This window comes from Lytechinus pictus, chromosome 11 (genome assembly GCF_037042905.1).
Source record: "Lytechinus pictus isolate F3 Inbred chromosome 11, Lp3.0, whole genome shotgun sequence".
NCBI classification, from domain to species: Eukaryota; Metazoa; Echinodermata; class Echinoidea; order Temnopleuroida; family Toxopneustidae; genus Lytechinus; species Lytechinus pictus.
This window is the reverse complement of record NC_087255.1, coordinates 22,662,857-22,942,384: the sequence shown is the minus strand read 5'-3', so window position 1 is coordinate 22,942,384 and position 279,528 is coordinate 22,662,857. Positions and strand designations below refer to the sequence as shown.

The following is a 279,528-nucleotide window of genomic DNA, read 5'->3' as shown; positions in this document are numbered from 1 at the left end:
GATCAATAGAGAACAAAACAATGAATTTCCTATCATCTAAACCATCATCTTTTACCAACATTACACAGCATTTTCAAACTTTCTTTCACCCACCCATCTCCGCGCACACGCACACACACACACACACACACACAATACTCTCTTCCCCTTCTGTCAATGTTGTTCAGATTATCACTGCTGGAAAGAACACATAACAGTGTGTTCACATAGTGGATTATGTGAACAAATCATTCACACTGTTAAAATAATCAAATTCAACAGTTTGAAAGTATTTTCACACTGTTGGACCCCTCGACAGTGTGACTGTTCAGCATGTTCACAAGGTCGACTCTGTGAATATGTGATTACACAGTTGATATGTTCAAATTTAACAGTGTGAATGTGATTTCTCATTTTGCTCTACACTGTGGACACACTGTGGCACACACTGTGGCACATTGTGTTCTTTCAATAGGGATCAGCTGCATATTAGCTAAATTTCTATTTAACGTATACCATTGGTTATCTTATCCCCCATGTATTCCATTCCCTAAATATCCAGTTCCATCGGATAATCTATTATCCCATTTTAAATCGTCCACTTTTTCCACATCGACGTCTCATGAAATTGTCTTTAGATAGAAAAAGTACCCTTGAAGATAATTTCCTTCTCAATCTTACTCTCGGTCATTTTCAGTTATTTTCTTCAACCTTGACAAATTAGATATCTCCTTAATTCAGCTGATTCTAAAAATGCATATCCTTTTTATCTGCTCTATCATCTATAGTTTTGTATTTTTGTGTTTCATGAGTATAAAATGCAAATAGAAATTTTAATTTCATGTGTTAGCATAGTATTAAATATTATCACATCTTAACTTTCTTAACTCATAAAGTACGGTAACCGGTTTAGGACATCCATTATGAAGTGGTTATTTGTAAGAAAAAACTTAGCATGTCGCTAAGAAACCAGTTGTAGATCTGTGTGTATATTTGCATAGGCTGAGTGGTTCCCTTATCTGCAAAATGGTTTATTTTGCTCTACCCTGATTTTCTTTTAAAGTGAAATCCTAAAAGTTATGTTGATATTTGTTAATAGTTTTGTCATTTGTTAATCAATTACTGTGACAACAGTAACAAATTTAATGTTTATAAATTTGTCATAAAAAAACAAGAATAAACTGAGTGACAATCTAGATCACTCAGTTAGAAAATGTGCAAGCTACATAGAGGCAATGAAAGGATATTTGGGAGAATTTTGAGATCTTTGTCTTCGACCGCTCATATCGTAAACAAGGGTGATACCCCCGCCACCATGGAGAGTCCCGATGAGATTACAGAAAGCATTATTTTAAAGGCATTGGCTAATATTACAAAGGTCTATTTTTGAAACATTGGGTGATTTCAAGTTCGGTGTTCGGTGTTGGTGTTGGTGTTGAGAGCGTAAAAAGGCCACTGAACCGAGCTCCAACGCCGAGCTGGGTTCAGAGGAATGATACCGATTGCGTTATCGATAGCACATGACGTCACGCCTTTGCGCTGCGCTGCTAAATCATCTCAACTTCACGCGAGAAGTCTCGACGACGAAAATGAAATCGGAGAGAAATGCATTAAATTCTCATCGTACAGAATACCAATGTTTTAATAAATGTGGAGCGTTGTGGCCCAGTGGATTAGTCTTCGGACTTTGAAACAGAGGGTCGTGGGTTCGAATCCCAGCCATGGCGTAATTTCCTTCGGCAAGAAACTGATCCACAATGTGCTGCACTCAACCCAGGTGAGGTAAATGGGTACCGGTAGGAAGTAATTCCTTAAAAAGCTGTGTGCGCTATGAACGCCTAGCTTAGCCGGGTAATATAGGAGCGCCTTGAGCACCTAACAAGGTGGATATGTGCGCAATATAAATACCCTATATTATTATTAATTCAAGAATTCGTCAAAATATATACAGCTCAAATGATTTGTACTCATCTTAACTGTAAAAGCTAATTTTACGGGGATGTTTCATCGTGTTCGCCGCCTGTTCACGAGCTTGAGATTGCCAACACCAACACCAACACCGAACTTGAAATCATGATTTTCCCAATCCTGGGGGTAGGTGTTGGTGAATGGGGAAATTGCACATAGATCGTCAACATCAGCCGCAGTGCTGGGTTCAACACCAGCATTCAACACGAACTGCCGGAAATACGTCATATTTTCCGAGGTCAATCCCAACACCAGCCTGATTTCAAGTACGGTGTTGTGGCTGGTGTTGGTGTTGTCACAACACCAACACCAGATTTCAACACCGTACTTGAAATCACCCACTGATTTGTAATTCAGATAGTAGTTGATATTATTCATATAAATTTAGAAAAATAACCCAGTGTTAGGAAAAAAGTCGAATTCGTACAGACTTTCAAGATATCTGTCACTGAAATATTATCATATACAGTGTACTATATCTCCTCGGAAGATTGATATAACACATGATATTGCATGGGATGAAAATGAGATGGTGTTTTCGGTCACTTCATCTTTCACTTTATTGAAACACTAAATGCTCATTTTCAGGGGCGATTTTATCTGGGCTTCATCTTCACAACATCGCAGACACATGTGACAAGTGGGACCTTGAAGCTCAGATTTAAATCAAATGAATGTTAATCTAAGCCTTTATAATCTGATTCGAAGCGCGAAAAGTGTTGTCATCTATTCACTGACATGACTGATATAAGTTTAATAGGATAAGGCTTAAAAGTTCCTTTTTTTTTGTAAATAGACACTTATTTCGTATAATTTCTGCAAAGTGCTCAAGAACAAGTTGGTTGATATGCGCCGCGTGCATCATAAGTACAGTCGAGACTGGAATGATTAACTCGAGAAAATCTATTTCCGAGTTTTCCGTCTTTTTTACGATGCTTCCTGACAATGTACGTGGGTGTCCCTGTGATGTACAGAGGTTCACAACTGATAAGCCCTGGTTCATCAAGTCTGCAATGAATTATGATGATTCTTCATCTCCTCTTACATGTTTAAGCCCTATAATAGGTACAGAGTCGCAGACCCGGGGACGTGAGGGGCACAGGGACATGCCCCCCCCCCACCCCTCCATCACCTCGCAATGAATACTTTTTGGAGTGATTTTAGGAGATTACAATTAAGCCTTTCTTTTGATTTTCATTATCCCTTTAATAGTGTGATTTTTTTTTTCTGCCAGACATTTATTACTAAATCGACTCTAATACATTTTTAAAAAATCTTCAGCTTGATTTTAATTACCTTTAAAGTAATTATATTTACATAGATCTATGCCCAGTTCTGGATCAGACCCTGATTACAATTCTTTATTTCAGATTCGCAGCTTGTCTTGCGTCGGGTCATTGACACTTCTTTAATAATGTTGGCCTCTGCTTTCTTGGCAAGATCTTAGTGAGTATTCCTCTGATGACTATAATCAAGTCAATCATGACGTCATTTAGACCCAGACCAAGGTGCCACATAACTCGTTAACGTCGAAATCTCGTCCAATCTCTGGTTAGAATTGCGATTTATGGTCGCGGCATGCAAGGTAGACAACGAGGTTGATTCGATGCGAGCTTTAATGATGAAGGAAGTGTTTGTTTTTAAGACCATGCAGAAAATTGAAGTGTCACTAATTTCTATATCGCGATAGGATCAGTGTACATGCTGTGACGTCATCCAGATTCAAGCCAGAGCTTTTTTTTTTAATTGTTCACTTTATTATACAGCTAAGCCAAGAATCAATGACAATCCGGAAAGATATAAACATATCGATCTGAATCTTTTTATTAAAGAATTTTGTATGTAATTTTTTTAAGTAAGTGATAATGATTACACGTGAATGTATTTTACCATAATAAGATTTGGTAATGCATTTAATCCAGCAATTCAATAGAACGGGTCAATTCATGACGTCATCAAACTCCTTGTCAATTGCCAAAATTGAAAATTTGCCTCAACTAGCGACTGAATTCATATCAGAGTGACGTCTCACTTGGTAACATCTAAAGAAGATATAGATATACGATTTGTTAATGTCTTAAAAGGTGATATCCGATGACGGAATCGAATGATATGATTTTAGTCGATTTCTAATTCTAGCCTAAACCGGATCTCAAATTACCATTTGTGGCAATAACCGTGACCCACCAATGTGATAGTCCAGTTTAAAATGGGGAAATGGGTATTTAAATTATTTTTTGCTTATTTTAAAGTAAGCAACAAATGCTGCAATAAATGACTTGTATCAGAATATGGTCACATTCCTACTAAAGAAATACGAAGGGAGAAGCCCCACCCCCTCCCCTTTTTCCCAACCCCTGATGTGGAACCGTAAACCCAAGGTGTCACATCATAAAGGTTTCTACCTTTTTTTGCCTTTGCCACGCTTACATTATAGTGCACTCGTGATTCTTATGATCAATACAAGTGATTCAAAATTGACGTCACTTCAAAAAAACGAAACCGAGGAATCGGTCAAGATACCATGCAGTTACTAATCATTTTGGTTAATTCGAATGACGCGACAGCAAGAGAAAGATTTTTCAGGAAGACAGAAGGAGCAGAGCTAAAATAAGTTGAAAGGTTCAGGTTATTTTTAGAAGAATTAAAATGGCTGGAACTCGAAAACATACTGCTGGTGATTTACTAGGCACACTAGGCACATTTTTCTCGCTCTTTTCACCTTTTCACAGGTATTTCGAAAAAAACAATACAAAAATACCTTTACCAAAATGTTGAAGGATTCAGGCAGGTTATGTTTAGAAACAATTAAAATGACTGCAACTTGTGTAACTCGACATAGTCTTGATTGGTTATGTACCCCCCCCCCCCTTTCTACATTTTTTTTTTGGTTACAGATGCGCAGGTATGCACAGTTTCGTATCATGAATATTAACTGAATCTCTCCCCCATCTCTGTAATGATTAGATCCAATTCCTGAAGCATTTTGCTAAGGACAGGCTATCCGCTGAGGTTATACACCTGAAAGGTGTCCACTCGGCTGAGGCATGCGGGTCACCAGTAGATAGTTTGACGTAGTTTGACCAAGCGTTACTGTTGCCTGTTACAAGACACGGTACCTTTTTAGAATGTGCTACGAATTCTGATTGGTATCTGTTTCATACCCTTTGCACGAAAAAAGACGAATTCTGAAAAGATTTTCAATGAAAATATTCCTTTTTTTTTATTATTCAATGAGTAATATCCAAAATAAGTATATGATTACATAGTACAGAATTTTAAAGAATTATCACTTAAAAGTAGAGGATATAAAAACTGATGAAACTAATGGGGAGTTGTGATGTTTTGATTAAATGTAAGTTTATTTAGGGCCCAAATCAATCATATGTCTTGCAATTACTAACAATTTTGCACTTGATTGATACTTTAAGTCCTGCAGCAAAGAGTATGAATCGATATGATATCTAAAATTAATATATCAGTTATAGATTTGCGACAGAAATTTGCGATTGATGGCAAATATTCGCTTGTAACACCCCCCGAAGAGAAAGGGAAAGCCATCGCTAACGGCCATCATGAGCGCTTTAAACTTTGTTCTTTATCCGAAAACCTAGAATTAACCTGAAATATTAAAAGATATCATTCTGAAATATTAAAAGTATCATTCTTTAAGATGTATCCAGGTTTTTACTTGCACATCGCACTCTCCTTTCATTGTAAAATAGAGATATTCACTATGACACCAATCTTTCACGACATATTGCAAAGTTCATTCCAGTTTAGCTTTTCGGAGCTGCAAGAGGAATTATCTCATCAAGTATCGAGTATATGTTTTGCATTGATACCAGCCTGTCTAGACTATCCAACTCTCAACAGCCTTAACTAGAGGGTGCTTGGAGGATAGAATCGCCATTCTGTTACCCATCATAATCATCTGACTGGTTGATACTTGGTGGAGATGAAATGACAGAACACCAGGAAAATGGGCGAGTCTTGGAGTCTGAAGAAGGGAAGATAATCCTGGTTATTGATAGCTCTTAATGTGACATCAAATTTGGTCCTCATTCGAGGTTCCAAACCATTTGAGGACAGGTGGCTGAAAGAAACGATATTTCTGATCGATTGAATTGTCTCGTTTTCTTGGCTCAGATCCGAAAGGGACACTTGTTCTTGTTGCTTGATTAATTAATCTCGATAATCGTGATCACTAATTCCTTGGAAGAAAATGAGAGGATCTTTAGGTTTACCCTTTCGGCTTTAGGTGAACATATTCTAAACACCATGTATTTGCCATCACACATTATCCACAACGGTATGAAACGAGGGTTCGAAGTGCAATTAAAATATAATATCCCAATTGAAAAAAAAAATGATAGAGTCCAATATAACAATATGTACGTTTTCTTCTTTTATTTATCAAATATCCAGTCCAAGCTGATAGACAGTACTGTGTAATCATAGAATGAGGCATATTATACATAGAGCCTAAATCTTTTGGGGCCATTTCTTTTTTATACTCTAACATCAATTCGACTGAAGCAAATAAATAAAATCGAATAAGCATTTTGTATCAATTCTAAAATGTTTAATTTTTAAAGATTTCAAAAGAAGGGAGCATTAAATTGAACAATGATCTACTACAATGATATTGATTTGTCAAACTAGTTGTGGGTATATACTTTTTTTTTTATAGAAGATTTTACAGAAAGAAAATTAAAGAATCATTCTTTGAATTATTGTAACACTTAATTTTCTGCAATTTAACAGAACGGGTCTATTAAAAAAAAAACGAAAAAACGTTTTATTACAGGAAATTTGGAAGGTTTCATACGCCATATACCAATTTTGTGTAATGTAATACAATGTAAGATAGCAAGTGTTCTCGATATTCTATACTGCAGGAAATTTCCTCAGTTTTTTGGAGAAATTTTCTAACAGTGATACTTTAGACATTAAATACATTACAGCAAACACATAACTTTAGGAGAGCTTTTACACATTGTCAAAAATAGTCCAAAATAGGTCTTCCCATAACAAATTATGGATCATTTAATCCGGTCACGAGTGGCCATTGATGAGGTCTAATTGATCGTTTCCAAACTTACTTCAAGGAATTCTATAATACCCTTTCGGCTTTTTCCGTTATACGATATTCTATCGAAGGAGGACTTTTAACCCTCTATATTGGATTTCAACCAGGTCAGTGCCTGGTCGCTATAATTCGGCCATATTTTTTCCAATTTGAATTCAATCGCAATAAATCTAACAAATTTAAGATTTACGGGCTTGTTAACAAAATGATATGAGCAAACAGTGTATAAGAAATTCTGAATATATCGCTTTCATAAAAAAAAGAAAATAATATAATTGACTCAGATGGATGAAACTGCTTTTCACGACTGCCCTTACTGTATATTTTTCTTCTTTTTCTTAAACACATTTGGGCTTATTTCGTTAATTCCAGATGTTCTTCTTGAATTATATTATATGATTCATTGACAGGGTGACATCAAAGTGGTACAGGGACGACCACCCCCCCCCCCAACCAAGTTATTAAAAAAAGGAAAATACAGTGGAAGAAAAAAGTAAAAGGAACAGGTTAAAGGGAGAAATTTGTCACGTTATGAAGAAAAAGGGAGAAAAAAGGTCTGTGGATGGAATAAAGAAAGTAGAAGGAAGAGCACAAAGGGAAAAATTTTGATCATTGAACTCTATAGCCCTTTTTGGAAAAAAATATGCATCACCTTCGTGTCGTAAAAACATAAGCGCGCTCGCAAAGTGCACCACAAACAAATCTTCATGCTTGTATAATCTTCGTTTTTGGTCAAACTTCCCTATTAGCACTCGGGGAAAAAAACAGTTTCGGTTTCATAAAAAGTGTATTGCTATCTAATTATGGATCTCTTAAATTGAGTAACAATAAAGAAGTTATATACTGAAAATACTAAGGAGAAATATCTTCGCTGTTAATATCGAAACTGAATGCCGGAAAGAGAGAAAAAGTGTACGAGTAGTTTTAATGATATAAATCAAAATGTGGTTAGTAACTTTCTTAATTTTGTCTGCTGCTAATTCATGTAAGTGAAAGGGGTAGTTTTATGATACATATAGATTAGGTTTTTATAACCACTTATCTTACGTACTTAGTAACGTGGGTATATGAAAATAAATTAAAACGTTCCATTGTTGTTTCTGCACTTGAGAATATAGTTATATAATTTGTGTAGTAAATTCAAGGCGGATCAAAATATCATAAAAAAGAGATTGTAAAAATCTTCTGCAAGCGTAAAAAGTTAAGTCCAAAGTGCAGAACGTTTTTAGAGAGAAATGGAGGCAGAATGCTCACTTGCAGTTGCTCCCTTTGGCCCCTCCTTGCGGATTTATGCGTGAATACAATATGACGATAAGATATTGCACATTGATTACATAACTTTGATGAACTCATATACCCATATCGATAAATATCATATTTTTTGTGCAGTTTATTATTATCGGGCTTATAAAGACAGAGCAGCGTCATTAAAATTTAAAGGAGAATGACATTCTGGGAAGAAGTCAGCTTGTATAAAAAAACAAACTGAAAAATAAAGAAGCAAATGAATGAAAGTTTGAAAAAAAAACCTGAACAAATAATAAGGAGGTTATGAACATTTGAATGTTGAGATCACATATGAGGTAGACTTCCTCATGTTGACAATGCAACCAACATGTTGGAGTTAAAACCTTTTTTTATTTGTCTTTTTTCTCCAACCAGCCCCCTGTCCATAGATCAAATGTGTGGTTTTATGGAAGGAAATGTAATAAAGGTTTCATGGAATATATCATGGACCCAAGAGTTGTACTATCATTAAAAAAGAAGATGTTTGGGTGTACAAAGTGGAGAGTTGTAGGCAGGCCTACATGTGTGACACCACATACCTTGGTCGCGCCGCTAACCGGTGATCTCCATAATTATTAGTGATCTCGACATTGAAATGCTCATAACTTTCTTATCGTTTATCTAATTGTTCTGTACCTTTCATTAATCGTATTCTCTGATTTTCCTTTTTTGCGTACCTAAGCTATTTCCAAGTGTTTCATTCACTTTCAAGGATATATCAGTTTGTCAGAAAAGGAGACCATGTTTCAAGATTGTTCGCAGGCTTAACGGATGTCTCGCGTGTTAAACATTATCGGGTGCCAAGTTTGGTCAGGAGGGGGGCAAAGAATTTCCCCCATCAACTAAATTTAGGCCTTTCAAAATGCGTAATGGACTATTAAAAGTTTCGTCACTAGGTCATGAAATGTAATCGCTCATCACAAGAAGGATGCAAAGATTCAATTAAAAGCAAAATATATATAATATCTCACTTAGACTGAACAGTATTTAAAAATGGAATTTACAAAATCTACATTACACGGGGGAGCCACTCGCACGCGACGTCACAAATTTAAAACTTTAAGGATGTTGAAAAAGGGGCTTTGAAATACACATGTACTGTTTATATTATTATCATAATCATATTAAAATGTGTACCAGCAGAATATCCAGTATTTCATAAATGAGGGGCGGTAAATTCATTGTTCCGCTTTTCACCACCCCCCCCCCAAAAAAAAATGAATAAATAAATAGATAAATAAAAAATAAATAAATAAAAATTAATAAATGAAAAAATAACACGCAAAGACAACAGAGGGATATCTTCGAAACATTGGGGTAGAATATACATGATATAATCATTCCCATAGCAAAATGGAAGTATGCAATCAATTGATTAATTGATTAATTAAACTGTGCCTCATTAATCATCCAACATCAAAATGGTCAAGTCCTTTTTTGAAGCTTTTAATCATAACCTCAACTAGATTTCAAACAAGAACTACACGGCCATTCGTTACTGCAAGTAACACAGAAAGCTTCATGTGTAGGTAGTACATGATGCAGAAAACAGTAGACCTAGGGATTGGAATGGGGCGAGGGTCTCTGTCTCTTCCGCACATATGTCAAGTAACTTCCTGTTGAAGTTTTTGAGTCTTGTAGTCGAGGAGTGATCTTGACTTTCTGGAAAGCACTCTCCAACAATGTATTATATCCTCATTCACCAGCTCAACTCTCTCTTGTTCCTTTATAATTTTTTCGTTTTTTATTTCTTTTTAATCTAATTTTAAAGAGTGTTGCCTCAACAAAAGTAATGTTATTTTTCCAGCATCCTTTTTCTCAATGAATTTTAATTTTAATTTTATCAATGATTAATCACAAGTGAAACGCGTAATATATATATATATTTCATTAATGGAGAACACTCTGTTCATCAAAATCGGCTATTTATTTTTATAGGTCATGTATCAAAAGAAATGCATCTATCCAGCAAAGATTTCTAATAAAAATTGGCTCGGAGATAATGATTATTTTGAGCGGTGACTTATCCAATATGGGTCTATGGAACTTCCGGCTGCCTTTAAGAAATCACTACAATTTGAAGAGACCTTAATAGTTTTTTTTTTCAAGAAAGAGACAAAGTGACGATTAACATCAGGGGATTTAGCTCTTAAAGAGCTTGCATAGTGACTGCTCCGAAGTGCAGTCACTATACACGCTCTTTCAGAGTTATATTAGCTCTTCGTTTTTTAGAGTGCAATATCTTTAAAAAACCTCTGAATCTTGCTTGTTTCTGTTTTCACTTCTTATTTTGCAAGATACCATATTGATATTGATTGTGTTAATGAATTTTGCTTAGTTACTAGATATTATTTCATCGATATCGCATTGTATGTTTATCATCATTGATGTCATTCATTTGTATGTTGAAAATCGAAATATGAACTAAAGAAGTCAAAAGGCATGAAGGTAGATGCTTCATTATATATGGCGCCAACAGTGGCGTAAGGATCCAATAATTTTAAGGGGGATAAGGCGGATCGGGCAAACTTCATCCCCCCCCCAAAAAAAAAAAAAAAAAAAAAAAAAAAAGTTGCGAGCGAGCAAAAGTTTCGACATTTTTATTACAAAAAAATAGATTTTAAATGATATCATATCTCCTTGATTACTAATTTCATAATTACTTTAGGAACCTGCAGACATTACAAGCTCTGCTTTTTATGCAGGTTCCTTCATATTTCACTTTATTTACTGCTATTATACATGTTATATTTTGTATTTTGTATGTAATCAAATGTATTTCTCAATTTTATTATGTTATTATTTTGCTATCTTGTGAATTATGAAAATAAATTCAATTCAATTCAATTCAATATTTCACCCTTCAACCCTTTTTCTTCTTTTTTTTCTCCCTGTTTTTTCTTGGTGGTGACATAATGGGGAGGGGTAGCATCTCCAAGTCCCTTCCCAGCTGTACGCTACTGGGTGCCAAGTTGGATGCAGTACCACCAACGGTAAAATGTCATCGTTTGTTTGAAGAAGGGATGACCGTCCCCCTTAAAAGTTAAACAACAGGACAAGACAATTAATGTCTCTATCTTACTCACAAAACTAAAACATGATGGATATCTGGACCTTTGTCAAGGCAAGGAAATGCGCTACACATCCTAAATTGTCTCCATAGCGCCGGAAAAACACCAAAGGGATTTGGAGTAAAATAGAATACATCCGCACTCACAGACAAACGGAAGCGTGAATCCTTAAATTGGCAAATAACGTCTTAAATTACTTCCGGGGCATGGATTTGTATATCATCACATCATTTTAGATGACTGGGACTATTGATGTTTCGAAAGTTATTTTGTTAAATTAAATCGTAAGGAAGGCAATGACAGCTGATTTGGGGAAAAACAAGCAATAATTGATCGTGAAATCATCCCCACATCTCTTGTAATATTATGAGCAGCCGTGACTTGATCGATACATAATACTAAAACTTGTTTCACCTTTGGACACCTCCCTCCGCTCCCCCAACACACAATAAAGATATATACAAAGATCCCTAAAACAGAATCATTTCATATCAGAACCCTTGGATCGGATGCAGTAAATAAGTATAAGCAGTTTCGAAACGGGATGGGGTGAAACATGATATCTTCTTCTAAATATTATGTAAAAATCTATCACAATATTAGATATTTATATTGAAAAGGTAAATATTTTGCTCGCTCGATTCGCTCGCAGCTGTTTAGAAACTTTGCTATACATGCCATGTTTGGCCCTCACAACTTTTGGCTCATGAGGTCAATGATTTCATATCATGTTTATAATGTCACTTTTAATATACAAAACAGATCATTCCCTGTTTTTTTTTTCAAAGTATAGTCATTTCAGTTCTTTTAAATGGTGATTGGACACCTTTTAAGGGTTCCGTATAGTAACTATTCTAAGCGATAAAATTGTACTTTAATATTCCAAGTTTGCTCTATTGCTATCCTTACATGCGCATGCGCGACAGGACACCTGTCCCACTAGCGAGACAGGGTTTGCTAAAATTGCATTAAAATAAATCAATTTTAAAAGGGTATATGCCTCGTGTGATTAGGAATAAAACAGTGATAAACAGAAGAGAAGGGGCCTTTATCGCTCAGATTTGATCAAACATGGTACAAAACAGGAACAACAAAATTAGATTCGTGTCATGTAGTATGCCTGTCAGAAGAACTCGTTTTCGCATCGATAAAACCACCAAACTGTGAGGCTTTAAGTATGTCGGTTGACGGGCATGATGTTGGCAATGAAAGTTAACAAATTGCGAGCGGAATATAGAGTAGTTCTTGATTTTCAAACAAAAAGCCTGCGTTGACTGCGCAGGATCACGTGTTTCATCACTCCATTTCAATTTCTTTCTTTCCTTTTTTCTTCTTCAGAATTCGACCTATCCTGAAGATTTAAAGAGCTCAGTTTTACATCAAGTATCTGAATATGTATTCAGATTACTATTAATTTTTGTTGAAAGTAGTATTCCAGGTGTTTATTGTGCTGAAAATAGCAGAAAGGTGTTCAAACGACAAAATAGCAAATAATAAGTTACTAGAGATTAAAAAAGAATATTTTAAGGTAGATAGCTAGGCAGCATGGCCCTGGGAAGCGGAGATGCTGAGGGTGCTGCGTGTATTATTCTCCATAGACTGCACCCCCCAGGAATTCTGAAAGGTCTAAAAAAATTGACAAATGTAACCCAAGTGGCCTTCATTTTGTAGTGAAACCTATTTTCAAATTTACATCAGCACCCCCAGTACAAAAACATTCACAGGGCCCTGATATGTAGTCTAAGAAACTGTATTCACTATTACATATTTTATACTTATTACATGCTTTACTTAATGTATATGACAAATTCATTGTGGACTAGCCAGACAGATGTTTCTGTCTTTACAAAGATGGGAAATATTGGGAAAAGAATTTCGTCAGAATTCATCGTGAGTGTGGTTAGGTGTTCACCGGCGTTTGGTGTAGTAATGTGTTGGGTGAAAAATCAAGGATTCAGTACTTAAAGGACAAGTCCACCATAACAAAAAATTGATTTGAATAAAAAGAGAAAAATCCAACAAGCATAACACTGTAAATTTCATCAAAATCGGATGTAAAATAAGAAAGTTATGACATTTTAAAGTTTCGCTTAATTTCACAAAACAATTATATGCACATCCTGGTCGGTATGCAAATGAGGAGACTGATGACGTCATCCACTCGCTATTTCTTTTGTATTTTATTATATGAAATATTAAATATTATAATTTTCTCCTCATTGTCAAGTGAAACAACAATTAATTCCCCCCTGAACATGTGGAATTGCCATTGTTTAATACGATATGCATTGGTTCAGTCAAGTTGGTCCTTATTGTCAAATCTGTAAAAAATGAAATATTGTATAATTCAAACAATAAAAAACAAGAGAAATAGTGAGTGAAGGACATCATCGTCTGTCTTATTTGCATGTCACTGAGTTGTGCATATCACTGTTTTGTGAAACATATTAAGCGAAACTGTAAAATGTCATAACTTTCTTATTTTACATCCGATTTTGATGAAATTTTCAGTGTTATACTAGTTTGATTTTTCTTTATTTATTCAAATCAACATTTTTCTGGGGTGGACTTGACCTTTAACATGTCGTTCCAACGAGATCCATCTAAATACCTGTATACTGGAGCAATAGAAACACTGTCTGCAAAGTAAGTCATATATAATGTGTGGAGCGTTGTGGCCCAGTGGATTAGTCTTCGGACTTTGAAACAGAGGGTCGTGGGTTCGAATCCCAGCCATGGCGTAATTTCCTTCAGCAAGAAACTGATCCACAATGTGCTGCACTCAACCCAGGTGAGGTAAATGGGTACCGGTAGGAAGTAATTCCTTAAAAAGCTGTGTGCGCTATGAACGCCTAGCTTAGCCGGGTAATATAGGAGCGCCTTGAGCACCTAACAAGGTGGATATGTGCGCAATATAAATACCCTATATTATAATGTACTTCATTTTGTGTAACGCTACGTAATCCAGTAGAAGCTCAACCATCAGTCGATTATCTGTTAACACTTCATGACATAGTGATTGCAAATTCATCTTTTATCCTGCATTCTTATATATTTCACCATATTTTAACCTTGACATTCTAAACGATGATTGTATCTCTGATTAAGATAAGGAAATAAGTCTCAAACGGGTCGGACTGCGTGACTGAAAGATCGAATCAGTGTCTGGGCGAATTTGTACTTTGAGGAATCCTGCATGCAATACCCAAGTTTGGATTTAAGTTTATATATATGTATTTATGTCTGTGGTCAAACAGTAACAACAATTTTCACTTTTATTGCACGAGGTGATAAAATTATGGGAGTGTAACTATAAATTATTAACCAAAGGCATCGTTATTATGAGCGAAATGTTTCCTATCATGGCTGTGACGTTTCTACAAACACAAAATTTTGACAACACTGTTTACTACATAAACTTTACAGTACATGTTTAAAAGTTTAAACAACAATGTTTAGTTTATCTAGAATTAATTACTTTGTTGTTTAGGATTTTAAACACTTGTTTAAACTGTTTAAACAACTGCTGAAAGGTTCATACAGTATACAGCGTTGCATAAAATTTAAACAGCGTTCATAAAGCATATTAAATTATAGGCCTGCAGGTCCCGCGGGTCTTAATCAAGATTAATTTCGCACGGTGGCGTTAGTTTGGTATTGTTTATATATTTCAATTCTAAGTGGCAAGTAAATAATTGACTGTGTATTAATTTTGTGGCGTATTACATTTTAACTCTATAAGCAATGTTCACCCTTTTCCCGAAAGGAGGTGACGGTCGATCTGTTTGATGTAGTAGTCATACTGTATTCTTGATGCGTAGCCATGGCAACGCAGTGAGGTTGTTTAAGAAATCTTTGAGATTTTTGAAGGAAGTTGGTCAGATTGGAAAAGTTCCGCCCTTGAATGCAGTGTATGGGTTTATGCACTCTCTCGAAATAGCATTGATATACCACAGGGAGTCTAAATTACTCCGTGACGTCACTGCAGAGAAAGCCTTTCACCGGGCTAACCTCCAACAGTTTGATTTTATGTTCCGAAAATAAAGAAAGTCATGTTTGATCCTAATTACCTTCAACACGTAAATAAATAAACGAAGGTTAACCGGTAATGTTACAGCACTTTGCACACGTATACATTTTTTTTTTATAATATGGGCTTATGTGTTCATATTATGTATATATATTTTTTTTTAAGACACAGGCTTGACCATTGGTAGTTTACCCTATTATGCATTAGTTTCTATTGAATGATTTGTGAAGTATTCATGCATTTTGGGGACTTGTTGATTATTTCCATCCATATTTTTTTCGTGTATATTGAATCTATTATTCGTCTGATAATGTTACTATTTTGGTCTTGGGCCTATGCTCTTTCGATTCTTTGTCTTTTCTTATTTTAGTAGAATGATTTCAAGAGAAGGGGTGGCTTTATTGAAAACTAAGTAATCGTGTTTTTTGTTGTTGTAATATTAGCTCCGTTCTTAATGATAAAATGTTTAGAGACGGATCACACTTTCGATTTTTATGGATGAAAGGCGTTATCTTACAGACTGACCTCAAATTAACCCAATGATCTGCATATTTAGCATACATCAATCCAAATCCAATAAAACATTGACCACAGAATCTTTCATGATTACAGGTACTTAGTGCGCTTCCCGTCTTACAAATCCGGTCAATTTCATCTCTCGTTCAGACGTAGTTGCCATGGCAACAGCAGACAAATCAAAATGACTACTAAATTAATTTGTTATGTATTTTGGGTCTCAGTAAAAAGGCGAAAAGATTCGAAGGTCTTCACTGACAATAGATGCATAAATAATATTCCGTGCTCACATAATTATCAAGTGATTCTTTATATTTTGGGGATTTTATGATTATGAAATTAAGCCGGTGATATAATTTACTGATTAGCCCTATATCAGTGCCATTTTAGCTCCCGCCTGATATGCAAAAAGTTATGGTTCTTTGACAACCATCTATCCATTTGATTTGAATGGTATATGAACACTTTCATATATTTTACTTACTACTATTCACTTCATTTTTTTTTTTGGGGGGGGGGGGTCATTGCATGGCGTTATCAGCCCGAAAATAATGAGGGAGACATCATGGCACCTGTGACAATTTTTCTCCCGAACGAGCGAAGCGAATGAGCAACAAAAAATGATCACTTTAAAATGAAAATCTGCTGTGGCAGATTTTGACACAATATTCAAAAGATACCATCACATCTTGCATTCCCCCCTTTTTTTTTTCTTGTCTCCTATTTTCCTTCTTGGTTGTGGAACTTTGGAGGCATGCATGGCCGCCAACCCCCCCCCCCCAAAAAAAAAAAAAAAAAAAAATTGTACGCAAGTGGGGGAATATAAACCGAATTTATATATTTCAATATAACGCCCAAATGGTTGTACATTTGTCTAAATAAATGTAAAACTTTACATCGGATCCACTGGCGGATCAAGGGGGGTGGGCACAGCCGGCCGTGCCCCCCTCCCCCTTGAGAGGCACAATTAAAATTTGTAATGTAAAAATGCCGTTGGAGACCCTTTTTTTTCTTGTAAAATTTTTCCTCGGGAAAATGTTCCCCCTTTTTGGAAAATCCTGGATCCGCCCCTGATCAGATCATAATTTTATTAAGAGTCCTATAGGGGCCCGTTGCATATAAAACTGCGTTTAAACGCAAGTCAAAAAATATCAAGCACAAGTCTCGAATGCGCCCTTTTGATGGGCTGAAATTCAAATTACGATGATTTTTTAGACTTGCGTTCGATTGCAACTGTCCTTAATGTGAAAACCGTCAGTATGCATGATCTGCATGGCTTGTCGAAAGCTTCTCGACTATGACACACACCCAGAATATTAATCGTTCAATGATCCTACATCGTTATCGGTACAGTAGGCTAGTCGGTAGCTTGGTGGATTTAAGACCAAATCATGTCGAATCAGAAGGACATTAACATTGATTAAAAAGGGGTAGATATATATAACTCTAGACCATAGAGTGACTATAGCCTTGCCCCTATCGAATCTTGATAATCCCTAAGATTAATGAGGAGTGAGACGAAAGATTAATGTTTCAGATCACTATGAAAGCGTTTGTAAGACGGTCAAACTTATGTTTCTGTTTATGGTAACTCCCGTATATAGGAACTCCTCAGACAGTTTTGTGCTGGTATAACGCCAAGCTGGTATAACCGATTAATTAGGAAAACGTCTAAGTTTTCAGGCTTATACCACGGTCACATTTGATCTACGGCGGCCGTACGGCGAGTCGAAATCAGCCGTTTTATTCATTTTTACTAAAACCACCTATATGTAGCTGGTACAAACAAAATGTTAAAATGGCTGTTTTCGACTCGCCGTACGACCGCCGTAGAACAAATGTGACCAAGGTATTAGTGGCTGACCTTATAGATGACAGAAATTAATTTCGGGTTTTCTTATCAAAGTGGAGACAATGGCAGAGCAGGGATTCGAACTCACAGCTTCATGATCATGAGTCCAACGCTCTAACTACTAGACCATAGGACACATACAATGGTTTTCGATCACAAACAAGCGTGGCATTCAGTAAGGAGAGTGACGACCTCGCTGAACAAAAATGGACTACACATATGAAAGTGGTTCCATGACTTATGCGACGATGGAAAATCTGCACGTTAAAGCCAAACATAAAACCTATCCGCCAAAACTATATAAAAACTATATATATTTCCCTTTTCACTGTTCTGAACCAAAAATCTATTACAGCCCTAACTCTAACCATATACCCTCTGAGATAATAAAACCGGAGCAAATGTCGAAGGGGCATATGTCGTGTTACCAAGTTGACCAGTTGATTTTTGTTTCCAGTTTTTCTGACATCTATAATACAAAAAAGCGATTCATAATCAACATTTTCTAAGGGTCAAAAGACATTATTTTTTAGGAATGTTGTTATTGTTGATATTATGTCACCTGATTTGAAAGTATTCAGTGAATTAGAGAAGCGCCATGTTAAGTAGTAGAGTACAAATCGACCTGCTGATGGGATCTAAACCATAGAGTTACACTTCCTTTAATCTACACCATACCATTCCAAACCAAACATCCTATTAGATCCAGACGACATCCTACTTAGTCCGCTTAACCCCTTACATCCCAACACTCAATGCATAATCCACGGCTACTTGAGGATTTTGGCGGGAAAACAGTCATCCATGGACGCAAGATGCGCACCTCGCCTCCCCAATGCTCAGTGTGGCTCCAATTACGGCATCCTTCCTGATAAAGCCGTATCTAATCGGGTTATCCAGGTCGGTCAAGTCCTATCCACAATCTTTTACATCGACTTTGTCAATACGTAGATTTTGCCCCCTTTTTCTACAGAGGTTAGATTTGGGAATTTGTTCAAGCATCTCTTAAGTATTGTTTAAGATATTAGGTATTGCTAAAGATGTTACTCTGTTGTATATACTAGTCCGGTTCGGCTAATCATGGTCAATGGGCTTATGCATTTTCATTTGTAACACCACATGCTAAACTAAAATGTATCATTGATTCTTCTGCTGGAAATATATTCGGCATTTGAATTAAAGGTTTGCGAAAAACTGTAAGTACCATAGCGCGTACAAAATAATGAAAATGTACGAAAACATGTTGCAGAAAATATGAATAAAACACAGTTTTAAGGAGAGAAAAATGTATCATACCCACGGAAAGATAAGTTGATACTACTATTATGTAGTAATACAATGATAATCTCACTGTATTCCCCTAACAATTCCCAGTCTAACCCTTTGATGCGAGCACTGGGAAACATTTCTCAGCTTCTAAAAATCAAATAAGGTTTAAGCTTAAATAAATCTCTCCATCTAACCTATATGATAATCACAAGTGTTACAGTAATATTTCATGACAATTCCAGGGGCTGTATAAATAACAAATGAGTAAAGACAGGCCACTATTTTCGTCATAATATTTTTTTTATTCCAAACAGCATCTATTTGAACTTTAAAAAACAGCCTTAATAGTAAATAAAATAACGCTGTTTATAATTTTCATACAACGCTATTTACATGAGTTGTTTAAACGGTTTAAACATGACAAATCTTACACAACAAAGTTTACATTTACTGTGTATTCTTAATATATCATATATCATAAATTATGTAAGCACTGTTACTCAACTATTGCAAGGTTGATATACTAAACAGCGTTGTATATTTTTTACACAGCGTTTTACTGTTTTGATAAATCCACCTAAGCTGGCACCTATGATCAGTTTCCCCTTAAACTAAATGTAAAAACAAACTAAATGCACATTGGCACGAAGGGGAGAATTCTTGTGCGATCAGCCCCTGCATGTCGAGACCCATTGCTAACATTTTTCCGTGGAATATTTGTCTTCAAATCACATTTTATGGATTATGCATCCATGGATGCCACTGATATCATAGGCTCAGTGTGTCGTCATGTATAATAGGAAATGGATGACTCGGAATGTAATTCGGCTATCTACATGGTTTGAGATAAGATCCATCATCAGCTTGCTCTAATGTCTGCCATAGGCAATGTGACTCGACAAACTTTTCCTTTTATGCATACTTATACTGTGTACGTGAATTATTCTCAAGGTCTACAATTTGGGCTATATGAGTAGTAGAAAATTTGAAAAATTAGAAAAGAATGGTAAGTGCTGTACAGGATCCCATAACGCAGAGGTTAGCGATTAATCGCTAAATGAGATGACCTATCAAGATCCTTGTCTCATGCGCGTTTTGCTCAGGAGACTGACGAGGAACCAATCACAATTTAGCGATTAATCGCTAACCTTTGTGTTACGGGGCCCAGGTGTGGTCAAACTGCTGCAGTTTATTGACCCTTTTTGGAAAAATCATGGATTCATTTTTCCCCGGTACTATTCCGAGAGGTTTTTTTTATGTATATTTAGTGGGGGGAAACTGATTTATCAGTCAAGTTTAGTTCAAGAGTTGGGAAAGCTCTTGACTCAGATCAACTATTGGTCAAAATGTTGGCCATCTATTGGCGTTTCGGTCAGCAGTCGGTTAGAATTTCGAACCATTGTCACGATTTTGCCTTTCAATTGCTGATCGAAATGTTGTCTGTTTTATAATTACGTTCAATTAATTAAAATTCCTATGTTGGTCAAAATAAAATTATATTTCATAATTTGACAGGCAGTTTTTCAGTTTACACCCCCCCCCTCCTTCTTCATTTTTCATCTGAATGGGTAGCGTTTCATGCAAGGACTTATTGAATGATTTATCCGACAGGTCCTGTTTTAGTTGACAGTTACCATAGTTACGATGCTTCTCAGCCAATCGGAATCAAGAACAGTTATCAGATCTGACATGCAACTTGTTGGACTAGTTTGGTGAAACCCTCCCATGGAAGATTCTTAAAGGGATGGCCGGGCAACAAATAATAAAGTTATTGAAGTTTAAAGTTTAGCAATATTTTTTTAAAACAGTCGTCATGAATATTCATTAGGTGGGCTGATGATGTCACATCTCCACCTTCCGTTTTCTAATGTTATTACATAAATTCATAGTTTTTTCATTATTTCATACTTGTGTGAATAATATGTCTCCCTTATAATGAAATAAGTTGTAGCAATAAATATCTAATGCACTAAGTCAGTTGTCAATCCAATTTTTCTAGTTCTTGGAGGAAAAAATTTGAATAAACCTAATTTCATATAATAGAATACAAAAGAACAAGTGGGGATGTGACATCATCAGCCAACCTAATGAGTATTCATGACGACTGTTTTCACAAAATATTGCTAAACTTAAAAATTCAATAACTTTAATTTGTTATTTGTTATCCGATTTTGATGAAATTTTTAGCATTTTCCTCAGTGAATTCTACTCTATTTATTAAGCTATAAATACTTTCAGCCCGGATCATCCCTTTAAATATGAAAAAGGGAATTTCTACCTGCTCAGCTGAACAAAAACATCCAAAACTGCCAATATTGTGAAGAGTAACGGTCGCGGCTTTTCCCGGCAGCAGTGGATGAAATTTATTAATTTCCGATGTGGTTTTAAAGTCATGGCTTCTCTCTGATCTATCCGCATCATTCGAATCACGTGATTGATTTTTAGGATCAGCCCGTGACGGTGACGCATCTTTAGGAGAACAAACTTTCACCTATTATGAGGTAAAGCCCTCGTCGGGAAATGAGGGATTTTGGGTTGAGCATCGACTCACCCCCATACACCGGCTTCCTGAAATGCTTGACCGGGAGAAGTGGACACTGTCCACTTGCTTTGTCCAAGATGTAATGCTGTTAATGGGATATTTGACTTGAATGCTGTCACCGATGACTATGTAAGGATATATAGATCATTGGTGATGGGAATACCCGACACGTTCAGGAGTAATTAATCATTAGCATCGACAAAGAAGGGCAGGGGCAATAGTTCCGATTCTTATTATCCAGTGTTGTTTTGTCCATGATAATATTTAGTGTTTTGTCAATTTTATAGATATACATAATTATACTTAGAAAGAGGTAGATGTCATCACCCGATAAATGATGAGACTGGATCGGTCTTTAATCCTCTCACAGGTATTTGCAATAGATTTTCTATGTTCTTGAATTTGTTACCGTTGCAGTTGTGAAAACTCTGTATTTGCAACTACAACGGGGACAGATTCAAGATCGCAGTAAATGTATTGAAAATGCTCAAAAATTTTATGTTTACAATCATGTACGTCAAACCATTTCGGTGAAACTATACGTTTTGTACGCGATTAGCTTTTGGCCAATCGTAGAGCAGCATTCTCAGGATATGCATGGGAGATATTAATCGATCGTATCAAGATAGTGAGAATGAATTATTGTACAAGATAGTCATGATAGTAGCAGGGGCCGCGCAACGGTTTTGAAAGCGTGGGCTCTGACCACGCACGGATCAAAATCAGACGATCATTTTAATGTTTTTGTACACGTTCATTGAAAAAAGTGGGGGCTGAATCAAAATTGTCCCTTTAAGGTTCTTTACGCAACCTATAAGGGGCTCTTAAAGGTGTAACAAATTATTTAAAACCCATGAAAGATTCTTAGGGTTCGTCCGTGTCTTCACGCCATCAAAAGTACAACTGTTTGTATAAAGAACCTTAAATATATTATAAAGGACCGTTTATAACTCTTAACTGCTTCTTTCAATTACCTTAAAAAGTTCTTATGGCGTAAAGAAAGTTTCTAAAATTTTAATACCATCCTCATGACATCTCTCGTCTACTTGATTTGAAGGGAGATTTGTATTCTATTTATACTGTTTTGTTGTTGTTGGAGTGTTTATTTTGTAAATTTAGAATAAGATAATTTTAGGGGGAAATGTTATTGCCTTGGAATATTTCACCGTGAGTGGTTGAGGACAGGAAACCTTCGAGAGTTTCCGTAGCGGTGACTCAGAGCGAGCGGGAAATGGGTCAACTTTTAACATGTGTTTCTTTTCATTTTACTTTACTGAATGTGACAATTACAGGAGAATAACATTTAAAGCAAAATTCCGTAATATTTCGTTGCATTCAAAATCGGATGATTGTGTGAATAATATCGAATAGGAACTATAGCACTTCATCTGGGCCAAGTTTCACACAGAATTACGATTGTTTTTGGTTCAGAATAATGTAAAGATAAAGATTATGGTATATTGTATTCTTTGGAGGTCGCCGGAGCAAATCTCATGAAACCTTTATTATCATTGTATGGAATCCTTCTTGAGTTTAATTGATTGCTGAGCACAGGATGGCAAAGTCCCTTGTGAAACCGACTCGCTTGTCTCAAAACGGAGTCTGTGTTGCTGGATATAAGTCATCATGTCAGATGTCGCGGAATTGGAGGGGGGGGGGGCTGGGGGGATTCAGCCCCAAACTTTTTTTCCAAATCCGTGTACAAAAAAACGTAAAACTTACCATATGATTGTAATTCTTCTCGCATGGTCATCCCAACCGCCCTCCCCCTTCAAAACCGTCCCACGGCACAATGTGACGGTAATTTTTAGGTCTTTGTTCACGTTTATTGAAAAAAATGAGGGCTAAAGCTCCCCCCCCCGATAAGTCTTAAATTGTTTGCATCTGTCTTGCCTGCATAATTATAATACATTATTTTCCTTATGTAGCCTACTACGGTATAAATAAACTATGAATTAACTTTAAGTTCCCATCTCTTTCAAACAACAAAAAAGTGTCACGTATCATGGTCACTGACTTCTGAGTCAGCTCTTAAATTACCACAAGGTGTGCAGCGCAGGTCATCGCCCGTCATCCTATATTAATCACAAAACGAGGGAAGGGGTAGAATAAAAGAAAATGATTACAGGTTTCAGTCGAACAAAATTTCGACAATGACGAGTCAACACAAATAACCCTAAAACACATTTCATCAACAACAGTGGTAGAGCGTCCGCCTTATGGACGGAAGGTCGTGGGTTAGATAATGGACCTATTACAATTAGGTCCATGGTTAGATCCTCGGCCGAGTCATACCATGGACCTCCATGACCATACTAAAGACTTATAAAAAAAAATGGGACCTCTGCTTTCTGCTTAGAAACCCACAACTTTTCAATAGATAACGAAAAGGCAAGATGAAAATGATGTACTTTGCATAATAGTATTTATGAGATATTTTGTCATGTTTAACTAGATTATAAACTTGTATAGAACTGGTTGTAGCCGTTACGTACTTGTTGAAATTGGAGAAAGTTGTCCTCTCTAATCAATCAAAAACTACATTAAAAAAAAAAAAAAAATCAAGCGCCTTAAAAATATGTTTTATTTTTCGTCATTAGTTTGTTTAATGCATGGTTGCAGAACTAATTATTTGCATTCTCCTCACGTCTTCCATTTTTCAGTAAGAAGTTTTCGCTTCCATGACGGATTCAAGAACGTAGAAGTGTATTGCCAGATGGCCTATATGACAATGAACAACCAAGAAGTCTTTGTCGAAAATGTCTGAATCAAAACAGCAGTTTCGTCATGGACTTTGGACAAATGACATATTTGTAATTAAAGACGAAAAGGGCTGTTCCGGTTCTCCCATTTTCGACAAAGCCCTCCCAGTTGATCTTTGTCATTTGATGGGCATTTTTAATTCATATACTGTTAGATCCTCGGCCGAGTCATACCATGGACCTCCATGGCCATACTAAAGACTTATAAAAAAAAATGGGACCTCTGCTTTCTGCTTAGAAACCCACAACTTTTCAATAGATAACGAAAAGGCAAGATGAAAATGATGTACTTTGCATAATAGTATTTATGAGATATTTTGTCATGTTTAACTAGATTATAAACTTGTATAGAACTGGTTGTAGCCGTTACGTACTTGTTGAAATTGGAGAAAGTTGTCCTCTCTAATCAATCAAAAACTACATTTAAAAAAAAACAAAATCAAGCGCCTTAAAAATATGTTTTATTTTTCGTCATTAGTTTGTTTAATGCATGGTTGCAGAACTAATTATTTGCATTCTCCTCACGTCTTCCATTTTTCAGTAAGAAGTTTTCGCTTCCATGACGGATTCAAGAACGTAGAAGTGTATTGCCAGATGGCCTATATGACAATGAACAACCAAGAAGTCTTTGTCGAAAATGTCTGAATCAAAACAGCAGTTTCGTCATGGACTTTGGACAAATGACATATTTGTAATTAAAGACGAAAAGGGCTGTTCCGGTTCTCCCATTTTCGACAAAGCCCTCCCAGTTGATCTTTGTCATTTGATGGGCATTTTTAATTCATATACTGTGTTCTTGAATCCGTCTTCGTTGCAGTTGCGAAATCTCATTATTCTTAATAGGTTGCCTCTCCGAACCTCGGGTGACGACCCCCCCCCCCCCCCCCAAGTTTCCCCTAACCCTCACCTCCACCCTCTCCCTCCCCACTCACTGTGTTGGAATAAACTACGCCACAAAGAACATAATATTGGATATAAATTTGTTTCCCTTTGCTTTCATAATGAAGAAATTATTTCAGTTATCGTTCTGAGAGAGATATAAAATTTATGATTAGAGTGTCATGTGAGTTAATAAATTGAACATGTACTAATAGGGATTTTTATCCCAATTGGCTCTCCATAGTTAAACTACAACTTTAAACCAGGTTTAATTCAAACCTGAGTTCAGAATACGGGCAATAGTATTCGGTACAATCAAGGCAGGGAAGAGGCATGGAAGTGATTTTAGTCTGTCAAAATGATGACGTAGTCGCTCTAGATCAGGAATCGTATTCTCTGCATCCATCAACGTAACGTGTTCTCAAGCAGCAGACACGTTGTTCAGGATGGTAACCATGGCAACAAGGTAGGTAACTATTTCCCCGACATTAGGGCATCATTATCTTAAAGAAGCCCTTGAAAAGTGTTGTCTGGGTTGACACCTGTTCAAGGTTGATTATTACTTCAATATATTCCATTAGATTGATTCGAAATTATGCAGTTATATAGCTGTCTGGCTGTGTGCTGCCGAACGTCCTCCATTCATCAGGCAGAATGGCGGTACAGCTACAGAGACGTAACGAAATATGACAAAACCCGTAGGAATAGGAGAGGATAGATTTTTAAGTGAAAAAGGTGATCAACGCGGTTGTTATCATTCTCAAAAAGCAAGTTTGTTTTTATTGATATATGCCAATCCCTTTAAAAGCATTGTAACGGCAAACAAAAAGTTGGGGTACTTTCTGTTATACCAGACTAAGGGAGTCGAATAAAACAGCTAAATAACACATGTAAAATGATCTAAATGTAATTCGGAGATAATATGCATAGGCCATTATGTTGTTGCTGTTGTTGTTGTTGTTGTTGGTCGTTCTTTTACAAACTTGTGTCATGTGCACTACAATTGCTGCGAATTCCTTATCTATATATTTTGGATTTAAATCCTTTACGAAAGCAAAAAGAAAACCGTCAATATATATAACTGGTTCTTGAAATTAATTTAATAAAATGCTTCTGCCTCTCTTACACAGCTCATTATGGTCTCAATGAATGAGAAAATACCACAATAAAATCGTCATGATGACGTTATTGTTTTGTCTCTGACACGGCTTATGACATCCGACTAGACTATACTACAGCGACCCTGAATCTTGTCTATACAGTGCATTGGCGTACAGACTGGTGGATGTAGGGCCATGCAACCCAAAATTTTATATCATTTTACCTTTTTATGAATATTATGTCAAATCTATCAAACAAGTTTATTTTTATATTAAAATGTCTGTCTTTTTTTTTTGCCTTATTCGCCATGTCTGGCCCTCTCAAAACTTTGGCTCATTAGGCCTACGCCACTGATAAAATGATAAAATTGTCTACTTTATACGACCAATCCATTTTTTAAGTTGTCCACAATCTACAATCATGTGCTTTTCGGTGGATCCCTCCATTATTTTCCAAAGATATTTATAATGTATATGATAAAGTTGATCATAATGATATTTTGTTATGTATACACAATGAAAAAGATATTTTGTATTTGTCTCAATTAATATTGTTTTCTTTTTTTATTTTAATATCATACAAAAAGTGTTTGTAATGCTGCTTTTGTGTTAGAAATGAAATACGAATTTGAAATAGGAATAGGAATATAATGTTGCATAATGATAGCCGTATACAGACTCAGGATATATAGACTGAATTTCTTTCTTTCAACCATCACTGAAATAAAAATCATTCTGAGGTGTATACTTTGTGGCATGGCCCGGGGACGCGGGGTCCTGGGGGTGGTGAACCACCCCTAATATTTGCCTGGGGTGATGCATGTGTTATACACCATAGGCAGCACCCCTGGAAATCAATTAGGTACTATACTAAGTAGTAGAAATTTTACCAAAACAAATACCTTTAGTTGGTAGCGAAAACTTTTTTTTTCTTCTTTAACATACATCTCCCGAAGTATTCGTATAAAACTATAGTTTTATACGAATAGTTATACACTGTACATAGAATGGTTAGTGGTATACCTTTATTTATTTATATTTTTGTTGGTGGTTCCTTTTTATGCATACAATCACCCTTAACTGTCAAAGAAATATAAAAATTATATATATATTCTTTTATTGTAATTAGTTTTTTTTAAGATAAGAAATAATTGTCATAACTCTATTGGTTGATATTGAGTCCGTTTCCGATTTAAAAATAGGTCATATTGGTGTAAAATGATCTTATCTGTTCCTGACTATAATTTTTATGACCACCATCACTTCCCAATATAGCTACAATATACTTATGCTTCATTTCCATGAATGATATATGACAATAAACTTGTAATATGTTCTTAAATCGAGGAAAAACTATACAGAAATACAAGACGATATCATGTGTTTGTCATTATATCGAATTTCCTCTCATTCGTGTAAGATCCTCTCGCATTACTGACCGTATCTTTATATGCAGTGACCATAGATAACAGTCCCATATACAGGAAGTCGGGTGAGGAAATCGTTAACTGATCAAAGACGACAGATAATGAGTTAAAATTAAAGGACAAGTCCACCCCAACAAAAACTTGATTTGAATAAATAGAGAAAAATTCAACAAGCATAACACTGAAAATTTCATCAAAATCGGATGTAAAATAAGAAAGTTATGATAGTTTAAAGTTTCGCTTCATTTCACAAAACAGTTATATGCACATCTCGGTTGGTATGCAAATGAGGGAACTGATGACATCACTCACTCACTATTTCTTTTGTATTTTATTATATGAAATATGAAATATTTTGATTTTCTCGTCATTGTCATGGGAAATTAAGTTTCATTCCTCCCTGAACACGTGGAATTCCATTATTTTAATATTTTGTGCTTCAGGCAAGGAGGTCCTAATCATCAAATTCGTAAAAATTGAAATATTGTAGAATTCAAACAATAAAAAACATAAGAAATAGTGAGTGAATGACATCATCGACTCTCTCATTTGGATGTAACTGGCTCGTTCATATAACTATTTTGTTAAAAATAAGCGAAACTTTGAAATGTCATAACTTTCTTATTTTACATCCGATTTTGATGAAATTTTCAGCATTGTGCTTGTCTGATTTTTCTCTATTGATTCAAATCAACATTTTTCTGAGGTGGACTTGACCTTTAAATGGACGATTCTCATTTATTAATTTAAAGTAATTTTAGATCAGACACGCATGCACAGTCTGTAAACTTTCAAAGTTAATTAAAAACATAAATATATGTATCTTTATATAATTTGGCTTCATGTTACATGTTTTAATACTGATTAGATCTCATATCACACCGACTAATATGGTTGAAGGACTGCTGTTTTCTCTTTATGAAATATAATGTTTCAAGTTGCATGTACGCATAACCTATGCAATATAGCTAAAGTCTTTATGCTGCATTTGAACTAAAATAAAAAACTTGAATATTTGGTTTGTTGGGCTCTTTTTATAATTAAGATCGCCATCGATTATTATTCAAATTATCATGAATAGGCCTACCATCAATACTAAATGATGAAGGTTAAAGCGAACTCTAGAGATATGACTTAATAACTTCACATTATTTGTCAACTAACTTCGGGAGTTTTTCTTTTCATAATAAGATGGGGAGTCTGTCGACATGGTCGAAGAGGTGGTTGAAAAAAAAATGAAATCAGACCTGTAAGATTGAGAGTAAAGTAGTGACAGCTAGCAAAATATTATAAGAAAGTATAATTCTGGGGGGATAATACCTGAATTTTCCTGTGTAAAGTCAAATATGAATCATTGGATCACGTGACAAAACCTTCCAAGAGCCAAATCTTACCCGTCTCCTCACACCAATTTTAGCCGAGTGGCCTTGATATTCCCAAACCACAACCGAATAACATTTAAAGCTGAATTTAGGTGTTGAAAAGTAAAGTACAGTATCTTTTTAGGCCCCACAATATAATTAATTATTGAATACAAGTTCCTGCATAATATTATGTATGATCCTCATTTACATTGAAATTTGAAAGAATACAATTGAAATTGAAATCGTTCTACGGAAAAAGAACCGAATTTTGAATCGGCCTTTAACTTGCACCCTAGCTTGCCCTAAAATTAACTTCATTCGCGTTGCATGGATAGGCCCTGTATGTTTGTTTGTTTTATTGTATTTTTTTCCACATAAAATAATGAAATAATTATATACATGATCAAATTTAACAAATCGTCATATAAAATATGGAGGATTTCCCATTTCAGCGGTATTATTAGAATACTACATGGGGTCCTTTACAACGTAAATACAGCATATAAAACAAATATATATAATTACAAAAAATATATACACAATACTTAATTAAAGACATTACAAGAAAGAAAATGCAAAAGCCCTATACATGTTTCCGGTCAAAGCACAAATAGAACAACGACGACGACGACGACAAGGACAACGATGATTTTAAAAAAGTCCTTCACATCCACGAAGTGGAGTGCGAAGTAAAAACGCTGTTCAAAATAATAATGCTGTTTACTTCATTAACCTTACACTGGTCTAAGCCCATGTGCACCGGTTCCGCGGCCTCCGATTAACATTAGTGCACTATTGTACGAATTATATCCACATGTACATGCAAACAAAGCAAATGTATGTTAGAAAGTAAAATAAATTAACTTCACCCCTCCCGATTCCCAACCCCATTTTCCACCCCCCCCCCCACCAGTGGCGCACAGATGGGGGCTTGGGGCGCATCCCCCCAAAAATATGATAATGATAATAATTAATTAATAAGAAAAACAAATCAGGACCAAGAAAAAAGAGAAAAAGAAAGAAAGAAGGGGGAATATGATATTATTTTCTGAATATTATGTAAAAATCTATGACAAAATTGGACTTAAGTAATAAAAATGTAGAATTTTCTGCTCGCTCGCTCGCAACTTTTTATGAATTTTGCCCGATACGCCATATCGCGCCCCCTGTTTTTTTTTTTGGGGGGGCTCATTACGTCACTGCCCCCACTTCCACACTGGGGTCCCCATACCCCCTCCCCACATAAGCCTGAGGGCAACCAAAGCTTCTGCTGTCAACTGCGCCCTTCCTATCGCTTTCAATACGTCGAGAATCATTACACATCCTTTTCAGACAGAATTTTGGAAGGTGTCCGGGAAAACATGTGTGACACCCTAGAACCTGAATTATAATCCCTGGTTTTGTGGTTGAATGCAAATGGATGAAAAAAAAGCCACAAGGTGAACATTATTATTCATATTGATTTATACAGTTAGCGGGTCTCGTTATTTGATAGTTATTGGCAAATTAACCGATCCAGATATTTTTTTCACCATATAGGCTCTACTGCTTTTGAATTCTGAAAGTGTTCCTTTCATGGTAAAAAGTGACTATGCCGACCTTTTTTTTTTATAGATACCATTCTCAGATATACACGACTGTAAAGTGTAAACGGGAAATGAAGATATTTGCATGTTTGTTTTCATTGTGTGTTTTTTTTAGTTTAATTGGTTTCTGTGCACTCTATATCGATACACAGTTATTGAATGGAAATGAACGCAGTCAAGCTTTCTAGAAAACGTTCATAATATCATCCAATAATGTTTGACGAGAAAGTTTATTTTATAATCAGTGCCAAGGTTTTTTCGTACAAACGTGCTTGATCATAACTAGATATTTGCTGTTGTTTTGTGACACTATCAAACTACGCCAATTTCATAATCATTTAACAGTAGGGTCATCATGATTTATATCTGTAATAACTCACCCCATCGTTGACCAAATACGTCACAGCTGAATATTAGAATCAAAAGTAAGAACTGACGAAACATCCAGTCCAGAAAAGCCATCTGAGAATATTATTCCTTCATAAAACCTCCGAAAGTCAAGATTTCAGTACCATTTGGACCTTTTCGTCATACAAAACCTACAAATAAATGTTGTGGGAATTTATTTCATCCTCGTATACAGAGGAACTGATCGTAGGCCTATTGATATACACTCAAGCAGATTAACTCCTTAATCAAAAAAGCGGAACTAAGTTTGGACATCGAAGTAAAATGCAAAAAAAAACTTAAAGAAGATGCGATTATAATATTGTCCCAACAGTACCGAGTTGACAAGTATTCCTCCTGACAGAGATTGATGATATCAGATTATTCCAGTCAATAATAAACAAATATGATCCATAATATGATTGATATTCAAGTTCAAGCGTAAGTTAGGGAACCTCGGACATTAGGCACAGTAAGTTGCAAAGAAGTCAAAGAGGAAGCGCAACTTTTGACGCACAGAATCCCCAGTGTGGAAATTTTGTGCGCTTGCGTTTTGGCGGGTTCGCTTGTCGTCTGCACTAAGGTTGTGTGTGTAAGTGCATGCTCAAGTCAATTCAAGGGACGATTTTTTCTTACCCTCTTTTGACTCATACTCTGATTTCACAAGGTGTTTCCTGTCATACACTCTCTCAATGGTCTACATACAAACAGGGGAACCATTAAAGGGTACCACTAAGAATCTAAAGCGAAGTAAAACCTACAGAGATTATATAGTCAAGTGGTCAATGACAACATAACGGAACATAATTAACCGTGGACCCCTCCTCCCGATTTTTTTTGTTTTGTTCCACTGCATGGCTCTTCAAAAAAGAAACTTTGGAAACACTGATACGAATCTTTGGTCAATGTGCTAGATGTCGGATATAGACGTTGACAGTGAGTTAATTCATCAAAGACCGAGTTTAACCATACTACCGATTGAGTTGTAATGGAGTAAACTTGTATAAATTGAATGAGTAAAATAGAAAAAAAAATCATCGAATATGATGTGTTAGCTGTGGACTGAGTTAAGCAAAAAATAGGAAGCCAGTGATTCTGTGAAAAGGTCTTTTTATTAATATCTTATTTGAATTACTATTTAGTTAGTTAGTTAGTTAGTAAGTAAGTTAGTTAGTTAGTTAGTAAATAGGTAGTTAGTTAGTTAGTTAGTTAATTAGTTAGGTAGTTAGGTAGTTAGTTAGTAAGTTAGTTAGTTAGGTAGTAGTTAGCTAGATAGTTAGTTAGGTAGTAGTTAGCTAGATAGTTAGTTAGTTAGTTAATTTTTCTTTAATGAAATTCAAAACTAAATCTATTTGTTTCCCATCTAAAGTTCCTTCAATAGTTCGATGCATGCTGGGCATATTGAGCTATAAAACTTGTTCAATTTGAAATATCCCTGATTAAATGCGAGAATGACCCAGAGCTTATTAATCCTGTAGGGGACAATGATCAATGAGAAAGCTATGCCAATCGGATTTTTAATGTGATTTTAGCTAACTTAAGAAAGAAATTTAAAATCAAAGAAGGAGATGTAATTCTAAAAATTCGCAAAAATTATTTAATGGGCACCATCCTCCCCCCTAAAAAAAACCCCTAGACGAACTTTTTAAAGAAAAAGTAAGTTGACACTCCCAATGGGGAATAACTTGATGTCCTTCTGTATCTACCACCCTACGACCCCCCCCCCATAATATTTTGTATATACCTTCCCCGAGAATGAAATTATACTATGCAGGTATACGGTAGAGACCGGAAACAGAGGTATGACAAATCGCTTACCACATTACCTTTCTATCATTATACATTCACATCCTGCCTATACCTGGTTAGAGCAAGAAGGACGTTAGCTCCTTCTGTAATACGTTATACGACCAGATTACACAGGCCGAGCAATATTCTTGTCTAAACACGTCAATTTGTTATGAATATTCTCATTTTATATATAATAACGCCAACTGTTTATATTAAGTTTGATCATGCATGGATAAAAAATCCTGTATCCATCTATTTAGGCAAGTTTCTTTTTAAATAATTTAATTTCTTAAGCATTGTGTCATTATGCAATTGATTATCATATATTCTTGTACTTGTTTTGTAAAATATTCTGCAATTCAGCCTTTGGCTGCGAATGAATTTTCAATATACCATTATCATTACCAAAATATTTCATAATCAACCCTATTCCCCTCCTCTTCCTCCTCCTCCTTCTTCTTCTTGTCCTTCTTTTTCTTCTTCTTCTTCTTCTTCTTCTCCTTCTCCTCCTCCTTTTTTTTCCTTCTTCTTCGTCTTCTTCTTTTTTTCTTATTCTCTCTGTCTCCCTCGACCATCTCCCTCTCCCCCATCACTTTCTTCTCCTTCTTCTTCTCCTCATTCTCCTTCTTCTTATTATTCTTCTTCTTCTACTCATTCTTCTTCTTATTATTCTTTTTTTTCTTCTTCTTCGTCTTCTTTTTTTCTCATTCTCTCTGTCTCCCTCGATCAACTCCCTCTCCCCCTTCACTTTCTTCTCCTTCTTCTTCTCCTCATTCTCATTCTTCTACTTCTTCTTCTGTTCTCATTCTCTCTGTCTCCCTCGATCTCTTCTCCCTCTTTCTCCCCTTGACTTTCTTCTCCTTCTTCTCCTCATTCTGCTTCCTCGTTCTTTCCTTTCCCTTAGCTCTCATCTGCCTCACCCTCTCTTCCTATCACCTTAATCAGTTCAAAGACAAAAAATATAAAGAAAGTATACAAATATTTGTTTCAAATAGGTTGTGCACACCAAAGAAAGGGAAGTGTATTTCTTTAGGGCTTAAATCCAATACGGAATTCACCCTTGAATGAGAGATTTTTTTTAAATCTTTGTTCTGCAATGTTTCATTATTTTTTTTTCTTGTTTCCTTGATTTTCTACTTTAATCATGCAATAATTCTTGTAAATATTGTGATTTTCTTGATTAAAAAAAATTTTTTTTTTAAAGTATACAAATTACAACGATAATGCAGTGGCTTTACTAGATACCATCGACGGAAGTAAAATCATTACTATCAATTATTTTCATCACAATGTGTAAAACAATGCTGAATCAACGTTCCACTTAGATTTGAAATTTAGCACCCCCCCCCCCATCCCAAAAATACTTCCTTGAAAATGATAAAAGATAAAGAAAATATCTGAAATATGTACCGAAAAATAGAACGATAATTAGAAAAAGAATAAACCAACTTTTATGAAAGTTCTCGCTCAGAAGGGAGCAATGCACTCCCATAAAAAGAAACAATGCATATAAAAAAGGAAAAAAATATTCTTATCTTCATCTCTCCTTTTTATACTCTTTATTCTTTTTTTTTTAATCCTTCTTTAAAAAATGGGATGCTTTAAGAAGAAAATGGATAATTTTCTTTCTAAAAATGCATTTTAGCAAAAATGTATTCACGTCCTTGTTACTCACGATTTTAGTTTGCTTCTCCGATAGATGGCACTATACACATATATATTTTATATGGCACAAATTCACACCACTGAATTTGAGCAGTTTACCGTGATAGAGGGGATGCCCATTGACTTTTGGACAGATACAAAACGCATGGTGCCACAGGGAAAATCTCCCTGATTTTTTTTTTCAAGAAGGGTTAAAAAAGGGGGAACCGCAGAAGAATGAAGGGTATAAAAAGGAGAGTCTGTGACTATAATGCTACCACCCTAATGTGGGACGAATACTAAACTTTTAGGTCGCCACCCCACACCGATCAAATTATTCTGGCATCGCCCCCAGGCAGACATTATAATCCCCCTCTCTCTCTCTTCCTCTCTCTCTCTCTTTAGCAGAGTTACAATATTTTGTTAACCAATAAGTTATAATGATTCTCATTTTGATTATGAAAGGAAAATTCTAATTGGAAGAGCCAGTGAGGCCTATTACAAAATTGAAAATACAAAACCCTAAAACTATGATATTTATATGCACTTTTAATCATTCTTCTTTTTATGTATTCTTCACATAGAGAAGCTAGAATTCTTTACTTCAACGGTCTTCAACAAATTTTGATTTTCTTGTAATCGGGCCTTACCTGATCGTGTGTGTTTATGTGTATTTGAGTTTTGTATTAATGAGATAATCATACGTCTGGGACCAACCTTGAACGTCACCATCCGAAAGACGTGACCAGGGCTCGAACCTCTGCTCAATCTTCACTCCCCCCACATAGCTTGGGTTACAGGCGCACGCCACAACTCCCAAATTTTAAAATAATATGCGACATAGAAGCCCGTGATCACGTACAGATGGGGGGGGGGGCGCTTGGGGACACTTTCCCCAATTTTTTTTTCACGAGACCGAGAAAAGAAAAAAAGACAAAAGGAAAGAGAGAAGTGTGAAATATTATATTTTTTTCTGAATAGTATATCAAAATCTCTCACAATTTTTTTTTGTAATAAAAAGTTTTTAAAAAAATTGGCCACTTGCTTTGTTCGCTCGCAACTTTTTTTAAAAGTAAATTTGCCCAATACACCATATCTAGCCCCCTCAAAGTTTTTGGCTCATTACGCCAAATGGCTAAAAAAAAATCACCTCCTAAATTTTGGGTTAATTTCTGTCCATTCATGTCACTTGAGAAAGAGTTTGGAAGACAAATCTTGCGACTTTGACAAAGCGCTGTAGCGCCCTCTTCCGTTTGCACGGTTAGGCTCGTGAAGTTTCAAAATATTGATTTAAACAGGGTGGTGTGTAATACATACTGGTAGTGCTTTTATAAATCTTTTTTTATTTGTATGTTTTATTGATTTCAGGATTACAAACAAACCAGATAACATAATTACTGTTAACAAAAGCTTTTAAAAAATCTTGTCTTGGATGTCTGATTGCGAAATTTATAGTACCTCAAACATTTCCTTATGAATATAAGCAAATTATTGGCTACACCTTTCCCTTTCCTAGCCCATGATGGCTTTCGGCACCGCATATCTGCATTGTGCATGGGCCTTGGAATGATTTTGAAAGTGCTTGGGGTCGAGTCGGTATGTGCATAGAGCTATAGCTCCATGGTATGTGTGTGTGTGTGTGGGGGGGGGGCAGGAGCACTTGTCTTACGTAACCAGACTAGTGCATTGAACATACATAAATCACATATTCACAATTTGAAGGTAATTTGAGGGTGTTTGTACACATTTACATAACAAGTTAAAAAGTGGGGATGAAGCCCCCCCCCCCCCCCCCCCCCCCGGTTCCTCGGCATAGGTCAGTGCTGAAAATAACTTTACCACTTCTCATACTTAATTTTTAGCCAGTTGCTGATTACTCAATGCCTTTAAGGATTTCGCCAATCATACACAGTCATTTTATCGTGTAATTTCAGGTGCTGTGGAAACAAGAGAGTGGGGCTTCAGGGGCTTCACCCCCCTCACTTTTTGTTCTCCAAAATTGTGTACAAAAACTTAAAAATAACCATCTGATTGTTTTTTTTTTTGCATAGTCACACCCCCCCCCCCACTTTCAAAACCGTTCGACGCCCCCTGCATTTCTAAATGTTCTTTTGCTTTTCAATTTGAAATACAAGACAAAGTTAAAGTCAGGTTCTTAAACCAACCTACTTTAACTTTGACTTGTATTTCAAAACTTGTGTATTGTAAATTTTGCGTGAACCGCCATGTATACCTGAGTTATTTCCTCATGCTGACATGTTTTCAACATCTTTTGTTTTGTTCTGTGCATATACATTGTATCTTCATGTGTGTAAACCAGTGAAAAAAAGTATTTCCTTTATGGACAATAAAGTTATTCAATTCAATTTTGGATTTAGGCGCGCACAGTGACCTAGCAGACGACGTTTGAGTGAATTTCGCTGGTCCCGTTATCTCTGATGAGAGACGGGATGTGTGCATGCAAATCGAGTGCTGATTTTTATTTCAAAGCGAAATTTGCATTCGAGATCGAGAGATCACATCCGAGGCGCGAGAGCTGAGACTAGAGGAAGTTAATCGTCAGATTGATACCTTTTGAACGGATTAACCCAAGCTTAAACGTGTTCTAGTTTCATCTGTGATATAACGAAGTCTCAGGTATTCTTGTGAGTATATATATTTAGTAAATGTGTGATTTCATTCATCAGTAAAGAGTTCATAACTGCGAAGTCGAAATTACATGAATGGTCCGGTTTGTTGATTCACTTCCTGCCGTCTGCGCTGGGGTGTTGTGCACCCAACTGCTGCTTCATTGCTTGCTTGGCCAGTTGGCGCTAATTTGAAATTTTCAAATTTTGTATTCAGCCCGATCAGATACATTTTGAAGCGATATACTTCGTGTCTAAGTCTAAAGTGATTATTATGCCCAGCCACCATTAAATCTGCCAAATTACTTGAAAGTAACAAATTATTGTATTTTTTTTTTTGACTTGTGTTTTTTCTTCTTTGACAAAAAAATGACTTTGACAGTTTGAGTCTTTTTTACATCAAAATATTGTTTTAAAATTGTTGTCAGTGTTTCCACAGCCTCAGTCACAGGTCCGAAACAAATTTCCTGAAACTGAACCCCAAATTTCCCGAAATATTATAATTTTCTCCTCATTGTCAAGTGAAACAACAATCAATTCATCAATGAACATGTGGAATTAGCATTGTTTGATACTATATGGTTCAGTCAAGTTGTTCCTTAATCATTCATTGAAAAGGAAATTAGCCATTTTAACAATTTTTTTCTTGTTTTTCATAGTTCCATTAATATGTATTGCTACTGTTTTTCAATTTTTTCATAGTTTTTCATTTTCATAATCTTTTTCTTCGATTGTTTTCATTAATCAGTATTCATAACAAATCAGTCTTTAAAAACTAAAGAAAAGGTAAATAATCACTTTTTAGAGCACTCTTGAAATTTGTTTTTCTCCATTCACTTAGTACACAAATCTCCCCCATTGACATTGTGTGTAAATGTCCCATATGTAACATGTTGTCCCATACATGTACGTAACCAACCTGTTTATGTCGGACCAGTAGATACCCACTTTTTCCATTTTAATACTGGTCCGAACTTAAAATTTATTGCCCCCCCCCCCCCAAATAAAGAAAAACATAAACAAGCCTTGAGTTTATTTTGCCGTCTTTTATTGCTTATATTCCCCCGCCCCCCCCCCCCCAAAAAAAAAAAAAAAAAAAAAAAAAAAAAAAAAACTAATAACAACAAACAACAGTACACAATATAATTCATGAGAGCCATTTCTCTATTTTGGATAGCCATTTTTTAAGATACCAGAGCCAAACAATGTGTTCAGGAATATGGGCCATACAGTAGGCTACATGTATATAGAGTACTAAACTCATATATGACCATTATTTTGGAGGAGATATACCAAAACTTGAGAGTTACTCTTACAGTTTTCAGAGACAAAACTTCAAATTTAGGGGTTTTAGAGTCTAGTAGTACATGTTTTCACCTTTTGATGTTAATATTTGAAAAATTATGACTGTTTTTCTTTGACTAAGACACAGATATTTAAAAAAAAGTTTGATATATTTTTTCAACAAAACTGGTATGAAGTACATGTATTGGCTACCCAGTGTATGTATCGATATTAAATGATGAATAAAAATTTGCAGGTCATTGTTTTTATTTATTTTTTTTTATTATTTTTTTTACAGTAAATGTATTCAAAGTTTAATACAAGTTCCCCTTTTTCTAATATGAAATCAGACAGAAAAATCTCAATGTACACTACTGTATCTGTGTATTCAGTGCATTTCATTGGATGTATCATGTTGCATAAACATTTAGCTTGGATCCTTTACTATTTTTTCCTACAAATTTTCAATGTTTTTTTTTTCTCCTTGCTTTCTAGATGTATTCATTGGAGTTCTCATGATGGCTGGCTGGGAACTAGCAAACTCAATGGTGCTCACCCCGCATTCTGACCCAAGGTAAATAATGAACAAATTTTATCATCACATTTTTAAATAAAAAGAATTGTAAATATGAAGTCTGCAAGTATTGGCATGTTCTCGCTTATCCCTTTTAACACTGACATTTCTTCCATACCCCTGGCTAAGCTAAGTATTCGTACTGTCATGACTTCAAGTACTTATTTTAGAACAAGTACCAATACTCCTTTTTATTGTATTGTACTGTGCTTTTTACAATCATGTTAATTGATATTAAATTGCATGTAGTCTGGTAAAGCAACGCACTTTATACATGTAGCTTAGTTAGGCTTAGGAAAACTGTGGCTGTGTGTACATTAGCATTTTCATAGCCCTGTGCTTTATTAAAAAACCATAGTGTGAATTATTATTTCTTTTGGACAAGGAATATAAATTTTAACTTAATTCAATAGTTTTTTAATCTTTCTTAAAAAAAAATCAAGTTAATAAATTTGATGGAATAGAACCAGTGGGATGTTTCATAAAGCTATAGACCTGTAAAATCATACACCCCTTTTAGAGGACTAGAATGCATTTAGGAGAACCTTTCAATCATTATAATCTCATCAGTAGAAAAGATCTGATGCTGATTTATAGATACATGTAGGACACATTAATTACTAGCACAAAATATTACTTTGTTTACAAGAATGAGAATATTAACAAACTCATACTTTGTTGAATTGAAACATCTTGTAAAAAGCCACATTTCTCAAATTTTCACATTTCATAATGCAGTCATTTGTAATTTGTGATTTGTGCTAAATGTGTACATTATGAACAACTTTGTGAACACTTCACAGGTTGTATTCTCAATAGGCCTACATTAGGAACATGTCCAGGTTGTTCATAGGACTTCCTCATCAAAACTTGTATTCCACAGGTGGCTGTTTGTGATGTACTGTGCATTTGGTTTTACATTCAAATACTGCAGTCCATTGGTACATACAGTACAAAGAACAGACCAAAGTGTTGGGTTTATATTTCCCTCCATTGTTCAAAAGCACTTTGATTCTGGGTGCAAACTTCAAATCCAGTGCAATACATACATGTATATGTAATGAGTATGACTGTTTGTCCTGTTTTTTTTTTTTTATTGTTTAGGCAGTAAAACTGAACTCAAAATGATTTTCATTGTTAAATCTCCATAATAGTATGGCATGTATATATGTAGTTTGTGGTAGACAAAGTAGGCCTAAATGAAGTATTGCAAATGTTGTTTATGATTATTAGGCCTGCTATTCATTTATAAATATTAGTACTTGTATTACATTTAGGAAATGTTTTAAATTTAAAATTTTGTATTTCGTCATTTTTTGTCTCGCCTGCATAGCAGAGCGAGACTATAGGCGCCGCTTTTCCGACGGCGGCATCGTCAACATTGAAATCTTAACCAAGGTTAGAGTTTTGAAATGTCATCATAACTTAGAAAGTATATGGACCTAGTTCATGAAACTTGGACATAAGGAATCGAGGATTACTGAACATCCTGCCTCAGTTTCAGGTCACATGACCAAGGTCAAAGGTCATTTAGGGTCAATGAACTTAGACCATGTTGGGGAAATCAATATCGAAATCTTAACCAAGGTTAAGTTTTTGAAATGTCATCATAACTTCTAAAGTATATGGACCTAGTTCATGAAACTTGGACATAAGGGTGATACATGTAGTGTATCACTGAGGATCCTGCCTGAGATTCAGGTCACATGACCAAGGTCAAAGGTCACTTAGGGTCAACGAACTTTGACCATGTTGGGGGTATTTGTGCGATAGCTCAGTCGGTAGAGCGGGGGTTCGAATTCTGGTGACCCGGGTTCGATTCCCAAGTGGTGCGCTAGTGCCCTTTGGTAAGGCATTTATCCTCATTACCAGGTCCCTCGGAGAGGACCTTAAGCCGTTGGTCCCCTGGTTGCTTGCTCACAGGCATTCGTGCTTTCTTAGCAGTCAGGTAAAACAACCTCGGTATAACATAACATAACATAACATAACTTTAACATTTTATGGATCTAGTTCATGAAACTTGGGACATAAGATAACCATGTATCCCTGAATATATTGTGCTTGTTTCTGGTCACATGACCAAAATCAAAGGTCATTTAGGGTCAATGAACTTTGGTCATGTTTGGGGTATTTGTTGAATTTGCATCATAACTTAGAAAGTGTATGGATCTACACATGTAGTTCATGAAACATAGACATAAGGGTAATCAAGTATGAATGATTGTTTTGCACATGTCTTAGGTCACATGATCATGGTCAAAGGTCATGTTGGGTCAATGGACATACATGTAGTATTCTTTTGTGAATAATTATTTAATAGCTGTTTTCAAAGTCAGCACTGCTGCTATATCAAATCGCGTAATGCAGGCGAGACTACCAGAGGCGTTCCACTTGTTTAAATTAATACAAACATGTAGCCTACTAGTATTTATGTACATTTGCTTGTTTTATGTTGAATTCTTTTTTTAAATTGATTACTTTTGTTTGTTTTCTATTTTTTTTTGGGGGGGAGGTGAATGACCAAAAGGCAAATCCAGAAAGTAAGTCAAGGCAATTTACCTATGGATTTGGCTTATGCAATTCTGACATTTTGTTGTGTATCAAGCATTTTACTTACTTTATAACTGAACTCAATTAGATGCAGCAAACATGATTTTCAGGACAACGTCTGATATTATCTAGATTTTAAATAGTAAATTTACGTAAATCTAACTTTTTAATAAGAGCAGATTTTATGTAAGCACAGACTGTACGTTCTATTAAATTGCTTCAAAAAAATCTGTCATCCAGCAAGATTTTCATCCTTCATTTGTTAAATTTTCAGAAATTATGTATTTTCTACCAGAATTTGACTTATGTGTGTTCATGTATCTGATAAATAGCAACAAGCCAACAGTACTGTGCAATCCCTTATATAGGTCCATGCTTTCATGATACATATTGCCTGATTACAGACCCCATAGGGCCTATTGTATTGAATAATGAGGCTCTAATGATATCTGGATCCTGTGAGTTCTGTTGTTTAAATGTACTTCGAACTACATTTATATAGCCTGGGCCTACCCTTATTTCATTGTAAAGTCTTGATTTATGCCCAGTATTAAAGTGTATAACAACACACTTGTCCACAGTTTAGCTTTCAGTGTACCTCCTGTCATGGTTTTGATTTGCCTTAATTACATGTATGCAACCATTGTGTCAACCATTCTGATTTTCTAAACTAATGACCCACTCCAAAAAAAGTCACCAGTCCCAAAGTACCATAAAACTCTCTTTAGGCCAGTCCTAATCACCTTTAACTGGATAAATGTGTAAACACTACCCCTCCTAGTCTGCTTCACACAACCTTGTTGACTCATTCAAAATGCAAATTTACACTCTGATTCCATGTGACGGAAAGAAAATGCCTTGTGATAGAATTCACACACTTTTGACGCAAGTTCAACAGGGATGTGGGCCTACATAATTATTGCCAAGTTGTATCAGCTAACTATCAGCTAAATACAACAATGTACTGAATGTATTGAAAGGAAAATGCTGACATTTTCAATCAGAATTGAATATTAAAGTTAAATTGTACAATAAAATGCAATGTAGGCCTAGATAGAAATGTACCTGTAGTAGACATGTATACATCATACATGTTTGTAGTAATACACTGTACATGTAGTACTGTGGCATAAATACCTTTCTATTTGTTCAGTAAATTACTTGTAGTTTCGCCTTGATCTATCACAAAGTAAAAGCAGCTAAATCCTAAAGGTAAAAAAACAAATACAATTACTCAAACCACTTCACAAGTGAAAAACATTTTTATTGTTAGCTGTCATTGATTGTGGATAAGGTCCTACAATCATGTCTGTTAACTTTATGCAGCATCATCAAAATTTATAAACAGGAATTTTATATTTAATTACTGAGGGTCTAGATCTATAGGCTTACATATCTAAACTCCTTATAGCCTCTTAAATTTTCAAAAACAAATTTTATTTTGTTATTTGTAGGTTTATTACCGTATTTCAAAATTTGTTGAGCTCTAATTCAAAATGTGCAGCATTACGCCATAAGGCTGCTTAACGCACATACAACACCCCTCTCCCATATGGGTACCAATCCTCCCACATCAGGGGTCCATATCAATTATCATAAAACTTGTTAAACAACTTTGCAATAAAAGAAAAAGCTACTGGATTCCGCCAATCTGATTGGCTGAAAGTAAATTTGTTATAGAAATTACATGTATTATAACAAATCTTTATAGAACGGGAGCCAAAGGTACACTGTACTGTTTGTATTGTACAGTAAAAAAAGAGAACATGAGAGGGTTTCTTTTTATTAAACCAAACTCTGTTTGAAGTAAATTTAAGCTGTGTAATGATTAATCACTACTTCCCTGCTTCAAATGTCAAGTGCTTGACCTTGTACCTTTCCTGATAGAAAAAAAAATCAATGACGATTTTCTCAATGAGATACCGTATTAAAGATTGAAGAATGCCCTATGATAAAACCAATGGAGAGATTTGATGAATGTCAGTTTATGTATGTACAGGTATGCCTTTATTTATATATCAAACACTATAGAAATGAATACGGTACTCAGAATTTTATTATGGATGGTTTTTGTTCAAAAATGATACATGGATTATACATGTAGATAGAAACAAACTAGTTGAGTGTACATTAATTGTTTTAAGCATAGTTTAGCTTTAATTCATGATGACTAATATCTGACAGACTGGATACAGGAAATCACCAGTACTGCAAGTAATTTTTTGTAGACTGAGACTTTGTACCCCCACAAATTGATAAATGAAGAAAGAAAAAAGGAAATGCATTTAAACATAATTCTTTGTGTAGGCAAATGTTGTAAATCTAGATGTAGAATGAGAACCAATAAAATGAAAAATATGTGACGTATGGGGAAAGAGGAAGTCTGAATGGTATTTTGCGAAATTGGATTCAGTTTCTAGTTATTAGGCAGGATCTGGAATTACATGATCAGGATGTTTATTGAAAATTCAAAACGTGAAGTATAAATGTATTGTGTACAAACTATAAATGCCTACACCAGTCTCCTACCGTGGTAAACACTAAACAGACAGGCTACATAATAGTGGTCATAAAATTGACAGTACAATAACATGTGTAGGCCAATCATACTAGGCCTACTTTTAATATATACATTGTAAATTCATGGTTTGATTTGTGACCCAAATGTATAAAAATGGGGTAAGCATTCATTTATATAGTATGCTGCCATTTGCAGGTAAAAATGCAAGAGAGGAATTTCTTCCAATAAAGAATTCTCCTATTTTTGTCTCGCCTTCATAGCAGAGCGAGACTATATGCGCCGCTTTTCCGACGGCGGCGGCGGCGTCAACATCAAATCTTAACCTAAGGTTAAGTTTTTGAAATGACATCATAACTTAGAAAGTATATGGACCTAGTTCATGAAACTTGGACATAAGGTTAATCAAGTATTACTGAACATCCTGCCTGAGTTTCAGGTTACATGACCATGGTCAAAGGTCATTAAAGGTCAATGAACTTTGGCCGTGTTGGGGGTATTTGTTGAATTACCATCCTAACTGTGAAAGTTTATGAATCTAGTTCATAAAACTTGGGATATAAGAGTAATCAAGCATCACTGAACATCCCCTGTGAGTTTCAGGTCACAAAACCAAGTCAAAGGTCAGTTAAGGTCAATAAACTTAGGCCATGTTGGGGTAATTGTTTAAGTGCCATCATAACTTTGAAAGTTTATGGATAGAGTGAATGAAATGTGGACATGGGTGTAGTTGACAGTCTTAAGTCTCCGTTCAAATGTTATTTATGGTCAATGAACGTGGTATTATGTCATTATATGAATGATGTTTTTGTGAATGATTATTTTATAGTAGTTTTCAAAGTTAGCACTGCTGCTATATTAAATTGCGTAATGCAGGCGAGACTGCCAGAGGCGTTCCACTTGTTATCCATCATCATCCAAAAAGTAATTCATGAGGGAAAAGTACAATGCACATAAAATTAATGTATCAACTTTCAAAGCTTGCAGAAAAAAAAATCCAGACCACCTTGTTGAAACAAATATAAAACACACCTCCTCTATAAAACTAATAAATAAAATAATACAAAAAGCCAAAAGAACCTGTAAATATGAGTGAAACTCATTTAAAAAAAGATGTTCATCCCTCTTGCCTTTTGTCTTTAATAGGGAATTGACCCAAAATTTATCAAAGATCTACATGTATTTACTATGTGATTATTATTTTTGTGTCAGGAGGTTTTCCTTTGATTATATTGAGTTTAGTTTACAAAGTAAATGTAGGCCTACCACTCAGTTCCATCACTAACAACGGCCTTTTCAATGGAGAGGGCTATGGGTTGCACCCCTTTATAATGCTCTGAATTTTACCAACAATTTTTTTTTATGTATTTCATTTTTCATTTTCTAGGAGGTTATCCTTTGATCATGATGAGTTTATATCCAAGTATACCACACAGTCCTTCCACTACCATCCCACTAGTCCCAGGAACCCCCATGGATACACCCCGTCACCCCAAAGGCCTTCCAATGGGGAGGGCTCTGGGGGCGGCCCCTCCTTCTGCACCAAAGATAATATTGATCAGTGTGTCAGCTATCTGGACCAGGTAAGTGTTGATCTCCTAATATTAAAAACATGATGCAGGCCTATCTGTGTAGAGAATTTACCAGTTCCAATAGGATTTTTACCTTTTTTTAAATGAAAATTTAGTAAATTGTTGTGGTGCATTGAACCTGTCTTGGGACAAAATTTGTAACCTCAATTTAAAACAAGTAGCCCTACAAAATGTACTGTTCCATGACACTTTATATTCAATGTTTCAAAAATTTATGTATTACCGTATTGCATGATTTAATGATATAGTAATGTAAGTTTTATAGCTCTCTAATAAACTGATTGTGTTTAATAATCATATCCAATATAAAGCTATTTTTCTTTTGTTTCCAAAAAATATCTGAAAATTACCAATAGAACATGAAGATCATTTTAGTGTGCCTGAGTTGTGATGAATCATATACATGTAGGCCTACATGTATATGCATGAAAGGGCTCTGATTCCGTTTTACATTACTGTCACTTATCATCTTATCCCATTCATTGTGCAATGATTCTATCCACAGCCTATCTATTTTATATCCAATGTGACTATACAATGAAACACAAAGCTTTCATCACAAAGGATAGGCCAATGAAAGCTGATATACCTGTCTGTGTCCATTGTCCTGACAATATCCAAAGACTTCAGACCTTAACAATAAGATGTGAAAAAGATGTTCCTCCATTCTTCATCCATGCATTGTGTGGTTTTTAGCTTAATATAGGTGGAGAAAATGTTTGACTAAGGATGTTTTATTTATTTTACCTTTTATTTTGTTGAATGTTTGATTTACTTGGTTTTAAGTGTTTCCAGGGCACTGTACATGTACATACATGTATAAAGGTACATGTAGCTTTTGATGTTTATTGATAAAAGGATAATTACGGTAGAATATATTGTATTTAATCTTTATTGCTCCTTTATCATATGGCATTAATATTTAAGTTCTAAAGTTCAGTTTTAATATTCAATGATAAATTTTAAAATAAAATTGACATTGACTAATTAAATCAATATTTACTCTCCATGACATTTTGATTTAAATGGCTAAGGGTGTGATATATACAGTGTATACATGGTCATAGTCCAGTTGAACGTCATAATCTGACCGGCATGATAAAGCACAATAGCTTTGACTTTGGCAAAATGTTAACTAAAATTCATGAGAAAAAAATGTATGTACATGTACAGTACATTGTGTACAGTGTTGTTCTTATTATTATTTATTTAGTGGTGGTTTTTTATTTAGTGTTTTATTTCATTCTTTTGAAACAGGAAATTTGCTTTTTAAAGTGTGAACAGTCAGGTACCATATTATGAATGATACATTCAAATCAAATTGCTCAATAATGTGTTTTAGTAAGCATTCGTTGACAATACAATTTTATAGCTGAATGTATCATACTTTTATATGATATGTTTTATGACAATAATGTTTGTTATGAGATGAGTCAGATTGTTAGACATTGTAATCAGCTATGAAGTCTGCAAAGTCCAACAAGATTTTAATAGTTGAACGGACAAAAAAAAAATCAATTTATTTAAAGCAGGGGGCCAATGTAAATGTACAATACCAAATCCTTGCTGTACATGTATGAGTATGATTGCTCAAAATCAGTGTAATACATGTACATACATACATAAATTAATAATATGTAATTTGAGTATAATGTAGCTATGCACATACAGTATTGCTCGGAATAAAGTTGACGCTTTACCGCCCTGTACCGCGTAAGTCGATGTGAAATCGGGTCGCGCGCGATTACCACCAGCAAATTTCCATCGGCGGGAGTCGCGCTCTGAGAGAAATTACCACGGTAATGTACCACGAGATTTTTAAATGAAAATCTCGTGTAATACCGCGATAATACCGCAGAAGGAGGGACGATCTTCTGTCGAAGAAATATTGATTTGATAATTAATAAAATGTCACCATTTGGACAACTCTCATGGCTCGAATTAGCCCTGCTGACTTGCCGCGATGTCTCTCTCGAAATTACGATGTACAGCATGCAACAACTTATTGCCGTAAGATGCCGTCTCCTCGAAACCCAAACAAAAAAAGATCACAGAGCTGTTGAGCTTGGCGCGAGTGCACAATTTTAATGCACGCTCGTGTCATCGCCCTCAAATTTACATCTTTCTGAACTTCGTTGAATGAAAGTCGGGTCGAGATGAGATCACGTACTTTCTGGGATAAGTAGTTAATAGTTATAAGAAAATGGAGCATCCAAGATAAGAATGGACAGAGTCGAGCAAGAGAAGGAGAGAGCGAAAGATACGAGAGACAGATGGAGGGGGAAATGATCAAGAGAGAGAGAGCAAAAGAAAATGGAGAGAAAGGGGGGCGGGGTGGCTAGATTAAGCAAGAGACGCCGAGGCTGGAAAAAACAGACCTATTGTTTATTTCCTTACATTCCTTTATCGTCATTCTCTTACTTTGTTTGCAACCAGAATGATTTAATTTCATCATATTTTCAGTGCATTATTGCCAAACATTCTTCCGCCATTATGATATAAGGAATGATAAACTCCTTTTTTTCTCCCACCACTCGATCCAGTCACACAAACACAGGACGTACAGGGCTTAATTTGATTGCAACACGAATGTCCTTGACTCATGCTTAATTACAATCAGTGTTCTTTTCCCTTGTTTCCTCATATTTTATTTTTTATCGTTTTTTATGTTGATATATTTCCATTTGACCCATGTCTCACTCTTGAATTTCTACTCTATCGCTATCTCAGCTCACTTCTCCCTCGATCCCTACCCTTTTTTTCTACTCCATTCTTCTCAATCCTTTTGAATCCCTTTTTTTGTGTGTATGTGTTTTTTTGTTTGTTATGCGACGCTCAATCTGGTGTTTATGAATTAACAAAGAAAAAAAAATTTAAGTGTCAATTTATTGTCACCCGATTGTCATAACCATATATCTTTATCAATTTTTATTAATCTTCATTGTTCGAATGGTAGTTTTCAGAATTGTTTTTATATTCTCTCCTCTCACTGAATCACGTCACCTCTGCTGTCATCTCTTGCTCGCAGTGGCGTACCTAGGATTTTCCAAAGGGGAGGGGGGGGGGGCAAATTCGTCAAAAAAATTGACAAGCAAAAAAAAAAGGTCTTCGACCAGAAATAAAAGATATTATACCAGGAAAAATTTTGAAAAGAAAAATAAAAATAAAGGGCTTCAACCACAAATTACGGATTTCATATCAGAAAGAAATTGACAAAAAAAAAGGTCTTCAAGTTTAAAGGAGCGGCCATCTGTATCTCGCTCGCTCGTTAGGGGGGGGGCAGGGATACGTCTCTTGCATGGGTCGTGACTCATCAGGGGGGGGGGCAGTCTGTACCCTCTGCCCCCTCCCCCCGTAGGTACGCTAATGCTTGCTCGACTCATTTTTTCCCTTATCATTCCTTAGAAACATGCATTTGATTTGATATATAGATGTATATTTGTCAATATAAGTAAAGATTTGGTCTTAACTAAGACCCAACGGTGGATTAGCCTGAAGGCACAAAGATGAACCACTGAAGTCAGACAATGGATCACATTGGCCTGATTAACATCAGGCCAATTAACTGTAAGTATTATATCTTCGGTTATGTTTGCTTACAAATTCGCCCATGTGCACGTACTAACGTCAGGTCTACATCTTTTTAAAATACAGACAGCAAATTAACATTTACATTGTAATTGTTAATTTGCTGTCTGTATTTTAAAAAATGTAGACCTAACGTTAGTATGTGCATGTTGTAGACTTACTCTTCTTCAGTCCAATGGTGCAGGTTTCGTATTTCTTTATGATAGCATATCCAGAATAGAGGTAAATCGGAGCTCTGCACTGTCATAATCATGAGCATGGGTTAGACTAGATCTACAATCCTACTCCTAGTCGATATTCTCAAATAGATCTTTAGTGGTACTAGATCTTTACTAACTTGGTAATAATATGGCGACTGGGCATAAAAAGGATCTGACTGGACATTCACATTATGACAATCGAGTAGAATCAACATTATTAAAATTGCTTGTGCCTTGTGAAGGCTTGTAATTGTAATGTGCTTAACATATCCCTCACTCGTCGATATCTGCATTGCCACAAAGACAAAGTAAGCATATATGGGTATACGATCAACGCTAGGCCTGGGCTAAACTTAAGTCTTGAAGAATTGTACTACTAAGTACTAGCTAGCTAGCTACCATACTCCATAGTACTAGTACGAGAATAGTATACGGTAGCTTAGACCAAAAGCTTCGGTCTCTGTTATGTTGGTTGTTCAGCTGAACTCCGTTGGCTTCACTCACCAAATACAGAGACCGAAGTTCTAGCGCGATCTGTACAGGGGACTCAATGGCCATATGTTTATGTACTTAAGATCGGATAAAACGGGGAAGTGAATTTGCGCGACAGCCGAGGTAAGTCACTGTTTTTGTTCCTTTTAACTTGATTTTTCTCAGTTTTTTGGCAATTAATGCCAAGAGGGAATATTAATTTGCATTTTGGTCGCGTTAATTTTCAAAATTTTTATTCATTAAAGACAAAAATTGAAGAGCCCCGACGGGGGGATTTTGCATTGCAAGTCCCCTAATGGTGGCTGCACGCTAGCGAGCCGTCTGTGTACGAGGAGAAAAAAAAAAAAAAAAAGTTAAAAAACTCCTCGAAACAGACGGCTGCCAGCTGTCTAACGGTAGCTAAGCTAGGTAGTCATCGTACGGTACACTACGGTACCGGTACCAGTAGGCGGTACATGTGAGCAGAGGCAGAGACGACAGTGACAGTGCATATACTTCCGATTTTGTCTCTAAAATGGACGTCCATCATTAAAAAAATACAATACCTGTATCATTTTACCGAAGAGAATGAGTTTAGATTCAGTAACAATCACTGGGATAGCACAAAAAGCACGAAATACTTTCTATTTGGTGATTTTGTTGTAACTTAGTTCGAGCAATCTGATTTTCTTTCGAGCTCGTGCATTTCTGGTACGGTATCTGCAAAAGCATAAACGAGTACTCGCACGAGATGGATTTTTTCTTTTAATTATAGTATGATTTAGGAGTAAAATAAAATGAATAGATTATGCCTAATATCAACGAGAAATACTACAAAAAAACAAGTTCTAAGAGGCATAGCGAGAACTTTATAAAGAATGGGAACAAGTACTAAGGAAAATTTTTCTGAAATTGAAAATCCCATTTGAAATCGAAACAAGCAAAATTTTGAAATTAAAAAAAAATGTGAATTTGAGCCGTAGAGGATGGGGGGGGGGGCATAAGCACCCTCCCCCTTTCAATCGAGAGTCATTAAATATTTGTTGTGGTAAATATCGGACATACATAAGTGAACTGACCCATGGCCGTATGCAGAAATTTTTCGCGGGTAGGGGGGGGGGGGGTGGGCAAGATGCATTAAAAAAAAAATTGAAAGGAAGTGAGAAAAGTGACCGAGCTTGTCATTGCGTCTTTCCATTCTGTAAAGGGCAATTGAAGCATTTCGTGCATGCCTTTAATTAATTTTGTAAAAAAATAAAATATTAAGTTTTCAATATATCCCCCCCCCCCCCCCCCGCTGCATACGGCCATGAACTGACTTTTTTTCGTTTAGGTTTCTTTTTGCTTTTATGTTCAGATTTTTCGTGGAATATATTGCCTTTATTTGGGAGTGAAACTCATTTTTTATCAACTTGTAAGATTTTACTGAATAAGCATACAACCACCGGGCCCCGTTGAAAAAGCTGGATCTACCCCTAAACTTCAGTAGTGATATGTGATTAAAATTATTGAGGGAGCGAATGAGGGAAAACCAAGCAATAAAACAATGGAAACAATATGTCCGGAAGTGGCAGTATACTTAAATAAAAAAAAGAAATATATCCAATTAAATGACATTAAATTGCGCAGTACGTTTTTCATGAATGTGTATGAAAAATGATTAAAGTAAAACAATCAGCTAGAAATGTGGAAAGACAAACTTACCTTATTCATTTAATGCACAACATAGTTATAGTTTGAACATCGGGTATAGTCGAGGACGGCCTGGCATCAGCATGGGTGAGGGGGTGGGTTACATGTATTTCTTTTCTTATCAGTCGTTCCAATTTATCATCATTTGCTTTCATTTAGTCAGTATCAACCTCTCTTGTTCTACACGTACACATACGCCTGCTATATATATATATATCTTAATTTCTCTTAATCTCTATTAAGTCAATCCCTTTATTTTATTATTCAATATCAATAGTTCCGGTCCTCTTTTCTTCTATCGCTCTTAATTTTTTGTTGAATATCTTCTACGTCTATCCCTTTATTTTATTCACTATCAATTGTTATTGTCTTATCTTTTATTCTTCTACCGTTCTTGTTCAATCTCTTTTAAGTCTATATACATTTAATTATTTTATTTCTTCAGATCATTCTTTCCTTTCTTCTCTCGCATTTCTCTTTAACTTCAATCGTTCCATCAGTCATACATGTATAATATGACGGTACAAGACTCTTACATTGTTTTATTTCTTCAGTATCAATCTTCCCTATCTAATGTGTACATTATTTTATACAGATATTAGATAAGATCAGGAATGTCTACTCGTATATTAATTACTCTTGAAACGTGGTTGAATTGAACAACCCTAGCTATATGTGGACTTGACTGGGGTCAATTAATTACACCGTCTGGCGCGTTTTGTGGACAATGAATAGAGGTGTGAAGATTATAGAACAGCTAACAATGAGAAGACTGTAAGTTACACAATGATCTTTTGTGTAACTGTTTGAATAGAACATGTATTAAGCCGGCCCACTGATCAGTGATTAAGCCAGTCTATGATCAATGCCCACCCCCAAATTGTCCAATATAGTCGGCATTTGGGGGCCCGGAGTGGTGATGAGAGACACGATGATGGCCATGAGAAAAATGATAAGGAGGAAGATGTTGATATTGAAAATGAATTATATTTTTTTGTATAAAATCACCTGTTCTTGATAAAAAGAGAAACAATTACAATAAGTCCAGGTTGTCTGTTCTATATATAGACGAACAGTACACAGGGCAACATAAAATGAATATAAATAAACAAATTAGCAAGAGATAATATATATGCACATGGATTAAAACGAGTCAATTCGTAAAAATATATCATTGCAACATTTTATTAATATTACTAAAATACATAAGGGAAATACGTTTTAAATGCTAAACGTTAGGAAAATGTATTATAGCATTGAGAAAACCGTACATGTTATATGATTTTAACATTTCCCTTAAACATTTTCATGTTTTACCAAACATTTTTTTGATATTTTGTCAATGTTTTTGTGTTCGCTCGGGTTACACGGAAAATGGAGCATATTGGTCAAGCAAAAAAAGTGGAAGATGGTGACTTGACCTTTTGACGCTTGTATCATATACACACCAAATAATATAAGCCTCGGGTTAAGTTAAACTGGAGTTATCATGTTTATAAGGAAATGTTAACGAATGGAGGGACAGACGGATACCGAGCGTGATACCAAGTTACGTCTCGTCTTATACGGGCGGGCGTAAAAAGACGATATCTTATAGGGGGGGGGGGCTGTTGCTGGAATGATGGACGGAGAGAAAGGGAACAGAGTAACACAACATGCAAAAAAAAATATTTAAGGAAGATACAAGGGGGGGGCGGGGACTGAATAAGATTTTTCAGAAAGTGCTGATGCTAGGCATTTAAAGCAGGGCCACTTGCGGGTATTCTTTTTCCGGGAAGGGGGGGGGGTTCAAGATAGCCGATCGAAGAGAAAAGTGGGCGAAGTAGGAGGAAGAAGACGACGGCTAAGAGAAAGAAATAAAGGATAAAGAAGATAAGGATAAGAGAGAAACAACAGATGATATGGTGGATGAACGAATGAACATGGTAAAGATAAAGGTAAAGAAAGAAGAACAGGAACAAAAAGAAGTGAAAGACATAAGAAGAATTGAATGAGGAGAATAAATATACAAATGATGATGATGATATTGTAAATTAATATCTTTGGGTATAAAATCAACTGTTATTGATAGCGAAAAAATGAAAATTGATGGACAGCGTTTCTTCTTTAGATAAAAGACGTAACTGATGAACAATGAAAACAAAACACAGAATTGATGGAACTCAAAAAATGATGGAAAGGGAATCAACTCGTTCTTGCCATGAACGATGTAACTGATAAAATATACAGAATTGAACAGAAAAATGATTGAAAGCGAATCTTCTTTGAATAAAAGACGTAAATGATGAAATTATAAAAAAAAAACTGAATAATGATGAACAAAAATTAGGAAAAACGAATCTACTTTCCTTTGAATGAACGACGTAACTGATAAAATAAAAATACAGAATTAATGAACAGAAAATGATGGAAAGCGAATCTTTGAATAAAAGTCGTCAGTGATGAAAAAAAAACAACAGAATATTGATGAACAGAAAATGATGGTTAGCAAATCTAGTAATATCTGTTCCATTCTTAATGGATTTCACATCTCATTGGTTGTGTTTTTTTTTTTAAATTTAAATGTTCTATAACTATGATTAATTCTAACTTGATTCTAAATCTGTTTCATAACTTCATAATAAAACTCAAATCTGAATTATACTCGTCCTTTGAATCAACGTCGTAACTGATTAAATGAAAAAAGGGTCAATCAATGAACAGAAAAATGATGGTAAGCAAATCTACTCGTCCTTTGAATGAACGACGTAACTGATAAAATAAAAATGCAGAATTTATGAACAGAAAAATGATGGAAAGCGAATCTTTGATTAACAGACGTAAGTGAGGAAATTGAAAAAAAAACAGAATTGATAAACAGAAAATGATGGTTAGCAAATCAACTCGTCCTTTAAATGAACGATGTATTACTGATTAAAAAAAACAAAAAAACAATGAACAGAAAATGATGGAAAGCGAATCTTCTTCTTTGAATGATGAATAGAAAAATGATGAAAATACTTGTTCTTTTGAATGAAATACGTACCTGATTAAAATTACAGAATTGAAGAACAAAAGATAAAAAATAAAAGATAGAAAAAGATTATCTACTTGATTTGATTTGACTTTATTTTACATATTTCACAAGTACAAACAAAATTATAAAACAATATCAGAAAACTTATGAGAATACAAATCAGACAAGGCATAACAATTAATTCAAATTAAAGAAAATAGCGATTTGGAATTAAAGACAATTTAAAAGAGTGAAATATGAGGGAACCTGCATAAAAAGCAAGACTTGTCCTTTAAACGGAAGACGTCTTTGATAACATAAACACTGAAAAATAAACCATGGAGCTAGCTCCACAAATAAACAGTGGAAAGATAATCTACTCGTCCTTTAAGCCAAATATGTAACTATTACTGGGTCACTCGGTCAGGAGCTGGGCACATGGATTTCTAGCGGGGACTCGTCTGATGCGCGCGCTTGAGGCAGTTTTTCAACCCGCTGTCTAGCTATTGGGAATTTAGGATTTTCAACCCGCTGTCTATCGGGTTGAATATCTTGAAGTGCAAATGACGGGATGGTGAATTAAAAGAGAATTGGACTAAGTGGGTTTAGCCCGAATGTTGTTAGCCCATCTGATGATTAGACCAAGTGATAATAGACCATCCGTCAGTAAACCGACGGGATTGCATCGGGATTGCGTCGTGTTTTGACCAAAAAGTGCCTAGAGTTGAGGCGCAAACTACATGGACAAATAGAGATCAAATCTGAAAAAATCTCGTGTTTTACGTGAGCATTGGGCCTCTCTTCTGCCAGCTGCATGCGTGAAATTGACGCGTGAATTTCACGCGCGAAATCGGCTGGTGGTAATTTTTTGGGTCACGCCTGTCTCGCGGTAGATGCGTGACCCTTCGGAAGGGTGTCAACTTTATTCCGAGCAATACTGTACATGTACATGTATACCTGAGTGTGTATGTTTGGGTAGCACCATTGTTGAAACCATATCAAGTGTCATGCACTTTACACCCACCTTATACTGTTGAGTATTTACTATTTAGTCTATGATACCTGATAACCTGTTGCAACACTTCACCAAAATACTCAACATTAACTCAAACATTCATACAATGATCATGGCATTCCAATGAAGTGGGGTGTAGAGTCTCTGCCCAAATACCAGGGAAGTTGGAGCTACAACGTGGATTACAGAATACATTTTCACTATTTTTCAGGGATTTTTTTTTTCATATAAAAAAAGTTAGAGTACATATACAGTGTAGGAGAGGAAAAATTCTTTATTACGAAAGATTCAGATTAAAGTTTTACGAGTTTGTGCTTTTTCAAAACATTTCAGCACCATTGAAATACTTTATTTGTTCATCTCAGACAATGAAGGAGCTTTAGACCTATAGCTAAAGTACAATTTGATGTTACATACATGTACATGTAGTACTCAAACAGGAATAGAGAGATTATTAAATTGATACAAAAATAATGAAAAAGTAAAGGCCCCCATCCCCCTCCCCCCCCCAAAAAAAATCATCAATAACAAACCTCGAAAAAAAAAAACTCGAAACATACATGTACAACCTATTAAAGAAGGTCAATTGGAGCATGGTGGCATGTAAACTTTAATAAAAACATGTACATTGTTTTCGATACAGCGATGATGGAACAAATCTTTGAAATTGTGTATTAATGTGTTATTTTTCAATTTCTCATTTTTTCCCCTCCAGGAATTGACAGCACTTGGGTTCCCTCCCCTCTTCATCAAGCCTTCAACTTCCAGTAAAGATAGGAGTAAACCCGAACAGTTTGATCTTGTTCAGCTTGTGAACTGTGCCTATGAACTTATACAGAGACATCAAAGAAGTATGAAGAAACATGAAGATTTAGAAACAAAGTGAGTTCGAATTTTAGAGGTGTATTTGGTCATTTATTTTACTGGAAATGACTCTTTTGTGTTTAATGCCATAAAGAGCTGGATAAATATTAAATTAACACTGTAGATTCTTTTTGTAACTAGGAAATATATACATGTATGACACCAAAAAGGGATCTTTTAGAGCTCAGCTTTCAATCTTTGCATAATATTCTGAATATGCTTTTTTGACGGATGTCCTTCTTTTCAAGCCATTGTCGTTTATTACTGTCCCCTCCCATGCAATGACTCTTACATGTATTATTGCCATGAAATATCGTTAATTGATTTTATGTTGTTCAATTGATACATGGTATTGGAAATAGAATAATCAATCAATCTATATTCAATATACACATGAAGTTAGATGTGTTGCCTGGTGTGTAATAGTTTATAGGGTACAAATACAAGAAATAAATAAGAGAAATACATGTAAATAAATGAATGATGGGCAATCAGTGAACTGACATGGAACATACTCTAAATACTTTTAATACTATTTTTTATAAAAATCAGAAATCTTACTTTTAAGCTGACCTTTGCCATTTGATTATTTTTCTTTGTATTTTAAATCAATGCCTATTTTTACTTGGATGTAATAGGTAAATCTCTTAAATTCGTAAATTTGTAGCTTTTTATCAAATGGAATGAATAAATCTTGAATAATTGTTTTTTAAACGAATGTGTTAATAATGATTTTAATCTTCGTTTCAGGCAAATGCGAACCAGTAGTGACTTGGAACACCTACAGACAAACCACACAAGATTAAAAGAACAGCACGAACAGATACAGAGAGAGAATATATCTCAAGGGGAGAGAGAAAGGCAGCTGACATTACAACTCAAGAGCTCACAGTCCAAGCTTAAAAGCCAGAAAGATGAGGTGAGACATCCATTAAACCACCATTCAGATGAGCAAAATTCATTGTTTTGATTTTCAGTGTGAACATAGCCAAATGGTTTTTCATGTGCAACGAGGTGTGAATGTAGGAATAAGTGGTGTTCACACTAAATCATTAGTTTGTAGATTAGCCCACATTCTGAAGTCCAGTTTGATTAAAAAGGACAATACTCTTTGCTAAAATTATGGGAAGCCAAAAATGTCAAAATTTTGTTAACTTTACATGTTTCTCATGTTCACTTAGGACTTTCATCATGCCACAATGGCGAATAAAACTAATTTAGTTATTATTCCCAGACAGTTATGAATGACCTGAGTATGAGATGAGCTGATAATTCAAAATTACAATTGCCTATCCATAGTTAAATCAGAATTTCAAACCAGATTTGCCAAGAAGCAAATTATGCAAAAGTGTCTTTATATACCTTTATTTTTAAGGAGTTTACACCATTTTATGTGAGTTTTATTTGATTTTTTTCTGATGAGAATGGACCTAGTTTACACTTTCATGCACAGTCATGTTTGGTTTGTAATTAACATTGAATACACCTGTACTTGTGTGCCACAAAGCCACAGGGAATGACAAGAAAAAACTCATCCCTTTGGGTACTACAGTACATTAACAGCTTTAGGAGTCTAATGCATGTAGGCTTGGGAGAAATTGAATACAAGTTGATATGAAAATATATTGTACATTTCAGTTGAGAAAATGATGCACAAACATACTGAATGTCATGATTGGTATTGAAAGGACGAAAGGGAGACAGACTATTAAAGACACTCTCTGACTAATAAATTAACTGTATTCTTTTATATTAGAATTAAGCTTTTAGATAGAGATACATGTAGTTAGAATTCAGTATTTCAAATCAAATGGACACACAGGCAAATTGTTTGGATAGACATTCACACAGACTTTCGAACAAAAAATGACTAACAAATCAAAAATGGAAATAATCCGTAACAACATTGAAACTTTAATACAGGTCTGACAGGAGCAGAATCATTTCCAAACTTAAAAATCATGAATATGATGGAAGCTTGGAGTAAATTGCATCATTGCAGAGAGCTCTTTCATTAGATTTACATCATCTCTTTTGTTTTCACTCTCTTGTTCATCTTAATAATAAATCCAATGTTGAATTTACTAAGATGTAAATCAAATAGGCACAGTGATAGCACAGGTCTCTGTTGCTTGTCAATACATCAAGGGGACCATGCAACGCGATGAGCAATGCATAAAACGCATGGCCGTTCTGCAACATTAGCATTAGACTTCCTGTGATCTCCGGGTATCTCCCATCATGCCCCCCTCCTGCTGTTAGAAACCTGTTAGGTGGGACATCAGCTGTGGGTGACTCAGTCCCCCCAGAGCAGTGGGGGTTGACCACAAGGGAAGGGTGCTCTGTTCAAACCCCTTCATTACATCATGGGGTTATGAATGTTCTCATTGTCGCCGCTCCTTTGTCTCACATTCGGTGTAGTGTATAGAAACATTCTGGCCAGTATTCCTGAACTCTGGTTTAAATTAAACCCTGGTTTAAAGTTGTGGTTTAACTATAGAGAGCCAATTGGAGCACAAATCCCTAACAGTAAACATTCAGTTTATTAACTCATATGACACCCAAAATTGTTCATAATTGTCTGGGAATGATAACTGAAGTATTTTTCTTCATTATGAAAGCAAAAGGAAACAAAATAGTAAACATAAGAAATATGCAATATAAACAGAATTTTTAAACTTTTAGCGCCACATAATTTTAGCACAGATTTAGATTGATCTAAATAAAACCTGACTTAAGAATACGGGCCTAGCTGAATTGAAAGTGCAGCTGTAAATTGATTTCACTTTATGGATTGTACAATGCACAGAAAATCATTTAAAAAACGTAAATTGTGAATGGATGACTCAGTCCCCCCAAAGTAGGGGTAGACTACAAGGGAATAAGGTATCACAGGCCTAATTCATTCCCCATAGACTCGTGTGTTAAATTGGCACTTTAAAAAATTCATAAAAAATAAGGATGAAATTCGGGGGTCGAATGTTTACTACCAGTGGATAGGATATATATCTGGCAATCCATATCTGACCAGAAAAGGGTCCCTCGACCGGCTCATTTTAAAAATAAATTGGCGTGTTTGAAGACATCATCGGGGGGAGCAGATTCATCACCTCAAACAGCAAAATAGCCCTAATCCTTCCGCCAGTCAAAATATAGTCCAAAATTGGTGATATTTCTTCCCAATTTGGGAAAAGGAAGTTCAGTAATTACAAAAAATAGAATCAGTGTTAGATGGACAATCATATGCATACACTTTGTCAATCAGCCATATCAAAATTTAAAAAAATAGCAATGGGTTGGCTCGAATGAATATCTATGGCCTGCCACTAGTGATTAGGCCCGTGCAGCCATAAGTAATACCTAGATATGTTTTTCTCCATTATACATGTACATGTAACTTGATTTTTTCTTACACATAAATAGGTACATACATGTAGTGTACAACTGTGCAAGCATACATGTACTGTAGTTGAGAAATTTTGGAAGTTGTACTCGTACATAATTCTCAGAAATACACTGTATGTATACAGGTTTTACAGAGGGAAATGTACATCAGTTTAATGTACAATTAATTTTTATTTTTTGGTATTTCATTGATACAATTGATATTATTTGTAGCAAGTAGTGTTAAGGATGTGGCTCACTAAAACTCATGCTGATATGTCCCAAGTGCTCGCAAAGCAGATCAAATACTGAATGGACAAAATTGTTTAGAGACATACATGTAAGTTTTACCAGCTTCTACAGTGTATGTCTCTTGGAAGATATGAGCTTTGGGGGGGGGGGGGAGCATTTCATGGACATTTTTATCTGAAAAGTTGCCAGATCTGCCATTTTTCCTTTATTTTGATTGGCTTAGAAGCACTGTTTCTATGGAAACTGTCGGATAAAACAGGACTTGTAAAAGTCTCACAAGTTCTTTCATGAAGCGCTCCCCTGGTTACCGTTGATACATGTATGGAGTATATTGAGCTACCAACCATTCACGTTGCATCATTTAGGGTTCATTAATTGTAAAATGTGTTTTACTCTGCCCTGCTCGGGTTAATTTACCTATGTTGCCGCTGCCATGGTGACGGGCTTATGGTGCTTGTACTCTGTAAAGTCTACCTGATTGTTTGGGCGTATATTTTATGATATGTTCCAACAATCCACTTCAAAAATTTCATTTTGACAGCTTTGACTATCAGAGTTCAGACTGTAATCAAAGCTGTACTTCTCCGCCTGGATAAATTGACAAGATTATTACGGGCTAAAATGAGTTTTGGTTTCAGTATAGACGGTTAAAATTACATTGCATAAACTTGTATGATTTGTAGATTATAGAAATAGATTTCAACTTTAGTTGAAAAATTGAAATAAAAGTGATAATTACAAGATCATTTGTTTGCACTTTTTTATCTCAATTCAATTCTCGAACTCACACCAGAAAAATGACTGCAAATGGATTGTGCATATTAATACTAGTTTGCAAGTTGAGATTTGATAACACACACTATATTATACTGTACCTGTAAAGTCTTCAGCATTGAAACAATTACTGTAAATTATAAAATGTAATGAATGACTTCATATAAACTTGTATTTTTGTTTAATATTTGACAGATGAGGAAACTTGAGGGAATCTTAAAACACAGAGATGTTCAATTCAAGCATGATTTGAAGAAGAAGGAAAGAGAAGTAAATAGATTAAAAGAGCGTATTCATCAGTTACTAGTCGACAAGAACCAGGAAAGAAGGATAGGTAAGTTTTTCAAAGAAACGTAAAATCCATTTTCAACCTAATAAACGCCATTTATACTGTCTATTTTGTTGAAATATGTCATTTTGATAAACATTTTGTATAGTAGGTTTATCTGTTCTAAATTTGCTTGATTTATATTGGCATTATATAGCAATTTTTTGGAGAATATAGATTACATTTCAGAAAGTTTCAGGCCCATATTCTAAAGTCAGTTTGACTTTAATAGACCATGGTCTAACTCTGCACTATAAAAGTTATGGAATGCTGAAAATGTCAAAATTTGGTTTACATTATATATTTCTTATTTTTACTAAATTTCCTCATGTTTTAAAGGTGAAGGAAAAATATTCCTAGTCATGATGATGAATGAATTGAAAATCAGTGTGATTGAAATTGAAATAGGCACAAAATGCACAGACAAATTGAAATTGTACTTTTAGAGATTGGTGTTGCGTTTGGCTATCCAAAGTTAAACCACAACTTTAACCAGAGTTAAAACTAAACTACATTTTCAGAATATTGACCTTAGTATTTACTGTTTGTCTAGTAACTACAGTGTAGTAAATAACACCAATGTTGTCCAAAGCAGTCTGAGCCATCAAAACCAGTGAGGCAAGTTATTGCCATATATGATTTATACAGCCGTTCCCTTGTTTACTAAATGCTGTAACATCTGTCAAATTCATTGAAATTTCCTTTTAATCTGCGCAATGAAACGAGATAAGCAGCATACTGTTAGGAGTAGCAAGTGAGCTTTATCTACTGTTTTAATCTTCATGATTAAATTCAATATGTTAATATGTCACACCCTGTTCAAACTCTTTCTAGGTCAATGTTGTAATCTTATCCCACTCCACCCTTCAATGTGTATGTTATGTTTTAAAAATCTTTTTTACTAATTCTAATCTCCTTTTGATGTTGCATCTTTTCCCCTCTTTCTCTTTTGAATTAATTATGTTTATTTCAATTTTTTTCTTTGCCTTCTGTTTCAAATCATTTGCTATGTACTATTTTTGTCTGTTCCTACATGTATATTTTTGTCATTTTCTTTGTATGCTCTGTATTTCTCTTTTCTCTCTCTCTTTATCGTTCCATCTTTTCTCACCCCTTCATCTCTCTCCCTGCCTCTCTAGACCCCTCCTCTTTACAGGCATATATATATATATATATATATGAAAAGAATATTTTCTTCACAGAGATATATATATAAGAGTGTGACTTTACCTTTCATTTCTGAGAGCTATGCTCCTTTTAAAATCTATGATTTAATTTTCTATGGCATTTAATAAACTATTTGTGGTTACTTTATATATATATATATTAAAACATCCCCTCACCTCTTATCCACTCTCTTGATCTCTATCTCCTTTCATCTGAGAATTTTACAATTTCTCATTGATTATCATTTCTCCATTTTCATTTTGTCCATGAAGTTCTCTCCATCATAATACTCTATTCCAATCCCTTTTCTCTTTATTTTAATATCTCTTTTTATTTACTCATAATATGGCATAAATTCACCTCTTTTATAACTGAGCTATATATATCTTTTAAATTCATTGGAAAACTTGGAATGGTGACCTTTGCTGATAACATCATGAATTTTATGAGAAAATTGGTCCCCAAGGATGTTTTCTTGATTATATTTTGAAACAAATGTATTCTGATTATCATCACACTTTGATGAAATTGAATTATTCATGATACATCTATATGATTGTACAGGGATTGCTTTACATTTAGGGGTGTAGCATCTTTTCATTCCACTCATGTAATATTTCTTGTCCATCTCAAATGGATTTGATTTTGATTCATAGATAGTTTATATCATGCCTTTGCCTTCCTCATATAATATTAATGAGCTTTGATTGATGTTGAAAGCATGTTTAATGTTTAACAAAAGTGATCATGCACTTTATGAACCAACACTGATCCACACCCATTGCTAAACTTATCCTTCATGAAAAAGGAAGTTTTGATGATCAGGAACAGGGGCGGATCCAGGATTTTTTTTCCTCAGAAAAATTTGACAAGCAAAAAAAAGGGTTTTTAACCAAAATTCATGAAATTTTGTGTCAGAAAAAATTTGACAAGCAAAAAACAAAAACATAACCAAAAAAAGGTTTTTACTTTCAAGGGGGGGGGGGGCACACTTCTGTTTTAATGGCATTTTTACATTACAAATTTTAATTTTGCTTCTCAAAAAGGGGGGGGGCATAGGCCGACTGTGCCCCTCCCCCCCCCCCTGGATCCGCCAGTGTTCAGGAATGCCACTATTTTAACAGAAGCCTGAATTAATGATCTAGCCAATAAACTTATGTAAAAAAGTTTTTTTTTCTTTCTTTTCAAAAGTCCTGATTACAGCCTTCTTATTACAAATGGCACCCTGAATGAAACTAGTGTTGTCAATTCTTAATCTACAGTTAACTAAAGTTGGAAAGTTTTGTATTCAAACTTAATTCTTTTTTCATGTGAGTTTGGGACAAGTACATGTACATCATTGTGTCATAATCATTATAATGCTCTCACCAAAAAAAAAAAAAATCTCAGGGCATCATTGTGCATGTATCTCCAAGTGTCATATTTCAATCATAAATGTCATCATTCATTTCAATTTAAATTCTGTGAAACATTTGCATCATCACATACACACATGTTTCTATCATTCAAAACAGACATCAGTAATGGAATTTATTTTCATACTCTGATTGTGCAGGAATGGATATACTCAATTCATTACAGAGGACAGATGGTAAAAGAGGGACGTGGAAAACCGATAAAAGTGGTATCAAGTAAGTGATGATGCATGCTGTATGCCGAGGGTGTGATATATTTAGCAGGATGTTAAACAGGGAAGGGCAATATCAGAGAAAGTTATGCTTTGGAATTTTATGTAGAGTTGGGGACAGAATGAAGGCATTGACAAATATTTTTGTTGTTTGACAATGTTTGTTGATTGATGTGGTGAATGATGTATTTTATGGAGATGATGTTGCTGAAAAATTAGTGCAAATGACACAAATACAAAAGGTGCTTTTCAACAAGGTACTCTCTATAAAAGCCAAGTGTACTGTAGGGACCTTGTGGATTTAGTTTGAATCCTAATTCTTTTTGTAATATCTAGGGATTTGAATTTTAATCCTTTAAAATTTAAAGATGAATCTCTAGAATTTAAACTTAATCAACAATTTGATTGGTATCTACTCTAATCAACCTGGATTTATTTTATATCTCTGCAAGTTACACGTAGAATGTAGGTGATTGCAGTGACATGTATTTTGTTGATCATTATGTTGATTAAAGTGAGGGCAGGATAATGCTGAATTGCTGATGATCATGTATGTATCATTGCTATGACTTTGCTGGTTTGTATACTCTATATATACAAATCATTATTTGTGAAAAATTTGGTGATAAATTGAAATAATAATAAGTTCAATAATGCATGTATCAATTACTTTTGATTATTTTTAAACCATATTATTTTTGTGGTTTTGAAATGATTATTTTCCTTGGATATCATTTAAAGATTTTTTTTCTGTATGATGCAAAACATTGAAATCTAATTTCCGGAAATTAGTTTGACAGATAACTTTGAATTGAATTCATGTATAGAACTCAAGATTTTATAGATAATCCGTATTAATAAGAAAAAAGAGAATTTGAAAATAATGTTAAAAGATAAAAATTTTCAAAAGAAGGAAATAGATTTTATTGAACAAGACATACATGTATTATTGCTACATCGATATTGTAAATGTCAAAGTGGCTTTAAAAAAAATAGACCTCAATCTATTCATCTCACCATATATCACATCGCAGTTCGCTCCAACTTGTGTTTTATAGAAATTTTCAACATATTTGATGTGATTTCTATTCCCCTGATCTCAAAATATATGTTCCTCTATGGAAAGGTTAATGGCATTCTCCCCTGTTGTCATGGAAATCAACTAACAACATTTGGGAGGCGAAACATAAAATGTCACAGCAAAAATAGGCCAGCCACTGCAGTGTATATTCCCCAAGTTGCCTAAAAAAGATGCCATTATAAACAACCATTCATCTGTTGACATATAACTACAGTATACATGTATGTCACAGATTGTAAATTTGATCATTTTTTTTATTTAATTAGTAATTACAGTACAAAAGAATTTTTGAAAAGGCTGTTGGTATTTCCAACTCGATACTTATGCTGCAGTTTACTTTTGAGATGACAATTTCTTGTTGATGGAAAGATCTGAAGTAACATTAGTAGTAATCAACCAACAAGTTTGGGCTGTTAGTGTTACACTACACATGAGTATTCAGAGCAAACCAAAAGGAAGTGGAAGAGTTCATTCAGGAAATTCTTGATGGACATTCTTGATGGACATCTGACACAAAGTGATTTGAACACTATTTGTAGCGAAACAAAAGCTTTCCTACATTGTATAATCTTAATGAGAGTTGTACTTTAACCTTTTAGGATACTGTACACTCTATACACATGTAGGCTTTAATATGATAGATTATGGAAGTGGTTTTTGTTTGTTAAAGTTTAATAGACAATATCTGTACTTGTTCCAATAGATTGTTTCATTTTTCGTATTTCCCTGAGGACTGAGATTTACTATCTTTGAAAGTTCAGTAGTAACCTGAATAATTTGTGAAGGATTAGCTTCAGCAATCTTGAATGATGTATGATGGAAATGAAAAAAAAAATCATCGAAATAAGAAGAATAGCGTTCTTGTGGCAGCAAAGAGGAACTTTTTTTGCATAAAACACCTCAAATCCATTTCCATTTCTCTTTCATACAGATCATTCCTATCACAGGATAATTCTCTCTTTGTTTTATTTTGAATTTCAATTTTTGATCTGATTACGTTTAAATGTAGGGTTATAGATATCCATGAATAATAAATAGACTAGATGTAGGGGAATTTAGGTTCACACAATCTATATATCAGCAAGTCTTATTTTCATATTCCTATTCTCAATGGGGAATGCTGGTGATGCCTGAGCAATTTACTCCAGGGACCAAAACACATCCCATCTTGTGCGGAACTTGTGCAGATTGAACTGTGCGCATCATTATCATTCCAGCTCGTTGACAGACAGATGTGAATTTTGACACCCGTTTTATTGGTGTTGGCTAGGGCAAAAGTGCACAGAACAATGACCTTTAGAGGGTCCAGTTCCTATGGGTTGATGTTCCTTTCACACTATTACCTGAAGGGATGGGTATTTGCTGCACCTCTGATAAACTCCCCTCTAATCTTAATCTGGAAAGTCATGGTCTCATAGAGAATTCTATTCCTTGAAGCCCCCCGGTCTATTATATTTATCTTATGTATTCATTTGTTTATACTGTTTAATATAATACTGTTTTGTCGTACAAATGCAATAGGCCTATAAAACATGTAGGCCTATTGCAAAAGGAAAAAACATAAACAAATTCCCTTTCCATCTCGAATATGAGGGGCTCGGAGACAAACTTTGGAGAAGAGAGAGACTTTTAATTTGAATAGATGCAACTTGGTTGTTTTTCATTGAATGCCGTGTAAGGACATTATTCTGTTCACACCCATTAATTTTTTTACCATACCACCATGTCCACAATTTGCATATTCTCTTTGCTGTTCAGTGTTCATTGTGTGAACATTAATACATGTAGGTGAGAAGGTTGGTAGTAGAACATATTAGATTGGAAGAGACTCCACAGACCCCTTGGACGTTAGTCTGAACGCAGGGTCGGCTACCCTGACGTTATGAGAGTACAATGTAACTCCTGGAGTAGGTGTCTGTGTTTGTGTTGAGGGACTCAAGGTGTGTTGGTTTTACCATACAATTGTTAAAGTCAAGTCCATTCATTGTGTTGAATATGTCAAATACCTGGCACAATGTACAATTACATCTATACATAGAACAAATGCAATAACAATTTCCTGTTTAGGTTGTCATTGTCTGTTTGCAGGCTTGCATCAAGTTAATCATAAAATTGATTAAACTGTTTTGTTGTTTTAAACTGATTGAGCAGTGTCCCTTGAAGAAACAGAATCAGGTGCATGCTCATCATGTATACCGGTACCTATAAGGTGGTTTCAGACCGCCTCAAAGTTCGCCAGTTCCAGGTATTCTCTGATCGGGAAATTTACCCCGATCAGAAAATACCAGGTATTTTGGCGGTCTGAAAGCAAACTACGCGTAATATCCCCAAAAGAAAATACCCGATAAATAGTAGGTACTTGGCGAAATTACGAGAACTTTCGCGGGGATTTTTCCAAGGTCGTGGGTATTTTGGCGGTCTGAAAGCAAATTACGGGAACTTTTAGCCCAGCGTGTCGTTGGGTGCGGCGCCGTGCATGGGTTGCTGCTGGGCTAGTGATTTTGAATTTCGCGCCTTGCTGCTTATCAGACCATACTGCGCATGCTCGTAACTTCAGGAACTTATCCCGAAGGGTATGTTTCAGGGCGGTGTGAATGCAGTCCTGAATAATTAATGGGTATTTTTCAGCCTAAAAAAGTTCTCGTAATTTAACAGGGATACTTGTGATCGAGGCGGTTTGAAACCACCTATAGTCACACAGGCAGGTAGGCCTACATGTTAATGTATAGGTTTTAGCTTCCTATTAAACCCTTTATATTTGTACAGTCCTGATAATCAGGAAATTACTGAAAAGTAATAATTCTATTCACAATCTGAAGTTCAAATCTAATTTTTGAAAAAGAAACACATTCCAGCTATAATTATTAGTAATTTAGAAATTAAAAATATAGATTGGGGGACAAGAGGGTTAGATATACCCAGAGAGACAGAAAAACAAAACAGACAAATCAAAAAGAGAGAGAGAGGGGGGGGGTATATGTAGAATATCCAGGAGGAGAGAGTGAGACATAGATGAGGTATTATTCAAAATGAAGGAGGAATTTCATCTCAATCTATGATGACATCACCTCAAATAATGCATCCTTGTATGGAGCAATTTCAGGTAAAGAGCTTTATCAAGGAGGTACCCGTGCTTGTAACTCCTTGGCTTTATGAAGATGGAGCCAAGAAGAAATTGATTGAAATTCTCCATCCTCTCATCTCATCATCAATGAATCATCTCTTCTTGCTCACCTCCCCTCTGTCCTCCATTCAAGCCCTTCAAGGGAGCAATCACATTCGAAAGTTAAGACTAGTACTCCATAGTGTGTGAAATGGGTAATTTTTGCATTTTAATGAAATGTATTTTGCAGGGAAAGTTGTAACAGAAGGATTTTTTTCCTATATATTTTTTTTACTGAAATTAAAAGGAAACATATGATTAAGGAATCGTATTTTTACAGGGATAAAATAAGAACATCAAAGAAGATGCACAGCACAAATCTTTAAAACCCATTTGTTCCAAGAGTAGACCATCCTCTTCGCTTCAGTTAATCACAAAAAATCAACCTTGAACTGATATGAATCTTGTGTAGATAGTAAATTTTCATCAGGTATGCCTATATCTTCCAGTATCCATTTGCCGAGACCCAAGAAGGGAATACATTTGTTCTGATGCTTGACTTTAAAATAATGCCCTAAAAGGCAGAGAAGTTAGACCAAGATCACAAATGTTTATTAATAACTTATTCACTTTTGACTGAAAATAAGACTGGGGGTTCACAACAGGTGATTTTATTTTTTTTAAAGGCAGCTCAGGGAAAAAATAAATATAAATGTGATTTGGGACTTTTTGGCTCACATATTCAAGCTTCCATTTTAATCAAACTGACAGGCATGTATCAATTCGCTTCACACAAAGCTGTCTGTCTATGGAATGCTACATGTATAGGTCTTTTGTAGCAGTGATGAATAAAGAGCTTAATGAGGAAGTTATCTATCTCCTCTTCATCATGACTCATCCACTGTTGAGCGAGCTACGTCATACATGTCATGTAGGTTCTTGCCTTGCTGCACTGGCCTAGTCAGAGATAACGATCAATTTTCATTCATCTATTTGGCTTCTCTCTAATGGAATTTTGCCCCTTTTCACACTTTTAACAATGACAATGCTGTACAATTTATCTAGAATTCCTGTATGCATTACTTGCCTTCAATTAAAGCCAGGGTAATTATTATTGCTGCATTACTGAAGATAGTTTAGGGACTTTTGATAAAGTAAGTGTCAAGCGCTATTAAAGCAAGTATAGTTATCATTAATTGATCAATACTAATAATATTTTCTTGAAGTGGTGGGTTTTGGTTGGGAGAAAGGCTGGGCCATTCAAGTTAAAAAAATATATACCAAAAACTTCTCAATAGCTGATTAAATATTTGTGGCATGATGTTTGCTGACTGGAAGGGTACCAGGGTGAAGAGCTAATAAGCTTAAGTTTAATATAGGAAGAAAATTCCTGTATCTTTCTCACTGCTCCCCCCCCCCCCCCCTTTAAAAATACAAATCCATTTCAGAAATACTCCTTCCTCTCCATCTCCTTTCTACCCAAGTAAAATCTCTTCATCCTTCCCAATAAAGAGAGCCACTTCCCAATCAAGTCTAGCATTTAAGGAGGAAGGAATAGATGCCTTTTAACTTCAATGAATCACAGGCCATCAAATCCAAGACTGTCCAAAGGATTGGTCACCTTTATATCATATCAGATCATCGTCTGTCATCACCAGTAATTACTTTGCCCTGAATAATGTTCCCTTGGATAATACACCTTCAGGATGCTACTTCCCTAGGTCCGTTTCTCCATCCTTTGATTATGAAATTGGACAGAACTAGACAGGACCAATTGTCAAGAGAGAATGCCTATTTTGCTCCTAAAAAGTATTTTTTTCTATTTGCAAATGTTTTATTTACCTGCAAACTTCCACTATTGGGTGATTTTTGCCAAATATCCAGAGTAATGAAAATTGTAACGATATGAACAACGTGATTTGGTAAACACTTCATGGAGGAGAGGCAGATGATCATTTGTGATCTGGGGCCTGTTTCATAAAACTTGTTATAATCAATTTGCAGTAACAGTTAAATGCTACTGAAATCCTTCAATCTGATTGGCTGACAGTAAATCTGTTACAGAAACTGCGCATTTGTTATTATAACAAGTCTTTATGAAACAAGACCCAAAGTATTACAAATCTGAGATGTGCAGGAATGTTGTGTCTGCTAATAAACTGTACACCCGACATAACAAATTGTAGTGCAATGATAGGAATGATTAAAGAAAGATTGTTTATTTAATCGCTTTATTAGGCCTACTTAATGGGCCTGCTTAATTCAAAGTATTGCAGGAAAGTGAATGTCATACATAGTGCAACATGTTGTCAGCAGGAATGTGTAGAAATATATACATGTAGTACGGCACTGTTGTATCATGGGGCTAGTAATCATTCACTGTTCATCAGTATATTGTGTATCATACACCTGTCATTTCCGATCACGCATCCAATGCTCTAGCCATTAATCCCATCTACTTCATTAAACTTCTTTTCATCCCAAAGTTGTGCTTTTCACACTTGCCTGAATTTGTCTCATTATGGTGAGTAGGGGTGAACTTTCACAACCAATCCATCAACCCCCACTAGTATAGATACAATAATACCTTAGGGTTCTTTCACCCCATGGTTCATAGACATGGCACTTTGGTGTGAATTGTGAAAGAAAGTTTTATGAATAGTGGAGCCAGTTTTCACAAAACATCATGTATCGATTGGTGTTGCAAGTATAAATTCCATTGTATGGATGTATATTGAAATTAATGTTTTGTTTACTTCCTTGAGAGTTCACCCTGACAGATAATTGGCTAAGGCCGACTATAAATATGTACATGTATGCGTACAAACATGGATATTAACTTTTTATAGAGTGATATTCCAAATTGCCGCCAAAGATTGCCTGTTCTTGAATATCTGAGAATTATGAACTGAGTTAGTTTTTTTTTTAATCCGGATTGAATCAATTGAAATTCATACTCTGTTGACAATGACATCAAGTGTTTTGATGTGTACGCTTTTACAATATGAGTCACCAGTCACCGCTCTATGTGCCACAGGTACATGTACTGTCCCAAGTGTCTTCATCCTTTTTTACGTTGTTCTACTTGCGTCATTTAAATATTATTCCATCCTCACTGTCTTCTTCATACCCTTGTGATTCCCGATCAACCAATATCACATTGATCAAGTGTTTAACTCTTATGACTACATGTATGAGTCACTATGCTATTACTGTATGACTTCTACAGGTACGATTCCTAGCATTTTCTACTCTCATGTTTCTCAAGCCATCCTTCACACGCATCTGCTTATTACTTTGCAATGCATTCCTCGCTAGCCATTTCTTCACACCTTCATGAATCCCAGTCATCTATTCATCAACTCTTTTGCAGTCAGTCATGCACCCACACCTGCTGAAGATGTGCGCTGTCTTGTTTTGAACGATGATGTATTTTAGAAGTGCATTCAAAGTTCAAGCAAGGATCATTCTTAGTCTTGCCTTGATGAATTTAGGTGAATGAACTTTGATTATCATCAAATAGGAAAATATATGTTGCAATAGACCAGCCACATCAATAATTCCAACAATATACAGGCCAAGTCACCAACTGCTCTGATGAGAAAAAAATAAATACACCTCAAAAAACAAACAATTAAAATCGTGGATCTAAATAACCAATCTGTCAGCTGATGAATATGTGTCTGGCCCAAAATATTGGTGTAAAGAAAAAAAACGAAATATTAAATAAGTTAACAGTTGTCTTTGACTTTTTTTGGGGTTAGACCCTATTTACCAACACATTGACTAGTTATTTTGACCAATAAAGACTATGGCCTGTATTCTGAAGTTGGGTTGAATTTAAACTCTGGTTGTGGTCTAACTATGGATAGCCTATTGTGACATAAATGACTAACAATAGAAGTTCAGTGTATCAGCTAATTTGACTCAAAACTGCCTGGGAAATATTAATAGAATAATTGTCTTTACCATTTAAGAACGAGGAAAGATCACGGTAAACAAAAGAAACATGCAATGTAAACAGATTTTTTTATACGCCCGTCCTAGACGGCACATATTGATTCTTTATGGTATCACGCTCGGTGTCCGTCCGTTAACTTTTCCTTGTAAATGCGATAACTTCAGTTTGACTTAACCTAGGCTCATATAATTTGGTGTGTATGATACGAGCATAGATCCCAGGAAGCCTATTGATTTGAGGTCAAAAAGTCAAAGTTCAAGGTCACAGTGACATATTTTCATCTTCTGCAGTCCTTGTAAATGCGAACTAGGCTCATATAATTGGTGTGTATGATATTAGCATGGATCCCAGGAAGCCTATTGAATTTGAGGTCAAAAGGTCAAAGGTCAAGATCACAGTGACATGTTTTCATCTTACCCTTCTGACGTTCTTATTTACTCGATAACTTTTAATAGTTGAAATTAACCTAGGATCGTATAATTTGGTGTGTATGATACTAGCATGGATTCCAGCAATTCTATTCATTTTGAGGTCAGAAGGTCAAAGGTGAAGTCGCCACCTTCCACTTTTCTTGCTTGACCAATAACTCCATTTTCCGTGTTACAGGCGGCCGTATTATGTGCCCGCCTTAGCGACACTTGTTACATTTTTTGCTTCCATAATTTCAGCACAAAGTTAGACCATGGCCTAATTTAACCTGACTTCGGAATGCAGGCTTAGAGGCTGTTCTCACTACGTTCCTAAAACTAGTTTAGTGGAAACTAGTTTAACACGTAGTGAGAACGGTCGAAGCGGTCTTGGAAGCGATCTTCCAAACCAGTTTGGAAAACCACCTCGCGATGTACAGTAGTTTTCAAGATCGCTTTGCCTCGTTAAACTGGTTTTAGCGTAAGTGAGGACACAACCATTCTTCGGGAAGCGATCTTCGCACATTTTGAGCGCGCTACTCCACATGACAGGTGTAGAATGCCTATGCTGCGGTTTCGAATTTCGCGCGAAACGTGTCACCCCACTGAGAGCGTTTCCATAGCAACAAGAGCGCTTTAGGTGAAGTGATTTTGAAAACCACTTCCGTGTGATCAAGTGGGAACGCTAGCAAAGCGATCTTCCAAAGTGGTTTCCTGAATCGGTTTCCAGTAAACTAGTTTTAGAAAGCGTAATGAGAACGGCCTCTTATATGAACTTCAGTTGAGAATCTGTTTGGCTTACTGTACAGGATCATGTCTATGCTGCATTTTGTGAATATTAATGATTTTATCTTTATAATTGTAGAGTATTGTTTGTCTCTATGGCATCTCTATACAACTTTATCAAAGTAGTAAGAGACAGGAAGTACCGGTATACACTTTCAGATAAGAATCCTTTTGTTCATTTAATCTGACAGTAGGTGGTTTCAGACCGCCTCGAAGTTCGCCAGTTCCAGGTATTCTCTGATCGGGAAATTTACCCCGATCAGAAAATACCAGGTATTTTGGCGGTGTGAAAGCAAACTACGCGTAATATCCCCGAAAGAAAATACCCGATAAATAGTAGGTACTTGGCGAAATTACGAGAACTTTCGCGGGGATTTTTCCAAGGTCGTGGGTATTTTGGCGGTCTGAAAGCAAATTACGGGAACTTTTAGCCCAGCGTGTCGTTAGGTGCAGCGCCGTGCATGGGTTGCTGCTGGGCTAGTGATTTTGAATTTCGCGCCTTGCTGCTTATCAGACCATACTGCGCATGCTCGTAACTTCAGGAACTTATCCCGAAGGGTATGTTTCAGGGCGGTGTGAATGCAGGAATAATTAATGGGTATTTTTCAGCCTAAAAAAGTTCTCGTAATTTAACGGGGATTCTTGTGATCGAGGCGGTTTGAAACCACCTAGTTTCATTGCATTTACAGTATGTGTGAAATCCCAAGATTGGATGATTAGGACTCAAATATTGGATTTTCTTTCAGTTGTTTGATTCTATTTGATAGAAAGCTGGTAATAGTTTGTATAAATATCAGATGTATATATTGCAGGCTTCTCAACATTAAACTGCAGTAATTGAGTTCTTCACAATTTGAACATCATTCTTTTTCATAGCCATTCCAGAGAATAATTTTCCTGGTATCGCATCGCGATTCGCTCCACATTTTTGAAAGAGTGCTATGCATAAAGTCTTTTGTATAGCATATTTTTACATAGGACTGTACACTACTTAGTTGAGAGCTTTTCTCTTACGACCAAAAATGATATTCAAATTTGTAAAGCAAAATAATTCCCTGCATTCTGCCATCTATGCCTATATGTGAATTCTCTCAGGGAATCTCAGCATTAGAATAGAAAACCTTCAAAGTGTATTTGCTAATAGACAACCTTGGAATTGTCTTTCCTTTTCCTCCTCCAGTATAGATCTCTACTTCCCAGTGTGTGATGTGTTCATTGCATCAGTGTTGCTGTGGTATCACCAAGGTGACTGATGAAGATGAAATACTTGACATGTAGGCATATACTGTAGTTCTTTTATCTACAGGAATATAACAGGCTTTACATTTAAATATTTTCTTATTATAATTCACACTATTAAAAGCATCACATTTATGACCTTTAACACAACGCTTTTTTTTATTTTTTATTGTGTTTACTATTGATACATTAACATTTAATGTATTCTTTTTCATTTACCTTTTATATTTTAAGATAATTCTATAAATTTACAAGTTTTGTTATTTTTATCATTTAGTCATTCTTCATATGTAGTACCATTGGGTAATACCCCTTTCATATTGCGCTTTTCACCGGCGAACTTCACCGGCGAAGTTTGCCAGCGAAGGGGAAAGTGTCCAGTATGAAAGGTACACAGGAGAACTTCACCGGTGAAAAGGCCAGTATGAAAGCAAACCGGAGAACTTCTCCTCTTTAATGACGTCAGAGGTCAATTTTTTTCTCTCCCGAAGTCCCCTGTACCGAGATTCCGCGCGCGATAGTTGCAAGTTTAGCTGAATGCTATGGCCAAGTAGATACCCTCGAACATAATTTATTTTTTACTAACAATATTTATTAAAAAGCACTTTTTACATGTATAAAATGCACTAAAATATAAAAACAAGGTGATATTGTTTGTTTTTATCGTAATACTTCCAAAATATGTTGTAATTAATTTTTTTGATACCTTTTTGTAATAGGTAAGAAGTAATGTTTATAATTTTCTTCCGTTTGTTCTGCAATCGCCCGGTTGACTTTCGCCGGGGAAGAAATGTCAGTGCGAAAGGGTACATTTTTTTCTTCGCCGGGGAAGTGAGGAATGCGAGGCGGAGAAGTTCGCCGGTGAAAAATGAAGAGGGCAGTATGAAAGGGGTATAAGTTGTCTTGAAAATATAGATGTCTTGAAAATATAGATGTCTTCAAAAAGTGGGCCTATCAGTTGTGATGAGTAAACTTGCTTAATTATTAACATAATTATAGGCCTACATGTATGTCAAGTATATGTTAGAAATACTCTGAATTCAGCGTTGCTTCCAATTTTCCTTTTGAGCTTTCATGTTTTGATTTTCTCTAACCTACATAATGTGACATGACAACCATAACTCAATGTCACAGTTCACTATGTGGACTTGACATACCAACATTGTCCCTTAATCCACAAGGTCATGAAACATAGTCTCCAGGATGATTGAAATATAACTGAATTTAGGAGAGTCGACCTGGATTTATAGAAATATTGCCTGGGAATGACTCTGAGCTGTGCACCAGTGAAATGTTATTAGAAAAGTTCATTACCGTGGTTGCAATGAGCTTATTTACAAAATCGGTTTTGAAAAAAAAATTGGAATAGGCCTATATATATATTTCACCAACATTCTATATAACCCATGAAAGTTTCCTGAAATTTTGTTGTGTTACACATAGGAGTGATAAATGCAGGGGGCACTTTAATGAAGTAGTTCTGTCTGGTCAAAGTCAGAAGTAGTCATTGGTATAAGCTTGGAGATCCATCCATCTCCTGACTGTTTACGAAAGTTCCATTGTGCTGACATTCATGTACTACCTTTATTGTTACAGGTGAAAATATGTAAGAGCAAGGATTGATTGATGAACGAGCTCTGAAAACCTGGAAAATACAAAATCTGATCTTTGGGGCAGATGTAATCCACCTCAAAATTTACTTTGACCCTGTTCTCATGATCTATTTTTTTGAACTCGTTTCCCTTGAACCGCGTCAAAAATAAAAAGAGCTTGAAAAATTGATAATATCAATAAATTTTCATGAATCATATGAAAATAATGATGGGGTCTTAATATATTTGTTTCACTTTTTTGACAAATTTTTCCCACTACATTCAACGTTTTTTTTTAAATCTGGTTATGCACACAACCTTAAGGAGAATAATCTTTTCAAAGATTCACGGAAAAGGAAACAGATTGAATGGAAGGAAAATGCAGACATTCGGATTAATTTCTCTTTATGGAGGTCAACAAAAAGGGCAAAATAATTGGATTGCTCTTTGAAGAACAGTCAGCAAACAGAAGGAATGAATGAAAAATACTATTTGCAGTTTTTCACCAAAGGTCTTTTTGAATGACTGGCCTACAGGTTCTGAATATAACTGTTGGTGGAGTCAATATGATTGGCGACAGTTTGAATACACACCTTAAAGTGTACCATACATGTACTTTACTGGTAAATGGCATGAGATAGACTTACAGTTTTTTATCTTTGCATGTCCATTTTATTGAACCTTGGGCTCTAGTATTCGTGCAATTTCATTAAAAAATATTTTGTAGTATTATTACTGCCTTTATAATAGTGTTTGTAAATTTGGATTATTACTACACTTTAAATTCCAAGGATTTAAAATAAATCCAGATCGGCTTTGAATGGTGACCAGCCAAATTTTTGATTTATTTTTAATCTTTAGGATTTACTTTTAAATCTCAAATGATTTAGATTAAATCTTTTAGCTTTATCTTTAAATCCTAATGGTTTTAATCTAATATTCGGCTGGTCATTATTCACAGCCGATCCTTGGAATTTAGAGTGTACCCTGGACATTGAATTAATAAGATTCATGAAAAACTTATTGAACTGATAATTCTTTTATCATGGTCTTTTGTCTTTATATCTTTATTTTCCTGTTTACTAAAATACAAAGTTCCAGTTCATATTTCCAATTCACTTTAATCCTCAGAAATACATGTGTTTCCAAATACATCGTTTCGAAACATTTGGATTTGAGATTTAAGATTCTGCGTTTCTCCTAAATTTTCCATTTTATATTTCCCAATAACTAGTAATCCTCTATACAGTAACAGGTTGGCAGTTACAGTCATTGTAAATGTTACGTTATTAATATTCATGTTGATGGTCCATTGCTTAGCAAATAATTGACAGAATGAGTAAATATTTGTCAAACATACCAGAACTTTATAGTGTGGTAATGTGTTTTGTGGAACTTAAAGGGGAAGTTCTACGCAACGATATTAAGAAAATTTTGAGGAAAAGATGCAAGCTAGGTTTGATAAAAATCCATCAAAGAATAAGAGAGGTATGAAATTTAAAAGTTTTTAAAAATTTATAATGTCATAATTATGCAAGCAGCCCCCCCTTTACATGTTTATCATGAACATGTAATATCAATTCCATAAATTCCATTTTTTTAATGGCACTTGATGAATAAATAATATTATTCATAGAATAGAAGGGGGTATAAATTATGAGTCTGGTGATATTTTAACCACACAAATAAATTCACTTTACTTTTTTTGTTGAGAAAACAGCCTCTTACAGAATTTAAGTGGAGGAGCCGTGGTGTAGTGGTTCTGACTCTCGCCTTGTAAACAGATGGTCGTGTGTTCGAATCCCACCTCGGTCTGGCGTACTTTGGCAAGGCGTTAATCTACACTTTGCCACTTTGCCACTCTCGACCCAGGTGCTAAATGGGTACCCAGTAGGATGTGAAAGTCATTGTAGCTTGTCCAGTACTGTGTGCGCCTCACCAGCGACTGACTGGAATACTCCCCAGGGAGTGGAGGATGTGCATACATTGTGTGCGGGAATGACTGATTGAATCCGATGACCAGGGTAATAATATATCTGTAATAAAGTGTAAAGCACTTAGACACGTTGTCCCGATGTATTAAGCACTATATAAAAGCGGATTATTATTATTATTACATCACATATAGTGAAGCTGGTTGTCTGTGACGTCATGAAACCAAAATTCTAAGACTTCTTTACTATTCTTTAATGGATTTTCATCAAACCTTCACCGATATTTTCTTTAAGTTCTCTGCATAATCAGAGCCAATTCATTTATCAGGATGAAATTCCCCTTTAAATATTGTTGTCTGTAATGTACCTGTTCATGTCACCTTGGGGAGTTACTGTAGTTCATTATAATTTTGGACTACTGAATGTAACCTATCTTAGGTGTTACCCTCTTTTTTGATTAGTCACAGATGACTTTGCAAATGGGTGATCATTGTCAAAACTGCAAGTACATCAAGTATGCAAATTGGCAGCTTAAGGTTGATATGTTTCTGTCTGCTGAGGTTAGCTCAAACAGGATTGCACAGCTTTCCTTTTCATGTGAATTAGGGCATTGATTGACCTTTTTTCATGTTTGAAAAGATAAATAGCCTGTAGACTTGAAACAGTGAATAAGAATTTATGTAAGCTAATACATATATGTACTCCAAAAAGCGAGTTCATGTTAGAACTTGTGAAAAACTACCATCCATATTAAAGTTAAATAATTAACAAAGTGTTCCCTGAACAAATCATTTTTTGATCCACAAAATTGCATATCTCTTCTTAAGTTGATCTTTTCCCCCAGATTTATTCTTGAAATTTCTGTGGTCCCAATAATTTCAATTTCAATTGGCAGAGTTACCTGTAACAGAACCAAAATTTTAAAAATATGAATAGTACATTACAGATTAAAATGATATAGATTACGGCATTTCATGATGAATAGTTAAAAATGTATTGATGAAAATCAGAGCCTGTTATCAGGCCTAGGACAATAATATTTCAATTACTCAACATTTCTAACACCATAAAGTTGCTCAGTATCATACAGGCATTGATTCAATACAGTCATGACTCTTGAGACAATCATAAAGGGAAAAGCATGACACGGGGGCTCAGGGCCATTTCCCCCCCCCCCCCCAAAAAAAAAAATGCTCAAAAGAGCCCTGGAAAAATAAAAAAAGGAACCCCTTGAAAATCCCAATTCACTACAATGTTAAAGCTTCCCCAATGTTGCTGCAGATTTGACCTGTTGATTGTGAAGAGTAGCCCCTGAAAATTAAAAAATATATACATTTTGCCTGCTGATCATTTGTGTGTACCCTAAATGACCACCTTTGCTGTGCAAAATTTGAACCTTTTATTGGCTGTTCCAACATGAAAACATAATTGACAGTATCTTAGATTTCATAACCAGAAGACTGTCTCCTGTTATAATTGAAACTATTTAAAGTTTATTATCAATTCCTTGCCAGGCTTGTTCCAATACATAACAATTCAGACTTCAGAGACATGTTTTACAAACTGTAAAGTAAGGTTCAGATGACAGTTTTAAAAAAGTCAAGTCTACCCAACATTAACTTGATTGAAATGAAAAGAGAAAAATCAAAGAACCATATATGTTATCTGAAAATGAAATCAAAATTTCATTTGATATACAGTATTGAGATTTTATGGCATTTAAACTTTCACTTGATTTTACAAAACAAGAAATAGGCACAACACAGTGATATGGAAAATAAGAGAGATGATGAAGACACTCACTCAATATTTCTTATTTTTATATAAAATGATAAATGAATTGATATATGTTACAGAAATCCACGCGGTCAAGTCAGGGTCAAATTCTGTTTTACATTTGAGGGAAAAATAAAATATCTATTATGTTTAAAATAAATGTGTACGGAGTTAACTGGTTACTTCATTTCCATGTTTGACATAAAATGTGATACGCATTCAAAGTTCTTGCAGTAAAGTTACAGAACTTTTTGAGTGTGTCAGATTTCATTTTAGCTCATGTGATAAATTTATGGTTTCACCATCATAAACTTCAAGTTAGTTTTTATTGATTTCCGTGTGAACATAGCTGGATAGCCTGGTAACAAAGTAGCCAGACTGATGACTTCATTCCAACAAGTTCCTTCTTGTAGTAGAATCAGGAAATCACTCAAGTTTGCTTCCAGTCCACATCAACCAGATTAGTATCCATTACAGCCAATAGTCTCATTGTTTTTCTTTTCAACTGACACTTTTTGTGCCCCTATCCTCTTGTTGAAATTCTGGACCCCACCCTGTTCGTAATTGGTATAATGAACATTGATCCATTCATTTTGGATAACTTTCATCATATTTTTGGCCAAAGAATCTATATACTGACATGGGATTACCTGAAACGCAGTGTATCTATGTCAGTGCATATGCACAAGAGAAAGCTCTTGAAAAATACAGAAATATTAGAAATTAAGCTCTGAAATTTGTTAGTGGCATCATAATTCTGAGAAGATTGACCATTATAAACCACAATATGTTCCATGGTCCATCGTCAGAGGATGTACACGGCCTGTGGACAGTAGTGTACATGACAAAAGTTCAATGACTTTTGACCTTTCACTCAGAGTAAAGTTCACTCCAAAGTTTATGAAATAACTTTTTTAGTATAACATAAAAATAGAATTGAAAAATCAATAAACTATTTGGTCATTCTTTTTCCAAATAGAGGTGAGTTTACCTAATTTAAATCTCTTGGGAACAATTGGTTCAACTTTATAGGCAGTACTAGGCCTATACACTATCTATTCTTTTAAACAATGAGAATGGAAATGAAAATTGCTTGGACGATTATTTGAATTATAGAAATACTTGACCAATTTTATTAGATTTTTACAGCTCTAGACAAAATAAGGTAGTTCACCAATAATGAGTGTTTGCTTTGTTGTCAGGTCTCACGAGTTTCATGATATGGTTCTTGATCAGAGTTTTCAACTTGTGTAGGTGACAAATGTCATTGATATCTGGCATTAACCACTAGAATATCACTACCCAAATGAACTTTTATTTTAGCACTGAAAATGAAATCCAAAACTGTGTTATAATGTAGGTATTGCGTATCACTATCCAATTCTAGTATGCTGACATTTCCTTGGAGGAAATAGTGTTTTGGCTAATGTAACGTCTAGGTGGCTTTATATAGGTTCATATTTGATATTTTGATGAAATTGTGCATTTAAACCTGATAGGCTGTCAGGAAGACAGACTTTAGGGGTATGATATGGGGATAAGACTCTCTTTGATATGTAGGTTAGCTTGAATATTTCCCTGAAAGCTAATTTTAAGAAAGGATTGGTTTGAGAGAGGGGAGAGGGGTTAAGGAGGGGATGTTTAGGGAAGAAGGTGGAGGAGGAGGAATAGGAGCTGAGAGGAAATGAAAAGTACAAATGTAGGAATACTGGTACATGAGGAGGGATTGTGAATAGCTGAGTGGGAATAAAGGGGGGAGAAAAGGACTGAGGGAGGATGGGACAGGTACTTGAAATTTAGCAGTCATTCATTTGTTATCATATTCTACATAAGTAAATGTATCTGTCAGAAGTTACATTCTATTCTGGACAAAAAACCCAACAGATATAATATTGTACTGGCATAATGAAACAAGTTGATAGTATTAGCCAATTATTCAATTTGGGTGTTTTTATTATTTATAACTACATAATCTTTCCTTGAATTTTGATTGATTTGTATATGAAATCCATCGCACTTGCAACTCAGTTCATGCTTTTGATCTTGTAAAGATAATGTCCATGTTTATGAAGGTTGGTGTGAGGAAAGACTTGCTCAAAATCCAATGCCAGATTCAGAGTAAAACAACTGATATGACCCATAAAACAGGACGGAACTGACTTCCTGTCAATTGTTGACAATCATTTGTCTTCGGTATGCAGTCTGATTGTGTACAAACTTCATTGTAATACATAGATGTGGATATTGTGCTGTTTATTATGCAACATATCTCAAATATGAATTAAGAGAAGCAGCAAAGACACATTTCTGCTTGGAGGTTCAATCACTGTTTGTTCCTCCGGTGGCCTCGCACTGTCCATTGCAGTTAGAGAACCCCCCCCCCCCCACACACAAACACCATGAAATTTTTAAACTGAAAATGTTGGGGTATGTTCCTGTCATGTAGTTAACATTTTGCCCATTTTGAATGTTTCTACTAACACGAATGCAATTTTTTTGCAGACAGGGCAGGGATCAGCAAGCATCTCAAAGCATTTTGTTTACAAACAAGGCACACCTCACTGAATTTCATCAATTGTGATATAAACATCCTTTGAATTGGGAAGGATTGTGATATTAATGCATTCCTATTCAGGGACAATTTCTCAGTATTCAACATTAATCATCCGTCATCTAAGGTCTTTGAATTATCTTCTAAAAAATTCTATTGGATTTGTTTACATTTTGAGCTGCTTAAAAAAAAGTTTGTGTCCTTGTTTGTATTCAGTAAAGCACTTTTTTTAGAAGAATTAATTTCCATTCCATTTCTTTTCAAGAAAGGAAAATTATGCAAGATATTAATACTTGAATAGCATTTTCTTGCTGCTTAATCGTGATTTTCTACTATGGTAATTTAAAAAGCCAGTTTAGTATTAGCCCATTTAGGCCTATATCAATCATATACAGTTCTTAGTTGACATATCCCTGGTTGATGGAAACTGGGAAAGTTAATGACAATGCTGACCACTTTTAAGTCCTTGCTTAATACACACATGTATGGCAAATAGATAAGCAAGCACTTTAGAAACATACTACATTACTAGTACATGAAACATACTTGCATATAACATCTTGAACATTCCACATGGGCCACTCAAATGTGAGTGGCTGAGGCCACATTCATTTACAGGGTAGTTGTGTTGATGCCTGAGATAATTGTTATATCATGATGTCTCAGGGGCGGATCCAGGATTTTCCAAGGGGGGGGGCACATTTTCCCGAAAAAAATGGTTTTCAACCAAAATCTAAGGTAATTTCGTCCACGGAAAATTTGACAAGCCCCCCCCCCCCCCCCAAAAAAAAAAAAAAAAGTTTCACCCTAAGAGTTTGACAAGCAAAAAAAAAAAGGTCCTCCCTTTCAAAAGGGAGGACGCTGTGTTAAACTTAAAATGGCAAATTTACATTACAAATTTGGATTATGCCTCTCAAAAGGGGGGGGGGGGGGGGGGAGACACAGGCCAGATGTGCCCCCCTGGATCCGCCAGTGTGATGACTGCATAAACATTAAAAGGCCAAATGCGAGGGTACCGTCTCGTTAATTTTATGCACATGGATTTAACATTTGAGCTGCTCTACATCTACGAGTGATTATTGATTACATTTAGTTTGTACAGAAGGCACATATGATCTGTCTGATGTTTGGGGAGTCTGTGTTTGTTGTTTTAATGACGTCTGTGGTCTAGTTCTTTGCCAAGAGTTTGGCAATGAGAGAGATAGATGATGATTGATTTGTAAAGATTAGTGATGATGGTTGCATATGAATACTTCATAACGATAATTAAGTTAGTTTCACTGTGTTAATGGTTGCCATGCAGTTAATGCAGTTTAGTGTGCATTGTATGATAATTATAACAGTGATTACCAAATTTAAGTTTTTAACTTGAACAGCAATCTCACACAGATTATTCATATGCAGTGATTGAAAAAAATATATATATTATGAAATCTGGAATATATATTTTTTTTAATTCTAAAGAAATTTTGTTTCAGCACTATTTTTTTAAATTATTTTACTTCACTAAAAGAATAAGTGGTGCTCTTCCTTTTTCAAATAGGATTTGGAGGATTTCTGATTTTACCGAAAATGTCCTGCATTTTCTAGTAATGAATGTAAACATCAAGTCTAGGACTGTCCCTTTTTTATGCAATATTGAATTGTGATTCCAAAATGAAAAAGTGTTTTTTTACCTGTACATATGTACACATGTAGAAAAATGGTTTTAAAAAGTATAGGTGGACATGTATTTTATTGCTAATGCCAATTAATGATTTAAAAATAATACTCTAGACAGACATACAATACATAAAACTGCTTTATGAATTTTCAACCTCCAATTAGTGAACAGTTTGTCTCATTTCTTGTCTTTATTTCTTTTGCAGGCACGAGGAGGACATGTACCGAGTGATCATCACAAACTATGAGGAGAGACAGAAGGAAGTGATGATGGAGAATCAAGTCTTGAGAGAATCTCTTAGCAACATGCAACAAGAACTGGTTAATCTACTCAACAGACAGGCAGGAGAAGGTGGTGGAGGAGGAGTAGGAGGAGGAACCCCAAACAATGTTAGTATAAAAAAAAAGTGTGGGGGGATCTTGGGGCAATTTCACCCCCGAAATGCTCAAAAGAGCCCTGAAAATTAAAAAAAAAGAACCCCAGAAAATCCCCATTCACTGCAGTGTTGAAGCTTATGTAGCAGATTTATGCAGGAACTTGTGAAAAGTTGCCCCTGAAAATAAAATAAAAAATCGATTTTTTTTTTTTTTTATAAAATTATTATTATTTTTTTTTTTTTTTGGGGGGGGGGGCGGGGTGGGTCTTTTTAGTGAGTCTGTGTATGTCGTTTTAATGACATCTGTGGTCTAGTTCTTTACCAATGCACACATGATACGTAATCTTACTGAAATGGGAGAGTATGTCCCATGATCCTAATCTGACCAATGTGGTGATGTGTTGCAGACGACATGCAACTGAGAATTCAAGTGTGATTTTTAGTCATACTTAACCTTTGTGAAACACCCCTCAGACCTACAGTTACAGTACACAATTTCTGCTCTTTGTCTCTTGTTCACAAAGTTATCAGGACCCTGTGTCATGAGACTTGATTTCATTTACAAAAAGCTACTGAAATCATAGTATTTGCTTTGTTGATTTGAATAACAAATTATAATAACTGTTGAAAGCTATTGAAATCATAGTATTTGCTTTGTTGATTTCATTAACAAATTATGATAACTCTTGAAAGCTACTGAAATCTTGGTATATGGTCAGCTGAAAGCAAATTTTCATGGGAATTTTGCATTGTTATTGAAAACAGTGTTTATGAAACATAAACTTGTGTGAGGATCGCAATGGTTTTGTTAACTACTTTTGTACTAACTTCTTGAAGGATGGCATTTCTCTTGGCATTCATATGCTTACCAGAGGACCGTCGGACATAGCAACAGTGTCTGTAAAGAGTATCACATCGATGGAGCCATCATAATTTTCAGCATTTGAAAGAATGGAAGTGTTCTTATGAGAGGCGTGTATGAAATTGGCTTTATGTTTTCGTTACTTTTCTTTTTAGTCTTTTTTATAGGGGGTAGGGGTTCTCTTCATGAAATTGATAAAAAATACTATATCTAATATTCCATACGCTGTAGTGTAGAAAGCATAAACATCCTACAGGAATGTAATAAGCTAGCAAGATGGAGGGTGGAACTATACACAGTTTTACCAGAGGTCTGAATCCTAAAGAAAATAGATCCCTACTTTGGTTGAGGATTGAGTGGTATTATATTACTTTTTGACGTGGTCCCTGAATTTCCTTCGCACAATGCTTTAGGAGCTTTACCTAGCTGCATGAGTCATATTGTAAATATTGGTTCCTTGATAATCAAATGACCCTCTATTTTTGTCCCTCTCAATTTTCTTCTTCTTTCATTCTGTTTGTCTCTCTCTCTCTCTCTATATATATCCTTCTCTCCCATCTTTCTGTCTCTCTTTCTGTCACCCCTCCCCCATATCCCCTCCGCATGGCTTTCTTCATATTAAAGGAGAATGAAACCCTTGAAACCAGCTGAATCCATATTAAAGAGAAAAATCAAAGAAACATATTGTTGAAAGTTTGAGGAAGATTGAATGAATAATAAGAAAGTTATGAGCATTTTAATATTGAGATCACTAATGCCATGTAGATCCTCCTATTGGCAATGCGACCAAGATCTGTGATGTCACACACGTACAACTCCCTCATTACTTTAGTACTTATTTCACTTATATTCTCACTTTTATAGAGTCTATCACAAGGTGAGGTGTTCTCTTTATGAGAGGACAAGTATAGAGGTTTCACAACATTACATCATTGATGAATCGTTTGTCATATGATTAGAATGAGCAAAAAGGGATGTTTTGGGGTATATTTTCAGTATCCAAAAGGGGAGAGTTGTTCATCTGTGACATCATAGATCTTGGTCGCATTGCCAATGGGAGGATCTCCATAGCATTAGTGATCTCGACATTCAAATGCTCATAACTCTTCTAGTGCTAGTCCTATTTTTCTCAAACTTTTGTTGATCTTATTCTTTGATTTTTCGGCTTTCGCAAAAGCTAACTTGCTCCAAGAGTTTCATTCTCCTTTAATCTTTCCTTTTCATCACCTCTCTCCATCATTGTTCCGTATTTTTCTTCTCCATTCTTTAATATTTCTCACTTTTTCTCTCACTCTCTATATTTCTTCCCCCTTTCTGTCTTCTGTCTATATCTATATCTTTCTCCCCCCCCCCTTTCCACCCTCTTGTTATCTCCTCTCTTTCTTCCTCCCTCTCCAACATTGTAACATCATTCATTTTTCCACCCTTCTACATGTAAATGATATTTCCCCCTACCATTATTAACACAGTTTTTTTTTCCAGGACTAATACCTCTTTCATAAACCCAATAAAACCCAATTATGCGGCTAATAGCAGCATAATTTGGTCGTAAAATCAGAGGAGGACAAGAGTTATCCGCATTATTCTGATGCTGCAATTATCCGCATAATAGCAGCATCGGGACAAGATCTTGAGTTTATGAACGTATTTCCAAATAATGCGGATAATTGCCATGGTGCGGTCACAAGGTCACCCTTTTCCAACACAACCGCATCGGAGGGGGCGTGTCCAGTTGTCATGACGATTATCCGCCTTTTTCAGGACGGGCGCTCGTAAAAATAATGCGGATAATTTTTGGAGTTTGTGAACGCAATTTTATTGAATTATCTGCATTACTCTTAGGCGGCTAATTGGAGGATAGGTTTTATTGGGTTTATGAAAAGGGTATTAAACGTATTATTTTTGTTCATGAATGGGTAAAGTTTCCCCCAATCTTTGAATTACCCTGTTCCTTCACATGTATGAACTTTTCCTGCAAGTTTTTCTGTGAACAGGAGAGTCTTATAGATCATAACTTTTAAGCTTATAGTCAAAGATTAACTTCTTGTAGGCAGCAATTGGGTCTCTTTTTTATATTATGATTTTATCGACAGTTGCCAGCTTTTTAGGAGTTAGCATTGGTCATAGGATGTCATTTATTCATATTTTGATCCTGCGTAGGAAATAGAAATTAAATTGAAGGGAAATAGTTGTGGAAATATGTAAAGAAATATTCTGCCAAAAGAAGGCAGTGCGAGGGTGAGACGATTTATACAGAAGAAATGACCAAGATACATGTAAGATTATATTCAGGGTTAAAATGATTGTTCTTGGGATTTATCATTCGCTTGTCCTCTCATTTTAACATTACTGATTTTCCTAGAAGTTTGGATTATAAATACAGCTGCTGTCGTAGTCAAAACTGCTGGAAATTATTACATCATGAAGTCTGGGCCAAGTTGTATTACATGTAAAGACATAATTGATAGTGCGATTAGACGACATAACTGTAAGTCTATTTCAAACTACATCTGTATATGCAGAAAGTTCCATTCAATTGTAAATATTAATCATATCTTTTTGTGTGTAATTCACATCTCTTGGTACACTGTGTTAACATTACATCATGTATTCAACATTCAGTATTATTATTCAGCATTATTATTACTTTTGATGATGACATAATAAAACAACTTGTCAGTTTGAATCATGGCTTTTGATAGGGTATATGATAAAAAAGAAGGTACATGGAGGCGCAGTTAAGTACAGCTTTTGAAAACAATCATATTTGTCTGACAGAAAGCAATGATATGACACATGGGTCCTGTCTTGTTATAATAACTAATACCATATTTCTGTAGGAAGTTTACTATCAGCCAATCAAATTGATGAATTTCAGTAGCTTTTAACTGTTATTGCAAAGTTGTTATTGTAACCGGTTTTATGAAACAGGGCCCCTGGTTTGACAGGAGGAGGGCATGAGTTTGATAGAGAAAGGAAATGATGAAGATGGCAGCATTAATATGTCTGCTTGGTAATCCCGTAGTGATCTCTGAAATACTCTTAAAAAGATTGTTAGTCAGCCGTCTTTGTCGGAATATTTCCAGGAGTATGGCTGAGGGGTGGTCAAAGTTCAAACCCAGACTTGTGTCTTTTAAAGGGAGGTGTAGAAATGTCTTGAAAGTTGAATATGAAATTCTTAATGTTCAGTGCTGAATTCCATAAATGAGACAAAGTTTAATTTTATTGAACTTATTTGAATTTTTTTTTATTCTGTCTATACATCTCACAAAACATGCATATTTGTGTCAGTGATAGCTTCATGTATCAGGACAGACAAATTCCAAGCCAAATGCATTAAAAAAAAAAATCTTCCTCGTCCAGGCTTCATATTTCAATGGTTTTAGGGCAAACCACTATTCTTTAGGCAGGGCTCCACACTAACCCTTTTTTCTACTGGTCCAACCAGTTCATGTCGGACCAGTAGATGCCCAGTTTTTCCATTTTTACTGGTCCGAACCTAAAATATACTGGTCCCCAAAATAAAGGAAAACACAAAAAAGACAGTTTGAGGTTATTTTGCTGTCTTAATTTTATTGCCCCCCGAAAAAACATACATGAACAACAAACAGTACACTCACACAATATATTTCACAAGCGCCATTTCTCAACTTTGGAGAGCCATTCTTAAAGATAACAGAGCCATTTTTTAATTCACAAAAGAGAAAATACCATTTGTATCAGTTTGATTACTGGTCATATCAGACCAGTAAATCTGGCTATTTCTGAAAAGTTACTGGCCCGACAGCAATTTTTACTGGTCTGGGACCGTCGGACCAGTGCCAGTGTCGTGCGCTGCTTTAGGGCACATTTCTGTATTACAGCATGTATAGAATTTTTTTTTTTAAAGGGCATAACATTAAATCTGCAAGGCCAAATAAGAGAGGAGCATTGAGGCCAATCTAAAGGGAATCCGCATTATGGCCTCAGATTATTATCAGCTTGGGTTTGTCATTTCCACTACTGTTAAATTCAATTCCATTCATTTATTCATTTCAGATGTTACAATATAAAACATACAAAGGTTAAAAAACAAAAACAGGGAACACCTCAAAAAGCTTACGCTTGTCGAGCAAGGTGCTCCCTTACAAATAACAGCAAGACTAAAAATATATCAGCATAACATAAATAAGATAATTACATTGAACATGAGACATTTTTATTCCAAACCAAAATTGGAATAGATAGTAGTGGAAAAGATCAAATGAAGCCTGGATATGTTGAAGCATTTCCCTAACCTATTGGTACTACAGTCTCTGCTGGAATTAATTACATATAAAATATGCTGCTGTTGATCTACATAAACAATCAATTTCCTGTAACTGATGCCTCTCAGTGGATCATTTAAATGTGAACAAACACCTCAAAGTAGTGTTGTGACTAGACCTACTTGAGAAATCTAAAACTTTCTTTCTACTTGAATAGTATAACAGTTCTTTACTTGTTATTTCTGTCATCAAATTGGTAATTTCTCATCTGCTATTAATCTCTGAAGTTATAAATAACTAAATAAATGAAAATAATTTCTCTTGTGTACATGTCTTATTTTATGTGACACAGTTGAATAAAAAATATAGTAAAGTGATATATTAATATAATTTTGCCGATAACAATGAAAACAACAACTTTTTTTTCCATTCTCTAGAGACAAGGGTACATCTCCGACAGCGAATACGGTGACACGAGATCCATCGACTCGTCCATCAGCGAGCTATCTACGGGCCACTTCCAGATGCCGTTTGAGATGGTCCGAGAGGGCATCGAGACGAGTCTCCGTCAGAAGTGGCAGAAGCTCAGGGATCACATCCAGCAGATTGAGAAGGAGAACAGGGAGAACCAGGAGGGTGGAGGGGGAGGAGGGAGCAGTAAGGATGGTACAGGGAGCACTGGAGATGAAGGGAAGAGTGGAGGAGGAGGAGGAGGTGGAGGCAGCTCCGGTCCTAAGGATGCAGAGATAGAGAATCTGAGGAGAAAGCTGGAGGCCTATCATGATATCATCGTACAACAGGAGCAGGTCTTACAGGTATTTTTGAAAACTTTATGTTAATTCCAATTGTTAGCTGTGGATTATTTGTTTTATGTTTTTTCAACACTTGCAGTTTGTGTTCTGATATTTTGAAATATCTAAAAATCACAGTTCACATTGAAGGTTTGATATCATTTACCGATATAAAAACAAATACATATAAAATTACAATTACAACACAATAAAATACATGATAAAATAACAATGGATGGATCTCTCTGTTCAGTTGAGCCATTAAAGCACAACTGTTCTGCCAAGGGGCCCAGTTAAATTAAATGAACAAGATACAATTCAAATCACAAAATAAATGGTATTAGGAACTATTATATCATATTTGCATTGTTAATATCACTTCTACATTTTGATCAAATCATTGAAAATATACTTTTCAAATACTTATTCTTGGTAGTGAGATATTATCTTGGCACATCTTTAGTTTGCAATAAGCCCTTTTATTACAGTGATGTGCATTATTTGTTTTATTGATTTGAATCTGTTGTTCAGCATGAATTGTTTCTATTTTGAAGTTGCATTATATTCTTTTATCATTGTTTAGCAGTATTCTGTTATGTCATTGATTGATTCAGTTGTGTTTGTGCCTAGTTCTTGTAGTGATAGACATTGCATGCCATTTCACCCTGCCAGGCCGTGCAAGAAACCGGTATGGATGGAGACTTTCTGGGCTTCATCAGGGAGTCTACGTTGCTAGATGAGAAGGAAAATCTAGCCACCGAACAAAATAGGTTGTATGGCATGAAACACAACTTTGAAAAGGAGCAGAGAAATTTTACAGATGCTGCGATTAGATTAGGCGAGGAGGTAACGAAGGACTTCTACTCTATTACACTACAATATCATCATTCTTTCAACCTCTTTGTAAAGGCTCATACTCTCTCTATTCTTTTAAGCACTTATAGCTTATGTAGCCACTTATGTCTTATGACATTTTATCTAATTTCAAGATCACTTACCATCATTGCTTGGCTAAACCCATTCATCTTATAATCAATTATGTCTAAATGCCATTAAATGCAACCTTCATTTCATCTAAAACTATACATGTAGCTAGTTACTTTGTCTCGTTATGCCCCATCTTCTCCTATTTTTTTCTTTAATCACATGACCATTCGATCTGTCAGTAGTATGTATATAAATCAGGTAGACTAAATCTTGTGAGATGAAGAGGATGTTTGAAGCGATGTAGCGTAAATGCAAATTTGAGGGCTAATGCTGGTTATAAAAATGCGTAGTAGTATCTTTAAAAGTCTTTCACTTTCAGGGTTGCAAGCATCTGTGTATAAATATTCATTAATTCATCTTATTGCCTCTGTTTTAGATACCTGTCCATTTCTCTTCATTTGTATTTACTCTACATGAATCTCCTTTCTTTTCTTCTCTTTGATCCATTAAAACAATTTCTTTTACATAACAACGCATTCTCTCTATTTCTTTTAATTGTCATTATTTTAGTTGTCTCTCTTGTGGTCATTACTTTATGATTATCTCTTCCCCCATCCCCCCCCCCCCATTCTTATTAATACCTTTTATTGTGTATTGCTCAAGCTGCTCTCATGGTGACACAACATTTGCTCCTGTGACAATTTTTCAGGGCTTAATTTCGTCTTAAGATGTAAGGTTAGGGTTGCAATAGGGTTTTATGAGGCTGTTCACACCGCAAGGGGGGACCGTGGGCGGACCGTGGATCGCGCTATCGTAGCGCGATCCACGGTCCGCCCATTGGCATTCGCCGGATTCACACCGCAGTGAGATAGCGCGATCTATCGTAGCACCCCCTTTTTTGAGAGGTCCTGTTGCCATGACGCGTGACGTCATGAGGTCAGAGCGGTCAAAGATTTCGCGCGCTATTACGAACCCGTACTAGTTAGTTGAGAGCTCGATATCGCTGTGCCTATTATGCTAGCCGGCCTACGTTTATTTCATGGCGTTGTAGAACGATGACTTCCGGCGTGCTATCGTAGCTCGGGTTCACACCGGCAGAGATAGCGCGATCTAGCGCGCGCTAGACCGCGCTATCTCTCGTGGACCACCCCCAAGAGGTGCTCCAGTGGCACGCCGTTTTGGCTCGCCGTGGCTCGCTGTTGGGCGGACCGAAACGACGTTGTACCTTCCACACCGCAGAGATAGCGCGATCTAGCGCGCGCTAAATCGCGCTATCTCTGCCGGTCTGAACAGGCTCTATGTTAGGTTTAGGGTAGGGTATAGTGTTAAACCCCAGGGTTGAAGTTGGTCATTTGATTAGTGTAGAATTTATAGTGATGCAAATGTCATGGAATTTTTTTTATAATGATGATGATGACTGACAGTATATGTATGACACCAATATATCTATTTGAAATATTTAATTATTAACTGTCTTTTCTATTAGAGGCATTTTCTTTTCATCATTCCAGTCACATAGGCCCTCATTCTCAAAGGTAGTTTTTTTAAACATCAGTTGAACCAATGGATTATGCAGATTTCCTTTATAAATTACGATTATTTACCATGTATTTAAAAAATGTCCAATGCTAAATGCACGCTTTTGTTTTAGTGCGCCAAATTGATGCCTGTTGTCATGGTTAAGTACGCTATTTTATTTATGAGTCCACTGTTTGAAGATTCATTGATTAAAAACAGTGGACCCATGAATAAAATAGCGTGGATAACCACGGCAACAGGCGTCATTTTGGCGAACTGTGACAAAAGCGCGCATCAGCATTGGACATTTTTTAATATATAGGAAATCTGCAGAATCCATGGGTTCAACCTATGGTGTTAAAAACCACCTTTGGAAATTCGGGCCATAATGGTTTTAAAAAGCTCTCATTCTTTATTTCCTTTTTGTGTTATTTCTATCTTTCTTACTGCCACCTGCCTCCAAATCACATCTCCACCCGATTCATTCATTGTTGCACCTGCCGTTTCCTTAGAAGGCCAGATCAAGCTCACCATTTAATCCTTCTTCCAACAGAATTTCAAAGGAACTAGCTGTCGCTCTTCTTCAATTGCATTAATTGATTAATCAGTTCTTAAATCCTTTTCTTTATTGCACTGCCACTAACATGAATATTAATTTTCATCTGCATGCATGCTCAGGATTTTGTTGTTGCTGCTGCTGCTGCTGTTGTTGTTGTTGTTGTTGTCCATTTAAACTGAATGACATAGTTTTCTCTTCCATAATGCATATAATTTCATGCATTATTCTTTGGAGTAAATCACTGACATTTATGCAGTATTCTATGCTGCATGGTTTTATTTTTGTATAATTTTATATCAATATCCCCCCCAAAATAAAAGAAAGTGGAAAATAAAGCATATCAGTAAAATACCTTTATAATACGCTTGGATTTTAAATTCTGAATGCATATTTTATTTGACTTGTGAACTACTATCTCTTATTTTCCATTCACATTTCCTGTTTCCATTCTCATAGATAGAATTATCAACTCCTTAAACTAAATGAATATTTTCAAGTGGTCAGTGATAAAAAAAACATGTAATAATGTATGTAACCTTGGAGAATTTGATTATTATTAGCGTCAGGGGTCCGTTGCAGAAAGAGTTGCGTTTAAACGCAAGCCAAAAATCAATCGCAAGTCCCAAATGCGCGCTGTTGATTGGGGCCCGTTGCAGACAGAGTTGCAATCAAACGCAACTCTAAAAATCATGCGCGACTTGATTTCCAACCAATCAACAGCGTGCATTTGGGACTTGCGATTGATTTTTTGGCTTGCGTTTAAACGCAACTTTTTCTGCAACGGACCCCTGACGCTAATAATAATCAAATTCTCCAAGGTTACGTGCATTATTACAGATGACTTCAAATAAGGCAAAGAATTATTTCTTTTTTATTTTCGGGTGCTGCTTTTCACAACTTAGTGCCTTAATCTGCAACATTAAGCTTTTAATTGCAATGAATGAGGATTTTCAGGGTGTGTTTTGAGCATTTCAGGGGCTAAATCACTCCCAGCCTCTTTGTAATTTTTATGAGCCTTACTCGCTAGCCACTTACTACAGTGCAAATTGTGGTAAATTCAAGTCAAGATATCCTGCCTATGAATGATATCATTGAGGATACATCTGGGCCCCGTTGTACAAAGAGTTACGATTGATCGGATCAATCGTAACTCTATGGAAATCCATCAGTGTCATAATTTTTTGTACAGGAAATTTGCAAAATGTCCTTTGTAATCAAAGGAGAACACCCCAAATTGTCAAGAAATCAATGAATTTATGGATATGCATTCATATCTAGATTTTTTTTGAACAAACATGCATTTCATATGTTGACTTTGCTGGCTTTCCATAGTTGCGATTGATCGGATCAATCGTAACTCTTTGTACAACGGGGCCCTGGAATTTATGTTATTTTGATTGATTGATTGATTGCATTTATTCTTTTTCATTCCAAAATTTAACAAAAGTTACAATGTATAGCAAAACACAAAAATATAATATACAGAAATGAAAAAAGGGAACCCACTGGAAAGCAAAGCTTGTTAGTATAGGTACCCTGCAATAAATAGTTAATTAAAGTAAATCTTTGATCAATGAAATTCAAATCGTATATTTAAAAGGTTTATACAGTGAAAAAAGAATACTAGTGGGGTCAAGCTTTTTATGCCTACTATGTTACAATTAACAAAAAAATATTATATCATACCCCTGCTGTATAAAAGAAACATGAGTTCAGGAGTGTGTGAACAGACAATCACTTGGACAAGACAGGACGAATACTAAAATATGTTGCCACAATTCTTTTATTATTATATTTTTCATATCACCAGAGGAAGAAGTTTGAGGAAGAGAGGAGTGCATACCTCCAGGAGCAACTGATGCTGACGCCATTGTCTTCCCATCATGCACCTCTGCTACGACCCCCAAGGTCAATCAACAAAGCAACAAGTGAGTTATTTTTTCTCAGATTACATAGTTTAACCAAATGCTGTATATGCAGGATGTTTGAGTAGTTAGGTAATCTGTAGATTAATATTATCAATATCATATACATTACGCTTCCCTGGACCTGAAACTATGCAAGCATCATGAGCCCTAGTTTGAGTAGTTATTGTAGATACTGATATATAATACACTTCCCCACAACCGAAACATCATAAATCATATCAAAGGTTATATAAATGATTAATATTAACTACTGATCAGCTGGTTCTCAGTAATAAAAAACCTCATATGCATATATTTGTATGAATGATGTAGCAAATATTGCATCTTGACTAACCATGTGAAAATTCATGCACGTTGATCAGCGACCATTCCAAATGAAATAATAGTAGATATTCAAACAATACTAGATTATTTATTGATAAATATATCTATTAGAACTTGATATACTTAGAGAAAGCTGAAAAAAAAATATTTTGTATTAAGGATTTATATATACTGTTCATATATAAAGTAATAAAGTAATGGACCAAGGATTGGTCCCTGTGGAACTCCATTTGTAACAGAAAGTAGATCAGTAAAATATTTCATAGTGATTCATACATGCATGTATTCTAATCACTAACACCATACTATCCTCTTACAGGCCCCAGCCTGAACCCTACCAGCCAACAGCCCCTTAACCAATCCCCCTTACCCCCACATCACACCCCATCAGGATCCCAGAAGAGAGTGCAGACCCCTTCCACGGTGGAGCTTTACAGGGCTCTCAAGTTATTACCAGAGGGAGGAAAATACCTTAATGTGTAAGTCATCAAGGGGTTATTTAACATGCTACAGGGTGTACAATGGGTATTTTTCACTCTTTTCCGAGGCTCACCTGCCAAAATTTGCTACATTTGCTTTACATGTATATTGGACCGATGCGAAACTTCAGGGCCAATTTTATTAGTCTTTCATTGCTTTTGTAAGTTTACCCTTAGCCCCTGTGTAATTTTTACCCCTGATAAACTAACTGCCTCTTTTGTGAATGATTTGTATCTATCTATATTCTGCAAATTTAGTTTACCATAACTGAATTTGGATGTAAAGTTTTTAAATGATAATGTTGATAGGACCTTAAACTTGAGTAATTTTGTCCAAAATCAGAAAATCAGTTCTCAGTCATAACTAATTTTGGACAAGATCTGATATTTTATCATTGAATTAGAATTTTGCAAGAATAGTATTTGTCACAAATTGTTATAGTCTTTTTGTTCAAAGATGAAACTGTCTCTAATTTCATTAATGTTCATTCATTTACATTTATGATTGAAATTATGAATATTCAAAGAATAATTATTACGAGTTGTTCAGAGTAAAACAAAGTTGATACAGCTCTGAAATATCTCATTTTCCTTTTCCCTTACAGCTCGAGGGAAAGCATTCATTCGATTGGAAGCCAGAGCCTTCTCTCGGATTCAGAGCTGTCGTGCCACTCTGGTGTTTCGACTCCCCGCTCGTCCAAAGCGCCATCCATCATCACAGGGCGCCCTCTATCGAGCCAATCGGGACACAGCAGCCACGGCAGCACAGACAGCCTCAACAAGGTGGGCACCAAGTCAAGAAGGACTGAGGAACACAAACATAACCTGAGAAAGACTATGGCTCACAGGCAACGAAGAGCAGACAAGGGGGCTCACAAGAAATGATGATGGTGCAGAACTCAACCACTATCGCCTTTCCTTCTGCCTCTGTGATTTTGTTCTTGAGAAGTTGCTTAAGTTAGGAATACCAAAAATCAGCCTTACCATAGTCGGTCACAAGAGACGTTTGGTTCGTATCTCTGTTATCTTCAACTTGATGAAGACATTGCCTTGTCTTTAAAATCTTGGAGATGGTGCCTGAGATTTAAAACCACTGCTGCAGCAATAAGAAGTGAACATGCTGAAACAAGTGCCCTTCAGGTCTAGAAGATGCCATTACTTTATAGTAGAATTCAAACAATGTGTACCATATCCCTGCATTTTAACTTTGCCATGTGGAGGGATTCCTTGGTGGAGATGTTGGATATTTTTTGATGTGCTGGATTATAAATAAAATTGCAGTGTATCACTATGAATGGAGTTAGCTGCCAGGTTGGTACCTTGCTCCGTGATGAATTAACTACCTGCTTTGAGACTGAAGCAAGTTTAATATCAGATGTCATGTACTTGAGCTCAAGGGAAAACCCCTCATGGATTCAGCAACGAGTCCAAAGGTTCATGCATAGTCATCAAGAGGCTGGCGCAGCAGTTTGTGAAACCAGAGGCAAGAAAGCGTAAGGAATACAATCTTAAGAGAAATACCCTGCCGATCCTGTAATACTTAACGGGTTTATCGTCATATCAGATGACCCGCATTTTACCGGTTGACTGAACTTAATACTGGATTTAATTGCCGGTAAAATAGTGAAGAAAACCTACTTAGTTCTTTGTTGTATTGTTCAGCTAAAGTACTCGCAAGTACCTTACCCATGTGCAATGGAAATACTAGCATCTGACATGCCTTTTATGTATAACTTTTCTTTTGTACTTGTTTTGTGGATTGACATACTAACTGTAGAGACTTGAGCTTCCCTTTTAGATTATCAAATAGTCATTTTCTTTAATGGTTCACTTGATATTATTCATCATCTTGATTCTTGACAATCGCTAACAAGGTGTCACCTGACTTCATTGTAAAGTATAAATGCTTCCATAGTGAGTATAGTGATTTGAAAAGTATTTCTTTATTTGAGGTTGATAACATCAGACTTTATTATTTCTGGAGAGAATATCAATGCTGTAAAGACTACACAGGACAAATGAACTGGAAATACAAAAGAAAAGTGGTTCTTGTTGGCATTCCCTACATTATGTATGAAGTCCAACAAGAAATCATCTTCAAGGAAATAGAATGTGTTATCATTATGTACAGGGAGTTGCTGTTAAGCATGTTTGTTCTTTGATAATCCCATATTTATATTTGAATTTATCTCTATACTTTTTCACCCAGAGTTTAGTGCTGAGAAGTTTTGAAAACGAGAATGTAAAATGGAAGTTATTTTTGTATTTGTTTTTGTATAAGTTGGTGATTTGTAATTTGTCTTTCATATGAAAGCACATTATTCAGATTATTATTCAGTTTATCTGCTGCACAATTTATGTTGTGTGAAATCTGGGCCACTTGACACAAAGTTTAGGATTAATCATAGGGTGGATTTTTAACAATTGATCACATTGATCATTGTGTACAATAAATCATACAAATCAATCGTATGATCAATCACTAGGCTTTGTGTTACTGGTCCCTGCTTGTTTTATGAAAGATTAAAAGCTAGTATATGTTTTGGTGCCTTTCCTGTCAATTCAGGCCCGGTTTCATGAAACTTGTTATTAATTACAAATGCTAGAATTCAACAAATGGTTATGCCTTCATCCAATCAAATGGCATGATTTCAGTAGCTGACAACAGAATCTTATTTTTTTCCATCAGTTAAAAAAAAAGTGTCATGAAATAGGGCAATTTGTTTAATTTCATCAGAATAAATATGTCAATGAGATATTGGAGATTCTTTAATTGGTCTTAAATTGTATGTTTAGAGATTTAAATCCATTGATGTTTGAATGAATATGCCTTTTACAGTGTGAATATGTTATAAAAACAAAGAGCTATTTTTGGAATGTGCCTATAGATAGAAATATGTGTAAATATCTCTGGTATAATATATATTAGGTATATGAGATGTGAGAAAATTACATGACTACAATACAAGGAAATATTGCATAAGAGTTCTTTTTTTTAATCCAGATTGTTTCAGTTTTCATTTACATGTATTTGTACTTTTTGCTTAACATTTGTTGTATCAACATACTTGTGTCTAATGGTGCATTGCATTTCAGAGAAGAAAATACGCATTTTAAAGTTTGAAATTGAAAGTGCCTTAAAACAGTTTATATGCAGCAAGGATAGATATTGTAAAAAAATCTTTTAGGCCGTTCTTGGTCATGCGTGTGACCAAAATGATGACAAATCTTGATTTTAATTAGTTATGAATCTAAAACAATTCTGAGATTTAGTAATTCAAATGTTATCAGGGGTGTGAGAGTTCAGATTTTTATCTGATTTCAGATTTTTTTGTTTTGATTTTCAGCTTAATTTCAGCTTATTTTTGGCCTTCCTCTGTACAAAAAGTATGGGAGCTCTTTCTATTTCAGACTTTTTCAACACTCTTCAGCTTTTTTTCAGATCTTTTTATTTGTGACCACTCACACCCCTGTGTTATATAACATTAACATTTAAGTCATCATCATCATCTGCTGTAATCTTCAAAGGGCTCTGCAGCCTATCATCTGGAAATATTTTTTGCTGTCTCCAATATGCAGGTTCAAGGTCATTGGTCAAAAGAAGTGGGTGATGTGTGTGGCTTCAGAGAACCATTATTTTGAAAGTTTAATTTCATTTTGAAATTCCTGTGAATTTCAAAATGAAATCAAACTTTCAAAATCATAATTAGCTATAAATCTCTAAATTTTTAGATTCATAACTAATTAAAGCCAAGATTTGTCATAAATTCTGTCACACAATAAAGTAGACATGGGAATGATATGTAGACATTATTCATTATTACAGAGAAATATATTTACTAAATTCACTGTTGGAAAAGATAGTATTGTATGCAGTATTTGAGACAGCGAATGTGTTATATTAAAAGTAATGATATGAAGGTATTTATGATAGATCTATCTATTTAATAAAGAGTGTGTTTTGAGTTGAGATGTATGTTAAATTGACAGTTCAATTGTCATGTACACATTTATGTGAATGAATTTTTAAAGTAGAATGCTGTCTATTGTATTAAACAGGGCATTGTCTATTAAGGAGCCAGAATATAATTGGCAATAGATAACCCCACAAAAGTTGTGGGGTTATCTATTGCCAATTATATTTCAACTGGATGATTTTGAAAGTTATTTTAGTATCACTGGATTACAAGAGCACCACTGCACCAACTGAGCTATTTTTCATGGATAGAATTGTTCACTTTGCACCAAGCCTTCTTTCACGTACGCATTTGCCAAATACATTTAATCTAAAGAAATTAATGTGACTTTTAGCTAGAATAACAGTGTCTTCAACTAATGAGAATATAGTTGTTGAAGGAATTTTTTTACTACTTGTATATTACTATCTGAATACCATTTTTGCCTGTAATTGATTTCTTTCTGGGGAGATAAATCTTGCCAGATCACTAGCCTATGAAAACCACTGAACACATTCATATTGGAACCCATGTAAACGTATGCTACTGAAACTTAAATTGAGCTAACTGTGCCCATTCTCTTTCTACTACTACCATTTCTGATGATATTTATCTATAACACTATGCTAACCATACTTAAACTCTGTATAATGTAAAACAAAATTCTTTACAGTGTTTATTTCTGGTGCAATTTTGGTAAAGATTTTAATATATACAGGAGCCATCTTTATATGCCTAGTATGGTGAAACATTCCAAAAGAAATGAAAATAACTTAAGACCCAATATATATTGTACTGAAGTTAGTGACCCATATAGCATTTTATATCTATATTTGTGTAGCTGATTAAAACTGATCAATACCATATTCCTAATTCATTAAGAAGATATGAAACATATCGAGCTTTAGATGTATTCTGCAAAGCAGACAAGTTTCTATTTGTGAAAACCCATTATTTTTTTGTTCTAACTATCCAGACAGTTGTATGATTATGAAAATAAATGATGAAATGATATCAGGTTGTTACTAAGTAATCCACTTTCCAAGAGGTGAAAGAAATTATTGATGCACCAAAATAGTTTAAAACACAGCAAATACAGCCAACGAATTAGGATTCATCATCTCCCATGCATTAGAATAGATCACAGCTTATTTTAGATCGACTGATGATTCCAGGACCCCGTCTTTCAAAGAGTTGCGATTGATCCAATCAATCATAACTCTATGGGAATCCATCAGTGTCATAATTTTTTCTTCTGGAAATTTGCACAATATCCTTTGTAAGCCAAGAGAAGCAGAGTGAATTTTCAAGAAAACAATGCATGAATATACATCATTTCTAGTAATGATTTTGAACAAACATTTATTTTAGATGTTGACGTTGCTGGCTTTCCGTAGTTGCGATAGATCAGATCAATCGAAACTCTTTGTAAGACGGGCCCCTGGTGTTCCTTTCTTACGTGCTAAATGATCACCAATGAACGTTTAATGGTGAATACCATTTGCCACAAGAAAGGATCACCAGTCGTTCCTAAAGTCACTCTTAGCTTACGAACAGCTTTATGAAACGGCCCCCTGGAGGGTGCTTCATAAAGGGTTAAGTGTTACTTATCGTCATGCTTAAGTGCACTCATGATTTGTAACCGCATACATTCGTAATTCCGAAGCTTCGTTATTCCGAAGGTTCGGATATTCCGAAGGTTCGATATTCCGAAGGTTCGTATTTCCGAAGGTTGGTAATTCCGAAGGTTCGTTAGTCCGAAAACGAAATGAGGATCGTAATTCCGAAGGTTCGTTAATCCGAAAACGAAATGAGGATCGTAATTCCGAAGGTTCGTTAGTCCAAAAACTAAATGATTAACGAACCTTATTTCGTTTTCGGACTAACGAACCTTCGGAACAACGAACCTTATTTCGTTTTCGGAACATCGAACCTTATTTCGTTTTCGGAATATGGAACCTTCGGAATAACGAACTTTCGAAATAACGCCACAAATGTTCGGATTAACGAACCCTTTTACGTTTTCGGATTAACGAACATCGAGGTATAGGCAATTTACGTGTTTCGGAATTACGAACCTTCGGAATAAAGAACCTTCGGAATTACGAAGTGTAACCATTTGTTACACGTGTTCGTAACCTCATTGATGATTACACAGTTAGCATGTGTCCTCTGCGCATGATCTGACCAATGTGGTGATGTCTTATATACTGCATGTAACTGGAACTTTAATTGTGATTTTTTTTCTCTCACGTAAATGGACAGTGGACTGTTACAAATAAAAATTTATTAATTTTGATTTACCATTTGCGTGAGAGAAACAACACATCACATCATTGGTCAGATCACGCTAATGAGAGAGGCAACTCGGTCATAACCATCCATGAGATAGCGTGTGATTCTCTGTGAGCGTTGGCACTAGTGCACAATTTGAAGTGTTCTTAATTTTTGTGACACAGTCCTTGTTCTTTAGTTGTTGTAATGTTGGCTTGCTGATCACCCAATTTCTTCACCTTTTGCTTGTGTTTTATTGTCCTTTTTCATATTCCCACTCATTCTTGCATTTACTAATGAGTATAATATAAAAATTGTTAAATGTGAATCCTTGTTACACTTATAATAGTTAAAGATATTTCTTCCTTGTAATATTTTTCTTCCTATCCCCTTGCCAGAGAATGAATTAATGTTTGATGTAATTATACACAAATTAAAGTGCATTATTTAGATTTGCAGTGGTGATTGCTTTCATATGACAATTATACCTTTTTGGCTTTTATCTGTATATGCATGGTTCAAAGTTTGAAAATGTAAAGTTAAATTGCACAGCATGTACATGTATATATGCACTATTAATATGGTATTTGACAGAATAAATTGAATATTAAACTAAGGATATTGAATATTAAAATGTCTATTTTCAGAGAGGGTCATACCAAGATGTAATAAAGATTAAATATAGCATGCATCTGAGATCTAATGATCAGGTTCACATTTTTTTGTAAAATAAAATATTGGTCAATATAAAGTTGCCAAATGTTTATGGAAATTTTGTGTATCCTAGTTGTTCACAATTTTGTTGCATATTTTTAAAGCCATCCTTGTAATTAAAGTTTAATAATGATGATATGATATCATTTTCATCAAGTTAACATAGTGTTGCCACGCAATGTGATTATTTTCTTGATATAAGTGGTAAAATGTTAAATAAATCTCTTGATTATAAGTATGTTGAATGCACACGTTTGTGGTTTAATGGATGACAATTCACCGGACGAAATTCTAATGTGGACATTGGATGCGTGGACATTGGATGTTTGTCCAAACACTGCAGTAATAAATGCTCAAAGGACAGTTCTAAATAGGCCTAAAACCTTTGCAATGCCAGTTCAAATAATGTTGTTCTTATGAATAATTTTTTAAATAATATCCTTGGCCCAGTAACAAAGGCTAATGATTTAATCGCTAAATGAAATGGCCTATCAAGATCATCGTTGCATGTGCATTTTGCTCAGTAGACTGACTAGTAACCAATCAGAATTGTTCTTTCATATTAGCAATTAATCGCAAACCTTTGTGTTACGGTACCCTGATCTTAATGCTTCAAGGTTTATTTATTATAATGCTGAGAGGGGAAAAGTTCATCATCAACTGATTTGTCATTAACCATTTGAAATTAATTTGTTTCTGGCATTCAGCAAATACTAAGTTGCCCAAAGTCATATTGTCTTTCTAACTTATACTATAGTTTGTATTTTTGTCTTTCTCTGTTTCCATTCCAAATAAAAACATACACTTATTTCATTGAGCCCCATGCTTATATAACATACAGTATGTATCCCATGTAAAAGGCCTGTCATATGATACCTTATACAATTTTCATCAGATTTGAAATAGCTAATGCTATCTCTCAATATCTGTAGACCGGCTGAAGAATGAGTTTTAATTATTAAGTCCAATTATTGTGCATAGTCATTTTTAAAACAGTATGGCTAGACTGTAATATGTGACAAGCAGACCTGCCAACCAGTACGTTGTAGCCGTATTTAGTACGTTTTTGCAACCAAATTACGGCAGTACGTTTTTTCTTTGAAAAATACGTAATTTATTGAGAAAAATAATCTCTATATGTCTCTATTTCATAAAACGTACACAAATATGGTTATTAGATCAATGTAATTTCAGGAAACTTGGTTTTTTTTCAATCATTTTGTTAAAACCAGGGTGAAGATATACACATGTTTTAATGTTGTTTTTTTTTCATCTGCAAGAGCAATGCGCATTTTAGCTTGCATGCAGCTTGAGCGCCGCGATGAGCGAGTGCGCCAAGCATTTTATTATGAAATACACTTTTTTTTGTAAAAATACAGTTTTTTTTATCACAGAATACAGTTTTTCATTCCCAGAGGTTCATTTTGGCAGGTCTGCATATTTATCTCACATGGTAAAAATACTGATTTTTTTTGTCAAAATACTGATTTTTGGGGATAAGAATACTGAAAATGCAAAATACAACTTGGCAGCTCTGGACAAGGCCCTTTGTTTAGCAATCAATTATTCATTATGTTTGGCGCCATTGTAGGAATATTTTACAGTAGAACCCATAGGCAAAACAGGGTCCCATACAATAATGCTAAGTGATCGATTGTGGGGCTGATTTTATGATTGATCATACACAATAATCAGTGCAATCAATCATAGAAACCAACCTCCCAATCATTTGCTAAGCTTTATGTAATGGGGCCCTGAATGCTTAATGTTTATCAAGAGTCTAAACACTACTCATTCCCAATATAGGATTGCTGTGCAGTTCTGTGATGGTGTTCATACAGTGATGCACTTTATGGTATACTGAACACCTTTAAATGGTTTGCATCTTATTTTCTTATGTTCGGTGGTCACTAACTTGGTTTGAAATGTTGAACTTTCTGTATATTTTGATTTATACATTTCCCAAACACTTCTTTCTGTTCTGAAATAGCTACTTATTTTTGTTTTGAGTTCTAAGTTTTCCATACTGTACATTATAATGGTGAAGGGTCCTAGTTAAGATATTTTCCATTTGAGAATTCAAGCTAGCTGTACATACCTTTAGCTTTTGTCATGCACTCCTTCAGATACGATAACTAGAATTTCAGAATTTTCTTTTTTTTTTAAATATAATTTTAGTATTGCATTATTTTGTTTAAATATTATAACGTACATAACAATTTTTAATGTGGGCACCTTGTTCATTAACAGCCTCAGTTCATCTGTTGCAATAGGTGGTTGAATTATTTTATTCACTTCTTTCCATTTTCCTTTGCTCTGTTTAAGATACCATATACAAACTGACATACATTTTCCTGTCTTGGTACAGGGAGCATGTCTTATGCCAAATGAGAAAATTGAGTGAATATATATGAGAGAGTTGTTATATTTGAATTGTGATATGAATATATTTAAAGAGCTACTTCCAGCAAGAATTTGAATAATTTGTTGTGATGAAAGGATTTTATGCTTCAGTAGAGAAGTCGCAGTGGCATTGTACTTGCTGTTTGCTTCTTCTGTATAAAGTGACTAAAAAAAACCTTATCATACTGTTGTGTGTGAGAGAGTATGATGATGTCATAATATGTGCAGAATTTTAATAAAATTGCCTCATTACGTTATACTTGTCTCTTCATTTTCATTTGTCTCTCTTCTCGTAATCCCCTTACCCCCTGCATAGCATCATGGTCATATGCAGAAAAAAAAGAAAATGAATAAAGTTATTATTTAATTAATATCTAAATGAATAAATAAAAAATAAATTGATAGAAATAGTTAGAAAGATAAACCAAAATATAGAAAAATAAAACACCTTTTTCGCAAATGCTTGCCCCCCCCCAAAAAAAAAATGTACAGCATCTAAACCACAAATGCGAATACTGCTGATAAGTTTAAGAGGTGGGTAATCCCTAGGACTACCTTCAGTTGGTCAAAATCAGCAAAAGTCAAGGAAAAGAAGAATGTAATGATCAACGAACCCTAAAAATAGTAATCAATTTTTTATTTTGCAAATAAATTGTCGTGAGTAGCAAAGTCAGAAATTAGACAGGTTTTTTGTTTGGCAGATTTACCTCTTACTGATAGTAAGAAGTTAGAATTGCACAATTGGTAAAGGGGCTTTAAGAAATTGAAAGCTCTGATTACTGAGTTGCTACTAGCTCCATTGTATTGTTAAATTTTTGAAAATGTATTAATGCTTTTATCTTTGGAAATAAATGTTGAATTGAATTGATTCTATAATAGCCTGTCCCTCTCCAATAATCTTCTCTAGATCTTTGAGGTGAATGATGATGATATTGAGGATGATTGATAATGATGATTATTGATGATTTTGTGATGATGATGATGAAGATGGTGGTGGTTGTGGTGATTAACTTTGATATAAGTTCATCATATTGATAATTGATGCAAAAAAAAATTATAATAGATCATGATAATCATCATCATCACGAATGCAAGAAGGTATAATTCACAATTGGTGCTATGCAAAATTATATTTTAGCCCCGGGATTTTAGCAGAGAGATTAGCCAGGAATAACCGTCGTTTCTGGGGATTTATTCAACAATTTCTGACATTTTACTGTAATCCCCATTGAGTGGAGCCAACGTAGTTCAGCGGAACAACCAAAATACAGAGACGTAGACTGAAGCTTTTGGTCTACAGAGAGATGTGCTTTTTTAGAACAACTGTCTGCCGGCCTTCTGCCCTGGCCCTGTGCGCCCACGCTGCGCTGCTTAGCTAGCTTACTCTGCTGTGGCGCGCGCACCGTCGACGCTGTCTGCAATGAAACTGAAAGTGCTTAAAAATTGACTTTGTCGTCGGAAAGAATTGAAATTATAAAATGTGTTTTTCTTATTGTAGACAGTTCCTAATGTTGATGGCATGATGTCACTATTGGAGTATGAAAATGAGATGTTTCTGAATGCATTTCATGAGGATGGATTACTCGTGGTTGCGCGGTAAGTCTGATTTATTTTCAGTCATTTATTGAAAATTCATTAATTCAGTCCCACATGGTTATAAAATATGTTGGATGTAGATGATTCCAGACGATCCTCAATTCAATAGTGTTATCCATATTTAGTAAATATATTTTGTGTTTTATTTACTATAGTAACTCCATTTGGACATGTAAACGGCCTAAACGAATCTCACTGCATATAGTGAAAACTACAAAGCAATCAAGAAATTAAACAATTTGTAGTTCTGAAATTAAGTGAGGTCCCATGTCATGACTCATGACCACTCTAACTTAGAGTGGTCATGAGTCATGACATGGGACCTCACTTAATTTCAGAACTACAAATTGTCTAAGCACCAAGGCTATTAATTCCTTAGACAGGAATAACCGTCGTTTCTGGGGATTTATTCAACGATTTCTGACATTTTACTGTAATCCCCATTTACCGACGGTAGGGTGTACGTGTGGGCTCGCATGTGTTCTCATTCCCTCCCTTTTGTCAATTCACAGTCCAAAGTTTGATGTAATTTTACACATCGAATTTACAATCTAAGGATGTATAAACAACAAACTTTTAAAAGTTGATATTTAAATGTTTAAATACTTTAAACGATATAGATGAAAAAGGCATGAAAAATATACTTTACCGATGTTTAATTGGGTTGAACACGATAAAAATGGTCAAAATGGCAGCCACACTATAAAATATTTACAAACGAACGTCAACAATCACGAATGTGATATCGATATTGCTTTCGATATTATACGATCTGCTCCATATGCGAACGAAACCGAAGATAAACGATACTACTTATACTAGTACTAGTACTAGTTATAATCGCGATATATCGATTCGAGACATTAAGTTAATAACGATAATGACGTCATTCAAGATGGCAACTTGCAAGAAAAAACGTCAGGTCAGGTGAAAATGTCTTAGATGACAGATTTCTCAATCATCCAGAGGATTTTTTTCAATAACTCCGGCCCAAGGTATGCAATTACTTAAGTTTTTTATATTTCCCTGATAATGGAAACCATGAAACTTTCAATTGTGCTTAAAAAACAGTTTTAAATCGCGATCTATAAAACGCTAGTTCACTATACGTTGGCTGTAGGTACGGGGCCCCATCCCCTTCAGTCTATGTATGGTGAGTGGAGCCAACGTAGTTCAGCGGAACAACCAAAATACAGAGACTGAAGCTTTTGGTCTATTAATTCCTGTGTTAAAAAAGTGAGTGCACGCGAATTAAATGTTGGACCTAAATTACTAGATCTTACCATGGAGCTCCATGACGAAATCTGTTCTTAAATTAGACTCTAGATATTACTAAATTGAAAAAATGTATAAATAGTACTCGCCTGGTCTTTTCTTGGGGTATTGAAGCCTTTTTGTCCAGAACTTGCTCAACTTTTGCGGCAAATTTTGTCGCCATAGGGTTGTGCACATTCTCGTTTAATACTGGTTGTCACGTGACACGGCAATGTCGTTAGGCTGTTTGGCCTGTATTCAAGGCATTCTATCGTTATGATTTTATATTGAATGAAGCTAATTCCATCAGGTATAGGCCCCTATCAAGTCAAAATCGATACAGGGATCGAGAGGGGGGGGGGGGGTGGAGCCAAAAATTTCCCAGTCACATGGTATGAAAATGATATTTTTTATGATTGTCCACGATCATTAGGGCAAACCCGTGTGTGGCAGTACGGTAGCGTGATGAGTAAAAAAAAAATAAAATAAAAGAAAGAAAGAGGGCCAATGTAGGCATACATGGCGCGTGGGAATAAAGTTGCTTTATATGTTCCAAGCGAGTGAAGCAAGCGAGAACAAAACTTTTCGTGCAAATCTAAATTTGAGATAGATATCTTAACTTACACTTTTCCTTTTCTTTTCATTAATTCCCTTCATTTCTTTTTTATCTTGGTTGTAGAACTTTCGGGGGCCCCTAGGCCTAACCCTTCCATCGTGTACCCCCAGTGCAATATCAGCAGGTGGGTCTCGATAACTCTGGATATTTAGCAATTAGACCTATTTATAGAAAAACATAACGTTAATGTTTTGACCCCTTCCCCCCCAAAAAAGGAAAAACAACTATAAACTAAGTTATATACATCCCCCTTTTCTCATTTCGCTTTTTATTTTCTCTATTCCCTCCTTATTTTTTTTTGGGGGGAGGGACCTTTTCGGGGGGCACCGCCCCTAGCTACGCGCCTACCAGATGAAGAGGCGAGCGAGCAAAACCTTTGTCACTTTTATTACAAATATCAATTTTGCAATAGATTTTGACATAACATTCGGAATTATTCTCGCATGCATTTTTCTTTCCTTTTGCTTTTTTATGGCCTTTTATTTCTCTTCCCTTTCTCTTTCTGTCTTTCTTTCTTTCTTTCTTTCTTTCTTTTCCTTCCTTCATTCCTTTTCTCTTATCCCGTTTTTTTTTTGGTGAAATCCACTGGACCGGGGATCAAGGGCCAGCCTGCATGCCCCCGGCGGTTTACGCCTCTGCCGTGGATGTAAGCTATATATACGCATGATCTTAATCTTCATTATAGAGGCGCATCCAAGATTTTCCAAATTAAGTAGGGGGGGGGGCGGGGTGAATTTTCTCAAGTAAAATTTGACAACTCCCAAAAAAGGTTCTTACTAAAAAAAAAAAACCGGTCATTATATTGTCTCGCGTAAAGTTTGACAAGTTAAAAAAAAATGGTCACTCAAAATGAAAGTCATTTTGTCCGCGTAATATTCGGCAAGCCCCCCCCCCCCCCCACAAAAATAAGAAAAGGGAAAGTCATTTTGTCCACGTGATATTTGGCAACCCCCCCCAAAAAAAAAAAAAAAAAAGGTTTTAACTATAGCAATGATCGAAGGTCATTTTGTCTCGCGTAAAATTTGACAATTTTTTTATAAAGTTGCCACTAAAAAGAAGGTCATTTTTTCCACCATTGATTATATTTGGCAAGCCCCCAACCCCCACCCCCATAAAAAAAAGTTTGTCCCTAAAAGTGATGTATAGAAAGTCATATTGTTAATTTGTTCCCAGTAAAATTTTGAATTTGGCAATTAAAAAAAAAGGCAAAAAAGAGAAAAGAATATGAACGAAATATCCCCATTACAAATAATGCTGTACGTGATTCTCATGAGGGGGGGGGGGGCACATAACTAGTATTAATAACATATTTAATTCCAAAATGTTTACTATAAATCTCAAAAGGGGGAACGGGCAGAAATGCTAATTTCCATACAGTTGCAATTTCTTTTTCATTTGTAACTTGGGAATAATTTTTGTATTCACTAGAGCGCTCAAAAACTTGAATTTTGGGCATATTGGTGGAAAATAATATGGCAAGAAAATTTTCATTTTTTATCTGTATTTTTAATTAAGAAAAAAATAATTTAAAGAATCAAATTTACTTAAGGGCCAAGTTGTATGACGAATAAGTGTAATGGAAACTGTCAGTGTAAAAAAATCAAGCATTTGTCCCAGAGAAAATAAGCCAAACATTGCCATCCTTATTTTGCCACACATCGAGATATAACTGAGAACAAGGTTATATCATAACCTTGTTCATTGAATGAGTGCTCATGACATGAGTTTGATTTTTTTTTAACAGAGGACTTGGTATTTCTCGTCTGATGCTGAATTTTCTCAAGCTTTACTGTGATCCGGGCAATTTGGTCCTTGTTATTAACACCACTGATTATGAGGAGGTAAGTGTTTTCTTAACAAATGTCATGTTTAATGTTTGAAATACTTCTTATAGCTAATTTGGACTACAAAACACAAGTTTGTTTCCCTCGAATAACTTTCAATAAATCTATATCTATTAGAATATAACCTATGATCCTATCCATAAAGACCACATTTCTTGTCTTCTTAGATGGTCTTTGAATTAAAGGCAGACAGAGTTTGCAGTATTTATCTTTTTAGAAGTCTTGTACAAATTCTCTTTCTTTGTTGTAGAAAATGCAGCAGGAAGAATAATTGGATAAAGTTTCATGGCAGTCATTTGATTTTATTTTATCAAAGTTTATAAACTAGTATTGATCATTATTCACCATATCCCCTATTTTCTCTTTAGAACTATCTTATTGATGAATTGGATAAGGCTGGTGTCAAACCACTCCCGAAGGTCATCACTAATGAGTATGGAACCAACGAGAGGTATGTTGTGATTGGTCCATATCAGGGGCCCACTGCAGAAAGGGAAAAAGTCCCAAATGCCCGTTTTTGATTGGTTAAAAATCAAGTTGCAATTGATTTTTAAGGTTGTGTTTGATTGCAACTCTTTCTGCAATTGGCCTCAGGTGGGTGTTACATAAAGCTGTTTGTATTAAGTTAAGAGCCACTTTAAGAACGACTGATCCTTTCTTGTGGTAAATGATATACACCAAAATGTTCATTGGCGATGGTTAAGTGCGTAAGAAAGGTTCACCAGTCGTTCTTAAAATCGCTCTTAACTTACGAACAGCTTTATGTAACACCCACCAGGTTTCAAGAATACCAAGCTTCTCATTATAGCCCGATGCAAGTTCTGTAGGTGGAATTTGAATTTAGTGGCCTTGAGCTCAAAAGTTTGAATTGTGTTTAATTGAAATTCAGCAAAAAGTACTTTTGACATTATTGCATTTGAAACCTGTTTGATGGGTGTGTTTTTCTATAAAGATATATATAAAACCACCTTCTTAAACGAAAAATGAGCTAGCAACATTAATGGAGTGCCTGTATATTTGTTTTTATTTTAAAATAAGATTTCATATGAGATATCAGTGGTTTCTTTCAGTGGTCACAAAAAATATCACATTCCTCGATCTACTTGAGAGGGATGTCACATTCCCTGTAGATGATGATGCTCTATTTTGAAGAAGATTTTTTTTTATAATGCGTTGTTTAAATTATTTGTCATCTTCATTATCATCAATATTTTGATCATTCATCATAATCACCATCATCATCTTCCATCGTCTTCATCATAATCATCGTCATTGTCATCAACCAAAAAATTACACGGGGGCGGCGGGCGAATTCGCCCCGGAAAGTCCAAAAAGAGCCCCGGAAAAGGGCTAAAAACATTCACACGAGGGCGACTGCAAAACTCATAATCGCCCCTGTCAACACTGTATATTTATGTAGCATTTCATGCATACGTACGTGATTGCATTTAAATTATACATTATACAATTTATTGCATTTAAATGTGTACTTGTTTGCATTTGCGTGTGACCGCTTATATTACAATCTTGAGCTGTTTCCTACGCGCACACCAATTGTGCTACAAAATCCCAAACTCATTGCCCGACGTATATATGTACGTAAATCACCGCGGAGCTGCCCGCAGAGTCACACAAGCAAATACAAGATACAGTGGCACAATAACATTGCTCATTTCAGCGCACGCGAGTCCATCATAAGATCGTGTCAGCTAAGAGAACTTACCTGTGAATCTCTGTTTACGGGGTGAATAGTGCATGTGGTACATGTATGGAAGGCCGATAGTGCCAAAAACGTGAACTACCATACGTATGCTAAAAAAAGAGTACGTGTTCTTTGTTAAGAGTACGTGTTCTCCGTTAAGAGTACGTGTGCTCTAATGGACCAATCAGCGAGCTCGATTTGGGTTTTATGCACGCGTATGCTTTTACCATACGTCAGCTTGTAGCATACGTATGGTATTTAGCGAATAGCATACGTATGCGCAGAATTTGGGTGAAGTGTTTGTGACTGTCCAATCAGAATCTCCGTTATAGCAGATCCTGTGCCAAACTCACTGTAGTGAATGCACGTGGTCGTCCGTGTCTGCCACTGAACCACTGAAATATACCTCTACGTAGTGGTATAGATCAGTGCGCTGAGCGATACCACTAGGTAGTGTGTGCTTGTGTGTAGGGGGTATATATAGGGTGTGTCAGAATTGATGCCCCCCCCCCCCCAGAAAAAAGAGTGTAGGTTGCAGGCTGGAACTTAGTGGAGGAAAGATTTTATGCAGACAATTTATGCCCTATTCACCTCAGTACTCTTGAGGATACCTCGGTTGTTATACTGGATGAAAATTCACCGGATTTTTGTTGTTTCACAACACTACTCGAATTGTGATTGAATCTTACTATACCGGAAGTACCTAATAATTTAAGGATAGCCTTCCGTTTCTCAATAGGATTAAGGTCTGTTTCTATATCAAAATACTGGAAAGTTGTTCTTCCATCAGTCCTAGGTCAGTTTGTAGTATGGGTTGGGGCTCGATCCACCCTGCATATGATGAAGACGGTGGTATATCATGCGCGTATTCTGGAGGGATGGGGGCTTTAGGGGCCCTGGCCCCCGGGGTAGTAGGCGAAAAGGAGGCGGCAATAAGGGGAAGGAAAGACAAAAAAAAAGAAAAATGGAGAGAAAAAGAGGGAGGATAGAGAGAAGAAATAAAGGAGAGGGAAGGGGGTGAAAGGGGGGGGGCGCGGGGAGGGGAAAGAGAGAAAAAAGGCGAACAAAAAGGAAGAGAGAGAGAGGGTGCCAAATTGAGCTGTAATGAGGGGGCGCCAAACTGACTTTAAACTTTGGAGGGGGCGCCAAATTGATGTTCTACCTAGTGGGCACCGAAATGATATTCAGGGGGGGGGGGGCACCGCCAAATTGATATTCCACTGGGGGCGTCAAACTGACATGTAACGGGGGCACCAAACAGACCTTAAACTTGGGGGCGCCAAATTGATGTTTGACCTGGGGGACGCCAAATTGACCTCCAATTCTTTTTTTCAATTCTTTTATTTCATTTCCATTCAAAACATAATACAAAGTAATATAAAGTAATACAAATCAAGTACAATTTTACAGAAGGGCATTCTTACTTTGTAAAAAAACCCAGAAAAGAACGGAATAATATAGAGCATAAATGGAAATGAGGGGGATCCACTAAAAAGCAAATCTTGTAAATTGTGGATCCCCCTTGGACCTTAAACTTAGGGGCGCCAAATTGTCCTGTAAGGAGGGCGTGCTGAACTGACCTTAAACATGGGGGCGTCAAATTGATGTTCCACATAAGGGGCGCCAAATTGATGTTCGACCATCGAGGGGGGGGGGCACCAAATTGATATTGGATCTAGGGGGTGCCAAATTGACCTTAAACACAGGGGCGTCAAGTTGATGTTCCACCTAGGTACGGTAAATTATGTTGTTCGACCTAGGGGGCGTCAAATTCACCTGAAATATATATATATATATATATATATATATATATATATATATATATAGAAGAGATCCAAAGGATGGAAAAGAAAATTTTCCTCTTTTCTAACTGAGCCTATACATGTCATTTCCTTTCCTCTTTTTTTTTGTATGTTTTATTGAAATAAATCAATATAATTACATATTTACACGATTGGAATGAGTCGAAATACGTACATAATGTACAAGGTAATTTCCTCTTTATCTTCCAACTTTTCTTCCTTTTCTTTTACTTTTCTGTCATCCACCTCTCTCTTATTTGTTCATATTTTTTCAAAATATATACCCTTTTTTCTTCTATTTTTTGTCTTCTTGTTCTCTTCCGTGTTCCCATTTTTATTTTCCTTTTTTTTTTTGGGGGGGGGGGGTGGTGACGCCTATCAGTCCCTAGATCTGTTATCCATCTTTATCCTGTTCGTTCCCCTTTTCCTTACCCCTCCTCTCCTCCCCCCCCTATTTCTATCTCTCTCTCTCTCTCTCTCTCTCTCTCTTCCTCATGAGGGGCAGGCGAAGGGGATACCCCTCCAGTTTCACTGGATCCGTTTCTTTATCTTCAAATTCTCTCTCCCATTTACCTTTTTCTTTATGTCTTATATCTTCCTTTTATGTTTGTCTTTTTTTCCGGGGGGGGGGGGGGGGGTTAATGACTCCTCTGGACCCCGGATCCGTTTGTCTTCTTTCTCTTTTTATTATTATTATTATTTTTTTTTTAGGGGGGGGGGATCCCCGGATACGTTTCCCTTTCTTTAACTCTTTTTTTTTTTTAACACAGTGTTAATATGCTTTGTCCATTTCATAAGTGGGTCAATAGTAACTCCAAGATATTTTAATCTATCTACGTTTTCCAATTTTAGATTTTTAGATGATATGTGAATTTTACATATATTTTTTTTATTTTCTGTACTGAGTCAAATACCATAACTTTGGTTTTGTCGACGTTAATATACATTTCGTTTCTGTCCAACCACTCATTAATCATATCAAACTGTGATTGTAAATAATGTTCCAAATTCTCTTCAGTTTTTGTTTTACAAAATATTACCGTATCATCAGCATATAAAGAGAGTTTTGAAGATGGTATAAAATCTATATTGGCAATATCATTTATGAAAATACTAAAAATCAATGGGCAAAGGGTTGAACCCTGATGGATTCCTGTTTTACTATTAACGAATCACTTAAAGTACTATTTATTGAAACACGTTGTATCCTGCCTGTGATGTATGATTTAAACCAATTATATTCATTTTCTTTTATGCCATAGCATGACAATTTCTTTAACAGTTTCTCATGCGGTATAACATGGAATGCTTTACGGAGGTCTAAAAACACACCACCTATTATAAACCCACTGTTAATATTTTTAATATATTCTGAAATATCAAGAAGGCAAGAAATGGTCGAGTGGAAATAAAGGCCGAAAACCTGATTGGTTGTCAGCAGTGGCGTACCTAGGATTTTTCAAGGGGGGGGGGGGTCAAATTCGTCCGCCAAAAAATTGACATGCAAAGAAAAAAAAGGTCTTCAATCAAAAATAAAGGATTTCGCACCAGAAAAAAAAATTGAAAAGCAAAAAAAAAAAAAGGTCTTCAAGTTCAAAGGAGCGGTCCACTTGTGGCTCGTCAGGGATCAGTTGTGACTCGTCGTGGGGGGGGGGCAGGGATACATCCCTTGCATGGGTTGTGACTCGTCAGAGTGGCAGTCTGCCCCCTCTGTCCCCCCCCCCCCCCCCCCCGTAGGTACGCTAATGGTTATCAGTCAATAGAGGATGCTCATTTAAATACTCATATAACTGTTGGTGAATTCGTTTTTCTAATATTTTACTAGGTATTGACAAAATAGATAATTATGGGTCTATAATTCATCGGTTGAGTCTTATCGCCACTTTTATATATGGGTTTTATTTTTGATAGTTTAAAATCATTGGGTACACTGCCTGTTTTAAGTGAAGAGTTTTATATATATATATGTTAGTGGTTTAACAATGATAATAGCAGCAAATTTTAACAACGTAGGATGTAAGCCATCAAGACCGTATAGGCTTTACGCGTATCAATACTATTCAGTTCTTTTAATACAAAATCCTCTGTAATATCTGAAAAAGAAAAGGTATCCTATGTGGTTGGTACATTTTGCATATAGTTGTCATCAGTATGTACATCATGTTGGCTTTGCGTACTGGAGCACTTTATTTTATCTGCGAAACTATTAAACATTTGATTTAATACATTACCAATTTCTACATTGTTTTCGATTTTCACACTTTCATGTTATATCTTAAAATTATTTCAGACTCCGACTTTTTGGCTTGTAGGAGTTCTTTTATTACTTTCCATTTTTTGTTTTAGATCATTTTTCGCAAAATCTTTGAATTTGTTACAATAATATTCCCGTTTCGACTTTTTGTTCATATTATTTATTATTATTATTATTATATAATTTATTATATATTTATTATATTCTTTCCAAAAATATTCAATTTTTTATATCAAAAGTACATTTGCATTTATCAAATTTTGCTTTGATCTCTATCTCTTGAAAGTAACAAATAATCATCTGTTATAAAATGTTTACTTAGAAACACATTATTCTTCAAGATTACCAATAGTGTATAGAGTGTCCAGTTTGAGGTCGCTAAATCAATTTTTTAACTCGCGCTTCGAGAACGCGTCGATTGTTGAGATAATCATACTCATGATTGCAAATAATGCTCATAACCTCTAGTTTTCATCTCAGAAAATAGGAAATTATTAATAATAAATTATAATATTTAGGGAGGATTTTTCTTGCAAAAAGGTTTTAGACTGCTGAGGTTGACTATATTGAAACAGAGAAAAAAAATAACCGACGCACCTTTATGGGGGGGGGGGGCATGTAGCCCCAACAAATTTCGTGTGCCCCCAGGTGCCCCCCTAAAAATTTGATGGATGCCCAAAAAAAAGCGAAAACAATTATATTCATTTTAGACTTGTTATTGTGTCAAAAATTTCCTTCGTAAAAGATTTCCTTCTTCGATTAACATCACCTGCCCTCTTGTATGGCGCACTAGCGTACCTACGGGGGGGGGGGGGCAGTCTGCCCCCCCCTGACGAGCCACAACCCATACAACAGACATATCTATGCCCCCCTGACGAGCTTGAAAGACCTTTTTTGCCCCCCTGACGAGCTTGAAGACCTTTATTGCCCCCCCCCCCTGACGAGCTTGAAGGCCTTTTTTTTTTTTTTTTTGGCTTGTCAATTTTTTTCTGATACGAAAACCTTTATTTTTTATTGAAGACCTTTTTTTTTTTTTTTTTTTGCTTGCTTGTCAGAATTTTTTGCCGGGCGATTTTGCCCCCCCCCTGTGGAAAATCCTAGGTACGCCACTGGTATGGCGCACATCTCGGGCCCCTGCTACCGGTATACCTGTATCTTTCCCATATAGGCGTATGAGCCCGGGGGTGTTGGCCCCCAAATATTTTATAAATTGATGATAATCGGGGAACCTGGGTCATTTGCAAATATTCGGGAAACAAAGTGCTGAAAATATCCTCAAAAATTTGGAGTAATTTTATGTCTGAATGCACATGAATTAATATTGATACGCTTTTATAACCAACTTTTCTCACTTGCTCTTAATAAAATCTAAAAGGCTGATATTCTGGCAATATTGATATTGTTAAGCCCTCCCGCCCCCCCCCTCCCCCACAAAGGTGTGCTCGTACGCCCGTACCCACTCACAGTACAAAAAACTACTTTGGGGATTTTGCAAGAAGGGGTAGCGCTTTTGTCGGTGCCAAAATAAACTCAAATAATCAATACCATATCACACTAATCCCTTGTTTATGAAATAAAGGAAAAACACTTAACTATATATATAAATATTTTAAATATACAATTTTCAAAGCTTGCTCCCTCCATTCTCTAGCACTCGTACATTCTCATCAAGTTGTGACATTGTATTTAACTTTTATATGCAGGAAATGTTCACGAGGACATAATGTAATTTTAGATTAACATGCTTTCCCTATAACTCTTGCTTTTGATATCCAAAAATCCTCCGAATCTCTATCAGACCTGGGAGGGGAAACGCCCGCATTTCTTCCCCCGGTCGCATTGCAGTTTAACAGTCCTTAATCTGCTAAAAATTGATTTATTTATTATACCACTTTAAAGTCATGCTTTATTACACTATCCACAACTTATATTCCATTCCGGAAAACTGCATGGCTTATATGTACTCCCTGTGTCTCTCAATCGTCATTTCATTTCCTTACTAGACATGGCTATTTATACTTTGCGAAGCGTTCGCTCGTTTCGCTCGTTCGCACATTTAAGTAAATTGCATGGATTCTTGCCTAATATACCCCCAATAAAACTGACTACTTGTGCTGTTGGTTAACGGGAATAAATTTCTGCTATTCTGGAGTATTCCATTTGCACTCAAAGACGCAGTACAAACATGCATCAGAAAACTTTTATTGAGACCCCAAATGCAAAATTTTCCCTGCCCTGAGATGGGGACACCCCTTCCCAGACACTCCACCGCTCGGTCGCTCTGCTCCCTGGCAATGTTCTCTTTCAACGATAATATCTTCTTATCAGGAGTACATCACACACCACATAATTACAACACAAAATATGCACAGAAAGCATGTTTTTCTGACAACAAAATATTCCCCTGCTCTGGGAGAGGGACCTCTCCTCCCAGAAACTCACCCATCCGGTCCCTTCGCTTCCTCACATTTTTTTCTTCCAACAATTCCCGCTTTACAGAGTATGTCATAATTCATATCAATATAATCACAGCACAAACATGGTTCAAACAGGTTTATTTTTGAGACGCCAAAATTATTTTCCCCTGCCGCTGCATAATGGGGACACCGTCTCCCACACACTCCTACGCTTGGTAGCTTTGCTCCCTTGCAATTTTTAATTTTTTTACAGATAATTTCCACTTTCTCTTGAGTAGTACTTAACACACCGCATAATCACATCACAAATGTGCACCAGAAATCTTGTTTTTTAAATACAATGCAAAATTTTCCCTGCTGTGGGACACCCCCCCCCCCCCCCCCGCTCGGGTCGCTTTGCTCCCTCGCAATTTTCTCTTTTAACAATACTTCCACTATTGAATAGTACATCACACACCACATAATCACATCACAAATATACACCAGAAATCTTGTTTTTGAGATACAATGCAAAATTTTCCCTGTTGTGGGACACCCCCCCCCCCCCCGCTCGCTTTGCTCCCTCACAATTTTCTCTTTTAACAATACTTCCACTATTGAGTAGTACATCACACACCACATAATCACATCACAAATATGCACCAGAAATCTTGTTTTTTTTTTTTTTTAGATACAATGCAAAATTTTCCCTTCTGTGGGACACCCTCCTCCCAGACCCCCCCCCCCCCGCTCGGTCGCTTTGCTCCCTCGCAATTTTCTCTTTTAACAATACTTCCACTTTTGAATAGTACATCACACACCACATAATCACATCACAAATATGCACCAGAAATCTTGTTTTTTTTTTTTTTAGATGCAATGCAAAATTTTCCCTTCTGTGGGACACCCTCCTCCCAGACCCCCCCCCCCCCCCCCCCCGCTCGGTCGCTTTGCTCCCTCGCAATTTTCTCTTTTAACAATAATAGATCTCTATTAAGTAGTATGTGCATATATGCATTATCATACATACATTGCGCACTAGCAATCGCGCTTCCGAACTTCAATGAAAGGCTTCATGTGATTGGTCAAAGTGATAAGAACGAATATCAGAATGGACTGAGCATACGTATGCTTTTAGCTGACGTGAGATATTAGCATACGCGTTCTCAACTCATACGTATGCTACCAGCTGACGTATGGTAAAAGCATACGCGTGCATAAAACCCAAATCGAGCTCGCTGATTGGTCCATTAGAGCACACGTACTCTTAACGGAGAACACGTACTCTTAACAAAGAACACGTACTCTTTTTTGAGCATACATATGGTAGTTCGCGTTTTTGGCACTATCGGCCTTCCATATACATGCGCCTATGAATTTGAGATGGTACCGGTACGTACTTCTCGCTAGCTCGCGCCGCGCTGCTTCGAAGCTTCGTCGCGATCGCATGTACAGTACACGCGTATGATTACACCGTATATGCTAGCTACCATGTATATATATACACACACACAAAAGCAAAAAAGCCGCGAAATAGCTCCAGAAATTGTAGCCCTGGAAAGTGGAAAAAGAGCCTTGGAAAATGAAAAAGTAGCCCTGGAAAATTTTTAAGTTTCTCCAAAAAGAGCCCTGGAAAGAAAAAAAGTAATTTTTTGGTTGATTGTCATCATCCTCATCACCATTATCATCAAATCATTATCCTCGTCATCATCATCATCAATCAACTTCATCATCATCCTAAATCATCATTCTCATCTCCAGTACCATCATCATCATCATCTTCAGTACCGTCATCATCTCCAGTACCATCATCATCATCACCATTATCTTCATCATCATCATCAGTACCATCATTATCATCATCATCAGTACTATCATTATCATCATCATCATCCTCTTTATAATCTTTGTAATCATCACCTTTACCCAAATGAGTTTTTTTTTTATTATTTGTTTTAACAATGTTGTTTTTATCTCCTACAGGCAGGGTGTATACATGCAGGGAGGTGTGTTGTTTGTATCATCCAGAATACTCGTTGTTGATCTCCTTACACAGAGATTAGCTGCTCACCTTATTACAGGCGTCATCGTCAACAAGGCTCACAAGTGAGATTTATTTTATTAAAATTTACCACATGAGACAATCAATATCCTTTGTTGTTTGCAAAGTCCACAAAGTATGTACTTCCAAACTTTCATAATTGGGACCACACTGAACTGATTTCATTTCATTTTATGGTGCATGTGAAAGGACATAATGCTCTTCTTTTAACATACATCAAGTGATTTGTGGCGTAAAGAATGGGGAAAATGGGATCAGATGTACAAAAGTTGATTGTTTTACAGAATTGTGCACTATTCTGGCAGATATCTCACCTTAAAGATAAATTTTTGTAAGAGTACTACACTATTGTTTTTTAATGCATGATTGTGCATCCTATTACACATAGAGTGTATTTGGCACAGTTGCACAAATCACTGCAAAGAGCTTTTGCTGCCTTCGGAATAAACTTGTAAACTCACGTGAACTGTTACCATGCCAATGTAGACCAAGATGGAGACTATATAAAAATTCCAGAACCTGAATTGTACCCATACCAAAACAGATCTAGGAAAACAGCAGAGTGTAACATTAACAATAATGGAGACAAAAAATATTTGAACATTGGATGATGATGCCCTTTGTATGTCAGAGATTAAATAATCAATTTTGGGGGATTCAGGTGCAGTTTCATTAAAAAATACTATCAAATTGCTGTATACCCAGAGGTTAGAACAAAAAAAAAAGAACTTTATGAAATCTTATGAATTACTGGAAGGTCTGAAGGTCTCTATGTATTTTCACTCCCACTCTCCCCATTCCACGGCATCTGTGTATTGATTTTGATGAAGATTGTGAAAACCTTGTAATTTTCCTTGAATCTCAGGATCATAGACTCTTGCCAGGAGGCTTTCATCCTGCGTCTATGCCGTCAAAAGAACAAGACAGCTTTCATCAAGGCTTTCTCAGATCAACCTCAAGCCTTTGCTGCAGGGCTGTGTAAGCTAGAGAGGGTCATGAGAAATCTCTTTGTCAAGAAATTGTTCCTCTGGCCAAGGTAAGATCCGTGAGCATTGTAATGTTCTTTGGTTGGTGAGGTCTTCAAGCACTTCTGGGCCCCATCTCACAAAGAGTTAGGGTAGATTTGTATTAAACTCATTTGCAATTGATTTCAAATTCCTATCTCTTATTCTACATATATTTAGATCAATCGCAGTTCGATATTGATTTTAAGCTATCGCAGCGCTTTGTAAGACGGGACCCTGGTATTCTCCTTGAACTTGCTCAACAGAGATATTTAAATGATGTAACATTTGTGCTCATAAAAATGAACATAAGGGCTAACCATAAAATATTGACTACTGTATTGCCAACCTCAAATTCCTTTGTTGGTAGAGCAGTAACGTCTTGCTCCGGTGAATGAGGTTGAAAACCAAGTCGATCCATCATACCCTTTTGAATCCAATAATATTGATTATCAGGTCCCTTGAAGAATATTTCGATCTATTGATCCTGCTCATTTAAATGATTTTCTTTTATAGAAATGGCGAGCACCGTAAATGACTATAAGGATTTCCTTTTCTTCTTCTTTCTTCAGGTTCCATGCTTCAGTACAAGCCTTGATGGACAAACACAAGGTCTGGTATTTTGATAAGAAAGATTCCATCAAATTATTCAGTCTATCAGATTATTTTGACAAGGAAGATCTTTGTGCATGTTAAGTTGTTAACCAAATATATGATGTCTTGTATGGAAATCTCTCTGTATCTATCTGCCATTTGTCAAGACATAAATGTACATTAGCTGTTCTAATCCAAGGTGTAAGTACGACAGAAAAAAAGATATTTTATCTACTGACAGCACTGAGATTGGTAAAGTTGTTGAGCTGTAGTGATATATGAGCACCTTAAGCACCTTTAGTATCTTGGCCCTGTAAACAAACTCTTAGTCTGATCTGTAGATAGTGTACTGGTAAATCTCTTTCTCTGTTCCCATTTCTTCATCAATTTTGCTTACCATACAATGGAGTCTACTTTATTAAGTAAAGTATTTTAACCAGTTTCCCTGTTCTTTAGCCTGATGTTATAGAGCTTCAGCTGACGATGACCCCTGCTATGGTATCCATTCAGATGTCCATCCTTGATATCATAGGAGCTTGTATCAAAGAAGTCAAACAGGGAAATCCATCAGTAAGTCATCCTTGATATCAACCCTCTTTTTCTCAAGAACAAGATCAAGGTCCTGTTTCATAAAACTTGTTATAATAAGAAATTTATAATAACAGTTTCAAGCTACTGAAATCATTCAATTTGATTGGCTGATAGTGAACTTGTTATAGAAATCATATATATGTATTTATGAAACGGGACCCAGGTCAAAAGAAGGCACAATAGGGAATTTTATGAAGTATATTTAGTCCAAATACCTATATCTTGGACCGCCCTAAAATTATTCTTTTTTTCTAGTTCAATTGAAAAGTTGTAATGCTCTTCTGCAGTATCATGGCTTCAATGGTACATGAACTTGACGTGAATATTGAGGAAAAAATGTGGAGCGAACTTACTACAAGGTTCATTAGGTCATGGAATCGTTCACCGTGTTAGAGTGTAAAGCAGTGATCATGTGACTCAGTTTATTGTGTTTAATACCAAGGTAGTAAGTATCCTTTGATTTAAAGGTATCGATCCTCAATACTAGGTCCCTTGGTGAGGACCTGAAGATGTTGGTCCTGTGAGTGCTTGATTTTCATTTATTTTAAATTTTTATTTGTCAATAGATTATTACATTGGAAAAATACATAATCTGCATGAAATATGTGGATTTTGATAAAACCAATATTTTTTTTTAAAGGGTGGAGGGGTCTGCTTAAAAGCAAAGCTTGTATGGAGACCCTGATCAAAGTGAATAATCCAAGTTAGATATGCTTACTTACAAGCATTCTTGATACTTGTCAAGTTGAATGACCATCATTAAACAGCTCAAACTAGGCAGTTTATAACAGAATATAACAGAATAATTTGTTATACAGAATAAAAAAAATCATCAATTTATCTATTTCATTGATAGAAATCTTTCATGATTATGAGATAAAGGTGTTGTGGCTCAGTGGATAAGTCTCTGAACTATGAACCACAAGGTCTGGGGTTCAAACCCACTGCAGCATCCGCATCCTTTTGCAAGGCTTTTATCGACAACTGCCATTCTCCTCCCAGTTGTAGTAAATGGGGGCCTGGTAGAAAGTTATTCCTTGAATGCTTGAGCACATGATCAGGGTAGCCTTTTCTAAAGTCAGGGTAATAATATGCAGCATGGTATGTAGTATATAAATGTTGCATATTATTATCATTATTGTACGACACTTGTGACATATGAACAGAACATAGTCATACCTTCTTCAGCAATTACGCTCTTCTGATAATTCCCCTCATGTTTTTCTTTCTTTCATATAAAAGTTGGATTCTGATGACCTGACTGTTGAGAATGCGATTGGAAAGAAATCTCTAGACATTATCATTAGAAGACAACTGGATCCTATTTGGCACACCCTGGTAAGTGTAATCATTATTCATTAGCTGTTTTCAGAGGCAGCACTGCTGCTATATGGAATTGCGCAATGCAGGCGAGACTGCCAGAGGCGTTCCACTTGTTCATCATTAACGAGTCGACAGCTGAGATCTTTCTTTCACGTTAAACATGATAAAACTATTCACCAAAAATATTTTCCTTTTTATTTCATTCAGTCCTCGAAGACAAAGCAGCTGGTCAGTGATTTGAAGCTTCTGCAGATGTTATTGTTGTAAGTATCATTATGTTGGGATTTGTGTATAATTTCAATTTGATTTTGTCAGGATATTGTATACAGCAACACTATGTGTATGCTTTATGATATACATGTTCATAATGTATATTTGTGAAGTGGAAAAGGAGAGCATAGTATATTCTTGGATCTGAGAACAAGAGTAATAAGAGTTACATGACATTCTTAAGGTTGGCAGTTTATTGCTAGATGAACCTGTATGTACTTAGTTTTACTGTCTTTGTATGGTCTGATTGCATTTAACCGTATGTATTTGACTTGCTTATTTTTACAGCAAACTGATGTTAATATTTTTTTAAATTTCTTGCAGCTATTTGACACAATATGATTGTGTGACATTCTACAACTTCCTCAAGACTCTCAGGTAAAATCAAGAACTCTATCTTTATTTTTTTTTACAGTGTAGATATGATGGATGATGACAAGAAAAGAAGGTTAATTTCTTAAAAGCAATTGGTGATGGAAATGGTGACACAACATATGCTCCTGCAATGTTTGCTCCTGTCTTAATGTCTCACAGGGTTTGAGTTAGGATTGTAATAGAGGTTTTTGGTTCAGAATAATGTAAAAATAAGGATTTATTTAGTTTTGGAGTTTAGGTTTATGTTCGACTTGACGTGCAGCTTTTCCATCAAAGCAGTTGTCGCTGGAGCAAAAGTAATGGAACCATGGAAACTGTTGCCCAAGCTAAATCCAGGGTAATCATAATTATTTCAGAAAGACAAGAAATTAGAGGAACGAGAAATGGTGACTGTAAGGAGAAGGAGATTTCTGTGAGCTTCTTTGTGGATTATCCAAAATTTTTGCAATGAATGAAAAACGAATGTAAGATTATTGAATGTTTTCATAATAGAAATGTTCTGCTTTCATGATTCCCTTGCAATCTCTTTGCTATTCAGTCAATAAAGACATCTATATCAAACAGAAAATAAGACCAGGGTGGCCAGGGGGGAAACAATTAATGGGGGCTCAGGGCAATTTTGCCCCTGAAATGATCAAAAGAGCCCTAGAAATCCCCATTCATTGCAATGTTAAAGCTTATCCAATTTTTGTAAATTCAGGCAATAAGTTATGAAAAGAAGCCCCTGAAAAAAACCTGAAATTATTGCCTGATGATGGCACGTTCCTCATATTTCATAAAAATAAAGATGAAAATCTAAGTATTTTCTTTTAGATCTAAACATTTCTTCTGGCCTGTGTAACATGCTTTACTAATCAGAGAGCAATTTAATGCATTTTCATATTTTTACAGAGGCAATGAGCGGGCTATGGCTAATAATACCGGCTGGTTATTCTTGGAAGCTGCTGAGATGATGTTTGTGGTAAGAAGAGCCCTCTCCCATCCCTCTATCTCCTATATCTCTGTATTCTTGATACTCATAAATCTTAAACCCAAAATGATTTGAATACCTATATTATTCAACAGGGACAGTTTATGTGTGTTACTTTGGTAGCATTGGCATATAGATGGGGGCCTTGGTGGGGTATTGGATTCTAAATAATTCCATGAGAAAGAAGAATATAAAAAAAGAAAGAGCAGTAAAAAAAAAAGAAAGGAAAAGAAAAAAATATGAAATATATCATTATTTTAATAATAATAATAGTCAGTTCTTGTATAGCGCATAACACATTATGAATAACATCTCTATGGGCTTCGAAAGGACTTGGATATTATTCATATTTATGAATATTCAATTCTCAAAACCTATACAGAATTAGATTTTTATTTTAAACAGGTAAACATTTTCGTCCCATATTATACCATAATCTGTCCCCTTGAAATTCAAATTGACAAATTAATGTTTTAAATTGATAAAATTGACAGCATGCTAAGAGGAGGATATATGGTGATCCACCCGACAGCAAAAACAAGAAACAAAAGACGGACAAAAAGGAGACTGCTACAAACACCAAACCAACAGAGAGAGGTACATTTATTTAAAATTGAATTTTACTCTGAATGTTTTTCAAGTCCTTTTATTTTCTCTCATCCCATCTTCCCCTTGACTTCCTCTTTTCCATTTTTTTTCCAGTCTGAGTGTCCATCTACCTCTGTCTCTCTCCTTCAATTTATTTAAAATCTCGCTCTTTCTAGAGTCCCCACTCTGTTTCCCTTCCATTTTTAAAATCTTGTGTAACATTGTGAAAATGTGATTTTTTATGACATGTTTACATCTTCTAAAAACCCAAGTTTTTTGGGGGGAATAGTTGGTTTGTTTGTTTTTGTTGACCTTTATTTGATTCATTTCTCTCAGAGCTTCTTTTAGAAGAGAATCCAAAATGGAGGATGTTATCAGAAGTCTTGGAGGAGATCAGACAGGAGAATACAGGAGGTATGTAATTCAAATCTCTTTTAGAATTTTGTTATTTTACTAGAATTTCACTGTTCAATTTCACATTAGCTCTAATTGGTGGATTCACAATTTCACAATATGGTGCGCCATCTATTGGTTGCAGCGGACAGGCCAATTTATAACTTCGGGGTGGACATCGCGTGCAGGCACAGGCATCGCACAGTGCTAGTGTACTGTAATGTGACTGATGGTTCACAAATGCGGAGGAAGAATTCACCGAAAATGATCTAAATGTTGCAAAAAAATGTGCGGCAAATTTCTCTCTCACCTCCTGGATTCTGCTAAACAGCATAATTTTATGCAAGCCGGCTGAGCCGCAGTGGTCAGTGTGGCATATCGCATGCATGCACCAGAGCGTACAACAAGTAGTTATCGACTTTTCCCCATAGGGCATTGCGTATTTCAGCCTGTCTGCTGCAAACGATTTGTGGTGCACCCTATTGTGAATCCACCGAATTGTTTCAATCACTTTTTTTTTCTTCAATTTTTGTGGGCAGTTGTTGAATTCTAAGGTGTTTTTTTTATAAAAACAAAAATGATTCTTATACTTTCTTTGGATGTGGGAGTGATCCTATTACCAAGTCATCCCTCTTAGGTGGTATTCTTGTAACAATATTTTAGTTTACCCTAGTTTAGATATCCTTAGTTTCCTGTTTTCAAAAATGCCACTTCTGTGTTGTTGGATGTTCTAAACATCACAATTTTCTTCTGTGACATGTGTAAAATATATGATAGAAGGTTTACAAATTTGGAAACCTTCACAGCAGAGAAAGGTTTGCAAATCTAGAAACCATCAAAACTGAAGAGAGCAGTTTAAAAATTTGTAAACTTGATGTCAGAGCAAGGTTTACAAATTTACAAACCTCAAGAGTTGAGGAAGGTTTGCAAATTTGACAACTTACTTTTTGGCCTTCATCAAAATTTCACCTTTTGGCCTGTAAGCTTTCAAAAAATGATGAATAGAAATTTAAACACTGCAGACTTGGGGGTCATTTTTTGCACTTTCAAGATTTCCCTTTGCAAACATGATGGAAGATTTTATGTATATGTATTGTACTTGTTTTAGGGAAATTTAAGTGTTTTTATGGCACTTCCATGTACCTTGCCATTTTTGTTCAAACCATGTTAATTTTAAATAGCGAAAATCTTAGAAAAATGTTAGTTTCCATGCAGGTAAAGCTTGGCAAACACTTGCTCAACACTGCCAATAGGATTGATGTGCAGATTTTTCACTTATGCACAGTTGCCTTTCATTGAATTTTGCTATGATTTTCATAATTTTCAGTGTATTTTTTTCGTAATTCAAAATTTTGGTCTGGAAAATGGTGTTTTCCATTAAATTCTGTGAATTCTTCCAAATTCAAAGATTTTTTGTTTGTTTCCCATATCTCAAACAACTGGGAATTCTAATGTAGATTAAACTTGGGCAACACTTTTATAGAATGGTAGGTGGCATCATAATTTGCAAAAAAACATTTATTTGTTAAAACAGTCTAATATTGTGTCCAATCCCAAGCAAAACTGGTGCTTGGTAGTCTTTCACCAAACTTGACTCATACTTTTTAGAGGCTCTTAATCCCATGCTTATTTTGAACAGTATATATATATTTGTATTTTCATACTTAATGGAATTGATTGAGATAAAGTTTGATTGAATTTAATTGAAATAAGGCTAAATTGAAATTGATTGAAATAAATATGAATTGAATTGGATGAAATAAAGGTGAATGGAATTGATTGAAATAAAGTTAATTGAATTGAACTTAGATATATTTGAATCAATTGAAATAAAGTAAAATCAAATTGATTAAAATAAAGTTGAATTGAATTGAACTGCTTGGATTAAAGTTGAATCGAATTCAATTATATAAAATTGAATTGATTTGAATCTTAGATACATCTGGTCGTGTGTTGATCTGTGCCAGTGATGACAGGACGTGTGCTCAGCTAAGGGAGTATCTGTCTGATGGTTCCTATACCTTGCTTCAGAGACTATATTATAAAACACTAGGAGCAGGGCAGCCCTTCACTGCTACTGCTGCTCAGGTAGGTCTTCAGGAACTCTCCTAGTTGAAACTTATTATTTTATACCATATCAGTCTCTCCAAAGACTATGTGACCTTGTTGACTACTGAAGTCTCTTATTCCAATGGATTTTGTACACTGACCACCTGGTTCCCATAAGGCCTAAAATAAAATGGTTATGTTGCCCACATAAGCCTAATACAGGAGGGTTGGGTAGGTTGATCAATTTTTTTTAGCAGGTTCTTTGCCTAAATCTGACATTTTCTCACAAAAATATTTGGCATCTGCTTAAAAAAAAAAAATCCTGTCTTTTTTTTTTTCTGTTGGGGGGGGGGGCAATATACGGTCAGTCAGATGAGGGCATGATAACAATTTTTTTGGCCCCCTTACCAACAGATTAATCCTGACCTTTTATATTATTCCCCTCTTCAAAATGCATCAAACTCATTCCTCAATTATACTTTAAGAGTTGAAGTTATTTTTTGCAGATTTTACAATTCAAACATCACTAAAATGTCCACATCTGTAGTTTGCAATTGCTACTCATAAAAACAAATTCAAATTTGTGAAGAAAATGACTTTTAAATGTCCTGAATAAGCCACAAATCATGAAAATAAGAGTACACTAACATGTTGGCTGTTGGCGAGTCATGTTATGTGTAAAACGGACCCTAAGAAGAGCTTCCATTTGTACTTAACCATGAAAAGCCTTGAAAATGTACTTCATTTTATTTTATTTTTTTCTTGTACTTGTTATTAAACACTCCGTAGGGAGTTTGAGGATATACAATGTATGTCGTGTGCAGGAATGACTGACTAAATATGATGACTGGGGTAATAATAATAAAGGCCCATATTCTTAATTCTGGAGCCCGTAACACAAAGCTTAGCAATGATCGTAGAACATTTTTTACGATTGATTGCATTGACTACAATGTACAATCAATAGTGAAAATCAAGCTTACGATCAATCATTAACCTTTGTGTTACAGGACCCTGGTCTAACTGTGAATCTTATATTCACTATGCTTTTTCATCATGCTCCAATGGCAAATTAAAATTGATTCAGTATTTATTCTCTGACAAATATAAGTGACAGGAATTAGAGATGAGCTTATAGATCGAACCTGGTAGGTGTTTCATAAAGCTGTTTGTAAGTTAAGAGTGACTTTAAAATGACTGGTGATCCTTTCTTATGTGCTAAATGATCACCAATGAACATTTAATGGTGTATATCATTTATGACAAAAGAGGATCACCGGTCCTTCTTAAAGCCATTCTTAACTTACGAACAGCTTTATAAAATGGCCCCCTGTTCTGTTGAAGATTTGTTTCACAATTGGCTTTTCATGGTTCAAACACTTCAGACCAGAATTTACATAAAACCTGCATGGTGTTTCATAAATAAAGATGCTTGAAAGTCACGAGCAACTTTACCAGCGACTGGTGATCCCTTTTTTAGAAGCTAAATCAACACCAGTGTCAGTGAGAATTCACAGTAATTATTTACTAGAAAAAGGATCAGCAGTTGTTCGTAAAGTCTCTCGTATCTTACGAAGAGCTTTATAAAATGGCCCCCTGAGTTCAGAATACAGGCCATACAGTGTATGTCTTAAGTACTTCATGAATAACCAAATTATAATTGTAATTACATCTCTGCTCATTACCCTTTTATCATCAGGCTTCGGGCACATCAAGTTCTAATTTAGGAGGCAAGGATGCAAGAGGAAGGGGTAAAGGTGAAAGGTCAAGAGGGGGGAAGGTCAAGAGGAAGCATGAGGATCATGTCGTCACTCTGACCCAGTTAACAAGGAAATATGGTGGTGGTCAAGATGGCCAGGATGAGGATGGTGAAGCTGATGAGGTAAGCTAAAAAAGAGAAAAAAAGTATTTGTGTGCTTTGGTATGATTAAGATTAATTCTGCTTGAATAAAAAGAGAGTTGATTGATTGATTGATTGATGGATGGATGGATGGATGGAGTGAGTGAGTGAGTGAGTGAGTGAGTGAGTGAGTGAGTGAGTGATTGATTGATTGACCGATTGATTGATTGATTGATTGATTGATTGAGTGAGTGAGTGAGTGATTGATTGATTGATTTTATTTGCTTAGTCACATGTACATGCACAAGTCAAAACATGTATACAGTAGCATTAAAATCAGTATGCTTGAACAGGATAACCCATGAAAGCTCGAAAGCTTATTTCCAGTGGGGTCCTCAACATGTATAGAATTATAATAATAAAAGGTAAAATCTTACTATTTACTATTTTAATTAAGTTTAGTCAAGATCACATGTAAAATGGCCAGGATGAGGATGGTAAAGATGATGAGAAAAGTTGAAAAGGAAAAATTGTTTCCTTCTTTGTTAAGATTCGCAAACAGTGGTAACTCTTTTCTTTTAATTAACATTATATTTTCTAATTCTTAATATGTAATGATAATAATAATAGCTGGATTTATATAAAAAAGTTTCGCCAGAGGATACAAAGTGCAACTATTATTACCTCAGCTTTAGCTTGAGTTACCTCTCTGTCAGCGGCGCTCAGGGCATTCAAGGAATTAATCCTACAGGGTTCCCAAATCACCTGGGTTGAGTGCAGCACAGTGTAGATCAATTTATTGGTGAATGAAGGTACTTCATTGCTGCAGCATGGCTTTCCACTTTTTTCCATTTCAACTACTTTGATATTCTTTCTCCTAGGATGATTCTCAGAGGGCGAGGTTACCAAGCACCAGATCAATAGATGTTGATGAGGAGATACAGATATCATCAATAGAAGCATACTATGATATAGAGACCATACCCCTCACCGTGATACACCCGCTTCATGGTTGTAGGTAAGACCACACCCCTCACTGTGATACATCGCCTTCATGGTTGTAGGTAAGACCACACCCCTCACTGCTCAATGAGATACACCCCTCCATGGTTGTAGGCAAGACCACACCCCTCAATGTGATACACCCTCTCCATGGTTGTAGGTAAGACCACACCCCTCACTATGATACATCCCCCTCCATGGTTGTAGGTAAGACCACACCCCTCACTGTGATACACCGCCTCCATGATTGTAGGTAAGACCACACCCCCTCTCTTTGATACATCCCCCTCCATGGTTGTAGGTAAGACCACACCCCTCACCGTGATACACCCCCTTCATGGTTGTAGGCAAGACCGCACCCCTCACTGTGATACACCGCCTTCATGGTTGTAGGTAAGACCACACCCCCTCTCTTTGATACATCCCCCTCCATGGTTGTAGGTAAGACCACACCCCTCATCGTGATACACCCCCTTCATGGTTGTAGGCAAGACCACACCCCCTCTCTTTGATACATCCCTTCTGTGGTTGTAGTTAAGACCAGACCCCTCACTGTAATACACCTCTCCATGGTTGTAGGAACAGTAAGACCACACCCTTCACTGTGATACACCCCACTCTGTTTATTTGTTATCTCTGAAATTTCCTGACATTTTTAGGAGGTAGGAGAACATGAGTGTTTGGCTGACGAAAAGATAGTAAACATCCATATCTCTCTTTGTTGCCTATCGTTTCAGAGATCCTTACAGTTTAACAAAGACCCTACATGAAGTGGAACCAAGATATGTAATCCTTTATGATGCCGAGATCCAGTTTGTCAGACAGCTAGAAGTGAGTAAAGAATCTACCCTTGTCTACTCCTGTACCATACCATTCCTGTTACTAATATATTAATATCCCATGAAATTTTTATTCCATAGACAGGAAACTATTTAATTTCTGTCTCGCTTGCATAGCAACTATAGGCGCCACTTTTCCGACGGTGGTGGCAACGGCAGCGGCAATGGGGTCGTCTACATTAAGTTTTTGAAATGTCATCATAAGTAAGAAAGTATATGGACCTAGTTCATGAAACTTGGACATAAGGATAATCAGGTATTACCAACGAACGTAGAGGGCAGCAACACACGGCAGTGTTGCTTTTAGGAAGGTCCACTTCGCTCAGATTTTGTGACCATTTTCTCCCAGAGCACTTTTTTGGAAGATTGTAGAGTTGATTTTTTTCGTTGGTTCAATTTTTCTTTTTTTTATTGATAATGAAATCTCCAAGAAAATATGTTGAATAATATTTTTTAGCATATTTGTATTTTTTAAAAATTGTAAAACAAAAGGTAATCATGATTCTTGTAGTTTACATAGCAATAAAAATACATAGACTGATGACATTTGTGTTACCGTTCTTCTGCTTAATTTCGCTGCCCCTACCAAATCTACACAAGCTAACGCCAGAGCCAAGACCATGATGTTCTTGTCTGGCCGCGCCGAAACTTCCCCGGTCACCTGTACCTCGGTGCGCGTACTGCGCTGCGTGAATGATAATGCTGACTGCACTGCACTGGCATGATAATCTCGACGCGACTCGACTGAGCTAGATATGGAGTTGGTCTGTCATTGATGTGGCATTATGGCGGATGAGCAACGATAAATATTCAAGGTTAGAATTTTAATTTTCACTTACAGTGTAGATTGTAGTCTGAAAATCTAAAATAATTATGCTATATCCACAAATCCAACCCACATTTTGCAATCCATCAGGCAGGATCGAATACGACCACTAAACAGCAAAGCCAAGTCCCAGTCTATAAACGTTAGACAGAAATTATCTGGTTCAGTATCGAGCTATGTATATTCCGACGGGTCTTGACTTGAGACGAACTATCAAGGGGCGAAGGTTTATGTCACATCTACTATTTTTATTCCATAATTTTACAAAAATTTGTGTTAGCATATGCATGCAGCCCACCGTACCCTTCCTCAGCACCGACCGGCCCGGGGCGCTGGCGCGGTCATGCCAGCCATGGCGCTTGTATACTCAGAGGCGGTGCTGGATTGTGTAGGCGCATTATGGTGCAGCGAAATTTAGATGAAGACGTATCAACCTCACGTATACATATTGATATGCAAAGTCATAAAACTGTTGTCACTACCATGTAATATTTTATGAAAAATACAGGAATAAGTATTTCATATTTTTAAGCATGATATTTGATGTAAAAACATTTCAAGCAAAAATAATGATAAAGAGGAAATGAAAATAAATAAACTCTACAATCTACTAAAAAAGTGCTCTGAGAGGTTTTCGGTGGTCACAAAATGACTTGGCTAAATCCTGGTGAAATTAGCAGACTGGTTTATTTATGACAGAATTTAATCCTGTTTTACTGAAGATGTACAAAAAAATTGTGACAATAATTTAGTGATATGTTATTTTAAGAATGTGGTACATTATTATTCAATTTTTTATAGATTTTTTGTTTTCATTGTATTAATCTACTATTGTCATAATCTATTAGTTTACCTCTATTTTGCTGGCACTCCGTGAGTGTATTCAGAGCTGCCAAGTAGTACGATTTTTCCGTATTTAGTACGTTTTTGCAACCAAAATACGGCAGTACGTTTTTTCTTTAAAAAATACGTTTTTTGTATTAAAAAAAAAAAAAAAAAAAAATCTTTTTTTTTTTTTTTTTTTTTTTTTTTTTTACAAAATCGAAATTTATTGAGAAAAATCATCTCTATATGTCTCTATTTCATGAAACGTATACAACTATGGTTATTAGATCAATGTAATTTCAGGTAACTTGTTTTTTTTTTCAATCATTTTGTAAAAACCAGGGTGAGATAAACACAAGTTTCAATGTTTTTTTTTTTTCATCTGCAAGAGCAGTGCACATTTTAGCTTGCATGCAGCTTGAGCGCCGTGATGGGCGAGTGCGCCAAGCATTTTATTATGAAATACACTTTTTTGGGGAAAAATACAAAATATTTATCTCACACGGTAAAAATACTGATTTTTTTGTCAAAATACTGATTTTGGGAGATAAGAATACTGAAAATGCAAAATACAACTTGGCAGCTCTGTGTATTGTATCGGATCATGGTTTCGTTGGCATGACTACCAAATTGTTCGCGCACTTCATTTGTATGCGCGTATCGAGTGCACCTTCCTAATAGCAACACGCTTGTGTGTTGCTGCCCTCTACGTTCGTTGGTATTACTGAATATCCTGTCCGAGTTTCAGGTCATATGACCAAGGTCAAAGGTCATTTAGGGTCATTGAACTTTGGTCATGTTGGGGTTATTTGTTGATTACCATCATAACTTTGAAAGTTAATGGATCTGATTCATAAAACTTGGACATAAGGGTAATCAAGTATCACTGAACATCCTTCTTGAGTTTCAGGTGAACAACACATGAACAAGGTCAACGAACTTTGGTCATGTTGGGGGTATTTGTTGACTTGAATTGCCATTATAACTTTGACAGTATATAGATCTTGTTCATGAAATGTGGACATGAGGGTAATCAAATATCAATGATTGTCATGCAAGTCTTTGGTCACATGATCAAGGTCAAATGTCATGTAGGGTCAATGAACATACATGTAGTATTTTCTTATCATATGAATGGGTGTTTTTGATTTTTTTTTAATAATTATTCTGTAGTCATTTTCAAAGTCAGCACTGTTCCTATATTGAATCATGTAATGCAGGCGAGACTGCCAGAGGCGTTCCACTTGTTACTAATATCATTTGATGTTAAATCTGTTCCTGTACTTCTTCTTCGCAGTGTGGTTTTAGACCATCTGTATGTATCCATCCGTGCACAGAATGTATCACTTCGCGTATCACGTTTGTAAATTGCAAAGTTATATGTTTACTTTTTTATAATGTAATGATGTGGATCCTTGTTATTTGATAAACTACATATATCTTAATCTCAAAACTATGACGTGTCATTAAACTTTACTCATTATCTATTTGTTTTAGGCCAATTCGATGACTGTTTGTGTGTGTGCACACCCAATCATGTCATTAGGATCCACTTTGAAAATATAATACATACTATTGAGGCTGATGACAGTGTGTGTATGTTGATTGTTTATTCAGGTATTCAAGGCATGCAGACCCAACCATCCTCTCCGAGTGTACTTCCTCATCTACTCTGGATCCACAGAAGAACAGAAGTACCTCACCTCACTCAGGCAGGAGAAAAGTGCCTTCGAGAATCTCATCAAAGAGAAGTCTGTGAGCTCAAGTTCTTTTCTATTAATCTTGTGTTAGCACAAATTTTTAATGAGATGTTTTTCATGGCTGGTCATAAAAGACCCTGTTTGTGGCATTCCCATAGTCATGGTTTTGTTAACCCTGGGTTAACTTTGACCACACTTTTGGTATGAAGTGGCAGTTGCCAACTCATTCACTAAATACAAATTATTCTAATTTTGATGCAAAACTCTTTCTCAGAAATAATGGTGTTGTGAAATGAGAAGAATAGGAGTATACAATGAATTCTAATGAATGAATTGGTACGTTATTATTTGCTATGAATAATAGAAGAAATAAGATAAATCTCCGGACATATAATCACAAGATCTTAGGTTCAGTTCCCATTGCAGCACTTCCTTCTTGGTGGGGGCATCATGGTCTAGTAGTTAAGACTCTCGTCTTTTAATCTTAGGGACGAGGATTTGATTCCAAGCCATTGCATGTTTTCCTTTAGCAAGAAATTTACCCACATTGTGCTGCACTCAATCCAGGTGAGGTAAATGGGTACCAGTAGGAAGTAATTCCTCAAAAAGCTGTGAGCACCGGAATCGGTGGACTAGCTAGCTGGGGTAATATAGGAGCGCCTTGAGCACCTAACAAGGTGGATATGTGCGCAATACAATACTTTATTATTTATTATTTCATTCTTGGGAAAGGTGTTTATCTACATTTACCTCTCTCCACCCTGGTGTAGTAAATGGGTACCCGGTAGGAAGGAATTCCTGCAATGCTAGAGCTCCTGATCAGGGTAGCCGTGCTAAAGCAGCACTTGGAAACATTGTATTAAATGCTTTGTAAATGTTGCATATTATTATTTTATTTATTGTTATTATTTTTTTCAGACTATGGTACTTCCTGCTGATATAGATGGGAAGGACGACACCTCCAGTCAGCTGTCACGTGACCCAACGTTACCATCGGCATCCAGCTCTAGGAACGCTGGAGGTCAGGCAATGGTGACGCAAGGCCAGAAAAAGGTTGGTTTGCTCAAATTTTGCATTAAGCTCAACATATGTCCATTATAAAAAGCGATTGGAAAAAAGGGGTAAGTGTGTTCAGATTTAGCATTTTATCCAAACTAAATCAATAAATGAGATTAGAATGTTCTTATTGTAGTTCATTGAGATATTTAACTCAAATATAAGTTAAATAAGGTTGGTATTTATTAAACATTAGTTCTCTGTCAAAGGATTACTTTTAAAATACTTAAAACCTGGTTAATTTGCTGCTTGAGCTCATGCTTCATTATATGCAATTAAGATGACATGTTTCACAGCAAAAGGGATTTTTATGAAATTATTAAACCCTGCAAAACATTTGTACAATTTTTGGCATTACTCCCATGTGTTTAAGATCGCATGTTCAATCTGTAATGAAAATCATATGTCAGAAGAAATTGGAAACAGTGGGATTTATTTTTTCATAAAACGTGTTTATGAAAAATATTTGTTGTTATTTCAGGTGATTGTTGACATGAGAGAGTTCCGGAGTGAGTTACCATCGTTGATTCATAAGAGAGGTATTGACATTGAACCAGTCACTTTAGAGGTATGTCTATGAGATCTCTTCGTGCTTCAGAATTGACTGACTTAAAAAACATTTCTATTTTAAAATTACCAGTCACTGTTAGTTTTCTTCTTCAGTTCAAATTATCATCATATGTTTTAAAATTCTTTTAGTCTCATCATCACACTTTGATCAGGTAGTCAGACGTCTGTGAGTTTTTGTCTCGCCTGCATAGCAGACCGAGACTATAGGCGCCGCTTTTCCGACGGCGGCGGCGGCGTCAACATCAAATCTTAACCTAAGGTTAAGTTTTTGAAATGACATCATAACTTAGAAAGTATATGGACCTAGTTCATGAAACTTGGACATAAGGTTAATCAAGTATTACTGAACATCCTGCCTGAGTTTCAGGTCACATGACCAAGGTCAAAGGTCATTTAGGGTCAATGAACTTAGACCATGTTGGGAGAATTATTTTCAAAATCTTAACCGAAAGTTAAGTTTTTGAAATGACATCATAACGTAGAAAGTATATAGACCTAGTTCATGAAACTTGGGCATAAGGTTAATCAAGTATTAGTGAACATCCTGTCTGAGTTTCAGGTCACATGACCAAGGTCAAAGGTCATTTAGGGTCAATGAACTTTGGCCAAGTTGGGGGTATTTGTTGAATTACCATCATAACTTTGAAAATTTATGGATCTAGTTCATGAAACTTGGACATTAGGTTAATCAAGTACCACTGAATATCCTGTGCGAGTTTCAGGTCACATGACCATGGTCAATGGTAATTTAAGGTCAATGAACTTTGGCCATGTTGGGGGTATTTGTTAAATTACCATTCTAACTCTGAAAGTTTATGGATCTAGTTCATAAAACTTGGACATAAGAGTAATCAAGTATCACTGAACATCCTGTACGAGTTTCAGGTCACATGACCATGGTCAAAGGTCATTAAAGGTCAATGAACTTTGGCCGTGTTTGGGTAATTGTTGAATTGCCATCATAACATTGGATAGTTTATGGATAGAGTGAATGAAATGTGGACATGGGTGTAGTTGACAAGTCTTAAGTCACCGTTCAAATGTCATTTATGGTCAATGAATGTGGTATTATGTCATTATATGAATGGTATTTTTGTGAATGATTATTTTATAGTAGTTTTCAAAGTTAGCACTACTGCTATATTAAATCGCGTAATGCAGGCGAGACTGCAAGAGGCGTTCCACTTGTTATCCATTAGAATTGACTTGATAATTATTTCTCTAAAATGCATTTTGATAAAAATAAATATCTAGAATAGACAACCAGGATTTTTATTTTATATGTTGGACATCTTGGAGGTCTTTGTAAAAAACTGGTGAACCAGGGCCCTGTCTTACAAGGAGTTACGATTAATCCGATCAATCGCAACTATGGAAAGCCAGCAAAGTTAACATGAAATGCATGTTTGTTAAAAAAAATTCTAGATATGAATGCATATCCATAAATTCATTGATTTCTTGACAATTTGGTTTGTTCTCCTTTGTTTAATCCTAACTAGGCCGGGCTTTTTTGGCTGTTCTGTGGCCGGGGGGGGGGGGTTGATTCAACCCCCCCCTGAGATCTCAGCCGCCAATCGCGCGAGCGCCGCAAAAATTTGCACGCTGGTAGTGTGCGATGTAATCTACAAGGCTGTATGGTAAAATTTTCCAAAATAATGAGATTTCATTTTATATGAATTAATTATGCTAATTTATGCATAAATCATACTTTTTGCTCTAATTCACTAAATAAAGCTCCTAGAATGCTAATTTTTGGTAAAAAATATTCTTTGTAGCATTCTTAACAATGGCAATTGAAAAAAACTTCGGTTTGGAAATCAATTTCCTATGTATTTTATTGTTTTATGAATTTCTTATGTATTTCTTTGTTTTTCAACCTTTTGTTTTTCTTTGTTTTTTTCACCAGATTTATTGCACAACTTTTTTGAAGCATAATTATGCTAAAATCAATTGCTTTCAGCTGTATAAAGTAAAAATAATCATATCTTTATGAATAAGATGAGAAAACTCAATTTGCATTGACTTTGTACACTAAATCACGTTTTGGAACAATTTTTGGTCTGACATGCACTTACAAAATGTTGCGTAATTTCGGAACCGCGTACCCGGGGGTCTTAAATTTGGTCTCAAAAGATGCGCGAGACTTAAAAGTATAAACTCTGTGAGTGGCGCGGTCAAAAAATTTCGCGCGGCGGAATGATCGCAGAAAATGTTGAGGGGGGGTTGATTCAACCCCCCCCCCCGGCCATTTTAGGGTTAAGAAGGCCATTTTGCAAATTTCCTGTAGAAAAAAGAGTTACGATCGGATCAATCGTAACTCTTTGTAAGACGGGGCCCAGGACAGCTGTTTGTCGTAAGATTCTGAGCTGTTGAAAAATTGCAAATATGTCAGTTGTCCAGAGTGAGGACACCATTTTTCGACGACTGCTTTGTCATGATAGGTTTTTACAATAGATTTTCTCTGTTGTTGAATCCATCCCCGTTGCAATTGCAAAAACTCTCTCATATTCATAACAGAAGCCCTAAATCTTTACCATTGCTAGGTTGTGAAAAGAACTTGAAATTTGTTCCCTTTTTTACTTCCAGGTTGGAGACTACATCTTAACCCCCGACATCTGTGTAGAACGTAAGAGTATCAGTGATCTGATTGGTTCGTTAGCTAGTGGTAGACTCTATAACCAGGCCCTTTCTATGACTAGATTCTACAAGAGACCCGTACTACTCATTGAATTCAATCCAAATAAATCATTTGCTCTCCAGGTAATTTGTTCACATACATCAATCTTGCTTTTATAAAATTAAAATATTTTGATATAATTCAAAATTCTTTGTATTTTTCTTCATCCAAGGTAAATCTTTGATTTCTGTGATTGATTTTAATGTAGGACTCTTTTTAAACATTCATTTTGACGTATTGCATTTCTTGTCGTACATTTTGTAAATGGTTACAGAATAGGATGCAGAATAAACCCTTTGTCGTACATGTACTTTGAATGCTTTTACAAAGCTATTTTCTAAATCATTGTAATTTTGCCTGAGTCAAATGCATATCTTGGATTAATATGACAGATTTGAATGTTGATAAACATTTAAATTGATGTATTACAATACTTGTTTTGCATTGTATCAAAGATGACAGAATGAGCTTTTGCAATTGAATGCTGTCACAAAGCTTTCAATGTTCACCATAAACCATGTAACTTTTCAGGGATGCTTACTTGAATCCATTGCCTCATATTTACTGCCATATACATTAATTTTCAACAGTAGTTTTTTTCTATTTCACTAAATGAAAAATCCCTGTAATGTGTGTAACAGTACTTAGAAGTTGTCCTTTCATCTATGCCTTTAAGTACTTTAGAATGAATAAATTAATGAATTTATTACCTTAAATAAGCAAGTCATAGCTGATTAGTACATTTGATTGGTATAAAGACTCTATTGAAATAGCAAGTTCTGCTAGTGAGACGTAGGGTTCTTATAATGAAATGTATTACAACAGATTCTCTATTTTTATCTAAATATCCGACAGACTCAGTCCACCATGTCGAATGAGATCTCCTACCAGAATCTATCATCTAAGTTGACGTTACTAACCCTTCACTTTCCAAAGCTTCGCATCCTCTGGTGTCCAAGTCCTCATTCTACAGCAGAACTCTTTGAAGAACTCAAGGTAGGAACTCACAACTACTTTCATATCATCCTCTACCATAGAATAATCATCCTCATCATCTATCAAGTTCTGCATGTCTATTTCTCACTCCCTTTTCTTAGTTTACATACAAGACTCTCTTATGACACCTAACTCCGCAACCGTATGTCACTTTTCAACCAAACTTTGATGGTAGATGGACTTGGGGGACCTGCATCTTATGCTGCAGTCGGAGGTCACATGGTAAGGTCAAAGGTCATTTTCAGGTCAACATTAAAGTTTACATGCAAGACTCTCTTATGACACCTAACTCCGCAACCCTAAGTCACTTTTCAACCAAACTTTGATGGTAGATGGACTTGGGGGACCTGCATATTATGCTGCAGTCGGAGGTCACATGGTAAGGTCAAAGGTCATTTTCAGGTCAACGTTAAAGTTTACATGCAAGACTCTCTTATGACACCTAACTCCGCAACCGTAAGTCACTTTTCAACTAAACTTGGAAGGTAGATGGACTTGGGGGACCTGCATGTTATGCTGCAGTCGGAGGTCACATGGTAAGGTCAAAGGTCATTTTCAGGTCAACGTTAAAGTTTACATGCAAGACTCTTATGACACCTAACTCCGCTACCGTAAGTCACTTTTCAACCAAACTTGAATGGTAGATGGACTTGGGGAACCTGCATGTTATGCTGCAGTCGGAGGTCAGATGGTAAGGTCAAAGGTCATTTTCAGGTCAACGCTAAAGTTTACATGCAAGATCGACTCTCTTATGACACCTAACTCCGCAACCGTAAGTAACTTTTCAACCAAACTTGAATGGTAGATGTACTTAGGCGACCTGCATGCATTGGCGGCGGAGCAAAGGATTATCTTTTGTGTTTGGGGGGACGCAACAATACGCGTCCCCCCCCCCCCCCAACACAAAAGATAATCTTCTGCTCTGCCGCCAATGCCTGCATGTAATGCTGCAGTCAGAGGTCACATGTTAAGGTCAAAGGTTATTTTCGGGTCAACATTAAAGTTTACTTGCAAGACTTTTATGACAAGTTTTATTCCATCCCAGTCATTTCACAATGAAGTTTTTTTCGATACAATTCTGTTGCGTGCCCTTGCAAATCACGATATTTCTGGTTATTTTCATTAATGGGCGAGACACAAAATCGCTTTTGCCTTGTTGTATCCTCCTCACCCCCCCCCCTTGTTTTTCCCTAAGTTTTGTTTGTAGATGTGATGTATGATTATGACCTAACATTTTAGGGTATGCATTCAACTTGCATTACACCTTATTTCCTGCAGTGTAGAGATTCGATATCTAGGTCTTGTTCCTACTAAGAAGCGAGATTGATTCAATTAAAATCAATTGTGGAAAGCCAGCAACATCATAATCTATAATGTCCATGCCCTTCAAAATCGTATCCTCTAAATATGACAAGTACATACGCATTGTCATTGTTTGGTCAATCAGTGTCATCAGAAAGGACTTTCAATACTCTACTGCCCGGACAGTTATTACTATGTTAAAATGATATTATCTCGTTCATTTCATTTCATCTTTATTTCATAAGCCAATCAAATTAGGTTGATAAAAACAACATAAATACATATAACATTTCAATTACAATGTACATAATGATGTAGCAGCTCATCACAGATTGTCCAAAGTAGTTGCTCATCTTGACAATGTGTTACCTGCTTTACACCGTCCGCCTTCTTTTTATAGTAGAATGTGCTCGACCTTTCCCTCTTCAATATACTTTCCTTATAATGATAATTAAAATAATATTGCATTTGTAGAGCACTCAATATCAAGATCTCTAAGCGCTTTACATTAATTAGAAGAATGATTGAATTACAATTATTTAACATTCTACATTATTATGCTAACATTAGATACACATTACATGACATATCATTACAAGGTATAATACTATTAAAATAAACAAAGCTATATTATTAAACTTCATTAATTACAACAATTAAAACTACAAGAGTGAGAATAGATAATGTTTTGATAGATTTCTTGAAATTGTCTATTGAGGTTGCTACACGTAGTTGGGGAGGTGGAGAGTTCCAGAAATATGATGCAAGATTTGTGAAGGCACGTTCTCTGTAGTACTTCCTATTGACTCTGGGAGCTTGGAGAATGTTTAGATTGACAGACAGGAGATTTCTGTTTGGTACGTAGTGATTGATGAGGTGTGAGATGTAGGAAGGAGAGTAACCATTCAATGCTTTGAAGACTAAGAGAAGGATTTTGTACTGGATATGTAGTCAAACTTTTAAGGGTCTCTACCATCTTGGTCTTCTCACTAGCAATTGCATTAGCCAACTTTAACTCTTTCTCCAGTTGTTGAATTTTGGACTTGGATGTCTCAAGTTGGGATGTCATGGACGCTGCCAATAGGTCAGAAGTATGTAAAGATTAAAGACACTTAGCTTTACCTGGCATTGTCGTTCCATAAGGTCTAGGAATAGCCTCAGGATGTGGATTCATCTGAGAGTGTACAAACAGGAAAAGCAAACTGCTCTTCAAGGAAGAGCTTCAACTTATTTGCCTATGCTCCTCAGTTTTTGTTTCTCGTGAGACACTTGTGCTTGTCATACATCCGAAGTAGCTTCTTGTTGATGTTATATACAGGAATATCTGGCTTCATTTTCTGAAGCCATTCTGTGGTTTTGTTGACTGTTAAGTTTGTTAATTTCTCAATTATGCAGCCAATGCTGATACCTTCAGCACTGGCCATTTTGATGAATTTGGAAGTGGTACTTACATGTAGAAGAATCAACTTCTCTACTGCCCAGACAGTTATTACTATATTAAAATAATGAAGATCAAAATCACATTCTCATGATCATATCCTCTAGTTGGTCTTGCTCTTTTGTGCCGGGATGCTCTTCATAAAATTCCTTAATCAGTACATCATATACAATGTCTGACATCAGCAAAAAAAAAGTTTAAGATCTACACTTTTCTTAAATGGGTAGACAGTGAATGCATACTGAAGTGATAGTAAGAAAGCTTGATAACAGGGTACCGGTACTCTTTTTCTGTACAGTTCTTCATTGATTCAATGGCAGCAAGCAATTCCATGTTCTCCTTGGAGATCATATCCTCTAGTTGGTCTAGTTCTTTTTTACTGGCATGCTCTTCCTGAAATTCCTTAATCAGTGCATCATATACAATGTTTAAGATCTACACTTTCGTCAAATGTGTAGACAGTGAATGCCTTCTGAAGTGATACATGTAGTAGGAAAGCTTGCATAACAGAGTACTCCTTTTTTGTACAGTTCTTCATTGATTCAATGGCAGCAAGCAATACCCTGTTCTCCTTTGAGATCATATCCTCTAGTTGGTCTAGTTCTTTTGTGCTGGGATGCTCTTCTTGAAATTCCTTAATCAGTGCATCATATACAATGTCTGACATCAGCAAAAATGTTTGAGATCTACACTTTCCTCAAATGTGTAGACAATGAATGCCTTCTGAAGTGATAGTAGGAAAGCTTGCATAACAGGGTACTCTTTTTCTGTACAGTTCTTCATTGATTCAGTAGCAGCAAGCAATACTTTTTTTTCCTTGGAGTTCTTGAATCTCAAGACTAGATCATGCAATATCTGAACTTTGCAATTTTACTCGAACAGTATCTCATTGACCATATTGCTCTTTTTACTTGCCGAACAACGAATAACACTTATACAATGATAATACCAAGAAGTTTATTTCTCAACTTCAGATCGGTAGGTCAGAGCCTGATGCAGCTGTAGCAGCTAGTATCACTGTTGAAGAAGAAGGAGCAGGAGAAGGGGGCAATGAATCCTCCCCTCTTACCAAACAGATGTACAACCATGGTCCTTATGATATGCTCCTCAAACTACCTGGCATTAATATCAAGAACTGCTGGTAAGTTGGGAGAAAATGTGACACAGGAAATGTTTAATTCCAATCCAATCCAAAGGTCATTTGATATAGTGCCTTTTCCTTTCGGTGACAGAGTGCCGCGCTGTTATTTTTTAAATGTCTTTTTGTTGTGACAACTTTGCATTATTAAAGGTCAAGTCCACCCCAGAAAATTGTTGATTTGAATCGATAGAGAAAAATCAGACAAACAAAATGCTGAAAATGTTATCGAAATCAGATGTAAAATAAGAAAGTTATGACATTTAAAGTTTCGCTTATTTTTCACAAAACAGTTAAAATGCACAACTCAGCGATATGCAAATGAGAGTCGATGATGTCCATCACTCACTATTTCTTTTGTTTTTTATTGTTTGAATAATAAAATATTTCAATTTTTACAGATTTGACAAAAAGGACCAACTTAACTTAACCATAAACTGTTAATATAATGGTAATTCCACATGTTCAGGGAGAAATAAAACTTTGTTTCACTTGACAAGGAGAAAATTAGAATATTTCATATAATAAAATACAAAAGAAATAGTGAGTGGGTGACGTCATCAGTCTGCAAACTTGCATACCGACCAGGATGTGCATATAACTGTTTTGTGAAATTAAGCGAAACTTTAAAAAGTCATAACTTTTTAATTTTACATCCGATTTTGATTAAATTTTCAGTGTTTTGCTTGTTTGAGTTTTCTCCTTTTTTTCAAATCAATTTCATTTGGGGTGGACTTGTCCTTTAGGTTATTAGGACCATTGGCATTCCCCTGTTATAGACGGAATCCAATTTTATCAGGGAGTGTCTCATAAATGGGCCCATATTTGTAGATATACAGTGCGTCCCAGAAAAAATGAAACTGAGAATTAGTGATGATTCACTATCAAATGCAATAGACACATAACCTATCATTGTAAAGCTTTGAATCTCCTCTTTCACCTGATATATCTGTGAAGGTATTCTAAGCATTACAATGATAGGTGATGTGTCTAATGTGTTTGTGATAAGGTTGTGATAAATGATCAATAATGCTCAGTTCTGTTTTTTCTGGGACACACTGTACAGCAGCCTTATGATGCAGAATTAGGAATGTTTCACAAAGATTTAAATATGACATAAACTAAACACAAATCAGTCCTTAGTATGCACATGGTATATTGAAAGCATAATCTCAATTAATATTAATATGCACAACAGCAGAGCTTGATCTGACTGATGCATACATGTGTGTTATATACTGCACACCATTTGGAATGTAAGAGTGATTTATAACTAATTCAATCGTTATGTAACCCCCCCCCCCCCCATTTTATTAATAATCTTTAATACTTTAATGTCAGATTATTGAATGTTTATTGGTTGATGGTATTGTTTTTTTTTAATGTCTTTGTGTTACAGGAGGATCATGAGGAATGTTGCTGACATCACTGAACTGGTTTCACTATCTCAGGAACGACTAGCCGAGATCCTTGCCCACCAGGGCAATGCCAAGTTCCTCTGGGAGTTTCTCCATAAAGAAGGAGGAGGGGAGGCAGAGGGGTCCACCGGCAGACCAGGAGGGGGAGGGAAGTTTGCTGGGAGGGGCAGGTTTGGGAAGGGTGGTAGGGGGTTCGGTGGGGGCGGTAGAGGAAGAGGAGGGGTGGGGCGTGGGAGATGAGATCCTTGAACGTTGGGATAATGCCAATTTCTTCGTAGAGTAGGGGTTGGTTCAGGATTGGAAATGGTCTTATAAAGCAGGAGGGCGAAGGTGAGATCATTTCCGAATGGACTGATGTTAATTTATTTCTTATGACTGGAGGAGTATTTATCATCTTTGGAGAGTGATTGATCTTTTCAAGAAGGTTTTGCTTCATCGACTCAACTGTCTCTCTTTCCTTTCATCAAATGCAAATTTTTACTATCACACAGATAGTTTTGAGCGATTTCTTACTCAGTCCTTGCGAGCAAGTCAAATCCTGCATTGTTGATTACGATGTATAACACATATTTGTGTTATACATCACCTCACTAATATTCATTGCAATAAGTTGAAATTTAAAGAAATCCTTCTTCAAAAATGAAGTTTTTGTTATAAATTGGATTATCCCGACTGCATTAAAGATTTGCAGATGCTGTGCAACTAAGGCGCTCCAATTGCATATGTGTAGGCTCAAAATGTAGGGGGGGGGGTTGCTCACAGAGGCTTCTTTTGCAACAAGTTGATTAGGCAATGTACATTATGTTTACTGATAAATCTATTCCAGAAATGTAAAATCATTACAGATGCTGTGTTGTGTCTTGCACATACAATCTAATATGCATACGGCTAACGAATTGGAAATATCATATTTGTAAATATTTTGATAATTAAGAAATTATTTCTTATGTAGGGCATGAAATTGAATATAAAATGAATTTATGTGGAGATTGTATATATAATTTTTATGCTTATTTTTGCAATAAAGAAAAATCAGCAAGCATTTTTCTCAGAATTGCGATGTCATTTGTACATTGTTCCCCAATTTCAGAAGAGATATAAATAAGAGGGAGTACATAACCATGGACTGCAGATTTTGTGCACATAATTGCACTAATCTTAGCATTTACATTTCAAAAATCCGCAGGGTATATATGTCCTCTTGGCAAAAGATGCTATATTCATGCTTAATGGAATGAGATATACAAACAATTTGCATAGTCCAGGCGTAGTGTTGTTTCAAAACTATGTTTTTACTCACCTGATGGAAAGTGAAATAAGAAATGGTTTAGGGCCATTCTTGGTCACGTGTGTCACTGTAATTATGACAAATCTTGAGTTTAATTAGTTATAGATCTAAATTAGTAATTCAAAGGTCAAAGAGCATTAACATATTTAGTCATCTATCATTTGGAATTATTTTTTGCTGTCTCCAATATACAGGTTCAAGGTCAGAGGTCAAAAGATGTGGGTCACATGTGTGACTTCACACAGAAGCATGATTTTAAAAGTTTAATTTCATTTTGAATTATAAATCTCTGAAATTTTTAGATTTATAATTAATTAAAGTCAAGATTTGTCAAAATTTCGGTCACACCAAGAATGGCCCTTTAACTTGTGAAAGAAATTAAGCAAGAAATAGAGACCAATTGAGAGATAAAGATGAAGAGAGAGAGAGAGAGATGGCGAAAGGGGAGGAGATCAAGTAAATTGCAAAACAAAGATTTACTCAAACTAACAAACATGTAGCATGTGTTCCCTTTATTTAGTAATATCACTCGTATCGCTCATAACCCCATACATACATTGTCGGTCATTACAATACACTGCTACAGGTCATACAGAAAAATATAGAACTCACTTTTCAACAAATTAGAGTCACATTTCAACCTTAGACAGGGAACATAAAGTTAGATCTCCATTATCTTCATTCAAAACCAATCCTATCATTCCAAAAATACATGCTTTCTCTTTTTCTGGTTTTTTTTTCACTAATCCAAATGGTAACACATGACATTCTTACAGCTTGGATACATGACACACTTTGAAGCTTCTTCATAAACAAAAATCCTTGTGATTGAATTAAGGGTATATCATTAATTACACTGTCATATTAAAGTAAACTGCATATTCTGATGAATATTTCATATCCTGTTATTTCCCCATACATTAGCCAGTATAACATCAACAAGAATTTGATATTTCAAGAAAAAAAAATCAAAGTCTGAATTAAATAAGTTATAATAATTTACGAGCTACGAAGGCACCATTTCTGATTAAATACCGAGGCCAACTACAAGATCACCTTGCATATCAGTTGAATTACGACACCGACATGCATTCCAATCGATCAATATCACAGCCTATCAATATTAACATCTATGAACTTTTTCATATCTCCACATCCAAACTTATTGGCTTTTTTTTATTGGACTTATTTCTTGAAACAGAATAAGTTTTACTTACAACCCAATTAAAACCATAGAAAAGTGTCACCCATTAGTGTGCTTTGTATGCGGGGCAATTCCATGAAATAATCGACCCTTTTCTACGTCTGAACCCCATTTTTCTCTTTTCTTCCTGACATTAACTCAGAGCTGCCAACCTGAACAAGAACGTTTCAGTATTATAAAGGCTGAAAATCAGTATTTTGGTGAGGAAATTGGTATTTTTAAATTAATACCATAGGACAACACAAAACTGGAACTTTACAAATCAGGGGCTGTATTCTGAAAATTGTCTTAAGAGAAATATTCTTGTATCTTTAGAGTTACAATAAAATCTGTATTCTGAAAACTCGTGTATCTTTTCTTGTAACTTTCACGAAGCGCTTATGACGTCAGAGTTACAATGAAGCGTAAAGTTAAAAACGGCGCATATATCTCTGTGTGCAAGATAACATATCGAGATAAAAGCTATTCTGAAAATTCTCTTATCTTTGCATTTTGTTAACTTCCTTGCAAAATACAAGAAAATTTACAAGAGGTAGGGGGTTATTGTAACTTAATGTTGAATGCAATATTTCTCGGTCAACAATAATAATTTCTTGCTGCTTCCCGCAAGAACATCATGTTTTACAAAAGGAGACATTCCAAAGACGTTATAACAACAGACTGGTAGACTTTTCAGCCATTGAAAATTGGCATTCAAGATGATGAATCTTTTTAGAGAAAATATGACTCTGAGAAAAGCCACGTGTATTTTAGCACAGTAGCGTACAAGCATAAGCGTCGGTGGCGCAAAGGAAATTACGCCGCATGTCAACAATGCGCTTAATTATTTTTTTAGAAGGGATGTTTCTATTGGTTGACCGAAACGTATAAAAAGTTTAATGATTGGTTGATGATAAAATATTAGGCATGTCAGAGATAAAATAGGGTACGTCCTTACAGAGACAATTTTCAGAATACCACCTGAGTATTTTTGCATAAACCATTGGTATTCTCATTTTTAAGTACTAAATACGGAAAATCCATATTACTTGGCAGCTCTGTTAACTGCACAACTCTTGATCATTTGAGAGCATTTCAAAATTTCATAGTAGAGCTAGAAAAAAGAGATAAAACATTACAGGAAGGTTTCTCATATCGGGGGAGGGGGGGTGTACATATCCCATAGAATTGCCCTTAGATGTATGTTAATAAACTCAACTTTGACCGTCTCATGAAATATACTCCAGACTGATAAGACAAGCTGAGAAAACATCTAAGATCTGATGCAAAACGTCTTGTGGCTTTAAAAACAGTCGGAAGTCTAGATATAGTTTTACAACTTGTCTTATAGATTACTCAGTTCATATCAATATCGTTTTGCACAAGTGGAATGTACTGCTAATCAAGTAACAAATGTGTACATTGATACAAGCTTAAAAAACAAAACCAATGCAGTGCCTGAAATCATAAGTGGTAGACCAGTTATAATATCATTTTTATAAAAACGAATACAGAGCATGTGCAACCCATGCTTTGGGGTTAATAAAGTTTGAAATATGATGAATGTATGTTTACAAACTTGTTTTCTTTCATAGAAAGTCAAAAATAATGACAAGAAATATCTTTCAATGTTCATCTGTAAACAGATAGTATTTCTCTGCCAATACAGAAGCGATTTCTGAAAAAAAAAGAATATGACAAAATTTTGTCTTTTTTTGGGGGGGGGTTGCCTTACTATTATACATGCTTACATACTATATCTACTTAGTGAAAGAACAGTTATCATAAATACAAATGAGTTTACTGATAAACAAGTTTTGACTACAGTAATAAACATGCACTAACAATACAATAGGAATCAAATCACTACATAAATTATTTACAGATGTAGACAGAATTTGCTTGTACCATGAAATCGACCCATTTCAAACAGAAATGATACGTTACTAGTATTCAACAGGCATGTGTTAAGAATAAAAAATAATTGATGTCATTACATCACAAGAAATCGTTACTTCAGAAATCAAATTAATAAATTAAGTTAATTAGCATGGTTGCAAACTATCTTCCTCTTCGCAGGATTTCTTTTAAGGTATGCAGCTAATTTTCCAACGTGTACACTCCTCTACTAACAACAAAGGTTTTCCAATTATCATAACTTATAACATTAGTATTACCTATATTAAATCAATATTTTCTGGTAGGGGGGGTATGCATATCTACATGATGCTTGGGAGGAGTTTTTTATATACCTTACTCATTTTTTGCGTGGTTAGTTCTAATTGCTTGTTTGGCGTTTCTTGCCTGGAGCGGGGGACGCACCTCTAGATGAAGCCCGGGACGTATCTGGAGTGTTATCGTCAGTGTCTGAATCATCCTGTATTGATAAAAAAAAAAAATTTTAAGTGATGAACTTCAACTCAAAAAGATGATCACTGAATTTTAATGTTGTACACAATGGCAAGTCCAAGAAGCTCTTAAATGAGGTGACTATTTCAGCGAATAAGATGGAAATTTATTTTTTCAATTGTGAAATATGCAAAGGGAATGCACGATTAGGGAAGGAGGTTTTTTTTTTTTAAATGGCCTTAATATTTCTAGCAAGAAGGGAGAAAGTTAGAGTCTTCGCATATTGAGGATGTTAACATCATCAGAGTCATCATCATCATCATCACCACCATCACCATCATGATCACCATCACCACTGCCATCATTAACATCCTAATCATCACTATCAACACCATCATCACCACCACCATCATGATCATCATCATTCACTTCATACTCACATCATCACTTTGTTGCTGACTATCCTGATCAGATTTGCCATCATCGTCCTCATTGTCGTCATCATCGTCGTCGTCGTCGTCGTCATCATCATCACTAACGACGGCCTTGCGGGGTGGGCGCCCCCTCTTGACAGGTTTCTTCCCCTTGTCTTCTCCTTTTCCCTTTCCACCTTTGGCCCTGGGTTTCTTGGTCTCAGCTGTACGGATCAATTATCATCAATTTATAATAGTAATATTTTTCAGGATCCCTTAGACCAAAAGCAATCATACAGTAGTAATGGAAAATACTACCAAACTTGTTTCTCCTTTTTTGACAGCCAATATTTTAATTGAAAATTGCAACAGAAATCTTTCAAATTGACTAGTTTTCTCAGAGTGATCATAGAATCAAAACTCAGACTAACATAAAATCAGATGAATTAATTGCAAACATCAACTTCAATGAAAAATAATCAAAAATTTCAGTCTAGTTTTCTCAAAGTGATCATGTAATGAAATCTACCACTAAAATAAGGACAGTTAACATAATCGCCAAAATTAACATAGTAAAAAAATAATCAGAAATCAATTACTTTTCTAACTGAGCTAAAATTGCTGGAATTTTTGTAACTCCATCATTCTGAACATTTTTCATTCCAACTTGAAGGAGGCCAAGGGAGTGGAAATTACAAAGCTTTCCATCCATAAACAAAAACTAGTAGCTTATTCAGTACCTGGTCTCCTTTGGAAAATGTAATCAAAGATTAATTTTGCTAGACTTACGTTCTTCATTATCGTCACTGTCGCTATCACTCTCACTTTCTGACTTTCCTCCTAGCTGTGGGGGGAGTCTACCAGTCTGTTCCAAACATTTACGAGCCGTCGTGAAGACTGAATGAAGAACTATGGAATCATCATAGATCTGTAACGGGAGGGAGGGGGGGGGCACACCATGAAAGTCTTTAAAATGGAGCCATTAGACGGGTTAATAAGTCAAAGGAACATGTGTCCTGCCTGAATGCTTGGAGTCCCGGTTGCCAAGTATTAATGCTCGATTAACCTAAAACAATGTTTTACAGAAAGTTTATCATTGTATGACATTCAGGATTCTTTTTTCTTTTTGATAATGACCAAAACACAATTGAGTGCACATATTTTTTCTTATAAAACGATTTCTCAATCATGGAGTGGGCTAAAAATTTAGGATATTATCTTTGTAGTTTTCTGATATGCAACCACTAAATTTGTAAAAAAGATAAGTGTCCAAAGTGCCCTTTTAAAAAACAATAAAAACATAACCGAGAGAGGGCAATGAATTTCATCATATGTGAAATGAAAATATTCACAAAGAATACTTCAAATGAAAAAGTATTCCACAGTCACTACACTTATGTAAGATTAGAATGTTTAAAGATACTCCAATAATAATTCACTTTATTGAAACCTGACCAAACCTTCAGGCAGGATCTAAACATGAATAAGGAGACTTTAAAATCAAGGCCTTAAAAAAAATTATTTGCCCTCATAAGCCCAAATCAGAAGCTTGGGTGGGTCATGGTTTTTTTGCCTCCTCTATGGCGCTGCACAAAAAAAAAATCGCACTTGGGAAAATTTACTAATGCAGTCAAATGCATATTTAAGTGCTTTCTTTGAGCAACACTGAATACAAATTTGAGCAAATTCTTTTACCCAAATCTCAACATTTTCACACAAAAATATTTAGGTCTGCTGTAAAAAAAATAACAAAACAGGCCTTAAGTTTACCTGAGAGCCTTCCAAATTGTATATCTGAGCATTCTGGAACATGAGAACAGTATCCTTCTCAAGATCATCCAAACATCGATATTTATGCAGCCTGATCCTATCCTTGACCTTCTTTAGATCCATGGGTTTGGTGATGAGCTCGTAGTAATCAGGGAGGATCCGCTTGGGAGGAAGCTGCATGAACGGGTGGGCCAGGGGACGGCCAGTACTGAGTGGATACAAAAGAAAACAAAAACATCTTAGTGATATTCTGACAGCAACTGGCACTAAGTCTTGGTTTATGGTATCTTCTGATTTAATCCACGCTCAGATTTAATTACGCTATTTGTTCCATTTTGCTTCCATTTCCCTTTATTTGATTGTCTTGAGATTATGAATATCATTTTAATGTCATGTTCACATCCAAGGTATTCAATTGCAGTCAGCGGGGGAGGGAGGGGGGAAGGGGTCACCTATATCATTATTTACACTCACACTTAAATATCTAGCTGCAAGTGGTATTAAACATTTCATGGTATTAGCGTGATCATACTGCAAGTTTGCATGCTATAGGGTCGTCTAACAATAGTGTTAAATTGTGCATTGGCACTAACGCTTGACTTTAATTCAAATCTAACTCTTTGTATAAAAGTTTTTAAAAGTTGAATTACTTAATAATCATGATATGATATACAAATAGGGAATAGGCATGAGTGCGATGGTGCAAGGTCCGAGTTGAATAGAATGTCTCTTTCTGTCACTGAATGCGAAATGTCGCACCATTGCACGAATAAGAATATTCGCTATTCGCATTGTACAATGCCTCAGAAGTTAGTGAAAAGACAAACAATAATCAATTTTTTTCTTTGTTACTCTATAAAAATAAAAATTATTGAAAGCGAAAAGCAAAATCCCTCAAAAACGCATCTGATCTGCAGCAGCAATGCGCATTAAGCTAGCAAGCCCTAAACGCATTGCACCTGGATTTACTAAGTGCAATGCATCGAATCATAATTTTAATAATGATATCACCTTGTTCCTGACCGTGCAAAGGTACACTATGGACAATACATGTGCAACGGTACGAATGTTTGATATTCAAGCCTCCCATTTGTTCACGTACAACAAGCAAAGTAGGCATTGTACAATCACAATTTATGAGGGGTAGATTATACTGTTGCCAATTTAATAATAGCACATTATATATTTCCCAGGCTTTAACTGTAGCTGATATGTGGCAATTGGTACATTTCAAGGAATAAATCCTGCCAGGTACCCATTCACCTCACCTGGGTTGAGTGCAGCAAAACATGGATCAATAGGTTGTGAACTTGACCTAAAAAAGATCTTTCCATGCATTTAGTCAAAGAGGCATTATATTTCAACAATAAGAGAAAAGTAAACTGAGAGAACTTACTTGTCTTTATACTTGGACATGACCTCTACCAGTTTCTTCATGAGTTTTGTGAGGTGTGGAGGATTAGGAGTTGGCTTTTCAGCTGGAGGGCGCCCTCTACGTTTCTTGGGTTTTTCAACCTCTTGATGATGCTCCCTCTCCGGTTCTCTCTCTACCTCCATCTCTTGCTCATCGTCGTCCTCGATGGGACGCTTACGTTTGTAGCGACGCTTCTTTTCCTTCTTGATCTCTTCGATCTCGTCCAAGTTACCATCTTGGATTGCCTGACGATGAAAAGAAAAGAATGAAGTTTTGAAAAAATGTGTATATCCATCTGTTCAATCTTAATTTTGCTATGGCTCCTAATCAAGTGTAGAGGTTTCACAGTAAACCGAGTATTCTTTTGTGGGCATGTGTTTGTCCTCAAAAGGACCGCCCAAACTTGACATTTCAACAAGTGTGTTCTTGTCATCTTCAATCCTTAAGATGCACTAGTATCTTACCCGCAGGAATTCCTTCTCTGTGAGTGTGTCACTGTAATCCACATCTTTCCTCTGCCTAGAGCCACGTCCAAACAGCTTCTCCTCTTCCTCCTCGAAGGTCAGTCTCTCAACGTCCTTCTCATCCTTGACCAACCAGCTGGGGAGCTCGTTCACCTCCATCAGACGCGGCTTGCGGTTAGGGTCACGGGCCTCGTTGCGACGGCGCTCGATGTCCATGCGCTGGTAGATCTCAAACTCCTCCTCCGATCGAGCGATCATCTGGTTGACGGTCTCGTCATCTGGAACTTCATTCTCTTCCTGAAAATGGAGAAAATCACTAGATGTAGTAATTGTTCTGCCTTAACACTTGATAAATAACAATACTGCAATAACTTTACTTGCTAATAAGAACACTAATCGTTCCTTTGTAATGCAGCTAAATTACCCTAGCTTTTATGCGAATCTGTGTCTCATAGTAAAAACCAAGCAAAATTGTGTATTTCACTGCCTGGGTTTTGGGGCAAAGTTCCATTTTATTCCAAAGTTACAGAGCTCTCTAAAACACAAGTGATTGCTTAATGATTGACTGGAAAACTTTTCATGAGAAGAGATCCAGTACTAAACTACAAATCTTTTACAGCTTCTATGAAAATGACCTACATCAGCCCATCCACATAATTTCCTCTCTGTCTTATAACATGGAATGGATGGGGGGGACTCAGCAGCCTGTCTTATGTGGTCATGCAGATCAGAGTCCCGTTTCATTGATACAATAATGCTACACTTGCCAAGGAAAACTTGATTGTGATTGGCTGCTCAGCCCTACTACCATGGTGAATGCCATTGTATCAAAGATACAGTAATTGTAAATCTTCATAAGTATTTTATGAAACAGGCTTTGATAGTCCACCATCGGGTCACCTGTGGGACTTGAATTGGACCTGTCTGACCAAACTGTGGACAGCTTTACCTAAGTCCCCTTCAACTTCATTCAGAGTGTAGTAACATATCATACAAAAGAATATCATCATCCATGTCGCAAAGCGATCTTACCTCGTCTTGATCAGCTTCCGTCTCTAGCAGAGCTCGTAGGTAAGCCCTTCTCTCTGAGTTGGTAGACTTCTGATCAAACATACCAGCCTGGATGATCTTACTGTCCATGCTCATCTTCCACTTGGCTGCAGCAAGGATCTTCTCTTCTACGCTCTGGACGGTCATCAGACGCAGGACACGTACCTCATTCTGCTGACCAATGCGATGGGCACGGTCCTGGGCTTGCAGATCCTAAGGATAAAACAAGAGATTACCATTATTATCAGCTTGCAGAAACAGAAACAGACATGAGATGTTCATTATCATCATCCTCATCATCATATTCATCATCATCGTCATCATCCTCATCATCATCATCACCATCATCATTATCACCATCATATTCATCATCATCATCATCACGATCACCATCATCATCATCACCATTATCATCATCACCATTATCATCGATATCATCATCTTCATCATCATCATAATCATCATCATCATCCTCATATCATCATCATCATCATCATCATCACCATCATCATCATCATCATCATCATAATCATCACCATCATCATCATTATCATCACTATTATCATCATTATCATCCTCATCATCATCATTATATTCATCATCATCATCATCACGATCATCATCACCATCATCATCATCACCATTATCATCATCACCATTATCATCAATATCATCATCTATATTATATTCATCATCATCATCGTCATCATCATCATAATCATCATTATCATCATCACCATCATCCACATCATCACCACCATCACCACCAAACGCCAGCCACTAGCCTTGATACTCAACATGAATTGAACTAAGACCACTAACAACATTAAACTGAATACATTGGACTAAAGTATAACCATACCTGATGAGGGTTCCAGTCACTGTCAAACAAGATGACAGTATCTGCGGTCTGAAGATTGAGACCTAGACCACCAGCTCTGGTACTCAACATGAAGATAAAATACTGGCAGTCTGCTTCGTTGAAGGTTTGTAAGAGGGTACCACGATCATCGGCCTTTGTTGTACCGTCCAATCGCAAATATTTGAATCCTGTCATGAGCAAAAATTTACAAGCAATCAACAACCTTGGAACTTTTTTTAAATGATTATATCTCAAAGAGACGTTTAGAGGCTGCACAACATATGATAATGGCAAATCTTATAACATGAGATTTGTCCTGAAATATCAGAATATCAAAACCACCCAGGAAGTTTATTATGACGGCCATTTATACTTCTTTCTACTGACTGATGTAACATCATTATGTGTAAACTTTGCACCCACAGAGGTTTAATGTATTTACTATTAAATATATTTTGCAAATTATCTATTAACTATAGCAAATGAATTTATACTGTCTGTTGTATGGTGACCAGCGATCGATGTAATATTTGCAAATTGAATGCAAGTTTCTTGCAGTGCTCTCATAGCAAGACAATATACATATATCATTTTTTTTTCAGCCCTCATATTTTGCTCAAGAATGATTATTAAGAAGCAATAGCCTTTAAAACCAGTGGGTTTTTTTGCTAGTCTATGGTGTTTTGTTGTGAATCATTTGATCATTATCTTTTTTTTTTAACATAGGTGTGTTTTTATATATATATATATTTTGTTTAAGGTGTCATTGGGCAATTCCAAAAGTAAGTACGCCAGACCCCCTTGACAGGGCACCAACCTGAAATGATTTATCTGTTTAGTAGTTCAAATAAAAAGCTATAATGCTCTCAATTTACAATAGAGAGTTTTCCCAACTACTACTCAAACGTTTTCTGGAACTTTGAGAATCTATTGTCAAAAGCCCTCCTTCAGAAACGGCCTTTGTCGAAAATCAGTGAATCAAAACAGCAGTGTCGTCGTGGACTCTAGACAAACTTTGCAGTTTTTCCTCAGCTATGGATCTTAGGACGATACGGTGTCCCGGTTCACAAATATTCGACAATGACTTCAAATCAATTCATTGTGATTAGACGGGCATTTTCAATAGATTCTCAATGTTCCAGAAAGCAACTGCATAGTGCTGCAAAAACTCGCTAATGACTCGAGAAGTCGGACATTCAATGGGGTGATTACTTATGGAATTACACAAAAGTAGAGTAGCCATTTCTTCTCTTACCTCTGTAGACGAAGAAGTCTTCCAAGATGGTCATCAGAGTGGTCATCTGACAGAAGAGCAAGATACGATGACCGGTAGCCTTGAGCTTGGGTAAGATACGGTCAAGCAATTCAAACTTTCCGCCCACTCTGTACAGGTCGGGGCCAGAGATGATTCCACCGGTCACCCCAAGATGCTCAGAGAATGATTCCTGAGTAAAAGATAATTATTTATGTTTCAATATCATCTTATTGCAAAACTAGCACGGCAGCGATATGATGCTCATCTGATGATACGACATTGGGCAAAGAAATTCATGCAAAGTTTAATTTTACCCAAACAAATAGAGTAATCAATAAATAATATTGTTACATGCATATGTATCTGATAACAATGATTACTATATGATAGAAGGTGAATCACTCATCATTATACATCATATAGTTCACATGAGAAAATGAGAAAAAAAAATTGAATATAATGTATAAAGATATATACTAAAAGAAAAATAAGTTGTAAATGGGGTACTCTCTATGTCTCTCTCCTGAAATGACTATCTTCTTTTTCATCCTTCCTTTCTTTGTTGAAAGTACTGAGCTAATTTTATAACTTGCTAAAGGAGTTGTCTTGTTCCATTATAAACAATAAAATGGGATTCTAAACACAGGAGGAAAAAGATATTGATATCTGAAGAGATTGATGGGTTTCTTACCTCGATATGTTGGAACATGAATGGATGATTACATATTTTCCTGAGCTGCATGATAGTGTTTGTTAGAGCCTTGGTACCACCACGTCCCTGGGGAAAGAACAACAAGCAAATGAAAACATTCAATCAAACAATTCAATCACTCAGTTATCATCTGGGTGGTGTTATAAACAAAGATTTAAGCGCAACTAAATATAAATTCCCAGTTGATTGTGGTATATAACACATTATCGCATAGGTCAGACTGTACTTAGAGAATGCATACTTCTGTAAATCGATGTGGTTAAACGTCATAAGCAGTGGGCACTATGGTGTTCAGGGATGACGACTATACATCACATTTAACTCTATGAAAAACCCCTCCCCTCTGACCATACATAACCAAGTATCTATCTCTGATAAACTAGGGCTGAATTGCATTTTCAGTGACTGATCAAGTTGCCAATTAATATCAGACTAGTGGATAACTGGGCATTGTTTCACTAAACTTGTTATCAATAACTAATGCAATAATAAATGGCAAACGGATGTGGGCTACTCAAACAAGAACACTTCAATTTAATCATTACAGTACCATAGAACTTCCAGTGATGCCAGTTGATTTTACTGATGACAAAACACATTAGGAACCCTCTGTGCTGTACAAATAAAGCCTAAAAAAGGCCTAGAATCCTATCTGAACTTCTGATAAATGACAAAATGCTCGTTTCAAAGACAAAGTTGTTTTCGACCAATCAAATGTCACTATTTATAGTAGCTCTTAATAACGGCTAGTAATTGACTATCAAAAGTACTATAAACCAAGCTGAATCCAATGAACCAACCTTTTTGTCTTTCTCGGAGCCATCAGTGAGCATGATTCCCTTAGTTTGCATGTGTCTGTATAATAGTCGCTGTAGAGCTGACATGTCACATTTGATCACATACTCAACCTAGAAATATAAGGAGAAGAAATAAATTTGGGTAAGTCCATCGAGTTGGGTAAAAAAAATCACAAGATGTCCATGTAACGTAGGTATCAACTATTTTATTTCACAGTGAAGATCAATTCAGATGTGACTCAGATTTGATGAGTCAATGTGAGGAAGGTTTCCAACAACAGTAATTTGTATTTGATCTTGAAATCTTTTCTGGATTTATTTTAAAAGAAATCAATTTTTTTACCAATGTTACATGAACATCACATTCACATATCATTAGCAATAGATTATCAGGTGATTGTAACAAATCATGACATTATATTAGTAAACCTTTGTGGGATACAATTGTTTGCTGAAGTAATCATTGAAGGATGTTTGCCTAGTTTACACAATAGTTTCTTGTTCTGGTACGTCACAAAAATGAACCAATCCCGATGGATATGTCTGTATACAAAGTCCCCCTTGAAAACATTTCAATTCCATGAAATGCTTTTCGTATTAATATCAACGCTTGAATGTGATCCTCATTGAGACATTATCAATAAACACAAAAGTGTAAATAGGCTGCTTTATTCATCTTTTGAAATAATAATCTCGACCAAAACCTGTCCGTAAAACCAACTGATGAAATCTACTGTAGCAATCGATGTGTGATCCCAAACAGGCATTTCTCAGCAGCATTATGAGTTTATGTTCTACCATGAAAGCAAAAAAAAAACTGTGTAAAATAAGATTATGTGGATGGCTGATAAACATTGACCTCACACTGACCTTCTCTGGGAGTTGTGATTCTACTTCCTTCTTGAGACGACGGAGAAGGAATGGTCTCAGGACCTTGTGAAGACGACGGATGATCAGGATTGTCTCTTCCTCATTCAGCTCAACCTACAAAATCAAATGGGGAGAGATGAGTTGGGAAGATTGTTTTTAATCATCATCATCATCATCACCATTATGACCATCGTCGTCGTCGTCCTCCTCCTCTTCATCATCATAGAAAAACGTCATGTATTTATGTCCCCCGTGGTTACCATAGTTGTAACTCTGCATGAAATGGGCCCCTAAAAAAGGACATGAGGATAACTTCAACTTACCTTTTCTCCAGTAGCTGCAAAGGGAGCATTGAACCATTGCTCGAAGGTACTGCAGGATTTGAAGATACTCGGCAACAAGAAGTTCATCAGGGCCCATAACTCTGGTAGCTTGTTCTGATGACAACAATGGAATTTAGAAAACATTTTAAATGCAGGTAAATATGCCATCCCGTGACAAAAGGAACACCTCTGCGGAAATCATTTTTCTGCCACAACACAGTAAAACATGACACAGCAATGATTGAAAAACAGCACTGAATTCGTCTTACATCTGGAATGCCCTTTTAAACTGTTGTAAAGAAAATATTAATTTCTCTTGCTATCCCAACTAGTATATAAGTTGGTTGATAAGTCTAGGATATATCTGCAATTAACATATCTTTCTATTTCAACAAAAAGTAGCAAGAAATCTTACTCAAATAAGTGTTTGGTACCACAGCCTTAAAAACAAACATACTTAAGCTTTTTTACATGCACTCTTCAAAGTAAAATTGCATGAATGAACAGAATGCTAGAATAAATCAACATATAATAATAATACTAATTACATTATTATATTTAACATTATTATTATTATTAATATATAATAGAACCAAAAGAGATGCTAAATGATGAGCTGTGATTGGCTGCGAGGTAAACAAATTAGCCTTAGTAACAGCCATTAATTGAAGCAAAGCAACTTAAATAATGCATGCTCCAGGGAGCATATATTCAGCTAACTGACCCCATTCTATGTCGCCAAAAGGAATTTGTAAGAAAGTTTAAATATGTCAATTTTTAAGGTTATATTCTTATTTAATTCTAACACAGGCAGCCCTCTATTATCATCAATAGTTTTACCGAAAAAACCTAAATGTGACATGAGCATATCTAACCTGCAAAGGAGTACCAGTGAGTAAGAGTCTATGATGTGAGCTATAATGAGTGTTAAGAATCTGAGTCAGTTTACAATGATGGTTCTTCATACGATGGCCTTCATCAACTATCATGTGCTTCCAACGGACCTGAGAAAGAATGGATGCAAAGAAGAAGTGGAATGAAAAATGGAATATCCTGTCATTTGGAAGAGCAATATACAATGAGCAAGTGCAAAGTGGAAAATTTAGAGGAGATATATACCCATGTCATTCACATTTTTATTCTTTTGAAACAGAAACACAAATACAGAAAATACACAAGTACATAAAATATCCTTCAATAAAAAATTAATGTTAGTGGGAATATAATACTTCCTAAAAACTATGTTGGAGAATAGCTGGCAAAAAAAAATTGAAATAATTCTGGCCTAATATTTAAGTTGTTTTCAAAATCTCAGAAATAATACTAATCTTTTCCATTAGAGAATGAGGCCATTTAAAAATTACCTGATTGATTAGAAGTATTGGAAAAATTTCCACTTACAACAGGTAGATAAATATTACCATCAGATATAAATGTACATATACATATACCATTTTTTCCTAAGTTATTCTCACAATAGGCAGCTAACTGATAATTGTGGATACTAAATTTGCTTAGAATAGTCACAACAACTTTCCTTTTATTTACCCATAATTGTTTTTAGAATAAATTTGTCATTACAATTTCATAATGAATTACCGTTCAAACCTACTCAGTCTATCAAAATTAAATTAAGGATTTTTTTGCAAAACATATACATCTTTTCCTAGCTGTACAAAATTGATATCACATTTGCATTATCATGATTATACCATAATAATTAACATTAATATGTGTAATTGTTTTTGCAAATTCTTGATTATTTTGTAATGTTGCTTTGTTTATTTCATCTGTATTTTTGTATATTTTGTATGTTTTAATAAATCTTGAATCATGAATACATAGTAAGAACAGATTTCTCCACGTGTTACCTTTGAAAGGAATCCCTTATCCTTCATGACATACTCATAGGTGGTGAGAAGTACGTTGAACTTGGTTGATCTCAGGGTGAGTGCTAGGGTACGGCGGACTTGAGGAGAACCTTTGTAAACAATCTTGTGGACAGCTGGTCCCCACTTCTCAAACTCAATGTTCCAATTGGAAAGGGTCCTGCTCACAAATGAAGGTAAAATGGGGGAAAAAACATCAATGTTTACATTAACTGTCATCATCCATCCAAGAACTCTTCTTGCAAAGATATCATCAAATATGATTAGTAAGGACTGTTAAAATATCAGTTATTTAGAGAACATGTTTTGCATCGTTGGTCAATACCCCACGGCTACGTAATACATAGGTTAGAGATTAATCGTTAATTTGAAAGAACAGTTCTGATTGGTTCCTTTTTTACTGAGCAAGATGCGTATGCAACGATGATCTTGATAGGCCATTTCATTTGGCAATTAATCGCTTACAATTGTGTTAATAATAATAATATTCCGCATTTATATAGCGCTTAACACATCGGAACAACGTCTCTAAGCGCTTTACAGATATATTATTACCCCGGTCATCAGATCCTTGCATGCCCGCATACAATGTATGCACCTTCTCCACTCCCTGGGGAGCATTCCAACAAGAGTTCCAAGACTCAATTGCTAGGCATACTACATAGGCTTTCGCATCCTACCGGGTACCCATTTAACACCTGGGTGGAGAGTGGCAAATTGTGGATTGACGCCTTGCCAAAGGACGCTAGGCCATGGTGGGATTCGAACACACGACCCTCTGATTACAAGGTGAGAGTCCGAACCGCAACACCACGGCGCTTCTATTATGGGGTCCAGGACAGATGTACATCCTATTTCTGAAACAAGGTCACACAGCAAGGTGGAATTGACAAGCATTCTTGTATTTGTAACTTGTGAAGGTTTCCATAGCGAAGAAGAAAGAGTGTTGAGGTTCTTCTTGTTGAAATTTCAAGTTTGGGTGGTCATTTTCAGGACCAACACATGCCCACAAAAAATACATGGTGTACCGTGAAACCACAACACTCATTCTTGTAGCCATTGTCTTGCAGATTCAAGAATGGACCTTACTAGCATAAACTCTGATTCGACAAAAGACACACGTCTTCATACAAGATTAGAGATCATAAGGAATGGCAATACTGCTGTGGTCAATAATTTCAAGATTTTTCTTCTTCTAAACCACGCATATGAATTCTATTCAAAACGGTGGTGCAATTTTATCATGTAGATATGAATCAGTAATCAACGTCTGGCGATCATTTGGATTTGTGTAAAAAGTAGTATTCAGTAAACATTTTTTGGGGATAATGATTAATGGTCTGACTTTACTCCCAGGCCTGGTACATACTTTATGGAATTGCCCACTCAAAATGTATTGAACAATGTAAGCTTACGAGAGTGGTACGATGATGAGGAATGGCCCGTTGACTTTCTTCCTTTCAATCAGATGGCATACTAGTGCAATGGTCTGGATGGTTTTACCCAGTCCCATCTCGTCGGCTAAGATTCCGTTCAGATTGTTGTTATAGAGAGACACCAGCCACTGAAGACCCTTCACCTAATAAGTTACAAAAAATGAAACAGAATGCAAATGCGTTACATGTGTGGTTATGATGTTTGCTCTGGCGACAATCGCTCCGATGGAAAATCTGCACGTTACGCCAAACATCAAAGCTAACATCCTAAATTCATTTTTACATTATTCTGAACCAAAAACTCCATTACAATCCTAACTCTAACCCTATGCCCTCAGAGATATCAAGACCGGAGCAAATGTTGTGTCACCACATTTGAAGCTACAGTGGCCCGAATGGTCAAAGGTGCCTGCCTAGAAACATGAGAGTCAGAGGTTCAATTCTCAGACATGATGCCTTGAGCAAGGCATTATTGATGTCATTATTAATACGACTTTGTGCATGTATCAAAGAGGGATCATCATAGACGGCAATAAAGAGGATCACATGATCTGCAAAATGACATCCCCCCCTCATCCCCCCCCAAAAAAAAATCCCAAGCAAACCAAAGGTCAGAAACATCACTGCAGGTGGTTAATACCACTGCTAATACCACTGCCAATGTTTATTGTGATAAAATGCCACTAACGAGGCAAATTGCTATTATTTTGGCTTACAAGTCAAAGCGCATGACAAATGTCTTGGACATTGCGATTAAGAGAGTGGAGAAGAACATTGTCACGAAGATCTGCACGAAATATTTTTCGGAAGATTTAATGAAAAATTGTTCTGAAAATTTGCACACAAAAAATTGTTCAAAGAAATTGAAACAAATCAACCATCCAATCAACAGCTTATTCCAATACACCAATTCAAACATTATAAATGGTTCAAACCTAGCCTCAATATCCTTAAAACCAAGTTAGAGTTCTGGTATAGAAATCTAATTTTGAGAGGAAATGCTTTGAAGCAATCCTAAAGTGTTTTATCATATGCATGCAAGATTGATTATTTAAAACAAAATTTTGTAATAAAAATAATTCAGGCTTGCTTCAAATTATATTTCATTACCACATGCTTTCCCTGGTGTAGCTAACACAGGAAACAACATGTGGGACCACACAACAAATGAATAGGCATTTCTTTCAGTAAATTTCCTGACCATCATTTTTCATTACCACATGCTTTCTCTGGTGTAGCTAACACAGGAAACAACATGTGAGACCATACTATTACCGAATAGGCATTTCTTTCAGTAAATTTCCTGATATTTACTTGCTCTTTACTCTGTAATTATAAATTTCCTGAAAATTGTTTGGCATTATCATTAATTCTGCATAAGTTTTGCTCAATGCTGTGAACACTTTATTTCCTGTCATAACCAGATTTTATCTTTAGCCCTTAAACTACAGGATTATACAACAGCATACAGGCAAGTATATGATATCAACCAACCTGGTATTCTTTGAGTGTTCCATTGACAAGCATATCAGGTTGTGAGGTGACAAGCTCATTGATGGAATGGGCCATGTTGTAATAGCCTGCACCACCAGCCTGTTCTACAGACTTGTATTCATCGTCGTTCACTGACGACTCCCTGAAAAATAAGAAAAATAAATATTTATATATTTCATTACATTTCATGTTACGATAATCCATACTACCAATAGCATACTCAGAATATGTTTAATTGTATGCTCAGTTGAGGTTTGGAATAAAAAATGAATCATAGCTCTTTGATTCACATGTTTTCTTTTCCCATACGTAAACCTTTGAGCATTTGATTTGTCATATTAAATGACTCAGCATTAAGGCCATTTTTACAATCAACATATTTCAAAAGAATGAACTTTATAGCCTGTTGTGTGCTACCACAAAATATGCTACTCTCAGGTTTCATTTCTGTACAGTACCTTAACATTATCATCATTTTCTCTGTGCTTCTGGGGCCCGTAACACATAGCTTAGCAATCATCGTAGAACCTTTTTAACGATTGATTGCATCAACTACAATGTACAATCAAGCGTGAAAATCAGTGTACGATTAATCACTAACCTTTGTGTTATGGGACCCTGAGTTATTAAGTACAGAATATTATTTTTTTCTATGTACAAACTGTTCTTTTTTTTTTATGGTATACTAATACAGTACTGAAAGATAAAATTGTGTGCACTTACTGTATGATCTCCTTAGCTGATTTGCCTGAAAGGTCAGGTTGTTTCGTTTCAATTGGAACTGGTACCTCTTTCTCCTCCTCCTCTTCTCCTTCTTCCTCTTCCTATCACAAAACAAACAAATCATATTGAAAGTTTGTAAGTTGAGCTGGGAGAGTTTATCAGTAGCCTTGCTGAGCTGGGTTACATAAGAATGAAGCACCTTGTAAGGTGGATAGGTGTGCAATGAACATCCTGTGGTGGCTTTGGGGTACGGTTGATAAAACATGATTACAGTCATGCAATTCACGATTTTCATAGCAAACTTAGTTGTGAAGTTTGTGACTTTCATTGCAAATTAAAATTGCAAAGTTTAAAACGAAAACCGTGAACTTCACGACTAAAATTGCAAGTTTGCGATGAAAATCACAATCTTCACAATCAAATTGGTTTGCAATGAAAATCATGAACTTCACGATTGAAATTGCAAAGTTAGCAACGATAATCGCGAACTTCATGACTGAAGTTGTGTGTCATTTGTGTGATCGACCGTACTTCAGAGCTACAATACATACCCTAGATTAACATTGTTATATTTTAGCACTGTCAAGTACACTCAAGAATTTGATTTATTTAAATTAATCGCCACTAGTTAAAGCCTGTGATGACACAATTCATCATGACACACATGCTTGAGCACAGAGATCGACAGAGAAAACTTCCGCTTATGCATGAATCTTTTAGCCAATAAGTATACACTGTTTGTATTGTTTTCGTTACTAAAAGAGAATGTTTACACCTTTTGAGGCTTTATAATGCAGATTTCATGGTAGTAGATTATTTTTTAACACAACCTTTACTCTTTCTCACATTTTTTTCAATGTCTGTATCATATTCAAGATTGATAAGCTAAGTATGAACAGAGTCTTGGAGTGAAGATATTGCAGAAGGTTGTGTAAACTTTCAGGTTGAGTCACACAAGTACATCATGCAATTAAGATGAATAATCATATATCTAAAATGTATTAATGGAAATGACTTTGAAGGAAACCTTCTTGAAAGCAGGGGCATAGAAAACTGGTAATCTGAAACAATCAACAACAAAATATATCATTCATTGACTTTCTGACAAGACTGAGGATCCACAGAGAGAGACACTCCTTATAAAAGGGGGAAGGGACAGTCCCCGTTTGGGCTTAAAGAGGGCACGTTCCCACACCCCTTGGTCTCGCCTGTCTTACCTCTTCTGACCCACTATCCTCGTCATCCGATCCCTCATCTCTAGGAGCTACAGCATAGCCAGGATTCATCTCCAGCCAAGCCTCTAGCTGACTAGCCCTGGGTGCAGCCTCACCCGACAGCACTTGACCCGTCTCTTGGTTCATCACAGTCACTGGCATGTCACTCGACTGACTGCTCTCATCAACAAGCTAACATAGCATGGGGGTGTAACACAAAGATATACGATTGATATTTAGGATTGATTATAACTTTTTGTACATAGTTTGGCATAGGCTTACAGTTATGCATAATTATACGATTGATTTTATATTTTATGTTACAGGGCTTGGGAATGAGAGCATGTAGGTTTCCATTAGTGAAGACTAATTGAGATGAATTTTATTCCTTATCTGATAAATTTTGTTGGTATTTTTTTGCCTACTGGTTTCTGCAGGCTCCTCCAGACTTGCACTGACACTACATATCTTACACGTCGATTCCAACTATCTTTGAGCTTTTTATTGCTGAAACAATAAACGTTGTATATCAATCATATGGCAAAAATCGCTCGCATAGGAGAGTCAATTAGCCTGAAGAACAAAGCAGGCTAAATCTCACACTAGTGACATTGATAGTAAAATGATGAAAATGAAGAAAATAATTACAAGATTTGTTAATACAGATTAATTAGCTTTAATACAACTTCAAGGGGGAAGCTTTCATCCAATCCTGCAGGACCCTGTTTCAGGACAAATGCATAGATTCAATGGCAAACTTGCTCTCAGGGGGACAAAAAATCCATAGTGGTGATAATAATATGTCAATCAATAACCTTAATTTTTACATGCATCATTTTTCTACAAGGTAGTTCACTAATATACAATGGGGTTTGTTAGTTGACAAACAGAAATGATTAATTAAAAAGAGGTAAATTGGTCAATTGGGATCATTGAGAAAGGGTCAAAGGAGAAGTAGTATTTCAAATGATGTTTTAAAAAGTTAAAGGTGAATGAAACCCTGGGAACAAGTTAGCGTATGTGGAAAAAGAAAAATTGAAGAAAGTTTGAGAAAATTTGGACAAATAATGAGAAAGTTGAGCATTTAAATATTACGATCACTAATGCTGTGGAGTTCCTCCCATTGGCAACAAATATGTGTGATGTCAAATGTGTACAACTTTCCCTTTCATGACTATAAGACACCCCAAAAATGTCTCTTTTTGCTCTTTCTTACGGTGTTACAAACTGTTTTCATCCACAATATATTCTTGGAAAATCTGCATTATATGCCCTCCTATAAAAGAGTACATGATCTACTGACAGATGTGATAAAAGAGGCAGTTTAAGTGAAATATACAAAAGTAATGGGAAAGTTGTTCAAATGACATCACACACACAAGTCGCATTGCCAAAGGGAGGATCTACATTACAATAATGATCTTAACTTTAAATGCTCGTAACTTTCTTATTATTTATTCATTTTTTTCTCAAAATTTCGTTGATCTCTTTCTTTGATTTCTCTGTTTTCGCACAAGGTATCTTATTCCAAAGGTTTCATTGAAAAATTTAAAAAAATCATAAAGTACGAGAATGGATGAGGTTAGATATTTTCATGTAGAATCAATAATGAAAAGCAAATGGTGGTGAATATCATTAAAAAGATAGATATACACTGAAAAGAATTCACTAACACACATAGCATAACTGAAGGGGATAATGATGAATAAACAGAGTTCAGTTTGAATGCATTCAGAGATATAGTTCTGAATAAACATGGGACCTCCACAGATGTATTCAATATATTATCAATACAGTTCGCAAAAGATGGTTTGAGAAAAACTGATTGGTGTTGGCACACTTTGCTTTTGAATCGACACATTTAAGCTCCATTCCAAATAGAAGACTCAAAAGATACGGTATTAAAATGCCGAACAGTTATTTTTTTAATGCAGGAATCCAGCAAGCTACTTTTCATTCTTAATCCTCACATTTCAGCATAGACTAGGGGTGTGAGTGGTCACAAATAACCTAAAGAGCCTGAGTGTTCACACGTTAAGAAACTCATGGACTTTTAATAACAATAACAATAATAGCTAGTTTTTATATAGCGCTTTTCTCAAAACAGTTCAAAGCGCTTTACAGCATATTATTACCCCGGTCATTGGATTCATTTGAATCCTGCACGAAAAGTGCACAATTTCCACTCCCTGGGGAGCATTCCTTGCATTCATCGCAGCCTCATAATGGCGCTGGCTAATTAAAACATACAATAACTTTCGCATCCTACCGGGTACCCATTTAGCACATGGGTCGAGAGTGGCAAAGTGTGGATTAACGCCCTGCAAAAGGGTGCTAAACCGCGGTGGGATTCGAACGCACAGCCCTCTGTTTACAAGGCGAGAGTCAGAACCACTACACCACGGCTCTCGAATATCAAAAGTGGTAATATTGAATACATCTGTATGGAAGGGAACAAGAGGGAAGCAGGAGACTGAGTTTGTTTGTATGAACTCACCCCTTCTTTGAGGGCTTCACTGGTAGTTGGTTCCTATGGTAATAAGGGGAGGGGTGGAGGAAAAACAAGTGTGGATGTGTTTGTGTGCAAAATGCAATCAACACAACATGAAATGAACTCGATGTAAAAGCCTTATTCAATGAGCAAACATTTTAGATGTAAATTTCGAGTTGGAACCCAAGAGAATAAATTATATAGTATTAAAATTCTAATTAATTAGAGCATTGAGGATTAATGTATCACATTAACTGTGTTCTTTCAAAACGAAGAATGACAGATTTTTCACTGTTTTCTTAAACTGTTAATCTAAACATAATCACAATTTATTTGAACAAGAACAAATACTAAACAAATATCTTTAGCCCAAAGCAATCTTGATTTTTGGCAATAAGAAATTTAAAAAAAATCAACAGATAGTCAACACATTCATGAGGTTCATTCAAGAGAAACACAACACAATTTTAAAATCAACATCAACAAGTGTGCAAGTGTAGCATGCAAACTTGGATTAGGAAATAAATGGGTAAATGAATAAACAGTTTGCAACATAGGGATATCATAAAAATAGGGATGCTACATCATAAGTAATAAATCCTGAAAGCAGCTTTCACCAAAGACAACAATTAAAATGGAGAAAATCTGTTCTATCCACATGAATTTCTCAAGAATTAGTATGTCATGGCAAGTATCATTATATGCAATAAAAAAAAAAACTTTCAACAAATTATTGATGAAAGAATCAACAGTATGTTTAAAGCACCACTTTTTATGAATAAACAACAGTGAAATAATCTTAGAGAATCAGAGCATGCAAGAATAATGACCTTGTATTACCTACCACAGTGTTAACACAATAAAACAAAGAAACAGAAATTCTGCACTGTCTGAATGATGAGCAAAAGTACTACAAAGGGGCAATGGTAGAGGAAAGGGTCATTTACCTTCTTCTTCTTCTTTTTCTTCATCTTTTTCATGGTGTCTTGATGTTGTCTGACCAGCTGGGTCAAGCTCTCAATGTACTGGTCAGTCTGGGTCAGCAAGTAGGCCAGACGCTTGTCTTTCTTCTCATCGATAAGCTTCCTGTACCCTTCTTCATCTTCGGCCTTTGGTCAGAAAATGAAAAAATTATAAGGGGGTCGATAATAAAGCGCTGCAATAATTTATGTTAATGCCGAGACTTCTACTGTTTTTTTAGCATTTAAATTTCCTAGTTGAGAGCCATATGTTACATACCAACAATCTGTCGTATCGTGCCCAGGGGAAGCACATTATTAAGAAGAAATAACATAAAATATTATGTACAAGTGATGTTATTTGTATTGGTTTTATTTCTTTTAAATCATGCAAGTAAGTCCTTGTGAAATTTCAACTTCTATACATTCAAATTTCATTGTAGTGAAAACATCATAGAATATAACAAACGTTGTAAACTGAATGTAATTCGGCAATTTGACTGCTATTTTCAGTATATTATTTATAACACCATTGAATAAATAAATAAATAAATAGTAAATAATTCAACCATCATCTGGTAGTTAATGGACAGAACAATGCATCTATCTGTATACAAAGTTTAGGGTTTGAACAATATTTGATTGATTGATTGGTTGGGATTTTTTACCTGATTGCTAAGAAAGCATGAATGCTTGTAAGCAAGCAACCAGAGGACCGACGGCTTAAGGTCCTCTCCGAAGGACCTGGTAATGAGGATTAATGCATTACCAAAGGGCAATAGCGCACCAAGTGTGAATCGAACCCGGGTCACCGGAATACGAATCCCCCGCTCTACCGACTGAGCTATCGCGCCTCCTCGAATATCTTACCATGAGACGACGCATACGCTCTTTCTCGATCCGTTCATTTTCCTTCTTCTGTTCTCTCTCAGTGTTAGCATGGTACATCATAACAGCCTTGTTACATTTAGATATCTTGGATTGTATACCACGATGGAACTCACGGAAGTCCTTGGCGTGCTGGATCACACTGCTCAAATACTCCTGTCAAATCATAAACAGAGAAAGGATGGTAAATTTCCTTCTGCAAGAAATCTATCCACATTGTACTGCAATTGGCCAAGAGATGTGAAAGGGTACCTGAAAGGATTTATTCCTTAAATCTTGAGCACTCATATGGCAGCTGAAATATAGCCATGATAATGATATAATACTATAAACGATTGCTATTACCAGCCTCCTCGCAGATAGAGCAAATGTGAAGTTGATTCCAAGTTGCAATGGTGTAATATGCCAGGTGGGTGTTTCATAGAGCTGTTCGTAAGTCACAAGCAACTTTACAAACAACTTGTGATCCTTCCTGTGGTTAGTGATACACACCAGATTTTATTGGTGTTAATGTTAAAGGCTCACCAGTTGTTCGTAAAGTCGCTCATAACTTAAAAACAGCTTTATGAAACACCCACCAAGACACACAACATTACATTCTGAGACTACGCCTCGGAGAGTATAATCCAAAAGCATGGAAAAGTCAAGCACCCTAGTTTTCTTACATTGTTGATTGCAGGAATAGACCTTATGCATATGATGTCACAATCTTATAACACCCTCCATCAGAGGATATAGGAATACATGTAAATGGAGTTGTCAGAGATGAGCCAGCAGCAGCTCACCAACACATGTAAAGCAATGGCTTTATCCTCTAAGATGGCGGCTAAAAAACATCAATGCATAAGGTTCATCCAATCTGCATTCTTTTATAGCTGACTATGCATGAAATATGCAACAGAAAATTTGACCCATACTAGGTATACTCATGGTAATTGATTTGAAGTCAACACTCAAAACCAAAGGCTTGTATAGTTGAAGAATTTTTTATGTTATGATTCCTTTCATTTTTTCAAACCATTTAAAAGTTGAATTTATGTGAAATCTGGGGCCAGTTTCATAACGGACTTGCAACTGTTGTAACTTTGCCATAATGGCAACTACCATGGCAACAGGGCTCAGCAGCCAATCATAATCAAGGTTACCATGGTAGTTGCCATAATGGTAAAGTTACAACAGTTGCAAGTCCTTTATGAAACAGGCCCCTGATTGCAGTTGGACTGAGAGGTCAACCACAAGTTAAAGACAAGTCTTATCAATAGTACTTTGAAGACATTTATGAGCTCCTATATCCTACAAACCTGGTGTTTCTGTCTGCGCTTGCGTTCCAACTCCATCTTCTGTTGTCTCTCCAGTCTCTCAGTGATTCGGGCCTCTCTCAGGGTCTGTTTCTTGGAGCGCTTGTATGCCTTGATGTTCAGGGCAGATTCCAGGGTGGTGTCCTTGCGCATGCAGGCAACCACATCCTGTCGAAGCTGCTTCTGGAAGTTGAGGAGCCGTAGGGCTCGGAGCTCTATGGTGGCCTTCACACGGAGATCCTCGGGCAGATTGCCGGGAAGGGTTTGCAGCTCTTGGACGCGGTAGGAAATGCGGGCGGCAACTCTGAAAGAAATTTACGGAGAGTTCCATTTCAATTCTTGCATGGAACTGCAATATTCTGTTGCCATAAATACAAACGTTCTAATATATATCTAGAACAAAATCTGATGCCATGAAAAAAAAGCAAAGATAATCCAATTCAAAGATAACTTTGATAATATTACCACAACATAACCTGGTATCAAAACAGATATGCTGAGTTGCCAAATTTATAAAATGTTCAATAAACATTAAGAAGAAGAAGAAAGTATGCACTGCTTCTAGAGATCATAATAAAAACTAGGAAATCATTCACAGCTTTACTAATGAAACAATATCCTCATCTAAAAATATATTTAATATGTAAACATGTTTCTTACTGGCAAAAGGTTAGTATTTTATTTTCAGGGGCTACTTTTCATAACCTACTGTATTTCCAAAATCTGCAAAATGTGATAAGTTTTAACATTGCAGTAAATGGAGACTTTCCAGGGCTCTTTTCTTATTTTTTAGGGATATTTTGAGCATTTCAGGGGCAAAATTGGCCTGAGCCCCCATGTAATTTTGTTCTCGATTTCTTATTACCTTTAGCACATTTTTTTGTTAATATCACATTTTCTAAATTTTCAGCTGCTTCCACTAAAATCTCACCTATTCTCTCTTTCCTGGAGGACCTCTACAGGATCCAACCCCTTGGGTTTGCTGACAGGCACCTGACGATTCTGCTTGGCCAGAAGCATCCCGACGGTGGTGATATTGGAATTGGGAGGAGGGAGCGGCTGCTGTGTTTGGGAGCTCCCACTGGACTGCTGTCCAGGGAATGACCCTGGAGCACCAGGGAAGGAACCTTGCTGCGACTGCTGCGGCTGTTGCTGCTGCTGCATCTGATGAGGCATCCTAGGACTGGATAGCATGTCACTCATGTTTGACATGCCCTTGCGATGTTGGTTACCTGGTTGCTGCTGATTGCTCCAGTTGTGAGATTGCATGTGCATCTGACCTTGCGGACCGGGCATAGGGCCTTGACCTCCTACATAATCCATAACGAAGCATATATCTTAAAAGACCCTTCATAGTAAAAAATACAGTGCTATTCTATATCTAATGTCTCAATTAGTTAATTTGTTTGTGTTAGGTTGTAGACACCATATTAGATTGTAACATTGTCAATTGTAAGAACATTGAGCGTTTCTCAAATTCATTGCAAGTGCAACTTCTCCAACATCCAAAATCTCAAAAGAGTTTGAAAATAAAGTCATGTTACCATGAGATATCCAAATACCTGTGGTAAAAATTGTTTACCTGGCCCTATTGAAATGTTTCAAGAAATATTTAACTACGTACACAAAATAAATCCTAGTCACAATATGTAAAATTTTGCATATTTTAAGTGCATGAGTTTCTCCTTTAATAGTTATAAACTTTTGTAGAGTTACAATAAGACATTCATGCTATTGTGATGGATGGTACTATGAAAACCAACGGTATTTTTTACTGGATAATGAGTTCAATTAATGACAAATTATAATGAGATATTTAACAATTAAACAACATGTATAATGAAATAAAAGTAAATTAAATAAATATCAAATATAAACAAGTGGAATGCCTCTGGCCGTCTCACCTGCATCACGCGATTCAATATAGCAGCAGTGCTGATTTTGAAAACTACTATAACTCGCACAAGATGTTCAGTGATACTTGGTTACTCTTATTTCCACGTTTTATGAACTAGACTAATACACTTATAGAGATATGATGGCAATTCAACAAATACCCCCAACGTGGCCAAAGTTCTTTGACCTTACATGACCTTTGACCTTGATCATGTGACCTGAAACTCGCACAGGATGTTCAGTGATACTTGATTACTATTATGTCCAAGTTTTATGAACTAGACCAACACACTTTCAAATTTATGGCTGTAATTCAACAAATACCCCAATTTGGCCAAAGTTCATTGACCCTAAATGACCTTTGACCTTGATCATGTGACCTGAAACTTGCACAGGATGTTCAGTAATACTTGATTACTATTATGTCCAAGTTTCATGAATCAGATCCATAAACTTTCAAAGTTATGATGGTAATTCAACAGATACCCCCAATTCGGCCAAAGTTCATTGACCCTAAATGACCTTTGACCTTGGTCATGTGACGTGAAACTCATGCAGGATGTTCAGTGATACTTGATTAACCTTATGTATAAGTTTCATGAACTAGGTCCATATATTTTCTAAGTTATGATGACATTTCAAAAACTTAACCTTAGGTTAAGATTTTGATGTTGATTCCCCCAACATGGTCTAAGTTCATTGACCCTAAATGACCTTTGACCTTGATCATGTGACATGAAACTCAGGCAGGATGTTCAGTAATACTTGATTAACCTTATGGCCAAGTTTCATGAACTAGGTCCATATACTTTCTAAGTTATGCTGTCATTTCAAAAACTTAACCTCAGGTTAAGATTTGGTGTTGACGCCGCCGCCGTCGGAAAAGCGGCGCCTATAATCTCACTCTGCTATGCAGGTGAGACAAAAAACTACTAATAGAAAAGTAACTACTAATTCAGTATTATAATTTTTTGTTCATCTTACTCATTTGTGATTGGTAGCCAGGCATCATGTTTGACGTGCGTCCCTGAATGGCCATACGTAGATGGTCGGGCATGGGTTGGTTACGGGAGAGAAGCTTGTAGCCCATGATCTGTGCCTTCAGCTGCTGGAGCTGGACCGGTGTGAAGGGGCTAGGCCTGGACCGCTGGGGACCATGCTGCTGGTAGCCAGATGGTGGCATGTTACCGGAGCCCTCCATATAACCTACAGAAACAGGAAAACAAATAATGAATGACTGACGATGAAGTAGAGTCATGGGAGCTGGAAGTGGATGGTATCACAGGAAATGGAAGACTAAAAAGTACGTGGCAAGACATAGGGTGAAGAAGGAAAGTAGTAAGGTGGTCTGAATGAGGAGAACGCTGAAGACAAAATGAACTAGAAGCAGTGTCATCATCATGCAAGAGTCAGTAAATCTTTGTGAGAGGGAGAATACTGAATGAAATATATATTCTGAGTGAAATTAAAAAATAAAAGTATGCCCATAATGTCAGGAGTAGCCACTGATTAAAAGCAGATTCCTTATGACATGCTTTATATAATACTACTAATTATAATAGTTACATTTATATAGGGCTTAATACTTTGTATTTCCAAGCACTTTACATGCACTTATTATTACCCCGGCCATCAGATCGAGGTATGCCCGCATACAATGTATGCAATTTCTCCATTCTCTGGGTAGCAATCCAACAAGAGTTCCAAGACTCAAATTCTAGGCATTACTACATAGGCTTCATGACCTATGATGATTTGTGAAATCTCTTATCAAATGTACATGAATATGGAATGGGCAAAATGTTTGAGATATGAAGTTTTGAATAAATGGCATCATTAGTTTAGCAGAGTAGCTAATGATTTGCCAATTTCTCTCTTAAAAATCAGAGATCAGAATTGTCAGTCAATCCATGGATATCAACAAAAAATGTTTTCCCTGTATCACAAATAATAATATCAAAAGTTTAAAGGTTGAATAATTACATCATACCAATGTGGATTAACTAGAGGTTATATCTCCTGACTGTAGCTCAAAATGTTCAGGTTCGATTCCTGCCAAGTCACCAACATTCTTTGACAAGATGTTGATCTTCATTTGCACCTCGAACAGTGCGAGGTAAAGGGTACCAGGGAGCGATTCCTTGAAATTCTAAAGGGCCTCATTGGCGGCTATGCTGAGACCAGGGTAACAATTCATGCAGCACTAAGAAAAATTTGTAAGAAGTGCTATATAAATGTTATACTTGCCTCCATTTCTTCCCGGGGGTCCACCCATATTGCCAGAAGGTGGCATATTTGGTTGTTGCATATGGGCATACTGCTTCGCTTTGTTAGCCATAGCTACAATCTGAGGGTAGCGAGGATCATTCTGGAGTCCTTTCTCTTGCATCGTTTCCAGAGCCTACACAAAAGAAAGTAAACATGGTACAATAAACATCTCTTCATTGCTTTTCAGGTATATTTTCTTCATATCTTCATATTTTATACCAAAAGTATATACAAGCTTGAAGGTCCTGTGAATGCTGATAAATCCCAACATGATATGTAATTCATGATAATGTTCATTTGCCACCCTCATTTTTCTTGAATGAGAAAGAGCACAGAAATTAATGGGAAAAGTATAAAAGAAAGGAGGAAAGGAAAGAAGTGAGAAAAACCAAACAATTCTTACTCTTTGCAGCATGGTATAGTTGTTGTTAGGGTTGAAGTTCTGATTAGGCATCATCTGTTGAGACTGTGGTCCATGTGGTCCTTGCCCTGGCCCAGAGCTCTGCATAGGGAAGTTCTGCACTGGGCTTGGACCTCGCTGCCCATGCTCTAGCTGGTTCGGCATAGGTCCATGACCAGGCATGTTCCCTTGGCTTGTGATGGGCTTGGAACCTTGGTGTTGTGGTCCAGAGTGTGGACCAGAAGGACCGGGTGGTCCTCCTTGGTGAGGACCGGATGGTCCTCCTTGGTGAGGACCAGGACCAGAATGCGATGTCGCAGCCTGATGAGGTGGACCTTGATGACCGCTGGTTGGATGTTGAGGTACCTGGTGTTGTTGCTGGCCCTGTACGGGTGGTCCTTGATGGGGTGGCCCACCTTGGTGAGAGCCACCTTGGTGTGGGGGTACCTGATGAGAGCTAGGTCCCTGGTGAGGTGCACCTTGGTGTGGAGGGCCCTGATGTGGCGGGGGACCTTGATGGGATGATCCTTGATGGGGAGGGCCCTGGTGAGGCCCGCCTTGATGTGGTGGGCCCTGGTGTGGAGGGCCTTGATGCGGGGGACCTTGATGCGGGGGACCTTGGTGCGGGGGACCTTGGTGCGGGGGACCTTGATGTGGCTGTCCCTGATGTGGTGGGCCTTGATGCATAGGTCCTTGGTGGGGTCCACCTTGATGCATTTGGCCTTGGTGAGGTGGGACCTGGTGTGAGGGGCCTTGGTACTGCTGTCCGGGCCCCATCATGCCATGTCCACCCATTGACCCACCTACGACAGATAAAGCACAACACACAAATCATATCAGAAAAAATACATATTGACATAGCACTGAAACCTTACAGTTGATTATTCTGGACATGTTTTATACAACTAATGATATCAATTCCTTCTTGACAATTACAGGATTTCAGTAACTCATAGTAAGAGCTTAAACTTGCCATAAAGGGAAATTGCTTAGCAATGATAAAACAAACATTCACAGAAATAAACACTGAGGGAGCATTTCATGAAACAATAGTGAGCTATATAAATCCTTGTATTTCATTGGCTGGGAGCAAATGACAAAATGATTCTCAGGTAAAAACCATAGATTCATCATTAAACATCAATGGAACAATTGATCCTTCCATCAATCCCATTAATAAATGGATACCAGGGTCCGAGCAGTTCATGAAACAAATTGTCAGTGATTCTCACTGGCTATTGTTACAAGCTACTACAAATCCTTGAATATGATTGGCTGTGACCATCACACTCAGTGGATACCACCGACTGTAAACTCTCTGTGAAACTGGGAGGAGATGCTAGTATCACTGACCAGTATTCATTCCCTGTCCACCATGCTGACCACCATGTTGACCTCCGTACTGACCTCCCATGTAGCCCTGATTGGGAGGGGGCATTGGATTGTGACCAGGACGGGGACCTAGATGTAGAAGGGTACAGTATAACCAACCGTAAGAAAATATGCATGTATTTAATGTGAAGGAGAATGAAACCCTTCAAACCGGTTGAATTGCAACCAATCTGTGATGTCACACAGGTACAACCTCCCTATTACTTTAGTACATGTATATTTCGCTTCAATTTTATCTTTTATCTAGCCTTCGTAAGGCCAAGTGTTAATTTTCTGACAGGACATGTAATAGAGGTTTCACAACATTAATGAATTGTTTGTCATATCATTAGAATGAGCAAAAAAGAGATGTTTTGAGTATATTTTCAGTACAGAGTTTTCGCATTTACTACGGAAGCCGCTCTCTGCAATAACAATGTCATGATCACTAATGCAATCTCTTGACTCTGGACAAAGACCTATTTGCAATTGTTCTTCCTATGCAAATCTTTGGATATCAGCTGTCCCGGTCCACCAACTTTCAACAAAAACTCAGCTCTACATTGTGATTTGATTTGAATTTTCGAAGACATTGGTGTGTTGCAGAGAGCCGCTCCGTAGTAAATGCGAAAACTCTCTAATCTCTAAAGGGGCGAGTTGTACATGTGGGATATTACAGATCTTATCCGCATTCCCAAAGGGAGGATCTTCCTTGCATCAGTGATCATGACATTAATATTGCTTGTTCGTTTATTTAAACTTTGATTGATCTTATTCTTTGATGTTTCTGCTTCCACACTAGCTACCTCTTAAAGGGGTTCATTCTCCTTTTAATAGAGTAATCTATAAAGCATAACAATATTTACACAAATTTGTACTGGACTATGATATTTACAAGCGCTGATTTTCTCTACATATTCTAAATATTGCTGAAGATGAAACTCTCATGAGTCAACGCTGATATATTCACACAATAAATTATTTCTATAGTTCAAGAGATTGTGATGCCGAGAACAAAACTAACATCAGAAATAGTCTTTTTCTGAATATTACATCAAATCAATACTGGTAGGTATTTCATACATGTAAAGCTGTTTGAAAGTTAAGAACGATTTTAAGAATGACAAACCTTTCTTGCACGCTAAATAACCAATGAACATCAAATGGTGAATATCATTTACCACAAAAGGGATTATCAGTTGTTCTTGAAGTCACTTTTAACTTAAAAACAGCTTTATGCAACGGCCCTCTGCAGTAAAACTGGAAATAAATCATTTGTACAAAAATCATATCAATAAACAAAGCTGGTGGGGGCGTTTCCAAAATAGTAAAGTGTGATTAAATTCATGCTTAAATGCTGGCGCGCATATGATATGTACATGTAACATGCAATCTTACTGATTGGTACGCAGTAGTGCGCATCCTCTTAGTATGATTTGACCACTGCTGTGATGGCTTTTAGATCGCACGAAACTGGGGACTGTGAAACACCCCCTGTGTTGGTACTATGTAATGAAATAGCATCCACGTGTTAAGATGAAATGTGAAGAGTGTAGATGTTTAAAAGACAGGGAGGTCTGTATTCACAAAGTTGGCTTTGAATCTGTGGTTTGAATCCATGGTCTACTCAGAATTCATACATTGATAATACTGAATTCAGCACGTATAATGAGCGTTTTTTATCTCAACGTGCTCTATTGAGGCTTGTTACTTGGGTAACAGCATTAATTTCTTGAGCCTATTGTTTTGAATTAATGAGTCCACTGATTATGTTTATCAATGTACATACAAATTTGGCTCATTAACACGCTGTGTACAACTACGCATTCCATACTGGAGGCTTTCTCAATCTATGCACTGAATTAAGTGTATAGATGAAATCTGCATGGCTCATGGTTTCATACCACAGATTCAAAACCTCCTCCATGAATTCTGACCAAGGTTTTCCCTGATGAATGAGACAATAGTGATAACATACCCTGATTCATCATCTGTGACTGGTATGGTGGCATAGGTCCTGGGCCAGAGGAAGGCACATGACCTCCCATGGATGGGGGTCCCTGTGGGGGCATCATATGCCCCTGACCCCCCTGCATGGGGCTCATCGATGGTGGCATCATATTATTATCTCCCATGGGGCCAGGCCCTTGCTGCATAGGACTGGGACTTGGTCCGGACATTCCTGGGCCTGGACTTGGTGTCATCATAGGGCTGTGGCTTGGCCCTCCCTGCATGGGACTAGGCATAGGTCCTCCTTGTGACTGCATACCAGGGCCTAGAAAAAATGTAAAGAATTTTAAGAAAAGATCATAACACATGAAACAACTTTAAAAACAAATAATTACAAATTCTCTTGTTTACACAACCAGCAGTTGTGAGATAGAACCTATTGGTTTCAGATTTTGGTAAAGGGTTTTTGGTTCATAAGATTTATTCAATTTTACTGTTGATCCCCATTTGCATAAAATGTTCTCATGTAATTTTGAAAATCATACTTCATCATCGATTATGAATCCTCTAGGCCTAAGAGTAAAACTTTAACAATCGATTAAATCGATAAGGTTACCAACAATCGGCAACCGAAACTACATTTGACACTAATCGAATGTTCGGCAGACGTGATTACTGATTTGAGACATTTGATTATCAAGAGTATGTGGCTGTGATTTTTGACATTTGACAACAAAGTGCAAGATTTAATGAATTTCAAACATCAAGAAACTCTTTCAAGGCACAACAGTGACCGTCATGATGGTGACCATCCACGATTCAGCTGTGTTGATGTGCATGACATGCACTGTACTGGGACACTCGACCGAGTATTCGTCCCAGGCTTAGTACCCACAATTCAATTTGTATTATTGTATTTGACTGTATTAGTTGAATGTCTTCATGGAGAATGAAATAAAACTTGGAACTTGCAATAAGGAAGTAAGAAACTGTTTATTAAACAATTCAAAAACAAAATAGACCTGAATACTACCTTAAGGAATCAAGAAAAATTTTACGAGATTAAAACCAAATTGACAATATTAACCATAAATGCACAAATGTATGTAATGTATTGTAACCCTGAACTTAACCTACAACTTCAAAATGAAACTTTGTTGTCTGTCACAAACCAAAGCTTTAATTTATATGTAGTAATCCTGATGTAAAAAAAATGGATAGAAATCAGTAAAACAGTCTTTACCTGTTCCTCCTTGATCATAGCCCTGCACTGGTCCTGTTCCTGATGGACCACTAGGTCCTGTTCCTGGGTGATTCATGTCAGAACTCATACTGTTGTCTTGTATCTGGTTTGGTGCAGGCATTGGGTCATCAGCCATTGCTCAGCCTAAACGATGGGTAATGAAACGGTATTAATGAATTACAAATCTGAACAAAGGTTTACGTGGGGTTTCCTATGTAAAAGTTTGATAAACAATAAAGGTTGTGTCTTCAATTTATACCCATATTTAATGGCATAAGCGTCATTGGAAACTGGAAGTACAGAAACATTTAGGCCTACAGTCCAAATTGAGATTAACACTTGGCTCATTAGTGTTCTCTTTGTAGCAGTCTTGATCACTGTAAAAATGCAGATAAAAAATTATAGTATTTCCAAAGATTTGAGTGCAAGAAAAGGAAAAAAAGTGATGTTGAAAAAAACATATCAAAATTATTGATAGTAATAATCAAAATCGGGATTTGCACAACAGATTCTCACCAACCAAGCAATTATTTTGGGGTTTAGAGCGCGATTTAAATAGCCGAGTTTGATCATAGTGCAAAACTTTATAGTCCGATATTTGGGGAAAAAAACAAGCTTCTGGTAGTAAGTAAATACTTTTCATTTACTAATACTATATATTTTTTGTAATCTTTTTTATGACATTGATATTCAAAATTTTAACTAAAATAATAGACTTTTAAGTTTTACTTGATTTAATGATTTTATTTTGGGGGGGGTCCAATAATGTTTACCGGTAAGTGTCCTATACATGCATGGCAAGGTCCCCTAAGTCTGTGCAGTCCCCCTTGTCTGCACACGCACGTATCTGCACGATTCTAGTAAAAAAAAGATACGCACTGACCACAAAATTTACACTTGCAATGCATACACAGATATTCATTAAAAAATCTGACTCAAAATGGTGAAAAATTCTGAATTTCAGGCATTTCAGCCTTTCACATCAAAATCCCAGAATCGTACATGCGTAAAGTGAATGGGTGCGCGGACATGGGGTACCACGACTACCACCATTTCGTTCAATCTGAAAATGACTGGATGAGGTTCTTTTGAAGAAAATTGTATATTTCTCCCAAATTTTTATGAGATTTTTTGCACTTACTCATAAGAATATAAAGGAACATTATCAACTGGAAAAAAAAATTCAGGTTTAGTTTTAAGTTACATGTAAATTTTTAGGGGGAAGACATGGCCCCCCCCCCCCAATACTTTACATGATGATTTTTTTTTCATTATTAATTCATTTTTCTAAATGTCTTAATTAATATGTTTTGCCAGTGTGAAAAATTGAGCGAATTAGGTATTTGTTTACTGAATGTTGTACTGCATGGTACATGTAAGGGCCCATAGCATAAAACATTTACAAAAAGCGTTGTCAAAGTAAATTTGTGCAGGATTTTTAGGCCATGTTTAAACTTGCGCTTGAGCAAGTGGAATCAAATATATCAATCTTCATGATCTTGATACTTCTTTTTCATCAAATTTTATTGGTTGTAACTAGATCTCATGTTAGATTAATATATTTGTTTCTTGATTATAAATTTTTCATCCAATTCAAAATTCAAATCACTCACTTGCAACTGGCACCAAATAATACCATCAATATTCACACAGAATTAATTAAAAAACAAAACTTTTACATGACAATTGCTACCTCAAGTGATGTTTGTGTAAGCTCCACTCCACTTCACTACCGCTACACTACGGCTACGCTACACCTACCCGAATATCAAGGTACATATACAAAACTCGCTCTGCTAAGGTGTCACTTTATGGGGGGAATATCAAACTCATGCAACAAAATGACCTTACAATTCATTTATAACAACTCATCTTACATGTACCACGGTACATTTCACAAAGTTTCATTTCTTTTTCATGCTTCTATCAGTTTCAAATTGGTGATTTAGAGCCAGTATCGGTTTCCTCACACATATTAATTCACTGCCGATTCCAACATCTCAAACGCAAATTGTGCATGCGCAGAAATCACAGCTCAATTCATGAATATTCATGAGTAGGACTATAGATCAAGATCTGATCATGCAAATGCGCATGCGTGCGTTCGGAACTTGTCGCTCGCATAGATTGGCCAGGATATCGATAATTCTAATGGGAAAGCCTTCATGAAAGCCTAACTCAACGAACGTATGTCAGGGCAGCAACAAATGGCTGCCAGTTTTTCCTCTCCGGCAGAAAAATTCAAAAAATAAGGAACAAATCATCGGTAACATATATTTTTGAAATTTTATTTGAAAATGCATTGTATCAAAAGAAAGATTAGAGTCTAAAGAAAATAGTGGACCATCGTTCAAGATAATATAATGTCATTTAGACCTAAAAAAAAAAAATCTTGACAAAACACTCTACTATACTTGAGGTAGCTGCTGGGCATCATTTTTAATGCCCATTTATAACATTTATTTAATGTTAGACCTAAATATGATGGTGGTCCCCAAGTCTGGGCACCTAACGATTTGAGTTAAGATTTAACATGAATTTCTTTTTATTTCACAAAATCTTTCAATTAATAATGTTCCTCACATCATTATGATTTAGTGTGCCAAATATCTCATAAAAATTTGAAAGAAATATATGATTTTCTTAGAAAAAAAAACTGGGGCAGTAATTTTCAGATTGAACAAAAAATGGTGCCCCATGTCTGCGCACCAATCACTTTGCACGCGATTCTGGGATTTGATGAGAAAGGCTGCATTTTGAGGCCGTCGCAAGAAATGCTCAAATTTCATTATTTTTCCACCATTGTGAGTCTGGTTTTGTAAAATAATTTCTGTCTATGCATTAGATGTGTGTGTTCGTTGCGTATCTTCTTTTACTAGAATCGTGCAGATACGCGTATGAACAGACAAAGGGGACTGCGCATACTTTATAGGGGAACTTGCCATACATGTACCAATTTTGCCTGTTAATTATGTCTGCCAAACTAGCGTACCATGCCACAATTCATAATGCACCGGGCTAAAACTGAAAATTTACACACAACTAGGGTGACCAGACGTCCTGTATTTCCCGGGAACATCCCATATTTTGCTCCTTTGTCCCGGCAAACCCTTCCCCGGACGCCTATTTGTCCCGTACTTCAGAATATTGAACAAAATATAGTTAATACATTTAATAATAATAACATTTCATCAAACAGATGACGAAGCAGAGACGACAATAAAATCGATAACTAAACTTTTGCAAGTTCTGCGGTGATTTTCTTGCTAACCCAATACATGCACAAACGAACTGGCCTCCTGCCTGTGTGTGGCTGGCTACTAGCTAGGCATGTAGGATCGGAGCAGATTCTCAATGGTGCAAACAATGACATGATAAACAGTTTTCCACCAAAATAATCACAAAATCAGCGGGAAATTTGTATAATTATATTATGGATTCTCAGATTGCTGATTTGGATATGTAATCGGAGGGAACAAGCTATTGAGTTTTCATAACTAGATCCAGCTGTTTCAGCTTTTGTTTTGAGTCTTGTTGCGTACATGTATGATGCGGCGATGTTTCATCTAATTTTTAAGTTGACAATGTTTCACTTTGAAATTTTATTCATTTCTAAAACATTTTAGTTTTCTAAAATTTTAAAAATATGTTAAAAAAAAAAACCAAATATCATTATGATTTTTGTTAGATGATTGGATTGTTTTTGTTCACTTGAAGTTTGAACTTTTTCCTCTTTCTTTCCTATCCTTCTTTTTTCATCCTTCTATCCTTCCTGCTTACCCTTTTTTGTTCCATCTATCTTTAATTTCCTATCTTTCTTTTCTGATCCTTTCTCTCTCTGTTCATTTTTCTTTCTTTCCTTTTTTTCTCTTACCTGCCTTCTTTAATTTCTTTTATTTCCTCTATTCTTTCTTTCCTTAAACTTTTCTTTGCTTCCTTCTCCCTTCTCCTTTTTTCTTTTCGTTCTTTCTCTCCTTCCATTATTTTCTTTTTTTCATTCTCTCCTCCCTCTTTTTCCTCCTTTCTTTCATTCTTTATTCTATTTTTCCTTCTAATTCTTTCTTTCTTTCCCTCCCTTCATTCCTGTTTTCTTCTTTCTTTATTTTTTTCTTTCAAATGAAGGAAACATTTTTCTTTCCTTCATTCTTTCTTTCTTCCTCCATTTTTCTTTCTTTCTTCCTCCATTTTTCTTACTTTTTTCTCTCCTTCTTTCACATTTAACTATTCATCTTCCCTTCCTTTCTTTTTCTTTCTTTCCATATTCAATTCAAAGTATGACGGAAACCTTATTTCTCTCTTATTCTTTCTTAGTTTCATCCTTCTTTATTCTAACTTTGTTTTATTCTTTTTTAAGTTTTTCCTTCATTTTTTCTTCCTTTCTTTTCAAGCCATTTCATCTCTTTTCTTTCATCTTTTCATTCTCTCCTTCATTCTTTCGTTCACCCTCCCAATTCTTTATATTTTTTTCACAAGTCTAACAATAACACTGTGTAGCCTTCTTTGTAATTCACAAAATCATGTCATTCAATCACACACAATTTGCCAATGCACAAGCCAAGCCAAGCTCTCGATCGGTTCCTCGTCATACAAAATTACACGACTCTTGCTTGGCCTGGACCATTTTCGAACAAGCACCACGAAAGATCCTTGTACAGTACATCCACAACATGTCTTAATTTGAATTCAAGAATAAACATAGGTATTTATCAGGTGATTTAGATATGAACAAACTCTCTTACCGATTAAAATCGACTTTTAGCTTTCGGCGACCCACTTTTATCGCACACAATACTCCGCAACAAGCCTTTTGTTCAGTGAATTTCGGAAAACTGAAGAAGCGCAGCATACATAGCATGCAGCGCATTTCGGTCGGTAATTTCCGGAAATAATCGGAATTGGTGTGATTTTCTTGCCCATCTGATGATCTGAAGAAAAAGATAAAATCCAAGATGGGGCACTGTCATTACAAGATAGACACCTCTCTCTTAGGTGATCCCTCTACTGTTTTGGAGATTCCCAGAACCAATAGAACAATCCAAATCCTGTAAGTTAGAGATTTAGCATCAAATTGGATGGAGGTCATGGAGCGGTAGTCATGAATTTTATGGAGAAAAAAAGAGAGATTTGAGGAGAAGACGATTTGTGAGTCATGCATATTTTGCCAAGTGCCAAGTGCTCCCAAACCAAAATACTTCAAATTAATTTATCTTACACAAAATTACATACATTTATAATCAGGGGCCGTGGAAGTGGGGGGGGGGGGGGTGCTGGGGGCTTCAGTATCGATAGGCGGCACGGTAGGCAATGATCTAGGCATCCTACTTTACTACCACAATAGTCTGTACTAGTAATTAGTTAATTACAGACTGCTTCTGACGAAGTCTTCATAAAGACGAAAGCTAAAGCTAAGAATGGTTTCCTGCGTCATCTTTTGAGTTGTCCTCATTTCATTATGTTTCATATACTCACACCTCAAGAGCGTTTGGTACAAGTAGTCATCACATTATATATAGGCCTGTGTATGTGTGTGTGGGTGAGTTTGTTTGTTTTGTGTGATCAAGCGCCTTTGGAACGTCAGTGATTCATGATTTTGCCCCCCCCCCCCCAATCTGAAAAATGGACCGACGCCCCTGCTGCAAACCATCTTCTACTTTGTTTGGCGAGTTAAAGATAATTAATGTGGCTAAAAAAATCCAGATCTGACAAAGGTAAAGGCATACTCCATGCTGAAAATATTCATATCTCAATAAATAGAGTAAAATTCACAGAGCAAAATGCTGAAAATTAAATAAAAATCGGATAACAAATAAACAAATTGAATTTTAAAGATTTGCATTATTCCGCGGTGAAACAGTTTTAGGCATGTCTTTATGAATATTCATGAAGTTTGTCATATCCGCACTTCTTTTGTATTTATTATTTGAAATAAGGTTACTAGTAATTTATTTTAAAATTTTCTACCAAGAACTAAATTAGTTCTTTTTGGATTGACACGATTATTAAGTGCATTAATTATACATTGCTGCAACCTATTTTGCTATAATGGAGACACATCATTTACACATGTGTGAAAAAATGAAACAATTATGATTTCATGTAATAACATAAGAAAAGGGAGAGTGGGCGAAGTGACATCATCAGCCCACCTAATGAATATTCAGGATGACGTGCATACTATTTTCACAAAATATTGCTAAATTTTAAATTTCAATAACTTTGTTATTTGTTATCCGATTTGATGAAATTTTCAGCATTTTGCTCTGTGAATTTTACTCTATTTATTTAGATATAAATATTTCAGCCCGGATATCCCTTTAAATACGACTTATTATTTATTCTCTTTTTTTTCTCTATATTTTTCAATTTTCCTTTTTTTCACTACTTGAAAATTATAGAGCCCCCCCCCCCCCCTTCCCCGATGCTTAAACCCCTCTTATTATCTTCATTTTTATTATTATCTTCATCGTGGGTGGGGAAACCGTGGGGTGTGTTTATACGAGAGCTGTATTAAAATCTTCAAATCGACATGCCAGGGGCAAACAAGTTTTATAGGTAAAACTTTACGCCCACAACAAGGTATGTTCTGCCCACTGAACTGGGAATACGTATTTCCAGTTCAGTGGTTATGCCACTGCATGACAATTAGAAAAAAAAATTAAGCGATAACTTCAGCTGGTATGACTTCTATTTCGCTTTCCAGTCGCTTTAATATGTACTTGCTCATATATTTGTCATTAAAATGCTGCAAAACAGAAATAATATAATAAATTATTTGTAATATTATAATCAGTTTATTCTTTAAGGACAACGATATTATTTATGTACCACTAAAGAAAATTAAAGTGATGGTCTCGGGGATCAGACTATCTTGTTTGTATTATATTCACGCAATAATTCCTTGAAGCTATCCTACAGGTCTGCGATAAGACTGTGCTCCTTTCTTTATTTACATTTTGTAGACGTACAAATTCATTGGTGCCCTTCATGTTATACAAATCGAAAAACTACAATCTTTCACGTGGAAATGTTGACAAACCCCATCGCTTTCAGATATGGAAATGTCAACAAATGACAAGCTTTCTAATGATAATGTTATATATTGGTTGAAAAGAGCAGAAGAATGGGTTTCAATGAAACAGAATCATCGAAGATCAACGCCAGCGCGGGAAATATCGCAAAGCAGTGAACAACTTCAAACCTTTCTCTCGGCGGTGCTCAACCGATTGATCGCAGTGAGTATTGGGAGGGAGGGATGCACAGGGATGCATGCATGTCTCGGATGTCTTGGGCTTGAGTGATGCAACTGCAAGTAACATAGCTGCCACGCCCACTCCCCACTCAAATGGCCATGGCCTGGGCATGGCGAAGTGACTATACGAGTCAAGTCAGGCAATGACAATTCAATTGCAATGCATTGCCATATAATTGCATGTATTTAATTAAGCCATAAATGATAAGAAAATGAATTTATCAAATACGTGAATCTATATTATAACTTGAAAATTTTTATTCTTGTGCGATTTCAAAGTTTTTATTTAACTGACTAGGGCCTACAATAGCTTCTCACCTGAATTATGTCTGTCAATGTTTTTCATTTTATTTCTTTATTACTTGAATCAAGTATTAAACTATTCATTTATTTTTTTGGCCTTATCGTGAAATTTGTCACCTCTCTTCTTGTGTGTGTCGGTGTGTGTGCGCTCGTTGTGTACAAAGTCAATGGGAGTGGAAAGATGTCACCCCCGCTGACGAAATAAACGGCAGTGAATGGACTGGTGACATAAACCACGATAATGCCATTTTTTTTTTATAGTAGTAGACAGTAACTCAGTAATAATTCAATATTTGGACAGGATATTTTCAATGAAATTCTACAATCATTCATGCAAGTTTTGGATGGTTTGACCTTTGGAGACTATATGCTTAAGTGTGCTGAGTCTGACTCTTGAATTCTTCAATAAGTAATAATAATCTGAAGATTTAAAGGGAAAGTTCACCCTGAAGAAAAGTTTGTCGTAAAACTAACAAAAAGAATAATAAAATATATTGGTGAAGGTTTGAGGAAAATCTGTAAAAGATTATAAAGAAAGTTATTAGAATTTAAAATTTTTGATTTGTGATGTCATAACCGAGTAGCTGCCCCATATGTTATTGTATAGAAATGCATAAATTTCCTCTCTCTTTTTAAATGGTTCCTGATGACTCATTTTTGTTTTCTATTCATGATCAGGTGTGAAATGATTTGTCTATTGATATAAAAAGGTACAGTAAAAACCATTCCAAATTTTCTGAGAAAATGACATTTCATTGATTTTTACCATTCGCTATGTAGGAATGGTGCTCGCCTATGACGTAAAAAAATCAATGAATTGAAATTCTAATAACTTTTTAATTCTTCAAATGATGGATTTTTTTTTCAAACCTTTGGCAATATAATTTTTTTTTCCTGCTATTTTTACAATAAACTTTTGTCAGGGATGAACTTCCCCTTTAACTGATATATAGTATATGAAGTATATGAAATGAAATTTTAGTTCAGTTTTAATATTAATAAGTAAACAAAAAAATTGATGAAATGTCAGTAGACACATTGGACCTATAGCTATCTCCAATCTAGCACTGAAAATCTGCCTAGAACAAAATCTCAGCTCAGTCTGCCTCAAAACAATGTCAATAACATGTTGGCTGCTGAAATGGTATCCAGACCAACAACTGTTAATTGATTTCATAGAATTTGCTTTTTTTTTCATCTGAGATTTGCCCCATATTAGCCAAGCCTGCGTATTGATGGCATGTACAAAAATCCAGAATCGAACAATTTGGCCCGTATTCTGAAGTCGGGTTTAACTTAGACCATGGTCTATTCTGTGCTAAAATTATGGGGAGCCAAAAAAAAAAAAATCTGTTTATATTGTATATTTCGTATGTTTACTATTTTGTTTCCTTTTGCTTCCATAATGAGGAAAAATACTTCAGTTATCATTCCCAGACTATTATGAATGATTTGGATGTCATATGAGTCAATAAATTGGATGTGTCCTGTTATGGATTTGTGCCCCAATTGGCTCTCCATAGTTAAACTAAAACTTTAAACCAGGGTTTGATTTAAACCAGAGTTCAGAATACGGGCCTTTCACTTTTCATTTTGTTTGTCCTTCAGGATGGCATATCACCAGTTTTAAAGAACCATCCCAAGTTGGGTCACTTACTTGGTCGTCTCTGTTCTTGCCAACATCTCTTAGCTGAGGGTAAGTAGGTTTTATTCTGTGTCTTACAACCTCCCGTAGCATGCCAGATAATCTGTACTCTGTTCTGCAAATTCATGACCTACTTGAGTTTTCTACACTTTACCCTGACGTTAGCTGTGCTACCATATATACGCAGTGAATCATTCAAGAAATTTCTTTCTACCGGGTACACATTCACCCTACGGTCCTCACCTGGGTTGAGTGCAGCACAATGTGGGTAAACTACTTGCTGAAGGAAAACACGCCATGGCTGGGAATGGAACCCACGTCCTTCAAATTGAGAGACAAGAGCCATAGCCACTAGACCACGATGCCCCCAAGCTTTGAAGGCATTTTATATTGATTTTGTTAGAAATATGTTCTATTCTATTTCTGAGCAGATGAAGAGGTTTTCAGCAAGCTTCTTAGCTGTGTTCATGCACTCAGAGCTCAGCATCCCCAGGATGGAATGGAGAAAAAGGCAAAGGATTGGGCAGAGGTATGTATAACTTCTTGTACTTTCCCTCCTTTTCCCACCGACTTTAATTGAATTGTAGGCTAAACTTGTCAGTTGGCCCCTAGCAAGCTTTCAAGTCGCCAAGCAATTTGTTCTGTAAGTATTCAAATAATTTGAAAGGTAACTTATCATTGCAGCGTTATGAAAGGACTTGTCAGACGTCCTATCTGACAAAGCATGTTTTAGCTGGCAGCTACAAGAACTGTACTTCTCTACCAATCAAAATCAAGGAAAGTTGTCAGATCTGACATCTTGTCCGACACAAAATGTTGAAGGGAAATGCTCTGTGTAGGTTTACATGTTTGTTGATATTTTCAATGATATAATACTAAGTACTTTTGATGTTTGAAATGACACCTTCTTTATATCAGAAACCATATCATGATGTCAGATCATCAATGAAATTTAAAAAATCATTGTATTTTGAACTCCACCTACCTAGTCTCAGTTCAGGTATACAGCGTCATACTACCATCAAAAGAATCCAGCTTCTGAAACGGCTGAGGCAATGGGATACACATCACTGGAATACAACACTCTCTCATCTAACAAGGTACAAATTTTATTTCATGGATCGAAGATAAGGGGATTATGAAAATGAATACTATCGTTATGTACTCAGATTGAGTTAACATCTATTTTTGTTGATCAGGCGTTACAACTTCTCATAGCTTGGATAATCACTTTCATCAGATAATCATCTTATAGGCTGCTGTACAAAATTCCAGAGGGGGGGGGGGGCACGTCCCTCCCCCCTCCCCATCGCCACCTGTGTTCGTGATGTAGGATCTTGGAATAGGTGTGCTAGTTGGAAGTATAAACTACATCAGATGAATAGCTGAAATGTGGTAGAATGATCTTTAGTTTTAAGACCACATGTTTTCTTGTTTCTAGTTGTGAATAACTTGTTATAATTATGAATATTCAAGGTGAGATGTAAACAATTATGTTTAATGTAAAGGTCAAATCATACATTCTATTAATTATTGTTTTATTATGGGACTATTCTGTGTATTGATTTTATGTTTGGTGTATGAATAAAACAATAGGAATATATGATGAAAGTTGAGTTTCCTTTTTCTGAAACACCCAGCATAGATCCTAATACAGTACATATTAGGTTTTGGTTCCAATATTGATTTCCTGAATTTACAAAGGTTACTTTTATCAATTTTTTTTGGTCAACAGTTGATTGAATCAATTCAAAGAGATCTTGATCATCTGATTATGCAACAGCAGCATTATATTTATGGGTGAGTCAAAACATAAATATCTCTTAGTGATCTTTCTTAATTACCAATTATGATGATACACAGCATAATGTGATTTTTGTCTCACCTGCATAGCAGAGTGCGACTATAGGCGCCGCTTTTCCGACGGTGGCGGCGGCGTCAACACCAAATCTTAACCCAAGGTTAAGTTTTTGAAATGACAGCATAACTTAGAAAGTATATGGACCTAGGTCATGAAACTTGGCCATAAGGTTAATCAAGTATTACTGAACATTCTGCCTGAGTTTCAGGTCACATGATCAAGGTCAAAGGTCATTTAGGGTCAATGAACTTAGACCATGTTGGGGGAATCAAGATCTTAACCTAAGGTTAAGTTTTTGAAATGTCATCATAACTTAAAAAATATATGGACCTAGTTCATGAAACTGTTAATCAAGTATTACTGAACATTCTGCTTGAGTTTCATGTCACATGACCAAGGTCAAAGGTCATTTAGGGTCAATGAACTTTGGCCAAATTGGGGGTATCTGTTGAATTACAATCATAACTTTGAATGTTTATGGATCTGATTCATGAAACTTGGACATAATAGTAATGAAGTATCACTGAACATCCTGTGCAAGTTTCAGGTCACATGACCAAGGTCAAAGGTCAATGGACTTTGGCCATGTTGGGGGTATTTGTTGAATTACCATCATAACTCTGTTAGTATATTGGTCTAGTTCATAAAAATTGGACATAGTCATCAAGTATCACTGACCATCTCATGTGAGTTTCAGGTCACATGACCAAAGTCAAAGGTCATTTAGGGTCAATGAACTTTGGCCAAATTGGGGGTATTTGTTGAATTACCATCATAACTTTGAATGTTTATTGGTCTAGTTCATAAAACTTGGACATAAGAGTAATCAAGTATCACTTAACATCCTGTGCGAATTTCAGGTCACATGACCAACGTCAAAGGTCAATGAACTTTGGCCATAATGGGGTATCTGTTGAATTACCATCATAACTTTGAAAGTTTATGGATCTGATTCGTGAAACTTGGACATAAGAGTAATCAAGTATCTTTGAACATCCCATCCGAGTTTCAGGTCACATGACCAAGGTCAAAGGTCAATGGACTTTGGCCATGTTGGGGGTATTTGTTGAATTACCATCATAACTCTGTTAGTATATTGGTCTAGTTCATAAAAATTGGACAGAGTCATCAAGTATCACTGACCATCTCATGTGAGTTTCAGGTCACATGACCAAAGTCAAAGGTAATTTAAGGTCATTGAACTTTGGCCATTTTAGAGGTAATTATTAGATTGCTGTCATAACTTTCAAAGTTTATAGATATAGTGTATAAAATGTGGATATAGGGGTAATCAAGTATCACTGACAAGTTTTAGGTCACATGATCAAGGTCAAATGTCAATGAACGTAGTATTGTATCATATGAATGGTGTTTTTTGTGAATAATTATTTCATAGTAGTTTTCAAAGTCAGCACTGCTGCTATATTGAATCACATGATGATACAGCCAGAGGCATTCCACTTGTTTTTATATATAGGCCTATATTCTTTCATTTCATCTGACAATGAATGTCAAATGTTTATTCTTACCAAGCATATTACAGGTTTTCTTCAGGCATAGAATTTTGGCACCAAGTCCAAGATCTTGATGATCTATAAAAAGAGTTTTACTGCATGTCTGTGCAGTAAAGTTTAAATCTGTTTATTTCTTCTGCATTCTTCAGACTCTGAGTCAATTGAAATGTGGAACAGTCATCATACAAAAATGAAGAAAAATGTTGCACCAATCCCCTGTAGAATTAAATTCCTTTAAATGCTTGTGTACTTTATAAATGGTCTCTGGGCTAAAGCCAAGGTTATAATGCGTATTTGTATCTAATGTCCTTGGGAAGTGCATAGAGGCGATAGATGATACTGTGATATGCACTTTCCATGACTGAAATATCAATAGTTGTTACCAAAAAAAGCTTGTAGAGAATAGTTCTATCTCGACAGGAAGCAGGAAAATCAGGGGCCCGTCTTACAAAGAGTTGCAATTGATCCGATCAATTGCAACTATGGAAAGCCAGCAAAGTCAACATATAAATTTTTTTTAATGTATGAATGTATATCCATGAATTCACTGATTTCTTGACAATTTGGTGTGTTCTCCTTTGTTTACAAAGGACATTTTGCAAATTTCCTGTAGAAAAAATTACGACACTGATGGATTTCCATAGAGTTACGATTGATTGGATCAATCGTAACTCTTTGTAAGATGGGGCCCAGACCTCATAACTCTTTCTTCCTTATGCCTTATGTTTTCCTTCTATTTTTGTTTTTCATCTGAAAGCAGACTCCAGGATGAGGTTATGTGTGTAGAGGAGCTATCAGAGATGTGTCTTCCACTGATAGGGAGTGCATCCTCCAAGGAACTGGTGGACAGGGTGCTTCTCCTGCACCCCCGGTCTGCTGAAGATCAGATCTCACAACTCTTCCTTGAGAGGGTCACACAAACACAGGCATGTGCTTATGCTCCAGGACAGGAAAACAGTAGGTGGTTTGCCATTTTTCATAAAGTTGTGATTCAAAGGCTGCAAGACATGTAAAAGTAACTTTGTTTATCTAGCTTTCATATCTGTCTCGGATCTAGGATTTGCCAGAAAGGGGTGGGGTACGTTTTCTTCCATAATTTTTTTTTGCCAGCAAAAAGGTTATTACCACTCAAGAACACCTTTTCCCTGATAAAGATTGTTGACGAGAAAAATGAAAAAGGGGGGGGGGGGGGCTTGGGGCAATTACCCATAACTGCTTCAGGTAACTTTTCGTATTCTTCTGTTTGAAAGTCTCATAATAATGAATAGTGAGTACATTTTTAGAAAAACATTTTTGTGTGATTTTTGTCAAGAACATTCAACGGTCCACTTCCTTGATATTGCATCATTCTATCAGGACAATTTGCCATTAAGGTTAAAGTCTTCTTTGAGGCTTAATTGCTGTGCAGAGTTCAAGATAGTTTGAATTTATCTGTAGGCACCAGACTGTTGCTTTTTATTGCTTGGGGATCGTTGATAGGGTAGATAAAATCTCTTCGTTTTTTAACCTCATAGAAATATGTCTTTCAAGAGAGGCTCTCATGTCATTATGGCTGCAATATCTTCCTGCACTGGAGCAAGAAATTCTTCTACTTTTACAAGCTTTCTCCCAACATGTTCCTGACATAGCAACAGATAATGCTCTAAAGCTCATTCACTCCAGAGGCTTGGTATGAATGATTTTCTAGATTTTATGAAATCATCTTTTTAGAATTATTTTTCACGATGAAGAAGTTGAATTTAGGTAAACGTTTGTTAGGAAACTTTGTGCTATTCTTTTTTCAGTTTCAATAATTGAAGAGTTATATAAAATTATTTATGGGTTTGATGTGATGTGTTTTTTCTGATGAGTTTTAGAAATTTGAGAAACATATGCTGATAAGATTATTTTCAAATAATTTAATTTGCAATCCTGATTTATAGCTCAGAATATTGGATATTGTGACTTTACAATTTTCCCAGTAATACACTAATGCGATTGCTGTGACCAGTGTAAAGCCCACTTAAAAAAACAAAATCATGTATTTTTGCTTATTCCAAGAATGTGATAATAGGCCTATGTGCAGTAATAGAATTTTTTATAAAATGGGTTCAGTCAATAGTGAGTGCTAAATGCAAATCATGTGTTCATGCTTTGATTCGATGCAACCTCCCAGCCGTGCATCTTTCATACATTACTTTGCATTTTGGGTGCATAATTGTTCCCATGGCGCGTAAAAACTGAGATGCCATGCCATCTGAAATGCGTGTTCTTGCAAAGAAAAGGCATACTGCAGGCGCTTACTTATGCGTGCATACTAGATAGACCTGTGATGTCATAATAGAAAGCAGGTGTGACCTCTTCATCTGTGTAATCCTAAAAAGATTTGGAGGGATTCGAACCTTTCCACTGCAAATTCATATTGCTGACCTGCTTTTTTGTAAAACAAAATGTGCATATTTTTTAAATTTTTGATGTTATGGATGATTGAGGTATTCGCAATAGCATGCAATAGCAGAGGCACAAGCACCTCTTGCTTCTGCATATTGCAAATACCCTCAAGTGTTCTGCTGCATCACCATAACACACTCATACATGTGCATTATTTGTATAATGATATATTTCCTGTTTACTTACCCCTGTAGCCCACAGCCTGTGCAAGGCATAGGATATTATATGAAGCTGTAGACTCGTGTGTCCAGCAGGTTCTCTGGCAAACGGATGGTTGTCGCAGTGTGATCAGATTTGTGCATCTCTTTCAAGTGGCTGTCAGTGAGGCTATACAAGAGTTAAATTCTCCAGAGGTATAATATTGAAACCATAGATATCTGGGCAATTCCATGAAATAGTCAACCTTTTAGTGGTTCTAGAGCATTTGATCCAGCGACAATTGCTCCTCTGCATGACCAACTTCAAACCTGGATTAAACACTATGCCCTATCCTAATAAAGCCTAACCCTAAACCTAATATAACACCCTATTGCAACCCTAACCTGATATCTTGCAGGAGCAATTGTCGCCAGAGCAAATGCTGTGTCACCCTTTTATTATATTTGACCCCATTTTTGTCCATTTTTGTCTCACCTGCATAGCAGAGTGAGACTATAGGCGCCGCTTTTCCGACGGCGGTGGCATCAACACCAAATCTTAACCTAAGGTTAAGTTTTTGAAATGACAGCATAACTTAGAAAGTATATGGACCTAGTTCATGAAACTTGACCATAAGGTTAAGCAAGTATTACTAAACATTCTGCCTGAGTGTCAGGTCACATGACCAAGGTCAAAGGTCATTTATGGTCAATGAACTTAGACCATGTTGGGGGAATCAACATCAAAATCTTAACCTAAGATTAAGTTTTTGAAATGTCATCATAACTTAGAAAGTATATGGACCTAGTTCATGAAACTTGACCATAAGGTTAAGCAAGTATTACTAAACATTCTGCCTGAGTGTCAGGTCACATGACCAAGGTCAAAGGTCATTTAGGGTCAATGAACTTAGACCATGTTGGGGGAATCAACATCAAAATCTTAACCTAAGATTAAGTTTTTGAAATGTCATCATAACTTAGAAAATATATGGACCTAGTTCATGAAACTTGGACATAAGGTTAATCACGTATTACTGAACATCCTGCTTGAGTTTCACGTCACATGACCAAGGTCAAAGGTCATTTAGGGTCAATGAACTTTGGCTATAATGGGGTATCTGTTGAATTACCATCATAACTTTAAAAGTTTATGGATCTGATTCATGAAACTTGGCCATAAGAGTAATCAGGTATCTTTGAACATTCCGTTCGAGTTTCAGGTCACATGACCAAGGTCAAAGGTCATTTAAGGTCAATGAACTTTGGCCATGTTGGAGGTATTTGTTGAATTACCATCATATCTCTGTAAGTGTATTGGTCTAGTTCATAAAACATGCACATAAGAGTAACCAAATATCACTGACCATCTTGTGCGAGTTTCAGGTCACATGATCAAAGTCAAAGGTCATTTAAGGTCATTGAACTTTGTCCATTTTAGTGGTAATTCTAAGATTGCTGTCATAACTTTCAAAGTTTATAGATATAGTGTATAAAATGTGGATATAGGGGTAATCAAGTATCACTGACAAGTTTTAGGTCACATGATCAAGGTCAAATGTCAATGAACGTAGTATTGTATCATTATAGGAATGGTGTTTTTTGTGAATAATTATTTTATAGTAGTTTTCAAAGTCAGCACTGCTGCTATATTGAATCGTGTGATGCATGTGAGACAGCCAGAGGCATTCAACTTGTTTAAAAATTTACTTTACAAACTACTCAAGACATGATAAACTCAAGACATGATAATCTGAGCACTTTTCAATTTATTTATATGAACAAAAAACAAAAGACAAATAATTTCAGGTTGGTCCTAGATATCAAGAGTGTTGGACGTACAAACTCTGTTGAATTTCCAGTCTGTCTATGCAGAATTTCTTTCTTGAAGATGTTCCAGATTCTAAAAGTTAGTGTTATTTTACTATTAACATTTAAATGCAAAATGCGGCGAAAGTCACAATTTTATCATGTTTATGAAAATGTTCACCTTTGGTCATGTGTGTAATGTTCTTTGCAAATGGCACTTATATTTCATTGTGCCGTTCTCGAGAATAGATGGTTTGGCTTATGTTTGGCAGTTTGCGAACCATGTTGATCAGTGAATCTAATCAATCTTGAGTGTTTTTCCAATTTCCAAATGTTCAGCTCATATTCATCATGGTGTGCATTATTTGCCTGTTTTTTTCATTCTCCAGTATTCAGTGCACAGACTGTTTCCTCAAAGACTATGTCCCTTGGTGAATCTCCTGATGGTAGACCCTAGAGGTAGGAATTATTCTCTTAATTTCACTCCATTGTTGAAGTAAAAAGAGATTCATTAGCATTGCATATGCAGTACAGTACAGTGGTATTTGTCTGTAAAGCTAAACTCAAGTACAGGTAACATTCATAATCAGGGGGGTGTTTCACAAAGAGGTATTGTGACGTAGGTTCATGCTAAAATGCTGATGCGCACATGATGTGTAATGCGATGTATACGTAGTAGCGTGCGTTCTAGAGCATGATTTTACCAATGTGGTGATGCCTTTCATACTGCACGCAATTGGGGAATCAAGTGCAACTCTAAGTGACACTTAAATCTTTGTGAAACACCCCCCTGGGCTCATATCCGTCTTACAAAGAGTTGTGATTGATCCAATCAATCACAACTATGGAAAGCCAGCAACGTCTACATCTAACATGCATATTTGTTCAAAATATTTTCTAGATATGATGAGTTTTCATGTATTTATTCTTTTCTTGAAAATTCAGTGAGCTTCTCTTTGTTTACAATTGAAATTGTGTAAATTTCCTGCAGAAAAAAATATGACATTGGTGGATTTCCATACTTTTGAGATTGATCAGATCAATCGTAACTCTTTGTAAGACAAGGTTCAGGTATAAAAACTTATCAGATTTTTACGAAGTTGACTTACAAATGCTAGTGTACCTGTAGTTGCAGCAGCAATAAATCCATGAGAAAGTCTTTAAGATTTAGGTTAACCATTACCCAGTGGTGTCCTACAGCCCTCAAGAACTGTATGCAGACTCAGAACTTGATTCCTTGAATTCCCAGGGGGGTGGGCACATTTCCCTGAGGATATTTGACGGAACAAAAAGTTTTTCACCCCAAAATTAAGGTAATTTTGTCCACATAGAATTTGACAAGCAAACTTGTGAATGAAAGAAATATTCCAATTATAAATATATGCTGTGACTTTCAAAGGGGCAGGGCACACTTGTGTAACAATGGCATATTTACATTAAAAATTTTGATTATGACTCTCAAAAAGGGGGGGGGGGGCACGGGCCGGATATGCTGCTCCCCCCCCCTGATCTGCCAGTGCTTGAATTCTTGTTAATCAATAATCAAATTAATGAATATTCACTCTATGAATATTCATAGAATAATGAATATTCATGTTATGTACACTCTGTGATTCAATTATAGATATACCCCAAGATATCCATGGGATACACCTTACCAGCATTGAAGCCACCCTCAAGACCACCATCGTTGACCCAGTGGTGTCCAACAATCCTCAAGAATTGTACAAAGTCTGGATGACCTTGGTCAAGTTTTTGCACTGGTACCATGCTGCTGTCAGTGTCCTTATTCTAGATGATCATGTTGATGGAGGATGTACTACAGAAGATGCCTGTCTGGACTTCTTAATCTGGTTTCATTTTCCATTGTCCTTTGGAAATTGTGTTGCAGTCAAGGTTTGTATCTTATTGAAAAGGTGATAGTTTGATTAACAACTTGCTCTGTCAGAGGTTTAGTGTAGTCAATTAACTTATAAATGGATTGGTCTTCTTGTGGTAAAAGCTTATAAGATTATTCCAAACATGCATATTGATAAAAATACATCTTCTTGTGTTATAAGAAGAGATTGGAAATTATGACTCACAAGAAGTTATTTGTGAGAAGTTTAGTATATTTGTTCCCTGTGAGGTGTTCAACTAAGTATATAAGCCCAATCCAACTGGACATCAAATTGATTTGAATACACAAAAAAGAAATCAGCAAGCACAACAGTAAAACTTTCCTCAAAACTAGATGTAAAAGAAGAAAGGTGTGATGTTTCATGTGTGCATTACTCCCCAAAACGGTAATATGCATATTGACTGTATGCAAATGATTGGTTTAATGTTGTTCTGCACTTTAATTCTATTATGTGAAATTGAATTGTATTTCTCTATTTTCATAAATCATATTGAAACTTTCCATTGTATCCTCAAACATTACCATTTGTTCACAAGATAATATCACATGTTCCATTAGGAGCTCAAAATATGTTTTTGAATTATTGGAGCAAAACATTAAAGTATGTCCGACTTGACTCTTCTGTAGATTCAAAGTTGTAGAATTGAGTCTACTTTACCAATAAACTAATTTAGTTCCAAGTGGATGAATGTAAAGTTCACTGTACTCCATTTTGTGTTTATGTATAAAGGCATCACATAGAATGGGTGTTTGTACAAAACAAATGTCTATTATTAGTATTGCAATGTTATTTTCAACATTTTCAGGAAAATTTGCCGCGGATTATCAGAGGTCTTCAATCTTGCATCATGGGGGACACATTTCGGAGCAAAGATCTAGAAACGCTGTTCTCAAACCTCAGAGGCAGCGACTCTAAGAATGATCTACCTGTCACACTCATCGTAAACCTTGTCATGTCAGCTATCATCCATGCTAATTCACTCACACAAATTGATGTACTAGCAGTAGTAGATATGGTAAGATACATCATATTATTGCACATTCTATGATAACATACCTATTTCCAGAAATTTATGTTTTCATTACTATCTGGGGGAAAGGTGACTTGATGGTCGTCATGTTTATAAATTTGATGTTTCAAAGTTTACCTAATGATCCATTTTGGTTCCAATTATGTGATATCAAGACTGATATACATGTAGGAGAATATAGACCGTACTTGTTGATATTGGTGTTGGGCATAGAATTAAAAAGAATAATTGTATGATAATTGTTTACACTCAATTCAGTCAACTATGCACAAGTCAAACAATTGCTTGAATCAGAGGTCTACTTGTATTTGAAACTTTAAGACGATGTTAAGAACACCATATCAGTCAAATTTCTTTTTTATTTATTTGTGTAATCGCCATCAATACTACGTAGGCATTGTTGATTTTGTGGTTCTATATGTTTACCCCCCCCCCCTCCGATCCCTTTCAGATGTGGTCTCAGGGAATTGCCAGCGGAAGCCAGGAATGCAAGCTAGCTCTTCTGCGGAGTCACCTTGATAGCCACCAGACATTTATGGTGTCAGGAGTGGGATTAAAGGAGCTGTGTCCTACACATGTGACTGAAGCCATTAGAACTCTGAAGGAAAACACATGAACTTTACACTCCGAGGTCAAGTAAAACTAGCCCTTCTGGAGAGTCACCTCATTAGCCGCCAGTCATTTTTGGTGTCAGGAGTGGGATTTTAAGGGTCATGTCTTACACATGTGATAGAAGGCTTGAAGCTATTAGAACTCTGGACTATACATGAATGTTAGACTCCTAGTTCCAGTAAAGCTAGCTGTTTTACGGAGTCTCCTTGATAGTCGCCAGACATTTATGGTGTCAGGAATGGGATTCAAGGAGCCGTGTCCTATGCATTTGACTGAAGCCATTAGAACTCTGAAGGACAACACTTGAATGTTAGACTCCTAGTTCCAGTGGAGTCAGCTCTTCTGTAGATCACCTTGATAGTCACCAGGCATTTATGGTGTGAGGAGTGGGATTCAAGTAGCTGTGTTCTACACATGTTACTGAAGCCATTAGAAACTCTGATGGAAAACACATGAACTTTACACTCCAAGGTCAAGTAAAACTTGCCCTTCTGGAGAGTCACCTCATTAGCCACCAGTCATTTTTGGTGTCAGGAATGGGATTTTAGGAGCCATGTCTTACACATGTGATTGAATCTTTTAGAACTCTGAAGGACAGCACTTGAATGTTACACTCCTATGTCCAGTAAAGCCAGCTCATCTGTAGAGTTGCCTCGATCGTCACCAGACATTTATGGTTTCAGGAGTGGGATTTAAGGAGTCATAAATTACAACATATGAATGTTACACTTGTAGGTCCACTATTAGCATGGATAGGGGGGGGGTGTTTCACAAAGAGCAAAATCTGGGCTTCATACATAGAGTTACGATTGATCATTTGATCGGATCAACCTCAACTATATGGAAATCCATCAATGTCATAAATTTTCTACAGGAAGTCTGCACAATATGTTTTGTAAACAAAGAGAAGCACACTTAATGTTCAAGAAAACAACGAATGTATGAATATACAGCTTATCTAGAAAATATTTTGAACAAACATTCATTTTAGATGTTGATGTTGTTGGCATTCGGTAGTTGTGGTTGATCGGATCAATCGCTACTCTTCGTAAGACAGGACCCGGGCTTAAAGTTAGATGGGCTTCAGATTCCATGGGGGAGTTGATAATCATTTACTGACCCCAGACTTTGTGAAAATACCTGTAACAGAGACATCTTTAGGAGAAAGCAAACCTGGGCCCCCGTCTTACTAAAAGATACAATTGATCCAAACAATCTCACCTATGGAAATCCAGGCATACCATAATTTTTTCTATATGAAGTTTGCACAATCTCCTTAGCAAACAAAGAGAATCACACTGAATCTTGAAGAGAAAGATGAATGTATGAATACATGTCATATCTAGAAAATATTTTGAACAAATTTGCATTTTAGATGTTGACGTTGCTGGCCGTCCATAGTTGTGGTTGATCAGATCAATCGCAACTCTTTGCAAGACGATCCCCTGGTTTACCACCAAGAATTCTTAGGCAAAGCCTGCTTAGCCTCAGGCAAAAGTCAGGTCAGACAAAACTGAAGCATGCATCCCAATATTTAAAAGTTTGTCTCACTTTCTATAGCCTTGACAGGTACGAAAGCAAGTTTGTCAAGACTATCTGCTCCTCAAGCTTATTGAACTTATCCAACTTGTGGCATTACGATATGGGACCAATTTAACTTTAACCTTGTAAAGGGGACTTGCAGTTGCAATGGAGAGTGATCTCAACTACAATATTCATATGAAAACAATCTTGGAAAGTGTGCTTCCAAATGTCTGAACATTTGTGTTTCTTTCGGTTTATATTTACTAGGTCTACTCTACAAACAGTCTAATTATTCTAATACCATATGGGCTAGACCCATAAGGACTTCTATTGGTTCAGTCTAATTGCTGTTTGGTCTGCACCACACTTGGTCTAATGCCTCTTAGTCTAATTCTCCATTAGTCTCATGCCCAGTTGGTCTTATTCATCAATTGAAAATTTGGTTCATTCACAGTTCATTTGGCCATAGAGACTAAGGCCCTAATTCACACAGGTGGTTTTGAAAACCAGCAGTTGAACCCATGGTATATGCAGATTTCCTGTATAAATTACGCTTAATTAATACAGCGTATGCTGAAAAGTATCTAATACTGATGCGCGCTTTTGTCACAGTGCAGCAAATTGACGCCTGTTGCCATGGTTAAGTATGCTATTTTATTCATGTGTCCACTGTTTTGAAATGTAGACTCATTATTTCAAAACAGTGGACTCATGAATGAAGTAGTGTATTTAATCATGGCAACAGGAATCAATTTAGCACAATGTGGTGCATATTAGATAAAGTGGGTATAACGGGAAATTAGACCAAATAATCAATGGCAATTGGTCTGTATGGTTTGTAGATGAATTTCATGTAGGATAAGACAATATGGGATGAGACCGAATGGAAACTAGATGATATATATAGATGTATTAGTCTGCAGGCACAGACTCATATTTGACACTTCAACCAATAACAGGTCTAGAAAGAAGACTAGACTCCAAAGACTCTGTCTGTGGAGCCAGCCACAGTACATAGTGAATCTAGTCTCACTACTTCAGACTCTGCATGATGCACTATGCGAATTGCAAAAACCAAGGGTCTGTGCCTGCAGACTAGACGACGCAGGTGTAGACCAATCAGAAATTTACCTTGCTTTCTGTCACCCTTTGCCCCAAGTGGTCGGCGACTCGTGTAGCAGACATGTATCGAGCCAGATTAGGCACAATAGAGGGGCCAACTATTGTCCACAAATGCGTGCCCTGAAATGGTATTCTAGTTTGGTACACATTTTCACGATTCTTGACTTTCCAGAGCAGAAATATTTATCATCATCATCACTGCTGCAGGCACAGATAGTGTATAATGCAGAGTCAAAATAATGAGACTTGATTCACTGTGTATTGTGGCTGCCTCTATTTTACACAGTTTGGACTCTAGTCTTCACTCTAGAGACTGGTTAGTGTGTTAAGTTTTAGTCTTCGCTCGCAGACTAGTCACCATCGTCGTCGTCATCATCATCATCATCGCCATGATCATCAATCATCCATCATCATCCATCTTCATCATCATCATTGTCGTCGTCATCGCCATTATCATCTTCATCATCACCATTATCTTCATCTTCACAATCATCATTGTCATCATCATCGCCATTATCATCATCTTCATTATCACCATCATCGCCATTATCATCTTCATCATCACCATCATCGCCATTATCATCATCATCACAATCATCATCTTCATCATCACTGTCGTCATCATCGCCATTATCATCATCATTATCACCATCATCATTATCATCATCTTCATCATCATCATTTCCCACTGTAGGGTCGGACTGTTTATTTCCTTAACGACTCTCTTCTGATAATTGCATTACTTTCCACAAACTCTGACCAGGGGCCTATTTCATGAATAAAAATAATACCAACATGCTTCAACAGGGCATATCAATGCCAAATGTGCTCAGTTGGATATTATTACCCTGGCTTAAGCCCAGTAGCCTTTTACAGCGTGGTAGCATTTCAAGGAATTAATTCCTGCCAGGTATGCATTTACCTCACCTGGGTTGAGTGCAGCACAATGTGGATAAATTTCTTGCTGAAGGAAATTACCCCATGGTTGGGATTCAAACCCACGACAACCCTCTGTTTCAAAGTCAAAAGACTAATCCACTGGGCCACAATGCTCCACACAAAAGAATTTTCAATTATGTTAACAGCCAATAAAATTACCATAACCATAATTATAATGAAATAGGCCCCTGTTTGAAGCATGTGTATTATATTTACATTTCTCGTTCCTGTTGAGAATGCTGGAAGATCAACTGAATAATTAAATTATTGAATTTAATGAGAAAGACCAGAGTGGACTTTTACTTTAATGTGCTGTAAAACAGTCTCATAAGTCACTTTGTCAGTAATTTCATAAATATAAATAAGGAGCAGTGCACGAGAACAGTGTGGCAGTCGTCTGATCGTTCAGAGTCAACGTTGTCGTCTGCCCTTGTTCACTACAGATGCAAATATTTTTTATTTCACTTGACTTGTACGTGTACGTGCGTCCACGTGAAACAGCGTGATAACCAGCAGGTCATGACACGCTGCCCGACCTGGAAGATCTGGCGTACCATCGCCTGGCGACCCGGCCGGGTTATAAGGTGCAACTTGTGCACACTTGCTCTTTCACTTGCTTTGATTCCTTTTTACGTGAGTTAGGATATATATTATGGAGATCAGAAAGCAATTTCAAATATGATAAACATAATGCATCATACAACTGACATTAACTTTGTGAAAAGTCACTGAAAACTGTGTTTTAAAAGGGAAAGGTTGATCTTCAAGCTGGGCTTGAGCGGTTAAAATGATGTACGTCGACTATGATTTGGGAGAACCGCAGAATGGATGTGGCGAGGTTCTCAATCTTGGTAGTGGACGAGGGCGAGGACCTGACACATATGGCAGGCCAAAAAATGACGTACCAGTTATCTATGTGGACATGTGTTTCTAAAACTGCTCAATGACAAGATGTGGCACACTACCAAGAAGTTACTTGACTTACAGCAAATTAATTTGCTTATTAACACCTTGTGATACCACAGACAAAAAATGAATCACTTGGTACAATTTTCTTTAGTGGCCCGGCTAGGCAATATTTTATTCTTTTGATTTATTATTCTCGTATTTCTTTTGAAATTGACAGGCATGCACTGCACAAATCACAAATATTAAAACACACACTGTAATTCTTTTTGTCATTTTGTTTTGTTTACGTCAGCAACATTTTCAGCAAAATATATACCAACGTGCTAGAAGAGAGAAAGTGAATGAATAATGGAGAAATATGTTGAGAAGATAAGAAAGAGAAAGAAGAAAAAAAAGGGAGAGAAAAGAAATATTTCAATCTAACTTTTCCTTCATGGTATCTTCAGAGAAGATATTCCAGCTGCCTGGTCAAATGTGACCAACTTTTCACTTTTCCAAAGGAATGTGATGTCAAAAGCAAATTATATATCCTTCAACTACATAATATGAACTCCATGACAATGTTGTGATGTGTGTTTTCTGATAAAACCGAATACTTTTAGAGAGGAAAAATCTTGAATACTACAATTGAGACATCGAGGTATAGCGAGAGTGAGTGTTAATAGCAATACACAGAATACATGTACATTGAAGTCGAGCTTGAAATAAGAGAAGCTTATTGTAATGAGTACATGGGCAATGCAGACTGGTATCATATCTTAGTATGATTTTTCCCTGTGCACCTGGCAAGATCACATTAAAAGCTCTTGAATACAATGTAGTGCAATAGGAACAAGACTGGTACATAAAACATTCTTTTCTTCCACATTTTGGATTATTTACAGAGATAAGCGGCCCTTGAGTAGAAAAACTTGCTACGGTACAACACACAAAGCCGTGTGTCAAAGCAATACAGGCCAAATAAATTTGATTCTATTATGATACAAACGTGCACGAGAGAGCAGGATCATATTCACATTTCACACATCGAAAAGCAAAGGAGATTTTTGAAGAATGCACAATTAATTTGCCAAGACACAAATATATTATAGTTTCTGACCGCTGTACAGTAATGAACAATATTTACAAACGAAATCCAAGTAACTTGGCATTATAAATCATAGTGAATTTCTCTATATACCTATAGAAACTGTTAATCAGAACATTGTGTAATGAAAATTCATATGACGAAAATAAAATCAAAATGGTACGATCCCAACTTACAAAATGATCATGCTTTGCATGTCTGTGATGTTGAAATACAAATTAACTGGGACAATTACAAACAATCCAACAGGATAAAAATAATTCATAAAACTACATCTGTGTTTCCTTTCCAGTGTGATAAGATGAGATACCATGCTATACACAAAAAATAAAGTGGATGTAATGTTATTGTAGACATCTCCAACGGCTGGTATCAACCAACATGAATTAAATGAATACAAGTTGTTACATAATCATATTTGTAATATAACAAACATTTGAGAGTACAGTAGAATCTTGTCAGTCGTGTTAATTATAAATTACTAAATGCAGTACTAACAACACCAGTCATGCTTGATGAATAACTTCCTGAGGTCAGTGCAGGTCATTGAGTGATATATGATACACGAGTAGAATTATCTCTCCGCAATCATCCAATGCAATACATCATATCCTTAACGATTCAATGGCCCGTATAAACAAGCGTTTAAGTACAAGTGTGCTCGTCAAGAAAATTGGAAAAAAACCTTCCCCTTTATTCTTTGTTTTTAAATCTATAAATGCTTCCCTTTATGAAGTACTTAAAGATGAAAGTCAAGGTATAATTCTTAAAAAGGTCAGCTGGAGTCAGCGTTTTGTCAAGGTCATTTTTCAATATCTAAATGTAGTTTGTCCATTGCGTGAGACAAACCTGAGCTAGTGAAATATTAATGTTTCGATATAATTATAAGCTTTCATTACTTTATAGAGCAAGCACATACAAACACGCACATACACATTAAATTCTTGTAGTGTAGCTGTATATAAGGTAATACTGCCTTTTTCGCAAAAACATGTTCATATGCACATTACGCGTACACATCCATGCCGGTTTCAATATTCGACGGATGTTTAAACTGAAAATAACATGACGGTTTATCATACAAAAATGTCTCATTTAAAGCAAGTGCAACATCGTCTCTCCATTTCTTTGACACCAGTGCCAAACATACAAGTCATAAATTAATTTCCAAAAAGAAAAAAAAATAGAGAGCAGTCTATATTATGCTCTGTGTGTGATTCAAGTTAGACCAGCCACTTGAAAACTAAATATCATCACAAACTCTGTGTATGTCCAAAAAAATAAATAATTTCTGATCAAAGAATATACATAACCTGTGATTTTCCTACATGGCTTCATTAACATGAGGAAGGTAAGTGGTAAATATAAAGTAAACATACAAAAATAACCGACATTCTTGTAATACTTTCTTGTGTACTGTTAAATTTGTCAGATCATTTGCAGTAATGTAATCATGGACCGACAGCACTCAGAATTTTAATGGCAGGTGTAGAATTTCGGACTTGTCAGTTTAATGACCGTGTTTCTTTGAAGACTTTTCAAGAGAAAGGCTGAAAAGGCATTTAGAACTAAACTTTCCCAGCATACTAATTACACATTAAATAAAACTTCTGAATGTAAGTCAATAAAACTGAATCATATGACAAGCCTCTAATTAGAAAGAATACTTGTCTGAAACTAACTAAGGGGAATGGACTTAAATACATTTCAGGTGATATTTTCATTAACCCTTGGTAGCTTTAGAGAATTCTTTTTGATTGAATAAGTACATTGATAGTCTTTGCAAATAAAATATGATTTATCAGTGTTATTATGGCACTGTCAATCTAAGTGAAATTCATATTTCAAACCAGTTTGAATACATTACTGAAATAATCTCCCTTTTTTGCTCTCCAAATCTTAAGTTTTCTGAAAACTAGCATTTCTATCTAATACTCTGCTTCAATACAATCTTGACATGCTCAGCATGTAGCAAAGAAATCTTGACATTACAACAAATTGAATAATAAACAGCGTCAGTTTCTACAATTCTAATCAAATCACTACATTTGTTATACCATGGTCTTTAATCCTTCATTATGCTAACATTTAGCAGCACTGGATAACTTTCGAAAATTTTGGTGGTTTGATCACGGTAAGGCTTTTCGTTTCAATATAATAAAGCAAGAAAACACACCAATCGGAACTTTGATTCCAATCACCAACTATTCCTTAGCAAAGTCTCCAGAGAGGGCCATTCCTTATATATATTTAAAATTCATTTACTTTACAGAATTTCGTTCATAAGAGGTATCTGCCATCCGACACGACATATTCATTGTTTGGCACAGATGTATAGTTCTATGACGAATCAAGCAAAGAGGGCAGATCCAAGATGTCACATAATATAAGTGGTGTCAAGAGTGGGATCGTGATTCTGTGATATGACTTTCCTTCAATGTTCACTGTCCAACTATGAGAAAGTCCCACTTGCATTTCCCTTTGCATTTCCTTTTGCAGTTCATGAAGCCATACATGCTGTCTGTCCAATTGCAAGAGATATCCAGCATTGGCACACTTATCTGCACTCTTGATACATAAACATCCCACCAGTTGAATGGGCAAAGGCTTGCAAACAGAGGGTTCCCTGAACTCGGCAGAAGACCAGATTAAAAGTCTTGTATGGACGTCCCAGAGTTCTCTGCACAAAACAGACTCTTCAAAACTGACCCCTTCATCTCATTGTACATTCTGCTCGACTTCATTGTCCCATCAATTATTTCCTCAGAGTTCCTCATCGCGAGGTAAGTATAGTATACTAGCCCCGCACAACGGATGTGGTGTACCTTGATTTAGCTCGTGAGCAATATGTATACACGCATCACGGAAACATGATGGCAACGCACCACTGGGATGCGAATGTATTTGCACATACCTGTACTGCTAGTGGCTTCCTGAGTAAGTGACTCTATGATGTGCAAACCTAGGGCACAACTAAAGCATTTCATCTCATTCTGCTCCTGCAAGTCAACCCGATCAACACCAAAGCCACGAATTTAAGTTTCTTAAACATGACCATCCTGAAAAACACCTTCATCATAAGGTTCAGATACATCTCCAAGCCTTGTCTTGAATAAACTACCATCCTGGAAAGATGTCTTGATAAAGGATTCATTTAAGTTATCATATACAAGAGTAAACTACTATATACACATTGTACAACATTGGAAACACACAAGTTTGACTTGAATTCACATAAAATTGTCAATCTGATTGATATTGCACTACTCTCCGCTAAGCCTAGAACCAGAACTTGGTTATAGAATAATAACTACATCTACTTCTTTTTATACAACAGGATATTCTAAATAAAGAAAAATTGGGGGACTTGGATTGTTCAAAATGTTGATTGTTGTGATAAAAATAACATTATAAATTAATTATCTAAATAAAGAAAGTGGATTGTTTAAAGTGTTTTAATTGCTTTGACAAAGCATAATATGATTAATTATTGGTTAGACTGTGTATTCCATTTAAACATATTCCTTCTAAACATTCAACTGCAAGTCAATTCAAGTCTAAATTTCCAACGAGTGAAATGAATAATGGGCCACTAATATATCGGAGGGGTTGAGTATCTACATTAACTTGCATTGGCAATAAGTCTAACAAACACAAAAAATAAAAGGGGAAACTCGGTATAGTTCTGAGCAAATTTAGATTTACGAAAATAAAATAATAATAATTTTTTAAAGTGATTAACCAAGCTCAAGTGCTACTAATTACATTACCCGACCCTCTGGAACAATACCCCCATAGCATAAAAAAATCCCGGTTGATTATACTCAAATGGGAAAATAACTTTAGAGTATAGGAGGACAGGCTGAGAAACACTCATTAATGCACATGCATATATAAACAGCAACAGAAATATATTTCAGTTAAAACATGTTGCAGCTTACATTTTGCACCAATAACTGTCCAATCCTTGAAAAGGAATCACCGACTATTGAACCAATATATCAAATGAAACTACAACAAAAAATTAATTAGGATATTTGATAAGAGAAATTAGCATAGTTGTAAAGAAATAATTAAATAGTGGAATGTAAGGTCAAATTTATGGCACCACTGGACATAATGATTTGTAGGTATAGGGCATGCAGTCTTTGACAGAGCCTTAATTTGTGGATATCCATTCTAAACACATGTGAAGATCGAAACCTTGATAGCTTCTTTCTTAATCTGAATTCTAGTTTTCTTTTGCAAAAGGACCCCAGGCAACATACAGATCTACAGGTGGTGAGTTTGTGCAGGGACACAGTATTAACTCTCTGTTATCAGGGCCCTGTGACACAAAACCTGATTGATCAACTGCATTCGTCATCATGGCCCCTTCTAACAAAGAGTTGCGACTGATCTGTTTGACCACAACTATGGAAAGCCAGCAGTGTCAACATCGAAACTGCATGTTTGTTCAAAATATTTCTAGATATGATGTACAGTTGTATATATATATATATAAATATATATATATATACACACACACTCACATTCATTGTTTTCTTGAAAATTCAGTGTGCTTTTCTTTGTTTACGATGGACATTGTGCAAATTTCCTCTAGAAAAAATTATGACTGATGGATTTCCATATAGTTGAGGTTGATCGGATCAATCGTAAGATGGGGCCCATGTGTAATCAATCCTACAATTCAACTGTAAGAGCAATCATTAAACTTTGTGAATTGGGGGCCAGATTGACAACTCCACTATTAATCCACTATTAAGGGAGCATTACAAGAAACTACTGATCAATTGCAAGTCAATTTCAGATCCCAAGCACTGATCTCAAATATATTTGCATTTGATTGCTCTTCTGTTTATTACGATAGACAATTATAGAAATATATTTGCTGTATAATACATAATTGATCTATCAACTGTAAAGTTGCTATTGATTATAAATACATTTCTTGCAACACCCCCCCCCCCAAAAAAAAACAGTTTCAACCATTCATCTTCAATGAAAGCTGTCAGGTCCACATGACCTTTCACATAACCTGAAAAGTGCCAAATTATGTCTATTTTTTCCTGGATCTTTATCAACAAAACTGACTGTACTTCCAATAATCTTAAAATAAAACTGAACATAAACTGAATCTGTGCCAAAATATATAACATTCAATAATGTTTGCAAACAATGTTTTATTGTACCTATATACTTGAACTTCAAAAGGTACAATTAAATGATGGAGTAAATATCACCCATTCCTTGACATATCCAAGTGATGATGTCATGGGTAACTTTACAAGTAGCTCATGAAATTTCCCTAGTTTCTTTGAATACACCAGTTTCTTTGAACCTTGTTTATTGGCTGAACTCAAATTAAAACCCACGTGTGCTAACTAGGAGTTTGGTGATAATCCCCTTGGCAGTAATAACAAGTTTATTCAGGTTATGTCTCGCCTTCCATGCTTCATGAATACATATAACAGAGAGGGGTTTTCCCTTTCCATCTACAGTATTTCATCCTTCGTCCCCAAGGCAATTCTTCGAATGTCTTGAGTGCAGCTGCACATAGAAGTTTTCTTGAAGCATTACAACTGTTACAATTGCACGTCATTCAGTTTTCGTTGACAATGTGAGAGTCAATCTTAATCTATTTTCAAGTTTTAACTAAATAAACCCAGGCCTAAAGTTTAGGCCCCTATTGCACTGCAGGCTATTCCAGAGATAACATCAAAATCACTATTTAAAAAGAAAACGAGGTAACATCAAGAAAACATTTCTCTTCTACAACTATTTTGCTAAGGAACTATGACATCATTCTAAAGCAAGAAATCCCATTGGAGTAGGTAATAATTGATAATAATCAAAGATTCATTGAACACTCTATAATGTAAACCTCTATAATTCATGGACACGTAGGATTTTCCTAGAACAAAGAGTAAGGGGATTTTCTTTTTTCTAGAAACGAGTGGCAAGTTTCAAGACTAAGGAACAAACTTAAGTAATGAATACTTCAAGGTAAAGTGTTATGTGACTTAAGTAGAAAGATATCAAACTACCCTGGATTTGGTTTAAAGGGTCTACACTAATCTTAAGTTTTGGGGCCATATTGGAATACCATCTGTTGGTTATTCAGGGAATTTCAATGGCAGGGATCTTAATCCCACTGCCCCCATACATCTAATGTAGATTCTCCATCCTACCGCTTCCATCCATTTAACCCTTAACATGCAGAAGTCGCCAAATGGCACCACTTTAATACAGGAAACCAAAACCCAAGGAGAATAAATTTGAGGATCCCTAAGGAAAGTATTGCAAGACTTTTCAAACTTCCATAACTCTCTTATTCTATAACCAATTTTGATGAAACTTGCAGTAAATTGCTCCTCTCATTTTGCTCTTTCTGATAAGATTGAAGCTCTCCTTGGGTTTTGGTTTCCTTTAATACACATAACTCGCACTGAGCTGCTAATTCTCTGCCATGTTAAGGGTTAGCATGGGTTCATCATCCCACCGCTGCCACCAATTCTTCTAACAAGCGGAGACTTCAAGATTCTCAGAGTCCCAGTTGACCTCTGAAGAATTTGACTCCTTCTTCTGTCTGGCTTCCCCTTCACCAGGAGCTGGACCATCGTTGAGGTCATCGTTGCTATGATAACAGCTATCTTCCTCCTGGTTGTCAGGAGCCGCTGGTTCATCTGATGATGGCTTGTCTGAGGATGGTTTATCATCAGACACCTTGCTGGCAGTAGAGTTGTCAGAGTTGTCAGTTTCCAGACCTACATATTTGAAAAGGAAAAGAAGAACAAACAATAGTAGGACATTCAATGCTTCAATTTTCTTTCTTTGATTACACATTCACTGAAAAGTTTTTTTTTTCCTTTAGCCATTACTTTCGTACGTATGCAACCTAATTTATACCCTATTCACACATATATCCTTCATGATTTTCATGGTACTTTGCTTGCAAGGTCCCTTATCTATTCCAGACATCTGTGATCAAGGATATCACTCTGCATCTGTCTTTGAACAAATGTGCATTCACATTATAATAAGTCAGTACAATGAATTTATCAATGCATTTATCAATGGTTTTGACAAGACGTAATCCCTGCTATTCATTTCTTCAATTTTCACTGGTAGCTACAAGAAAATATTTTTGAAAATGGAGATTTATGCATCTAGGGCATATTCATTGATATGAAAACAGACTTACTTTAATAGATTTAAGTATTATATTCTGAAGAGCTCCTAGATCAATTTTCATATTAAAGGAGAATGAGAGTTGTTCAGGGAGTAGTGTCCCCTGCTTATGATGTGGACATTGTTCTACTGCACCTTTATCAATCTTTTTTGTTATCAACATTAGTCTATTTTAGCTCTGTTTGCAAAAAAAAAATGAAAAAGACAGTGAATTAGGGTCAGTCAAGACATTTTATGGGGAAGGGTCAAAATCGAATTTTAAGAATTAAGTTGGTCAGGTTACGGCAAACAATTTTAATTATTTCGCCTCATGGATTTACAAATAATGTACCTCTTCTGACTGGCCACACTTCTAGTAGACAAGACAGGAGTTCTATATGTTTCTCTGCACAATCCACAGATTTCTCCCTGGAATCCCCTCTTGGGATTTCTGCTCGGACATCAGCCGCACCGCGCGACCCTCGACCTCCACGCCCATCTTCCTTGCCGGAGCTCATGAGGACGGGACCGAAGCAGACGGCAAGGTTGTAGGGCGTCATCTTGTTACGCTCGCTGTGGATGATGACGTTTTTCAGGTGGTCCAGGATGTATTCCACTGTCTCCTGCTATATAGAGATAAGAAAATATTCAATTCAATTCAATTCAATTCAATTCAACTTTGGTTTATTGAATTCATACAATGCAGTAGTAGTCCAAAGACTAATGATGTAAAGTTTACATAAAAATATGATTTACGTAGAGAGATTTATATACATTTGAAATATTAAAAATTTGTTGATTCGACATTGTTATAAGTAAGATTGCTTAATCGATACCAATTTTATGAAATTGCAATTAGTATATCTGAAGAATTTTTATATTGAGCATTAAGAAAACTTGAAATTGCAAGTAATTTATTTTAGAGTTGTAATTGAGTTATTGCAGCAGAAATTAAATGGAGCTATCTATACACAGCTCAAGGAAAAAAACACTTCAAGATGAGCATGCTTAGATATGAGCAATTCGATATAGCAGCAGTGCTGTCTTTGAAAACACTTAATGAATAATTATTCACAGAAGAAAACACTACTATGAATAATAAAATATTATGTCCATTGACCCCAAATCACCTTTGAAGATGATCATGTGACCTAAGACATGCGCAAAATGAATCATTCATACGTGATTACCCTTATGTCGATGTTTCATGAGCTACATCCATAAACTTTCTAAGTTATGATGCCACAGTCAGACGGCAGGTCCCAAGAAAGTGGCTTCTATCATCCAAGTGATATTCATGACTCGAGATGTTTTGCATATTTAATGAGCTTGATGCGGACCAAAACACCTCTTTTCATTCGGTCATTGCTGCTCTACTTGTGCATCGAATTTCATGAATTTGGTATCATTGTAAAGAAGAAGAATCATTCTTTCAGGTCATGTGTTTGAATTTATTCAAAGATTTTGTAATATAGGTTTAAATTTTGATCTAAAATATGCTACAAAATAATTATTTTCACCTGACAAAAGCTGCTATTTTCACAGTTTATTTTTGTTTGAGCCCAAATTATTTTTAGATCATGATAAAGCTGAATATGTATGCTTTAAAATGATATAGGTTTTAAAATAAGAATTGGTTTAATCGGGTCAAGATCACACTTTTCATTTGCCAAGTACATAAAGCAGCTTGAAAACAAGAATACTGCACTCTGATTGGTCAAAGAGACCTCACACTTGCAATTTCCAACGTTTCCAGTGCCTGGGTTCGTGGGAAGGTCACACTTCCCATGTGGTAATCTCCTCAAATACCCCGCGCCTGTTGTTCTGTGAACCTTATCAAGCCAATCAGAACTCTGGATTCCATGCAAGTACAAAATTTCAGAAATCTCGTCTCGTACCTTGGTGGGAAAAGTGTGATCTTGACCCGATTAAAAGGTGCCGCATATCAAGAGTGGCATTGTGAGAAAGTACAGAAGTTCAGCTTTATGGTGATATAGATATCATTGAGGCTCAAAATAAAAAGTTTTGCACAATTTGCAAAAGAAAACAGAGGAAGAAAATTCAGTTTTGAGGCACATTTTCAGGCCCGAAAATTACTTACTTAACAATATATTGTATACAAAATAAATGACCAATATGAAAGAGTAACATTTACTCTATCTGATGGTGCAATAATATTTCATTTAACTTGAGGTTAAAACAGGTAAATTCTTAGAGAAAGAAAATCTCATGAATCACGAGATTTTGCAAGGAGGAGGATTCAGCCACGAGATGATTTGGATGAATCTGGCCTTTTTGCTCATTAGCATAGGGACCTGCGGTCTGACTGGCCAATTCAACACAAATTCCCAACACGGCCGGAGTTCTTTGACCTTTAAATGACCTTTGATCTTGGCCATGTTCCTGAAACGCACACAGGGTATTCAGGGATATATTGCTGCTCTTATGTCCAATTTTCATGAACTAGATCCATAAACTTTTAAAATGTCTGTTTCTGTTTATGACAACTCCCGTAGGAACTCGGCCGGACAGCGTTTTGCTGGTAAATGCCAAGCTGGTATACAACCAATTACTGAGAAAACATTTTACGTCGAGGTTAATCAGTAATAGTGGCTGACCTTTATAGACGGCAGATATTACTCTCGGGCCTTTTTATAAAAGTGGAGATAATGGCAGGGTGAGGATTCGAACTCACAACCTTGCGATTATGAGTCTGATGCTCTAACCACTGGACCACACGATGACAGTTATGATGGCAGTTCCACAAATACCCCCAACATTAACCCTAAATGACCTTTGACCTTGGTCGTGTGACCTTAAGCTCGCACAGGATGTTCAAGGATACTTGATTACTCTTTATGTCCAATTTTCATGAACTAGATCCATAAATTTTTTTTATAAAAGTTATGAAGACAATTTCTCAAATAACCCCAACATGGCCAAAGTTCATTGACCGTAAGTGACCTTTGACCTTAATCACGTGACCTTAAATCTCAGGCAGGATCTTCAGTAATACACTATTACCCTTATGTCTAAATTTATGAACTAGGTCCATATAATTTAGAAGTTAGGACAACATTTCAAAAACTTAACCTTGGTTAAGATTTTGATACCAATCCCCCAACATGGTCTATTAAAGCTCATGGACCCCAAATGACCTTTGACCATGATCATGTGACCTGAACCTCAGGTAGGATGTTCAGTAATACTTGATTATCCTTGTGTCCAAGTTTCATGAACTAGGTCCATATACTTTCTAAGTTATGATGACATCTCAAAAACTTAACCTTGGTTATGATTTTAATGTTGACGACGCCGCCGCCGTTGTCGCCGCTGCCGTCGGAAAAGCGGCGCCTATAGTCTTGCTCTGCTATGCAGGCGAGACAAAAATGCTAATTTAGACCATATAAACATAGTTCCTTATTTTTAGCAGGTGAATATAAAGGAAAACCAAATATATTTGCAAGGCTTTACATTTATAATGTAAAACCTTGCAAATATATATATATTTTTTTATTGCTATATCTGTTGATAATAGGAGTCATCTCCCCTAATAAAGGTTTTCAATCCTGATGACAATCATAGTACACTGATTGAAACGTCAATAACAGATCTTTTCACATCTTATCATTTCAGGACTATACATGGTGTATACCGTAAAAATAGGTTTTTGCTATTTTATTTTTGCATTATTTTCATGTTTTGTTGTATTACGCTTTCCTTGTTATTATTTGTTTAAACTCTTTCTCATTTTGGCATTATTTTGCATTGTTCACGGCCTTGCTGAATAGCAGCTTTAAGCCGTTAGCAGACTATTTAACCATGATTGAATAAATAAAATACAAATCAATACCCAATAAATGAAACTGTTCAAAATTATGATGTTTAAACTTTCTTGCTTCTGAGTTTAATTTCTCCAATTTTCTAACTTGACTGCAAATATATTATAAGGAGATGCCATCCTTGTGATGAAAACTAAGTCATCACTACTTTTATCATTATTAGCATTATTATGCATGGCCATTGAGAAACCATACAACCAATTTTAATCAGACATATGGCATTTTACATAATTGCAGAGAAAACTTACAAATACATGGCTGTGATTTCTATGGGTGCATTTATGCACCACTTATTTACCCTAGAATCACGATATGAATCATGATTCAAATCATGATTCTGCAGAATCACGGTTGCGTTCAGTCAAAAGAGAAAATAAACGTCTTTCAAATCACAAACATGAAACATAGAAAAAGGGGCGTTTAAAAAAACATTTCTGTAGAATCACGAACGAAAAAGGTCGTATAAACGTTATCCTGATTTTAATCATGATTCTATGACATCAATGTGTCAGGCTACTTTGGTTTGACTCTTGCTAAGCTCAAGGCACGCGCTATGCTCAGTATATGTGCATTTGTGTTATGCATGCATTTCTTGTCATATGCATTTAACTTCAAGTTCTGTGCTTGTCATCACGCCGTTTATTTTTGCTGCTTTCATTTTGTTGTCATGACTTCAACTTCTAGTTCTAGCAAAGAAACTAACAGGACAGACGATGAGTTCAAGTTGTGGTTGAGTTAACAGTGCCAATATTGAATAGAATCTGCGCTGAAATTCACTTCCGAACATCATTTTCGATAAACCGACAAAATCAAAATACCGGTAAGTAAACAAAAACAAAATGATGTATTATAGACTGAATTCTGGAAGCAAAAAAATTGATTTTTTCGAGAGCTGAGCAGACGTTGCACACACGACTATGCGATTGAGCTGCGCTGTACTGTACGTATAGCATGCAAAAACATAGCAGCCGCTGTAAATTTAGAACATGCGTGAAAAAGTTTACCTATACTTGATGGGTCAAACTACGCACTTAGATGCGCACTGGATCGGCCCACATCCGAGGAGAAATAGCATTGTAATAAAAGTCGTCTAAACCCTGATTCTGTGGTATTGTGATTCATGTTTGTGTTTTGAATCATAATTCAAATCATGATTCTGGCTTGACGTCGCATAAATGCAATCTATTTTGCCAGACTGATGTTAAATATATCTGCATTCAAAAGCCCCTTTCAACCAGAATATCAATCTAAGACAGAGCCAGTCTTCACTCTAGATCTGTTATTGGTAAAAAAGTGTCAAATACTAGTATGAGTCTGTGCTTGATGACTACATTCTTGCACTGACACAACGACATGTCCATCCCCAACTGGTGGAGGCCTTACTTTGTTGTGGCCAACGACATCCATGACAGCGAGGGCATCATCTCCGTTACATACAGGATCATCTGGTGAGGAACCAGACAGTATCGTCATGACCTTCTCTACCATGGCAGGAGGCATCAAAGGATCTGGTAACTCTCGCAGATAGTCCTTCAATACACCTAGGAATGGGGTAGTGAGAAAAGAAAGAATGTAAAGATGTTTCTGACTGGTACCAAGTGAATGAGATCATAAGTTTGATTTAAACAATGAGGTAAAGAAAATCTTTCCTTCAATATAACCCAGGCAATAGATGGGATAATGAGAAAAGAAAGATTGGAAAAACATTTCTGGCTGGCAGCAAGTGACTAAATTGTAAATGATGATTGCTATTGTAATCGTGACTGTGATTAGCGTTCGTGAATCTAATCATGTTCTAGTTTGGTTTCACACGTGCTAAATATTCGTCATTATCCCAATTTTTAACTGGAATCATCATTTAAACTACGATTTTTTTTTTAGCGTGTGAAAGGGCAGTAAGATCACAAGCTTGATTTGCACAATAGGTAGAGAAATCTTTCCTTTAAACCCAGGAAATAGATGGGATAATGAGAAAAGAAAGAATGGAAAAACATTTCTGGCTGGCAGCAAGTGACTGAGATCATGAGTTTGATTTAAACAATAGGTAGAGAAATCTTTCCTTCAATATACCCAGGCAACAGATGGAACGAAATGTTTAATCACCATTGTAAGTTCAATTCTCCTAGATTCGTAATCATCTGTCTAAGGGCCCTTTCACATGTAAATCTTGAATCATCTTTGTAATGATGATTGCAATTCGTCTTTAGAATCACCGGACCTTTCACACGTTCACTCGAAAACTGTGATTTGAATTCGAATTCCCGAGTGAGAACGTTATGTGTCCTTGGTGACTTGTCAATCAAAGCACTGCATCAAAATTCTTACGGTAATTTGAGTGAAACTGGACTTCACCTCTGGAGTAGAATTTGAATTCGTGATTGTGATTAGCGTTCGTGATTCCAGTTTGGTTTCACACGTGCTAAAAATTCGTCAATAGAATTATTTTTCACTGGAATCATCATTCAAATTACGATTTTGGTACCGTGTGCCAGGGCGGCAACAAATGTTTACAAGGAATAAATCTGCATATATTATAAAATTACTAAATATTATGGTTGAATTTACAGTCACAACTGAAAATACATTAAATGTAACCCACACAAATAAAAACATCTTTTTATTACAATCCTGAGGGAATGAGTACATCAAGTTGTTGATTTTTTTTCAGTTTATTTTGATAAACTACATGTACATGTTTCCTTATGACCTTATTGCCTGAATTCCCAAAAGATCATAAGATGTTTAAATTAAAGTTTTAAAGGTTTCAAAGTGTGTTTTAACACACACTAAATCAAATTCAATTACAATATATTGTTTTCATCATAAAAGCAAATGGGTAATATTGTACTTAATGCACTCAATTATACACAGCACAGCTTATTGCCACACAAACAAAGCTATTTTTTGTAAACATGGGGAGGGGATCCCTTCTATGTAAAAATCTTTTTTTCAAGTGGACCCTATGCAGATTCAATTATCAAAAACATATTTTTTTCCATTTATACAATCTATCAATCAGTACTGGTTATCGTAATCATATCTATAAAAAAAAAAAATCAAAACGCCTAGCAAGAAAATGTATTCATCATCCTAAATTTCACTTCAAAAAAATAATTCTACTTCCTGCGCAACAGCTAAAGGGGTATATAACAGACAAGATGCTCTTTTGAATAATCAATGCACACTGATTATATGCAACCGGAGAAGAAGGTTTGACTTGAGTTTTTAAAGTTCTCAAACCATACGTCCAAACAAAATCTTATGAGATTCCACATCTACTTTAGATATCAGTAATGCCATGGTCACATTTGTTCTACGGCGGCCGTACGGCGAGTCGAAAACAGCCGTTTTAACACTTTTTGTCCAACTACATATAGGTGGTTTGAATCAAAACTGATAAAACGGCTGTTTTCGACTCGCCGTACGGCCGCCGTAGAACAAATGTGACCATGGTATTAATTACACCATCTTGATCACATGCATTAGTAAATGGTGATTTTTTTTAACTGATAGCTATAAAGGAAGAATGCTTGTAAGCAAGCACCCAAAGGACCGACGGCTTAAGGTTCTGTCTGAGAGACCTGGTAATGAGGTTTAATGCCTTACCAAAGGGCACTAGCGCACCAAGTGGGAATCGAACTCAGGTCACCAGAATCCGAAACCCCCGCTCTACAGACTGACCCATTGTGTCTCCTTCAATTTATGCCTAGAACTGCATTGAGTCCCAGAAAAAAGCAAACTATTATTCCCATGTCTTTTCTTTATAAAAGACAAATGAATTATGATATTTCATTTGCATCATCATTCCCAAATGTATATATTTTTATACCTAACAAGAGACAAACACTTCACACATTAATGAACAAGACGAGTTTGAAAATTTAATGTCAAAATCAGGTTGCACAGAAAAATTGGACAAGATTGGTTAGTGAAACGATGGCCATGCTTATTTGACGAAAGGCTCATTAGCATTCATTTTGTATTCTTTGTTAAGTTTCTCTCACTGATCCCTCTCAATATTGTGGATTCAGATTCACACATGGATTTCTGCACAAATCGTTTCTGAAAAGCTGTTCCAAAGATGAGATTCCACTCATTTCTAGCAAAATGGTGAAATCTATCTCTGAAAACAGGTTTCCTTTTTTGTGGGACACACACTGTATGGTAGAATAAGGGTTCTATTCATACTGCTTGAGATGATTAAAGAAGAATGCATTTTCATTACATATCTGAAACACTTGTTGCAAAGGTACATATGGGTTTCTATTCTAACAAGGTATTTAAAGAAACATGTTCTCATTTGAACTTTTTACTCTTCCAGAAGAACTGTAACTTTAAACATTTAGAAAGCAAAGTGTAAAACAGCAACTTGTTGGGTTGCAATGTAGTAATGTACAGTTTAATATTGTGCTGAGGAAACTGAATGTGCAGTTTGCATCATTAATGTGCAGTGTGTGTAGTCTGCACAGTTGCTCTCATGATGATTATAGTGTAGAAACTCTCAGACTACACTCTCTATGCATACTGACACACACACACACTCTGCCTCCACTCATCTCTTGATGCAGTCCACAGGGTGAACATTCTTCTAGCATCTATCTCAAGATCCCATACACAGTACAATGGTATTCACATGCTGAAGTTAAATTAGGTAGTGAGCATGAAGCAATGCTTTTCATCGAACAACTTCTCTTCTCTAAATGCATACGTGTACACATATACATGTAATTAATGCATATTTCGCTCCTACGGGTATTTCCCAGGGGGGGGGGGCAATCACATATATTGGTGGTACGGGCACGTGCAGCTTTGATGACCCCCTTTTTTAGACCTAATTTTCAGTTCTCTAGATACTCCGAATGACAAAAGTTCAGAAGCCGCCCAGCCCCGCTCGCAAGACCCCCCGTTACGAGACATCTCAGTTCCCCAGCCCTCCCAAAATTGTCCAGCGCGAGCACCGCATGCGAGAGATGCACGTACGGCTTTGCAACTCCCTACATAATAACTACGGTAGTAGCCGCTCTATGCATGGCGAGTGCATGCACAGCGCTATGGTGCAACGTATTTGCAGTGCTGCGATCCTGTTCTGTAGACCCTGTTTTTCACACCGCTCGGTATATATTTAGTTCCCAAGACCCCATATTTTACCCTTTTAGTCAGTTCCTCAGACCCCCATTCCAGAGTTTCGTGAGGCACACCCCCATCAAAAAATAATTTGAGTGCCCCCCCCCCCCCCCGGGTATTTCTTTGTAAACAATCCATCAAACACATAGCAAAAAGTGAACAAGATTAAAATTTTTGTTCTAAAATTTGTCTTTCCCTAGTCACTCATCTCTAGATTTATTTCAATGTGAAGGGGGGAGGGGGATCAATAAAAATAATTACTCAAAAGAAATTTCTTTCATTCAATGAATAACAAAACTTGAAGGCATGTTTAGTGTTACAGTACATGTGTGTGCTGATTTCAGAAATTCTACATGAATGCAAATATCTAGAAAGAAATTATCTAGTACTGATTTTTACTCTAAGCTACGTTCTTTTAAATAGTTTTAGTCTCTAGTGCTCCGGAGAGGTAACAATTCTGCATATGATGTTTAAGAAGCATTTTAAAATCTATCCTGTCAACAGTTATTTTGGTGGTGTACCATACAGCTGTTTGTAAGTTATGCAAGTTCTTTATACTTTTACACACAATTGGCAATCCTTTGGGAGTTAAATTAAATTCTCATAATTTGTATTTTATCTACACCAGTTGAAATCTAATCTTTTATTTTGTCAATGTGAACAAGAACTCAAAGGGATGGTCCAGGCTGGATATATTTATATCTCAATAGATAGAGCAAAATTCACTAAGTAAATGCTGAAAATTTGATCAAAATCGGACAGCAAATAATAAAGTTATTGAATTTTAAAGATTTTCATCATTCGGTGAAACGGTTCTAGGCATGTCTTTTTGCATATTCATTAGGTGGGCTGATGATGTCATATCCCCACTTGTTCTTTTGTATTTTATTATATCAAATTAGGTTTATTCACAAATTTTCTACCACGAACTAATACAATTGGATTGACAACTGATTAAGTGCATTAGCTATTTATTGCCATAACTTATTTCATCATAATGGAGACACATCATTTAAACATGTATGAAAAAATGAAACATTTATGATTTCATGTAATAACATAAGAAAAAGGAAAGTGCTGATGTGACATCATCAGCACACCTAATGAATATTCATAATGATGTGCATATAACTGTTTCACAAAATATTGATAATCTTTATAATTTAATAACTTCGTTATTTGTTATCCAATTTTGATGAAATTTTCAGCATTTTGCTTTGTGAATTTTACTCTATTTATTCAGATATAAATAATTTCAGCCCGGACCATCCCTTTATATGAGTTAATCATTTGTAAGGACCCAATTAAAATAATAGAAAGTTGCAACTGGTAAAATTTGGGGTATAGTGAGGTTCATTTTCGATTGGTCTAATGCCAATTCATCCAATTACTAGCTCGTCTACTATCATTTTGTCTACCAGCAGTTCGTCCACTATCCACATGGTCTAATTGCCATTTCATCTAATAACCACTTGTTAGTGTTAGTTGGGTGAAATGAATGAAAATAAAATGGATGTTGACCAAATGATTACAAGACAAAATTGTCATAGATGAACTGGTGATAAGACAGAGTGATGATTGGACCAAATGGTTATTGGACCAAGTGAGGTCATAAGGAATTAAGGATTACGTGTAGTTTATCAAAATAAACTGGAAAAAAGAATTAACAACTTGATACTCATTTCCTCGGGATTGTAATAAAAAGATGTTTTTATTTGTGTACATGTAGGTTACATTCAATGTATTTTCACTTGTGATTGTGAATTCAACCATAATATTTAATAATTTTATAATGATATGCAGATTTCTTCCTTGAAAACATTTGTTGCCGCCCTTTCACACGGCACCAAAATCATAATTTGAAAGATGATTCCAGTGAAAAATAATTCTAATGACGAATTTTTAGCATGTGTGAAACCAAACTAGAATCACGAACGCTAATCACAATCACGAAATGTTGATGAATGGAATGAAGGTAGACCATGTGACGAGTGGACGAGTTGGCAATAGATGAATTGGCATTTTAAATTAAGTGAGACCCCACCAAAAAAGAGGGGAAAATTACTCTAAATAAACATACTCTAAATAAAAAAAAATAGAGAAATATCAACCGTTTTTTTACTTTAAAGCCTTTATCATTTTGTTTGCTAAGTCATAATCTCTAGGAAGTATATTAACTGTGTTTGTAGTTGGTAACCTTTACTTTTCAAAATTTAGTGTGAATTATAGATAGTTCATTCCCATCTCCCAATTATGTTAAAACAGGAAAATATTGCAATATGCCATTTAGAAGGTCACCACGGCCCTGTCTTACAAAATGTGGAAATAGAGTAACATTAAATTGCTACTGATCTAAAATTCCTATCTCTTTACAAATTCAGATCTATCGTAATTTCAGCTTGATTTTAATCTATCATAACACTGTTTAAGACGGGTCAGGTAAGCAAAAATTCAAGGAGACAAGGCAAACTATCACTTACGAGGCAAGCTGGATGTAGCTATCCTTCCAAAGCGAAGCTGAGAAAAGATAGCAAAGGATATTCAGCTTGCCGAGAAAGTGATAGTTTGCTTCATCACCTGAAATCGAGAGGTGATTATATGCTTTACATTCCACAATGGAAACCACTATCAACGAAGAAATGTCTCAAGAACAATTGGATTTTTCTTTTTTTATGTATATTAAGGTTTCCTTTGAAAAAAAGGAAAAACCATCAAGACGATTATGCTTGTTTTAATGATAGCGCGTATGCAAACTGTGCGCAAGCATCCGAGATCTTGCTCCAGCAAGATTTATTGTGACCTCACAAAGGAAATTTCCATCACAGCAAAACAATCGAGGGGCAATGGACTTTCATTTTGCGCAAAGTTTCACTGCTAGCACGTATGTGCATTGCGTATGCCCATCTAGATCGTGAGCGATCGTCACTGCAGGTGATCAAGTGATAAAAAATATCGAGTGGAAATGACCTCTTCATTTTGCGCATACTCAAACTAATTCACAACACGTTATGACCCTATGGGCTGTAAATGATCAGCGAAACAAAAAGGTCCATCACTGCAAGTGATGATTGATGGGGCAAACTACCCTTTATCACGTGACCCACTTCTGACCAATCCTATAGCAAGATTCTAAGTATGCGGAATATAATTGTACATAACTTACAAACAGATTTATAAAATGGCCCCTGTGTTAAGTAAAATGAAAATGGAATGCATTTCTACCAACCTGTAATAATGTTGATATCAGGATAGTTGTCGTAAGAGAGATCCACAAGAGCGCTCGCCGTCTCAAACTCATCATGCAGCTTCTTCTTCTTCTTAGCTGATCCACACACTCTGTAGATCCCAATCACATTAATCCCTCGTACTTCAATCTCATGAATACACTTCTGAACAAGGATCGGTATTAACCTTGGTGATCCTTCCCTTCGTACAACTACATCTAGAGGAACACCAAACAGACCTCTCCTATCAAGGGACGGTACTCTCTTCAGCGTTGCGTGTCTCTCTGTAAACGCCATGGAAATATACAAGATTCCGCGGGGTTCCATGCGGATGGCTAAGTTGTAGGTGTCATCTTTTGACTTTGCATGTATCAAAATTTGTGTTAATCTAATGAGTGACTTGTGGCAGAGTTTTTGGCGGCCTTCCGGGTTCCAGCCGTAGCTGTAAACCATGATGCCCATGTCCTGCGCCCTCTCTAAGTCTATCTCGAACCTCTCGTCCCAGCAGAACTCGTCCCGTCCTGTCACAGTGGCCGTCTGTGCCTTATGGACGGAATCAATCTCTATCACACAATACAAATCTCGAAGCTGGTTCCGCGAGGCTAACGTCGGTGCCATTTTCCTTCCGCCAGACAGGTGCAACGCCAAGATTCCCGAAAATGGGAGGTGGCGGTTACGTGTCCTTGCACCAACATCACCTTTTATCTTTGTAAACTGTGAGATATCAATGTCTAGTTGCTTACTGCTAGAGATTCTTCTTGATTTTTTGTCCGGAGACGGCTTTGGTACATATTTACTGCTGTTTTCCTCTCCTAATGATTCTGTGCTTTGCTCAGACTTCTTACCAGCCAGGTTGGCCATGCTGATCTTCCGTCCCGGACCTACATTGCGCAACAGAGCCGGCAGACGCTGCTGACTGAACATCTCCAGGTAGTTGGAACGACCACTCTGGCCGGACTTCCTAGAACGTCCTCCACTAGATTCTATTTCAGAAGATCGTTGCTCATCTGGATTTGATCTCTGTCTTGTTATGCGAGGATCTGGAAGGAAAATGAAAAGAACATCAATTTGATAATTTTCTAAATCAACCGATTTTATCCTGTTTAATGAATCTTGCAACAATGCTGTACTTGTTTAAAAGTCAATATCACAAGGCAGTTCACAATTTGGTCTATTTTTGTCCAGTATCAGACTATCGGTCTCGACACATCCATAGTAAATGAAAATTGATTCATTCATTCTGCAACAACTGGAAAGAAGTTGAACAATGATAGACCTGACTCATTGTACATTTTCGACAATGTACGTTGGTAAAACAGATGAAGATGAGCTAAACCACAGATCTTGAATGTATGTGAATGTCCTTACTCAAAATAAATGCAGCATCAGTAAATACATATGTACACAAGTTAACCACATCATAACAACTACAGAAATAGCTCTTCACAACCGTGTACTGGTAGTGTTATGGGAAATTGTCAATTTGTTACTTGGATTAGAGAAACAGGATGCTACTGGTAATAAACAGAATGACTACTGTTTGTTCTGTGACTTGCCCTCTTTATAACATGTCACATTAAAATGTTAATGGATAGATGAATGGATGGATGGATGGATGGAAGGATGGATGGGTGAATGAATGAATGAACGAATGGGTGGATGAACGAATGGATGGATGGATGGATGGATGGATGGATGAACAAACGAATGGGTGGGTGGATGGATGGATGAATATATTATCCAATCCAATAATTATAAAACTTTCACAGGTTTATAGCTGATGAGTTATGAATATAGAACAGTAAGGATAATAACAATCAGAAAATAGCATGAATGTGGAAGCATGAAGATAGTGTATTTCATACCTTTGACTTCTTAAATCTTTAATCACATTGTCATTTTATTCATTAAAAAGTATCAGAGACAAAGACAAAGAGCGAAGAACAAAAAAAATGTAACCATCTATCTCTTCGAAGTTCGAATATACCTTACAGATCATTTAAACATAAAAATATACATGTATATTGCTAATGATATTTTTAAAAACAGAAAGGTACATTCCTGATGAAATTCTAAAACATATCACCTGAAAATCAGATCAAGACAATCAAAATTGGTGAACGTTTATGGCGTACCATGGATGCACCTTACCACGATGAGTAGGCCTACATGTAGACAAGAGACTGTATCAAACTACATGTACACCTCAAATATTGTTTACTTACTGCTTGTTTAGCTTCAACACCAATCCAATTATAAATTTTAGAAACAAGTTATTGCATTAACTCCCGATAACTTCCATCTCTTTGTCGAGTATATACCAGCAATGACTATTATCCCTTGACAATGACTATTACATAGGAACAGGTTGAAGCTATCCACTTAAAAAAAATGTGGAACACTAATGACCCTGTTTTCACAAGCCATAGAATAGATCGTAAATTGTGAGAAGGAAGATGTTTCAAATGTCTTTCATTCCTAAAATTTTTCAATCATTGTACAATACTACATTTAATGTGAATATCTGAGTTTGCATTTCCCATTACTTAACGTTTAACCCTAACTAGGCCGGGCTTTTTTGGCTGTTCTGTGGCCGGGGGGGGGTTGATTCAACCCCCCCCTGAGATCTCGGCCGCCGATCGCGCGAGCACCGCAAATTTTTGCACGCTGGTAGTGTGCGATGTAATCTACAAGGCTGTATGGTAAAATTTCCCAAAATAATGAGATTTTATTTTATATGAATTAATTATGCTAATTTATGCATAAATCATACTTTTTGCTCTAATTCACTAAATAAAGCTCCTAGAATGCTAATTTTTGGTAAAAATATTCTTTGCAGCATTCTTAACGATGGCAATTGAAAAAAACTTCAGTTTGGAAATCAATTTTTTAATGTAATTTATTGTTTTATGAATTTCTTATGTATTTCTTTGTTTTTCAACCTTTTGTTTTTCTTTGTTTTTTTCACCAGATTTATTGCACAACCTTTTTTAAGCATAATTATACTAAAATCAATTGCTTTCAGCTGTTTAAAGTAAAAATAATCATATCTTTATGAATAAGATGAGAAAACTCAATTTGCATTGACTTTGTACACAAAATCACGTTTTGTAACAATTTTTGGTCTGACATGCACTTACAAAATGTTGCGTAATTTCGGAACCGCGTACCCGGGCGTCGTAAATTTGGTCTCAAAAGATGCGCAAGACTTAAAAGTATAAACTCTGTTAGTGGCGCGGTCAAAAAATTTCACGCGGCGGAATGATTGCAGAAAATGTTGAGGGGGGGTTGATTCAACCCCCCCCCGGCCATTTTAGGGTTAAAAGCCCTGATTAATGATAATAGAAATATTAGCTTTTTTCTTTCACCCACAGCAAAAAAAAATCATTTTGTTGGTTAACACACACACTTTCCCTGGTTATAAGAAATTGCATATAAAAATAAATTATTTTTTTCTAAAACAAAATATAAGAATATTTCTTAGAGCACTTGTTCTACCATTTTTTAATGGGAACACTTGCCAGCCATGGGTGTACATTTAAAAAATGTTAATTAAAAGAGAATCTGTTATCACACCAATACAATGAAAGAGATGATTCAAAACTAAAATTATGTCATTCAATAAACCACCTCAATACAACAGGATTAAATTCAATTGGAACCATTTTGGGGGGCTAGTGAAAAGTGGTCTGGATGAGGATTTCCAGGACATAACTACCTATATCCTCCTGGATATACCCTCTCTTAATTGTGTGATAATAGCATTTATGAATCACTGTCAGAAGCCTGCAGCTGGGTCCGGGCTGCCTAAGATTTTCAAAGTTTTCTCTGGAAACTGTGTCTTTCATCTACATGTAGCATGGGTGGATTTCCTTTATTTTCTGCCAATCTTTTTATGGACAGCAATATCAACAAACAATGAATCATCAAAGAGATATAAATGAAAATATAACACCTGATATAATGGTGTAAACATGATGGTGATCTTTATTCATAGAGTGTATTAAAGAACATTAATGCTATCTGATTAACAACACAGTCACATTAATTATTAAAGGCTTAAATGAGCTTTAAGTAAAGAGGCAAAGAAGAAGACGAAAAGGATGTACAAAGAAGACAACAGCACAGAATAACAAGAAGAAAAGGAGAAGAAAAGAGAAATAAATAAACGAAAATAAAATCAATATAGCATCAACAAAAAAAGGGAATAAAAGACGAAGATGGGATAGGCCATGAAGGCTGAAGCTCTGATCTGTTTCAAACTTATCAAAATGCAAAGGAAACTTTTAACAAAGCAATCTTCTTGGTGAATGTTTGTCATAGTCATCCAAGATTTACCGACTATTATGGGTAAAATTTGATTTGTAAACATCCCTATCATCCCTCTCAACACCATTACAAGAAACGATAAGAGGATGCATAAAAAGAATTTATGTAGTCTTGGAACTATATAATCACAAAAATAAGGATGTATGAATATCAGAGTTCTTTGCCTATTCGATGATCTCCTTTAAAAAACCCAGAAATGTTCCTGCAGCAGAGTCTCGAGAACACCTGTAATCTTACATTGTGTACCATTACAGAAAATTTGTATATTGGGTATGAAACCTTACAAATTTCCTGAAGTAGACTTTGTTTTCCATTTTTACTATTATTTGATAAAAATTTCCTGTTATAACAATTTACAGAATGATTCTGTATTCTTTTCTTTAAAGTTTCCTTTTCAACAGTGCATTCAATCTGCATATTTTTAAACAAATATTCTGATGCTTGTATAAATGTATCTGATGATAGAATATATGAAGCCAATGGACTATATGTGTACATTAAAAACTTAAGTTGAATGAGAAAGACGTGTAACGTATTGTAGCACTGCATTTGCTGGAAATCAATTGTTGACTAATAGTTTGGGAAGTACAGAGTGCAGACCACACCTTTACTGTTTCAGGAAAGACTTGCCATATCAAGAGCCAAATACACATTATTTCAATGGTACTTAGGTACCAAGAATCATCCTTATGATGCTCTACTGGGGATATCACTATTCACTTATTTTTAACATAGTCAACATTTGCATTGACAACAGTAAATAGTGTAACACTGAAACTATGCAAATAGCAGACCAGGACATATTCTTTTACAATCAAGAATACATTCATGATTGCAAACCTGTACTGATAACACAAAAGCGGATTTCGAGAAAAAAATAATAAAGCTAATAGAGTTCTGGTCTAAAAATCTAGTTTCGATTGGAAATGGTTGGAAGTGATCCTAAATAAAGTATTTATCATACACAAGAGTGTTTATTTTATAACAACAAAGTTTCATGAAAATAATACAGGCTTGCTTGAAAATATCTTCATTTCATTATACGATATGCTTTTCCTGGTGCAGCACAACACAGGAAACAACATGTAGGACCACACATAAATGGACGGGCATTTTTGAGTAATTTTTCTTATCTTTGTTTGCTCATTAGATTACTCTGTTATTAATTACTACATATATTATCCTGAAAAAAATTTTGGCAGATAATCATTTATCTATAGCTTTTACAAATCTGTGTATGTTTTGTTCAATTCGGCAAACATTTTATTTTCTGTTGTTACCAGAAGCAGAGTATATCTTTAAGTGCATCATTCTTTTATAAGCAAAACATTTTTCAAAAAGAAGCAAAACTCCCCTTTTCTGTATTTTTATCTGCATGCATTCACATTGTAACAGTTTTTCCTGAAATACCAATCTTGGTCAAATATGAGCCAAACAGAGAAATCACAAGAACATGGTCAACGGATGTGCATCATCATCCTAAATATTGTCATCATTGTCATTTCTTTTGCATACATGTATGTTTATAAACTAGATATCTAATTATCTATGAAATAAATGACCTTTTTTTCTATATAATCACATCCCTCCTGATACAGTAAGACGTGACAGAATTCAGGGGGCTGTTTCATGAAGCTGATCCTGACTTTACGAACTGGAGACTCTTTCTTGTGCAAAATATCCCTTTGTAGCAAGGCTGACTATTTATCTAAGAACAATTCAGTCATACGCAAAGTGGTACGGAACTTTACAAACAGCTTTACGAAAATACTCAGCTGGCCAGCGATATGCATACAACTGCATCGTTATGTACATATGAATACGGGGTTTTGATTTGCCAATATCCCTCGATTTGTCAATTTCAATTTAAGCTTTGAGAGGGGTCTTCCAGACTTTCATCCAGGGTCTTTAATAGCCAGGGTATGAAATAATTTTTTTTTTTTCAATAGGGGATTGCTGAATTTGGTGGGCTATTTCTTTTCATTTTTGTGCGACAGGCAATTATGCTGTAAAAAGCATTTCTCTTTATTCTGCTGTATGTAGGAAATTCATTTCCGAAACATTGTTTGTGGCAGATCTTTGGACAATTCTAAAAAATATGGTCGCCCACCACATTCAATTTTGGGATAAATATTTAGGGGCGATATGGGCTAACAGGGGGCAAAATCGCCCATCGCCCCTTATCTATTTCCTACGCTGGTCATAGCGCTCATGATGGGATGGCTACAGCTAGTCTGCAAGCACAGACTCAAATTTGACACTTGAGCCAAATCCACGTCGAGAGTGAAGACTAGACTCCACACTCACTTTCTGTGCCATAGCATGGGCCTAGTAGGTCCATGGTCATAGCCAGCAACTGTACATAATGAATCTAGTCTCACTAATTCAGACTCTGCATTATGCATTATGCTAATTGTGAAAACCAAGAATCTGTGCCTTGAGACCAGGCTACAGCCCAGGCTAGGCTCACCCTAAGGAGGTTAATTCTGTTTGTTCCGTTAGCATACCTTCTGATCACCTGAGTCACTGTGTACACACAGACAGACACAACCTGAGAGACCAAACAGACTTTAATCTACAGGATTAAATAAAATGATCTGACTTCAGATTATCCAGATTGAGATCTAATGGTATGGGTACTGCTTCAAATCCTTTATTCAAGAATAACTTTGTGTATAAGCTAAGAAAACATGTTTTATAAGAAAGACATGATAAAAATTCATTAGTGAAATAATTGGTTTTAAACACATTTTTTAATTCCAACAGACCCCCCCCCCCTCCTTCTAAACTATAGACATACAAAGTAGTCTGTTACAAATATAAAGAACACAAGTGTTCTCATAGTAATTAGAGTAACAAAACCAATCTTGGTGAAAATATAATAATAATAATACGCATTTGTAAAGCACCATCTATCTAGAAACAATCTATTCCGAGGCAAATTGTTATTATTACCCAGGCCTTAGCTCGAGCTGCCTTTCAGCGCTCGAGCATTCAATGAATTAATCCTGGCAGGTACCCATTCACCTCACCTGGGTCGGGTGCAGCATAGTGTGGATAAATTTCTTGCTGAAGGAAAACACGCCATGGCTAGGATTCGAACCCACGGCCCTCTGTTTGAAAGGCGAGAGCCAGAACCACTAGATGAAGATGGGCCCACAAAAAAAAAACATTTTACTCCAAGGATGTAAAAAATATGTTCAAAATCAAATACTAGACAATTCATTTTCCTTAACATCATGCAAACTCATTTATCTGTGGCCATGAGGGGAGGGATGTAAATCATGACACTCCACTTTTATTTTTACGAAAGTTTGACAATAAATATGGTTGATACTAATGAATATCATAGAACATTTATCTAATCTGATATCCTGAACAAATATTCCAGATATCGCCAAACATCATAACTGTAACTCATATATTTCATATGCATGCATCTTAGATTCTAGCCTGATAACAATTCCTCAATAAATTTTATTAATTGAATAGAATAGGCCTATCATATTACATTATTATCTACACTGCTTATTCCATTATTAAAAGTTCAAGTTCAAAATTTTCTTCATTACAGGAGAATTTTATGATATTGAAGTAAATCATGAAATTCATGGCCGAAATATATCAAACCATGAAAAGGAAAGAATGAATCGCAAGATAATGAATATCTTCATTGCAGAGGGTTTATAATTTTTCATCGTAAACTGATGTGCATCACACGACTACATGGTGAAATAAATTGTTTTTTTTTGCATTCTAAATTCCAAGAAATGCATTTGAAAGAAGAAAGAGTTGAAACATCTATAGAGACATATTTCTCCCTGGAAAAAAAAAGATTTAAAGAATATTGGGTACAGGAAAAGCAAAGACTGAATGAAAGAAGACAATTACTTGATTATTCTATAGAGTGGTCTTCATGCTAGTTAGTATCTCTATTGCAGACGAGCCATGTACGTGTACAGTATGTATAGCCTAGGTACACTATACAAGCTCTTCTGGCGTGTGTAGGTGTCTGTGCAGAGGAGAGAGGGTGTGGGCTATGTGAGTGTGTGTGTGTGGTTCCTCTCTACACAAAATGCCTTGCACCCACGTATTCCCATAAAATGTAAATGCGGCATGAGCTTGTTGGCTTCGGCAAGTAGGGGAAGAAGATGAGGAGAGGAAAAGGCATCTAATTCGAGCATTCCGTATTCTCGCCAGAATTGTGTGGAGGTTCGCTATCTTCCTTCCCGGCGCTCTCTCCTTTTCTCTCCGTCTTCCAATACCTTTCTCCCGGATGAGATTTTAGATGCAGCGCCTGTTGAATGCATGCCCTATACCAGCACTGTTTCTGCGTTATTACACTTCAATGTCGCTGACAGCTTTCTCAACACACAAACGAATGGCGCATTATGCACATGCACATACCTCTCAAGCTTATTTCTTTATCCATTTTCCTGCTATGCTTATGGTAACAAGATCTTTGGTACTTTTCTCATACCAATGACATATTCTTCTGATAAAAGACACACTGTCCTTCCATTTGAAGGTGTTCCTTCATTCTATTTCAATTTCAATTTCAATTTATCCTTCCTTAAAATGAAGTTCTTACTCCTACATTGTATCTTTCAATTCTTTATAATATCTTTCTTATTCTTTTCTTTATTCTTCCTTTCTTTATTCTTTCATTCTTCATGTCTTCATCTATCTCCTAACTTTTATCATGTTTTCCCCCTCTTTCCTCAATAGATTTTTATATCACAATTCATCTTTTGCATTTGCGTTGATTTCGACTCTCGACTTTCAATTTCTCTTGCTGGAGAAAAGAATTCACATGTGAAAGGAGCTCTTGACATACCGTAGCCTATATATATTAATCTCTCCACCCACAGATTTTTTTAAAACCAGGCATGCTGGCTTTGAGAATGCGGGTTCAATCCCTGGCCAAGTCAAACCAAAGGCTTTGAAAAATGGGACCTTCTGCCTTCTGGTTCGGGACTCAGAATTTAGGATGTTACGCTATGCAAGGCTTGCTGGTAGAGCAATTTTCTGCAGTGGCTTCCCTGGGAAAATAAAATTAGGAATACATTTAGTTGTGTTTTAATATTTCCTAAAGATATTTCAAATTTTTATACCAGTCTTGCTTGTTTAATAGACAATTTTCAAACATGACATTGCCATTATGATATCCTGGAAATTCCCTATACATGTATTGTCCACATTAACTGCAGGAATAAATCCTGCGTAACAAACTCAATATAATTATTGATTGTATTCATTGTGTTGACAAGGAGGTATGGAACGTATGGTAGCATATTCACAATCAATCACAATGAAGGTCATTAGTGACTAATAGCGTTTTAATACCGTCAATTAGATCCAAGTTACAGTAGCTGCTATGTTGAAGTATAGGCTTTAATGCCTGCATGTCTATAGCCTTGGTGAATATTTAGTAACATAAACATCCCGTCAACCGTTTACTGTCCATTCATCAATCCGAATGAATTCTGAATGTTCATGTTAATTGAATGTAGTGCATTATATTGTTAATTTTATTTTTCTTTAGTCAAACGTTTCACTTGAAATTTAGTGAAAAATAGATCAGATAAATTTCAAGCTCTCCCATGCTTTCAGAAGCGATTTTATACCAAAGGACTGAGGATCTGACTGTTTCATTTATGACATTGTGTTTTTCATCTATTACTCAATAATATTTACTAGAATTTAGAAACATCTTTCACACAGCAAATGTCTCATGAAAACTCTTTCATATGATGATGATGATGAACAACATTTGTATAGTGCCATTTTTCTGTAAAAGAAAAACTTCCAAAGGCGCCAGCTAAACAATATGTCACACATTATTCACAAAGTTGCTGGAATTACTAAAATAATTCCTTGAAAGATTTTACATGTAAATGAGGAGGTCAAATGCATCCCATTATGGGTGTATATACCCTTTGGCAAGATATTCATGTACATTCAAACCTTGAATTTCCATGATATCAGTTCAAGGTCACTTTTCAATGGAACATACAGTGTAAATGCCCTTTTCTCACTACGGTTTCTTGATCCACGCCCCAGACTATCATTATCCCCACACTATCCTTAACGACATACTCTAACTTTCCTGTTTGCATGGGCCAAATGTTCTGCCTAACCCACAATTTGAGGAAATATTTGTTCTCTCACAAAATTCAGTAACCCTGGACTAGTTAGTAGTGTTAACTATTTATGAGTGCTTTTCTCTGACTGGACAATAGCGCTGGCTACAATGTACTTCAGGCATGTTTCTGTTCTCACAAAGACTGTCAACCCCAGACTTCCACACTGAATACCGCAATTGCCTGGCAAAATCCTGCTTTTTTCGCAGGACCACACAGTCTCATACCAATGGTGGGGATGGCCCACTTTGCAAGAACATTGTGAGAACAGAAAGCCGACTAGGCTTAACCCTGGACTATAGGTGGGGCTAACTGCCATTTAGCCCCATCTATTATGCGGTTAAGAAAACTTTTGAAAGTAGGTAAAGTGTAAAACATGTTCCAATGTATCGAGTAGACAACAGGCTTTGCAGCCTTGGCTATATTTGTATACATACATTTATATGTATTCTATAATAATGATAAAATATGTTTTATATATTATATTTGAGACTTTAAAATACCATTAAAATATGCATTTTGTATGAAAACATGGTCATCGTTTGCTATTTGACCAAGTAATATCCAATAAAAGTTACTGAAATTTGCCAAGACAATGGCAGCACAGTTTCCAAATCATTTGGAAAATGGGTCTTGCACATCTCTACCTCAAGACCAATGTCAAAGCAAACAGGTCAAGAACATGTATGCTTTATAATTATTTGAATGAATGTTTAATATGTTTTTTTATGTTTGTAATGGCACACTTCTTGGGGATTATGTACCAATTATTTTGTTCCTTGTTCCAGTATATTTTCACTGCTGCAAGTAGTGAATGAATTTATTATACTATATGTAACTACAATAAATTTGGGCAAAGTAGAATTGATCCCTACATGTACATGTATGAACTCTGTATAAAATCCAAAAATGAAGAGATTTGTCAAATATTACTCTCATAAAAAATGTATGAGTACAATTATTTCATAGATCATGATGAATACCATAATACATCAATATTTAGTTAATTTCATATTAACCCCCCCCCCCCCCCGAAAAAAGTTTGGATGTATTATTTCACACGCAGACATTTTTTTCTTCCTTTTCTAATAGGGGTATATATTTTCATACTCCTACTAAATATATAGTCAAAGAATGGCAGGTTATATCATCTTCATATTTTTTGCAAATTTTGTTGGTTTGTGCAGAAGTCACTTTGCTCATAAGTAGCAGGTTGTATCATTACCAAGTTTTTTAACCATGAGAGTTACAAAATTCCACTCTGAACTGCGTTGCATTTAGTACCCAAAACATGCAAAGCTAGGAATTGAGCTTACCCTGTGCTATTAACACACACACACACTCTAAGCAGACACACACACAATCCAGTGCAATGCATGCAGTGTACGGTACAATATTGGGGAGCAGTTGAGTTGCACAGCAAAGCTGCATTCTAAAAGCTGCCTTACTTTCAGGTACTACTGTACAATACACATTGCACTCGACAGCCATTCTAATGCATTGGATCTATGCATCATGAATTCCCTCCATGTATGTATACACAGTAGAGTACTAGTAGTTTCATATCCAATGCTGATTGCACTGTGTATGTGTGTATGCCTACACACTCTCCTTTGGATGGTATAGAAAGAGTATGAAACAGGTGGATTGAACAGAATGAAAATATAAAGCATCATATTCTTTTAATAAAATCTTTGGCATTTAAATAAGTTTTATAGAACTTTGGTTTTATTTTTTTTTAAGCAAAGGAAATGGCATGAATATTGGTTCATAAATTATATGGTCAATATTATCCAAAGGCAAGTCTTAATGGAAGTAAGGTCTTGAATGAATTCTTTATATTTAAGTAATAATAGAAATATTGTCTGTTTACTTTGATATGTGTAATTTTTGAAAGAAAATCTTCCTCAAATTTCTAATAAAAATTGAGTTTTAATGAAATTTGAAAGATTTCTTTTTGTTCAAAATGGGAAAGCGACGTGTATGTTCCACGGTACATAAATATCACATTCAAAATTGGGCTTTGCATAGAAAGGTATGAGATATGAAAAGATAGCGCTTGTTTTAGATATATATATAGTTTGCATACTGTAGATAGTGCTGTCAGCATGACAGACCTGTTGCGCTGCATTGTAACACAGCGTGAAATCAATAGGAATTTGCCAGAGTAGTCTGCCTAGCAGCAATCATTTACTATCAATGAAGGCAGCATGGAGCCCATTGCAGAAGCTTGTGCCATCACATCGCGTCCGGTCTGGCAATTGCGTTAAACCTACTCTTCGAGAAAAGGACCCCCTGAATTCCCGAATTTGTTAATGGCCCAATTTACCTGACCCTTTGTACATTTGGCTTTATACAATTTTGAGGGGGAAAAAATGATGAAAATCCATATTTTATTGTTCGAAATAGACATGAAATGAAATACTCCGAAAATTTTCTTTGCCCAATTGATCCTGGGCCCGGCAGCCGTTGTGTAGCGCCAGATTGACGAGGCTCTATCCCTTTAAACATTGAACGCCAAACAGGGTAGCAGCAACCCCCATCTTTTCACGAATCATCGGGTAAACTGAACCCAAATGTTTGTATATTTGACTGAAATTTTCATAAAGCTTAAGGTAAACTGGACCTGACTTTTCTGCAACTTAGGGGGCCCTTTTCTTGATTGGCCAGGTTACGTGATAACCTAGTGTGATAGCACAAGCAATTGCATAAACAGTAGGCCTAATAAACAGTCACGTTTTTACAAGCAATTTGGAAAAAAAATCAAATCTAAGTCCCAAATACCACTTGGAAATGAAGTTGTGATGCGTTTGATTGTAATTCCATCTGCAATGGGCCATTGGTAGAGTAAACATTAATAAAATTACGATCTCAGGGTCTGCATGAGTTCAAATCCCACAGCAATACTGCATAAATGCCTCGAAAGGCATTCAACCTTTATTTGCCACTCTCTACCCGGGTGTAAATGGGCATCAGGCAAGGCAGACATCCTGGAATATTGTACAAATGGTAGCCCCACTATGATGGGCAAATGGAGCAGTTCCCCATCCCCCCCCCAAATTTTTTTTTGAAAACTCACATGTTTTTACAACTCCCTGCCTAAAATCTCATGCATAGCTAGTCTCTAAACTTAGAATCTCTTTGAATGCCTATAAATATCATCTTGAAAACTGTATGCCACTCCGGTGCACGTACACATGTGGTTTTTTTTTCAATACATTTGTATTGATATCTTGAACAGTCATGGCCATACATGTACGTAACAGGGGAAGGGGGCAGGGGCAGTTCCCCCCCCCCCCTGAAATTTTGAAACCTTACATGTTTTTACTGAAATTTTTCACAAATTTAAATAAAAGTGTGCACAAACTCCTTTAATTTCACTTAAGAAAATGCAAAAACACTCAAATTTCTATCTTGGTTGCTTCGCTCAATCGCTTGAAAGTTTCTTCAATTTTTTTCGTGTTTTCTGCCCCCCCCCCCCCCCCGGGAAATTTCTGTACCTGTACAGTGTACAGCCAAGAAACAGTGTATGCCAATCATTACACCGAAGCTTTGGGGTTTAAAGGAGAATGAAACCCTTGAAACCAACTGAATCCATATCAAAGAGAAAAATCAAAGAAACATATTGTTGAAAGTTTGAGGAAGATTGAATGAATGATAAGAAAGTTATGAGCATTTGAATATTGAGATCACTAGTGCCATGTAGATCCTCCCATCGGCAATGCGACCAAGATCTGTGATATCACACACGTACAACTCCCTCATTACTTTAGTACTCAATTCACTTATATTCTCACTTTTATAGAGTCTATCACAAGGTGAGGTGTTCTCTTTATGAGATATGACAAGTACAGAGGTTTCACAACATTATATCATTGATGAATCGATCGTTTGCCATATGATTAGAATGAGCAAAAAGAGATGTTTTGGGGTATATTTTCAGTGTCCAAATGGGAGAGTTGTACGTGTGTGACATCACAGATCTTGGTCGCATTGCCAATGGGAGGATCTCCATAGCATTAGTGATCTCGACATTCAAATGCTCATAACTCTTTTATTGCTAGTCCTATTTTACTCAAAGTTTTGTTGATCTTATTCTTTGATTTTTCTGCTTTCACAAAAGCTAACTTGCTCCAAGAGTTTCATTCTCCTTTAAGTTTGGTACATCTTTATATTTTGTCAGCTGATAGTTCATAGATTCCACAATAAAAAAAATTAGCAATGCAGGAGATTTTTAAAGTTTCTGCACAAAAAAGATGAGGAACTGTACACAATAACAGCTTTCATGTCTATGAATGAGGCCAGGCATGAGAAGAAAAGAATAGGCTTGAGTAAGATCCAGGAAGTGTGACAATCATGCACAATGCTTGAAAATTTGACAAGTTTGGAAGTCAAACTTTTATTAAGATGTGTAAAAGTAAATAGTTTAAATGCTGGTGTAACTCTCACCATATTGTGTAGACACAGCATTCAGATTGGACTATACATGTACCACAGTCAACAGAATGAAATGATTAAAGGAAAAAAGAAAGAAATATGATGACAGATTGATTGTGACTGAGAATTCTAAATTTGAAGGAAATTTACATTGTAAGTGAAATAAAGATATTATTGAAATATTCAATAATGAAAGATGGGTGCAAAATGTCAGGTTACAATATTGATCCATCCTAGATTAGCAATATTTTATGGTGGAGAATCTTTTAATTTCATCAAGATACAGTACTTTTATACAGATATGAAACATTTTTGAAATGTGGACCAGTGTTAGTGAAATAAATTCTTGGCCTCTTTATCATAGTTATGATTTCATTAACTTTCATGTTTATTTGTTTTGTTTTTTAATAACTACATGTATATACAAATATTGTATTGTTTGTTTGTTTGTTATTTTATTCTTTTAGTCAAATAATCCCATATTGCAATCTTACATGATTGAGAATGTTGATCAAAGATTGAAATATTTAATTTCAATGTGTGTTCTTTATTTACGCGTACCTGTACATGTATTATGAAACAAACAAAAAAGGGAAATATATGAAGGTTTGTTTACACAAGAAAGACATCTACAGCAAATATATTTGCACCACTGCACTTGGTGTATTGCAATCTTGTGCAGAAAGCTACTAACACTTCGCCCTTGTCTGTGCACAAAATTACCTAGATTATTAAATTTAGAGAGAGCCCACGATCCCCCTGCGGTCCGAAAGCAATCTCGTGCAATAATCCACTAGCTCCTATTCAGGCCCATACCTTCTAATAACTACAGTGAAAGAGGGCAGTGGCAAGCCTGATAAAGGAATATAATGAGAAGAGGAGTTTTATTACTTTTTCTCTTATTTAACAGTGCTACTTTAGGAGCCCACAAAGAGATGTGTTGGTTTATTTTTCTTCTGTTAACTGGTACATGCACACAACTGCACTACATTATCAAATATCAAATGGAAAGCGTGATTGATTTCTTTAGGTGCCTGACAGCTGACATATACCTGTACCATCCCCCCTCCAAAAAAAAGTAAATAAATAAATTTAAAAAAATAATAATAATAATGATAATAATGATAATAATAAAAAATAATAATGATTATAATAAATGAATAAATGAATAAAGGATAATTTTTTTTTAAATAGATAGGTCTAGGCAATCAGCCTGCGGGCTCATGCATCCTAAATGATATGGAGTGAAAATTGAGCTTTCACTCTCAGCAGGTGAATGTTTCACAAAGCTAGTTAACTTTCCAACCGACTTTACAAATGACTGGAAAATATTTCATGCGGTATTATAGATTTTCATAGGTGTTGATTAAGTTCCTAGGATAGGTTCATCAGTCATCGATCATTAAGTCACTTGTAACTTACAGTTTTGTGAAACACCCACCAAAAGCTGTTTCAGTATGACCAAAGTGGTCATGATGAGGCCTATTCTTATTGGTTGAATATACAGGCAGCACTCATCTCCAGAGGCATGTTGGAGGAAAAAGTATGTAGTGAATGAAGAGACATACGTGTACAGTATAGGCTTTAATATATAAAATTGGAAAAGTACAATCTTTGAAACTCAGTGAAAATTTAATCAAAGAAAAAACACTGGATAGTCAGTGAAGAAGACAGAGAGAAAGTAAAGAGAAATAACAAAAATGTGTGAAAACGTATCTCAGGGATGGAAAACTGTGGAGAGCTATTACACTAAAAAAATTTCAAGAATAACTCTATGATTATTAAAAGCCTTCAACCATGGAACGATACTACTGACACAGATCATTAGGGAATCCATTTGGTGCTGATAGTTTTTGCTTTGACGACTCGCCTCACAGAGTTTGATATGCGTGAAGTTCCCGTGATACGCCTCGGGTTTCCTTCGACTGAGGACTGTTCATGCTACATGCATCAAAGCTGATGGCTACCTCTCCAACAGTGACGTCAAAAAGGAGGACAGGAATTATTAAATTCTCTCCAGCATAAAATTGGACACAGCCAAATGTGACGAATGTGAATGACTTCCATCCTCACTCAGAATATCATTTACATTTTCCATTGATACTTTACATGTTCATCTAATTTTTCAAATGAATTTCATGTTGTTCATGTTCAAACCACTTTTCATATATTGTAAGCTTTTCATTCATCGTCAAATTAAATCTTGTTCCATTGATGTTCCCCTTTAAACTTGATATACAAAATGCTTTGAATACTTAAGTTATATTGTTTGATTTTTACAAGTTTCAAACATATCAATAATTTACAAACAACCTGGTAATATGCTAAGCTGTTTGGGTATTTAGATCAAAACATCTTGATCTTTGAAAGCACAATGTGTGACAAATATTTTCTATTTTACATCTCAATATTTACAAAACATCATTAGAAAAAAAATTTAAAGGCTGAATTTCCAATACCTGAAAAACTTCATAGTTCTTGTAAAAAAAAAGAAAGCAATAAAGCAAGTTCAGGCAAGGAATAAGTTCTCTGAATTTCAATTCTTGTTTATGCCTTTATGTAGTTTTTAAAATTGGTTTCTTATAGATTATCCAGCCGCAGATATGAAAATGACAATTTCCACCCCATTCTACTTTATAGAAAAAGTGGGTCTGCACATATGTATGCCTGTATGCAACCAACAATCTACAGCTACATGAAATACGATGGATCGGGGGGGGGGGGGGAGAATACATGGGGGATTGAGGCAATTTCGGCCCCGAAATACTGTAGTTAAACAAATCCTAGAAAATGATTAGAGCAACTGAAAATTCTCATTCACTGCAATATTTTTAAAGCTCAACAAATATTGCAGATTTTGGGTAGTCATTTGTGAAAAGTAGCCCCCGAAAATATAAGATTATTTTTTTGCCTGTTATGTGATGGATACCTGACCAAGGTGCTCCTTGCTTTATCCCATCCAACCCCCCCCCCCCTTCTCTCTCTCTCTCTCTCTCCACCTCTCTCTTTCAACAATCCTCACCCCATCATGTACCAATTACTGGCAACATTCCTGATCAAACCATTTTGTATGACTCATCAGGTGAAATCATGACAAAAAAACTCCTAGGACATTATTCTTTTGTGCAAATAATGGCTGCATGTTTCACACAATTCAATTCATTTTTCGAGGCATTTATGCATTATTTATATAGTCTGAGCTGCATGGACAGTGGCGCAAATAAGGGCCTACATGTATTTTACATGGATATCAATATGCAGTACGCTTTTTAAGAATTTTATGCAAAAATACAGCCTTTAACAAAATGCTTCAAGAAAGTGAAACTATAAAGCACATTGCCCTTGTCAAATCCAAACAACCAGTATACTGTTTGAAGATTGCTTTTTATTTATAATGTACATGTATTTCTTATTTTTATGTATGATGTTAATCTATTCACACAGTGCATATCATGTTGAAGGTTTTTTTTTGTTCAATCCAAACATTCACACATTTATATCAAAAAATTAATAACAATTGAATATTTTACTAGAGCAGTCTAAGAATTAGAATGCATTTAATCTGTAATGATTTAAATTATCAGTGGCAGCTACAATGTATTTCAACCTATTAACAAACTAAAAACAATGCCATGCAAATGACAGTATGGAAAACATCAAACATGGATCTGAAACTCTTGCAATATCTTTTTTATCATTTTAAAAAAAAAAATGCTCCTTTTATGCAAACATGTCTGGCCTTAAAAGGCACCTTTTGAAATTTAATCAACTGTAAAATCTAGATTTTTCTCCCATTTATTGGAAGGATATTCACTGTCTCTTTGTATGACTGACTGACGATGTATATGAACTGTGTACACATGTAAATGCATAGAATTGGGTGTTGAGTCTTGGTGTTGACCCAACCAAGCAAACTGTGATTGATCTTTGTGTGCTGGTTCACAGCAGGAACCACTGAGGTTCATTACCCAACCCAGTCAGCCAAGACATGTGACCCTGGGAGAGCCTCCACAGGTAGCAGGACCTGGACTTGATAGTTCTACCACTAGACCCTTTCGGACTAGACCCTTTTGGTTTCGGAGACGACCAGGGAAATGAGCCTGGTTCTCAGGGGGCTCACAAATGCAAATTGGACTTTGCCAGTTTTGACATTCGCATCCTTTCCAGGTTATAACTTACCTGTATAGGCTAATGCTGCAGTCACATTTCCCCTACAGCGGCCGTACGGCGAGTCGAAAACAGCCGTTGTATTCATTTTTATCCAAACCACCTACATGTACAGTTCCATGGAATTTGCTATGGCGATAATTGCTCCACCGCATATTCCACACGTTAATGGAATGACCAACTTCAACCATAGATTTAACACTAAACCTATCCTAAAACTAACCCTAAACCTAAACATAAAACCCCATTGCAACCCTAACCCTATGCCTTAAACGAAATAAAGCCCAGAGCAGTTGTCGCTGGAGCAAATGTCGTGTCACCCCACCTAAAGGTAGCTGGTACAAAAAAAAACAGCTGTTTTTTACTCGCTGTACGGCCGCCATAGGGGAAATGTGACTGTACCATTACTAGGAGAATGTTGAACCTGTTAGTAGACTTGTTAACTGCAAAAAAAGGGGTGAACGCTGCATTTTTTAGTACAAATGTCCCACTTGGCACAAATGTTCCTTGAGTCAAAAGAAAAGGATTCATCCAAAGAGACACGCTGTATCTATGCAAATAAGCAAGTAATTTGCATAAATTTGCATATTACGTCGATATAGTAAAAACAAGTATTTCAGAATATATTTTTAACCAGAACTGCCCTAAAATTGGAAATAAAGACTTAGGATAAGAAAGGGAAGAAAATTGTCATAAAATAATTGGGATATCCTTGTTTATTATTACCTAATTTACATAAATTATGCAAATTATGATTTAAAACAAAGTATTTTTTCATGAATCCTGAACTTTTTTATAAATAACAGCAATTAATACACAATGTCAACATTCTACATGGAAGAGAATATATTAGCGTAAACATCGATATGCTTCATGACAGTATTAGTGTCTTAATTTGCTTAGAAAGAGGGCAAATATGTCAAAATGTATGACGTGATATTGCGCTAAAACGAGACCAAAACAACCTCTATGTCACAGTCACACTCACGAATCGGACAATAAAGCGATCAATGGTATGTCATTCGAGATAACACAATCTCAACACAATAGCTTCCATCGGCTTCTCGTATCGCTTTTGTTGGTGTGTCTGCCACACCGTAATCTATGGTATATACGGGCTAAATGCATTTCGGTATCCGATTCGGTAAAACACTATTAATTTTGTTTTATTTGTTTCTAATTTGTTTCTCTTGGAAAATTTACAGGAGACATTGCTTTGCAGGTTGCTGCTTTCATGAAGCTCTGGCACATGAATCATGACGAATGTACCCCACCTCAATCCATATTTTAACTTTATTAAAATATATATCTTTGGGAGACCCCGAAGTGGCAAAAAAACTGCATTCCCCGCGGCATTCCCGCTACTTTACAAAACCAGTTTGACTTGTATTATCGACTTGGAAAAGACAGATGTATGAGACATCAGTTAACATGTTTCCAGAAGATAGATTTTTTTGTTTAAGCCTACGTCCATGGGAGCCCTCCGAATTTACCCCATCCCCTCTCTGTATTTCGACACTAAATAAAAAAAATATCGTGTTTTAAAGCCACCGGCAAGGCAAATTGCGTTTTTGGTATAATAAAGTAACTGTTATATCTATATTTCATATTTATCTATATTAATATTATTATTATCATTAATATTATTATTATTATTATTATTATTGTTATTATTATTATTATTGTTGTTGTTTTGCAGTTTGTAATAATGCTCTAGCACAGTAAAGGCTATAACCCAACAGGAGCATGCCTAGGATACCCTTTCCTCTTTTGGTTTTATGTATTCAAAAATAGTTTATTGTCTTTAGAACTCATATCTTGGAATAGATTGAGGTGAAAATACTCCACAATTGACATGTAGAAGAGCTGTGGTACATTGAAGAAAAGCCACACGTAAGCTCTAAAATACCCCTTTATTGATTCCACTCTATGTTAAATTTAAATATTTTTAGAGTCCATTCGGAAGAAAGATACATTTCTACTACACACAGTAAAGCCTCTTTACTTTCTCCTCTTGAAAAAAAAAACAAAGAAGGCATTGTTTTATATCGCATAAAATAAGTTTGTGTACATGACGGGGCTGAAGCACCCGCAAGATTTTTCTGAAGGGGGGGGGCTGTGCTGCGTGTGTTATTCTCCATAGACAGCACCCCCTGGAATTCTGGCAGATGTGACAAAACGAAAAAAAGAAACGTTACCAAAAAAAAAAACCTTAATTTTGTAGTGCAATCCATTTTGTTTATTTGCTTGTTAAATTTCTTGATGTAAATTTGAAAAGCAAAAAAGTTTCAACGTAAAATTTTGGTCCGAAGAAATTTAACAAGCTTCAGCCCCCTCTTCCCAGTGCCAGGGCCTCCTCTATATAATGTAGATGCTGCCTTTAATAAGTGCCCTTTTCCAGATGAGGGTTTCATTTAGACGATATTCTAAATATATATTGTCAAAACAAAATAAAGGGTTGGGCAACTTCGACAGGCCACCGTCACGTACACGAACTTATTTTATGAGATATAATATGTTTGTTTGGTTTTTTTTTCAAGAGGAGAATGCAAAGAGGCTTTACTTTGTGTAGTAGAAATGCATCTTTCTTCCGATTGGGCTCTAAAAATATTTAAATTTAACATAGAGTGGAATCAATAAAGGGCTGTGTGGCTGTTCTTCAATGTACCACAGCTCTTCTACATGTCAGTTGTAGAGTATTTTCTCCTCAATCTATTCCAAGATATCAATACAAACAAAAGTAATCTTTTAAGAGTTCTAAAGACAATAAACTATTTTTGAATACATAAAACCAAAAAGGGAGAGGGTATCCTAGTCGAAATACGGAGAGGGGATGGGGTAAATTCGGAGGGCTCCCGTGGGCGTAGGCTTAAATAAACAAAACAAAAATTTCTTCAGGAAACATGTTGACTGATGTCTCATACATCTGTCTTTTCCAAGTCGATTATACAAGTCAAACTGGTTTTGTAAAGTGGCGGGAATGCAGGGGGATGCAGTTTTGCCACCTCGGGGTCTCCAAAAAGATATATATTTTAATAAAGTTAAAATATGGATTGAGGTAGGATACATTCGTCATGATTCATGTGCCAGAGTTTAATCAAAGCAGTAACCTGCAAAGCAATGTCTCCTGTAAATTTTCCAAGAGAATCAAATTAGAAACAAATAAAACAAAATTAATAGTGTTTTACCGATACCGAAATGCATTTTGTCCGTATGTATCATAGATTACGGTGTGGCAGACACACCAACAAAAGCGATACGAGAAGCCGATGGAAGCTATTGTGTTGAGATTGTGTTATCTCGAATGACATACCATTGATCGCTTTATTGTCCGATTCGTGAGTGTGACTGTGACATAGAGGTTGTTTTGGTCTCGTTTTAGCGCAATATCACGTCATACATTTTGACATATTTGCCCTCTTTCTAAGCAAATTAAGACACTAATACTGTCATGAAGCATATCGATGTTTTCGCTAATATATTCTCTTTCATGTAGAATGTTGACATTGTGTATTAGTTGCTGTTTTTTAAAAGCAGTTCAGGATTCATGAAAAAATACTCTGTTTTAAATTATAATTTGCATAATTTATGTAAATTAGGTAATAATAAACAAGGATATCCCAATTATTTTATGACAATTTTCTTCCCTTTCTTACCCTAAGTCTTTATTTCCAATTTTAGGGCAGTTCTGGTTAAATATATATTCTGAAATACTTGTTTTTACTATATCGACATAATATGCAAATTTATGCAAATTACTTGCTTATTTGCATAGATACAGCGTGTCTCTTTGGATGAATCTTTTTCTTTTGACTCAAGGAACATTTGTGCCAAGTGGGACATTTGTACTCAAAAATGCAGCGTTCAACCTCTTAACAAGTCTACTATGTTGGTCTAATCAAACTACATGATACAGAATAAACCAAGTGCAATCTACCTACTATTAGCCTACCTCATCTCATATCATGACTAGACACAACAACTTAACAATTCCTTTACCAAGAAATGTGGGCAAATGTGGCCTTCAAAATCCTCCCCAGACATGGTTTCGATTGTCATTTTATACCACAAATGTTCAATTTCTCAATGTGCTGACATATAAGTGCAACAGTAATAACATAAACTGATAACCTAAATATATGGGATACCCTTCGCAACTTGTCCACCTACTGGAGACCAGTCTGAAATATCACTTGGCCATTTCAGTTGGCACGAACGTAACAAGGAATTGCTGAAAATTTCTGGTCTGGCCTGGTTCGAATTCAAGATGTATTTGTACATTATAGTGGAAGCATCGTGGTGTAGCAATTCTGACTCTCGCCTTGTAATCAGAGGGTCGTGTGTTCAAATCCCACCATGGCCTAGCGTCCTTTGGCTAGGCGTTAATCCATTTTGCCACTCTCCACCCAGGTGTTAAATGGGTACCCCGTAGGATGCAAAAGCCTATAGGCCTATGTAGTATGCCTAGCAATCAAGTCTTGGAACTCTTGTTGGAATACTCCCCAGGGGTGCATACATGTACATTGTATGCGGGCATGCAAGGATCCGATGACCGGGAAGCGCTATATACATTAAATGCGGAATAGTATTATTATTAATAGTGAAAACAGGTCTGTAACAGTAGGCTGCAACCATTCTCTGAATACAGTATGCTTTCAAAGGGTTTGCATAAGGATCAGTAGTTGGTCAATTAAACACCCTTCTTTGGTCTGGTGTAGCAACTAAACAATACTCTATGGGGAATCTGTTACCTTCCTGCTGTGTTACAACTCTCCCAATGTGATGAAGGAAGATCAAAAGGAGGAGAAAAACAAAATACATTCACAATATTCGCAAACAAATGCAGCTGAAGTTTTCCTTGTCTGAAACATAGTTTAGGTAATGGAATTCTAATAAATATCCTAACTGAAAAAAGTATGACTGATATCATCAGGCCAACAACGCTACAAAGCAAACTTCAAGCTTGGCTCAGATTTTATAGGAAATGCAGGGTGATGGGGGATTCTGCCCTTATCACAGCCCAAATCGTCCCTAATATTCCACAAATAGAGTGCTTTGGGGCTACCATCTTTCCAAGAGTTGCCCAAGATCTTTCAACTTCAACATTTTGAAAATTAAAATTGTAAATGCAGCAGAATAAAAAAAATTAAATCCATACATGTAATTGATAATTATGCAAATAATTAACACTTTAAAAGAACAAATACATGTAGCCCCTAAAAGTCAGCAATGCCAATTTAAAACAAAATAGCCCCTAAAAATGATTTTCTACCCTTGAAATTAAACAAATAGTTCAAAAATTCAGTAATCGCCCAATGTGAAAAAATACTCCTTAAAGGAGAATGAAACTCTTGGAGCAAGTTAGCTTTTGTGAAAGCAGAAAAATCAAAGAATAAGATCAACAAAACTTTGAGTAAAATAGGACTAGCAATAAAAGAGTTATGAGCATTTGAATGTCGATATCACTAATGCTATGGAGATCCCCCCATTGGCAATGCGATTAAGATCTGTGATGTCACACACGTACAACTCTCCCATTCGGACACTGAAAATATACCCCAAAACATCTCTTTTTGCTCATTCTAATCATATGACAAACGATTCATCAATGATATAATGTTGTGAAACCTCTGTACTTGTCATCTCGTAAAGAAAACACCTAACCTTGTGATAGACTCTATAAAAGTGAGAATATAAGTGAAATAAGTACTAAAGTAATGAGGGAGTTGTACGTGTGTGATATCACAGATCTTGGTCGCATTGCCGATGGGAGGATCTACATGGCACTAGTGATCTCAATATTCAAATGCTCATAACTTTCTTATTATTCATTCAATCTTCCTCAAACTTTCAACAATATGTTTCTTTGATTTTTCTCTTTGATATGGATTCAGCTAGTTTCAAGGGTTTCATTCTCCTTTAATATTTGTTTTTTTCATTTTGATTTTTTGTGCATCTGACGGTATGAGAGAAAGGTCCCAGATGGCAACCTGTCACACATTTCACGTTCTGTGATCATGAGATTCCCATTTAACAGATACCAAGCATGAAAGTTTATTAGGTCAATATTGACAGGACCAAACAATGAGCATTCATACATACACGTAGATGGAAACGGAATGGATGAAAGACATGATGAAATATATTTAAAAAAAGAATAGGAATATAAGGATTTCTTTCAAAGATGCAATAATGATGATGCAACAGTGAACACGGATGTTCTCAGATGAAAAAAAAATCACATGACACTATTAAAATAGGTAGGCCTACAGTGTATATGTAATATTTCTACATATACCACTAACATTGGATACAGGATTTGCCAGGAGGTGGAGTGGCTCACAAACCTCACAAACATGCATTTAGGGAGTATTTTATTTGACAAGCAAAATTAAATGTGGCTCTATGGGCATGGGGGATCCAAGGGCCTTAAATCCATCCCTGACTACCACCATCCCCACAGGTCTGTACTTCAATGTATGACTAATACTCCTTTTTTACCATTAAGTTTCAATGTCTATGGTTTACAAGGGGAAAATACAGGGGGGCTCAGGGCAATTCGCTCCCCAAAATGCTCAAAAGAGCTCTGGAAAATAAAAAGAGCCCCCAAATATCCTCATTCACTGCAATGTTAGAGCTTAACCAATTTTGCAGGTTTAGGCAATTGGTTGTGAAAAGTAGCCCTCAAAGAGAAAAAAAAATTGCCCCTGATGGTCTGGCCAATTTTGATCCCCAAATTCTCATCAAAAGACTATTAACAAAGAGAGATGAAGACCTAACTCGGAAAAACGACCTGTACATGTATGTGAAGACGAACCCCAAATAGTCATCATTGTTGATTTGGTCAGTGAAACCCATGGAGCCAATTCAAATATCAAAATAACATTGAACTTGGCCTGGTGATGAACTTGAAGGAGATGAAGCTGAACAAAGGACAGGATACATGTACATGGTGTAGGAAAGGAAGCCCGGCCAGACAGACCATGGGTTGTCCAGTCTCACGCCTCGGTGAGGTTACTTGAAGGTCAAGCCTATACCTCAACAAAACAGATGGGTTCTTCATGTTGTAGCTTCATCAGATTGCACTATGCATGGACATTTCACTGCTCACATTTCTCACATCATGCATGTGTATAAACAAGGAGATACCTTTTAGAGGTATCTCCTTGGTATAAAGCATCACACGTCACATCTGTACAAACACTCAAGAATTTGTTAACCTACAAAATTGTTTGTGTAATTCAAGAATATAAAATAAACTCTCTAAACTCCCAACTATAGATTAATAAATAAACGAATCAATGTAGAAGAGATAAATGAATGAATGAATGAATGAATGAATAAATGAATGAATGAACAGACAGACGAACAAACAAACAAACAAACAAACAAACAAACCAATCAAAAATACATAAATAAATAATTGAATAAATGAATGAATAAATAACTATGCTCATCTTTCTTAATCTTTCAGACTACTCGGGCATCCAGATGAAAATTTTGGTGAACAATCAAAGCTGATCTTCAACATTTCTAGTGGCTCTCTGCATCTTACAATCTTTATTATTTGTGTTCATCAAGGTTAAAGAGTTTATTTTTGTCAGAATTGAAATGACCATGCCTTGCATACTCTTGCTGACACCAATCAGGAAATCATTAGAGATGGTAAACTGACAATCAGGCCAATATTTGTCAATCAGGAAATTGTTCCTTTTGCATATACAGGCATGACCTTTATGCTTTTTTCCCCAATCAAGTGTCCATGTGAAAAGCTTCTTTAATGAGTCACTACATCCATTATTTTCTGGAGCCTCATATGTTTAAGGGATGCTCCGGGCTGAAAACATTATGATATAAACAGATAAAGAAAAATCAGACAAACAAAACACACACAAAAAATGATTGAAATCAGACAAGGAATAAAACAATGTTATGGCATTTTAGAGATTTGCATTATTCCGGTGAAACAGTTCTAAGCATGTCTTCATGAATATTCTATGAGCAAATTGATAATGTCATACATGTATCCCCACTTGTTCTTTGAATTTTATTATATGAAATTAGGTTTATTCATTTTTTTCTACCAAAAACTGAAAAAATTGGATTGACAACCGATTTAATGCATAAGATATTCATTGATGCAACATATTTTGTCATAATGGAGGCACATCATTTACACTTGTATGAAAAAAGAAACAATTATGATTTGATGTATAAATAACATATGAAAAAGGAAAGTGATGATGTGACATCATCAGCCCACCTAATGAATATTCATGACAATGTGCACATAATTATTTTCACAAAGTATTGCTTAACTTTAAAATTCAACAAGTTCATTATTTGTTATCCGATTTTGATGAAATTTTCAGCATTTTGCTCAGTGAATTTTACTCTATTTATTTAGTTATAAATATTTCCAGCCAAGAGCATCCCCTTAAATGCTGCTCTTTGGGTGTGCTTTACACACTGCATAACCCTGAATATACTGTAGAAGGAAGAACTTTACCCGTCATTAACAATCCCATCATAACACTGAATCATGCAGACCTTAAATTTCTATATTTTCAGGGCAAGACGACTCTTCAAATGGGCACATTTTTAAATTACAGCACAAAATTAATGGGAAGGTTTTAAAAAGGCACAAATATATTATTATAGATCTACATACTGTAAAGGCCATTGAAAGGGGCATTGAGGCCACTCTATAGGGCATGCAAAGCCCAAATGACCATTGCCACAACCAAAGCCATTCTCATTCTTATACGGGTTGAAAAAGCCATAAACAACATAATAATTCATTATTACATGTACACGACTACCATCATCATCATCGTCGTCATCATCACCACCATCGTCATCACCATCATCACCACATTCATGAACATTATCTGTCATCAGATGACAGATCTTTATCCTCCTTCTCCTCCTGATCCTCCTTATCATCATTAGGTACCATAATGTTTTCATCATCAGCATCTATCATTATCATCCTCATCAATCAACACCACCATTATCATCATCAACACCACCATCATCATCCCCATCATCACCATCATCATCTACATCATCATCATCACCACATCCAGGACCATCTATATGTATCATCTTCATCCTCCTCCTTCTCCTCTCCATCACCATCATCATCAACAACATCATCATCACCATCATCATCATCTATCATTTAAATAAATCCTATCATGCTACCAGCCAAGCCTTATAAAGTTGTAGTATCTTCACTTTTCCAAATGAATATGCTGCATTGTATCAGAAAAAATATACACCAATAGCTTCCCATACAGTACATGTACATGTAGGAGCACAAAATATATCACAAAACATACAATAATATACGAGTCTAAACATTCATGTGCATAAACCTATGTACATGTACATATTGTTGAAGCATACGGGATGCATGCACTCATCTCGATATTATGTACGGTGGACATTAAAATGCGACACTTGAAACAGATCCCAGCATCCGTTGACCTTTGGTATTTACATCAATGCCTAACTACTGTATTGGAAAGCAGACTTTTTGCATACCAAGGACTGCACAGTAATCTCTTATAGAAAAATGAAGACACTGCCAGCGCAGCTTTCAAATGCAATGCTTCTTCATAAAGAAGCAGGTTTAGCAGGGAGAGGGTGAGAGGTACGGTAGATTTTCCGAAAATGATACTCATCCTTATTTCTGAATTTTAACAGCATTTTCACACACATTTTTCATGCGTACATCAATGGGTATGCTCACTAAAGAATCAACATACATGCAGTACTAAATTTCAGATTCTCAACGTCATTGATTATCGATTTCATGGCTTGAGTGAATACATTACCATGTACATGTATGCCCTATTGAATGGCCTTTATAGTGCTCATTGACCTATTATGCCCTTTTTCATTTTTCCCATTATTAATATAGCAATAAAGAAATGTGCACTATGAAAATAAATGTCCTTGTCCTATTCAAAATAAGGAAATTTAACGCTAAGGTCTGTGATTTTTAAGTTGATAATTGAAATAGCCTGAAAATATTTTTAAAATATTTATCAAAAGTGTCAAACGTATTAAAATAACATTTTTCTGGCCTTTTGCAAGCCTTTCGCTTGAATTGGTATGATTATTATTTTTTTCTAAATTAGTATTTTTATTAAGAAGAAAGATGTAAGCCATGTCTTTTAATTTGTTGCATCAGTGTAACATTCATTATTGAAACCAAAAGCAAATAGTGTTCAGGCAAGATGAACATGAGCTAAAAGTGAAGCAAATTTTTTATTTCATTCACCATATTTTTCAAGCAAATGCTTGATATCCAAGCAATTCATCTAATTCTTTTAAAGATTATTTCTAGCACTCAGGTCCTTAAGCCAGACATTTATCAAAATTGGCCATTCTCCACTCAGGTGTAGTAAAAGTGTGCCTGAGGAATACCTTGCACGCTCTAGCACCCAATCTGGATAGTTATACTCCAGCCAGGGTAGTGGTATGCAGACCTGCAGAGCTATATTTTAATGTTGCACATAATTATTTTCATAATTATTATCGTTATCTTTACTCAAAATTACATTTATTTTGCTTCAGACACAAATTTTACTCAGATCAGAGGAAAATAAGGTTCATGTGGCCATGACTGTGTACATATAGCCCTACATACATGCAGGAATCGATGCACTCTTGTTCGTTCCACCCAAATACAACCATTAGGCCGAAATGTTGGGGGTGTTAAGGTGCTTGTTTGCCCTTCTTCAATGTTTACTCTTTACACTATCAAGGTGACATTTGCATAACAATGATCACCTCCAATTTATAGTTATACCCAAGACATCACGATGACAATAGGAATTTCACACCCTCCAAAACCAGGGGAATTTCTCTTCAGATAAGATGTTCCCTGTACATGGAGGCCTACATGTAGACCTATACAGCAATTGATGCCTTTGTGCATATACTGTACATGTACATGTAGCTAAGACAAGTACAGTATCTCCATGCTCTGTGGCAGATTTGTAAGAAACTTATCTATGTGGGGCGTTATGGTCTAGTGGTAAAAACTCTCGTCTCTCAATCAGAGGGACGTGGGTTCGAATCCCACATCATGCTGCACTCAACCCAGGTGAGGTGAATAGGTACCCAACAGGATTAATTCCTCGAAATACACTACACGCTGGAAGGCTGCTTGAGCTAAAGCTGGTGTAACAATGCGCCTTGGAATAGATTTATTTCTAGACTAGGTGGTTTCAAACCGCCTCGATCAGAAGAATCCCCGTTAAATTACGAGAACTTTTTTAGGCTGAAAAATACCCATTAATTATTCCTGCATTCACACCGCCCTGAAACATACCCTTCGGGATAAGTTCCTGAAGTTACGAGCATGCGCAGTATGGTCTGATAAGCAGCAAGGCGCGAAATTCAAAATCACTAGCCCAGCAGCAACCCATGCACGGCGCCGCACCCAACGACACGCTGGGCTAAAAGTTCCCGTAATTTGCTTTCAGACCGCCAAAATACCCACGACCTTGGAAAAATCCCCGCGAAAGTTCTCGTAATTTCGCCAAGTACCTACTATTTATCGGGTATTTTCTTTCGGGGATATTACGCGTAGTTTGCTTTCAGACCGCCAAAATACCTGGTATTTTCTGATCGGGGTAAATTTCCCGATCAGAGAATACCTGGAACTGGCGAACTTCGAGGCGGTCTGAAACCACCTACTGATGGTACAATATAAATATGCAATGACGTTAATGTATTATGTTCCCATATAGATTTTTACAATGTAGAATTTACATTGTAAATATCATGCCAAAAACTATTTTTTGTATTTTCAGGGGCTGCTTTCCACAAACTACTGCCATTAGATCTCCAACATTGGGTGAGTTTCAACATTTCAGTGAATGGGGATCATTTTTCAGTGCTCTTTTTGAGCACTTCCAGGAATAAATTCTCCCCAAAGCACCTGTGAAATTTTCCCTGATACAAGCAGATAACTTCCTTTCCAAATTAATCAATGTGAAGTTTGACATTAAAACAAAATAAGACACGTGTGCAATTCCGACAGAACCTGAAATCTTAAAGACAAATTCCTGTGCAAAGAAAATCCTGGAATGTGAATTATATAAGAGTTAAAGAGAAGACCAAAAACAATTGTATGCCCAATGCACACAGATGGTTGGATCCTAATATATTCTAGAATCTACATGGATTTCTGCACAAAGAAAATATCAGAAATGCAAATCCAAAAGGTGTCTTCAGGATAGTAAAAAGAAAATATTAATAGACATAAAAATATATAGATCACAATACACTAATAAGTCAGTTGTCAATTTGTTTACACTTCATCAAAACTGCTATAAGTAGTTTGAAATATGATTGGCCAAGACAGTGTGATGTCATCAGTACCCTGTTTATGAATGACCAAACCGTCTGTTCAAACTTCTTTGTTTACTTTGAGCAAATAGAGATTTATGGGTTTGGTCGACAGTTGTTGAACATTGTCCTGCCAATACATGTACATATTGGAATTATGATAACAGCCTATTGCTGAAATTATTGCTGAATCAACAATACTTTTTCATATTTAAGTTAGAATCAACAATACTTTACTTTAAGAGCTTGATTAACTTCATAATGCTATGTACAGATTATGGTCTTGTCCAGGGAAAAGCTACACTCGGCTTTTGCCCCTGTAATACTCAAAAGAGCCATGGAAACTCACATTTTAGCCCTGGAAATCCCCTTTAATTGCAATGTTAAAGCTCATCCAATGTTGCAGATTTAGGCAGTAAGTTATGAAAAGTAGTACCCGAAAAATTTTGGCCAGCTATACAGATCACAATGCATTATGGAATCAGTTGTCAATTTGTCTACACTTTATCAAGACTGCTACAAGTAGTTTGAAATATGATTGGCCAAGACAATATGATGTCATCAGTACCAGGTAATATGAATGACCAAACATTTGAAGCATACTGTCTGATCAATCTTTTTTGTTTACTTTGGGTAAATAGAGAATAGGGTTTGGTCTGGCAGTTGAGTTGTTGAACATTGTCACCAAAACATGTACTACATAGTACTGATGAAATTATTGCAGAATCAACAATACTTGATAAGCACCCTCCATGTACATTCAAAACCATGAGCTTGAGAAACAACTTCGAACATAGCATTTGCTACACAGATTATATGATCTTGTCCCATATTAATATGAAGTGAAACATCTTGTTGTCCTTTGCTTTGTATGCTTTTGTTTTTTGCATCCAAGGCTCTATCTACTCTTTGTAGTCTATTCACTTTATGACTTACATGTAGGCCTAATGTAACTCTCCAAAAGCCCTTGCAGCTACATTGTATGCACTAAACCAATACTAGTATCTCCAAACCTAAGTTGCCTGTTTAATGCAACACCTCTATTCAACAGCCCACTGAATGAGTTGCAACATGTAATACCTCCTCATAGAGGCCGTGGCGTGCTCATTACGCTTTCTAAAACTACTTTACTAGAAACCGATTCAGGAAACCAGTTTGGAACATCGCTTTGCTAGCATTCTCACTTGATCACACAAAAGTGGTTTTCAAAATCACTTCAGGTAAAGCGATCTTGTTGCTATGGAAATGCTCTTGGTGGGGTGACACGTTTCCCGCAAACTTCGAAACCGCAGCGTAGGCATTCTACACCTGTCGTGTGGAGAAGTGCGCTCAAAATGTGCGAAGATCGCTTCCCGATGAACGGTTGTGTCCTCACGCTAAAACCAGTTTACCGAGGCAAAGCGATCTTGAAAACTACATTGCAAGGTGGTTTTCTGAACCGGTTCGGAAGATCGCTTCCAAGACCGCTTTGACCGTTCTCACTACACATGAACTAGTTTCCACTAAACTAGTTTTCAGTAAACTAGTTTTAGGAACGTAGTGAGAACGGTGTCATATTGAGTCCAACAACAAGAGGTTGTAGCCTTGGCCTGCCCAAAATTTGAGAACAATTATTGCATACTGACTGGGTTCTAAACTAAAGAACATTCTGTGGATGCATTAGGTCTCAATGAATGATCAATACTAAGCCTAATCAATATCATACATCATATACATGTATCATAAGTGGGCCTATGACTCTAGGCATCCCTACTAAATACAGTAAAATAGGTCTGAAGGGGAAGACTACCACTTCAACTTCCCCTTGCCAGTCAATGTCACATACCAGCTGCCTCATACGCATTCCAACTTCATTGGCTTGATTGCATAATAGCTTGACCTCATTATCAGGTCAGTGGGACATGATATCTCCCAAATATTTCCCCTCCAGCTGATGGAGAGATGTCAGGTTGGCTGATTGAAACAGTCTGTCAGGCAGCTGTTGATGGACACGATCTACCATCACTGCTCCTATCAGTCACTGTAGTTCCATAGCTCCATGGTAGCTCTATGGCCTACCCTTTTCTCATGGTCAAAATTTTCTTTGAGAAGTTCACCCTGAAAAGAAGTTTATTGTAAAAATAGCTCAAACCTTAGCCAATATTTTTTAATATTTTTCTGCTATAGGCCTACTTCCAATGAACTTTGTCAGGATGAACTTCCCATTTAAGTTTAGTCCACTTTCTTTTCTCTGTTTCCTTCCAACGTTTTTAAAAAGTGTGCTTACCCCACCTTCAGTACAGGATTATTTGGCCCTTGCAAAATAGCCAGATTAGCCACATGACTGCTTGTCGCAGAAAAAATGGCCATTAAAATAAAAGAAATAGCCCCCAAAATTCAACAATTGCTCCAATTATTAAACAAAAAATGGCTCCTAGAAAATTAAAAAAATCCTGCCCCGATTTGATTCCAACAATCAGGGTGAAAGTAGTTTTAGTGCTTTATTAGAAACATAATGTAGTGAAGCAAGTTTGAAGTAAAGATATTGAGCTTGGGCTCACGATTTAAGACCAGGGTAAAATCATTCACTTCAACTGGTGAAGAGTGACCCAAAGAGACCAATACTATAGGGGATTTTATTGAAGGATTTATCAAAAAGATGATTTCCCCCCCCCCCCCCATTGCACCACTTGATACATAATTGGAAACCAGTACACCTGCAATAAAGTCTATTTGTGGTTTAGAACAAAAAACATGTGCTAAAAATAACAGTGTTGGTTTACAATGAACCTACATGATTCAATAAACATGTTTTGACAGTAAACTCAAGATCATTATGTTTTCATAACAAAATACACCTCTCATATTTTCAAGTGGTGCTGAAAAATTAATTTCATACATCATCAGATCTCACTCAAGTATGTGAAATTAAAGTCAAGGTTATAATAACATTATAATCACATAAATTAAAATACATTCTATTGGAAGTACACACTGTAGATGTTTTTTAGCTTTTTGAATGTCAAAACTTAGTATAGGCCTACTTCAGGATTTTAAAAAATATCAAATCAGATGTGTTTAATTTTAATTGGAAGATTCTACCAACAACAGTAACATGTACATTACTGGAATAATGGAGTGCACTTTAAAATGTCTTTAATTTTCTGTGTACAAAGACTTTTTATCATTTTAAACTAATTCCCAAATTCAGCCTATATACTTGAAATCAAAACTTTTGGTATTACTTTTATGTTTTTGATACAAATTTTATTCACATACAGTATCATAGTCGGTAGGCGTGAATTGTTTGTAAAAATACAAACCATATCATTAAATGCGGACCGCAATGTTCAGCACACAATACAATAGTCTGCAGTTAATTGCCATTAGTTAACCATGGATAACTTCATTTTGACTGGTGGCTAAGCCTTGTTTCTATACATTGCAGTTACCATACATCAAGTTATTCAAAAACCTGCATAAACCAGAGTCACCAGTATATATATGTTTCATCTTTATTAATCAAAATAAGTTATACATTCAACCCAGGTCCATGGCACAGAACTATAACAATATAATCATTGTGCCATTGGCAGGGTGTAATACATAGACAGTACATACATGGCATCATGACATACAATAATAATACCATACAAAGATACATACATGAAATAGAAAATGAAACTTTTAAAGACCTAACTTGAACAAGAGAGTACGTATTAATTCTATAACAATAAAAAGAAAGTATATTAATTTAATGATATTTCAACATATTAAGAATCGTGTATAAGTTATTCATTAAACAATAATATTACTTAATTTATAATAGGTTAAGATGTTGTAATAAGTTATATGGAGTGGAGTAGGCCTATTAAATTTACAATTGTATAAAATAGTTGATATGTACAGGGATAATTTGTTTTGGAAATAATTATATCGGTATTATTAACGTATCGTAAATTAGACAAGAAAATTAATGGTATATTTCATTGTTGCACATTCAAAATTTGATAAGCAGCTAGATATTAATATATAAACAAGGTTATGTTCTACGGCAAATGTATAACTACATTTATACAGTTTATTTTTTTTTTATAATGATGTTTCAACGTGGTAAGAATTATGTATGAGCTCTTCATTAAACAATAGTAATACTTAATGTATAATACATCAATTTTGTTTTCCTCATCAGCAATAAGACATGATACGACAGTTCCGTTCGAGACTAGCATATCGGACAGTCACCATTAGGTGATAGTACATTTTATATAAATTCAGGGGTGTCGCTTATTTCAAAATTAGTTGGTCCGGGATTGACATATACCCTATGTCGTTCCAGTGTGGTTCATTTCGTGCGTTGTAGATACCATAAGACGTTACGAGAGCTAGTCTACTTAATGTCTGGCATATGTGTTTGATTTGACCCTTCAGGTTCTGTACATTGACCAATTGGAACATGGCTTTAAGCGTTGCTCTATTCTCTTCGGAAATGTGTCCTCGTGATCCTGCTTCGAAACACCATAAAGTACATTTGTAACCAGAGTGCCTTAAGTCATTTACCAGGGGTGTGTACTTGTTCACCTTGTACCGGTGACTATTGGTCATGTTCATCTCGAACGGAACTGTCAATTCGAATATAAATATTTCTTTTACTCTTGGCCGATATATTACTAAGTCTGGACGGTCTGTTGTTGGTAGTATGCTAACTGGTATAGTTGAGGCACTGGACAAATTACCTGTCAGGTCTACGTTTACGCACAATTCCCCCTGTGACACTAGTTCAGATAACGTTATTACTTGAAATATGTAGTTCAATATACTATCATGCCTCCATGTATATCGACCTTGAGTCAGCATTGTTTGACAGTGGTTCAGTACATGGTGGAGGGTTTGTGTGTTGGAACACAGATCACATTTACCTGATACCCTCTTGCCCCATCTTTGAAGGTTTCGGAAAGTGGGTAGAGCATCAATAGAGGCCCTGACGGCGAAACTTAGTACCCTTCTTGGAAGATTGTAAATGATACTTTTCCAGGATATATCAGTATCTTGTTCATTTAGTAAATTCAAGTATTGACCTTGTACTACTAGTGTTTTAATTTTACTAGCCCATTTTCTGTCTCTCTCCTCTTTAACGTTGGATTTGATACCCTTTCTCAGCGTTTTCCAATTACTATCTTGCATTGAACTCATGACATTCTCGACAGTAACAGCCGCATGTACATTTCCATAGGATTTGTTGGTGTAAGTTAACTCGCGATCGAGTTTTTGTTCTACGGCGGCCTGTACCCTAGGGTCTGCTCTTGTAAGACCATGTGCAATGCTCATACAGTGACATTCAAAATATACATCAGATAATTGTGGAATATCCAGTCCAGTTGGGCTATGGATAATTGCAGATGTTGCACCACGTGAGGGAAATTCTAGCCACTTTTTCAAATATCTAGCATTGAGGGAATCTAGTTTGTACAGTTGTGTTTTGGTAAGATCGTGCACTGTTAGGAGAAATTTTACAGAAGACAGAATGTATCTCTCGTAGATTTTGAGCTTTAATTCTGGTCTCACAAGAGTAGACTGCACATTATCTAGCATTTTTTCCAACTTGTTGTGAATGAGCTCATACGCCTCTTGGGATGTACCCTTAAAAGTAATATACGAGCCTAGAAACTTTTCTGGTGAATCTTTGACATTTCTCAGAACCTCTCCATTGATTGTGAAATTCACTTCCTTTGGTTTCCCACCCGAGATAGACATAGATTTACATTTGCTGATTTTAAGCTGAAAATTCATACTTTCCGTAATGTCGACAATTTCGTTAAGAAGTTTTTGATGTCTTCTTTTGTCTGTTGTTATTAAAATAAAATCGTCTGCATATGGCAAGGTGATGTATTTTTGTCCATTGAGTGAATAACCATGCGTATTTTCATATTGCTTAAGACGATCTATTATCGGGTTAAAAACCAAGATGAATATTATTGGAGAGAAAGGGTCACCCTGGAAAGTTCCTCTTGCAAAGCGGAACTTATCCGATCTCCAACCGGGCCCTTGTACATAACCCGAGAGACGACTATAAAGATTATTCACGTAGTCGACTATAGAGGGCGGTATTCCGTTTCTCTCGAGTGTATGTCGGATCATTTCGTGGCTAACGGACCCAAATGCATCTGTGAGATCAAAGAAAGTTATATGAGCCGTCCGCTTGACATGGCGGGCATGCGCAATAATTTCTCTGAGACACAAAGTATGATCGACACACCCACTTATTCCGGGCAAAAAAGCCTTCTGTGTTTCATTGTCAATAAGTTTGTTTTCGAGAAGATACTCGATTGTCCTATTTGCCAGAATTTGGTGGAATAGTTTAGAAACACATGATGTTAAGCTGATCATCCTAAAGTTCGAAGGGTCATTGGTTTCACCGCCTTTATGGATGAGAGTTATTCTGCATTGGGACCAAGCTTCTGGGGGGTTTCCGAAGAGGAGCTGTTTTGAAAACAGTGTTGCCATAAAATGGTGGGTTGCGGGAAGTTTTCGTAGCAGTCCATACAGGATTCCGTCATCGCCTGGAGCTGACTCTGGTTTCTTCTTTTTCAGTAGCGCTCTGATGTGTTTGGGAAGGACTGGGCCAAGGTCAAATGGACTTGGCCTCTCAGTCTGGATGAACGGAAACCAGTTTAGATTCGTGATGTCTATTGGTGGAGAAATAGAATACTTATGGGGATAGTACTGATTAGCGTAGTGTGCTGAAAAGGTCGGACCTGCTGGGTCTTTCGACAATGATCCATCGGCGGCTCTCCTTGCAAAAGACCAGAAGTTGTCTTTGATCTGTTTTTCTTGGAAGGTTGCTGATTTTCCCCTACGTTTCTCTTCTTCTAAATGTTTCAGATGACTAACTGCTTTTATTGCATCACTAAATGCTTTCCTATCTTCTGCTGACGCGTTTCTAGAGAATGCCTTTTTTCTTAGAGCATTCTTCTTTTTGCGCGCCGCCGTTAGCGTTTTGGGTTCGTGAGATATGTACTGATCGGATTGCTTCTGAGATATTTCGGGCACATTTTGTAAAAATTCTGTCAAAAGTTCCGAAAAGGCGTCGCCGGCCTGTTTTGGGTTTAGGACTCCATTACAAAGCTCAAAGTGTGCAGGGCTAAGCAAAGATGATAAATCATGGTTAAGTTCACGCCAATGGTTTTCAGAGAGTGTCGGAATGGTAAATTGACGACAGTTAGCTTCGTTGGTATTGCATAGTATATATATACCTGCTGTCATCAATGTTAACGTGAAGTGCAACATACTGAATGTTAATTGTTGGAGGCTCACTCCACTGGTTTTGAAGAATAGAACCGAAATCCAACAAAAGAGTCGAACAAGTAAAAGGCAAAGCTTACGTTTACCTTATAGTTGAAAGGTAGTATATACGGCGTATGGGCCTTGTATATATTATGTACGTCTATATGTTCAGTATACTCACTGCAGGTTGCGTGAAGTCCAAAAGAAAACAAAAAGTTACATATCTCTCTTATTCGTGAAGATAATATCTCCAAAAGTTCCAGAAACGACAATGACAGGTTACAGACGTTACTTCTTGTACACAAAATGAGAACAGATCTCAAAAAGATGGCAAAAATCGCAAAATTTTGCAGAAGGGTTGAATCCCCAACCATCTCTCTTCGCCAATAAAAATCAAACAGAATCAGGGATGTGTGACTACTGACCACAAATGAAAATACATGTCGCTGAAATTGCAGAAGCATCTAACAAGTGGAGCGCCTCTGGCAGTCTCACCTGCATTATGCGATTCAATATAGCAGCAGTGCTGACTTTGAAAACTACTATAAAATAATTATTCACAAAAACACCATTTATATAATGATATACATGTAATACTACGTTCATTGACCATAAATAACATTTGACCTTGAACATGTGACCTACATGTAAGGCTTGTCAGTGATACTTGATTACCCCTAAACTTAACTACACTGTATATCCATAAACTTTCAAAATTATGACAGCAATTTAACAATTATCTCCAACATGGCCAAGTTCATTGACCTTTAATGACCTTTAACTTTGGTCACGTGACATGAAACTAGCACAGGATATTCAGTGATACTTGATTACTCTTGTGTCCAAGTTTTCAAACTACATGTACATCCATACACTTTCAGAGTTTTGATGGTAATTCAACAAATATACCCCCAACATGGCCAAAGTTCATTGACCTTAAATGACCTTTGACCTTGGTCATGTGACCTGAAACTCACACAGGATGTTCTCAGTGATACTTGATTACTCTTTCATGTCCAAGTTTTATGAAGATCTATAAACTTTCAAAGTTATGATGGTAATTCAACAAATACCCCAACATGGCCAAAGTTCATTGACCCGAAATGTCCTTTAACCTTGGTCTTGTGACCTGAAGCTCAGGCAGAATGCTCAGTAATATTTGATTACCCTTATGGACAAGTTTCATGAACTAATGTAGGTCCATGTACTTTCTAAGTTATGACATTTCAAAAACTTAACCTTAGGTTAAGATACTTTTGTCGATGTTGATTCCCAACATGGTCTAAGTTCATTGACCCTAAATGACCTTTGACCTTGGTCATGTGACCTGAAAATTTGGCAAGATGTTCAGTAATACTTGATTGACCTTATGTTCAAGTTTCATGAACTAGGTCCATATACTATATTACTATATATTATGCTGTCATTTCGAAAACTTAATCTTAGATTAAGATTTGATGTTGACGCTGCCGCCGCCGTCGGAAAAGCGGCACCTATGGCCTCACTCTGCTATGCAAGTGAGACAAAAAGCTGAAAACGTCGAAAGAAACAACAGAAATAGATGTAGCTGAAGTGAATTAAAAAGCTGAACTGTCATACCCCTCATCATGGACATGTATGTTGATTCATAAGCTGCACAACTTCAGGGACAAAGCCTTTTAATGGTCACAATAAATAATCCATGAGTCTAACCGCCCTTCCAGTGAAAAATAAGGCTAAAGACGAATTTTGAGCATGTGTGAAACCAAACTAGAACATGATTAGAATCATGAATGCCTGCAATCATCATTACAATGATGATTCAAGGTTCATGTGTGAAAAGGCCCTTAGGTCTCCTCTCTCCTGTCATTTCTTCTCTGTTCTTTAATAATCATTATTTGAGTTATTAAAGAAAATAGTTTTGATGGAGGGATGAACTGAAAATATATGTTTATGTGTAATGCATATCATATGTGCGTCTGCATTCATGTACATTATATACTTTGGGACCTGTATGGATGATATTGATCAAACGTGGTCTGTTGGGCACCAGCCATTCCCATTCAACAAGTGTGTAGAGAACTAACAATGGCTGACACAATAGAGCTGACAATACATTGTCTAATTACCTCAGGGCTATTCCATTGTACAGCTACAGAATGCCTATTGAAGGACAAGAAAACACCCCCCTAAAACCACAGCCAAAACACAATCTTCATGATGAAAACTGGAAAATAAGAAGAAGTCTGATGGATGAGATCATGGAGAAACAATTTCTCAATGATGAGGTTGAAAACAATTACAATAATCTACATACATGTAGAACAAAAATAATATAAACCAATGGTAAAGTATTACAGCACAATAGCTTGTTTTTGATATCCCTACATTCATAAGCTAAACTTAACGGAGGTTTCAGTGCCACATTATTACCGGTAAACAAATAAAATAATTAGCTTTTATATTTTTTTTATTTTGAAAAGACCCGTGTGTCAACAATCACACAACAATTAATACCATAAAGCAGAATAAATACCATAAAGATTATATAGCAACCCTTTGAAACATACAAAAAACAAATCGTTTGAATCTGTTTTGTAGTTGTAGGTGTAGTTGAATCAAACAAGCCCAGTAATTGCTCAATTTTAAGTAAATTATTTTTCTGAAATCTACATCAATAATTTTGTGGCATTTTATTATTTTTCATTATGAGAAAACAATGACAATTTACTTCATTCTGTATAATTGTACAAGGAAATCAACAAGTATTAAGCTACATGTACAGAACAATATTATTTCTATTTTTTCTATTATTGTTGGAGAAACAAAGAAATAAACTTCATTTTTAAATCTTAAACATCCTAACTTAATAGAAAACTGTATTAAACAGACAAAACCAAATAATAATGTTTAAAGTCAAAATCTTGTACAAAATACATGTACATCACATTATAACAAAATATAGTACATGTAACTTCCTTTCAGCCTTTTGAAAAAAAATATATACAATTCAGCATCAAATGTTTTCAATAACTTTATCAAATTTCAAAAGATTATCTAGATATCATTATCCTGATATGATAACTTATCAAAGCCATGAACTACTTTAATATAATTTCAACATACATGTACATGACTTGTTTGATCAGGGTCCCATAACACAAAGGTTAGTGATTAATCATACGCTTGATTTTCACGATTGATCGTAAATTGTAGTCAATGGAATCAATCGTAGAAAAATGTTCTATGACTATGATCATTGCTAAGCTTTGTGTTACGGGCCCCTGGTCTTTCTACAGATGGTAAACCAAGAGTACTTGATAAACTTGAAGTGTGTCTATAACTATGGCAATGACATTTCAAAATTTCCAATAAAGAAAAAAAAATGAAAAACAATGTTTGCAGTCACTTGATAATTTAATGTTTCAACAAATTATTGTGTATGAAGATCATTTGTGATTCTTTATACGTACATCAAATTTTGTTCTATCATGCAGAACCGAAGATGATCGACTACATGTATGTGCTCAGTTCTCAGTACCGGGGTATAGTATTTTTTTATTTGAAATGATGTGGGGGTAGGGAGAGGGGTCAATGAACGCGAACTGTATTATTAGTTCTTACATTGAATTTAGATCACAATTTTTACAATTTGTTTTTATAAAGAAACAAATTTCATTTTCATGTGATGTATATGCATTCACATACACAAATCAAAGTAACAGTTGATGATTGATGACATATTTTGCCCCCAAAAATAGTTAAAATACAAATCCCTATAATTGTTATTTGCTTTGGCTCATATCAAATGATCCTTTCAATTCAGTTCTTCATCGGAGTGCATTTCTATTCATCTCCATCCACAATAGAGCGAAATCCCCATTTAGGATTCATTTTGTGAATTTTATATCATATCTTCACATAATAACTATCTACAGCCCATTAAACCTTTAGAGGAATATCTCCACAATGCCAAACAAAATTGATGTTTACACAGAGCAATGTGCAAATTATAGAAGCATCCATTCTAAAAAGATGAGCAAATTTATTTTATCAGGGATATGTAGCCTGAATAATTACATCACATGTACCGTATATTGGGATTTGAAGAATTCAATCAAAGAAAAATGTTTTACTTTATATTAAACTAGGCTATTTTGAAAATTTGATATGCAGTACCCGGTACATGTAATATTTATCATTTGAATCCCTCTATTCCGACAATGATCATTTGAGTGTAAACCTAGAAGGGAATACGCTGACAATAGAATTACAGAACCTGTTTACCAGTACATGAATTCTTGGTACAGTGACCTTACAAGTAGATGAGTCTTTATATAGCAGATCTTATAAAAGAGTAATTTGCTATTATCAAAGAAGAAAAATCATTAAATCAACAGGAAATTGAATGATACTGATAGCTATATAGGAAATTAAATGATACTGATAGCTATAGTGATATTTCATAATCTCTCAATCCCTTTTTCATTTCTTCAATTCCAATCTCTTTCTCTCCTATCAAATGAAAAATATGGTCCTCAATCCTCATCAGCCACTAACCCCTGCCCCCCCCCCTCCCTTCCCCACCCTCCTCCTTCCTTTTCATTTTCCCCATACGGTTCAAAACTAAACTGCAAACTCCTGTGCATGCAATCTATCGATTGTCCATATTCTTGATTTTTTTTCTGTAGGGCCTATATTTGTATAATTATGTTTAAAAAGCAAATCATACAAAAATTCCAACCACCTTCAAACTGCATGACTGTGCCACATGAATGTAACCATTATATAAAAGTTTTGTGCATGTACACGTATGCACGTTAATACATCCTCACTGCAGTAGCACTGGATACACAACAGCATGCAAGGTAGTGAGAGCATCTCATTCTCTACTGTGATGCCTGCCTTATTGTGCATTGCGCATATCATGCACACAGCACGCATTCGGCTAGCTACTGCACATAAATAATGCAGGGTGCCTTGTTAGATGTAGGGGCCTACAGGACACATAATGAATTGTACATCGATGCGAATTATACATAGTCCTGTCAATGCTTCACGAGCCTGATCAAGTGAAAGCTACAGATGGGAAAGGCATCAAGTCGATGGGAGAAATAATAATTTGCGTGCTGTCATTAATATAGAGACACGGTTAATTCAAAAGGTTAATATTTACTTGGAAGGAGACCAGAATAATAAGCAATATAAAGCACTCTGTAGTACTTCAAAGACAAATGTAGAAGTGTAGTAGGCCTGTATTGTTTAGGAAGTCCCCTACCCTTTTCGAAGCTGAAACTGTTCAAACTGTAGATTTAATCAAAATACCATCTGCTGTTCTACTGAAAGACTGAACAGTATTTCAATCATATAATGTACTTTACCTATTCATTTTGGTTTTAAAAGTCATTTTAAAGATAAACATCTTTCATCAAGGGGAAATAATAGAATGCAATAAAAACAAAGAGAAAGGGGGAATTGTTCTTGATGTGCACATCACATTCGAAAGGAATCCATTTCTCATTTCTCGATGTCTAACACCAACCTCACTCACACATTCATACATAATGGAATAGAATAACTGCTAGGTTGATAGCTTGAATGGATATTTGGATGTTTATAAAGAGCATAAACTCCTGATATATTCAATGTGTACACATAAAAAATTTATCATTTAACAGTGTACAATAATGCTTGTTATGATATCAATCATAAGATTCAATAAAAATGTAGCCTACACTGTACAGACTGAAGGCTTTTAATCTTCTTGTAAATAGTTTTATGCAAGAAGAAAATCTTAGCTGCACAAAATAAAGAAGAAAATTCTTCTTATTACTGTAAAGCAGCATAATTCTAAATATTAATACATATAGGTTTGCCCTTTGCCCTATAAAACACCTAATCCAAGGTCAAGTATAAAGTTAGGAACTGTTGTTGTCAGAACTTGGTGCGTCTTGAGAGCAAAAATACACACTGCATGATTTATAATCCTTCAACTGCTCTTTCAAATTAGGAGACTTCAAATTTTTCAATGTTACTAAAAATTTCAATTCATCTAAAAAATTATAGGTTCCAAAGTGACATTTAGTGCCTATATTATGGCGATTTAAGTCAATCTCTGGATTTACAGTTTTGCAGAGCTGATAAAGCAAGAGAAAACTCTTGCTAAATTCATTAATTAAGGTTACGATCACCTGCCCATCAACAACAATCCAAAATTAATCTATCAAATGGCTGGCAAAATTAGTAAATTACCAAAATGCCCTGTAAAATAAGGCCTACAGTGTACGATCTTGCACTATCTTTGTGTAGTCTGCTGGGCAAACCCTTCACTCGACTTAAGGGTCTGAATGTGCAGCCTACTCATGCCTTGTGTACTGAAGGCTCTCTCGCTCAGGTATGTGCTAGTCTTTGCGTGGAGGCACAGTTGTTGATCAAAGTTCCAATCAGGGTCTGTGCCTGCAGACTACCGGTAATCTTTGTGTGTGGCTGCATGTTCTTACATCCCTACCATTGAGCCAGAGTCTACACAATCCTGCACTATGAGCTGCAAGAAGAATTTACTTCATTCAAGCATAATGTACAAAGATACATGAAAGTGAAACATACACTGTACATGTACGTGTACATGTATTTAAGAAAGACATTTGAATCATGATTAGTTTACTTACCACTCGGTGATGGTTGTTTCCGAACTGCAGCACCTTTGTTATCATCAGCCCAGTTCGCTGCAACAATATTATCTGAAGAAGATGAATGTCTCATCTTTGCTGCTGCATCACAGGACTTGACTGAGAGCAGTACCTTGCTTTCATCCTCATCTCTATCATCCAGGAGGGAGCGGTCTGGTGGGATGATGGTGGAGTATGGCCGCTGCTGATGCCTGTGGGATGAGCCGCCCTGAACTGGAGCACTGCTCCTCAGACCATGCACATTCTGGAATGAGGAACTCAGTGATTCCTCAAAGTCCTCGTCAACAAAGACCATGGAATCGCTGTCTTCCTCCGTCTGGATGCTGGGGTCAAAGGATCCAGGTCGGCTTAGACGTGGAGCGTGTTTCAGATTTATTTCTGATTGGGACTCTGGTAGCATCTTAGCAAGACTAGGATCTGGAATAGGCCCATCATCGATGATGCCAGTCGTTGCACTGCGATTTCTTGACAGCACACGCTTCATGACAATGTCTCTATTTTGATGCACTGGTTCTGCATCTCCTCTCGAAGATGCTTTAACAGGTTTGCTTGATACATATTCCTCCTTTTGAGGATAATAAGCACCTTTAGTGCTTGAGTATTCTGTCTTTGAGACCCTTGTTTCTACCCGACCTCCTTCATTGACTCTTCTGCTCAGCTTGTACTGAGCAGTGATGTCTTGTCCATTTTTTACAGCTTCAAGCATGGAAGAGGATCTGGGTGAAGACTGTCTTTCAGAATCTATAATACTACTTAGTGCAGCAGAATGCCTTCCTGGACTGGCAGGAAAAGAGCCAGATTTGTCGTATCTAGGAGAATGTATTCGCGAACTGGAATGTCGGTATGAACTCCGGCCAATCTGTCTGGATTTCATTGTTATCAGAAGGCGGGTAGGAATCTGCATGATCATGTACACATCATCTAGGGTTTTGAAGGATACATCAACATTATTAACATATAAAATTTCATCACCGACACGAATTATCCCAGAATCTTCAACTAATCCACCCAGCATCAACCTTGACACAAAGATTCCATCCAATCGTTCAAATCCATCTCCCTCGCGAATGTAAAAACCAAGTGTTTCACCTGGGATCTTCATAATTTCCACAGTCCGTAAGAGGAATGCACCACCTTGAATTTCTCTCTCCTGAATAACGCTGATTCTGGGTTTTCCACCATTTATTCTCCCATCTAAATGACCAACAAGTGACATGTTATTAAACTCTTCAGCCCTGGTGAGATCGGCAAAATGTTCTCTCTCCGCCGCCTGGATCGCTTGCACTGTATCGCTGGTGATCCCGGAGACATGACGAAAACCTGCCGGTCCATCTATTTGCATCTCCCTGATCTCCGTGCGAATACCTTCCGCTGAACTCGAATGGCTTCTCGTCTGTTTCACAACCGATTTCACACTTGAAGTTGCCTCAAACGAATAGCTACTCGCTCCTTGGTTTCTGTCAGACATCTTGAAGATTTGCAGCCAGCTGATCCTAGAAAATCTGTCACTTTTACACCATTTTCAATGTTTACATGATGTTAGGTTTTTCAGTTCGTTCCAGATTTGACTCGCACCGGCGCTCCATCCAAGATTCGATTTTTCGTGTGTGTCCAATTTTCACGTGAAATTGGTATGCGGATCGTGTACGTGTTTAGGCTTCCGACCAGCGCCTGTTTGCAGAGATGTTAATTTTTCATGCTACAGTGACAGCGGATTTGTGTAACAATTTTGCACTAACGACTTGAAATACAAAGTCTGCATTTTCTCATTCGAGTCATCTTCCCCGGGCATCTTCCCAAGACATCATCATCTCTCCCGCATCTCTCCCGCTTTCCATCTCAATTCATGGTTACACCTTTGCTCGCAAGTCATCTTTCAAAAATGTTAAAAAGCATAACAGAAACAATGACAAATATTTCAATCATTATATGTATGCCTGCCGTTACACCGACATGTATCTGGATGTGTATGGGGTGCAAGTGTTTCAATGCGACTCCAATAATCTCAAAAACTCAGGATCCAGCCCGGGATCCTGAGAAGCTCAGAGAGAAGAGGGGGGGGGGGGGGCGAGCGAGAAACGCAGACATAACCTCTTTCCTTTAACACGAATAACCCATTTTACATAAGAATGAGGAAACCTTGGAATAGTCTAAGTAATGAATTAGTAAATGCACCCAGTGTCCACAGCTTCGAGAATGGACTGGATAAGTATTGGAGATGTGAACCAGTGAAGTACACGGTTTGACGCTTACGGGACGCTTACCCGCCAGGACAATGATCCGGCCCAGGACCAAAATCCAGTTAAAACCAATTAGGGCAAAACCAATTGAAACCAGTTGGCCAACTGGTTTCAATAGGGAAATTGGAACAACTGGTTCCAATTGAAAACCAGTTGCCAATTGGTTCCAGTTAAAACCAATTGGTTCCAATTGAAAACCAGATGCCAATTGGTTCCAGTTAAAACCAATTGGGCAACTGGAACCAGTTGGCAATTGGTGTCAATTGGTTCCAGTTGTTCCAATTTCCCTATTAAAACCAATTGGATCCAATTGGAGGCAACTGGTTTCAATTGGTTCCAGTTGAAACCAATTGGAAGCAACTGGTTTCAACTGGAACCAGTTGAAACCAATTGGTTTCCAACTGGATCCAATTGGAACTTCCAGTTGGAATGAACTTAATTAGTTACAAATTAATTAGCATTTGCACTAACTATTGCTCATGTCAACACAGAAGCAGTGTTATATGTCTATTAATACCAATGTAAAGGGCATTGATAAAATACTGACTTTCATATGTATATATTTATATGGAAGATCTTCAAATATATGTATTTTTATTTGATGTAATTTGGTAACAGTTAGTGGTGTACTAATTATCCTTTAATCTGTTTTAATTATAATCTATAACATTTATGAACATGGTTTTCACTGCTAAGTATTCTAAATACTTATCTTTAAAAAGTGTGGTACTTGAAATTGAAAAGAATTAGATAGATACATTGTTAATGATGATGAATCTCATAAAACATTAATATGTGCACACTGGCAGATAATATGCAAATTAACTGGTTTCAATTGGATCCAGTTGGGTAACTGGAAAATTTCCAATTGGAAACCAATTGGAAATCATTTCCAGTTACCCAACTGGTTCCAGTTTTATTTCCAGTTACCCAACTGGTTCCAATTAGAATTAATTTCAAGTTACCCATCTTTCCAGTTAGAAGTCATCTCCAGTTGCCCAATTGGTACCAGTAAGGATTTCCAGTTACACAACTGCATGGTTCAAGTTAGGATTTCCAGTTACCCAACTGGTTCCAGTTAGGAATCATTTCCAGTTGGAAGTCATTTCCAGTTAGCCAACTGGTTCCAGTTAGGATTTCCAGTTGCCCAACTGGTTCCAGTTGGGATTTCCAGTTACTCAACTGGTTCCAGTTAGAAATCATTTCCAGTTGGAAGTCATTTCCAGTTACCCAACGGGTTCCAGTTGGGATTTCCAGTTACTCAACTGGTTCCAGTTAGGATTTCCAGTTGCCCAACTGGTTCCAGTTGGGATTTCCAGTTACCCAACTGGTTCCAGTTAGGATTTCCAGTTGCCCAACTGGTTTCAATTGGTTTCAACTGGAAATTGTTAAATTCCAGTTAAAACCAATTGAAACCAGTTAAAACCAATTGAAACCAATTGAAACCAGTTGGAAATCCAACTGGTTTCAATTGGATTTTGGTCCAGGGGGCCAACCTCTAAAGAAGAGACAGAATTTGGAGCTGAATATATTCTTAGACTGCGTTCAGAAGCATCCATAAGTATGTGTTTTGGACCCTAAACCGGGCCCTAAACATGGGGTACTGCTTTTATACTGTACAGACCCCGTACAGACCTACTCCTGGGACCTACCTATATCAGAGAACATTTTGTGCATTATATAGCCAGAATTACCCATATAAAATCAAAGGCAGAATAATTGCCTGCCCGTGGGGGCACTGGGGAGCCCTGGAACCCCACAGTAGGCCTACTCCACAATCTGCAATGCCCCTCTACTTTTCAAGTAGCCGATATGCCCTCCGGTTTTTTTAATTGCCACTTACTTTCCTATTGAAACTGATAACAATTCATTGAACTTATGAGCCCATTTCGACGACTAACAAAGGCTGAAAATATGTAATATGTTTTAAATTCACAATACCCAAATTTCTAACGGCGTGGAATCAAAATATACCCCCCCCCCCTTTTTTTTTTCCTTTCTTCTTTTTTGCTCCGCCTGCATTGGCATAGCAACGGAGGTACTTGTGCCAATCGATGTTTAGTTCTTATTCAAGTAGGCCTAATCTTAAACTTTGAAGGATGAAAAAGTTGCCGGCTAGTTAGAAAATTTAATGCCCCCGCCACCACCACAATCATCTTCATGATCATAATGGTTCATCACTTTCCAAAGAGTGAATATGGATTATTTTTGGATAATTAAGTCCAACTGTCCAAGCAATAATTTATGTAATCAATTTCATTTCATTTTTTGTTTTCATTTTAATTTCATTTTATTTAGTTGAATGGCACATCAAACTGTGCCCCTTTCACCTGAGAATGACCCGTTTTATGCCGTTATCAAGTGCCCCTTTCCCTTCTTATAGATGCCCTCTCTCGTATCGGGGCCACTTTTCTTAGGGAATCAGTGCCCCTATTTACCTAAGAAAAGTGTCCCCAGGAACGTGTTCTATGCCCCTTTCAACTGAGAAAGATTTATATGTTTAAACGAGTGCCCTTTTGCCTTCTCATACAGTCATAGGTGCCTGTTCTTTATATCAGAACTGTCCTACAAAAAAAAACACTTTTTTCGTGCCCGATTTCTTTATTTAGCGCCATTCTGCAAGTGCATAGTTTCATGAGTCATGTGAGTGGGGTAGATAAGTCACTTTTTCTTTGTTTTAAGATCATGGCCGTAAGCAGCGGGGGGGGGGGTTACCCCCTCAATTTTTTTTTGAAAACTCACTTTTTTTACTGCAGATTTTCACAAAATTCAACAAAGGTGTGCACGAAATCCATCAATTTCACTTAACTAAATGCAAAAGCGCCTCAATGATAATTATGTTCAGTCGTTTTGCTCCCTCGCTTTTGAGCTATTTGCAAAAAGTTAACGCGTGCTGCCCCCCGCGAAAATATTCTGCATACGGCCATGTTAAAGATCATGCCTTTACTAAGAGAAATTCCCTGTGCCCCCCCCCCCCCCACTTTCAACTTCGCACCGCTGCCCCTGGAACCAGAGGTGAACTGGGATGAGGGTTAACAATCTCTACAATTATGAACGCATGACACATGATATTCGACTATCGAACACAAAATCGCAAGGTAATATAAGGGAATTGATTTGTTTTATTTTATACAACAATAACAATCAATGAATTTATTACATGCAATATCAAACATAGAAATTCAGGTCAATTTTGTTTTAAATTTTAACATTTATCTAATCAGAAATTTGGCTGTGAGTCGAATTTATGACATCCCCACCCTCCGACACAAAAATGTCAAATCTTTTACTTATACGCCAAAGTTATTATTTAGCTCTATGCGATTGAGCGGGGATTGAATTGTTCTGTGAGAGGCAAACAAAGCTATATACATTCTGAATCCCTTGGTAAACCATGGACC

General features: G+C 36.2%; 5 protein-coding genes and 1 long non-coding RNA gene across 11 annotated transcripts; 5 read left to right on the top strand and 1 right to left on the bottom strand.

Moving 5' to 3' along the window:
• Nucleotides 1–37,032: 37,032 nt before the first annotated feature.
• LOC135156061 (uncharacterized) lies at nt 37,033–48,829 on the top strand. The gene is made up of 3 exons (XR_010295190.1): nt 37,033–37,191; nt 38,953–39,031; nt 45,487–48,829. It is a non-coding gene; the product is annotated as an uncharacterized LOC135156061 (long non-coding RNA).
• Nucleotides 48,830–53,564: 4,735 nt separating this feature from the next.
• On the top strand, nt 53,565–68,059 carry LOC129271030 (afadin- and alpha-actinin-binding protein-like). The gene is made up of 5 exons (XM_064107059.1): nt 53,565–53,579; nt 56,368–56,534; nt 57,267–57,435; nt 61,122–61,260; nt 63,977–68,059. Exons 1-5 carry the CDS (start codon nt 53,565–53,567, stop codon nt 64,054–64,056), a joined length of 570 nt encoding a protein of 189 aa, XP_063963129.1. The 3' UTR covers nt 64,057–68,059.
• Nucleotides 68,060–83,193: 15,134 nt separating this feature from the next.
• LOC129271991 (afadin- and alpha-actinin-binding protein-like) lies at nt 83,194–100,068 on the top strand. The gene is made up of 7 exons (XM_054909233.2): nt 83,194–83,216; nt 84,347–84,530; nt 90,064–90,441; nt 91,090–91,263; nt 95,232–95,349; nt 95,993–96,152; nt 96,758–100,068. The coding sequence occupies exons 1-7, from the start codon at nt 83,194–83,196 to the stop codon at nt 97,035–97,037; spliced, it is 1,317 nt and encodes a 438-aa protein (XP_054765208.2). The 3' UTR covers nt 97,038–100,068.
• A 6,808-nt stretch (nt 100,069–106,876) lies between these two features.
• On the top strand, nt 106,877–148,054 carry LOC129271029 (DNA repair endonuclease XPF-like). The gene is made up of 24 exons (XM_064107136.1): nt 106,877–107,095; nt 110,710–110,806; nt 111,178–111,260; nt 120,947–121,069; nt 121,891–122,061; nt 122,602–122,641; nt 123,080–123,193; nt 124,457–124,552; nt 124,745–124,800; nt 125,132–125,185; nt 126,074–126,143; nt 126,647–126,749; nt 127,077–127,154; nt 129,070–129,221; nt 130,882–131,064; nt 131,904–132,040; nt 132,762–132,855; nt 136,132–136,269; nt 137,133–137,267; nt 137,752–137,838; nt 140,427–140,600; nt 141,373–141,513; nt 145,228–145,394; nt 146,791–148,054. The coding sequence occupies exons 1-24, from the start codon at nt 107,019–107,021 to the stop codon at nt 147,047–147,049; spliced, it is 2,829 nt and encodes a 942-aa protein (XP_063963206.1). The 5' UTR covers nt 106,877–107,018; the 3' UTR covers nt 147,050–148,054.
• Nucleotides 148,055–148,594: 540 nt separating this feature from the next.
• LOC129271027 (probable global transcription activator SNF2L2) lies at nt 148,595–187,910 on the bottom strand. Of its 4 annotated transcripts, XM_064107132.1 has the most exons (31): nt 187,819–187,910; nt 183,080–183,223; nt 181,865–182,161; nt 179,869–179,976; nt 178,519–179,318; nt 178,095–178,248; nt 176,832–177,053; nt 174,883–175,261; nt 173,955–174,255; nt 172,636–172,809; nt 171,754–171,915; nt 170,813–170,845; nt 168,319–168,507; nt 167,102–167,202; nt 166,379–166,520; nt 164,864–165,027; nt 163,431–163,608; nt 162,435–162,563; nt 161,560–161,673; nt 161,237–161,350; nt 160,370–160,477; nt 159,549–159,635; nt 158,858–159,047; nt 157,603–157,790; nt 156,723–156,953; nt 155,691–155,987; nt 155,209–155,471; nt 153,813–154,020; nt 152,832–152,970; nt 152,070–152,266; nt 148,595–151,657 (listed from the first exon to the last, which is right to left on the bottom strand). In XM_064107132.1, the coding sequence occupies exons 2-31, from the start codon at nt 183,213–183,215 to the stop codon at nt 151,559–151,561; spliced, it is 5,904 nt and encodes a 1,967-aa protein (XP_063963202.1). In that variant the 5' UTR covers nt 183,216–183,223; nt 187,819–187,910; the 3' UTR covers nt 148,595–151,558. The 4 variants fall into 4 exon arrangements, with proteins under 4 accessions (XP_063963202.1, XP_063963203.1, XP_063963204.1 ...); XM_064107133.1 differs by lacking the exon at nt 170,813–170,845; XM_064107134.1 differs by lacking the exon at nt 179,869–179,976 and having other exon boundaries at nt 187,819–187,904.
• Nucleotides 187,911–190,040: 2,130 nt separating this feature from the next.
• On the top strand, nt 190,041–208,324 carry LOC129271026 (Fanconi anemia group C protein-like). Of its 3 annotated transcripts, XR_010295189.1 has the most exons (13): nt 190,088–190,311; nt 192,240–192,327; nt 192,708–192,805; nt 193,266–193,376; nt 194,012–194,076; nt 196,409–196,608; nt 197,166–197,320; nt 198,276–198,434; nt 200,417–200,486; nt 201,652–201,923; nt 202,734–202,943; nt 203,410–204,460; nt 206,194–208,324. XR_010295189.1 is itself a non-coding variant. In XM_064107130.1 (12 exons), the coding sequence occupies exons 1-12, from the start codon at nt 190,132–190,134 to the stop codon at nt 203,572–203,574; spliced, it is 1,770 nt and encodes a 589-aa protein (XP_063963200.1). In that variant the 5' UTR covers nt 190,041–190,131; the 3' UTR covers nt 203,575–208,324. The 3 variants fall into 3 exon arrangements, 2 of the variants coding, with proteins under 2 accessions (XP_063963200.1, XP_063963199.1); XM_064107130.1 differs by having other exon boundaries at nt 190,041–190,311; nt 196,412–196,608; nt 203,410–208,324; XM_064107129.1 differs by having other exon boundaries at nt 190,085–190,311; nt 203,410–208,324.
• The last annotated feature ends 71,204 nt before the right edge of the window (nt 208,325–279,528 follow it).

Bases quoted from the DNA above. Each gene is read 5' to 3' on its own strand.
- LOC129271030 (XM_064107059.1), top strand. The intron at 57,436-61,121 runs GTGAGACATCCA...AATATTTGACAG, and splicing joins TTAAAAGCCAGAAAGATGAG to ATGAGGAAACTTGAGGGAAT. The intron at 61,261-63,976 runs GTAAGTTTTTCA...CTGATTGTGCAG, and splicing joins GAACCAGGAAAGAAGGATAG to GAATGGATATACTCAATTCA.
- LOC129271991 (XM_054909233.2), top strand. From the start codon at position 83,194: ATGGTTTTCAACCAAAATCTAAG. The intron at 91,264-95,231 runs GTAACGAAGGAC...TCATATCACCAG, and splicing joins CGATTAGATTAGGCGAGGAG to AGGAAGAAGTTTGAGGAAGA. The intron at 95,350-95,992 runs GTGAGTTATTTT...ATCCTCTTACAG, and splicing joins GTCAATCAACAAAGCAACAA to GCCCCAGCCTGAACCCTACC.
- LOC129271029 (XM_064107136.1), top strand. From the start codon at position 107,019: ATGATGTCACTATTGGAGTATGAAAATGAGATGTTTCTGAATGCATTT. The intron at 126,750-127,076 runs GTACATTTATTT...CATTTCTCTCAG, and splicing joins CACCAAACCAACAGAGAGAG to AGCTTCTTTTAGAAGAGAAT. The intron at 132,856-136,131 runs GTGAGTAAAGAA...TTGTTTATTCAG, and splicing joins AGTTTGTCAGACAGCTAGAA to GTATTCAAGGCATGCAGACC.
- LOC129271027 (XM_064107132.1), bottom strand. From the start codon at position 183,215: ATGGCTGATGACCCAATGCCTGCACCAAACCAGATACAAGACAACAGT. The intron at 170,846-171,753 runs GTAAATGACCCT...TTATTACCATAG, and splicing joins AGAAAAAGAAGAAGAAGAAG to GAACCAACTACCAGTGAAGC. The intron at 157,791-158,857 runs GTAAGAGAAGAA...TGCTCATGACAG, and splicing joins AGACTTCTTCGTCTACAGAG to GATTCAAATATTTGCGATTG.
- LOC129271026 (XM_064107129.1), top strand. From the start codon at position 190,132: ATGGAAATGTCAACAAATGACAAGCTTTCTAATGATAATGTTATATAT. The intron at 192,328-192,707 runs GTAAGTAGGTTT...ATTTCTGAGCAG, and splicing joins CCAACATCTCTTAGCTGAGG to ATGAAGAGGTTTTCAGCAAG. The intron at 200,487-201,651 runs GTAGGAATTATT...ATTCAATTATAG, and splicing joins CCTGATGGTAGACCCTAGAG to ATATACCCCAAGATATCCAT.